Source organism: Tachypleus tridentatus, chromosome 13 (genome assembly GCF_004210375.1).
Source record: "Tachypleus tridentatus isolate NWPU-2018 chromosome 13, ASM421037v1, whole genome shotgun sequence".
NCBI classification, from domain to species: domain Eukaryota; kingdom Metazoa; phylum Arthropoda; class Merostomata; order Xiphosura; family Limulidae; genus Tachypleus; species Tachypleus tridentatus.
The window spans coordinates 129,172,297-129,455,925 of record NC_134837.1 but is presented as its reverse complement, the minus strand read 5'-3'; the positions used below and the strand labels follow the sequence as shown (position 1 = coordinate 129,455,925).

General features: G+C 32.3%; 7 protein-coding genes across 29 annotated transcripts; 3 read left to right on the top strand and 4 right to left on the bottom strand.

The window, feature by feature from the left end:
- Window positions 1-2,384: 2,384 nt before the first annotated feature.
- On the top strand, window positions 2,385-33,509 carry LOC143239756 (putative inactive 1-aminocyclopropane-1-carboxylate synthase-like protein 2). Of its 6 annotated transcripts, none has more exons than XM_076481212.1 (15): window positions 2,385-2,453; window positions 3,324-3,473; window positions 6,511-6,570; window positions 15,537-15,607; window positions 17,213-17,282; window positions 23,187-23,253; window positions 24,674-24,771; window positions 25,245-25,322; window positions 25,524-25,624; window positions 25,990-26,122; window positions 27,043-27,184; window positions 29,167-29,306; window positions 30,440-30,596; window positions 31,645-31,749; window positions 32,271-33,509. In XM_076481212.1, exons 1-15 carry the CDS (start codon window positions 2,430-2,432, stop codon window positions 32,444-32,446), a joined length of 1,572 nt encoding a protein of 523 aa, XP_076337327.1. In that variant the 5' UTR covers window positions 2,385-2,429; the 3' UTR covers window positions 32,447-33,509. The 6 variants fall into 6 exon arrangements, with proteins under 6 accessions (XP_076337327.1, XP_076337328.1, XP_076337329.1 ...); XM_076481214.1 differs by having other exon boundaries at window positions 2,397-2,620; XM_076481213.1 differs by lacking the exon at window positions 6,511-6,570.
- On the bottom strand, window positions 32,350-63,183 carry mtSSB (mitochondrial single stranded DNA-binding protein). 5 transcript variants are annotated; one of them, XM_076481224.1, is made up of 7 exons: window positions 63,011-63,183; window positions 58,929-59,049; window positions 55,723-55,819; window positions 53,769-53,888; window positions 52,963-53,050; window positions 51,409-51,497; window positions 32,350-32,390 (listed from the first exon to the last, which is right to left on the bottom strand). In XM_076481224.1, exons 2-7 carry the CDS (start codon window positions 58,962-58,964, stop codon window positions 32,365-32,367), a joined length of 456 nt encoding a protein of 151 aa, XP_076337339.1. In that variant the 5' UTR covers window positions 58,965-59,049; window positions 63,011-63,183; the 3' UTR covers window positions 32,350-32,364. The 5 variants fall into 5 exon arrangements, with proteins under 5 accessions (XP_076337339.1, XP_076337338.1, XP_076337336.1 ...); XM_076481223.1 differs by lacking the exon at window positions 32,350-32,390 and adding an exon at window positions 44,405-44,454; XM_076481221.1 differs by lacking the exon at window positions 32,350-32,390 and adding an exon at window positions 45,685-45,956 and having other exon boundaries at window positions 63,011-63,181.
- Window positions 63,184-73,494: 10,311 nt separating this feature from the next.
- On the top strand, window positions 73,495-94,335 carry LOC143239757 (uncharacterized). 3 transcript variants are annotated; one of them, XM_076481219.1, is made up of 10 exons: window positions 73,495-73,652; window positions 77,211-77,648; window positions 79,658-79,880; window positions 80,206-80,370; window positions 86,817-86,958; window positions 89,431-89,474; window positions 90,806-90,888; window positions 91,970-92,164; window positions 93,328-93,409; window positions 93,912-94,101. In XM_076481219.1, exons 2-10 carry the CDS (start codon window positions 77,472-77,474, stop codon window positions 93,953-93,955), a joined length of 1,155 nt encoding a protein of 384 aa, XP_076337334.1. In that variant the 5' UTR covers window positions 73,495-73,652; window positions 77,211-77,471; the 3' UTR covers window positions 93,956-94,101. The 3 variants fall into 3 exon arrangements, with proteins under 3 accessions (XP_076337334.1, XP_076337335.1, XP_076337333.1); XM_076481220.1 differs by lacking the exon at window positions 93,328-93,409 and having other exon boundaries at window positions 77,211-77,432; window positions 93,912-94,335; XM_076481218.1 differs by lacking the exon at window positions 93,328-93,409 and having other exon boundaries at window positions 93,912-94,335.
- A 5,520-nt stretch (window positions 94,336-99,855) lies between these two features.
- Window positions 99,856-131,361, bottom strand: LOC143239755 (uncharacterized). Its single transcript, XM_076481211.1, has 10 exons — window positions 128,922-131,361; window positions 127,549-127,654; window positions 124,623-124,859; window positions 121,762-121,852; window positions 119,150-119,284; window positions 117,839-117,882; window positions 115,964-116,066; window positions 110,333-111,455; window positions 104,600-104,656; window positions 99,856-103,306 (listed from the first exon to the last, which is right to left on the bottom strand). Exons 1-10 carry the CDS (start codon window positions 129,178-129,180, stop codon window positions 103,182-103,184), a joined length of 2,280 nt encoding a protein of 759 aa, XP_076337326.1. The 5' UTR covers window positions 129,181-131,361; the 3' UTR covers window positions 99,856-103,181.
- Window positions 131,362-131,369: 8 nt separating this feature from the next.
- LOC143236290 (uncharacterized) lies at window positions 131,370-170,488 on the bottom strand. The gene is made up of 13 exons (XM_076474562.1): window positions 170,289-170,488; window positions 169,260-169,329; window positions 167,947-168,076; window positions 162,954-163,059; window positions 160,657-160,757; window positions 157,697-157,844; window positions 157,225-157,366; window positions 149,491-151,081; window positions 147,004-147,141; window positions 145,363-145,554; window positions 135,139-135,279; window positions 133,748-133,893; window positions 131,370-131,657 (listed from the first exon to the last, which is right to left on the bottom strand). Exons 1-13 carry the CDS (start codon window positions 170,486-170,488, stop codon window positions 131,499-131,501), a joined length of 3,264 nt encoding a protein of 1,087 aa, XP_076330677.1. The 3' UTR covers window positions 131,370-131,498.
- A 12,482-nt stretch (window positions 170,489-182,970) lies between these two features.
- On the top strand, window positions 182,971-245,750 carry LOC143237138 (protein-lysine N-methyltransferase SMYD4-like). Of its 12 annotated transcripts, none has more exons than XM_076476047.1 (22): window positions 183,006-183,059; window positions 185,882-185,984; window positions 186,609-186,769; window positions 196,134-196,275; window positions 197,145-197,258; window positions 204,221-204,344; window positions 205,881-205,937; window positions 206,708-206,768; window positions 211,273-211,411; window positions 213,177-213,301; window positions 214,250-214,355; window positions 215,205-215,265; window positions 216,801-216,949; window positions 218,203-218,606; window positions 219,233-219,306; window positions 219,660-219,778; window positions 221,185-221,292; window positions 231,394-231,460; window positions 234,123-234,236; window positions 235,083-235,257; window positions 238,877-239,043; window positions 243,655-245,750. In XM_076476047.1, the coding sequence occupies exons 3-21, from the start codon at window positions 186,630-186,632 to the stop codon at window positions 239,019-239,021; spliced, it is 2,424 nt and encodes an 807-aa protein (XP_076332162.1). In that variant the 5' UTR covers window positions 183,006-183,059; window positions 185,882-185,984; window positions 186,609-186,629; the 3' UTR covers window positions 239,022-239,043; window positions 243,655-245,750. The 12 variants fall into 12 exon arrangements, with proteins under 12 accessions (XP_076332160.1, XP_076332162.1, XP_076332169.1 ...); XM_076476051.1 differs by having other exon boundaries at window positions 183,029-183,128; XM_076476048.1 differs by lacking the exon at window positions 183,006-183,059 and adding an exon at window positions 183,066-183,395.
- A 3,360-nt stretch (window positions 245,751-249,110) lies between these two features.
- LOC143236289 (cytochrome P450 2J4-like) lies at window positions 249,111-262,778 on the bottom strand. The gene is made up of 8 exons (XM_076474561.1): window positions 262,498-262,778; window positions 260,652-260,779; window positions 259,346-259,452; window positions 258,322-258,611; window positions 257,499-257,593; window positions 256,537-256,792; window positions 251,129-251,316; window positions 249,111-249,483 (listed from the first exon to the last, which is right to left on the bottom strand). The coding sequence occupies exons 1-8, from the start codon at window positions 262,719-262,721 to the stop codon at window positions 249,308-249,310; spliced, it is 1,464 nt and encodes a 487-aa protein (XP_076330676.1). The 5' UTR covers window positions 262,722-262,778; the 3' UTR covers window positions 249,111-249,307.
- Window positions 262,779-283,629: the final 20,851 nt, after the last annotated feature.

The window sequence follows — 283,629 nt, the reverse complement described above, 5'->3', positions numbered from 1 at the left end:
GACTAATTAAAAATAGTTTTATTTTCCACAATTACTGGAATTGTAAGAAGAAAAATGTAAAGCTAAAAATGAGATCCAATAGAAATAAAAACATAAATTAAATTGACGTACTCAATGGGTGGAAAAAGTTTTACCAGAGTTCATTTGGCACCATCAGACGGCAAATAACAACTAAGAAAGTTGAGGAATGTTATTTCTTAAACTACCGTGTTATTTTGTCACTTTATGACGCCAGGTCTTCTATACTATAACTCTGCAACTTGAACTTAATGCTGTTAAGAATTAGTATAAATAGTTTATACTTTTAAATTAAGTTTTCTATGATTAAAACATGCTACTAAGAAAAGATTTACTATGTTCCCATTCACAATGAGCTCAACAACCCATAATGCCCCACAGTTCGCGAACTTAAAAAATAAATTATATACCATAACACGAAAACTCTGAAAAAACCTTCAGATGTATGATAGAACCTAAAAGTGGAATAAACTGCTAAGTATTTCGTCTCAGGTGAAAAGGATCCTGTAACTTCACTATGATTATTATCCAACAAAAACAAAACTGTTATACTTCTTATGCAAAGAAGGAAGTAGCCTCACAATTCTACGCTCTCAAGGAAATATACATGAGTTCAAGAATATTTACGGAGCTTGCATAATATAGCAGCACAAAACACTTTTATGGTATAAAAGTTATGATAGGAAAAAAAGATTCCAAGTGAATAACAAACATAGCAAAAAATTGGTAAGAAATTAGGATGATTAACAGGAGATATAAAAACAGTAAACAAGTAGAATATCCAGAACAAAAACAATAAGTTTATTATAACAAAAGTTTATAAATAGCAATAACTGTAACAAACAAACACCAATGTATCTCTTCGAATATGCTAGAATCACATGACGATAAATGACTCGAAACTTTTTGTAGTAAAAAACAATTTGTCACTCAGTTGCAGCTATTAAGACGCATCTTACTACAATGTTTCCAATGTACGGGTATGCACCAATATTCAAATTAGTATCCAACAGATTTGTATTTTGAGCTATCTGTGTTCTGCCCACCACAGGCATTGAAACCCAGTTTCTAGCATTGTAAAGTTAAAAAAGATTCAATTCTTCTAATGGTGAATTACTTATGTACGTATAATTTGAAAAAACTGTGTGTTTTTACCTTTTTATAATATTATATTATTTATTCTGAATTTGTTCTCTATATGTGTACATTTCATTTAATACGATATTTTGAAAGCTCTAAAATGTATTTTATTCCAACTTCTATTTTTTCCTTTGCTATTCTCAAATTAATAATATTTATTCTGCTTTAGGAAAAGTATGTATTGGCGTATTACTGCACATTGTACAAGGATGTTGATGAAAGTGTCTTTCAATGATCGTTAAGGTCATGTCTTGAAGGTTATGGTAACGCCCATGTTATAACGAGAACAACCACTCACGTTTATAGCACTGGTCATTTTGGGTAAAAGCGACATTTATTGAACACTAAGGAACATTGAATTTAAATAGCCCGGAACATGTTTATGAAGTGGGTGCAGCTGATTGAATCCAGCAAAATTTACAGGGCATAATACCATAAAAAAATGTATATACTATGTTCATGTTAACTGTTTAATAAAGATTATGGATTTTTTTTTATTTCACTTTATATACAGTTTCATTATTTCATTAAATATCATGACACAGTTATATGTTCAGATATTGATTCTTATTTCATGATCGATGTCTTGTCCAAACCTTCTGTTAATAATCAGATCTGTCTCATTGCTCTTAATTAAATCCAGTTTTGTATGGATATACTACGCGGAATAAGTTGCCATCAGTAGTAGCGTATGCTTCCCAGAGAAACAAAGAATGGATCTAAATGTTTTCTTTTGTGAAGGCTAGGCGTACTAATAATAGCCTTGAGGAATCCATTGAAACCTTATTGTACGTATCTTATGACTTCGCGAAGGATGTGTGTGCCTCATACTATATTGGGGATCTGCACAAGGAATACTTGAACAGTCAATACGGCGGTTCCGAAAAAGACAAATATTTATTTGAGCTTTCCAAATAAGACAAAATATACTCGCAATTAAAGATGTCGGGCCCGGTATTTTAGAAATCATGCGTCTTAACTTCAAACTTAATGATATACTTTTGACATAGTTTACAAATTGCAATTCGACAATATAATCTTGACAACAAGAAGTTAGGGAAAATAAAGGAAAAAATCTGGCTTGGGAAATTAATCACAAGAATCTGCTTAATAATGTACCACTGATGAACTTTATGATTAATCAAAGGTCAAAAACTTCTAAACGAGTTTCATGAAATTTAATTTTTCTGTTATTTTATCACCATATTTTTACTCCTTTTATGTTGACACCAGGCGATGAGATTACAACTATACGCGGGACGAATTATCTGATGAATGCAAGTAGTTACGTGCGGGTAAGAATTATAGCTGTAAAAGTATATACAGAGAGTATTTTATCTTTAATATATATATATATAAAAAATTGTTACAGTGTGAAAATAATATTAGTAATAATAACAATGAGCAGGTACTATACATAAACAAACCCAAGAGAAAGCTTGGCTAAACGACTTAAGAACAGGTAAGTAAATCCTTGAAGTATAACAACAACAATAATAATTAAAAAGTAAAGGAATATTGTTTCACTGAATATAACGGTTTATATCTTAATGCTGATATTGTACTTGGTTTTGTAAACTCTAGAGATTTCTTTTGTAAGTATTGACAGAAAGGTTACCAACGTGTAAAATGGCTTCCGTTTAAGTAAGAAATGGGATTATGCAAAAAGCTAACAGTTGGTCTATCCGTGCATTCTCCACCACAAATATCGAAATTCGGTTTCTAGCGATACGAATTCGGAGACGCACTGCTGTGCTATAGGGGGCTTTTCAAAAGAATAGATAAAAGTTTCAAAAAAGAAAAGATTGGTGCTCTCTTATCCGGTTTATTTTTAAGCATTGTTTACTTAATTTTTGAATTTGTTTGTAATGGAAAATACCACCCTTTTCAGTTTAGTAAAAACATTTGTTTGAAAACGTAACAATGAGGTATTTAGTCGTGTTGATGGGCTTAACACTATGTTATTTTAGGCTATTCTGGCATTTATTTATTACTTTTAGTACTAATACATTTTAATAATATACCAATTTTTTATTTATTATTTGGCCATTTATGTCGTTTTTTTGTGTAACTTTCATCTCATTAGGATTATGAATAATATTTTTTTTAATGGGCTAAGTTTTTGTCTCAGTAATTTAGAGCTAATTTTCCTTTTTTACATCTAGATTCATCTCCTGCCCAATTCTAAACTATTTGTTACAATTAAAATGTCTTTATCAAAGAGAGTTCAAAACATTCTTTCAAAGCAAGATCATTTGACAAGTTGTGCAGAATTGATTAATTCAGATTTGTATGATGTGAGGGAAAATCCACAGGTTTGTAGCTTGTTTGTTTTTTCTTATGGTAATTAAAAGTATGAAAGATTGTTAACTAATTTAACCAAGTATGGCCTTGATTCATAAAGAAATAATGTAAGTTGTAGCAACATTGTTGATGTAGCAAACTAAATATGAATCAGTGGTACAGGCCATATTTTATAACAATATAAATTTTAGTATTAACCCTGTTTCATTAATTAAGCTTTTTGTGTTTATAAATAGATAGGCGCAAAAACTTAATTAAAATCAATTTGACATATATTGTCTTTTAGATCTTTCCTGATATAGTATATACTAAAACTATGCATGAGACTGTACTGAAGAAATGTTCTGATCAACAATTAAAGCATTTTTAATTATTGAAATATGTTTGTTGCTAGTGTTTCATGACTTAAAGGAAAAATCTTTATGCTGCTGTGTATAATTAGTAGCAGGTAATAATTGAAGGTAAAAACTGCCTACAAATTAATATCTATTTGTTCTTTATTGGCTAATCATTTATTTATTTATATATATATAATAGAAACTAATTGTACAAAACATTGGACATTTGTAATTCTTTTAAAAATGAAAATAAACTTGTATTTGGGTCTTTATTATCAAATTGAAGTCTAAAGTTCATAGATTAATTACAGTAATGCATATTGGTTAATACAGTTTTAACTATAAGTATATGCTTGATGGGAATAACCTTAACAATGATAAGGAAAAAGATTTTAGTACCATGTTTGATTGGGCTTTTTAAGCCATCCAGCAATGTGCTGTTGCAAGTTGTAGGGCAGATAAGTTTTTTTTGTATTGACAGAATTATTTATTAAGTGTCTAAAGATGTTATAATGTTATTGTATAGTTCATTGGTTGGACCACATTTGGAGTATTGTGTTCAATCCTGAGTTCCTTACTTTAGGGAGGATAATGAAATGCTGGAATAGGCTCAAAGGATGGTTGCTAGGATGATTCCTGGGATGGAAAAGTTGACAAATTAGGACTAGTTAAGGTCTCTGAAATGGTTTATCTTGAAAAAATAATACAGACATGTTTGAGATTGTTAAGGGAAATGGTAGTGTTGATGCATCATCTATTTTTATGTGTGTGCTTAACGTGCAAATGGTAGGACCAGGAGATTCAAATAGAAATACTTGCAGAGTACGAGTCATCTTCACCTAAAAGAGTTTTACTTTTCTAAAAGGTGGTTTGCTTTTCAAATGGGTTGCCTTTAGATATGGTGGGTGCAATTAACTTAAGAAAAGTCTTGGTAAATGTTTAACTGGTTGAACTTTGAGTTTTGCTTTTAAATTTAGTGAATGAGAGAGTCTTGATACACCAACATATCTGTAATTATCTTTAAATATGTTATAATTTGGACAAATATATAGCAAGTAGTTTTTATTTATATAGTAAGTACAAGGCAATGTCTGGGTTACCATAATTTGTATTGTACATTTAATATAGATGAGAATTAATTTAGTAACATAGGGTTTTGGAACAACATGGGATCTATTGGTTGTTCCATTGTCTATTGGTTGTTCCATTGTCTATTGGTTGTTCCATTGTCTATTGGTTGTTCCGTTGTCTATTGGTTGTTCCATTGTCTATTGGTTGTTCCATTGTCTATTGGTTGTTCCATTGTCTATTGGTTGTTCCGTTGTCTATTGGTTGTTCCGTTGTCTATTGGTTGTTCCGTTGTCTATTGGTTGTTCCATTGTCTATTGGTTGTTCCATTGTCTATTGGTTGTTCCGTTGTCTATTGGTTGTTCCATTGTCTATTGGTTGTTCCATTGTCTATTGGTTGTTCCATTGTCTATTGGTTGTTCCATTGTCTATTGGTTGTTCCATTGTCTATTGGTTGTTCCGTTGTCTATTGGTTGTTCCGTTGTCTATTGGTTGTTCCATTGTCTATTGGTTGTTCCATTGTCTATTGGTTGTTCCATTGTCTATTGGTTGTTCCGTTGTCTATTGGTTGTTCCGTTGTCTATTGGTTGTTCCGTTGTCTATTGGTTGTTCCGTTGTCTATTGGTTGTTCCGTTGTCTATTGGTTGTTCCGTTGTCTATTGGTTGTTCCGTTGTCTATTGGTTGTTCCGTTGTTGTTCCGTTGTCTATTGGTTGTTCCGTTGTCTATTGTTGTTCTATTGGTTGTTCCATTGTCTATTGGTTGTTCCGTTGTCTATTGGTTGTTCCGTTGTCTATTGGTTGTTCCATTGTCTATTGGTTGTTCCATTGTCTATTGGTTGTTCCGTTGTCTATTGGTTGTTCCGTTGTCTATTGGTTGTTCCATTGTCTATTGGTTGTTCCATTGTCTATTGGTTGTTCCATTGTCTATTGGTTGTTCCATTGTCTATTGGTTGTTCCAAACCAAAATAATCAAATTAACAAAAACTTGCCAGACCTTATCATTCATATACTTATTAAGCTTTTTCTTAAACACACTTAAATTTACTGACTTTACAGTATCCGAAAAGAACTCATTTCAAAGGCCAACCACCTGTTAGAAAAATGAAACTGTCTTGTCTGAAGATGACTCCTACCCTGTCAAAATTTTTGTGTCCCCTGACCCTACTACTGTTACTGTTAAATATGAATAAAGATGGTGACATCAGCACTATCAATTCACTTTACAATCTCAAACATCTCAGTTCTCTTCTAACTCTTCTTTTTTTCAATAGAAAACAATATGAGAGATTTTAGCCTCTCCTTGTATGTCAATCCTTCCATTCCAGGCACCATTCTAGTAACTCTTTTCTGAACCTTTCCCAACAATTCAATGTCTTTTCTAAGGTGATGAGCCAAAGACTGAACACAGTATTCCAAATGTGACCTAACTAGTGATATGTACAATGAAATGTGTGCTGTGAAACCTCTTATGAAAAGCTTGTAGTAACATTATAACCTTTTTAAAAGTAGAAAACTTTATCTTACACAACAAAATGGTACACAATCTTGTGACTTTGTTACTCGTGTATTTTATTTGTTTGAATGAGTGGAGATGTTTGATATGCGAGTTTACATTTTTTATAATGTAATTCATCATTTTAGGGTTATATCAGCTTTCAGAATGTGTTTAATGAGCTGTGTGTTGATGTTCTTGTTGAAAAGGTGAGTTTTTTAAATAAAAATATTTAATTATAAAACTTGAAAGATTGGAATGTTATTAAAATATACCAGTTTGTTTCAACTAGAGCTGGGCAGTTAGTATTTCTAAATTTGCCAATTTACTAACTGTCATTAATCAATTATTTCAAGTTGATCATTTTCATGAGACTTGGATTGTTTGAATAATCCAATATAGTAACAATTAGAAACATTAATTTTGATTATTTTTGTGAGTCACAGCATTAATAATTTAAATTGAACAACCTTGAATTAATCTAAACTAATAATGGGAAATAATACTAATATTTTGATTGCTAGAATAGTTGGAATAATTGAAATTTCTAATTTCACTTAATTATTTTACATGTTCATTAATCAATGTAAACAATGCTAATTAGCAGTTGATTAATCAGGTTAGTGGCCAAGCTCTAGTTTCAAACAATAAAGCTATCAGTTTCTAATTTGAAACTTTAATTACCCTCATAAGATAAATTTTTTTATTTGCAAATGCCACCATCACTTCTGTTTTGACAGTGCTTGTATAGTATACTCACAAAGTAGTCTTCATGTTATTATAATTTCCAGAATTTCTGAAGTTTGAAATTTGTGTTCATTTATCCCAGCTTGTTCTAGTTGCATTTTGAATATTTTACTTCTGGGGGTTATGCCTATGGCTGATGTTATCTCACAGACCACAGGTGTAGGCTACCTGATGTGGATTTTTATTGGTTTTTATCCTTCTGAAGACTGAACATTAAAAAGGTTTGTTTCTTTTTTCAGTTCTTGCCCACATTTCCTCCTGTAGAGACTTCCCCTGTTTCTGGGGACAGAGATCTCAATAGTCTTTTTCCACTGTTAGATTTCCAAGTGTTTGGTTCTTCATTTCCATTATATAGTCTCCATTTATAATGTCTTTTATAATGAAATTTTGTCTTTTTGTATATTTATCTCATTACAATCTTATTTTGCCATGAACAACTTCCACTTTGTTCCAAAAAGAGTTTGATCATCTACTATTTATGCTATCATCGGACCTCGCCTCATGCTTCACTTACCACATAGTCAGCAAATTTTGGAGTGATAAGACACTTTACAAATTTATTGTTAATATCATTATTTGTGATTATTTGAATTCCATAATGTATACTTATTTAGAATGGTTAATACAAAGTTGTGTTATGGATTTAGTTTTTATTGATTTTCTTCTATAGAATTCGATTAGGCTTAACATAGTATGCCCTTCATTAGTTTATTTATTCTATTTCTTCACTTTTATATCATCATTTATATTTAATTTCATTAATCTTTTCCTTCACTTGGTTTGAGTGGATATCTTGAATTGGGGCTCACTCAGACTTCTAGTTTTGTGCCTATGTATTGTCCAGTTCGTGTTTCTTTTCATTCTTAGGTTGTCATTTGTTCTGTATCGTTTGATTAGGCTTAGCTAGTTTCTATTGTTTTCAGTTTCACTGTTGTTCTTGTTTAGATTTCATTGTTACTTCTGTTGATTGTCTTGTTTGACTCGCTTCATATTTCTGTAGTATTAATTGGTTTACCAGTGGTTTTATTGACAGGCTAATATCTACTTAGGTTTCATTTTTCTCTACCATTATTTTGTAAGGTATTCATTTTCTATGCTATTTTCAGTTTAATATGCTGACTAATAACTTATGTTATTCTTTACAGTTTTATCCTTTTACACATTCTTTTGTTTCATTTCTACTTTATAATTATTACCATTAATTTCATTTAGTTTCTACTTTGTGTTCACTTTTACTATTAATTTTATTTAGTTTATAATTTATTTATATCATTATTAATTTATTGGTGTCCTGTAGTTTTATTGTCAGTTTCAAGATTTTTTTCAATTCAACATAAAAAGGGATACATACAGCTGAACCATTTTGTAGAATATAATCTTCATGCCTTCTGTGTTGTCCCTTTTATCTCTACTGTGTTTGGGTACTTACAAAGCTTTACCTTCTATAGGCTTTCAGTTTTACCTCAGTTTAATTTCAGGCAGATTTCTTCCAGTATATTTTCCTCAATTGTTGCTCATACATGTAATGTTACTTATTTGGTGTTCTGTTCATATTTTTGGGTTCTTGAAGGATATCACCACTTTATAACCTAAATGTTGGGATTTTGTGCCATCTTCAGTTCATTTCATCCTCACATGACTTCTTTGCCTTTGGATTAGCATCGAATGTGATACTGCTGTTTGTTTTCATTTGCATTATTAATAAGGTTTTACAGTCTGTTCCTATTCTTCTCTTGTCCAATTTTTGGGGGCATTGGTCCTTTGAGTGCAACTGTTTACATTTCTTCTCTTTTCACAAATGTTGTCTGCTCTCTTGGTCCCCTTTACACAATATTCATATCTTTGCATGTCAGGTTTCTGTGTTGTTGCTTGAATTGTAATTTGTTATTCTCATTCTGACATCTTCTGTTCATTGGAGTGCTTCTTTACTATACCTCTTAGATTTTCATCACCTGTATTTGTCATCCATTATCTCCTCCTCTAGCTAGCACTGTTGATGTCTTCAGGTGGGATAAATCCAACAGGTTCCTATATGTCCTTACCTCGTCCTCCCCTTGGTGTGGATTCCTGTACGTGGTGAGGGGACCTTTCAGGGAAGGTTCTGTTCATTCAGTTTACCTCCTCTGGGATCTAAACATCCACCCATATGTTTGCTGTGCATGGCGACCCGTGAAGGGGAATAGAGGATCCTAGTGGTTGAAGAGTCCAACCCTAACACACAAGTTTGGCCTTGAATTCTTGTAGATGGGTGGTCTTGTGGTGGTTCCCCTTGGGTCAGTTGACTTGTCCACTTGGGCTAGGGTCAACCAAGTACCAGTGTTGGATGTTCTCAACAGGTGTTGTGGCTATTGTATCTGATGCTGGTGTGTGGGTATGGTGCTCACGAAACCCTGACATTGCAGTGTATCCTCCCCTCATAGGGCTCCATGGAGGATGGGGTCAGTGGACACCGAAATTTCCTTTTTTTTATTATGGTTCCCCCAAATAAAAACTTAAATAAAATAGTGAAAAAACAGTCCATAGATAAATGTCCACGTCTTGAAGATTCTGAGCAGCAATCTTCAACATCTGTTTCTCATTTTCTTGTACTACATTCTCTTTCAGTCATATTTTTAGGTCAAATGTTTCCCTTTTTCATTCAGAAGGGAATAGAGGGAAAGCTTCGCTCTGGTGACATATTGGTGGAACCATCCACATCTCAACACAGTGAACTCCTCATGCATTCAAAGGCAGTTGGGGTTATACCTATTGAGGTTACACCTCATTCTACTTTGAATTCATCACGAGGTGTTATTGTTGAGAGGGATTTGAAGAACATCCCCGAGTCAGAGATTCTCGCTGATTTCTCCACTCAAGGAGTTTCTGCAGTGAGGCACATCTCCACTCGCAAAGATGGAATTATGATGCTGACCAATGTCCTCATTCTGACATTTATATCACCTCGTCCACCTGCCACCATCAAGGCAAATTATCTTAATTGCAGGTTATGGCCATACATTCCAAGCCCTCTCCGATATTTCCAGTGTCAGCGGTTCGGTCACTTGAAGTTGTCATGTCGTGATTCCTTGACCTGTCCTCATTGCAGTGGCAAGGACCATGATGCCTATGAGTGTGAAATGGACCCTGATTGTGTCAGTTGCAATGGCTCTCACCTGTCCTACTTTCGTTCTTGCCCTTAATGGTTGGAAGAAAAAGAGGTGCAGTGTTTGAAAATGATTCATAACATTACTTATCCTGAGGCTCAAAAGTAGCTATCCACCACTTCATCTCGGACGTATGCTGTTGCACTTCATTCCACTTCTACAGTGGGAGTGCAGATGGATCTCTCTGTAACTCCAAAAGAATTGTTCTCAAAACAAATGAAAAGTCTTTTGACCTCCATGGTTAAAAAAGTTGATGAATCAACTTCAACACCCATCTCTGTTCCTTGCATATATTCCAACAAATCACAAGTTCCACTTCCTCCAGTTTTGGATACATCATCTTCTACCACCCCAAGATGCAAAACGTTCATTCGTTCACGCCCTCATTCACTGGAAACCTCTTCCAACAGCAAAGACCTGCAGGATCCATGGAGGTCAATAGACCTCCCTCAAATAAAGACAGTAAAGAAAAAAGATGTGGTCATAAACAGAAGGGTTCCTCATCCAATTCCCCTACACATAAATAAAAATTGCCACCTTGATACAATGGAACTGTTGAGGTTTACGTTCTAATGTAGATGACTTCAAAACACTGATTGCTTCCTACCATCTTGTATGTCTTTCCTTACAGGAAACATTTCTGAAACCTGCTGATACAGTCACCTTTCAGCAGTTTTCTTTGTACAGAAATGAGGTGGCACTGTTGGTTGATCAGCATGTGCCTACCCTATCTTTGCTACTTAACACACCCTTGGAGGTTGTAGCCATCCGTGTTTCCTTGGGTCATACCATCACTGTTTGTTCTCTCTACTTGTCACCTGGAGAGACATATGATCAATCAGACCTATTCTCATTGAACAGTTGCTGTCCCCTTTTCAGTCCTGGGAGATTTTAATAGTTATCATCCCCTCTGGGGAAGTGTTGATATTGATAGGGAGGGGTCGCTCTGTAGAGCATATGTTCACTGATCACAATCTTTTTCCTTTTAATACTGGTTCTTCTACTTATTTCCATGTACCTCGTCAGTCCTTTACTGCTATTGATCTCTCAATTTGTTTCCCTTCTCTATTCTCCCATTTTTCATGGAGGGTTGACAATAATCCATGAGGCACTGATCATTTTCCTATAATTTTCAGAAAGACTGGTTGTGGTTGATGCCACCCAACTTGCGTGCCCCAGTGGAAACCGGATCATGCAAACTGGTCGTCTTTTACTGCTCTCTCAGAACTTGATCCTGCCATTGTCTGTAAGCCATCAATAGATTACTGTGTGGTAGCAGTAACTGACTGTATTATACAAGCAGCTCTTCAATGTATTCCTAAAACCTCAACACATTTTCCACTATATTTTCGTCTCTGGTGGAATCTTGCCTGCCACATGGCACGGAAGGCTCAAAAACAGGAGTGGGATACTTTTCATAGGTATCCCACACTTTCGAACCGCATCGCTCAGTGAGTAAGACATCAAAGCCAGAAGGAATCTTGGATTAAGTTCACAACCAGCAAATCTTCCACTGCCAGTTCCAAAGTTATATGGGACAAGATTTGAAAGGTCAGTGGGCAATATAATTTTGTCCCCCTCTCGATCTTTCTCTCTGATATCCAGGAAGTAGCTGATACCCAGAGCATTGCAGATACTCTAGATGAAAGCTTTTGCTGGGTCTCTAGCACTTCTGCTTCTTCCTCCACCTTCTTAGCCATCAAGACTCAGGCAGAGCGATCACCCCTTTCCTTTCAAGATGATTGTTTTTTTAAGTGTAATCTTCCCTTTACATTGGTGGAACTCAAACTGGCCCTTCGTTGGTCTGGCAGTACATTGGGTGGACCTGATGATGTACACTATGAAATGCTGTGCCATCTATCTCTTGCTTCTCTTACTATTCTTCTGATTGTTTTTAACCAGATCTGGCAGGAGAATGTTTTTCCTGATGCCTTGTGCCAGGCTATTGTCTTACCTTTCTCTAAGCCTGGAAAGGATCCCAAGATTCCTTCAAACTACCGTGCAAGTGCTTTGATGAACTGTCTCTGTAAGACCTTGGAGAGGATGGTTAATGATCGTCTTCTTTGGTTCCTTCAATCACACAACCTCCTCTTGCCCACCTAGTGTGGGTTCCTAAGACAGTGCACCTCTGTGGACCACTTGATTCAACTTGAAACATCAATGAGAGTAGCCTTTCTCAAATGACAATATCTTGTATCAATATTTTTTGACATTGGGAAGGCTTATGATATAACATGGAGGTATGGCATTTTGCAAGACCTCCATATATATGGGTAACGTGGCCATTTGCCTATTTTTATTAAAAATTTTTTAATGGACAAGCAATTCCAAGTTTGTGTGGGTTTGACACTTTCCTGTTCTTTTCTGCAGGAACTTTGAGTCCCTTAGGGCTGTATTTTGAGTGTCACACTTTTCAGTATAAAGATTAATGCCATCTCTGAACAATTCCCTCTCACTCTTGCAAATGGGCTCAATGTCAATGACTTTCACATCTCATGTCAGTCATTGAACATGAGGTATATTGAGCGGCAGCTACAGACTGCGCTCATTCATTTATGAAGTGGACCACAGCAAACTGTTTTAACTTCTCACTCTCTCTCAAACCTTTTGCATGCACTTTTGCTGTCAACAGGGTATTCATCCTGATCCTGAATTCTGTATCGGTGAAGTTGTGCTACCTGTGGTCCCTGAGACAAAGTTCTTGGGGCTTATCTTTGACTGTAAGCTGGCCTTTATACCAGACATCAAGCAGCTACAGGTGAAATGCACAAGAGCACTGAACATCTTCTGGATCCACTCTTCCACCACTTGGGGAGCAGATCAGTGTTTTATGCTAAAGATATATTTTGCTCTTATTCAATCGAAACTTGACTATGGACCAGTGGTCTATGGCCCTGCCAGTACCTCGACCTTAAAGAGGCTGGACCTCATTCATCATCAAGGACTTCAGCTCTGCCCTGGGGCTTTCTGTACTTCCCCAGTTCAGTGCTTATACATAGTCTCTCGAACCTCCTTTGCACCTCCGCCGTTTGCAACTGTCTTTACTATATGCTTCGAAACAACTGTCACTCGGTGGGCCATACTTTTTCAGAACAAACAATCTGCCTTTGCTCCTTTTGGACTTTGTATCCAGGCAATGTTGGATAAATTGAGTTTGTCCTTGGATAATATTGCTGTATCCACTGGTCAGCCCATCCCACCATGGCTTCTTACAGTCCCCATATGTGACCTATCTTTAAGTCATATGAGAAAAGCAGACACTCCAGATTGGAAATACTGTCTGTTATTTGCTGAACATCTTTCAAACCATCTATCCATTCCTATTTATGCAGATGGTACAAAATCAGGTGGACTGTGCCATGGTTTGTTGTGGTTTGGTGGTTGTGCACAGAATCCCCTTTACAGCTTCTGTGTTCACTGCTGAACTGTACACTCTCTTGCCCTGAATCACGTAGAAGCTAAGCAGTACTCAAACTGCATATTTATTCTGACTCACTGAGTTTCCTGCTGGCCCTGGAATAACTTCATGTTAGTTTACACCCTGTTCTTATCAATATTCAAAACTGACTGGCCCATTTCTCTTCTACTTCTATCTAGTTTTTCTGGATACTGGGCCATGTTGGTATTCACGGGAACGAGCTCACCAACACCACAGCTAAAATTATCTGCTCTGGCACTATCACCACTGTACCTATTCTATACATGGACTATGGTCCTATATTCAAGGCCAAGTTCTGTGCCAGCTGGCAGTCTACTTGGAGTGAGCAACGTGAAAACAAGCTTTTCCAAATATACCCTATATTGGACTTTGGCCATCTTGTTTCCATAAGTATCAGAAAGAGGAAGTTCTTCTAACTAGGCTACACATTAGTCACAGTTTTTTAACTCATCATTTTCTTTTATCTGGAACTGATGCACCTATGTCTTGTTTGTGTAACACTCAGGTCACAATAAGCGACATTTTACTGTTTTGCCATCATTATGACTCTCAATGATGGCACAGTTTTAAACATGTTCTGTCCCAAGGTCTGTCCATAATGTTAGTGTTATTTGTGATGGTGACATCTATGAAGTTATCTTTTGGTTGTTTTTGGGGGATATATCTGTTCTTCATTTGCACCAGTCTCTACACATAATTAACGTGGGATTCTAACTAATATTGTGAGAAGAGGGAAGTACCATATCAGAAGTTGTAATTTTTCTATACTGAAAATTTATTTCCAATGGTTACTTCTCTCCACTTACACTTCCCACCCTTCCTCTCCAAACACTTCAGATGCTTCCATTTCTCTGCCATACTTTAAAGGGATAGTTTGGTAGAGGCACATAGAAAGAGTCACATGCATCACATGAGTGCACTATGTTCCTATTGGTGGAGAGGTGATATATGATAATCTACACAAATCACTTGATTCCAATAGGGATAAGTAGAAGGCTTGTGGCATGTGTAAATTAAACTTTCACACAAGGGCCAGCAATGAATAAGAACAGGTAATCTTGTGAGTGGAGGGAAGTACTTATCAGAAATACATTTTCAGTATTGGAATAATTTCAATGATTTTATGAGAAATTGCATAATTAAAGCTCTTGTTTGTATTTGCTATTAATATATATATGTACAAGTATAAGTAATTTTTATTTTCTTTAAATCTATAAATCAGTATTTAAAATTGGCTATAATAATTATAATTTGTAGAAGTTAAATGAGAAAAAAGTATAGGTTTATTTTTGTACCTCTTAGTACATTCTGTTTTTAAAAACGTTTTGAGTTTTTTACTTGTTTATATCTAGTATTGGAGCTTTTATCATTATAAAATCTATACAAATGCTTACAATGTACATTCAAATTTCTATCAGTAAAATCTGAATACTTTATTTACTTACCACATTGAAAGAACTAATGCTAGTCTTTAAAGTTAATACAGCCAAGTTTTTTTCTTTTATATTAACTTTTATATTTCCAAATACAAGTTTATCCCTAATTCATTCCTTGCATTTCTCGATATTAAATCTCAGCAATATAATTATACTTCTCTTGTTTTAAACACTTTTCATATCAGCTTTGTCTATAATTTTGATGTAATAAAAGATATTTTGCAATTCATATTGTTAAGATGGAATACAATGGATCTAAATTAGATCACTGAAAAACACTTGCTCAATCTCACTGATAATCAAGATGTCCACAGTGCTATTTTCATCTACTAATAAAAAAAACTAACAAATAAACAACCAGTAACTTTAAAGTGTAGAATTAATATTTAATTGTATCATTATTTGTTTAGCTAAATGAAGCAGGAGGATTGAAGTTTGATGCAACTGTTGGGAAATGTTATGAATTTTCTGGTATACCTAGGTAAGTGTTACAATTTCAGCTACTTACACAGTAACTTAACAGGATTGTGGGATAGTTTTAAAGTTTTTACAAGAAACATTAAATTACATTTTGCTACCTAATCTGCATGGGTAATTTAAAGAGAATTGTTTGTGGAAAAATGAGGATAAATTGGCTCATATTTCCAAAACTTGATTGAAAATACCTTAAAATATTTTATGAGCTGTGAAAAGCAGGATAAAACTACACAACTTCTTAATTTTCATTCGAAACTTTAAATTTATCATTATTTTTTGGAAAAACTAATTTGTTACTCTGTTTAAACACAAAGGTGTTTCCAGATTTTACAAAAAACAGGGTTCTTGATCATAAGAGCTACTCACTGTGATCTTGTCAGCAGTAAAACTTGTCTAGAATATAATTTCTAAAGCTAAACTTTCACTTATAGTGAATTGTCATACAGCTGAATCATACATGTTACTTGTGAAAAATATTCTATCCATGGTAGCAACAACTTCATGTATTAAAAATAAAAACAGATAATACAGCCTGTAAAGTAAATTGAAAATATGATGTTATTTTCAAAGTGGTTTCAGTTTTTGTGGGTTGGAGAACAATAATAGACATACAATGGTCATTTGAATGGATGGTTTGCTAGATATCATGTTTGAGTAATCTTTTTATATATGCTTTAAATGGTAGGTGCAAAGTGTTTGTGTTCAAGACAACATCATTATTAAAGAAACAAGTTGTATATAAGTCCTGTAATAAGTCATAATGTCTTAATTCTTAAAATATTTATGGACTGGGAATGGCCTAGTCGTTGATGTTTCTAAACTATGAGTGTGGAGGCTTACATCTTCATCTATTACTGCAAGATACACACTCTGAACTTTATAGCCATTAATATATTTGCTTAAACAAGAGTAAGGCAGAAGTTGATTGTAGGTGCTTTAGACCAGCTTAGATCCCTTAGTGTATACTTTTCATTTAGAAATTTCTCTGTATAGATAACTCTTTGTGCAGCTTTGCAAAAGTTCTAAACAGACAAACCTAGCCCTGTCACACCAAACATGCTTGCCCTTTCAGCTTTGCAGGCTTTATAAAGTGATGGTCAATCCCACTATTCATTTTAAAAGAATAGCCTAAGAGTTGGTGGGTGGTGACAACTAGCTGCCTTCCTTCTAGTCTTACACTGCTAAATTAGGGACGGCTAACGCAGATAGCCTTCATGTAGCTTTGCATGGAATTAAAAAAATAAAAAACAGACAGACCTAGAATATTTAAAAAGTTGCCATGATTTTCAATTTGTTATGTTATATAGGACAAAGGTAGTTTTGTTCAAGTTAAAAAAAAGTTGGTTCAACTATTTGGTAACTTACTTGAAAACATACATTGGCTCTCGGTACACATTAATTTCTAGATGTGTGATTTAATAATTCTATAATCTACACACCAATATATACTGTTAAGTATAAAGTTAATATTTATTGTCTGTAATTTTTTTCATCCACTCAAGAACATTGTATTTTGAAATATTTAAAAACAACAGTTGTTTTCAAAATGCACTTCAGAAGTATAGGAAACAAAACATTTCAAATAATTTAAAATCCCTTTTGTTTTTAGACTACGGTCTGCCATGGCTAACTTTATGAACCATTTTTTTGATCCAGTGGAAAATGTAAATTTCAAAGATGTGAGTGCTATCTTGTTCTATTTCATCAGGAATTTTGTGATACATGTTTGTTTCAATGATCTTTGTATTTTAAAGATTATCATTATAAGGTACAACTTATAAGAATTTATCAAAGAAAATTTTAAGCAGTTTAACACTATATTTAGTTATAAGTGAAAGTTGCTTTTATAATGATTAGTGACACCAAACTGTACATAAGGCTATATTACATTTACCACTATAACTTAGATAAGCTGATTATTCCAAACCTGTTCAAAAATACAAGATATGTATACCTTGAATTACAGATACAAATTAAGTAGAAAACTGTATGACACTTAAAATACTAATCTGCTAATTGTAACAGTTCTGTTCAGATTTTAAAACTTGTTCAAACTCAAAAACTTGGAAAATGTTACATTTTTTCAGAGCTGGACTCAAACTAGTTATTTATTATTGAGTGTTCTTTATGAATTAGAATTTCTATGGAATAAATTAATTTAATTTTTAATGTAAGGTTGATTTCACACACATAGTTAACTCATTAAACATTTAAAAAGTGGCAAAGGTGGTTTATGTGGTAAATATACAAGAATGTAACACTGAAATTTTAGGAAACTCTTCATTTCCCATAATATGTATGTTGTTTTAAAATTATGTATCTCTTCTTTCTGTTTTCCAAAGTTATGTAACTTCTACTTCATTTTTACATATTTTTCAAACTTTCTTATTTCTCATTCTGATAATAGAAACTTCCAGAAGAAATTTTCTATACTTCAGTTAACACCATTGTATTACAGTTGAGGGTAGAAACTGCAGTAATAAGAGATATGGGAAGTAATATTATGTGCAGTTGAAATTGAACTTCCAACAAGACTAAGTTAATAAAATAAGCTAAAGGCAGTGTAAATCAAAGTGAAAACTAATCTTTATTTACTTAGAACATAAGTGGAAGATGACAGACAGCACTTCTGTCTAGTGACCAGAGAGGTTTAACAAGAAGGTATCATAGATGAAGACAGAGAGTATAATGTCAGGTACATGAAACAGTAATGTTAATTTTCTTTGAGCATGGGTGTTTCTCACATGATGGGGTATTCTGTAGGTGATAGTTGGGAAGACCTAACATTTATAAACTTATACCTTGCAATGTCTCTATATGAGTTATAATTTAACAAAAATCATTCTTGAGAAGGCTAAAAAATATTCATGTTGGAGATGCTCCTTTAGTTTGTGTAAGTAGTACATAAAATAATGTTGGAAGTACACAAACCAGGTTTTCTGTACATGAAAGTCTGTAAGTGCTTTCAAAGTGAATATATTTTAAAAATTTGATAAACCAAAGAAGTCTACTTACCCACTCTTTCTTGCTTTTTGCCATCTGTAACTTTAACTCTCAAACCCAAGAGAATATTAACAAAAAAAAAACAGATTGGCTGTGTTTCTGTACTGTTTTATTTCTCACAACTAACAACACACGACAGAGAAGGACAATCCTCACGAGAACCAAATTAGAAGTTAACACAGTATATATAATTAAAAAAATTAACCATTTCATTAAGATATAAAAACTTAATTCTGCAATGCATATTGTAATAGTATTTTTTAAACAGATGAAACATTATAATACAGTAATGACCCTTTTTCATTGATATAGTTTCAAAATCAAATCACAATATCAAATATTATGATTTTTATATGCAAAAACAGCTCGTTTGGGTTGAGAAAATATTTTACATAGAAGAGCGAAGAACGTTTCGATCTTCTATGTAAAATATTTTCTCAACCCAAACGAGCCGTTTTTGCATATAAATTTCTCAACAAGTGGGTTTCTCAACATCACTAAATATTATGATAAAACTGCTGAATTTTCAACATGTATTTTGATAAAGTATAAAAGGAAAACATTTAGTGACAATCAAATTGAATATATAACCTAGGTAAAACTCAGTGTACAAAATGCAAAAGAAAACTCTTTAAAGGTAATGAAATAAAACACAAACGTTATTCACTATTACAAAATACATCATTATATAAATCCATGTTTTTATTACCTCTGAGTAATGCAGTATAATGACCTGCCCTGTTTCAAAAATAGTATTGCATACAAAAAATCGATGTTTAATCAGAGTAAAAGAAAAATACTGTATAATACCTACTGCATAAAACATGGGACCACTAATCATATGTAACACATTGTATTTTGACATAAAGTTATGGTGCAGTTGGTTTTGTGGTATATCTCTCAGTTATTGTGTTGGTAAGCTGAGATCCAATCCCTGTGTTACTATTCATGTATTGTGAGATTGGGAATCAATTTAACACTGACATGGGTGGTGATAATGTGCTACTGATTGCTGTTTTTACCCTCTCTTGTCAGTAGTTCAAAGTGAAGGACAGATAGCCCTGATAACTTTAACATAAATACCATATACAAATGTAATGTTACATTTTGGAGTTTGATTCCCTGTAGTGGACAAAGAGCAGGTATACTCAAGTAAATAATTACAAATGCTTACATCATGACAGCAGATTAAATAAATTGCAAATACATTTACCCCTCAGCGAAGACAATATTGAGTTACTTCAGAATACAAAATGCATGAAAACAAGAGAAGAAAAAATTGTATGAAAACAAAATATTCTAATCTCAAAAAAATATTAAACTACATCCATAAATTGAATGATCTAATGCTTTAGAATGAGTGCTTGATGGCTCAGCTTTCACAGTTATCTGAATATTTTTCTTTTCAGACCACAAGAAAGGTTATTGCAGTTTCCAAAAAAGTCTGCAAGGGGTTTCTGCTGGCAGGATTTCTTTTTTCCATCAGTTTCTGTTTGGGCATGGTTGCTCTCCAAGATTCCTAAAATCTCGGGCTGTTTTTCAGTCAATGTGTAATCTCCACAGGAACATGAGTGGTCAAGCAGCCAAAGAAATACAAGTAAAACTTCTGGTGTGTCTAGTCAAGAGATGAGATAACCAGAAAAGTTGAGAATTAGATCTTCCTTAACAGAAGTTTGGAATGGTAATGCTTGGACAGTCTTGGCTGTGTTTGGTCAGGAGTTCAGATAGAATTATAGGTTTAGATGTTGTAATTGCCTTCTAACAACAGTAATACTGTTACTGTGCTCAAGTACCATTTCCACAGGCATATGCATATTCATGCATATATTGATTTTGGAAAATGTCTCTCCGATGCCTGTGAACATCCAAGTCCACCAGACTTGACCAACACTTATTCACTCTTCTTACTATGTCATTGATAAAACTATAGCTGGTGGTTATGATAATGAAGCTTGGCTTCAGTGGGGTAGAAAGAGGGTAGAATTGCTTAGCATTGATTCTTATGTAGTTAACTGAGTTCGACAAATACTGTACAGACACTATCCTCAAATTTCAAACCATGAAACTGCTTCAAGATAAATATATTATTTCATTAAGAATTTGTTTAGAAATAAGTGAGGCACAACTAAAGGGAACTACAAAGTTACTGTGCACACGTTGCTACTTTAAGTCTCAAGTCGTACTTTCATGACTCACAATAACATGTTCCAAACAAAGCAGTGTTGCACAGTTAGCACTTTCAGTCTTAGTTTGTACAGTCATAGTTCAGTAACATGAGATCTAATGCAGCTTGTACTAAAATAAAAATGTTAAAAGTATCTAGTAAATAACTCTGGGCTTGTGAAATATTTCAATGTGCATAACAGAACATATTACGTAAAAAAAAAATTATTTTTTGGCATTACACATATGCTTCTCTCAGTGCATTTTATTTCTTTAAATGATGTCACCCCATTGGGAATATTTTGTTTTGATCCAACAGAAAATATTCTTGACTAATGTTTTTAAACGTAATAAGATCTCAATTATTTCTTTTATTTCTTCAAGAAGAATCCTTTACCTGCTACATAATCAGCGTCTCAACTGAAAACATTTTTGCCATTTTCAGTGAAAACCTTCCATTGATGTAGCACAGGCCATTAGTCAGTTTTGCTGTGTATATTCCACTCTCCAAAATCAAAACAAATTCTTAATTTCTATTCATTTGTTACCTGACAGTTGATTTATTTTTAAAATACAACTGTGAGAAGCTTACAAAAAATCTGTATGTGTGTGTGATGTAAAACAACTGTATAATCATATTATGCCATATTCTTATGTTACAACTTGATGTGTCATCAGATATACTTACAGTGTCCAATGGGCTACCTTAAGACTTACATCTGTAAAACATAATGATGTCAAAGCATTATTTCTGCTTTCTGCCATCTATTATTATAAATTATAAATTAAACACTTTCTTTCAGTAATAAGGAATTGCAAGCAGTATTCAGATGAACTTTTCAGTTAAAATTCTTTTATCTGTGGATAACATGTTTGATGTTAACTTGATATCAGATCAACACAAGTGAAATACAGCAGTTGACATTCACTGTCATGGATGATTGGAAGCTTCAGTTACTGCACTATCATGATATATCACTGTCTGTGGGACAGTTCACTACCTAAAGTCAGCATCACAGTAAATTAGATAGTGATTTTTTTCTAAATGATATATTTGGTAACATGACTTGTCCAAGCTATAAATTTATCAAGTATTGCATTTTCTTTTCTCCAGAAGTTGTAGCTGGTATTCAGTAAGATAGTCCAGATGATTATTACAAGACCTTTACTTTTTACAAACTCCAACTACTGAAAATCACTGTATCTGAAATAAAGGTCACATTGCTTCTTTAGCTTTGTTTCAAACTCATAGTAACCTGTCTCCAGCCATACAAACTTTCAATGTTCAGGCATTATATCTACTAACACCAACTGTCCTAACTATACAAGAACTTCTGTTATCTTCCGTCTTATCCGCTGAACAAAAATGATACAAATTAGTATCCATCTGTTTCAACTTGTGATTTTTCATCCAATCGGCTTGCAGGAGGGTTCATCAGTGACATATGATTTCAGTTGGTCAAATAACACTAGCTTAGTTTAATATACTGAGTTCTCAGAGAATGGAATATGAATCAGTTCAGCCAGTTCCATGCTGCTTCCACACCACAGACATTTAACAGTTCCATACCAAGTCTCCATTTTTATAATGTTATTCCTATGCTGCTTCATCGTGTCATTATTTTTGCATTGTTTTTTGCTAATTAATAAGGTGCAAATTCATGCTCATAAACTAATGCAAACCTCAGCCACAATACATTCTTGTAAACACTGTTTAACATGTGCTCAAGGTGTTAGGCCTTACAGTATATACAAGGAATCTGTATTATTTAGTCAGATGTATGTTTTTCATATAGCTACTGCTCTGTTTCACTATGTTAAGTTAGCACAAACATAACTGGAGTCACTGGAGGTCTTGTACCCAGTGCAGCTAAGTTAAGGTGTAATATACACATGATTGGTTCTACACAGTTTTGAAGGAAAGACTTGTGAACAAATAAAATGCTATCAACCTTATTATGATGTTATGTCATACAAACTTCCAATCTACGAATATTGCTTTGCCAACATAGGTGTTATATACCATATGAATAGATATTTGAATACAATAATGTTTTAACTGAGACTGTAAGAGTACTATGTGTTAGGCTGACCTGATAACCTCTGATGCAAGAAAAATGGCCTTATTGGTATGTGGTTAAAAAGGTATTACATTTTTGTTACTAAGAAACCATACATAGACAGCGAAAAATGATTTATTAAAGTGTACAAGTTTCATTATAATGTTATATCATACAAACTACTGTTCTATAGATCATGATTCAACAGTAAAGGAATTATACACTATATGAATTGAATGTCCTAAGTTGTTTCAGAAAAGTTACTTTAAGAAAGTTGGACCTGTTTTTTAACTACCCAAGTAGCATGAGTTTTAATCAAATTTAAATTTGTTAAATGCTAATTTGTTTTCTTTTTAGCTCTACTTTTATCCTGGAATAACTGGTTGCTTCAGTTTATTGGGTCACTGTTTGGCAGAGTCGGGAGGTGAGTTTTACCTAGGATTTTGTTTTTATTGCAGGGTTCTATAAGCAGAGAATAGTTCCAATGAACTGACCCTGTTTCTATGAAGCTGTATATAGTAATGTTTATTGTAACTCTGAAGTTATTTCTTCATGAAATTTGGTAAGCTTTACAAACTCACAAATTTTCTGTACACAGCAAATCAGATTTTTCAATAAAGTATTTTACTGAAGATTTCACTGTGAATTTAACAAGCATTTACTGAATCAGTCTGACTTGGATTCTGACACACATGATTGAAAAGTGATTTTCGTTTCAGGAATAAATATAATTAATTTCATCCTATCATTTTCATAATCTCTAAAACTTCCTAAATTAATATAAATTTTTTTTAGGGTTAAACTTTTCATTTTATATGCTATTTTTCCCACCTTAACACTAACTATAACAAAATCTTCAATATATGGTCAAATCAAAAGTTTGAAAATGAGAAATTCCTTTCTTTTTCTTTGTTTGGATGCATCATTTTGTGAGATTTTCAACTTTATTGTATTCTCTTTTAATTTTATGTTTTAATTTGTCTGTACTTTGGACCAGTGTCCTCTGTCAAAGGAAGCATGAGCAAGGAGCATCATCTTCATGATTGTTATATTTGCTGATGTGTCTTGCTTTTTATGTATATATGCCAAAAATAATTAACTTTAATAAATATTTTGTAAAGGACAAAATATTCTATCTGTTTGTTATAAACATGACCATCACATAAGGATATGTGGTTAGGTAACTATAGTGAAAACTTAGAAAGATGGGAGGAGGTTTTCTGGTGGGTTTAAAAAAATCATAATAGTAGGAATTTGCAATTTTAAATTCCAATTATTCATTATGTATAGGAACACAGTTTGGTGTTTTCAATGCATCATATGACACAGAGAAGTTATGACAGAGATTTATTTTAATGTTTCCTTCTGAACTAAGAAATTAAAAATTAATATAAAAATTTGACTTTTAAACTACCTAAGGTTTGTGTCACATTCATTAGCACACATTGAAACTAAGTTCTTAGTTAAACTTTGAATGCAACTTTGTAAATGATCATCAATGAATGCATGGTGACCCAGCTGTATAATGTAGTATATTCAAAATAAATAAAAACACTAATTATTTAGTTTGTTTCAGTTTTTGAAACACCAAGAATATTTAAGAAATAGTCTAATATCTTAATTGAAAAATACAATAACATTTACAGTTGGCAGGTTCTGATTTTAATTATTACAATATTTCAAATGAAGTATTGCGTTTTTATATTTTGATTTAACTCTTGACTGTGATTCAAGACTTTAATTATTGAAATCATAATTTGAAAACTGCAAAAGTTGATGTTATTCTATTTATAATTAATTAATAATTAAACACTATGTTTATATTATTATTGTTTATCTTTAAGATGTGATCCTGTCTCCTACACCAGTATGTGGACAAATACCTTTGGGCTTTGGGCAGTTGTCTTCAGTGGACATATGGCCAATTCCACTAACTAGCAGTGTGTGTAAAATATTTATGTTGGCATATCTTTTAAAAAAATAATTCTGAATGTAGAAATTGTCAGTTACACCAATATATATATATTTTGATAATGTGAATAGTAGATAAACTGAATTCTGCTATGGTAAGACTTGTAAAAAATGTTTTGCATTTAAATAGGTCTGTTCTTGATTTTTAACAGTAAATTAAAAAATGTATGATAGTTTTCATGTTTGTCATACATTATTTAAAGTTTAAAATGATGTTTAACATTTAATAGTGTATTTATAATGACTCATTATGTGTGTGTGTGTATATTAGTGCTAATAAAGAAAATACTTTCTTCTGCATGTGTATTTATCATAAGGATGTGAAAGTGAAATACAGTTGGAAGTTGTGTACTTTAGAAAGTTACTGATTGGCTGAAAGAATAATGATCAGATCAGAAGTAACAGTAATGTTCATTTCATTTGTCAAATTATTTTTCTTCTCAGATAAAACCAGGAGAACATCATCCATTTCAACTGACATTACAAAAGATTGAAGCTAAATACCAGAGAGCTGTAGAAGCTGTAAGTTTCTAAGTATTAATTAGATAGTTAATTATCTGAGTACAACTTATGTGCACCTTCTGATTCACCCAATAGATATTTTTAAACTAAGTAGGATGACTAGTGCTCTTGAATAGTTTAAAGAAATAACTTAATTTTTTGTATTTTGAATTTGAAAAAGAATTTGAGGTAATCTAGTGTGTATTTTTATATTACTTTCAGGGTAAAAATGTAAAAGGAATTATTCTGTTAAATCCCCACAACCCACTTGGGCAAGTTTACAGTCCTGAATTGGTTTCAGATATTCTTCATTTTTGTTATAGGTAAGTGTATGGTATACAAAGTGTACATGTGTATAAAACATGCATGTATTTGTATAAGAAAGGGAAAAGAATGGCATCTTAGAACTGTGAAAATATGTTCATATGAATATTAGGCTTAGCATTTGATTTTTTAAAATCATTTTCTACTTTATTATAACAAAGTGCTTGCTGGTCTGTAACACAACCTTGCATTAATACTATGCCAGTACTTTCTTTTGTTTGTTCTTACAAAAAATTGACTTTTAGAAACCTTTAAGTTATTTTAATGATAAAACATACTATTTCGTGATCACAAGAAACCCACTTGAAGTAAAAATGTATTCTTAAAACGCTTGAGAATACAAAGAGTGTTTCTTTTTCCGTAGGAAAAAAATACATATCATTGTGGATGAAACTTATACATTTTCAGTTTTTGATGAAAATGTAAAATTCCAAAGTGTCCTGAGTTTGCCTATCCCAGATCCAGAGAGAACTCATATCTTATTTAGTCTAACTAAGGTGAGCAGAATGTGAATATATAATGTGATATTATGAGAAAACTGTATCTAGTGTAATAAGAATTAGGTTTACAACAAATCTTTTCATTATATTTGTAAAAACAGCTGGTATGGGTTGAGAAATTTCTTTATGCAGAGAAGCAAACAATGTTTCGACCTCCTGTCATCGTCAGGCCTTTACATATATATTTTTCTTTACAAGTGGGTTTTCTTGTCATCACGGAAAGCCTTTCATTATTTCACAAGCTTTCTCTTATACAGTATTAAATAGGAATATGCTTTGATATTATTAAAAAATTCACTGTTTTTGCATCGAAATTATAAAATCTGGTTTTAGAAGTTGAAATTTACTGATGTTATACCAAGTAATTTTAAGATTGATGATGAGTTTATGCTTCAAAATATTCTGTATAATTAAAGCATTCTGAAAATGAAATTAAATTGTTTTAATACTAAACTCACTAAAATATTTGAAGCAAATATAAATGGGTATCCAAATTTTGACCCCAAATTGTCATGTAGTTTTCATCATTTATATACTTTATTTAAATAATAATAAAAGAAATGTGTTTTGTAAAATTTGAAATTTGTATGAGAATCAAACAACTGTTTTGTAGTGACTAACTATATATTATCTGCCTTAATATTAACAGTAATGAAGTAAAAATATTAAATAAAATAAGAATTGGATAGTTTTTATCAAGTAACTATTTTTTTAATCCCAATTTTTTACAAAATTTCAGCTATTTCAGTTAAACCTTTCTTTCTTTCTTTATATTGTTTTGGCATTACTTTTTAGAACATAAAGAAAAAAGAAACTTAACTTCAATGTGGCTTGTTTATTTCAACTGGTTATTACCTAATCCATGATTATTAAATAAAGACATACGTATAACTGCATTATTTTACTTTTCTCTTTAGGTTCTTGGAATAGAAAGCTGTCGTGTAGGCATAATTCATACATGTAACAGACTCTTACAGAGGTGTTTGGAGGAATTGGCTATGTTTTCTAGTATACCTTCTCCAATTATGAGCAAAAGTGCTTACCTATTGGAAGATTTGGGTAAGTTATGTTTTTAAACTGATTCTTAAAGATGATTAAGGCTTTGGCATCATAATTACAAATAACTGGATGTTATCTATCGAACAGGATTTGTAGTCCTGTATAGAATGAAACAAAATATTCCTGTTGTCAATTCTCCTCATATCTGTCTAAGCCTTCACACCTATGTATAACAGTTCCAGGAACTCTACAATTTGTCTTTGTTACTGTTTTCACACAAGATTTTTGTAAGAAACTTGCATAAAAAAGAAGTGTGAGGATATAACCTAATATTGTAGAACTTCTAAGTATCTTGCAGTATTAGTGTTTCTTTCTGTAATTTCCATTTTATTTGTTAACAATTACTGATTGTGTAGACCAATTATTTAATTTTATTTTTATATTTTGTTGAAATGTATTCTGATATTGGAGATATTAAAATCCAAGTTTAAAATGTAATGACAGCCTAGCAAGTTACATATTAAATTTTTCATATAGTTACAATACCTCTATAAATTATGTACATATTTATTTATCTTATTGTTTGTCATAAATCTTTATCCTTGTAATATTGTATTATTTATTCTATGTTATACATTTGTGCAGGTTTCACAACACATGGCTGTGAAAATTAACTTGATCTTGGAAACAGATAATACCTGTTGTCACTTGATACAATATTGTTTAATATAACACCTTGTTTAAGGGTGTTGACAGTAGAGTCCTTCAGGATTTTCTTAGGTGATATCTGGAGATTAAAGCACTGCCTTTGTTGTAATGAGAAGTGACTAGCAGTGTTGGTAATGCATGTTATCTTGGGGATAAATACAAGGTTTTTTGCAAATTAAGGAATGTTGTATTTAGTCAGTCTGGTGTGGAACTTCATATAATCAGTTGTATGATCCAGTGAAGGCGATTGTCCCATATAAATAACAGCAAGTACATGCACTGCGTTTATTTTTGATAGTGATTGCTCATTTTGTATAACACTTTTTCTGCACTCTCATTACTTAATTTTACATGAATTAGGGTAGTAATAGATCTGGTACTACTAGTTAATTTATACCTTGAGCTTATCTCCTGTAACTCTGTAGTTAATTCTGTTCCACTTGAATATACCACAGATGTGGAACTATGAAGAAATGTCAGCTTCAAGAGATAATTGTCACTTATCACCATTTTAATTACATTTGCTTTTCTCTGTCATTAAGAGCAACTCCCTTGTCAGTACTGGCTGCAAATGGTAAATGTCAGTTATGAATGTGGATGTTGTCTGGCTGGAGTATCCATATCTGCTCCTAACATGAAATAAGGTTTTGGAATCAAGGTTGATACTCATAGTGTAACCCTATCTCTATGTAGTTCTTAGTTTCACAGGTATTTTTATATTACAGTAAATTGTACTTTTTGGTAGTGTAGCTAAACCTATCATGGCCTGATGGTTAGAACCTTTAACTTGCAATCTGAGGCTCACTGGCTCAAAACCCTTTTGCTAAACAATCTCATTCTGTATGGTTGCTGATTGGGCCAGTTACTTGTGTGTAGAAGTCCTTGACTTGAAACAATACTAGCTAACTCCAAACTAGGTGAGACTAAAATCAAATATATATATATATAAGGTTTAATACATACCTAAGCATTTCTACTGTTTTGAAGAGAAACCCACTTGAAGTAAAAATGTATTCTAGAGATGGTTGGTATGAGTACTAAAACTTTAATTAAAATACAGAGCAACATTTCGACCTTCTTGGGTCATCTTCTGAGAAGGTTGAAACTTTGTTCTATACTTTAGTTTAAATATAGTGTTAATACACATACCCATTATTAACTGTTTTATAATAAAAACAATGTAAAGAAGAAATTCAGTTTGCTCTGTAATCAAATATTTAACTACAGTTTGTAGTTAATTAGTTGGCAGCAGTAGTAAAGGAAAGTAGCTACATTGCTTTAAAAAGTATGTGTAACCTGACTTTGTTCATTGAAAAACAAATTTCATATTTCAGAATGGTGTAAAAAATTCTTTAAGCTTAGCTGCTCACAGCTAGCCAAGATGTTTCATTACTGTAAGAAGAGACTGGAGAAAATGGGACTTTCTGTACATGACTCTGTAGCAGGCTTTTTTTTGTGGGTTGACTTCAGGCAGGTACAGATACATTCATTTCTTTTCATGTTTATGTATGGTATTGATGTTTTTAGATGAATCTTATTTTTTATAAGCTTCTTATTTATTAAGGAACTTGTTGATGTTGTATATGGACCTTTCACACCTCTTATTTTAAGACAATGTTTTGGACTTGAAGAGACAGTACAGGTAATTTTGTATCAATAACATTGATAGTTATTTTTTGTCTTAATATAATCCTGTGAACATATGTCAAGTTCTTGTTTTTAAGACTGAGAAATTATTCTATTTATTATCTGAATTATTGCCATTTATAATACAATCTGAAATTTTAACCAAAAGATTTAGCATACTGTTTTTAACTATTGTTGTAATTTTTATTTGTACAGTTTCAAAAAATCTTTAAAAGAGTAGGTTTAACATTTAAGTTTAATATTAAAGTATTCATATTGTTTTCTGAAACAAGTTTAGATTTAGATGGAAACTATTTCTGATGCAATGGCTGATAAAATAACTTTAAAAAATTGTAAAAATATAGACTAATTATGAATACTGAAGAAAGTCTTAGCACTATACTTACATCTGAGTAGAAGATATATTCATTGTAAGAAAATTTCACAACCCACTTAATTAAGTTTGGTTGTGAATAATATATTAGTTTTGGTTCATTGCTATGAAAAGTGCTGCTGATTTGTCATTCTTATACAAAGCTTCTTTTTTTAAAACAATTTTAAGAGAAAAGCTATAGAACAGTTTATACACATAAAGGCAACTTTATTTGATACCCAAAGTTAAATTTTTAACATTTGAGAACTATGGCATAAAGTTTTAATAACTAAAACTGAATTTTTTTAACACTTGAGAGAAGAAGTGTGGCATATAATTTCCATACATAGAGGTTGTCTTGTTTTCATTTAATAACTAAAGTTGTTTGTAATAGATTGTTATGAAAGTGAAAATATTTTGGGATTAAGTTTGTTTATTATTTTTTTAATCTACACTGAATACTTTCTAGCCAATGCTTAAGTCAGTTGAATAATTCCTAACTTTTTCACAGTTTAACATTAGACTTAGTAGTGTGTATGTTTAGTAATATATTTGTTTATTTAAATACTGAATTTTAATACCTGGACTGAACCAAACTTTCCTGACAGTATTGTGAGCCACTGACTTTTGATGGAGAAAGACTTATGTTTGAGAAAATTTTGCATGGAGCCAAGCTATATATCACCCCTGGTGAATCATTTCATTGTTCTGAACCTGGATGGTTTTGCATTATTTTTAGCATTAATCCAAAACTTATGGAAGAAGGTACTTCAAAATTCATATAAGGTTATATAAATACTATCACATAAGCAAAATTATATGAGGAGCTTAACTGTATAAATCCTATGCTTGTAACTGTTTAAACTGTACATTTTCAAAATTTATTTTTTTTAATTGACACTTGAAGCTGTCAATGGATAAAAAAAAAAAGCACCTTACAAATAAATAATAAATGTATACAAACTGGAAATGTACTTTCAACTTTAGGACTTTGTTTATAATTACTGTCAGAAAAACCATTTTAGAAAACTGTATTATCTCTTAGTTGAAAATTTTCAAAAATCTATCCAAAGTGTTTTTTTTGAAGATTCTGAATCTTGTTGATAGAAGGTAACTTTTTAAACGTGTGAATAATTGTGTTACATTGTGTGTAACTGCTATGACCAATAGTAACTTCTCTTTAAAGCTAAATAGAACCAGAAATCAATTTAATAATAAATATAACTGATTTAATACATTGTTCTAAATGTTACTTATAATAATAAACAAAGTGTATTGTTTTCTATGGTTGGGTCAGCAGTAGTGTCATTCATAAATTTAATAATATCTCATAATATTCAGTTAGCTTAGAAGAATTAGGTTTGTCCAAATTTCAGACAATAAACTAACAGTCCAAAATACATAGTTAAAATATAAAGAACAATAAAAATATATATGAAACACAATAAACAATACTGTTAGCAACATAAAGAATACAGGGCTATTTTGTTATGACATACAACCTTTTTGAGTTGCTAAAAATGAAGGTTAAGCATTTGAAAAGATTTATTTGAGTGAACTGAAACTTTTAAAATAAAAGAAGTGGAAAACATATATTACAACCTAGTAATACAATATCTACTTAGTGCCTAAATCGTAACTTGCATCGTTTACTGTCTATTTGTTTAGAAGGTTTAACATGCACTTTAATCTCCAAATCCAGTAGGGAAATTTTTAAAACATTGTAATTTTTTTATTTTGGGAAACACATTTGTAGAAAATAATGTTTTATCATATATAAATATTCAAGAACTTTTTAAACCCTTCTTCAAAGCTCTAGATAGACTGGATGCTTTCCTAAATGATTTTCACAGACGTAGTCAAGGAAATGAAACGTCTTCCACGATTTTGTGCGAGGGTAATAAGGGCATTGAATATGGTATGTTAAATTGTGAAAAGTATCAAGTTATTGTAATTCTGTTTAATAGAGACTGTTTCTATATTCACCTGAAAAATGTAACTCTAATGCCAATTAATTTTTATAAGCTTACATCTATATGAAAACATACAAAATAAGTGTTCATAATATAGAAATCCCCAGTGGCTCAAAGGTGTTTGCAGACCTGTAGCTAAATGATAGGTTTCATTGCTAGTAGTGACCACAGAACAGATAGTCCATTGTATAATTTGCTGCTTAATTACAGACAAACATCATGCAGAAGTTTTTGAGCCAAGTTTTTGTCATGTTGTGAACAGTTTGTGTAAATGTGTGATATTGATTAATTTTGTGCATTGATTAGTAAACTATTTTCTAATTCTGTTATAAGTTTTTCACACTGAGTAGTAGAATTATTTTGTTCATCACTTAACAACTGAATTTGTAATTTGAATGGAAAAAAATAGTTCTTTTTCCCCAAGTCCCTTAGAGATCTACATATTATAAACATTTGGATTTTCCAGATCAACAAACTAGCCAGTCATCTCTAGAAGAGTTGGTTTCATTACTTAAGAGACAAATAGACACATCTGATTGGCTGACTCACAACACTGCTGATCATTGGAGGGCTGACAATCCTGATGCTGCAGAAGCATTTGAGAAAGAGCAAAGAAAACATGAGATAAAGAGATTAAAATAGGACTGAAAAAAAATCTGAGTTTTGATTTATTATACTTCATCATATCACTCCTAATACTTCTGAAGTCTTTACAAAAGAAAAAACAAACATTTCAAACTAATATTGAGTATTTACGTTTGTACTTAATGTCAGTATTACCCGATGACATTTATAAACCTTTATGTTGTCAGGTTTTTAGAAATGTCTTAGCAGGTGTTTGAGAAGAGTTTGCCGATTACAGTAAAGAAGTAAATTTCCAACTCTGTCCAGCAGTTTGTAAAGTGAAGTGCTTGACTATAAATGAAAGATGAAGAACCCAAGATGATCCTTACTACTGTTTGTTGTGTACAAACTAGTAATTATTTAATGATGGCAAAATAAAAAGCAACTGGCATTACAAATCCACACATAGAGGAGTGCCTAAACTGTAACTTGCACCATTTACTGTCTATTTGTTTAGAAGGTTTAACATGCACTTAAATCTCCAAAATCCAGCAGGGAAATTTTTAAAACATTGTAATTTTTTTATTTTGGGAAACATTGTTATAGAGAATAATATGTACAAAAGTTTTTAGTTTATAACAAAATAAGTGATGTATACAATTGTGTTTGTGTGGTAAAATTTAAAAATATATTAGATAAAGTGAAAATAAACATGTATTCCTCTAATTTAATACAAATTTTAGTGATAGATAAACCATAACAGAACATCAGATTAAATTTGATGTACTAGGTATTAATAATTTTCACAACCTTATTGATATTAATATGTCCATGTCCAAAGACAGTGCATACATCTCTCACATGTGACATGACTTCTATTTAATAACCTGCCCATTGTTCTGTTCCAGAATATCTACTACCCCTCAAGCAAGGTTCTGTGGAGCAAATTTGATCTGTAGTAACACGGTTAGAACTCGTTAATTGTTGTATACTTTGACCAAAGTGGAGAAAGCAGTGTAGATCTAGTAGGATTAAGAATTTTCACAAATATTCTGGATCTCTATGGCAGCTTTCACACACAGTTTGTCTGAACTGTTTTAGTATTCTTAATAAATTTCTGCATTTGGTCATTACCTCTAAACATGTACCTTGTCCAATTTATTCCACAGATGGTACACTGATTCAGGGTTATGTATAAAATGAAGTATCAGGATCCCCTTTCCCTGTACCATTGAACATTTTCAGATAATGAGGTAACTTATCATACACTTCTCAGATTTTACACTTAAGGCTTATTTGCACAAAGAGTGTAGATATTTTCATATTTGAGAATTAGCAAATTCCTCATGATGTAGTTTCCTCAACAGTAAATTCTTTAGTACAATCCATAGTATTGCATATGATGTTACAGAACTTGCTACCAAGAGATTCACCTGTTCAGATGCCATGAAATCTGATTGAAGTTCACATTTTTAAAAACTATATTTAAAGTGTAATAGATACAAACAAATTGCACTTCTCAAAGTTATAGTTTTCTTGTCCTATCTCACTTTTCAATAACATTTTAGGTGTTTGGTTTAATTCCTAAATTGTGTTATACATAAAATAAATCACTTGGAAACTTACAACTTTTATAACTTCACGATTGCGACTTCCTTGTGAAATGAAGTAAAAAAGCTATTGTTTGCAGCAATGGTAGACTTCTTCCATGTTTTTTTCATTTGTCATAACTGTTTTAATTGGCAAATCCATTTTAATTTTGCCAAAATGGCTTAAGCTCTTGTTCATTGGACTTTAGCTACTTTATTTATATTTTTTTTAATGATTATTTGTTCCAAGGTTATGTTTGTATAATTGTTATATTAGGTAACTACTGCAGCTTCTAAAAGCCATGAAATATATAGATCCAATAAATTGCACTGTAATATTTTTAACTAAAAATTATAACACATTATAAATAAAACTTTCTCAACTACAGAAAGATGTCTTTGTTAAACCTTATCAAGATCGAAGTTAGTAAATACCATCATATATCGGTTACTTTTGTAAAAGCTTGGCTACAACTCTGAATACTCTTATACCTCAAAGGAATAATTAATAAACTTGTTTCAAAAGGTTTTTGAGAAGTCACTAAAATTCCAAATGGAAATTTAATTTACTATGAAAACTAAATTTCTTTGCTCACAATGCAATAAATTGTTGGTATGCTATTTCAGCCACTTCTAATTCCTCCCACTTTGTCTTGGGTGTCTGTTAGAGATTTTATCTTCAAATGTAGACCTTAACCTAAAGTAAGAATATTTGAAAAATGGTGTGTAAAATTTTATTATTAGTGTCAATAAGAGGTCTGTGGAGTTGGTTAGATTTTGTTTTCTACTACCATTAGTAGTATTGATCAAACTGTTTACAACACTGCATTAAATATTAATGATAGGTATAAATTATAATTACATTCACACTTTTTCCTACTGATTAATAATCCAGACTTTGGACATATATTGTCAGTGAAAGATGTTACAATCCATAAATATATCACTATAAAACCACCCACTTAGTTGTCAGAGAGATACCAGTATAAAATAATCCAGAAATTCTCTATATTGTCAAAGAGATTCTAGTCTCTAGATTTATTAATAGAAACAACTGAATATATATGTAGCTTCTTTATATCCAGGGGAGGGGGTATCATGACAGTTATTTCATGAATTTACATTCTGTAATGACATGGAAGAATTAACCTCATAAAATGGAAAGAATGACTAAATATTTTCTTGTTTAATATTTTTCCACAGTACTGTGTCATTATTATTAAATAAAATTTACTCAATGAAAACAGTAATTTTAATATTCCCATGTAGAATTTTTCACAAACCTAAAAGTAAGGGTGGCTGCAGAATAAGTGTTATATTAGAGATCCCAAAACTACATTTTGTCAGGTTCGTATACTTGATAACAATGAAATACTTTTATGCCATTTGTCCCTCCAATTCACTGCTAACAGTATTAGCTAACACATGTCTCTCCCACTGACAAACCTGATACAAGTACCTTTCAAAACATATACAACCAGTTCCCTAATACTATTAATTTTAATTGCTACACTAATGTTTATAAGATAATATTTTAACATTCAACATAAATGTTGTGACACGTAGACATGATAATGGATAAGACATTTTTGATCTAGCAAGAGTTTCCACTGCAATAATTAATCATACCCACAACTTTCACGTTCACTGCAACATCGTTTCTACACTGTTTACTATGCATCTAAATTGTAGGAATATTACTTGCCAACTGTTACTAGTCTACGACTATTCATAATTAGAATGGATAACTCTGAAGAAAATATTACTGAATGTCCACCAGAACTTAGACTTAATGCCTCTAGTTACTTTGAAATTGATAATTATACTAATGAGGTCATCACTGCAGTAATAGAAGCAATTATGAAAACTATACTGAGTAAAGCTCTTATCTGTGACATGGATGCTCACATCTGAAATTCACCAGTTAATTGAAAGAAAGAGCCAAGATGGACAAAATTTCATCTGCTCTTGAGATCCCTCATTAAAAAACCTGTAATTAATAATAAAAATTACAATATTGGAAAACTCATTAGAAAATGACAAAATAACTGGGAGAAATATTGTAAATTCATAGATAGTTCCCATCCAGACTTCAAATTATTTTAGTGTAAATTTAAACCAATTACAAATAATAAATCTAAGACTAGTATTTCCACCTTAAGATATAATAAAGAAATACCTATGTTTGATAGTGAACAAGCAAAAATACCTAATATTTTAAAAACTTTTAACAACTAATCTTGCATTAATCAACTCATCACACTTTAATTACAAGAGACCAAATAACAATCCAAATATGTTTATGGCTAGGTTTCTAGTATCTGTTCAGCAAACCAGCCATCCAATTAACTTATTCACGACCCATATCACTTATGGAGACAAATATTAACTTAAAAAAGGTTAGACAAAGCACCAGGTGAAGATGGAATTGTCCTGGATTTACTGTTGTGTATTTATTTTAATATCAGCATTTGTGTAAATTAAATTTATATTTAGAGATGCTTGTAGGTTATACTGTTAAATGTGTATTGCTATATTTCAGACTATTACCTGAATTTGTGTAGGATTCCCAACTGTTAGAATCAACAATATATGTTTTACAAAAAACACAAGCATTGTTGGGCTCACTGAAATTTCCAGAATCTTGCCTTGGCTTTTATAAACCAATGTGCTCAGAAATAGTTTATATTGTTGGTTTGCTACATTTGGTATACTATAAATTCTAGAAACTACAACTGTGATTGATTAACAGTTATTAATTGGTAGACTACAGATATTTTACCAGGAACATTTAAAGATTTCAAACATTACCAATCATTTAACTTTAGTGGATCAACTCTGGATGTTAGTATTTATATTTGTATAACTTAGGCTGTGAAAAGCTAGCTAGTTCCCTGTTAAGTGAATTGTACCTATAAACTCAGAATTAACTTGCTCATTGTGAACCACTGATAAGTTACCAAGGAAGTTCCAAATTGGATAAAAGACTCAATATTATTTTTAAACTTGTAAAATATTTGTATATAAATCATTGTTTGTAGTAACTTTGTAATAACCATTATTATAAATTGTATTATTGTTTGTATATTAAAAGACATTTGTATTAAGAAAGAAAATGTGTGTGTATCAATATTATTGGTAAATATCATATATTTAATACATAATACTAAATTACATAATAATAAAAGTGAATTGCTTGAAATTGCCAACATTTTAGAATAAGAAGTTATGATATCAGTGAGAAAAAAGTGAACTAAGAAGAATATTATGATGATTTGTTGTCTGAAGAAGCATTATGGGAATATTCTAATGTCTTCATTAGCCAATCAGGGTTGAGTGATAAAAATAAATTAGGAATCCTGCTACAAATCAAAGTTGAACAAGCTTGTATTGAAACTGAAAAAGAAATTATCTTGAGGATGAACAAATTTGCATAGAAGGCTGAAAGAAATCAAGGCAAAATGGTAACTTTGAACTTAATACTTTACAGTACAGCCATTCAATGAAATTGAAGTTAATAAATATTTCCAACATTTTGAGTTAGGTTGCCCAAACCATGGAATGGTACACTGAAAAAAAATCATTAGTATTATTACAGTGCTTTAACTGATCAAGCCCAAGAAGCAGCAGCTCCCTCTCAGACAATTGTATGAATTATGATAAGGTTAAAGCAGCTATTGTCAAAGCATATGAATTAATTTGGTAGGTTTATTGCTAAAAGTTTTTAGGTTATTGTAAGCAAGATAATAAAACTTATATGGAATTTGCCAGTGGAAAAAAAAAAGGTTTACTTTGATCAATGGTATAATTCTATGCATATTGGTAACAATTCTGATAAACTAAGACAATTATATCAAGTTGATGAATTTAAATGTTGTGCAAGTGATGATCTCAAAATGTATTTGGATGAAAAGAAAGTTGAAACACTGCAGTAAGTAGCTACTATTTTTGATGATTAAACATTAACACATATAACTACTTTTCATAAAAATAAGTTCCTGTCATGTCAGCAAAAACCTGGATCTCTTCAAACCACTAAACTTCAGGATTTTTCTAAAACAATCCAGCTCCAGCTGGATCCAGCAAAGTTTAAAACTCTTCTGACACCAGGATAAAACTTTATCAAAACCATCAAGGCTTGTCTGCCATTCAGGTAAAAACCTGATCATGTTATGTCCAGTTGTCAGTGTTTGAAAAAGAAAAAGAGACAATAACCAGTGAGTTCATGTCCACATATAGACATAGTTTCACCAGATCACCTAATGTTGTTGATTTGGTTACTGTTATAAAGGGTAATGTAGTTAGGGAGGAATTCAGACCTTTTATGTATGTTGGTTCTATGTCTTTGACAAATAACTGCTAATCCATTACACATACATATCTATGTGATACTAGGGTGACTCAGTTCTTGTTAGAAAGTATATTGCCTTTAAATTCTAGTTCTGTTACTAGTGAGTCTGTAATTGCTCAAAGTATTGAGGGATGCTTTGTTAATGTTCCTCTTTGTAACATTTATTTAGCATCATTATGATAAGATTTTTGCTTCCATGGTAATGCACATGCACCTTACTATTTAAATATGCATGCTACACATGAACAAGCATATTATTATATATACTAGCTTTCTCATCTTTAGTCTGCCACCCAGAGATTAGGCTTAGCTAGTGTGTATGGTCCTTGTAGCTTTGGGCAAACTCACAAAACAAACAGATCTTTCATTAATAAAAATTTAGAATAAAATATATAAATTTGCAGAAATCTGCCACCAGAAAGCTCTTTAAAACATCTTTAGATATCAAATATAAGAGTTGTGGTTATACTGTTAAGAAATAATGAATTCAAATCACAACATTGGATACGGGTTAGTCTGATGCTCATTTCAGATTATTGCACAAAATACAGAATATTTGTGAAGCAGCTTTAAGAAATAAAAATGACTTTTAATTTCTGGCATGTTTTTCTCAAGCTGTTGAAAATATAAATTATCAACAAAACAAGCATGAGAAAAACATGCCAGAAATTAAAAAAACAAAGAAAAAGAACTTCAGTTATAGGAACTCCACTGATGATTACATTTTTTTCCTCAAATAACCTATTCCTGTTTTTAGCACAAAAATAGAAGAAAGATTGTAAAAAAAATAAAACTAATTTGGATATCACATAATACACTGAAAGAGTTCATTAAACTTAGCAAAAAGTTTTATTCCATAGTTTTTAGCTCATGCAATATTTTAATATTGCAAATCATTTGGGTTTCAACTCAATCATTAAGCAGAGGAAATTGTTAAATAATTCAGACCTTCCAGATCAAGCATTTCTTTTTTTTTTCATGCTCAACAGAAATGATAAGAAGACAATTAAATATGAGTTAATATTATCAAAGCACTTTGTTATCACATTTACTGAAATTACTTGATATTCACTTGCATGTTACATTTTTAAAAGTAGTTAAGCAAAATGTAGTGAAAATGCTATTGGTTATTTCTTTCCACCCTTCATTCACACTCAGGTGGAAATATCAGACTTCATTACAATTATTTTTTGATCCATATGATCAAATCAGATCTCAAAACAGTTATCACAAAATTCACTTGATAACTTCTCTAGCAACTCATATCCATATCATTATGATTAGGATACTCAACTTGCAGCCTACGAGTCAAAAGTTCAGTTCCTGTCACCAAACATGCTCACTCTTTCAGCTGTGGGACATTATAATGTTACAGTCAATCCCATTAATCATCAGTAAAGTTTAGCTTAAAAGCTGATGGTGGGTGGCATTGACTAGCTGTCTTCCCTCTATCACTGCTGAATTATTTAAAGAAATTATCTTGGGTTTTCAGAATCTATAGCATAAGATTTGTTAAACAAATATGAAATATTTCATATGTACTGTTACTAATATAATAACTGGAAAGGAAAACTACATAGACAATTTCTTAAGTTAAAGAAAGACACCATCTGACTTTTTTCTTTACATTAAAGAAAACATCACAAGAACTACTATACATACTGATTATTTTAGAGGTATTATTTCAATAGTTTTCTCAACTGAAATAAGCACATATGCCAGATTTAAGTATCATCAACCTACTCAGGCTTTGAGGATTTAAGATTAGTGAAAACAATAATTACTAAAATGGTTACAATTAGGAATTAAGATGATTCTCATTTGAAATTACCTACAGCAATAGCTCAATGGCAAGTTTAAGCTGAGGGCTTAAAACATTGCATATTAGGTTTCAATACCAGCAGTGGGTAATCAAGCAAATTACAATATATAGAGCATACATTGTGTACTACCACACCCAGTTCCCATTTCTTCCTTCATTCTCCTATAATAGAACCTCTTGTATGGCAGCTTTTCCTAGCTATTGATGCTCACAGTTGCATGTGTTTACCTTTTCCAATAAACAATCAGACTGGGGGCTATAAATGGAAGTTTACATCTTCACCGTACCCAACAATTTACACAGCTTAGAGAACAGTTGGCTGTTAAAGTTAGTTCCATAATCTGTGTGAATCTTTAAACATGCTGAATCAGGCAAGCCAGTGCTCCACCCGTGTAACACTTATGGCCTACATGGACAAACTGAACAATGTGAAGTAGCAAATGACCAGAAGTATATACAGGTGACATCTTTACTCTCTGGAAATGGACCATCAACATATAGGGCTATTATTTGTAGAAGAAAACATCAATTACTTGCTGAAATTTACTGTGTTGAAGTTAGCTTTCTTCACGTGGAACACATTGTACAGTGCTCACACCAGCACTGAATATCTTGACCAGAAGTTATCAATAGCCAGGAGAGTCATTATTAAAAGTTAGCACCAGTACATGTAACACTTCGATCCCCTTCAGTATTTGACTGAATCATACATCCTTAATCTTGCTGCATAATATACTAGGTTTGAATCCTTCAGTTGCTCTATCTGGAGCAACAAAAGTGTTAATTGTGACATCTATCCACCAATGAAATTTCCTACTATACAGCTTATTGTCATTACAGCAGAACTTATTTTAACTCTCTCACAAATTTTGGCCAGGTATAGCCACGTGGATAGGGAGCTTCACTCGCAATCTGAGGGTTGAGGATTCGAATCCTCCCTATCACATCAAGCATGCTCACCCTTTCAGCTGTAGGGGCATTATAATGTGACAGTCATTTCTACTATCCATTGGTAAAAGAGTAGCCCAAGAGTTGGTAATGGGTGGTGATGATTAGTTTCCTTCCTTGTAGTCTTACACTGCTAAATTAGGGATGGCTAGTGCAGATAGCCTTCGTTTAACTATGCACAAAATTTCAAACAAACCAAACTAAAACCACAATTTCAAAACTGGGTTTTCAACAACTGGTCAAGATCTCGCTGTCTAGTGAGACAGTCTGACAGTGTTGTGAGCCCAGGTGATAATGTATGATAAAACCACAGTCTTGCAATGTTGATAATCAACATACCATAATCCCTTTTAGGATTTTAAAGCTCATCAATGATTTTAGCAATTCATAGTCCACTTGAACAGTGAGCATTATATGTTACAAGTACTGCCACAAAATGTTTTCAAAGAAAATAGCATCAAACAGTTCTTTCTTCACATACAGTATCCAATTCAGGAATTGTGTGTGTAACTGCAATATCTACTCTCTCCTGTGATAATACTTCTCTGATTCCACTGTCAGTGGTAATGGTGCCCAGCAGAATTTCACAATTCTCTTAAAGATATACTAAGACTGTGATTTTTACTATTGCAGTCTTCAGAAACTGAAATATGTTTGCTCTCCTGATTCCATCAGAAGAATGATTCTATCTTGGTAAGAGCCAATAATGCTGAATCAATTTTGGAGAAGTTGGCCACAAGACACCAATAATACAACACAAAACCAAAGAAACTTTTAACTAATTCTTTGATCACAAGTTGAGGACAATCTTGAATTACTGCTATTTAAGCAAGATCCATCGATGATCATTTTCCTCTACACAACATAAATTGATCTAGAAATTTCATTTTATGTGTTTTAGTGTATATTTTATAGGTTTCAGTTTAAATTTCCATGGAGTTTTCCTATATTAACTACAGTTCTATGGTCATGAGTATAAGTTTTACTTTTTTTAATTAAAAAATACAAAGAAAGTTCTTTGTATATTTTAGAATACCATTTTCATGTTTTTCACAGCACACTGAAACAAGTGACAAAACATCATGACATTATGAACAGAGAGATCAGACACGTCTTTTGTTGCATATCTTTAAGTAATTGCTGCATTACCTTCTCAAAAGTGCATTACACAAGTAGAATGATGCAATATTCATACAATTTCTTTTGTAATAAAAACAGTCTTTGGTTTGCTTCAGTATCCAATTTAACTTGCAAGTGCCCAGATGTTAGATCTAGCATATTGAACCAACAGGTCCCTTCCAATGCATCTCAGCATTCATCTGTTGCTGGCGGTAGGAAGGAGTCTATGTGTGTTATAATGTTCTCCCACCTAAAATCAATGGAGAACCTGGAAATACTTTCCTTGTTCCTGTAAAGGTTTCTCACACTCAGGTTATGTCACATCATTCTGCTGAGTAGCCATTATACAGTACTCTCTATCACACAACTGATGCAGAGCATCAGCATAAATAATAAAGCTTTCAATGGGGCCCTTATGAGCCTGATTGTAGAGTGATCGATAGCTCCATTTTCCACCAGACAAAACCTTCAGTATAATTTGGCAATGACTAGTTCACATTCCCATAGTTGCTCCAAGTATTTAATGGAATTTAGATCTGAACTATCTAGATTCAGAACAAGTATCATTCAGCCTATATAAGAGTACAACTAGTTACTAATCTAAAAACTTTAGGAAATGACCAATATCATTTTTTGTTGTGTCTTTAAACATCAACTGAGTGATCTGCTTTGCTCCATCTACATAGAACCATGATCATGCCCAGATGCCTCTTCAATTATCACTCAGTGAAAGTGTCAACAACATTGTTGCCACAATGTGGTAGGGACCCTGATGCTCTTATGAGTGGTAGGTTCCTAATCTAAGACGACAGAATGACGAGGTGCTCTTGGCAGCTTGTCCACTGACTCTGCCTAATTTCAAGCTCCTGTGTGAATCATGTTCATGTTGTTAGTACAGATCCTATCTCAGGGTGATCTTCCTTCACCATTCAGCATTTCCCATATTACATACTGGTGAGATAGCTCCAGATGGTGGACATTTTTCACCACAAGTACTTCCAGTCTCTTTAATGGTGGCTTTAGTCAGAGCTTGGATGGAGTCACTCTGGTTGTCTGCAAGTCCTATACAAACTGCCCCATCCAGCTTAAGGCCTGGCAGATGCCACAGTGCTGCACCACTTGATCCTTGTTTTCCTTTCACTAAGGTAATCCTCAAAAGAGAGCACATATAAATGATCTTGTTGTACCAGAAACCAGCAGCTTTTCTTCCTGGGTTGTTAACCTTAATATGATAAAATGAACCTTTGTAACACTGGCAAATGTCTTACATCCAGAGGGGACACCTAAACCAGAAAGTTTTTTTAAACAACTATTTACCCTTGGTAACAGATTATCCTTCTTTATACTTAGTAAATGTCATTTCCTTTAATTTAGAAGTTTTTAAGTTTAACATATGAGAATTAAAAAAAAGGCAACATACTCTTCAGTAGACATTGCAGGTTCCAGAAAAAATGATATTCTTAAGTCACAGCATGATTGGGGCCACGACACAGCTTATAAAGAAAACATTTAATAAGTTGTAGTTGCTATCCTGACACAGCTTATGAAAAAAAACAGTAAAAATAGTTAAACTTCGAACTTAGCTACAATTCATAACAAAAACAGTAAAAGAAAATAAACTTGGAACCTGGATACAATACATGAAAAAAAAAAGTAGAAAAGTTAAACTTGGTACCAAGACAAGGAAAGTGTGAATAGAAAATTTAAACTTGGTATCTAATAAAGCAGATACAGATGACACTGGAAAAGTTAAAGTTACCTAGACACAGGAAAGTGTGAATAGAAAAGTTCAAGTTGGTACCTAGACACAGGAAAGTGTGAATAGAAAAGTTCAAGTTGGTACCTATTACAGCTGATAAAAAAATGTGGTTTCTTGAAAATATTGGTAACTATGAATAAATCCAACTAATTTTTACACATTAACCTTTTGTTAGAAAATACATCTCTTACTATGAAGATGATCCATTATGTGCATCACCCAAGTTGGCTGGCTCAATTACCCTAACTTTTATTACATTAATTACAAAGTGTCCAACAATGTACACAGGCTATCTTTTAAGAATTTTATCTGAGAAGAACAGGAAAGCCAGTGAAATAAGTAAGGAACATTTTCACTTTTTTTTTTTTAGACTTTTTGCACATATCACTCACAGCTGGCTGACTTGATTATCATAGCTTTTGTACAACAATTGGAATTGTCCACCAGTGTATATGGGCTGTTTCTAGGATTTCTGGCTGAGAAGAGGGATAAAACAACCTGAAATACCATACGTTTCTTTCGTTTTATAAATGTTAGGTTTTAAATTTAAAACACAAGTACTTAATCAGTTAAATGAATCAATTATTACCTTCTGCAAACAATATATGAAATAGAATCTAATAAGTCATTAGGAATTTAATAACAAAAGAAGGAATGTTTTATGACTGCTTCTGGATAAGATTTCCATTTAACTATGAGGCAATGTTTCCTACAGGAAAAAAGCAGAATGTTTTACTTAAAATGCACAATGTCAGAACTGTTCAAAAGTTAAACATCAGGCAAACACAAAAGCGAATAGCAATTCCAATATGGAAATATCATGGATATACAATCAAATAGCTATGCTCTGCCCCAGATAGCTTGGACAAGGTCATGTAAGATCAAAGACACCAAACAAAATGAGTACAATGCACAATGAGGCTGCTAAGAATCACAAATATTTTACCCATAACCTCAATATATACTTCAGGATAGCAAATGGAGTCAATAAACAATTATGCAAAATTTGGTTCTACATCTGCTTTAGCTTAGAATTCACTACATGCCTTGTTTCAAAATTCTAATATTTCTACAAATGGGAAACTAAAAGAAAATGCTTAATAAAACATAGATGAATCCTAATATTTGAGTAGCAGTTCAGGTATATAATGAAAAAACATCTCTATAAATAAGACACACAGATCTTATTTTATTTCTAAGATACAAATTTACTGGTCAGCATTATACTGAAACAGTACTGTTTCTAGCTACACAACCTTGTGTGGGTGAAGTCAGATCAATATTTCTCAAGATGCACAATTATGTCTGGTTTTATAACACTGTTATTGTGAGGGACTGACCAGCAAATCACCATCTCCTTGGACACCATATATTGAATGATCAAAAGCATGCCCACAAATACTATCAGACACCAATCCTGACCACTTTTATTTTTTGAAGGTATTAATTTTCCATAAGTTTCAAATATGACATATTGTCTATTAAACTGCGTTCATTTAATAATGACACTTATAATTATGTCCTTTGTCCATTTGGGTGAAGTATGATTTCATCATAGTCTGTATATAATCACTGGAATACTTAAAAGTCTTTCTCTTCTTTTATAGATAAATACTTTAGCAAAAAAAAACAGAACAGTGGTAAACAGTTTTTCTAGGGTTCAAGTTGCTTCTTACTTGTGCAGTGAATATTAACCAATTAGAAATGACCTTAAAAAAAACTGTTATTAGAATAACAAACTTTATTGGTGTGTTTTACTGAATGATGAACTATTTATCACATGTTTACATTCCTGAAACATCAACATATTTTGATGATCAGTTATTGAAAAAACACAGAAAACAACTATAATGTTATATGTGATCTGTTATATACAGAGAAAACATTACTTTTCAAGAGAGCAGTTCAAACTGATTCAATGATTCACTAAAAAATATTCGAAGTTTACTCATCTTCACTTTCTACAATTTTACTTGTGTTCCCCAAGAAGATCACATCATCTACAAACATTAATGAATAAATAAATAAGCGTTAATTTACAACTAAATGTAAAAACATGTTACTTTTGAACTAGTGATCACACCTAAAAATACGATTAAAATTAAGCAAATAATACATGGTGTGTAAATTTCAAAATAATTTCTGCTGTGCTATCTCTGGAAAGTTACCACATGTGCAAGTTAACTACTTTTTAATTATCTCAGAAATTAAAAGTTATTTTTACTGAACATTTAAAAATAATTTTCTGAAATTATGAAAAACTGAACTATATTTTTAGCATTTTTTTCAATTTTTAAAATTAAATATCACACTGAATTTCCACAAATTTATTTTACTGAAACTATTTTTTCTAACTAATCTAATCTTTAGAACTAACAATACAGACAAGTCTAATTTTATAGCAAAAAAAAAAAATTAAAGCTAAAGGTTGCAATTTGACTGTGTAATAATTTTGTTGTTGTTTTATACTATTAACAGTTTTCTATTACAAAAATAGGGTTGGTATAAAAACAGTTTTATATTGTTTAAGAAATGGTCCTAAGGATGAAACCCATTGTGAATATTTCACTTGTACTCTTTGATTGTAAAAAGAATAATTTGTTGATGAATACAGGTTAATTATGAATAAAGTCTTTTTCAATTCAGTGCTTCATATCTCACAAATTCCAAGCTACAAAAAATAGAAACTTCACAAACTTATTAAAGCTATCTAGTGGATGCAAATTCCACAGTTATCACACTGCCACCAGAGGCACCTCTGTGGTTTTTACTATACAAGTCTCTTGTATCTAAAACATCAATTTTTTTAATTAAGTATTTTTACTAAAGATTCATCCGTGAGCACATATAGTATTTTTATATACATTATATTGAATGCTAAGTGACTTGCACATTTTGCTATCAAATTACCTTGTGAAATATGTATTTTTATTGATTTCATCTGACCTTAACTAACGTAAAAAGTTTCATATTTTGATACTTTAATAAATAAAGAACGAACATGAAACACGAGGAAAGACTTAACTTTGTCTCCTTTTTCTTTGCTCTTGATTCCCAGTGACACTTAGAACCACTTTTATGTTATAATGGTAGTACCACACTAAATAATCTTTTTTATTTAATTAAATAATATACACCAAATATGACAATGACAACAGCTATTAAAAATTCATTTGAGCTTGTCATTGTGTTTCCCCATGGGGATTAAGCCTGAACTAAAAGCAAAATTGACAATTCTCTTTATGAAAAACAATGTAATATAATTCATCATGATAGATTAAAACCTTAGTTTCCAAATAGTTATGAATACTGCAGTATTTAACAACCAAGAAAACTATTGACAATTTCTGAAAGAGAAGGTGGCAAGAAGGTTTTGATTATCTATTTCATGGTTCTGTAACCAAATAAAATTGAAGGGTATGAAAATTATGCTTTGCCATAGCAATGCTAATATTGATGAGTAATTTACATTTACTTTCATACTTCTTGGAAGGGATGGTAAACAAATTAAAGAGAAAATATCTAAAAACCAAATGTCCGATTCTCACAATAGGAAAAATTACAGGTTTTGTTAATACTACCTTATAAAAGTAAGAACTTAAACATATATGTTGTTAAAATATGAATTATTAGCTACATTTTCATGCTATAAGTATTGGTATACAAAGAAAAGAAATTCATTTAATTAAATTTTTTGATGTAACTTACTTAAACCTTGTGATGTGCAGAAAAATGATGTCTGTGGTTAATGCAGCTATAATACTTATAAAATTTTGAGTATTTTAGGCTAAGCTACATGAAACCTAAACTTATTTTTATATGCAATTAACACAGTTTTCCACCATTTTCATCAGATATAGATTATTAGCTGGCTGTGTGACAGTTTCCCATAGAAACTGCACATGTATGGCCTTTTAACCAATGCTTTCTGTTTGATTAAAGTGAAAACCATCTACCTTAATGACTGCTTCCCATAGAAACTGCACATATGTGGCCTTTTAACTAATGCTTTCTGTTGGTTTACAGTGCAAACCATCTACCTTGATTTCTACCAAAGCAGACTTAAGTTTGTTAATTTGGAGATTTTCCTGACCCTGTCTTAATGTTATGAAGTTGGTTAAATCCCCTTTCACATTCTATCACCAATAGATCAAGTAGCAACACAATGTTTATTAAGGACAAAACATGTCTTAAATGGTCAGCTTCCTCATTGACAACAAGCTTTCAAGTGCAACTGTAACAGGTCTGCTGAAATTTCCTGATTTCTTGTGATACACATTTTCAAGTCCTACCATTCTTCTTTCATGACATGCTCTTTTTTTTCTTCTGATAAATGTCGGCAATACATTTAATAATTTCTCAATTTCTTCATCTCTGCAGACTTTAAACTCACCTGGACTATTATCATTACTTAGCCATTCATAAGAATTGAATATGTTGAACAGAGATTGTAGTTCTTCTCCAAGATGTTTAGGAGAATGTGTCATCATTCATTTGGTCTGTTTTGTCAGGATGCCTTCTTTGTCTGTACATAGTCACTTCAACCCCTTCTAAATTTGGTAATTTTCTCAATATTGTACCTCATCTTCTTCTCATGTTTATAGACTTTTCCTACTTCAGAAATCAGACCTTTTCTCTGTTGAAAAGGAACTGAAAATTCAGATAGTAAGTCTGTCCAGTCTATTATGAAGTTTACAAAGGTTAAAAAATTCACTTACTTAGTCCCTTGCTTCCTGTGCATTGTTATCTTTACCTATGATAGAAATGTCTTGCCAATGTATAAGAGTTAACTCATAGTTGTCAATATGAGCTTCCAATGTTCTGATCTGCTAGTCACCATTGTGCTTTGATTCCTGATCCAATGAAACTGCATGTTAGTGAATAATATTGAGATAATTTTCAAAACACTCCCTAATACATCTAGATACCCACAACCTTTTACACTATCACAAACTGCAACTGTGCACAATGCAATGTGCACTGCAACAAACTTGCCACATTTCTTAATTTCTTTTAAATGTTCACAAGTAATGTCTCAGCACCTGACATTTTCCCAAAATTCACAGTTGCCTCATGGGTATTTACTCTGACAAATTTCTTACCAAGACCTCTGGTGTAAATTCCACACATTCAATCACCTTCAGAGTTCCATCTTTTACTCCAACTGGGTGTTCATGACCAAATGCCATTGTATTAGATAGTTCAGTTTACCATCTTGCCTCACAAAATAACTACTGTTTAATCATTTCTTTGTTATTTCATCCATCTGTGAGGACACTAATAAATCTGGCCTCAGTTTAGCTTCCAATATTTCATCTTTCAAAACCTCTTAAGTGGTGAAACAAAAATCTATAATGCCTTGTCATTCAAATAGTTCATCTCTATTTCAACACTATTTTTACTTTGTTGAGTTAATAATTTTAGAAACTTCACAAATATTTTATTATCTGTTGCTACAGAAAATTGTATTAAATGACTTCTTCATATTTAACAATATTTTTTTTTATCTAATAATTATCTTTTTAAATTGTGTTTCTGTGGGTTTGTCTGAAACATTCCTACATTGAGTACATTTGACATGTTTAGCACTTTTATTGTGATATCTTAATGTTTCTTCTCTGTATTTTGCACTGACACCTTTAAGTAGCGACAAACCTTGATGTAAAAGTTCTGAAAATTGTCTGAAAAACTGACAATATAGTTCATCATTTTCAACTTTCAATGAAGGAAATTCTTCTAACTAGTTTTCCTTGACTAATCTCTTTCTTTCAATCTTATCATGTTTGCCTATGATTTTGTTTTCTGCACTCTAGCCCTTTCATTGTCTTTTACTTTCTCTTCACTATCATGACCACTATTTTTGAATGTCTAACATTTTTACAACAGACAACAATATAACACTTGAATTTCTTGTCAGATTACATCTAAAAACACTTCATTTAATATAGAAAATAATCAGTAACTAAGACCAGTCTTACAATTAGTTTAAATAAACTTTACAACTGTATACAGCACTGCCAAGAATAACAGATATGCACTTGCCTTCAGCAACAATCCATAATTATCTTGCAATTTTTCTCCCACAGTTTTACATTTTCATACTTACTGTTTGCAAAGTTCACTTAGCACACATTTTTACCCTAGACTAGTATATTTCTTCTGAATAATTGCACTCATCCCATCATATGACAACTTCAGTTCATCCTGTATTAAAAATAATTGGTAAAAATAAGTGCATAATTAGATTTCTCAAGGCCTGAATTGCAATGGGCATAAACAAAGATGTTGATTACAAAGCAGCACATTCAACCAATATGAAACTTAAAAAGGTGCAAAGATGTAAATTAGAATGAAATGCTACAAGTTCATAAACAAGTATGAGGATATTTGCTGGACTTGTAATACATCATGTATAGACAGACCACCACCACCTACTGATGTTATTGCTAAGGCTGGATCATGCCATAGTAAAACAAGCCAGCACAAGTGCACATGGATGTAGTGATGTATATCACATCATCCAGCATCTGGATTTGCCAGTGTTAACTGTTTATGAGGCTTTTCATTCAACTTTGGTCTCTCTTCTTTTTTTTTTCCCAAGTTGCACCATGTTAAATTACTGAAAGAGACAGATTTAACCCAGTGTCAATTTTGTGTTGTAGTTCTTGGCAAAACTAAATGCTAATAAACAACAGCTTTCCAAAATTTTACAGACTGGTGAATCATCAACACAGGAAACTGCAAATTCATAAGAAACAGTTTCTACTCATTTCCATGATGTAGTTTCAGAGCTGACTTGGTTTAAAGACCACACTTTTTTTTTCACCAGCACATAGACTACAAACCTGCACTATCAATGTTCATACAAAAAAGTGGTTCCTATGCTTCAGTACAAGGCTTCATACAGGATGGTGTCCCTCCACACTAGTAACAACCACGTGAAACATACCTCTAGTGAGATGACTTTCAGAATTGAACTATTCGATATCACTTTTCTAATGAATATTCACCCATTTGCAGGAACTAACAGTAACCAATTTCATGTTTGTACCATGGGAATCCTCATATAATTCCAGACCTAAAGAATGCAGTTGTCAAGAAAGTGGCCAGTGTATCACACAAAAAGTACATTATTTTTATACTGTCTGCTATCTCAGAGGAAATGTATTATGGATGTTGAAACAGTGTATTTTTAACAGTTGCCTTGACTGATCTGACTTTATGTCAAAGTGGTGCCTCTGATGGCATTATTTGACAATTTTGGCATTTTTATTTACATGGAATGTTTAAAACTCTGTGCAATTACAATTTCCTGTGGCATAATGTTTGTAAGATAAGACATGTCAATGTGGGAACTCTCTTGATAACAATCCTGTATTTCAATCACTTAAAAAAAAAAAAAGTAATGATAATAAAGAAATTCTTGAGGTTTCATGATCCTAATTAACATACCTGCTACAATTGTTGTTGTAACATGTTGGTTGCCCCGTTGGTCAATGATTTCACCGTACATGATACGTCCCTGCACGTAGACACGAATTCTGTAGTCACATTTCAAACATAAAGTAAATGAAAAAAATATATATATATATATTATTACAAATTTACTATAATGCAGCTTTAATTAAACATTAGAATCCTTGACAACTTTAAATTGATTTTCAATCAAGACCAAGTTACCAAAAAATTGATATTTAAATAAATAGCTACTTTCATACAACTTCATATCAGTATTTTAAGCCACAGTACTTACAATAGTAAGATGTAGAGATATAACTGAAGTTCATTTATTTTGATATTTGATACAAAAATTTCACTGTAATTTCATTTTAACAATATCACATGGAATTAATAAAATACACTGATTCTCACTTTTCCAAATACTTGGCCAAAATTATTTTTAACAAGGAAAATCTAACTTATTTTGTAACATAACCGTTAAAATATCAAATAAATATAGTTAAATAAGTTCCTAAATTTATTCTGAATGTAATTACTGGATTTTTTGTGTAAAAATCACTCTTAGTATATTACATATTATATCTGAAAGTCATCCATATTTACAAGTATCAACTTAATAGTCATGTTTGAGGTTTTCCTGCTAATGGTTTGGTTTTAGTTTCTTAATCTGGTACTAAAATGCTCAAAAAACAGCTCTGATTTCCAATGATCATCAGTTTTATAGATAAAAACAGCAAAATATCGAAAATAATATGTTATGAACACTTCTTTCATCAATAATTTACTTTGTGTGTATTATATTATAGCATACTTTTGTTGCTATGCAATAACGATATTTCTCATTGTAAAAGAAAACAACTCTGAGCATCTATTATTACATTAGAGAATTAGTTATTTTAACTACAGTGTCCAAAAGAACTAGCAAAAGTTATTGTATTTCAACTCACAGTTTTAGTTTAGAATGATGACACCATCCCATTTATTCTTCAAAATCCATAGATAATATTTTGGCATACTTTTTGTACCTTTTGTTATTACTAATATCTTGTATCATTTTACATGTGTGACAATAAAATATTATACATTACTGATATGTATGCCTTTACACTCATAGCCTAGTAAATACAACTTGTTCTACTATAATATACATCTTCATTTGTCAGGTTACTATTTTTCTTTGTTGTTGACTGTAATAATTAGTCAGTAAAAAGCTTTCAAGAAACACACATGAATGTAATAAAATTCAAAAGCTTCTATAATTTATAACCTTACTGGTATGCTAGTTTTTAAGAAATGAAAAATTTGCTACAAAAAATTAAAATTTCTATGCATATCACCCTTCACTTCAAAGTGTGTATCACTACTTTGAAGTTATAAAGTTATTAAATAAAAATTTGTTTGGCAGTTTTTCAGATATATAAATGGTCTATACTCAAAAATTTAAATTTCAAGATAGTAAACTTTAGGCATTTCTATGGTGTAAAAGTTTTAATACATCAAGCTGCCTACAATTACAAAAAAATTCATTTTTCACTAAGCACCCACCCTTTTTTCAAATACTGGTACACAGTGTTCCTTAAGTATGGCTTGAAAACACTGATCCTGTGCCACTGGGTTTTCTGCTGAATTTCACCTGTTACAATATAGTTTAATAAATAAATCTTAGGGTATTGTAAGCATCATATGTAAATTGTGTTTTTTTCAGTCACAAGTATTTATTAATGAAAGAAAAATGCAACATGAGTAGGAACATAACTTGAAACCTTTTTCAGATAATAACAGAAAATAGTCTTTCAACACAACCTAAAAGCAGATTACAGTAATATCACTAACACGTACAGCTCTTATACAAAAGGCATTTTAACCCTAAAAAGTAAAGAACTACAAATTGAATGTACTGAATGTTTACAAAAAAGCACAAATTATTTCAAGTAAGAGTTTGAGAGAAATTGCCTTCTTACAATAAACCAGAAATTCTTTATCACAACATTTATTCATTTATTACTTAAATTGCAAACATCATTTAAATATATAAACTTACTATTTAGATATATACTGCTAGATTTTAAATTAATTTTTGAAATCATTTACTAATTAGGATAGAAACTCAAAAAACATAATAAGAACCACTAGGTCATCTGCAGTCCAGATACAAAACCTATCTGTTACATCACACCACTCAACTCAAGAAATCAGCCATTACAAAACTGTTATATTAAATTAAAATTAAACACTTACACTTGAAAATGGAAAATGTTATTCTATTTTAAAAGTACATCTACATCAACACATTATTTACAATGGTAGTACAAAAGTACTAGAGAGAAACATATAAAACAATCCTATCTCACCAGTTTCAAATTTGTAATTTGTATTTGTTGCAAGTGTAAACACGACCACGGGATTAGAGTCTGTTCCTCTCAACTGTGGATCAACACCAACCCTACCAAGAAGCATGACCTGGTTCAAACCTGTAAAAAAAAATAAATTATATGACCAAGCTTTATATATTCTTGTTCAAACTATAGTTTTGAAGAAACAATGAGGATGTGATTAAAATTTAAGAAAAATATCAACTAAATCAAGAAGGAAAAATCTTTATTAAAGTTTATATGAGATTAACTAGTTTTATGAAACAGGATGGCCCAAGTCCAATGTACAAGATATATATACACATTTATAAAACCAGCCTTAATGAAGTACAACAAAATAAATGAAAATGGTATAGATCATATACCTATCCAAACCTGTAAGTGAGATATGGGACAAAGCTATGACAAGTGCATGACTTGGTTTAAACCTTGCAGAGTATCATGTTGCTACACTTTATAAAACAGTATCAACTGGTTTGAACACAGATGATAACTTTATAACCAAGCTCCACTAACTGTTACAATCTGATTCACTTTTGAATCGATATCAACCAGGTCAGTAAAAAAGAGCAACTTAGTTCACGTACTAGACTGATATAATTGTACACAACTCAAATGAACTTTAATTTATATGTTCAAGAAATTATTTTTGAATTCTCCTGCTTGTAACTTAAAACCTCTCTCATATTAATAATTCCATGTCAGTTACCTTAATGTAATACAGGTGTCTGAAGAAAGAATTTTGAACATAATTTATTTCACTCAAATGGCAGAAATAAAATCATAACTTTATTCAGTCTTTATATTAATATTCCTCAAAAAGGAGGGACAAAAGCATGAAAAAAATGGATGTTGTATGGATTTTCAAACAAAGAGGGAAAAACAGGACTCAAACTTGCATGAAATAATAAACTTTATTGTAAGCAGGTACTAAAATGTCAGAGATCTCAAGCAGGTTTCATCATATTCTTTAGTTTGAATTATAATATAAACAATTTCTATATACATAAAATTAAAGGATAGGAAAAATACATTGTACCTTGAAAACTGTGTTTCAATAGTAGAAACAGATGAAAACTCAAGAAATTGCCATATTCTTGTTACTTACCTACACAGTTTTCTAGTTGTTTCATACTACTTGTAATTTGTTTGTTGACTAGACTTATATTTTGCCAGTTCCTTGCTTCAAAGTCCAGTCATTGGTCAATGCACTAACTCTAAAACATTACATCATCTAACAGGCTAATTAATTCAAATATAAAAACAAGAGTGTGCAGTTTAATTCTGAAACTCATTAACTCTTAAATACTCAAAGTCAGTCCACTGGTCAGATCCTGTATTAGACAATAAATGTTTACCATAATTTTAAATTTACATGGATTTGACTGAAAAAGACAGACACTTCATTCTACCTTTTTGAACTCGATATCACTTATAACAAGTGTATCAAATCCAGTCAGTGTTTTCTTATAGGATGATGTAAGTTACGTAAATTAATCTTCAGTTTAAATCACTTTGTGGTTGTAAGAAAGGTTGATTAATACGTTATTTTAATTATTACTGATAAATGATATACTACAGTTATGGAAATAAAACTAGTTCCCTAATGAATGATTGTTTTGTTTGTTTGTTCTTTTAATTTTGCGCAAAGCTACATGAGGGCTATCTACACTAGCCATCCCTAATTTAGCAGTTAAAGACTAGAGGGAAGACAGCTGGTCATCACCACCCATTGCCAACACTTGGCAATACTAACAAATAGTGGGGTTGACTGTCACATTATAATGCCTCCATGACTGAAAGGGCAGGCATGTTTGGTGTGACAGGGATTCGAATCTGGGGCCCTCAGATTATGAGTCAAGCACCCTCACCATCTGGCCATACTGGCCCTCCCTAATGAATGAAAACACTGAATGTAAAACTGTAAACTTACTTTTCTCAGTATATATTCTCTCTTCACAAAAGTTTCGAAATAATGGCTTCATAAAATTAACATTTTTAGGGCATTTCACATTTTGTTGAAGATAAAGCTGTAAGTAAAACAAAATAAACAACTGTAGACTGTCAAAAAAACTAATGATTTCTTTATTTAATTGATTAATAGTTAAATACTGTCTGATCATATTCTATAAATAGTTGAGCTATTATTATTATTATTATTATTATATACAGATATTTAAATACTGTATGGTCAGAGATCTTTTTTAATACAAAATTTATAAGAACATCCAATACTAATATTTTAAAACATTTCCCTATAGATTTGCTTTTAAAAGAGAACTATACACAAAATATCTAACTATAACTGACAGAAGACAGCAATGAAAAACCCTTTGGAAGTTTTTAATTAATATCTTTTAATACAGCATACAAGAAAAAAATAATCTTACCATGTACTTACAAGATTATGAGTTTCACAGGAAACAAAATAAAGGGTTAATGTTTTATTGTACAAATATACATTTTTGTATATATCTACTTATTAAATAATATTGGTTGAACTACATGGAACACACAAAGCTCCTGCATTATTCTTTCTTGCCACTAAATCATACTGGCACATACAGCAAATATTGTTCTATTAAAAAAAAAAACAAATTCATCATAAATAAACATGATTTAATTCTCATACATATTTTTCAAAAAATAAATTAAAAATAAAGAAAACGAGTAATTATAATTTGCACATCAATATAAGATGACCAATGTGTACAAACTCTGTAACTGCTTCTTAAAATATAGAAGTGTTTTCTAAATGTTAAGGAAGAATTATGTAACTATTATACAAACAAAACTAGTGTATTTAGAGTGAACATTGAAGTACCAGAAGCTTCTAGCTTGTGATTAGTTTTGAAGACCTTCACAGTTTAGTTTTATTTCAAAGCAGAACTACAATTAACAGAATTAATTTTAAGTAGTTGAACCTTTTCACGGGACAAAATCCTTGTCATTGCTTTTCTTGAGTTCCATTCAAAATTTTATCAATACGTTTGGTATCAAATTATATATTGTAATTCAAGCTTCAATATGATGTATGAGATAATTTCTTAATTTAAAAATAAATATAAAAGAACACACCCATAGATCGATTTTTGGAGTCACATGGTATGCTGAATGTAGTACTGGCCAAATTTCGATGTTTGTGATGTCAAAATACTAAGTCTATAGTTTTGTAGGAATTAGGAACTCGACTTACTGATACTGACAAGCTAAAATATCTAAGATATAAAATATTTTTCTGAGATATGGCTTATGTACTGAATCAAATACAGTGGCCTCATTCATCTCTTTCCATTTTTGGAAACAGTCCCTTACATACACTTACTTCAATACATGACATGTGAATAACAGAGAAAATAACAAACAAAATATAAATTACTAATGAAAATAAACATTAGATATATTTAGGAGGTTCCAGAGAGCACAAAAATAATATTTGAAGTTTTTCGGATGAAGAAGAGTTTTTTTTCATCATAACATGAAATCTCTTTGCACTCGGACTAGCAATGAAACAAACTTGATATTCTCACAAGCAAATCTTTAGTACAAAAACTGATTTCTTGTATACAAAGAACTTATAATATTTACTAAAGGTCTACAAACTTTTGTGAAGATTTGCATAGAGCATTAAAATTTACAGTAAAAATACTTAACATGTGTGCACATGAACTGTGGCATATTATACCAAGAATGCTGCAAAAGGATTAAATAAAATAAAATACAAATTCTGTATATCCTTAGACTATATATTCTAAGATTGATTACTTCTCTGTTAACTATTATTACTTCTTTTATTTCTAATGTAAGCATGAATATTACCATAAATTTTGACTACTTCTCTGTTAACTATTGTCACTTCTTTTATTTCTAATGTAAGCATGAATATTACCATAAACTGTGACTACTTCTCTGTTAACTATTGTCACTTCTTTTATTTCTAATGTAAGCATGAATATTACTGTAAACTGTGACTACTTATCTGTTAACTATTGTTACTTCTTCTGTTTCTATAGCATAAGCATGAATATTACTGTCAAGTTGTGACTATTTCTCTGTTATTTCTTCTTATTTCTAATGTAAGCATGAATATTACCATAAATTTTGACTACTTCTCTGTTAACTATTGTTATTTCTTTTATTTCTAATGTAAGCATGAATATTACCATAAATTTTGACTACTTCTCTGTTAACTATTGTCACTTCTTTTATTTCTAATGTAAGCATGAATATTACTATAAACTGTGACTACTTCTCTGTTAACTATTGTCACTTCTTTTATTTCTAATGTAAGCATGAATATTACTGTAAACTGCGACTACTTATCTGTTAACTATTGTCACTTCTTCTGTTTCTATAGCATAAGCATGAATATTGCTGTCAAGTTGTGACTATTTCTCTGTTAACTATTGTTACTTCTTCTGTTTCTATAACATAAGCATGAATATTACTGTTAAGTTGTGACTATTTCTCTGTTAACTATTGTTACTTCTTCTGTTTCTATAACATAAGCATGAATATTACTGTTAAGTTGTGACTATTTCTCTGTTAACTATTGTTACTTCTTCTGTTTCTATAACATAAGCATGAATATTACTGTTAAGTTGTGACTATTTCTTTGTTAACTATTGTTACTTCTTCTGTTTCTATAACATAAGCATGAATATTACTGTTAAGTTGTGACTATTTCTCTTGTTAACTATTGTTACTTCTTCTGTTTCTATAACATAAGCATGAATATTACTGTTAAGTTGTGACTATTTCTCTGTTAACTATTGTTACTCATTTTGTTTCTACAGTGTCTTCAAATTTAAAAATACCTGTTAGACAAGACAAAGTACTATATGAATGGTTCCTAAGGCTACATTTTCTAAACAGGTCTATGAATTACAAGAGGATATAAAATTATAATAAATACTTAACGTCTTAACTAAATAAATAATTACCAGGTACTAGGTGACAAGAGGCATTAAAAATGTTAGTACATTATTTAATAAGTTTGTAGCTATGTTTTTGAAACTTCAATATTACTTACTGCATAGAATCAAAATAAATGATTTTCTTGCCTAATAATGTAGTTTTTCATGAGGAATATCTAAGAAAACTAAAAAACGATATACAAATGAAATCTTTTAAACTCACCTGTTGACGAAAACATATCACTGCTCTTTTCCACATAATGTTTTCAGGGTTTTTCCTCAGCTATTATAACTTTTGAGGATGAAACCAATATTCAGCAAGATTTTATATTAAGTATATTTTTCTATAAAAAAAAAAGTGATACATTATGATAGAGGATCATAATTATTATTTTACGGAAATCAAGCTTCCAATTAAATATGAATGAATGGATATAGTTTAAAACAAGAGCTACTTTTTATGGGTTTCATAAATAATGTATGTTATTTTATTTATTTTTGCTTTAATTAATAATATTTGTTGTGCTATTATATTAAATGTAATTACTGTTTATTATTACTTGTCATTTATTACTAAATTTTCATGATAAAAATCGTTTTATTGTTCTCGATTGTTAACTCAAAATGTTTATTTAGGACTAACCAAATCTCTTTAGCTGGTCAAACCTCATGAGGTATTATTGGATTTACAGCCAAAAATATCAACAACAATGGGGATACTCAACTGATTTAACAATGCAGTCTACTTTTTAAATCTCTTATGGCTGTTCTAACACAAATACCTTGTGAAAAAGTAAAAAATATAAAACCAGTCTTTCTTTTTCAAAAACTTATCTTCCTTTTAAATGTGTAAACAAAGGTGCATTCAGGGTTTCACTACCGCTAATGGTGATTTGTTCCATACATCAAAGAACCCTGTTATAAAATGAAAATGTCTTAACTAGGGCATAACATTTTTTACCACAAATGTTTAACTTTTGTCCTCTTGTCTTATTGTATTCAGAATATAAACTAAATTACTTGCCTTTCTCCTATCAATACAAAGTAACACATAAAGATTGACAAACATTACAGTTTGTTGAAATCTTGGTATAAATTTACTTTTATAATTCTGTTTCTTCATTTATCTAAATAAGAAAGTGAAAAAAATATATAACTGTTAAGCCTAAGTTAAAAGAACTGATGGAAATTAAGTTTCAATGTTTTCTCAGTTTATTTCCCAATGACAAAATTTCTCTGAAAAAGTAAGGTGACAGAAGGCAATTTTAATTTAAACAAATGAGGTCATCTTAAAAAATATTATAACAATGATTCAAGTTAAATATTACACTGAGCACCCACATATCTACTGAAGAAAATATTTGTTAAAACTAACAGCATATATCACATAAACATCAAATTTGAGCTTTCCACGAAAAAATATCAAAGCATAAAAAACAATAATAGTTTTGGACCAGATATTTCTTTCCAAGAGCTTTTAAAGGGGTTAAGGATTAGATCTATGCACCATTTACTAATATCTGTTACAAGTCCTTGAATAACAGGTAGGTGTCAGTAGGTTCAAAGTTGGCAAGTACTGATTCTCTTAATAGGGAAATAAAATTCCCCTGATAACTACAGGCTTATTAGTTGTATATTAGTGGTGATAAACGTTTGTGAAAATCTGATAAAAGATGCTTTGAAAAATCACTTAATAACTTCAAATAATCAATACAATTTCTCTTAGGGAAATTTTGCCTTATAAATCTTTTTAAGTACTTACCATTTCTGTTAATGAGGAAACAAATGTGGACTTAGTATATGTGTATTTTAAGAAAGCATTCGATTAGGTACCAGATATGTCTTGTTAAAAACATTATCTCTATAGATGTGAGAGATAAGATTGCTCATTGTATGGATATATAGATGGATGGCAGAAAGCAGATGATTGTTATAACTATAGTTCAGTACAACTGCATTAAGTTCACAAAGTAGGATATCTTAGGCCTTATTTTTAGAACCTTTATCCTTTAATTTATATCAATAGCACAGATATATACATATACATAGGAATGATCATTAAATTGCCTAAATTCATGATGATATTAAGGTTTCAGATGGATTTAGATTATTTGGTAAGTTGAACAAAAATTAAAGATGGCATTTAATTATAATAAATGTAAAGTAATATCTTAGGATTATTGTCATTTATGTTATAAGTACAATTTTAATAGGATGACCTTAGCAATGTAATGGAAAAAAAGCCTTGGAGTAAGAATTAATTAGTTTCTTAAGTTATCAAAGTAGTATGTTGTTGTCAGTGGTAACACAAATAGTATTTTGGATTATATCTACAGAAATATTGAATGTAACTCTAAAAAAAAGGTTATATTTTCATTGTAAATGTCATTGATTAGGACTAACATGGAGTGTTGTATTGTTTTGGGTTCATTACCTGAGGAAGGGCATTGAATTGTTGGAAAGGCTATTACAATGATATTTGGGGTGGAAGGATTATCACATAAGGACAGGTAAAGTTCTCTGATATTGTTTTCTCTTGATAAAAAGAAGAAGGGTAAGAGGGGATATGAAAAAGATGTTTAAAACTGTTAAGAAAGTTGATAATGATGATGTATCGTCATCTGTCAAACTTAATGGTGAGAACAGTGGGACAGAGGGGTATATTTAAATTGTGGCAGGGAGGGAATTATCTTCAAGTAAGTTTTATTTTACTGATGTGGCAGTTGGTATTTATAAAGGAATGTTTACAGATGTGGTAGAGGTAGTAAGTATAAAAAAATGATTGATAAACATTTAAATGATAAAGGCTTTGACAATGATAAATGATTCAATGTAGTTCAATTAAATGGATGGGTCACCATACACTAGAATGGCTAAGACGTACCTTGTTGTCCTTAAATTTTATTAACAAACTGGTTTTTATCTAGACCTTCAAAGCTTAAACTTGTAACTTTCAATATTAAATGTGACAGAATTTTGTTGAAATTCGTAACAACTCTGAATGTCTTTATTAAAATTTATACTTTCTAGTTTAAATGTCTAAGCTATTTCTCTCAAGTGAGGAGCATCACATCCATAATGAAGAACCATTTGGTCCTTCAAGGCAGTTTGTGCAAATCAACAAGAGAAAAATGGGAAGCAAATTTTAAACCTCCCTTTATTTTTCTAGAAATCACTGATTACTTTCTTAAAGCATAATTAAGTTCTAATAATATCAACTATTGTAAACAGCAAATCATTCTACAAGCTTTTTTCAGTTTTACTTTCATCAGCAAATAATTACTAGTGCTAAGACTTCTGTGACTGCTAATAATTAGGAACATATTTGGGAAATTGGTATGTAAATTAATTCAATTACCAATTCTCACATCTTTTTCAAATTTTCTCTTTCAGTATTTATTTATTGGAATATTTTTATAGAACTTCTGCTTATTTTTGTTAAGATGGTAATTTTGTGAATTTTATTACCTTTACTTTCAGAAAGCCTTTGATAATTTGATAATCTCTTCTTTTTACAAGAAAAAAATAACTTTACATATCTTAACATATCCTCATATAACAGTGTTGCTGGTACTTATGTGTACTAGATTCATAAACTTACCCTAAAACAAACTTGGACGTTACCAATGATCATGAATATTCAGTTTTAAAAAAGTAAATATTTAAAAAAAATCTTTCTTATAATATAATCATAAAATTAGAGTTTTTAATTTTAACGTAATTACGTTTTTCAAATATGTATATTACATGAACCAATATCTGCTTATCAGTAGTTAACAAAAGTCCATACTTCAAATCTTCCAAACAGTATGAAGCTTTTGTTTCAGAATTTTTAAAATAATATTAATAAACTTAGTTGAATACTAAAGCTCAACTACTATACAAACTTTTTATAACGACTAAAATACTAAGAGTACAATTTTCAAATAAGTACTTATTATATAATGATATATGAAATGTCCACTGTGTAGCCAAATACTATCTCACTCTAATTTTCAGTAAATGTTTTTAACTTTATTCATTTAATTTTTTGGTTTGAATAAAACATGGTTTGTATTATTTCTCATCACGTAAACAGTCTGACTATATAATTAATATTTATGAAGTTTACCAAGCCTTTCCAAGTTTTTATCAATTATTCACATTATTTATGATATTTGTCCTGTTATACTATACTGGTAACTAGAGTAAGTTATAGTCACATTAGCAGCAACAATAAATGTACAACTAGATAACATTTTCATTGATTATAAACGTACTTTAATATTCGGTTATTTATAAAAAAAAAAAAAAAAAATTACTAACTTGTTACTTGATTGCATACAACAGCATATCGAAATGAAAATTCACAGAAAAATGTTTGTTGGACCCCAAATCGACAACTTAATATACTTCCATTCGTTAGGTACTAAACAAAATCGGAAATACTGTGTTCGCGGTTTAGCAGAACAACGTGCAGCACCAAGCCAACGCACTCCCTAACATTCCGTAAAATAGGTAAACTAAAAAGCGGAACATTTACCCAGAAAAAATATTCCTTAGGATGAATTTAGAAACAACATGTAATACTTTAATTGATTGAGCTTCGCACACACCATATGGAATTTTTAAATTCATATTTTAAAGTATACTTCTCTTTTTGAAACTTTTGTCAACGAAAGTATAACCTCTTATTAACAGTATGCAAAGTAGAAAGCAGAATAATCAGATTTTCCAAAGACTAACAACCATATTTATTAAGAGCTATTGAAAAGTAATATTCAAAAAGCTGGCAATATAGAAGTCAAGAAATGTTCAAAATCCTTCTATGATTTTTTTTCATTAGACGACAAGAAGAGACAGCTTTCATATAACCAGATGTGCTGAAAACCAGCATGATTCCCGGAGCAAACATTCTCGCCGGGTCCCTATTCTTTCTCTCTCTCTCTCTTTTAATTTTAAAGAACTTATTGTCACGCATTTACTATTATTTATCTATTTTAATATCGACATTTTTTAAAGTTAAACTTACATTTTAAAATATACATAACTTATACTGTGAAATTCCCGTCTATTGACTAAAATTTTAGAAAATTCTCGAGTGTAAGAATCAACAATATATGTGAACACATAAACAATGGTGTATCGTGTATATTGTTGTGCAAGCTGAAATTTCTAGACACTCTCCTCACGCCCATAACCGACGCGTCGCGTCAAGAGACAGTTTAAATTATTGGTTTGCATTAGTAGATGTGCTGTAAACTTCCGAAGATATAACTGCGATTTTTATAACGTTTATCAATCGAGAACTTCAGATACTTGATCAGGAACGTTTATAGATTTCGAATGTATTTTTAGAAAATATTATGTAACTTCAACGGTGGATAATTCAGCGTGTGGCCAGCAAGGAACGAAGAATACAGAACTAGCTAGCTTCCAGGTAAATTACGTGTATCTACATCAACTCAAAATTGATTTCTCTTCATGAATCCTTGATAAGATATCAATGAAATTCCAGACGATATAGAAGACTCAATACTGTTGCTAAGTTTGTGAAAATTTTCTGCATAGATCATTATTTGTAATAATCGTTATTGTAGAATGTATTATTGTTTGTATATTAAAATATATTTGTATTAAAAATACTGTGTGCATCAATCTTGTTGGTAAGTATCATAAATTGGTTACATATCGACATTTATTAAACTTCTAAAACTAAATTATAATTTAAGTCAGTTTCAGGCTATCCAAAATTACCATATATTATATAATAAACTGAAGGTTCATCCGGGATAAATTGTAATATGTAACATTACTAAAAAGAAGATCCTAAATTAGAACATAACGAGCTCACACACACAGCAAACTAATAGCAGCAGTCATTTCAAGCTCTCAGTGTAACCCTAAAAAGGTTAATAAAGTGACAACAAATATCTATTAAATGTAACAAATATATATGAATTATTACTCAAATTAGTATTTCACTCATCCTTAGTCTATCAAGCACCTATATGCCAAAAGAAAAGTCAAAAGCTATGTTATTTATGATCAAATAAAGATATAACCCAATGGTATTTTGCGGGCTTTATGGCATAACCAAGTTTCATTCGCCTGGAATCCTGGGAAGTTGCTGCTTTTGCTCCTCCCCCTCTATTTGACTGGCCAGAATATAGTCTGTGCAATTTAAGTTTGAAAAGGGAACGAATTGCAACAGAGTTTATTTCACTACAATGCGTTTTCTGAGATCCCCTAAACAAAATACTAAAAGTACTAACAGCTCCCAACACGGATGTGTTTAATTTGCATAAAACCAACATAATCACCAAATATCTTTATATTGTAATATCTTTACTTTTAGATGACATATCTTCCCAAGCTAAGATTTTAAAATGGGGAATCTGAATATCAAGAATCACATGGAAGACATGAGTTTGATTAAATGTAAGATCGATTATCATACTTCCAGTGTGCTACTTGTTAAAAATATGTGAATGGTTAGAGCATTTGATTCCACTTGATAATATTTAACCCAAGTAATATTTTTGTTACGGTAAAACTGAAAACATTATTTTTTGCTGTTTTTTTTTTTTTCTGAGCAGAAGTTTTGTAGTTCTTACATTTACAAGTCACTCAGACCTCCAGGAAGTTCCAAATTTCACGAGTGGTTGGAGCAACTAATGGCACTCACACCCCTATCAAATTATCAAAGGATTTCAAGTTTTTATACTAAAACATCAATGGGTTCTCTTAATAGTATTGCAAACTCTATGTTACCATAATTGGATATTTAATGTTTGGTCGAGTTGCAGGATCTGTATACAATGCAAGGGTGTTGCAGAATTTCTATTTATTCCAGAAGACTTTAACCTCACAATATGAATTGTCTCTTGCACACGTAGGCGTCCGCAAGGAGGTGCACTTGCCCCTCCTTCCGATTATCATTTTTGTTCCCACAGTCATAAGTTTCATATGATTTTGTTATCTTACCTCCTTCTTTAATATACTTTGTGGACACCCAATGCCCACAGATTCATATATTCTTGGAGATCCAAAATACATTTTATAGACATGGTTAATAAATGCATGCAAACACAATGGTCATTTAATAAAACAGGAAAATAATAACAATTATGCACTTTGACCTACAAGATTCTCAATCAAATGTGCTATAACACAAAACTGCAATGGTTGCAGTCCGACCAACTGTATAACGAATTTTAGAGGATAGTTAGAGTTAACCTGCTATGGACTGGCATCCCTTCTAGACTTAAGTTACCATTCCCATTTTCGTGTGCCATCGAAGTGAAACAGGAATTTAGTACCGACTCTTATACATCTTATCGGCATAGAATGAAATTACTTTAAACTAACCCTTACTTTTGTTTGTTTCGTGTTAAAACTCGTTAAATAGGCACAATTTTCTTGTGCCTATTATTTTACTTTTTAATACCACATATACACCATTAATATTGCTTAACCTCATTTATAGTTTTATCCGTGCTTATACTCACTGTTATTCTAACAAAAGATGAATAAAATTCCCTTTAACACAAACGATACTTTATTCTTAATCACAAAACCCGAGGTGAAACAGCGATGCAAATTATTGCCTGACAGCAAAGGCCATAGTAACTTCAAGAAACGCTAGGAGACTACCGTATTTATTTTTATAACGTATAACTTGACTATTTCAAAACAACTTAATTTTCTAAGTATTTTATTGTTGTTTGCATAGTTATTGTGAAACTTCTTATCTTATCCCAACAACCTTCATGATACGTTAACAGAAAAACAGGATGAGTAGATTACGTAATGTAGGTGTATTGGGAAAGATTTTTATTTATAAAAAATATTGCATTTGTCGTTATTTGTCTATACAGGCTCTCGTACTCATCAAAGGCAGATCGGGGATTACAAAGAGTCCGGGAAAATTATTTTAAATCCAGATTCAACAAAATGTAAAATACTGTACTCCATGAGGAATTTTTTGTTCAATTTTGTTTTTGCACGAGTGGAATTCCTATACACTCCCCTGAATTTAACAGTGTCTCCAATGGAATTGTGGAGGATATGATGAGTTCTCGAAACAACTGAATTAATTGCTGTGCAATTCTTAAAGTTTACAAATGAAACTAAAATATAGTCTGCAAGTTTTTCACTTACAAACCACCGATTATTGCTTTCAATACTGGTTTTACTAAAGTACAGGTCTATATGCCCACAAAGTTACATCAACTGAAACTAATTTAACCAAAATAATTTGAAAAGTCTATTTTATTGCTCAGCCACGCCACATTGTTGCCTCGCTGTAAGCGATTAATAGGAAACCTAGTGCTACATTTAAATGGTGTTTTCAAAAAAAAAAAAAAAGGAAGAAAGAGAGCGAGAATATATCCCAAAATGGGTTTCGCAAATTTAGACAAAAAACTGACTACCTGGTCAGGCTTACAGAATCTATTATTAATAGATTTAATAAAGAACAATGCATTGTTTCATGTCTTCTCGACGTCGAGAAAGCATTCGACACAGTTTGGCACAAGGGTCTTCGGTACCGCATGTATGAAATGGACATACCGTAAGAAATTATTCGCTGGTTATTCAACGTTTTGGACAGTAGAAAACGTCAGGGAAAGCTACTCTGAATGTTCCTCTCTAGAGGTGGGCGTTCCCCAGGTAGGGGTGATTAAACCTATTCTATACATCGTGTATGTAAGCAACATGTTACTAAAAGACCCTAATTCTCTTCCCAATTCGCGGATGATGTTGTGGTTTGGAAGAGTGTCCTCATACCAGATATATTAGCAACAGGCCTACGTAAAAGCCCCATCTTAACAACATCATGGAATACTGTGAAAAATACAAAATTAAAATAAACGCTCCCAGAAACCAGCTAGTTGCATTCACAAAACATAAACATAACCCACCAAAACTATATATGAATGGAACATCGTTTCAAACTTTTAGGCTTATCCTACCATTCAAAATTAACGTGTGTGCAACATGTAAATAACTTAATAACAAAAATTTGGCAATGAACAAATTATACAAGAAGTGTAACAGACAAAAATCACGGTACCACACTACACAACATTATCAAAATATACAGAACATACATACGACCGCTCGTTGAATATGCATATCCGACATTGAACAATATCGCACCGAAGTGTCTAATAAAATTACAAACAATACAACATTAATTTTTAACAGCAGCTTACAAAGTACCACGCAGCACATCGTCCAAATTTATGCACAATTATACCAATATGCAAATTTTAGCCGATAGACTCACGTATAACATTCTAAATTGGCCCGGCATGGCCAGGTGGGTTAAGGCGATCGACTCGTAACCTGAGGATCGCGGGTTCGAATCCCCATCGCACTAAACATGCTTGCCCTTTCAGCCGTGAGGGCGTTATAATGTGACAGTCAATTCCACTATTCGTTGGTAAAATAGTAGCCCAAAAGTTGGTGGTGGATGGTGATGATTAGCTTCCATCCCTCTAGTCTTACACTGCTAAATTAGGGACGGCTAGCGCAGGTAGCCCTCGAGTAGCTTTGCGCGAAATTAAAAAAACAAACAAACATCCTAAATTACTTTAGTAAAAATTAGCACAGAACGACTTATTATGTGTACTAGACCGCTTTTACCTACATGATGTAAATAGACCTAAACACCTCTTTTCAGTAAATATCTTTCTAAGAAATAAAAAAGTCAATCAGGCCACCTAACACTAGACAATACCTCGCATTAGTTTTAGATTAAATTAAAAACATTATTAGGGTATATATGTTAATGTTCTTAATTTAAGGCTACAACTTTTTAAAATGTAAGACATTATGGAACTATTAGTAAGAAGTAGTGTTTATAGACAAATGTATCTGAAAAGAATACATGAAAGTTGTCCTGAGAGGTGCCAGAGTAAGTGCGGTTAACTTTGACCCTCATGTAGCATTTCTTAAATACATTCATTAGAAGCCGTGCACCAACGTAGAGGATGAGGAAAAGGTTAATCAAAATGACCTTTGTAGGTCATTAGATCTAAATCCCGATAAAAGGAGAGAGAGAAAAAATCAAAATGGAGGAAAAGGTCCAAGTAAACCTGACCCTGCCTAGTCTATAAGATCAAAAACCCGACAGGAAGAAGAAGAGATTAAAATGAGGTAAACGTCAAACCCTTCCAGGTCCTCAATGACCTGAAAACCAGGTCCTGAAACATGAAGCGAGCGAAAATCCATTAAAATTATTTTACTACTATTTATACACCATCGTTGTATAAAAAAACAACAACAGGTATTTTACGTATAAATACGCGTTGATGAATATTTCTTCTGAACAAGTGCAATTAATTTCGGAACTGTTTGTGACCTTACACAACCGAATGAAGTGAAATACTAAGGAATGAATCATTTGCAAGTATTTGTGACTAAATTAAACGAATAATCTAAAAATTACATTCAATGCTACTGGCATTATATTCAAGGACTCGATCCCGAAAAGGCAAAGACCTTGAATCAGTATTTTGTGTTCCAATGACAGTTCTTAAATCATTAGTTCAGAAGATGTCGAATACCTGATCCTTCCAGATTATCAACGACTGAAACATCAAATATCACAATTTTTCTATGAAACACAGACCCACAGGTAATTTACCCGGTGCTCTGACTGCCAAATTCACCTTTACAAATTATGCATAACCCCTAGCATATATGTATACATAACGTAAATGACATCAAAGGCTTTACCGGAAAGTTACCTAGCAGATAAATAATGAAGAATCGTAATTTGTGTGAATTTGTCAGTGCAATCTATACTTGTACACCTCGTTTTATAGTCATCGCTTTTATAGACAGAATAAGACAATTTGTTTGTGTTTAGTTCTTAAATAAATATAGAAAAAAGTTAAGTGTTAAACGGTCTCTTCACACACCACCACCAATAGTCTCACTTTTATAAATATGGGAATAAAAGAAACATGAGGTTTAAGAACTTAGTGATGACTTATCCAAACTGACTGCTCCATTGTTTAGTTGTTTCATACATGTATTAATTATTATTACTTTATGAACGTACACTAAGCTGATATTCAATAAAGCGGAAAGAGTGCGTTTTCATTCAGCAAAGCCACTTCGGGCTATATACTGAGTCCATCAAGGGGAATCGAACTCCTGATTCTAGCGTTATAAATCCGTATATTTACTGCTGTACTAGCGGGGGACAAAGCGGAAACAAAACTGTGTGGATGTACATATCAGTATTGTGTAGCATTTATTTATGACAAGTAATACAATACTCATAATTCTTACAACGTTTCTTCATAACAAGTAATGTAATACTCTTCATTCTTACAACGTTTATTTACAAGTAATGTCACACTCTTCATTTTTACAATGTTTCTTTGTAACAAGTAATGTAACATTCCTTATTCTTACAACGTTTCTTTATAACAAGTAATGTAACACTCTTCATTATTACAGCGTTTCTTTATAACAAGTAATGTAACACTTTTCATTCTTACAACATTTTTAACAAGTTGCATAACATTTCTCATTCTTACAATGTTTCTTTATTACAAGTAATGTGACACTTCTCAATCTTACAAAGAATGATATTTACCCCGGTATTTTATAATACCTAAAGGATTAACATATAATTAAACTTCGTTACAAAAATTTAGAGGGACATGTAATTTGCATGCTACCAATTGTGACACAAGTAGTTCGTAAACTACCTATTATGGTACATGTACTTGTTCAATTATCCACTGTAACAAGTGTTTGTTAAGCTACCCAACGTGCGACTCGTAATCCGAGGGTCGCGGGTTCGCGCCCGCGTCGCGCCAAACATGCTCACCCTCCCAGCCGTGGGGGCGTTATAATGTGACGGTCAATCCCACTATTCGTTGGTAAAAGAGTAGCCCAAGAGTTGGCGGTGGGTGGTGATGACTAGCTGCCTTCCCTCTAGTCTTACACTGCAAAATTAGGAACGGCTAGCACAGATAGCCCTCGAGTAGCTTTGTGCGAAATTCCAAAACAAACAAACAAATAACAAAGAGTGTGGCTAGATTTCTTCCAAAATAGTGCAAATAATTCATTACATTATAAAATAAATATTCTGTTTAAGTGGTTATTTTGAAATGTTACCATCACAATGTTATACTAGCAATAGGAATTACACAATTAGAAAAAGAGTAAAACCGAGATAAAATGGTGAAAGCAAAATCAGTGTCTCTTCCAAACGACCTTAGCTGAGCCTAAGAGAACCTCGGAAATGGTCATTTCAAATCTAGAATTGTTGACTAGAGGGAGCACAATTAGTAAACAGTATTTGTTTTTGTTTTGAATTTCGCGCAAAGTTACACGAGGGCTATCTGCGCTAGCCGTCCATAATTTAGCAGTGTAAGACGAGTGGGAAGGCAGCTAGTCATCACCACTCACTGCCAACTCTTGGGCTGCTCTTTTGCCAACGAATAGTGGAATTTACCGTCACATTGTAACGTTTCCACGGCTGAAAGGGCAGGCATGTTTGGTTCGAATCCCCGTCGCAGCCTTGTAATGGCTGATAGTGTGCAAAACGCCATCGAGGGAACTGGATATGAATAGCTAGAGATCAAGTCGAAGTAGTGAGAAGTAATTGTAAGAACAACCAACATGTTAAACTGAGATTTTATGAAAACTAAACTTGCCTGAAATGAAAGAATCTAAGAAGAAATTCTGTTTTACGTTTCAGAGAAATCGCATTACTGAGCAAAATGTATTCTTCACTTTAAAAAAATATATAAATAATTTGCTTCAACTTTTGTTGTTGTACCAAAAAAAAAGGTCCGGTAAGGTCAGGTGGTTAAGGCACTCGACTCGTAATCCGAGGGTCGCGGGTTCTAATCCCCGTCACACCAAACATGCTCGCCTTTTCAGCCGTGGGGACGTTATAATGTGACGTTCAATCCCACTATTCGTTAATAAAAGACTAGCCCAAAAGTTGGCGGTAGGTGATGATGACTAGCTGCCTTCCCTCTAGTGTTACACTGTTAAATTAGGGACGGCTAGCGCAGGTAGCCCTCGAGTAGCTTTGCGCGAAATTTCAAAACAAACAAACAAAAATATGAGTCAGACTGGAGTAATGGGTATTTACACAGACCTAAAGATGATAACAAAGAATAATATAAGTATTGTAAATATATCTTTGAATAACAGAAAAGCAACATTATTCTATATAAAATAATACAAGTGTTGTAAAGATATCTTTAAATAGCGGAAATACATTATTCCCTATAAAATTTAACTTCACATTTAACTCATAACTACAAGGGCCCTCCAAGTGGCACAGCGGTATATCTGCGAACTCACACAGCTAAAAACTGGGTTTTGATACTCGTGGTGAGCAGAGCACATATAACCCATTATGTAGTTTTGTGATTAATTCTAAACAAACACAATGAAAATTAGTTTTTCTATTAAGAATGTTTTATGTGATGTTTTTAAAGACTTGTTGCACACAGTTTCACCTTCCCCTTTCTGGTTATTAAGAGAGATATCATGTAAGAAGTCGGATTTCCTTTATCGATTTTTTACTTCAACAACAATCAGTGACGAAATTACCAGGAAATTCTGTAGCTTTCTTATCTAATCACATCCATTTACACTGAAGATAAAGCCCTTTGACAGTAAATCCAAATAATTACTTAAACGTAATTGCTTGTCAGAATGAAGTAAAACTCTTATTTCGGCTATTTTAAGTTAACCATTTCATTCGTTTACCCTACATAAAGTCTCTTATTTCATATTTACGAAGAACGAAGTTTGGTTTCTGCCATGACATTCTTATAAATACAACTTGTTTATCCTGCATAATGTTTGGATGTATCGAGCAAGCAGAGTTAAAACTTAATAGTATACCGTAATTTTTCTACGTGTTGAAAACCTGCCTTGTTTTTTGTACTTGAGTCGATTACCTCTTGAATTTTATTTTTAATGAATTTTAGTAATTTATTTTAACGCCCTCCAGGTGGACCAGCGGTAAGGCTAAAGGCTTGTAAGGTGTTTGACATTCGCGGTGGACACAGCACAGATAGATAACTTTGTGCTTAATAACAACAACAAAAAAGCATTTGTGTTAACATCTATTACGTACTATTATTATTTACTTACCTTTAACTAAACTTACTTTCCATTTACAAGAAACTGGCCAATCAGGAAGTTGATCTTATAACTTAACAAAGAGATCAACGAAAGGCAATAATGGACACATCCTGTTTATATGTCTCTAAACACAATTATGTCGATATATATATGTACTGGGATTTTGAAATACTACTGAGTAACAAGACAGTTTTCCTCCTCATCAAAGAGCTCTCACAAAACTTAACATTTACCTTCATAAAGCTGTATGTTTTATTTGCTGCGTTGATGTCTGTGAAATAACACAAAACGTCATATCTACTTTCATAAAGTTGTATATACATTAATGTTCGTGGAAGAGATTTTAAAGGACGTTCCACACCGTTTTTCCATGCTTTCACGTGTTATGAAAAAATGTGTTTATATATATAAAAAACCTCTATTGAATTTTACTAATGACTTGAATAAAAATCCTACTTTGAGAAATATTCATTTACTTCGAAAGGAAGAGTGAAAACAACAAACAGATATCTTTATCTTAGAAAAATTAAAAAATATATATATTCAGGATAAAAGTACGTCACCGAAGAATGCTGTAATCCCCATCAGTAAATATAAGTATTATTATTTTCTGTTAATAGTCACGCAGTTGTGTTATAAGATTAGGAACGTGTGCAAAAATTTGATTTCACAGGTTAATAGAAGTGAAAGACCTCGAATTCTATTATTCATTTGATAAGACAGCCCTTTGGACAGAGATTTGTGTGCACAGTCACAATATTTAGGTAGCTCAGTAAAGGAAGCCTGATATATGCAGGACAAATATTAAAAGTTGTTGAATAATCTTCACGTGAGTAATTCCATATTTTGTTCACAAATATACTTTAATATTTTATTTTTAAAAATTTACTTAAATGAAAACACCGCTTTACCAGTTCAGTTCTCCTTTTTTTGTTTTAACAAAGGCTATACCATAACTAGTTGTTGTTGTTTTTTGTTAAACGAAGGGTTATCTGTATTGTGTCCAACGCGAGTATCGCATTCCCAATTTCCAGCATTCTTGCCTTAATTATTAGAATAACTGGGACTACCTTTCATATTATTGGAAATTATTTTAATGTATCAGTAAACCACATCCTGTTTCTTCAATTCAACCGGGGTTCGTTTTCTCGCGGCAGACACAGCTGATAGCCCAAAACTAACAATCAACCAAAACTATCTTCAGTTGTAATAAGTTCATGAAAACAAATCGTATACTATCGTCTCATATTAGATATATATGAGTTCTTGTTCAGTCAGTGATTAGTTTACAGACTTAGAATGCTACATTGCAGCGTTCTATTCCTCCAGCAGACACAGCGCAGATAGCCCCTTGTATAACTTTGAGATAAAACAAAGAAACACACAAACTAAATAATTTTTTTTCAGTTCTTTTACCTATCTTGTTGTATAACATTTTATATAGTTATATATGTTTGCAAATACTTCGATTTATCAAGTTTTAGTGTCTTCAAATATTCTAAATATTTCGACAAGAGAATACAAATTAGTTATTTGTATTGTCTATACAACTGTTACTGAATTGACAGTAGGAAAATTATATAAGACTGATTCCCTGGGTTCAAGTTAGCCCAGTGATTAGCATACTGGACTCTGAATCTATGGATTCAGTGTTCGTGTCCCCTTACCTCTACAGAATCCCCGATGTCCGAGTGATAATTCTATGGGCTTATAACTCTAAAAGTCAGGTTTCTATACACATGGTGGTGAGTGTACAGATAGCCCATTAAGCTTTGAGCTTAACAAAAAACAAAGTATATTCATACAAACAAATCGAACTTTGCTGTTTGTGGACTAGGCATGTTAAAACATTGACGGTCAAATTATATTTCTTCAGACAGACAAGAATAGCCCGAGAGTTGTCGGTGGGTGCTATTGACTATCTGTTTATCAGTTCAAAATTAAGGACAGCTAAAACAGATGGTCTTAGGTAGCTTTGTTTGAATATATAAAAAACAAACTTTTCGCTGTGATTTTCAAGATGAAAAAAACGTCGAATTTTTAAAAATTCTTCACTAAAAATGAGAGTTGTAAAAACTGTTTGTATTTTTCTTTAAGCTTTTGGCAGAAAAATCTTAGATTGATTTGACTGCCATTAGGATTTCTCATCAAAATCTAGCAACAAGGATAAGGTATTAAAACACGCTTAAGCCCATAATAGCAGCGATTGTTATGCCATACACAATATTTTTTTATGTTACACTACCTAACATAGAATGCTGTTTAAATAAAGTACTGGCGAACGCAAAATTCTTCCTATGCTTACATATAAACACCGGCAGTCATTAAATGTGAAACGAGATCGTAATTTAAAGCCGTTACAGGCCTAGGCTTAGCAGCCTAGCTTAAATGCTTGGAATAAAAAAATAACAGCTTGCATTTTATTATGTAACTAATTCATACATCTAATGGCACTAATCATTTTATAGCAGCAAATATTTTTAGACCGGCTTTTTTAATTTCTAAAGCTACTTATAGGTAACGATGTTTAGTGAGAAAATGGAGGTAAAAATAATAATTATGCCATTCAATAAACAATATTATGATAGTTTAAATGCAGAAGTAAAATACGGGCGCTTATTTGGGTATAATTGTAACAAAAGATTTACTTTCAAAACAATTACGTGACTACGGCGAGTACGTTATTTTTTAAAAAAATATTCTACAGACGTGTTTCTTAACACCTGCTGTCCAGTGGAAAAAAACTGTTTCAAACTTATTTCAAAAATATGATACTTAGCTCGAAATTTTGGAAGAGTCGACGATAATACTTTAATTGTATAATTACGTATCTAAATTATATTGTTACATAAATCAAATAAAATCTGTCGAGACGTGGTGCCTAGCAGTGTCATGTTTCTGAAGTGTGTGTGCTAATACAGTACTGTTAAAACAAATACACGAGTCATATATACACTATACTGTTAACAGTGTTTTAGCGTTACAGGTAGGGCACTTCAAAACAATGACACTACTAGTATATAAGTCTGGTATTTTTGTTTGTATAACACTATATTAGTACATACAAAGTTCGTATTTTGGGCAATACAACATTGTAATAGTCTAGCCCATATAAGGATCATATTTTTGGTGGCACAACACTGTATTAAAAGTATAAACACCTTAAAGACAGTTCTATAAGCCTTAAATCAGCGTGTTCTGGATTCTAATGTTCTAACTCACAATCTAAGACGACACCACACTTTCTTAGAAACATAAAACTATTCAAACAAAGTGTCATAATTGTTTGTTTATTTTAGAGCAAAGCTACGCTGGGCTATCTGCCAGGGAAATCGAACACTGGATTTTAATGCTGTAAGTCCGTTGACATATTGCTTTCCCACCAGTGAATAAATGTGATGAGTCTCATGTCTGTAGCGACACCACACTGTATTAATTGTTCATGTGAAGCGTGTTAAACTCCGTGATGAAATAACAACGTTACATAGTTTATTACAAAAAGACGTTACATATTTATGATTCGTCTAATGAGCTTAAATATTGTTATCACATAAGTCATGTCTTGTGCTATTTTTAATGAGCATTTCTTTAGCAACACTTGATTGAAATTATAATTTTAATTCATTCATGTGAGCTCTGCCATCAAGAGATAAACAGATTAAAAGAAGACGTTAATTGCCAAACGTCTTATATCGTTACTTAATACAGTTAAGATGGCGCTAAGAACTTTTAGCCAATTTTAGAATAACACAAAGAGTTTGATTTTGTTTTTGGAATTTCGCACAAAGCTATTCGAGGGCTATCTGTGCTAGCCGTCCCTAATTTAGCAGTGTAAGACTAGAGGGAAGGCAGCTAGTCATCACCACCCACCGCCAACTCTTGGGCTACTCTTTTACCAACGAATAGTGGGATTGACCGTAACATTATACGCCCCCACGGATGGGAGGGCGAGCATGTTTAGCGCGACGCGGGCGCGAACCTGCGACCCTTGGATTACGAGTCGCACGCCTTACGCGCTTGGCCATGCCAGGCCCACAACACAAATAGACGTTTAGGATAAAATAATTAAACGAGATAACTCAAACTTAAAGGTGTAGGTAAATTAAATATTTGAATATATATAAAATGTTTATTGCGGTACTTAGTATCTCTGATATCAAGTATATATTTGTACAGAATGTATATATATATCTACGGCTGGTTCTGCATTTACCTTCACCTTCTTTTAATTATTATGGTAATCTTCAGGGTTGAAAAATGTTAAGTATCCTGATTAAGCTCTACTAAGTACAAGAATACAGCACAACTAAGTAAACACCATATTTGTATAAAGTTCTTTTCCACTAAATATTTATCATTACATTTTCCTCTTTTTTTTTCTTTTCAGTTTTGTTCTGGGTGGCGCTGTCGTCGTATTCGTCAAAGTTTTAGTCTGAAATAGATCTTCATTTGAAAAAGTTACAAAAACAAAGTTTGTTATTTGGGTTGCAAAGCCTGAAACAAGGAACTAAAAAAAAACCTCGCTTTTATCAAACAATAGCAACTACAACAATAAAACGATTGTTAGTTTGAAAATATTTAATTGTTGCCCAACCGTGTGAAAAACCAGGTAATACTCATCTAGTTGTAAATATTTGTCTATTAAAGAATGGGAAGATACACTGGGAAAAAATGTCGGTTAATTGGCATGCTTTCATTAACAGGCAGTTATTTCCTAGTTGAAATCATTGTAGGCTACTTAACAAATTCGACAGCTTTAATAGCCGATTCTTTTCATATGCTCTCTGATGTCATTGCTCTTGTCATAGCATTTCTGTCAATAAAGGTGAGTATCGAATATTAAATAAATTATTTAGATAAATAACGGCTGAACATTCTTCTGTTTTTTTTTCTACCTTTTAGTTTGGTGAAGTTGAAAACAAAAGGAATTCGAACATTCGTAGTTCTTGACCTATTATTTGATTAAATAAACTGAGCTTCAGGGTCTGAAAATCTGGGGACCCTTGATTAAACCTATAATGTGAGGTCGTGGGTATCACAGCATTTGTGATCTAATAATTCAATGTGAGTCCTCCCAGTGGGACAGCGGTAAATTTAGGGGCGTATAATTTGGGGTTCGATTCCAGGCAGTGGACAGCACACAACCAAATGCGGCTTTGCTTCAAAACAAAATTAGTAGGGGTTAGCAACCTGTTAGCTCAGTAGTACTTCAGTTAGAATTTCTTTTGGCAGATTCAATCTAAATTAGTTTATATAGAGTCACAGTTGTGACTTCAGCTAAGTTTGAAAAAATGTCGCTTCTATGACTTCATATAGAACCAAACTATATATAGAACCAAACTTATGGCCCAGTATGAGGCCATTAGTTTTATGTTTCCTAACATATCAAGCACTCAAGTATCATATTTAAAGAAACGAAATTTAACATATATTCATAGATTAACAAAAGTAATAATGACAAAGTGGCCCTTCAGTGGCTTAGCAGTATGTCTGTGAACTCACATCGCTAAAAACTGGGTTTTGATACTCGTGGTGGGCAGAGCACAGATAACCCATAGTGTACTTTTGTACTTAATTCTAAGTCAATCCCACTATTCGTTGGTAAAAGAGAAGCCCAAGAGTTGGCGGTGGGTGATGATGACTAGCTGCCTTCCCTCAAGTCTTACACGACTAAATTAGGGACGGCTCGGTGCAGTGGGCTAACAACCTACTCACTTAAATACCTGTTGAAGAATCCGCAAGCGATTGCGGCCCTATGTTCCTTGATGGAATCTAATGGTGATAACTAACTAACTAACTAACTTACTTCTAAACAAACACGACAAACTGATTTTTTTTTACTTACTATCCTTCAGAAAGCAAAACAGTAACTTTATAGAGATTTAATACGTTATATGAAATCGTATTTGGAACCTTACTACGTCGCCATGTCCAGTCATGCTGTTTCTGTTGAACGTCCATATAGAAAATAGCCCTGCAATGTAGTTTCCATTGTAAAATTTTTCCGTCATAAGGTTGTCATTTCCAAAGTAATCACACCTACATGCAAGTTTCCATAAGTCGTCTAGTGTGCGATGATGAGAGTTTCTCACTGTTTTCAAAAGTCGAATCAAACAGAAATTAATAAGCGAATTGACCAATAAGTCTTCATATGGAATAGCATGTGTGTCTGCTTTATTCTGAAGCTGATTTAGATGTGTGAAATTGACCAAGCATCTCTTGGAAGCAGCTTGTGTACACGTGATCAAAGAGATAATAAAAATGTCAATATTAGAAGGTAACTTACTTCCATCACTCCCGTTTAATAAATAGGTGTTACTCCAGTTCACTTAATAAGCTTTAAATTATGTGCTAAATTAACTCTAGCCGCGTGTGGGGTTAAGAGAAACAAGAATTTATTACCACCCTGGGTTATTTTTCGACTCCCTTCGGGGAGCGAAATAATAATTTAAGCCAAATACCTACCAAGAAATAACAGACTAGTTCAGGGTCTTATTGGTGGTCCATCTTCTCATAAATTTGAGGCCTTACTACATTATAATTCACCTTTAGAATTAAGTCTTCATGTTTTCTGTGTTGTTATTTCTAAAAACTCCTGTGTCGTTATGTATTGTTCAAAGATGTTTTCAGTCTCCGTCACAGTAGCGATTCCAGACGACGTAAACTTGTTCCGAGAAAGTAACTTATACTTGAGTCTTATATAATATCGTTAAAAATTCATTTAGTATATATTCCTTACAGACTTTTTTGAAAAGTCAGAGAGGATTGGCTCTCTAAATTAATATGTTTGAGTTTACAAGTCCCTAAGTTCATGTACTACTATGTGGTTTTCAGATGTCACCCAAACAGTGGTCGAAGAACACTTTTGGCTGGGCCAGGTCCGAAGTTTTGGGAGCGTTAGTGAATGCTGTTTTTCTTATAGCTCTTTGCTTTTCCATTTTTGTGGAAGCTTTGAAACGTTTCTTTGAACCAGAAGAAATTTTTGATCCTGTCTTGATCCTGTACGTGGGTGGTTTCGGGTTACTTGTAAATATCATTGGCTTGTTCCTCTTCCATGGTGAGTTTTATCAGTTTCTTAATGATCATTATAGTTCCTTTCTTACCTCTTTTACTTTCTGCTTATCTTCCATTAGTCTCAGACTAATTCAAATAGGTATACAGAGCATCAAAATATTAAAGATTAACCATCAGTTAAATAACCTTATGTATAATTTAATATCTTTATACGCGGACAGTTAGATTACTCCATTTTTAAGACGATCCAGATGAAAATGTTAAAGATGACCCAGATGCTTTGCTTATAACGTACACAATCAAAATAGACCTGTATTGTCTTAGGGTGTACTTGTTTAACCTGACATTTTTCTTTCTAACATCGTAAGAGCACGGTCACAGTCACAGTGGTCATAATGATGACAAAAAACACACCAAGTCCTCTAGTAAAGAGCATCTGAAAGAAAACGGCACACCAGGAAACGAAGCTATTTTCAGCATAGACATAAACACACCTGCTGTGGATGGAGCTCAGAAGCCTAAGAAGAAATTGGGTAAATACTGGATCAATGATCTATGTATGTTTTATATCGAATTCTTTTAATCTTCAGCTATCATATGAATTTCAGAAAATGTGTATAATATATTTATACTGTACAAAATTATGTTTTACTTATGAGTAACAAACTTATTTATAAAGTGTGTTAGTTTTCGCAGTTGGTTGATATTTTGTTAAGTACAAACTAACAAGCTGTACTGTGTTTCGATACCTAATTTTTACGGCAAGTTTTTCAGTTGTCACCATACTTTGGTGTATAATTTGAAACAGCCTTTACAGATATTAAATCATCTTCACCATATTATAGTGTCTAATTTTAACTACCCTTTATAAATATTAAATCTATAATTGTATGAAACTTAAGTACTTTAACTAAAATTAAATTATTTTTATCATCTTCAGTCATTCCAAAGAAATTTATAATATAATGGAAATTAGATGTTATCTTGTGAGGTTCAAACGATGTTAGAAAACCGTAAATGTAAGAGAAGTGTAAACTTTCGAACAGACACAAAACTGACTGACCGACCTTAACGTTATAATTTACATTAAAGTGTAACGTTTATTTCACTAAAATGATTGCTAGTAGTAAATAATATTTCATTAAGGCCTTATAAACTGAACTTACAAAAAAAAAGTTTCCATTATACGTGCCCGGCAGGGCGCTAGAAATGTAATCTGAGGGTGGCGGTTTCGAATCTCCTGTTGTTGTTGTAGTAGTTGTATTGGAATTAAGCACAAAGCTACACAATGGGCTATCTGTGCTTTGCCCACCACGGGTATCAAAACCCGGTTTTTAGCGGTGTAAGTCCGCAAACATACCGCTGAGCCACTGGGGGCTTCGAATCTCCATTACTCTAAACATGCTCGCCCTCTCAGTTGTGGGAACATTGTAAAGATACGGTGAATCCCACTATTGGTAGATGAAAAAAATAGCCCAAGAGTTGGCGGTGGGTCGTTATGAGTAGCTGCGTTTCCTCCAGCGTTATACCGCTAAATTAGGGACGGCTAATCCCCTATATCCCTCGTGTAGCTTTACGCGAAAGTCATAAACAAACAAATAAACCATTATACGTATATGTGTGTGTGCTGGTTAAACAACCGTAAAGTGCATAAAGTGTGACTAGTGCAAATAGACCAGCCCATTATAAATACTTTTGTGGATTTTAATATTAGCCCTTAAATGACGGCCATCATCAATTGATGCTGGTACCTACAACATTCCCGCTGTTTAAGGGTTAATCAGACACCTTCAGCAAGCGTTCTTCTCTAGTTTTAGATATTGCAAGTAGCAAATAAATATATTTTGTGATAACTAACCATCTCAACTTTTTAAATTAGAGTGCGTTGTAAAGAGATTGAGCACATCATTTACTTTAAAGAAAGCTCGGTCGTAAGGTTGTCACGTCCAAAGCACACCACTCCTTTATGCACAATCTATAAAGTGTACAAAGACGGCTGTTTCCCAGCGCTGAAATCCATAGATGTTTGTTTGTTTGTTTGTTGTTGTTTTTTACTTTCGCGCAAAGCTACACGAGGACTATTTGCGCTAGCCGTCCCTAATTTAGCAGTGTAAGACTAGAGGGAAGGCAGCTTGTCATCACCACCCACAACGAATAGTGGGATTGACCATCACATTATAACGCCCCCACGGCTGAAAGGGCGAGCATGTTCGACGAGGATTCGAACCCGCCACCCTCAGATTACGAGTCGAATGTCTTAACTCATCTGGCCATGCCGACCCGTCCATAGATGCTACTTACAGTGACTTTAGTTGGAATGTATTGATAAAGAGTACCAGAAATATCCGTTTATTCTTCAGCTTATTGACATATACGACGGTTGAACGAATGAAATCTCGTGGAAGAAACGTGTCGCTTTTGCCATTAACCTTTGTGGTTGTGGATTCTCACCTGTTACAAGACGCTGTTTCAGTAGAAGTTTATACAAAGTAGAATATTATGTTTGAGAACCCTAACTGACTACAATCGTTGAAAGCTGAAACTTCGTCTCCTTTTATTTTAACAGGCAGTTGTAGTCTGTTAAAGATGTCAAACCTACTATGTCATACTTTGTTTACCACGGCTAGGGTAAGATTTGTTTTAAGTCTCTTTAAAGATGCTCCTTGTACTCCAAGATGACCCATATTCCTTTGTTTTCCATTGCCATTAAGTACAAGCTATATCACTATCTTGGAAATTCTAACCTTCGTGACTTGAGTGTAAAATTATTTTCCATTGAAGAGGGCTGTTACGTATCCTTCCCAGTCTATGCATATTTTCAAAATAGATAATTTGTTGAAGTTTATTTATACGTAATTGGTTCTGTGGTTACTTCGATATTTCTTCAGCGCCGTGATAGGTCAGTTCATAGCAGCATGACAATTCCAGCGCATCAAGTTTCTCACGTGAACATTATCTATAGTACAGCGATCGTAATATTCGCGTATTGGACAAACATTCCTCCCAATGACACAGCGGTATGTCTGCGGACTTACAACGCTAGAAACCGAGTTTCAATGCCCCTGGCGGGCGCAGAACAAATAGCCCATTGTACAGTTTTAAGCTTAACTACAATCAAATTCACAAACAATTTCGAGGTTATACCCTTGCCCTATCTCTTCAAAAACAAGATAAGAAATAAACATGAAATGCAGATAGACAGTGTAAAAAAATTAAATGCCCGATCGTGGTCTCTAAAAACGTGCAAAACTTCGGTAAATATAACTTTTATTCATCAGAAAATACAGAGCTGCTCCTGTAAACGTTACCTCGATGATTTAAATTAAAACATAATATTTAATTGTATCCACAAATTCAACAGCAATTTGTCTTTAAATTTTCACTTTACAAGTGTTGATGCATCATGGAGCCTGTTTAGGAAGCGTAAAACAGGTATGGCTCGTCCGTATCTTACAATAATACGTAATTAAATGGATAAGCCTTTCCAATTAGAAAGTTTAGACATTATTACCGTGCAAAATGAAATAACATATGTCATTAAGGTACTTTCCTGTTTATCAAAACCTGTTCGACACATTATTACTTGATTTCTTCTCTTTGCAATTTTCAATCGTTTGATGTAATATTCTATTTCAATTCATTTATCTAATGACTAAGTATATTTCATTTATGAATGTGTTCATATTCCGATATGTTGTTTATTCTTCTACGTGAATACTTTACCGAAGTTTACACGTAATCATCGTGTTTATATGATATCCATATGATCTTACGTACTAGCCTATCAGTGATACAGATAAGAAGTGGGGTCACAAAAAATTCATTGATTATCCTTGGGTTAGCGCAAATTTACAATTATATATATTTCTCCTTTCATTGTGTAACCTAAGTGATTGTTGATGGGCTCGTATCGTCGCGTATGTTGAATTAAACGTACTTGTATATTGATTGTTGTTATTTTCATTCCTGTACCCAAGTCCAAAACGTAACACTGTGATATACGGCTATATCACGAGTTTTCTACATTCTATAGTAACAGATTGTTTCTCGAATATTGATTATCTAGTTTCTGACTTGTCGTAGCGACAGCACGTGGTCCAAGGTTCTAATATTACGTTATTTTAGCCACCTCAATCCTTTGTTATTTTATTAGGAGACGTTTTCTGCCCACTAGGATATTTCAGAGTACTTTAAGTTTGGAATATCCTCTGCTGGCTGAGCTGTGACGTCAACTAAAACTGATGCCTGGCTAATGCTTTCAGGGAACAGAGGTTACGAGGTGATTTAGTCCACTGGACGACAAAAACAAACTGATGTTTGAAATACAAGCACACTTTCTTTGATTAGTTCTACTTGTCTTTCGTAATCAGTTCAGTAGAGATTCATCATGAGGGACAAAGGCTGGTGAGCTAGTTATGAACCAGTGAAGGCGACTGTCAACTTGTCTGCGTAGGCGTACATGCTAATTCGTATGCTGTGTCCAGCTAACGACCGTTCTTATTGTTATTTAAAGTGTCCAATCTCTTTATTTATCACGTAAATTAAAACTCAGTCAACTTATCAACTATAAAATACGACCATTTTTTATTGATCTGCTATTAACTGCGGGTTTGCCTGTCTGATACTTATTGGAAACTCGGTTTTTGAGGCAGAAAGAAAGCGTGCGTATAGCGTCATTTATTTCTTCACAGAGTAATAATAAATATACGCATCGTCGGAGCTGAGCCAGTCATATTGTTCAAATTTAGTGGACCTGGTAGTTACGGTGCTCGACTCGCAATTTGTTGGTCGTGGTTTCGAAACCGGAGCCATACATGCTCAACTTCTCATCCGTAAGGTTATTATAAAGTTACGTTCAATTCCACTATTCGTTGGTAGAGTAACCCAACAACTGTGTGTTTATGTGTGTGTAGGGGGAGTTGCCTCTGATCGGCAGTTCAAAATAAGAGACAGGAGCAGACAGTTTCAGTAACTTTACCATAAACAAAGAACTTTAAATACTCAAAATAACACATGTAAATTACTAGTCTCTGTATACTTCGTAATGAAAATTAAGAAAATATTTACACATACTAACCAGGGACACAAATTAGTGAGCTAACTAATGAAACTAATTTAATTCATGATTTATCAGGATAGCTACTAAAGATTTAACTCATTTCTGTAACTTGGCTGAGCACATGTCTGAGAAGCAATGATAAATTTCTGAACTTATGAAGGTACTGAGCCACTGAGGAATATACACAATGATTTAGTCAACTTCATTGTTCTAAATTGTACATTTCCTGATATTGTTCCAATAAATCTACTTCACCCATCAGACGACTACACTTCATAAAACAAGAAGTAGATACTTACTTATCCTACATAACTAATCTCAAGCCTCTAGTTGGTTTAAAACTTTAACAAGAGCCAACAATGAACAGGGCCTCCAAATGAAAGACAACTTGTTCGTTCGAGAGCTGAGGTCTGAGATTAGTTGTTTAAAAATATACAGCATTATTCGACAGAGTAAGTGCAAAATGAAGCTTACCTTTGAGTGCTCTTACTAACTTGGTTGATTCTAAGGAGAATACCAAACTAGACAAGCTGAAATGTTAAAAAAACATGAAACATGTTATGTCATTTAATTCGTTTTTAGCCTTTAGATTACTAACTTCTCTGTACATTGCTACCAAAGCATCATAAAGATTTACAAACTGGTACCTCAGGGTCTTGATATTTTCTACTTGGCATTCCTAGTGCTGTCTGTGATATCACTAGCATTTTGCTCCAATATTCCCCAATGCTGGATTGAAACTAAAATCAACACGAGTATTTACTGCTATTCAGAAGACTCGGTTGTTTACTAAGTTCACCCCATGATAGTTAGGGTGGTAGTTCATAGATAATTTTAAAAGTAGTCTCGCCAGAATAATCTTCAAGATACTGTTTAACTTATTTTAGAATTTCTGGAATGTCTTTTTCTGCTTTGTCTATGGCTTCATGTTATTTATTTGCTTCAGGAAATGATGCTGTTGCTATTGCATCATTATGGTCGAATGATCAAAGGTCTTTTAAAATCTTTACATCTGTTTCCGAAGCCGAAACACTGCTGAAATCAAAATGAGTGATATACAAATATAACTAAATAGCGTTTATTATAACTACTGTTATTTTTCATTTAATTTCTTTATTTGAGGTGTCCAATTAAATATTGATGCTTGTTCGTTTTGTTTTAGTCGCTAAGCGCATACCTACATAAAACCTGAATAACTGTATATTACACGAAAACTCTGTCTATATAAAAAAAATCCTTACCTGTAATGAAATTAAACAATTCTACACGGGTCCTTGCAATATCCAAAGATTATCTCAATGCCATTGATGGGCATAGAGTAATATTATCTCAGTATTATTAATTATATTGTTAGCATTATAAACGATAAAGTACTAAGCCTAATTTTTCATCTAGTATACCAGTTGCTTTGATAAACTTAGGATTGCATTATCACAGAGTAAATTTGATAGCTATGACTCTTTCATTTAAAAAAACTCAAGATTGCACTATCACCAAACAAAAATTGATATTTTTGACTGTTTCATTGGGTAGTTCCGAAATTGAAACTTTCTATCGATGATACGAAGACACTTTATATAAGTAAAGATATTTAGTAGTATCATAATAAAACTAGCCTTACATTTCTTATCTTTCAAGACAGTTGTAGCCAGATGATATGAAATCACTTTGTATGAACACAGAAATTCAACGGATTTATAATAAAATTAACCTTTAGTTCCTACCATTCTAAGCAGTTGTAGCCAGATGATATAAAAATACTTTATATAAGCAAAGATATTTAGTAGTACCATAATAAAACTAGCCTTTCATTTCTTATCTTTCAAGACAGTTGTAGCCAGATGATACGAAATTACTTTATATAAACACAGGAATTCACGGATTTATAATAAAACTAACTTTTATTTCCTATCTTTTTAGACAGTAGTAGTCAGATGAATATGAAAGGAGTTTTTCTTCACGTGTTGACTGACGCCCTTGGATCTGTGATTGTAATCATTAGTGCCTTGATAATTTGGCTGACATCATGGGAATATCGATTTTATGTTGACCCAGCATTAAGGTAACGGATTACAATGCTAATGCTTTTCTTTGCGTCATTTATCCCTAAACAAGCACACTTTGTTTGCAAATTACGAAATAAGTCAGAAGTATTGTTTGTTTGTTTTGAAGTCAAGCATAAATTACACAATGGACTATCTGTGCTTTGCCCACCATGGCATCGAAACCTGGATTCTAGCGTTGTGAGTCCGCAAACACACCGTTGTGCCACGGTCAATAAAGTTTGCTTTGGACGCTTCATTCTAGTTTTAACTCAGAAATATATGTTGTTTTTCCGAATTAAGGTTTAATTTCCAAACGCACTTGTAAGTAATTTCAAATTAACTTATATTTTTAAGCAAACAAGTTGTAGTGATCGCCAAAAATTTCAGAAAATGGGATTTGTTTTTTTATTAAAAGGTGAGAATTCAAGGTACTTGTGTAAATATTAGTACAATATCCAATTAATTAATGCTTTTAGAACATCATTAAAAACGTTATTCTAATTGTGTACTAAACATCGATGACTGTTTGAGTATTTTAATTCACTTTTGGGGACCTAAAACATCACAATGTAATCACGAAATTTCCAAATGTGGTACCATAAATCACATCTCAGGTTAAATTAGATTATATCCTCTATCGATCTACGAGCTTCATTATATAAATTCGACAAGTAAAAACATTTTTTTTCAAAGTTAACAAGATAGGGATGATTACACAAAACAATACAAAAATGTGAGTTTTCTTATAGCAAAGCCACATCGGGCTAGCTGCGGAGGCCACCGAGGGGAATCAAACCCCTGATTTTAGCGTTGTAAATCCGGAGACATACCGCTGTACTAGCGAGGGGCAAATACAAACATCTCTGCATAAATAGCCAGTAAATATTGAGACAATCTTATGGTTATTTGTCAATGAATTTATGTAACTGACAGAAATTCAAAATTTAATTTAGCCACATATAAAAGTTATTTTTTGAAAATCATGTAGTTATTTTTGTAGTATTTTGTATATGTGTCCCTACCGTGTTTTTGTACTTTTCCCACCCATTGCCATCCCTACATCATGCTTAATATTTGCAAAAAAACACACACAAAAGAAAATAAACACTTTTATTACTTGTTCGTCTTATTTTTAAACAATTACCTTGAAGTATGTTAATAATTGAACATTTATTTTATTTTTATAATTCATTGGTAATATATAGTGTTAATACCGTATCAGTTTTTCTCAATTTCTTCATTACACTTGTGGAATGACCTCAAATTTTGATATTTTACTATAAAATTAGCTAAAATAGATATTTATCATTGGTCATAATCTTGACTTTTCATGACTTAATGCTGAGGAATCTACATTAATGAAATAGCATGAAAAATGTATGGTTACTACATTTACGTCTGTACTATTTTTGGCACCGTCGTCTTCACATAATTTTAAATTTACAAATGTTTTTATTACTTGTTTTCTGGCGCTTTATTCCTATTACTGAAAATCAGTGCACTCTATTGATGTAGTAATGAAATTTAATATCATGTGTATTGATTTTTTCTTTACTCTTTGATTTCATACGTAATAAAGAGGTTCGCTCCCTAAATACAGCGATTATAAAGTGTACAAATCATTGAATATTCTACATGTTCCAGTAATCTAATATGCATCTATTACTGGCTGATATTTTCTGTCTTATCCTGTACTTAAACTTTCTAAAGGAACGTCATATTTCTATAAGAAAGCTAACTTCAAGGGATAAAGATAACATTGTTTACACTGGAATTATAATTTTTTAAACTTATACTAAGCACTACCGCCCTTAGTGGTAGCCGATTTCCAAGTGATCTTAAAATACCTTTATTCAAATTACGTTATTGCAAAAACGTCACACATCACACTTTTGACTAGTATAAGAAATTAAAAGAGAAAGATTGGTTCTTTAGTCTTTTCGAGTTCTCTATTTTAGCAACACTTTACAATGATATTGGGAGTCACACAATCTGTGACACATTCAGTAATGATAAGTAGGTACTCAGATAAGGCTATAACTTAAGTTATAGCAGTTATGAGTAAGCATCATAAAGTAATAAAGTGAATGTGGCAGCCATGTTTCAGAATACTAAGAACTCCCGAACGGGAAGAATTATAGCCTAAACCTTATGAGCTAATTATAACGTATGATAAAATAAAACAGCACTGGTCATAAAGAGCTACATATAAAGATTCTTTTGTCAAAAAACAAAGTAACCATCAGTCTTTCGAATGCGGTTGTTATACACGTTTTGTTTTTCTGCTACATGTTTATCATAATTCTCACTTCGCGCGTGTGTCGCATAAAAGTTAAATTTGCATTTGTTATCCGTTTTCTTAGTTAGTTTTGTTTATTTCTTTAGGAGATAAGGTTTAATAAAACGTAAATTGGAAAATATTCGTATTTTAAATAATTCTTTAAGATTACATAAATGATAAAATTGTTTACTTTGGCTTTCTCTTTTAGTGTTATTATGGTGTGCCTCATCATGGCGTCAACATGTCCCTTGTGTGAGTATCAAAAACAATGATTTTGCTTATTAATACCTTGTCTACACCTCATTCTGACAACAGAATGTAATCTACGTGTTACTCATGGAACATATTATGTAAACTGTGAATATTTTTCCTTTTGACTAATTAATCACAATATGTTGCCATTATTTAGTAATATTAATTTTTAACTACTCATAATATTGTTAGATTTTAAATAACAACCACAGCAAACTTGATTCAGTATATATTTTGTTGTTAAGACTAACAGTAGTAGCTACATAACATTAGTCATTCAATGATATTATTTTGATCAATTACATACAAGAAGTAGAAACACGAATAAAAGCTTTTAAAATAACTAAAATTATTATTTTTCCGTGAGGCTTAATACGGTTTTAACGACTTCAAAAAGTGAATACTTTTTCTCTACTGATAGTTATTAGATGAGTTTATACTCTAAAGCGTAAAAATATCAAACATTGTAATTTTGATTACCTTTATAAATGTGCATCTTATATTTAAGAAGGTATTATTAAGTGCTCGTCAAACATATATAGTCTTACCTTGGAAACAGTTCATGCTCCAAGAAAACCTAACGCACGATATTTGTTTGTTTTGGAATTTCCGCGCAAAGCTATACAAGGGGTATCTGCTCTAGCCGTCCCAAAGTTAGCGGTATAAGACCAGAGAGAAGGCTACTCTTTGGCTACTCTTTTTACCAACGAATAGTGAACTACACAGTCAAATTATAACGCCCCCACGGCTGAAAGGGTGAGCATGTTTGGTGTGACGAGGATTCGAACCCGCGATCCTCAGGTTACGAGTCGAACACCTCAACCCACCTGGCCATACCAGGCCGCACGATATTTAAAAAGAACTGATTATGAATCATTCCACCTATATATTTTTAAATGAAATAACAGAACGTCAGCTCACAATGCAGTGAATGTTGGTACTTTATGTGGTATCACAGAAAAAGATTGTCTCAGAATGTGAGATATTCAGTATATTTCTTAAAATGATAAAAACTTACTGCTTACTTACGTATTGTAATAAGTGGTCTTGCCAGAGTAACATAGCTCGAAAAAATAAATTCTTTTTTATTTTTGCTTTATGAACCTAAAATGTTTAAAACGTTCTGTTGCGTGAGAATGCACGTGTGTTCTTCTGCTGGCTTTAAGTAACTGCAATATTCACTTGGTAACTGGCTAAATTCTTTTTTATTTTTGCTTTATGAACCTAAAATGTTTAAAACGTTCTGTTGCGTGAGAATGCACGTGTGTTCTTCTGCTGGCTTTAAGTAACTGCAATATTCACTTGGTAACTGGCTATTTTTGTTATACCAGTGGCTGATTCCGCCAGGATTCTACTGCAGACAGTTCCAACACACATTCAAGTGGATAACTTAAAAAAAAAACTACTTCAGAAGGTAAGTTATAGTCTTATTTATTGAACATCATCTCTGAGGTAAATTTTTCAATGACGAGAATAAATGCGTTTTATATAACTGAGCGAAGATTGTTCTACTTTTACTTTTTGTGTCACTTTAAGCTATAAGCGTTTTTAGCAGTACACTTGATATTCATGAGATTTTTAAATTACCCATGTAAAAAAAAAATAAAGTGAAATTGTAAATTCCATCCACGTGTATGGCCCACATCAGCCAAATGCAGGCTCTTTTAATTTGTTACCCCAAACCTGAAATCCATAAGATTCATAAGAACCATAAGGTTCATACATAAAAAATAAAATAGCAGCATGCAACTTCTGCTAGTTCATCAACCAAGATGACGTAACTGCCAATAAATTGGATTAAATGGAATGGTTAATGTGACAAATAGTGCTATGTTCGTTTTGGAATTTCGCACAAAGCTACTCGAGGGCTATCTGTGTTAGCCGTCTCTAATTTTGCAGTGTAAGACTAGAGGGAAGGCAGCTAGTCATCACCACCCACCGCCAATTCTTGGGCTACTCTTTTACCAACAAATAGTGGGATTGACCGTAACATTATAACGTCCCCACGGCTGAAAGGGCGAGCATGTTTGGCGCGATGGGGATGCGAACCCGCGACCCTCAGATTACGAGTCGCACGCCTTAACACGTTTGGCCATGCCGGACCAATAGTGCTAGTAAGTATGGTGTTTTATAACATAAAAGAAATCTATGTCATGATAGTTGATTTATAGGGAAGACAAATATTAGTCATCATCTATTGCTGGTAATAAAATAAATCATATCAGTCGAATTGCTACAGGCAACTGATTTGCTAAAAGACGAAAATGAACGGTAACAACTCTCGAATGATGTAGCACGTAAGTCTGGAAAATTTGACACAATAATGTTAAACCAATCATGAAAAAAAACAAAATAAAAAACTCTTTACAACTAAACATCAATTTAATTTTTTTTCAAGTAAATGAAGAAAACATATTAAACTATATATGTAATACTGATATAAGATAGGAAGAAAACCAATGTAAAAAACATGTTTTGTTTTCTTTGCTTTTCAGGTCGACGGAGTGCTCGCAGTTCACGAGTTCCATATCTGGCAACTGACTGGAGAGCGAATAATTGCTTCGGCTCACATTTTATGTCGTAATACGCATGAGTACATGGAAATTGCTGGGAAAGTGAAGGAATTTTTCCACGAACAAGGGATTCATTCAACAACAATTCAAGCTGAATTCATTGAATCAGAATACATTGTAAGATGTATTTATTGTCGCAATTTTTAAGAGCTTTTTTGTACATATACATATATTTACTTGCTGGAATACCCGTTTCCTAGACGAAGTTATGTAAATTCTTGACTAATGAAAGGTTATCTTAGGACATGAAAAGTTGTTTCCTTATACGTAATTGTAAAATACAAGAAAACGCCCATAAAAATGCAAAACATAAAATGCGAAACCGCATATATTTTATGTATCTCTGCATGGACCAAACAAATCTTCATGCCAAATTTAGTGAAGATCCATCAAAATAGGGCGAAGTAATGATTAAAAAAAAACAAGCACAAAACTTAATATTTGTATGTGTCTCAGCACAGACTTAACGAACCTCCGTACCGAATGTTGTGAAGACTTATTAACAATAGTCAAAGTAGTAGTAAAAAAATGTCCATAAAAACCACGAATGCTTAAGCCCTAATTTAGGGGTCGACAACCCTTAAAAGAAAAAAGAGCCGTCTTCTGTTATTTGTCTAAGACCAAAATATTTCGAGAGCCGTAATATGGCCTAACGGTCTAACCTAAATAATAAAATGTTCCCTTATGACAGCGATAAGTCTTCGGATTCACAACGCTAAAATCAGTGCTTTTATTTCTCTCGGTGGACACAGCAGATAGTCCAAGGGCTACAGGTTACCGGCGCTTGCCCTAGTTTCTTATCTTGTTATCACCACTAGGAGATATATCCAAGTTCAATGAAACTGGTTTTACAGATTAGGGCGTTATTCTAGGTTAGCTTAGGCTGCGGTCTCGACATCTATTACTGTCCTAAAAACTCCTGTGAGAGCTTATTGTTTCATTGAAGAAATACTAAGTAATTCTGTCTTCAAAATATTACAGTTTTTTTCTCTAAATCATTGAATAATTTTGTTTTATAAATATCCTTCCTCAGGAAGGTCTTTGGTGAAATATTCGAAAAAAGATAAACATTCTTCACACATATTCTTTAGTATAATATCATTAATTTTTGAAAACATGTTAATAAAATATTTACTTAGATTTACCTTTTATAAAAAACAACAAACTTTTACAGTTATATAACGGTTATTTAGCTATTCGTTTTTATGAAGTGCAGATAACTTATTGTAGTTATGAACTGTGTGTCAATGCATATCAACTATTTTTTTATTTCACGATAGGTTGTTTATGCTGTGCTCATCACGAGTATCGAATCCCGATTTGTAGCGTTGCGAGCCCCTAGACTTGCTGTTGAGCCACTGGGTGGGCCTTCATTTTGAAACTTTATGTGTTTTGGAACGACCTCTGAAAACAGTATTATCTGTAAATGATTGAAGCTGTCTATTTAACTCAAGTAAAAGTTGTACATGCTTACGTATTTTATTTCATGGACTTGTATGGTAAGAATTTGAAATGGGAAAAATTTAAACAATTTCTTCACTTTTAATTATCCCTCAGTTATAAGTCAAGAATAATGCTAAAATTGGGTTCGATACCAGTGGTGGGAACAACGGAGTTGTCCCATGATGTAGGTTCAAGTTTAACAATAAAGGAGAACAAAACAAGCAGTTTTAGTTTGTTGCAGTAAATATAAATTGCCTTGAAATAACTTTTATACCTTATCTCTGTAGTCAGTTCGGAATTTTTAGTTAGCTTATCATTAAAGTTATTGAATTCATTGATGTAAGCGAATATATATTTCTGTTTCACGGCGAGTTACTCAAAGGTTTTACTTTTTCAATAAACATTCTGTTTCCTTCTATAGCATCAAGATTGTATATTAAACTGTCCCACAGAAAACAACTGTAAGTCACAAACATGCTGTGGGCCTCGAAATTTAAAAGAAAAGAACGTCACTTCAAATAAAGCAGATACAACCAACTTACTAATGCCACCTATATCTGATAATGAACATACAAGTGACATCGCCATTGACGAGGGAAATGGTTCGTTTGACACAGAGTTGACAGCTGGCTGTTACGGAAACTTTAAGAAAATAGCTGACGCTGAGTGAAACCAAAGTTAATTTGTAAAGAAGAGGGGATGCAAAGTGTGTTATTTTATGGAACATTCCAAGTTACAAAGTAAATTCCTGTATATAGATGTTGTAAGCTTGAAAAATATGTTAATTATTGTCACTAACTTTGTTAAAATAACGAAATATTTATAATAAAGTTAATAGCTACGAACTGATTGTAATCTTGTGTTTCGGTACTATGTTGAGTGCATTATAAAATTGGTTCTTAACCAGCATTATATGAAAACATATTAACAGAAATAATTATTAGAATTATTTTTATTCATCATGTATTGTAATAATTTATCAAAACAGTTTAAAAATCGATTTCGAATCTCTGTCAGTGTTTGGGTAAGAAAAAGTTCATACCCTGGAGGGTCAGGTTCTCTATGACCTCTTCCTCCTCCCCGTACTTATGTTATTGCCGGACTGGTATTTATAATTGTAGAACTGAATATTATTTTGATCCTTCTCAGGGCAATGTCCATGTATTATGGCTCATATATAGTGATTATTTTATTCTATCAGCAGAATAACCCAGAATAACTGGGGAGAGATATTTAGAACTAGCTTCATCATGTATGAGGTACCTGTCTAGTTCGCATAATAATTCGTTTTTCATCCAATTCTTATTAAAGTACATTATCGTACTATGTCGGAGTCTATCTGGTATGGTTGGTATGTTTGAATATTTGTGAATGAACTGAGATAATATTGTTCTTGGAACTCTGTATGCAGTTGTGAGGAGTGTGTTTTGGATTGTTTGTAGTTTGGTTTTGATTATTTTATTGCTCACAGTTATCCATGCTCGAGCTGCACAATCTATTACAGATCTAATATATGTTTTATAGATTTTTAGTATGTTATCTGTAGATGCTCCACTGTTTTTACCAGTTAGACTCCTAGCATAGTTAGTTCTTCGCCAGATTTTATTTTTCATTTCGTTCACATGATTGATCCAAGTTAGTTTTAAATCATAGGTCAGACCTAAAAATTTTGCCGATGGGGCAGTCTGAAGTAGTGTGCCATTCATATATAATTCTGGCTGTTGTTTTTTGTCAATTTCGTAAAGACAACAAGTTGTGTTTTTGCTGTGTTTATTTTTATTCTATATTTTTGACAGTATTCACTTATTCTATTTAGTTGCGGTTGAATGTTTGTGGCTGCAATTGTTGATGTTGCGGCACTTTTCCAGACTGCCACATCATCAGCGAACTGTGAAGAAAATCCATGATTCGGATCCTTCAGTGGCATATTATTTACATACATGATGAAGAGTATAGGGCTAACCACCCCTCCCTGAGGGACACCAGCTTCAGGAGTAAAGTACTCAGAAAATGTACCCTCAACATTTACTCTGCACTTTCTATTTTCCAAAAAGTTAGATAACCAGCGAATAATTCCTCGCGGTAGTTCAATTTCATTCATTCGGAACCTTAGACCATCGTGCCATACAGTGTCGAATGCTTTCTCGATATCAAGGAAGCAAGCGACAGTACATTCTTTTTTATTGAAGCTATCAATTATGGTTTCGGTTAATCTGATTAGGTGGTCTGTCGTTTGTCTAAATTTCCTGAATCCATTTTGTTCTTTTGGTAATTTTGATGTTATCTCCAAGAATGTGGAGAGTCTATTACTGATTATTCTTTCTAGAATTTTGCCTAAACAGCTGGTCAGGCTGATTGGTCGGTAGCTATTAGGTTTATTTTCTGGCTTTCCTTCCTTATGGAACATTAATATATTTGCAAGCTTCCAAGAAACTGGGATGTATCCTGAGGATAGAGATAGGTTAAAAAGTGAATTTAGGTGGTCAAACAATTTCGGAGTGCCCGTTTTTAAAAGGACAGCTTGTATTTCATCTTCACCTGGTGTTTTGTGTTTTATTGCTTCGAGTAGTTCTTGAAGGGATATTTAATTTGTTAGTAACGTGCTTGTATAATCTGTGTCGGAACTTGTATTTGTATCAGTTATGCTTATTGGAAAAAATTGGTTCAAATTGATGCTTATTGTTTAATATGTGATTGGTGACTTTATTGTAGAAATATGTATCCATATCTGGATCAGTGCGAGTTTTAAAAGTATTTTGAAGTTGATCTTCGAAAGCTTCGGCTATTTCTTTATTTGTGTGTGCTACAGTATTACTATGTTTGAGTGCAGGATATTTCTTTGTGACTGTATTTTCATTGGCGAGTCTTTTAAGGTGTGTCCAGAATTTTTTCGGGTCAGTTTTATCATTAAGTTTTGAGCAGTAGTTGTCCCATTTATCTTGTTCTTGTTGTTTTATTTGTGTTCTGATGTGATTTCTAATATTGTTTATTTGCGTTTTGGTTTCTCTGTCTCTTGTTATCATGAACTGTGTTCTTAATTGTCGTTTTTTGATTAGATTGATTATTTCTGTGGTGGGTTTCCATGTATTGTTTGTTGTTTTATGGTGTTGTTTTGGTATTGTTTTCTTGGCTGCTTTCTGAAGGAACTCCGTTATTGTTTGACAGTAATTATCCATTTCAATATGGGTTTTAACTTCTTTTACAACTTCATTAGGTAAAAGGTCTAATTCCTGTTTGTAATTTTGCTAATTTGCTTTTCTGTAATTAAATTTTTCTTTCCTAAGTGTTATATTTTTATGGGGGGCGAGATCGAAGACACAATATATTGGAAGGTGATCACTGTCAGCATCTTTTCTCACTTGAAATTTTATTATTTTTTTGGCTCAGATTATATGTACACATACACAGGTCTAGTATGTCACTGGAGTTAGTGGCATACGCTGTATGTGTAGGGGTGGTATCATTTAATAAGACTATATTGTTATCATCTATGAATTGTAATAGACTTCTACCATTGTAGTTTGAGCTTCGGTATCCAAAGTTAACATTTTTACTATTTAAGTCACCCATAACTATGGAGTTTTGGTTATGGGAAAAGATGTTGTTGAGTAATGCTATATCTAGTTGTTTATTAGGTGAGCAGTATATTCCTGCTACAGTTACTTTTGTTTTATTTCTTTGCAGGAAATTGACAGTAACATGTTCGTTGTTACTGCTCAATCTAATTTTTATGATTGACAATTCCGTTTTGTAGAGCAGCATAATGCCTCTGTTTTCATCATTTTTATTTATTCTGTCTTTCCTTATTGTTGAATAATTTGGTATTTTAAATCTATTGTTATTGTATATCAGAGTTTCGCTTACTATTATAATGTGGGGGTTAGTTTCTTGTATTAGGTCTTCGATCTCATGATTCTTGGAAGCTATTGCACCTTGGATGTTGATATATACTGCTGTGAACATTATGCTGTGAGCATGTAACCAGTAAGTGTTGATATTATGTAGGGTATGTGTGGTGTGACGTGTTTTTTGGAGATATTAATCAGTAATTTGAAGCAGTTGGTTGTTTAGTTCGGTTTTGTGTATTCTGTTACAAATTCTGTAAATATGTTTTTGATTATGGTTGTAAAAAGACTTGTTTTATCTGGTGTGTTAGTATTCGTTACTTGGAAGGTGGTGCTGTTTTCTTGTGGCTTTTGTGTTTGTCTTAAGGTGCTCTTTTCCTGAGTAATAATGTTCTGTTCTTGCTGGTTGTGGGTTTTTTTTTTCCTTTTAACATTTCTGCATATGTAGTTTTAGTTGTTTTATTAAATTCTGTTGATATGTCTGTTTGTATTTGGTTGATTCTGTTCTGATGATGGTGTTCTTATCTGATATATACGTTGTTTTATTTGTTTGTATTTATCACATCCTTTATGGTTGGCTGTGTGGGTTTGACCACAGTTAGAACATTTGGGTGTTTATCTTTTTTGCACTGGGAGATATGGTGTTCCCCGCCACAGCCGCAGCACCTCGGTGTTGTTAAGCAGGCTGCAGAAACATGTCAATATCTTTGGCAATTGTAACATTGTGTTACTACAATTGCCGGAGTTTTTAGCTGTTCTACTTGGTAGTTTTGGTACCAAAGCGTTATTCCATTTTTATTAGTTTCAGAATGTTGTAACTGTCGTCTATGTCTATACGTATAAGATTTGTGAGTGCCTGTGTTTTCTTTGAGATTATTCGCTGTATACTGGTATGTGGAATGCCTTGTTCGTCTAACGCTTGTATAATTGATTCAAGGTTAATGGTTTGATGAACCCCTCTTACTACGATGTCTTCAGGCTGCGGCTTACTTCCTGGCAGGTGGATTTTAATTTTACCTGGTTTGAAAGCATCTGCTGGCCACTCTTTTACTAATCTGTTTGGGTCAGCAGCGTCTTGTCCTTGAACAAGGACACCGCCTTTGGGCAGACGTATGATATTAACAATAGTTACATGCGGCTTGCAGCGTTTAACCTCCGTCGCAAGTAGGGGTTGATTGTACTGACCTGGAATACCTTCTATACTAATTAAGAATTGTGGTGGTTTTGTTTTTTGTACCATAACGTTACTTATTTTTTGTTGTTTCTGTAGTGTTTTTTTTTTTTTTCATTTTGATGTGACTGTAATAAAGTCTTCTTGATCTTCGGTGTCTGGCTCACTGTCTGTGGTATTTTTCACAATATTATTTTGAGTGTTTTCAGTAGATCCATCAACATCCACGGTGTTTGTTTTTACTTCTATTTCTTTACTTTGTTAGTTATTTCATTGTTAATGTTACTTGCAGAGGAAGCTACCTCTACCTCGGTATTAGTAACAACAACTGATTCTTCTTCATTTTCGGAATTTTCCGTAGAGTTAGTTTAATAATTTTTCTTTTGACTTTTCGTCTTTTTCTTACATTATTTTCATTTGTTTTTTCTGCTGTACTAAGTTCCTTTTTAGCTATAGTACATAACGTTAATAATGGTGAACTAGTTAAATTACTTTTCGATTTGCCACCAACAAGACTTGACAAAACAATTCTGTATATCCTGATCAGCATCGGTACTTTTTCCGTCTGCCATAGTTTGTCCTGGTCTTATTTTAGTCTCCAGGTGAGATCTTAAAGGCGGTTTCCCGCTCTGCTGTAGTTATTTCTTTAGGTGGCCAACGTTGTAGTAGTAGTCTTTGTAGTCAGTCGCACTTGTAATTAGATATATATTTTTCGGCTGTATTAGTTGGAGAAGCATATCCATTCAATCTTTCCTTTTTAGCGTTGAGAGAACACGTCTGTAACTTTCTCACTCTCGCTAATGAATCCACAGTTTAAAAAGATGATTGGTTTGGACTGTTTTTAAATTTCGCTCAAAACTACACGAGGACTATCTGCGCTAGCCATCTCTAATTTAACAGTGTAAGACTAGAGGGAAGGCAGCTAGTCATTACCACACCGTCAACTCTTGGGCTACTCTTTTACCAACGATAAGTGGATTGATCGTAACATTAAAATCCATCAAAATCAGTCGATATGGTTATACAGTGTGATTGTAATCTCTATACGTTTTTGCCACATTTACAGTTGTTGTGCATATATAGGTCTATTTCATCAGTTGTTCCCATCTATTTGAACTGCCAGTTACCTCTAGTGTCCTTGCTGGTTCAACAAATGTTACTTTTTTGTAGTATGTTTCTTTGACTTTGATGATAAATTTCTAAAATAAACAGACAGTACACAATACACTTGTTTTAAAATAATATTCTTCAAACAAGTCAAATATATGTATAAAAATTCATTACAGTATTGATTATCACAGCTGTTTTAAGAGCATTGAATAAATTGTCTTATTTTCATAAAACCCTACATAGGCAGGTTCAATTACTTTAGAACACCCTTTGACAAATTATTCTCCTCCATATCTACTATTACAATACAAATGGTGAAAATCAGTTTAGAAATCACTCATTATGGCTAATTCACATGCAGTCTAACGTCATTTTTATTTTCAGAAACTTACTTGCACTAACTTGGTCACACACACACACACACACACATATATATAAGTCTCCTTTCTCTCTGATTCCTCCAAACTTCTATTGTCTGGTATATTGCCAATCACCAAGGCCTCAAACTTTCCATAAACTATGAGATGGTATGATGTAACAATACTCACTTAAAGCAACAAGAAAAATTCAGAAAGTTTGAGTAAGGTGACATCAATTCACAATAATTGAACTACACAACAAATGATTTGTAAACAGTCACATAAGGAAACATACTTTTACTACTGCTTCTAAAAATAACTTACTTTAATGCTCACACAATTTAAGCTAAATAATACTCTAGTATTAAATTTAAAATTAACAGTTATGCATATCTAACATCCCCTTGATGTACAGTATTTACTATTTTGTCAAATCTGAAATTTAATTAACTCCCTGTCTTTATAACCCCCTGGCAGAAATGTATGAATACAACATTGTTTGCAATTATATGAAACAAAAAATTCTTTGTGAAATAAATTGCCCTTATTGGCTCAATGGTTAGTCTGTGGGCTTGTAATGCTACAAACCAAGTTTTGATACACATGGTGGACAACTCACAGATAGCCTATCATGAAACTCTGTGCTTACCTACAAACAAATTAAAATAAACGTTCTGACATTTTGTGATTACATCATACCTTTGACCAAACAACCGAGGCTCAAAAAATGTTCTTGGATAATAAGGTACCTTAAAACACAATTAACATAATGAAATAGTAGCATCGTGGTTTATAAACCCTACTTTCTCAGAACTATCTTGAATAGTGATATGTAATATGATTACTGAATTCTTAGTTTATGCTTACATATGTATGGTACCAATGCATTTCCTAAGTCTTGTGAAACTATTTTACATTACTAAGATTAAAAAAAAAAAATTTAGAATAAGGTTAACCTTATGACATTATGTTTTGCAGCTACCTGTTAATGGACTTGTGTATTAATTGTCTATAATGCTTCAAAGATAACAACTGAGATGGAATTACCATATAAATAAGATAATAACTTCACCACAGCAAACAACAGAAACTTCATAACCAATAATTAAGAAAAGATTATTTTACATATATAATACTCACAATAAAACAATTAACAGAAAATATTAGAATGTTTTTTATGCTTAAATGATATTATTATTACACAGGATGGCCCCAAATTATCCTTCCAATTGAAACTTTAATAAATTAACTAGCTAAAAAAATACAAACATGCAATTTTCAACATCTTGTAAGGTTGTATTTCCTTTCTTATTTAATAATTACATTTCATAATGGGAGAGAGAATTTTGGACAACCTTGTATTATGAGATTAAACTGTTCATTCAACAAAAAATTCAACCATTAAAAGTTTGTCTCCACATGATCATAAAAACTGCTAGTTTTGGTTCATATTATACAGCCTGAATTCCAGATGCTTTATTGTAGAAAATATCAGAGATGAGTATACTTTTGTACTAATTTTAATATGCACATTTTATCTTGTAAAATGCAAGTAAACAAAACAGATAAACTGTCAGAAAATCATATAACAATATAAATCATTAAATTAAATTACAAGTACTTAAATGAATTTAATGATAGCATACTGTCATTTCATAAACATAAAACAATTAAACTGCTACAGACTTCTCTACTTTCAATGTGAATTATATTAATAAACAAGTCATCTTGTAAATATCAGTCATCAATCTCCAAAAATAAAATATATTTAGTACACTGAAATATTTTACAGCCTAACAAAGAAAGTTTTATAATATAAATTTATTTGGAAAGTTATCCATGCAATAATAATATTAAATTCCAAAATATGTATATCAATTGTATTTTAAGGTATTAAAAAAATCACACTGTTCACAGGTGCAGACACAAATATTCAACCTTTTAATATAAATAACATATATCAATTTCCTGTAACACTTTAAAACTAGTCTTTCATTTCTGATTATAAGTTTTGTTTTGGTTTGCTAAGCAGAAAACTACACAATGGACAATCTGTGCTGTGCTCATTAAAGGTATCAAAAGTTAGCATTATATGCCCATAGACTTAAAACTGAGTCACCAGAGTGCCTAAATATATATTAAAAATTTAGGAGTTTAAAATAACTAGACCAGACATTATTAATCACCATCAACTGAACGTCTGAAGAAAGGTGTAAAATAAATTATATGAACAGAACAAGTTAACCTTCCAGGAATGATTTCGGTAGTATGTTTGTGATGGGAAAATGATTTTCTTTAGGGATTGCCTCCTAATAGCTTCATTGAGATGTCAATGTTTTAAATTATAAGGAAGAGAACTGGTCAGAAGGAGATTTATAAATAAAACAACTTTATCAGAGCAAGTTACTACAACAACTTGTTTCTATGAACTTGTGTAAATTAGGATAAATACGGCTTATCTAGAAATAATCTAATACTTTCTTCACAAACATATAACAGTATTAAATAATATTTGTGACAGTTATTTTTGTAGTGAGATTATAACAAAACCACACACTGGATATACAATTTGAAAGAACATATTATAATACATACATAAACATTTTTTAAATTATTACAAAGACTTAAACTAACAAATCCTACTACTCTGTTTTATGTTAAAAAATTCTGAAAAACTAAAACCACTTTATGATCAATATAAAACTTTTTCAAAACTAATATAGAAAGTATACGATTTACACTTCTATAACAATTCATAAGGTGGTGGTTTCTATGTGAAATGTCTACTCAAAATATACCAAAGAGAACTTTAAAGGGGCATAATGTTTGTAGAACCATATGACCAGGCAGCATTTTTGTAGAAATTAAAACACTGAATGAACAGTAACAGCAACAATTACTCAAAGATTATAGAGAACTAGTATCACAAGATGAATAATTAATTTTTAATATATTACAACAGAGTTATTAGATCAACTAGAAATTTCACTCTTATGTATTTTAAAAAGCTGTCAATTATGTTTGAATAAGTTAAAAATTCTGAGGTAGTTTCTTTCCAGACCTTTTCACAGTTTAAGTAGTGATGGGAAAACAAAGCTGTTATAAATTCCTAGTATTTATTAAATAAAAGAAACCATTCCATAAAAGTATCATTTGTTTTTGTTTGGTTCATGTATTCTTTCAAACATGTCATTTACTATAATAAGTTAATGAAAGACAAGGCGAGTTTGACCTTTCTTTCCTTGAACCTTCTCATAAGCAAGCCGTGGTTTTTTGTGAGGCATAAGGATGACATGATTGTTTCTTTGTAGTCTATGCTGTTTTAGGTCTCCTAAAAATGCAGAATACATTGTATTAGGACAAAGGATTTGAGTTTATAAAAGTTTCTATATGATTTTAAATACCTTAAAAAACTAAAATCAAACACTACAAAACAGCAAATGATGTGAAAGGTACTTCAGAAGCTTTTTAAGCTCACCTTAGAAAACTATTTAAACAGAAGAATGATAAAGGTGGTTTTATGTGTTATTTAATATTAAAAGAAAATATTGTTAAGGCAATATAAAATTAAATGTTTGTAAAGCATAAATCATAATGTGTCATGAACCACTCATACTTCACAACAGTTTGGTCATTGCTTTCTTCATTAATCTGCTACTTTGTATTTCTAATTTTCAAATCTACAACTTTCCATTTTTACATAAAAAATAAAAGATGTTTCATCTATATTTGCATTTATTTTTATAACTTCACCATTTTTAAAACTAAAAGTTATTTTCAAATAATAAGAACCATACTGAAGATCAATAGATTTAGTTCTTAACAAATCAACCAAATGAACACATTTCTTGTAAGTTTTACAAATTAAATATTCTGTATGAATTAATTTGTAATAGTAACATATTACAGCACTGACTTCTATATTAGGTCATAAATTATTTAAATGACTGTTTCTCTAACTTCTTACAGAGCTACATGAAGGCTATCTGCAATACCAATTGGTAATTTAACAGTGACAGACTAGAGGAAAGGCAGTTAGTTAACACCAGCCACTGCCATGCCACAGGCTGCTCTTTTATCAATGAACTGTCACTTTATAACATCCTCATGGCTATTATAGGCAATTATGTTCAGTGACTAAAGGTAACATTTTCTAACACTGAAGAGGTATTTCTGAAAGAGGCTTACCTACTCCCACCCAAAGTATCTCAACTTTGGTTTTCCCTCTAAACATTGCTAACATTTTTCAACAGTTACCAGTATTTTATCCCCTCAATCTTTATACCATTGCAACAACATGTGCTGATTATGTATATACATATTTTATTACCAATACAAATAATCTCCAAAGTTGATTGAGGTATTTGCATTTGGAATATATCTTAACCTTCAGTTTTGTAGGGTAGAGATTCAAAGGAGTTAATATATACAGGTGTTTCATGAAACTAATAATTCTGAATGCTTTCTATGCTGTATAAACATAACATATAAACAACACGTATAATGACAAACTAATGGAAATAATATGTAGGTATTACTTTTACAATAGATGACTATATATATTTAATCTTAAAACAATGTTATTCAATTGGTAAGATACGCTAAAACAAATAACACAGAATACCTCTGTAATCTGGTGAACTATTATTTCCTGAGCAGTCCAAATCCATTGGGGGAGATTCTAAAATAAGCACAAATATTACTTGGATTTATTTACCAAGAATATACTACACGTTTTTTTCTTGAGATAAGAGTTTAAAGTATGTACATATATTATTATTGTTCTCATACAAAAAAAACAAAAACATAACAGAATCCATCATTCTAACAAATGCAGTTTTATGTATTTATAACCAAGTTAATAAGCTATTTTCAAAAACCTATTGTGTTCCAAACTGAAAATGTTCAATTTGGTAGAAATGAAGCAGGTAACTTTTATGATACTTTGAATAAATATAAAGTACAATATTTTTTAACAATACCTAAAACAAAGTGAATCATATCTAAAAAGTGCAGGTAACTTTTGAGCTATGATTGTACAAGTCATCATGAATGAAGCTATTTATTTCTATAAGAAAAAAAAGATATTTAACATATTCATTCCCAAACATTTCAAAATTTGATACTTTCCTGTTATAACTATTGTCAGTAAGTAAAATAATTTACAAAGTAAAAAATATTTTTTTTATATGGCAAGTATATGTAACTAAATATACAAGTTCTACTTCTACAGGGTTCTGCAAGTGTTCTGTTTCAAGAGTAAAGAGAACTAAAATTGAGATAATTTTATTCTTGCTTTTACAGTTCAGATGCCATATTTTGTTGTAGCTTATAGAGTGACTCATTCTTCTCATGATTCAAGGCATGCAGACATTTTACAAACATCACAACAGTACAAACTGAAACATTAAGCATTCCTTATGTGACACCATTTTAGTGTCTACTGACTGGCTGACAGACAACACACTACTGTATTGTGGTTTAAGTGTTAAACCAGATAATCCTTCCAGGTGACTTTCCAGCCCACTTTTGGTGAAATTACTTATAAAAGATACTTTTTAAATTATAATGAGGTTTTTTTTGTGCATTAACCTAAGTTAATTATATTTTTTTTAACTACTGTAAAAAGTTTAACATTGTTCTTTTAAATATATATATGGGGCATGTAGAAATTAAGGACTTAAAAGAATGTGTAAGAAATGTTTACTCTTTTTCTACAACTGCACATGTGCAATAACATCCTTAACAATAAATGATAAAATATAAATAATGACTGTAATCCAATCCATAAGTATTTAATAAAATATTTTCTCATAACTTATCAGCTGGCTTGAAGACAGTTGGAATACATTTGTTGAATGTGGAGATAAAAACCCAATTGTGTTACTATTTTTTTTTTATAATTGCTGAACATTATTTGACAATTTTCATTTCAAATTTCTATAGCTTTCACTGGGCTTCTCATGTTCCTATACATCTGGACTAAGAGGTAGTTAATGTTCTACAAAACAACTCAACTGTTTCTGTAGTGACACAAATGTGACAATATTAGATTGCTTTTTATAAACAGTTTACAGAACTAAAATTTATCACTACTAAAAATAACTTTTCTAAATTAATAAATCAAAAAATCAGTCCTTTTGATATATACATACAAGTCATATACTTTAAAATGCTTTTTTTTATATTATTAATCTGATTCTCTTTGCCCTGACAATGAGCTAATGCTCAACTGATTAGGCTAAAGACCAACTGGTAAATACACATGACTGTTTCATTTAACTTTAATACAAGAGTTATGATTTACATAGTTGAATTAAGTACTTTTTGCAGGTTTGCTTACACAACTGCTTGCAAATAAACTGTCATGTAGTTCAGTTGTTAAGAATTGATGTCACATTATTCAAACATTCTGAATTTTCCTACTTGCTTTAAGTGAGAATTGTTATATCCTAATATTTTGTAGTTTGTAAAAATTTCTAGGCTTCAGTTGACCAATATATATTTATAGGCAACCAAGTTTGTGCACTTTAAGTTAGTGAAAGTAAAAGTGATAAAAGTAAGTCAGACTGTGTATAATTTTAACTGTTATGGGGAATTTCTGAAGTTAGTTTTATGGCTTGTAAAGTAATAAAAGAGACAAAGGAGAATAGGTTTTCTTGTGAAAGATGACTCTAAAGTATTTGAATTTGACTGTGTGGGCACTTTTGATGTAAAAGAGAATTTTTAAAGCTCTGGATACAACTGTGATAAACTATGGGGTACTGTAAGTGAATTTATCACTGACTGTATTGAGATAAAAGAGTATAGAATAATAATTCGTCTTATCATTCAGGTGCTAAAGCAACTAAACCAGACTGTGTGGACTTTGATGAAAAATAAACAATCACATTAAGCTCTGGATACAGATGTGTTAATCAATAATGTAACGAATTTTTGTACACATGTTTAATTTATTTTGAATATATTATTTTCAAAAAATGGGATAGGTACTGTTTGTTTATTGTTGAAATTTACTTCCAACATGTCACAGACACCTACTGTAATGAGCTGTAGCCCTATAAAAACCTGGCAATAACATTATGCCTGAATATATTTAGTAAACTTAATCAGAAAGTTCTAGGTTAAATTTTATCCCTTTAAAATATACTTTATCACACACACACCTTGTAACCTTGTACATTTGTCATTATATATTCTTTCACCTTACTGTTTCCAATGCCCTCTATATATATGTATGTTTGTAAAAATATGACGTAAAATTTAATATATTAGACTGACAGAAAATGTGCACAATTTCAGTAAAAAATAAAAATCATGACATCAACCTTTCATGTGCACAATATATTTATTTTCAGCAAAGTTTAAAACAAAATACATGTTACACGTTTCAATGAAGATAATTAATTATGTTGTCTGTTGGAACATGGTAAATGTATTTTTTAAAATCATATACAAATATATTCTGCACATGAAATGTTGATGTTATAGTTTTAATTTTTATTAACATAAAGTTCCTCACTTGTCAGCAAAAATCAACTAAAGTAAGCACTCAACTACTAACATATTTTTGAAAAACTGAAGTCAAATATAAGACATCAATTCCTTTAGTATTCACACATACTTAAGCCTCAGTACATTTATAGAAAGTATATAAATAGAGTTATCTTTTAAACTGCTTTATAATTGATTTAATGGATTTCAAAATAATTTTGAAGTTTAATGTAAATTCCTGTCGTCTTGAACATGCTTACTATTCACGTAATTGTATAAATGGGGTAGTTCAAAATGAATTTAATAGGCTGCAAAAATTGCTGGTTACTTGAAAACTACCAGCTATCTCAAAGACCTCCCACACAGTGCTCTTTTTATATTTCAAAATGCTTATAACAATCATGTGTCTGTCTTATATTTTTAATACTTAATGCTAAGATAACACCTATCAACATGCTATAATTTATGCATACTGTGGGGTATACTTCGGGTTCAGACTTGAAGAAACAATGATGATCATGTTTCATATCATATATGACTAAATTCATCAATGTCAGCCTCAAATAGCTCAATAACAAAACAATAAGTAATCACAGGAATTGTTTATTAACTTATAAAGACCAACTACACAAAACAACTAATAAACTTTGGAAAAGTGACACTCAAATGCTGAGTGTCAATTCCAATCAGGCACCAGAAGTTTAAAATTTACATGGTAATGTCAAAAGAACCAATAATAACAAAAACTACTATCTCTTTCACAACTTGGCAATTAATTATTTATGTACCACAGCTCAATACATATCTGTGTCATAAGTTTAAAATTATTTAATAATTCAGTCAATGATAAACTTCTTTTACAATGCATGTGATTGTTGATTTGCATGTTATACTATAGTTTAAGGTTAGGTAAGGTTATTACTGTTGGATATACAAGACTGTTAAGCACAAGTTATTATTTGATTCATTTAGTGATTTAAAATTTATTGATTGTTTAGTTTTCATAACAAAAGTATTAAAAATTGATCAATTTAAAAGTCATAGTTGTGACAAGTTTTATCACATAATTTTGTATGTCTTATATTGTGCATGCAGTTTAATTGCTGTACGAGGCTTTTATAGCATTATTGACATCGTTTTACTCGAAGCTTCTATAATTTTCTCATTATGTGTAATATTTTTGCTTCTAGAAGGCTAGGTAGTTCTAGGTTTTTCTGTTGCATGTAAAAAATACTTGTAGGTAAAGTAAGTAAAGAGTAACTCTGAAAAAGTTAATGAAAGTGAAACTAGACTGCGTGATTGTTAACTAAACTGTAACAGACAGTATCTGAAACAAATTTTACAGTGGTATTTTAGCAACAGAGATAAAAAGAATAATTTGCCTTGTCAAAGGGTGTTCTAAAGTAATTGAACCTGCCTGTGCAGACTTTGACAAAATTGAGACAATTATTCAAAGTTCTGGATACAAGTGTGATTACCAATAGTGTAATAAGTTTTTGTATGTACATTATTTTAAAACAAGTGGGTTGTGTGCTGTCTGTTATTGTTCAAATTTATCACCAACAAGTCACAAACACTTACTGTAAAGAGTCTGAGGCCTTTAGCTATAAAAACTTACAAATACATAAAGTTGTAAGTAGGAAATTTGCAAGTTGTTATTAATAAAAGTTATATGTGTAATGTAATAAATGTGTAATGATATGGTGATATATGTAGTGATTAAATGTCAACAGACACCTCTATTTGAAAGAAAAAATAATAATAACTTAATACCTTACAAAGAATCAAACATGTCCAGTCAAACTAGACCAATCATAATATTATTGTCAGTTATAGACAAAAATCACAATCAATAATGTGAATAATAATATTCACATGGAATTATTATATGATTCTTTAATAAGTTATTACTGTTTGATGCTATTCAGTCTATAAGTTATTTACTTTTCTTCAAAATTTCACATATACTTACATGTCTCAATTTTCAGTGTTCTATGAAATCAACGAAGTTGTTTGAACAACTATACCAACTAGTGGGTGCCACATATATGCATACGTATAATTAATTAATGCATTTCTTTCCATTCCTTGTTAACTAAACATAACAAATTAAAGCTTCTAGTAATAGCACCCAAAAATGCATTGTGGATATTCCGTCCACTGACCCAAATCCAAAAACACCAAAGTTAAATAACTTGAAAATCATGGAAAATCAAAACAAGGGTGTGGAAGTGGGTGCTTAAACCCACAACATCACACCTTCTAATGTCTGTCACTGTCTGCAGCCAGATGTGAAAAGGCAGTTAGGCTTAAAGTTATTAAGTTTTAAAATTTTAAGAATAGAAACAAAATCACCGAAAATTTATACAATATAGAACTCCCAACCATCTCCGTTATAAAGATCCTATAAATTATTATTAATTCGATATTGCTTAATAGTGCTGATCTAGATTGCCTATTAGCAATAGTATCATTAAGTAGCTTTAACAAATAAACAGAATTTTGTTGATACATTAATTTTTGCATGACCACATCTATTTATATAATACTGCTATAAAAAATCAAAAGCATTAAAAGTAGAAAATACACAGAAAAATAATATACATGACTGTGTGAGAACAATTTTTGAATTCTGCCTTTGTGGTAGTTTATAGTGTAATCAATTATGCTTTGAATGTTTGAAAAAAACCTCATATGAAGAAATATATTCAATCTACAAAAGTTATACAGGCTTTCAGACCAAATATTTTGTTCCACCTTTCAAACATGTTAAGTCTAACTCTTGCTTTCTATAAACCACCAGCTACTTTCAATCAGAAATAACTGAAAAGTGTTATGTTGAATATCTTACATATATACCTACCATCAAAACACGTAGACAGCTGATGAAAAGGATAAGCAATTCCCACATTACTGAGTAGTTTTCTTTGAATAGCTGGTTGTTCAGCTGAGTTTTTAGTGTCATTGTCTACTTGAGATAACTTATTGTCTTTCCAACAAGATGACTTAAAGTTTATTGGTAAATTACTTCTTCCTGACACAATATAATCTGAGGTTTTTCTTTCTTGACCTTGTTGTTGCATCCTATAAAGTGATGAAAACTGTTCTTGAGCTAACTGAACATTCTTTTGCCCCCACTGCTGCAGTTCTTTCTGTGAAGCATCCTTCTGACTGAGTAATTCAGTTTTGTATAAACATGAAAAGTCTTGTATTCTTTGTTGGCATTTGCTTACATTATCAACAACCATGAATTTCCTTGTATACATATCATCAGGCCCTCTACATACATAATTGAGATTGTCAGTTGCTGTTAAGCCATGTGAAGGTTTTATATCTTGAAAATCATGATCAAGCATTAACTGAGGGACTAATACTGACTTATAATGTTCTGCAAGGGCATTATCAGTACATGAGGGGTATCCACCAGAGAGGTTATCAGTCTTACATTGTTGTCCACAACAACGATGAACACAAGCTGATGATACTCCAAAAGGATAATATGTCTGAGGTAAAGAGAAAGGGAAACCAGCATTCTGGGCATAATTATGTGATCCCTGACCTAGCCAGGTACTTCTACTAGTTCCCTCTAATACTGGATTATCAATACAATGAAGCTCATTCCCTTTAAATGATTGTATTTCATTCCATGTAGACAGATTCAGTGCATCTCTATTTTCCTGAAATTCATTTTTAAAATGTTTATGTTTTGGCCACTCAAGTGACTTCTGTGTTTCATTTTTCCCAACACTGCTATTATCACTATGATATGGTATCAATGTAGCAGCACAGTTCTGTTGTGTTGTGTTAGTTTTATTTAAGTTCAATAAATCAAATGATTCAGGTTCAGACAATACAGGAAAGCTCAATTTCAGGATATTACTGGAACTAGCTTCATTTACAGCATGCTCTTTACTCTGTGAAGAAGCAGAGTTTAGCAAACTTATCTGATGAACTGCTGATGGTTGATTTATAAACTGATAAAATATCTGAAACATAAAAAAACATAGCATGTTATACTCTTCAACATCTATTCCCACTATTGGATACAAGAATGTTTGGTACATGTGCTATTATTCAGTTTATTTAGTGATTTAATTATTGTTTAGTTTTCATAACAAAAGTATTAAAAGTTGATTAATTTAAAAGTGATAGTTAAGACACATGTCATTATCTAATTCTGTATAAATCTTATGTGTATGAGCTGTTTAATTGTACTAGACTTTTGTAATATTATTGACATCACCTTACTCAGATTTTCCATGTTTTCCTTCTTATATGTAGTATTGTTGTCACAAGAGGGCTAGATAGTTCTAGATTTTTCTGTCATGTGTTATAAATATATGTGGATACAGCAAGTAAGAAGTGACTTAGAAAAAGACAATGAAAGTGAAGTAAGACTGTGTGATTGTTAGTGTAGCCATAACACGTGATAATATATAGTGAGTTTCACAGTGGTATTCTAATAAATAGAGTAGAGAAGAATAACTCATCTCATCAGTTGGGTTCTAAAGTAACTGAACCAGACTGTGTGAGCTTTCAATGTAAATGAGAATTATTTAACACTCTGTATACAATTGTGACCACCAACTGTATAACAAGTTTTTGTACGTACATTGTCTTCATTTTGAATATGTTATTTTAATACATGTGGATTAAGTGCTGTCTATTTATTGTTGAAAATTAGCACCAACAAGTCACAGACACCAACTGTAAAAGAATCCCAGACCATATAAAAACTTATATCAATGAATGCAAACCATTTAATAAGAAGATTAACCACTTCCATAGAATATATGTGTATAACAAGTGATGATATTTAGAGTATTAAATTTTAATATGACATGGAATTTTAAAGATTTTATTAATTATCAGCCAATTTAATTTGCCCAAGAGAGACTAGTTGATAAGGTAATTATTTTTGACAAACTGTACTTTCTCTAAACACAAAAAATAACTAAATTATAAACAAAAACAAAAAAAAACAATTAGCAGTATTACCTAATTTACATAATCAAAACACTATAATAAATGTTTACTAGTAAGTTTTAAAATAATTAGCTATTATCATATTCTCAAATGTATACCAGAATGGAAGCTTTAACAAAGAAGTGACTAATATGTAGTTCTTTTAATAAGAATTTGAGCATTTATGTGGTCTTTCCTTGGTTCAAAATACTATCAGCTCAATTCTCAGGGTGTAAAATAACGTGAAGCAATTCCAGGAACAGTATATAACTAAGCGAGTCAGAATAAATAGTGCAGTTTGAGTACTGCTAAGCTTCTATGTGATCCAGGGCAAGAGAAATAGTGTACAGTTCAGCAGTAAACACAGAAGCTGTAGAGGGATTGGGCACACAACCACTGAACGACAACAAACCATGGAAGAGTCCACACAGTCACTTGATTTTGAACCATCTGTGTAAATAGGAAAGGAAAGATGGTTTGAAAGATGTTCAGCAAATAACAGACAGTATTTCCGAGAGTGACTGCTTTTCTCAGAGGACTTAAAGATAGGTCACATTTGGGGACTGCAAGAAGCCATGGTGGGATGGGCTGACCACTGAATACAGCAATGTCATCCAAGGACAGACCCAATTCATCCAATTGCATCTGTATACGAAAACCAAAAGGAGCAATGGCAGATCGTCTGTTCTGAAGTATGGCCCACCAAGGAAGGAAAACACAACCCCAGAAGGGATACTTTGGTTAGGAACAAAGTTTTGAAGCATATAGTAAAGACAGTTGCAAATGGAAGAAGGAGGTGCAAAGAAGGTTCATGAGACTCTGTGTATAAGCTCTGAACTAGGGAAGTATGAAAAGCCCCAGTGGCATCGACTGTGGCCAGTCTCTCTCTAAATTATAGAAAAATGATCACTGCCTTGTGGATTATTGTCAACCCTCCATGAAAATTAGAAGAATAGTGAAGGGGAGCAAATTAAAAGATCAATAGCAGTAAAGGACTGACTAGGTGCATGAAAATAAGTATAAGAACTACTAGTGAAAAGGGAAAGGTTGTGATCAGTGAGCATAAGCTCTACAAAGCAACCCCTCCCATCAATATCAGCACTTTCCTAGAGAGGATGATGTCCATTAAAATCTCCCAGGATTGAAAAGGGAAACAGAAACTGTTCAATGAGAGCATCAAGGTGTGATTGATCATAGGTCTCTTCAAGCGACAGATAGAGAGAACAAACAGTGATGGTATGACCTGAGGAAACATGGATGACTACAGCTTCCAAGGGTGTGTTGAGTGCCAAAGACAGAGTGGGCACATGATGATCAACCAACAGTGTCATCTCTCCATGCACTCATCCATCACATGGCCTGTCATTTCTGTACAAAGAAAACTGCTGAAAGGTGACTGTATCAGCAGGTTTCAGAAATGTTTCTGTAAGGAAAGACATGCAGGATGGTAGGAAGCAATTAGTGTTTTGATGTCATCCAAATTAGAACGTAAACCTCGACAGTTCCATTGTATCAAGGTGGCCATTTTTATTTATGTGTAAGCGAATTTGGTGGAGAACCCTTCTGTTTACAACCATGTCTTTTTTCTTTACTGTCTTTATTAGAGGGAAGTCCATCAATCTCCATGGATCCTGCCCTGGGTTGATTGGGCAGGTCTTTGCTGTTGGAAGAGGATTCAAGCAATGAGGATGTGAATGAATGATTGTTTTGCATCTTGGGGTGGGAGAAGATGTACCTGAGGAAATATCCATACCCAGAACGAAAGGAAGTGGATCTTGGGGTTTGCTGGAATATATGTTAGGGACAGAGATGGGTGCTGAAGTTGATTCATCAACGTTTTTAACCATAGAAGTGAGAATACTTTTCATTTGGTTTGAGAACAATTCTTTTGAAGGCACAGAGAGATCTGTCTGCACTCCCACTGTAGTTGTGGAATGAAGTGCAGCAGCATTCGTCTGAGATGAAGTGGTGGACAGCAACTTTTGAGACTCAGGATAGGTAATGTTTTGAATTGTTTTCAAATGCTGCACCTCTTCTTCCAACCATTTAGGGCAACAACGAAAGTAGGATGAGTGAGAGCAGTTGCAGTTGAGGCAATGAAGGTCTGTTTCACACTTGTAGACATTATGGTCCTTGCCACTGCAACGAGCACACATCAAGGAACCATGACATGATGTCTTCAAGTGATCAAACTGGTGACACTGGAAACATCTAAAAGGGTTTGGAATGTATGGCCATACCCTGCAATTAATATAATCTGCCTTGATGGTGGAAGGTGGACGTGTTAATGTAAATATCAGAATTAGGACATTGGTCAGCATCATAATTCCACCTTTGCGAGTGGAGATATGCCTCACTGCTGAAACTCCTTGGGTGGAGAAACAGACAAGAATCTCTGACTCGGGGATGTTCTTCAAATCCCTCTCAAGAATAACTCCTCATGATGAATTCAAAGTTGCATGAGGCGTAACCTCAATAGGTATACCCCCAATTGCCTTTGAATGTAAGAGGAGTTCACTGTGTTGAGATGTGGATGTTTTCACCAATGTCACTAGAGCAAAGCTGCTTTACTGACTTTGGAGAGGCAGCAAGTCCCTCTAATCCATTCTGAATGAAAAAGCGTTTGTCTGAAAGAGAATGTAGTATAAGAAAATGAGGTACAACAGGCATTACAGATGTTGAAGATTGCTGCTCAGAATCTTTAAGATGTGGTTGTTTACCTATGGACTGTTTTTTCACTATTTTATTTAAGATTTTATTTTGAAGATTCATAATAAAAAAAGGAATATTTCGGTGCACACTGACCCCATCTACCATGGATCCCCACGATGGGATGCACTACAATACCAAACAAGGACACTGCAGCAAAGTCAGGGTTTCGTGAGCAGTAAACTCAAACACCAACATCAGATAAAATGTCCACAACACCTATTGAGAACATCCAACCCTGGTACTTGGTTGACCCTGGCCCAAATGGACCAGCTGATTGACACAAGAGAGGCCACCCCAATGCTGCCCAACTGCAGGAATTTAAAATCAAAGTGGTGTGTTTAGATTCCAGAGAAGGTTAACCAAAAGAACAGGACCTTCCCTGGGAGGTCCCCTCACCATGTACAGGAATCCACACCTAGGGAATATTCTACAGGCTAAAATGATAATGAACATAACATTATCTTATACCAAAAAGAATTTCAGGAAATTAAAAAAGGGTATATTTTTATAAACTGTTAACAATATATCATGGAGTAAAAGAATAAAACAGTTTCAGAAAATTTTATTCTAAAAGAAAACACAATGAAACATTTACAGGAACAAAATAATGACAGCCAGTGATAAATATTATTTTCAAATATATGTAAAAAAATATTACCATAATGACCTGTAACTCTTTTAATATCCACCTTGTGCCAGTATTTGATGTTTAACACTTTCAAGGTAGCTACAAAAATTATTGCATTCAGAAATATTACAGGCTGTTAGGACAATTTATGATAATAGGAACATAATTCAAGTTTTGGGTAACTAATACCTTGAGAATTCTGACATTTATCCATGGAAAAGTATTTTTCAGGTGGTTCCAAGACAAAGTAAGGAGCTCTTTAAGAGAAACTGAAGATAGCATCAACTGTGCACTGTAGAAAAAGAAATACCCATTAATTAAAAGCTTGTAGTTTAAACATGTTTCAACTTGTTACATAAAAATGTACTGTTTATGCAATGAAGTATGAGTTGTTCATTTGAACTCCTATATATGTTGATTAAATTAAGATAATAATTTATACTTTTGAATATATTAAATGCTTAATTTATAATCTTAAGTGTATCTTTCTCAACAAAGCAGTGTGTTAATAACTGAAAACATAACAGCAGGGATGGATACAGAGGGGGGATGAGGGATGCATCTCTCCCCACTGGCCATACCAAAATTGTGTAGGTTAATGGGAAATCAGAAATATAAAGTACTGATCATCTCAATTAGAATATTTTTGCTGCATGTTTACTTGTAACATGTTATTTAGGAATATATGAATTACATTGCAGTAACAAGGAAAAGTTTACTTGGGGTCAGGTTTAAGTCATTGTTACTTAGTTGATCATCCCCCCCAAAAAAATCCTGTATCCACCACTGCATAACAGTGGTTCAAATAACTATAAAATGAAGAATATTTAATTAATGTAACAGCCAACATAGGTAAAGTTTTATGTATGGGTTAGATTCTTTACAGTAGGTGTCTGACTTGGTAATAAATTTCTACAATAAGCAAACAATACATACTCAACTTGTTTTAAAATAATAAAAAAAATGAGTCAAATGTACATAGAAATATTTATTACACTATTGCTTATCATACTCACATCCAGAGCTTTAAATATGCAAATAGCCCTCGTGTAGCTTTGCACGAAATTCAAAAGCAAACAAGTTTTAAGTAATTGTTTTTTGTTTTTTTTAACAAAGTCCACACAGTCTGGTTCAATTACTTTAGAATCTAAATGGTAAGATGAATTATTATTTTTTACTCTGTTATATCAATATAATCAGTGTTAAATTTACTTTAAAACTGCCACTATATGCTCTTTATGACTAACCTCACAAATCACACAGTCTAGATTCAAGTATACTGAATTACGTTTTTGACATGTATTTATACCCTCGCAAAGTTCTAGAATGCTGCATACACTATTAGATATTATGATAAAATAATACTCAATTAAAACACTAGTTCTTGTAAGGTTCTTGTAACTTGATGCAATGATGTAATAATCCCCAGTTCATAACTGTTGAACTACACAACATATGATTTGTAAACAGTTACATAAACAACCCTGTGATAAATTATTGCCTCTAAACATAAGTAAATTTCACACTCATGCTATATAACTATCTAAATTATAGCCCTTAGATTAAACTTAAGTGAAAACAATCACATATATCTATTATGTATGTCACTTAATCAACAGATGTTAATCAAATTTTCTCCTTCCTATATCTACTTGAACAAGTTTTCATGTTTTCAATGGGTATGGAAAGTAACTAGTTACGTTGACTATAAAAATGTGGTATCATTAATGCAGGGGATGCAGGGAAGTAAGACATGAAAACAGGGGAAGGAGAGGTTTTGGGAAAACGAGAAATAAAATTTAAGTGAACACAATAAAGCAAATTAGAATAAAGGGATGATTCACACGATGGTAAAAAGACAGTAATTATTTACCAATTTCTACTGCTGCTGAGTTTCTTCTATGCTTGATTTATTTTCAATTGTAAAATATAAGAGGAAACAAGTGTGTGATATAATGATGATTTATTTATTCTATTCTTTATTTAATAAAATTTATAAACTAACTTTATATTTCATTACTAATATTTCATATTGTACACTAATGTGAAATTCTATAGTCTTACCAGATTGAGTTAAGACATGGGAATCTTAATAGAAAATTTTCATGCTGCAAAAGAAAACGAAAAAATGCTTAGGAAGAAATATAGCTATAACTATACAACATTTATAATAACAATTTTATTGCCAGCAAATAATTAAATATCAAAATGATTTGTTTTTTAATATTAAAAAAATTATTGATTGCAATATCAGTTTTTCATAATAGTGGTGAAAGGTTATTAAGCTAAGAATAATTTCAGGTTGATTTGTAAATCAAAAACTTTTTATCCTTGAACATATTTTGGATGAAATAAATAAATACATACTTATGAAAGTGTGTGCATATACATATATAATAATAACATAACTGTTAGATTAACTTTCACATTTAAAGGAAAGAGGTGAAATACAAAAACCTATCACATACAAAAGACATACGAATAATGTTAGGCTATAAACTACAACTTGATAAAGGTAATATTTACTCTAATAAGAGGTATCAGAAAAGTATGACCCACACAGCAGTTGGTATATATCATCCACCAAATTGAAGCTAATGAGAACCAAATGATTAGGAATGATTGTTTGCACTCAAGAACCTACATATACTAGACTTAAAACTACTATTCAGTATCTGCAGCCTATTAGGAGAAGGAAACTGCTTGTAATGAAACAAAAGAACAAGAAAAGTTAATTAAAAAAACAAACTAAAACCAAATAAATGCTGCTGTCAACTTGATAAATAGTACAATGCAACACAATGATGCAATAGTGGGTCTCATTCTTAATACCTTATATTCTGACAATGCCCTTCACTCTTTCAACATAACAGTATTCCCAACTATTCACTGGATACATTATTTAATTATTACAAAACAAACTTAATTACTTAAGGTGATCCTCTACAAGGGGAAATAAATCAACAATATTAAAAGTTTCAACACTGAAGCATTTTTTCAGCTCTACTATTTTGTGTTATATATTAAATGTTTTTAACCAGGTGTGTTAGTATATTTTCAATTGGTCAGGCTAGCACATCTTTGCAATTTACGAAAACATGTGCTCACTGGCATTTATACACAGTATAGCTATAAGAAACCATAATCATCACACAGGTAATTTACTATAAGTTGTTCTACTTCTGTAGGTTTTTTTTAAACGTTAACTCATACATACAACTATAAGTCTATTTGATACTATAAGTTAACGTTTAAAAAAAACCTACAGTTATTGTGACTAAATATTGGTCTGGCTTCTGCTCATTCTATTGGACCTGCTCTGGTACACATGTTTACTTACTGAAAGAAAATTTCTAAAGTTTAAAATGTTCTCACCTTACTATGTTCTCCACGAAGCCAATTTCTATCTCCAAGGTCTGGATTACTCCAAATTTTTGACGTTTGTTGAGATGATTTGGCAATAGCAGATATAAATTCTGCTAACTGATCATTTCCTGTAGCATACACTACCTACGTTGTCAACAAACATTATTAAACAATATTGGCAAAACCAATTCTAGTTATATTTGTTACTAAACAACGATATTTTATAAAAGAATGGATACAAAAAAACCAAAAGACTTAGTTTTGTCAATGTAACCACAAATGTTATCTATTAACCACATGAATATGGGGTCAAAAACTGGACTGAGCCTATATTGGAAAATATAAATTTTGAATTTGTTTAACACATCTTCATAAAATTTGGTGACCTTTCAGTTACAAGTAGAGCACGTACAAGTATATTAGACTCAACTTAGAACCTTGGATAAGTACGTTCTTTCATGTGTCAGAAATTTTGTTTTAGTAGAACCAATGTAGCCCTGCTGACAGTGAGAACAAGAAATATGTTAATGACAAATGAAGATTGTTTAGTTGGAATTTGATCCTTGAATTTTTACCTTCCCTAGGCAAGTGCAACATTCCCACCAATTCTAATTTAGGATCTTGATTAGAAACAATCATGAACAGTCTTTGAATAAAATAAAGTTTGCAGTTTGCACATTTATAAGCTGAAGCCCAAAATTAAAATTACTACTTATGCAAAAAGTTTAGTTTCAGGAAAACTATATTTTATCTGTTACTTTCTCTTCCCTAATATTATATGTGCTTGCCCAACATGACCTTGTGAGCACTACAAAAAATATGAAATAAATTTTAATGACCCTTTTTCTCTTTCCAGAATTACTATAAATTGTAACATAAAATTACAATTACTTGTCTTACAAATCCTCAAGTTCCTATTATTTAACATCTGTTTTAATTTTATTGCTCTTTGAAGTATGTTTAACTACCAGATCTGCATGAAAAAATGAGATATCCTCAGCGAGTAGCTTAAGTTATGGTAGTGGTTTAAAACACAGACAGCTGCTAAACTAGGAATTTATTTATTTTACTTTGATTGCCATAGAAATTCAGAAATCAAAGTTTCAAACAATCTAAACAGAATGTTTAAAATTTAATACTAACAAGAATGAATAGTACAGCATATATATATTAAAATTAATAATTATTCAAATAAATATAGGAATCACAAAAAAGAATCAGAGAAAGAAAAAAAACCTAATTACAAAATAACAATATCACATACTTAAACAATTACAAAATCACTAACAACATTAAGTAATAATCAGAAACAATACTTATCAGCTATATTTTGTGAATTAAGTTGTTGAAACTCATGGCAGGATTTTTATTCAGTCATTAGACCAGATATTATATCTCATGTGATTATAAATTCACATAATGTTTTGCAACATTAAAAATGTTGCTAGGGGAAACTGGTGTCAGTTTCATAACATAAACAAATGTACTCAAAATAAACATGATCAGCTAGAAGGTGAGTTAATACTTTAATGTAACTTAAACTTCATTGCTAAACTAAACAGCAGAAGGAATAATAAGTGAGTAGTAAATAAAACCAAAACAAAATAAAACTTGAATTCACTACCTCAACTAAACCTGCATAAAAAATGTGAAAAATCACTCAGTGAGTGAATAGCTTAAGTTATAGTAAACAAAATAAATTGTGTAACACACTCATACCTCTAAGAGCATTTAATTTTCCTTTAAATGTGTTTTCTTGTTTACCCAAATAACTTTACATTTTAATCACTTTTATACAATACATATACAAATTTAGTACTGACATGTGAGTCTTGTCCTTTTTTGCACTCAAGGTCTAGATACAAAGTGAATGCACTTTTTGGTACAATTGTAGTCATTATTTTACAGAATTTTTATTAATTGTAGTGTTAAACCTCAGACTCAAAATAATAACATGCACAAAGAATATAATGTACTAGAACTATTATAATTTAACTGGCTTTCTAAAAAAGCTGTAAATGCATTATAATAATTCCCTTACTATGTTCTAGGTGAATGTAGCAACAATTCAGTAGATTAAAATTTTCTCTTTTTGTTAGTTATAAATAATGTTACAGAAAACATCCGAGATAGTTTATGATATTTTTTGAAAGATGGTATGTCATAGGAGGGCGTGGCAAGTGGGTTTATCTTCATAGCTTAATGCTCTGTGAATCAAGGTGATTGTAGGATATGAAATCAATTTATGTTTCAACAATATCTGTAATATAAGTTTGTAATTTATATACAACTTAGAAACTAAAAAAATGTTTAAATGAACAGTTGAGAGTGAATGTCATGTGATTGAGATTTTTTAGATATTTTGTTTTGAAACTAAGAAATTAAAACTTATATTAAAATTTGATTTAACAGCTGTGTTTTCATACCAAATTTATTGAGATATATTTATAAAAAATTTGTATCATTAAATTTTAAATGCAACTATAAAATACTGTGACATTCAAACTTTGAACTCTGTTTTTACATATAGGGTTAGAAACAGTTAAGAATTTTAGTAACTCGACACCAATTTATAAAGGTATATAAACATATAAAACTTCACATCAAAAATTTAAACAAACCTGAACCTGATACCCACTCTTCATCAAAGAAAACTGCATTCCTATTGAAATTATCTTGACTATATTTCTTCTCATGACTTGATTTAGAATTCTAAATTAAAAACGTTTATAAAGATTGTTACAGACATATTCAGTGGGTGTGCATGCATATATGCAAGGGCTATTTCATATAATAAAGTTTCATGAATACTATTATTTTTCTGAGCTGAAAAATTTACTTCTAAGGCTGCAAATTGGGAAGATTGAGATGTAGAACATGAGAATGATGTTGATGAAGAAGGGAAGAAGAAAGTTAAAGAAGTACAGATGGTGATGTGAGCAGGCAATGGAACCTTGGAAATCAAGGTTGTGCTGACCAATAGTGTACAACCAGGAGAATTTGATAAGGATTAGAGTGACAAGAGAAATCACGCAGTGAAGTAATCAGATGGGAAGATACATATAAAGATAACTATGTGACTAATCCTGACTGAAAGCATCAACAGTTTAAACATTTGGATGTGGTACAGGTGACAAAAGAGGAACATCTTGGTAATGAGACCAGTGGTAAAGGCAACCAATGGCATAGGTACCTGAAAGTAAGAGAATTTAATGCCCACTCCACTGGATAGATCCAGTCTGGGTAAGAAAGATAATGTGACTAGATGGAAATCACTTATCACATGGCATGGGCCCAATATAATAAATACAACATGCAAAAACATAGGTCTCCGTACCTACTGTCCCGTTGGTGGTTGATATGTGTCACCACCATAGAGTAATTCAAATGAACATCACCAGACAAGGACTAGCAAGAAGAAGGAAGTGATGGAATGGCCAAGACAGAACTACAAGTTTGAAAACATTGATATACAATATGGTTTCATGACCCACACCCTCATCCTTGAAGGAAAGTGTCTGTGAAAAGACATAGATCTGGATGCAAGGAAGGAAGTGGCATGACTGCCAAAGTATAGGCTTTGTTTAGCCACCAGTGTAGGTTGTCTCACAGGGAAGGAGGAAGGGAAATGGTGGTGGAAAGAGAATCTTGAGCAAGATTCCATTGTCCATGAAGCACTCACTGCAGTAATCTCATATGAGCATGACCAAGAGGGACTAGTGCAGTCATGGAAGTCCACATCCCCAAAAGTGATAGAATCTCACAGGCAGTAAGTAACTGAGCCAAGATGGCATGGTGAACAAAAAGTTCCATTGAATGAAGACATAAAGGTAAAGGCAGAGCCCAACTGATATTGGTGCCAAAAACAAGAACCCAAAATTGACTAGATATTGGATGGTAAAAGGAAGAACTTCTCCAATTTGATCAACCACCTCACCTGAACCATCACAGAAAGGATTTGGTGGGTATGAGTGGCTGATTCCTGCACAGAACGAGCCAATCACTCATATAATAAAGACATTGGATCCACAGAGCATGAAGTTGATGAGCAAAAGCCTGGATTAAATGATAAAAAGCCAAGTCAAGTCTGAAGAGGAGGGTTCCAAATTTGTAAATGACCATACAATGGACAAACTGAAAATAAGATCAAAAGTGATGTGCTATTTGGATGTGGAGGAAAGCACTGGACACATACATTTTTGTCATCCACATCCCAAGGGAAAATGCCTATTTTCAGGTAAGAAAAAGACTCCATGGTGAACTTGGGAATGCAATGAAGAGGTAATGTGAACTTCAAAATTCCTAACTCAAGAAAATGTTCACAAATTCTCTAAGTGCAGAAATATAGCTACAAGATTGAACTGGTATAAAAGAAAATAAACTGAAAAAGCAACTATTTCATATGAAAAAAACTGTTTGTCATACAGGAAGCACACAAAAAAACAACAAATGAACTCAAACACTGCCAAATGAGAAATGAAGGTTTGGTAAGAAGTGTAGAGGCAGTCACATGCATCATTTGACCACATTATGCTACTATTGGTTAACAGATTAACCATGATGATCTACACAAAAGATATATTGGAATGCACTATTCCAACAAGAGAAAGAAAAGAAATCTATCCCTTATACATAACACTAAATATAGTTGGCTAAATACATAATATGGAATAATGATTTTGGCACAAGGTGTAACAATATTCACACACACAAATTATTTTAGGTTACTTTAATGTTGATTGAAAAGGACTTAAAATCTAACAAATATTATATATAAATTATAGTTATGAGAGATCTAACATTATTTCTTTGGTTTATTTGCCTATACTGTACTGATGAGTGTTTAACAGGCAAAACTGTAATCTATGGCAGAGAGTATAACCAATCAAAGAAAGCATTAGGCCTCTAGATCACAGATTTTCTTTTCAATTTTACCTTTAGTGAGAAAGAGAATAAATCTGTAACACACACACACACACACACATATAGTTATTAAATTCTTGGTCTGGTATATGATATGGAATAATGATTTATGCACAAGTCATAACATTAGTTAAACACCAAAATTAGTTTAGATTATTGATAATTGAAAATGACATAAAAACTCATAAAAGAAAGTATAATGTATGTATTAATTAAATATTGCCTTTACAGCTGTTTGCCCCAAATTCTTTCTTTAAATTAATACTAGCTGTGATGATAACCTATACTACAGTATCAAGATATAGAAACATCTCTTAATAAATGGTTAGATTCTACTGGTACAAATATAATTCAAAGATATTTTTCTTAATGAGCAAGTGAAAAGTTTAAATTCTCTAACAGCTTGTACTTCAACTGTAAATTATTCTTAAGAATAAAAACAACTTGAAAATTAAAAAAGCAAACAATAAATTGATATGTTCTATAAGTGCATTTTCTACATTTTTCCTCATTCTTAACTGAGATACATCCTAAAGGTTAAAATTTTCATTACACTTACTCTTGGCCTTTAACTGCATATACTATCAACCAACACCTGCCAAACTTCATGCTCAGCATGATAAGCTTATTGATAACATCATTTACTTGAAGATAATCTTCAAGATCATGGGTGTTTAAAACAATAACTCCAGTCTCTTCATCCAGCACAAGATCTGCATAGTATAATTTCACCTTCTCTACTGGGAGAAAGTTCAAAATCTGTTGATAATTTCTTTCAATGATTGTTAGTCCATGCCTGCAAACAATGAAGGATGAATAGCATAAGCTTGTCAGTTATTCTAGGTATGTGATGTTTTTACATAATACATGACAAAGAAAGTCATTAAAAAACTTTAGTTCTAGCTTTGTTACTCCCTTGGGATAACACCTGGTCTGCAACTGTGCATAATTTAGAAAGTGTCCAATAATAGTAGGGCAGGTGTACTTATGTGAAAGTAACTGCAACTTTATTCTATGGCATGATATCACTTAAGCCTTGTTAGGTTTATATAGTATGACAATGACTGTAATTATTACATTGACTGAAATCCTAATTTTTGATGATATTGTCAAGTTTTTCAGATTCAAAGAATATACAATAAATAATAATTTATGGAACCCAAAATATATGTATTATACATAAATCAATTTTACCAAGACTGTTGTTAGCAAAAAATACTGTTACCAATACTCTATCCTGACACTATTTTGAATGGCCAGATCTTAAATCACTGAAAATTTTTACTCTTTTATGTGGCATTCATGATGTATAACCAAGAGTGCTGCAATTGGCAAAATAAAGTTTCAAGAGAAATGCATTAATAGAGATCAATCATATTTAAAATCAATGAAAAAGAAATAACTTGAATGTTTTTTTGGTTTCTTTTTTTACACAATATCTGTCTCACAAAAAATTTTTTGAGAATTTCACAAAAATTGATAAAAAAAAATCTGAACCAAATTATCTTGAAACTATTTACTTTTCATGCCTTTTGTTTAAGTATTTCCACTATGAGATGGGTAAAAAAAATTCTAGGAATATGAGAAACACCATCTTGTTCAGAAAGGATTATTATCACACTGTAACACTTTCATGGAGAAACAAACATTTGGTAGAAATTACAAAATAAAAGGAATAAAAAAATATCATATTAAGATAGATACAATGATATTAAACAATATTTTTGGCCTTCTTCAGCCCACAAATAGCACACACATATATAACAATTGTCTAAATTCACAGAAACCTTTTCGATGTTTAAATGTCACAATGTAACTGATATACATGTTCACATTTTTTCACACTTTTCTTGATTTCTATAATTTGTTATGGGATTCTGCATTGCATAAGTGTCAGAACCAGTGTAAAATGATTATGGACACTGTATAGTATAAGCTAATATTTCAGTCATCCAAAGACGTTTATGCATCTTTATTAACAAACAAATCATGATTAACATGTTACAATAGTTTATCAACAGAAACTTGGCAAATATGAAAATGTTCTTTGAATAAGAAAACCGATTTAAATGGAACACCACTAATGGAATGCACAAAGAACTAAATGTAGGTAAGGGTTAGTTCAAGATGCCACATGCAGATTAAGACTTCCTGCAATTCTAAGATACTTCTCCATCTTTTCTCATGCACTTTGTTATCCATTAAAATAGTTGACATCTGGATTATTGCCTGGTCAATGTATGGTTTTAACAATTTTCTTTCAAAGACAGTCCTTCACCTGAAGCAATATAAAAAAAAGATGCTTTTTCAATGCAGTTAAAGTGAAATTTCTACTGAAAATGGAATTCTACTGTATAATGTGCATGAATAACACAAATATTTTGCAGCCTGTGGCATGAAGCAAAGTCATCTTGGAAAGTGCATTAGTCAGCTCCCATGAAGTAATACTGAACTGTTTGCTTTAACTGGAACTTGAGGATCTAAATGTACTTGATGGCACTAATAGTGCCTTATGCTGGTGTCCTACATTATGATCAGAGTTGCATCCTCATACCATCTGACCTTGTGGATGCTTCACAGTTCATTCAAATATGTTGGTTGAAACTCTTCATTGTGCATAGTGTTTCCCATCAGATCCATGCAGGCTGAACTTTGATCTATCTGAGAAGATCATTTTGTTCCACATTGCTTCAATCCAGTAAGCATGTTGTTTAGCCCATGAGAATCTCATCTTTCGTGTCTTATCGGTGAAGAGAAGTTTCTTTCTTGACCTCTTGCTGAAGTCCAGCTAAATATAGACAAGACTGGCTGTGTGGATGGTTATCCCTGAAGTTCCCTGCCATGCTCTTTTGAGAGAGATGGATTACAGCTGACAGTTATGCAGAATCATACATTTCAAAACATTATATTCAGCTGTTTTGAAAGTTTTCTTGTTATACTTTCCCTTCTGCAGCTCCACATAGTCATTCTCTCTATCTATATCTCTGCACACAGTATGTCATAGTAAACTGGTTAAATTTGTATAGAAATGTACTCTTCTCAAAGCAATTTTTTTTCTCAAAAGAAACAATGACTGCTTTTTCTGTGGAATTAATTTCCAATCCTTGATAATAATTGTGTCACATGCACGTTGTAACAGATTAATGTCAATATTCAGACAGCTTAAAAAGTTACCAATGTAATAAATTAGATAGCACTGTATTATTTATGAAACATATTTAAACCTATATGTATTAGTTTCTAACATTTAGGTCCTCAAAATAGATGACAAATCCAAAAAACAGCATGAAAAAACTGGGTGATGCAATAACTTTTTCCATCACTATGTATAATATATATAAAACAGCCAAACGTTTAACTTAATTGGTGTATTTTTAGGCTTATCAGGTACAAATCTTGATGATAACAAAGCACATGTTGTATTTAACATGACAACTTTCCTTTAATCTCAATAACAACTGTAAACATGTTTTAGTGCATCTTACTTCCGTTCTAAGAGGTGTAACAATTCTGGATTCCTAGTTATTTTCTTTGATCCTATTGTGTAGCAAACGTTTTCTTCAGAATTTGGAAAACATTCATCTGTTGGCTCTGAAAATTAAATATTTTCCACAGTAAAATTGTATTTTCAATAGGTTTTTACCTCCCTCACCCAACGCTATCTCGATCTTGATTATCCCTCTAAACACTGCAAAAATAATTTTTTATAATACTGCATCATCTATTATACCTCATCATTTTTGTGCCATTTCAGGTCATGTGAATATTACGTGACAACCCTCCACCAGTCATACTGCACCACTTATAATAGCACAGGTAGTTGTCTCTACTATTCTAGTACAATCCTCACATTTGAGAATTGACAGATACAAATAAGAAAAGTGGAAAGTGGGTGAGGAAAGGTAAACACCTATTGGAAATACATTTTCAGTGTATGAAAATGTTAACTTCTGAAACAGTACTACAACTTCTCCTTCAAAACTAGAATCCCACACTGAAAAAATAGAGGGGCTGGTGAAGGTGTGACAGTGTTCAAATAAGTAAATGAAAACCACCTGAAAATAACAGGTGTACCAGAGGAAGAAACTAAGACAAATCTGTGAGGTGTAATACTGCTTCTAGAACACATACATTCCTCACCAAATGATGAATTAGTAATGCATATTGGGTGGTATGTAGGAGGCAGGCACCATATAGTCAAGAAAAAGATGCAAAACATTTTGCTTTGGAGCAGTGCAGTATAATTATGATGTGAATTAGTATAGAGCACACAAGTAGTATATAGTATTCAAATTTCAGATCAGAATTCCTTGACAAAGAAAACACTAATTTTAAGCTGGTAAAAGACTGGCAATCACAATGAAGAAAAGAATGTACATGGAGCAAAGCAAAGACACATCTGTTATTCTAGCCATTCAAGAAAGTTAGAATTGTGCTAGAAAAGTAGAGGACACTACTTGCACTAGTAAAGTATAATTGGTGGAGAGCAGTCAAATTATATGCATGTTCTGAAATGGCATGAAAATTAAGTGGTGCAATAGACTGGTGCACTATTAGCAAAAAATGTTTTAGCAATGCTTAGAGGGAAATTAAGATTGAGACAGCTTTGGGTGAGAGGTATTACCATTTCAAATTTAAAATATATTCTATACTATAAAATTAATAATTAAGAAGCAAATATACCACCTCAAAGAAATTTTTAAATGACTAACTTTATAGGGTATAACAAATTACAAGAAAGTACAAATTTCTGTACACTATTGAAGATCTACTATAAACAACACATTTAAAAAAATACACCAAGAAATAAATGCATAAAGAAAGTCCATATACCAATCTCATAAACAGCTATAGCTACCTTTCAATATATGTAAAATGTATTCTGGTAGTTCAGAGATGTATGTGATTTTGCTAACTGTCTGAGAAAGCACAACCTGGAAACTGTAATGATCAATATTTTGTGTTAAACAAAACTGTCTAACAGGAGAGTCATTCCAGAATTCATACTCAAGCACAGTGGTAAAATGTGGTATAATCGTACCACCACTAAGAGATGCCACTGATGTTATCACAATAATGTTCGACTCTTCAGTCCTGCCAACAAACATGTCAGACATTCAATGAATCTATTATATTAATTATAACAATTTTGTACACATTTTATAAATTAGAAATATGTTTCCAACCGTTCCTAAAAATATAAAAAAGTTAATGGTATTAATTTGTGCATCAAAAGTGTATATAACTTCTCTTGATATTGACAACTTTTGTTTTTAGATTTCCTTTAGTCCATAATATCTGATTACATTATGTAACAAAATTTTTATCTGAGCAGAAAGTGTTATTTCCCAATTGCTTATGTCTAAAGTAAATGAAAAAGACTTACTTTTCTCTTCAAACTTTTCTTTTGTGACCTGGGTAATGAAATTTTCAAATGAACCCACTTTCCAGAACATTCCAGGTAGATTCAGTGCTGAGTAGCTGATACAGAATTTTCTCGAACTTACAAGAATTTTCTAAAGTGTTTGAGAACTTACGAGAATTTTCAAGAACCTTTTAGAATTTTCTAGAACTTTCCATAGTAATATATATATAGAGGGGCTCACCACTCATCACTTCAGTTTAGTCCTAGCTGCCTAAGTGAACACATAGACTGATCTGATTTTATCAGAGATGGTATCAAGAAGCTGCAAGCATTCTCCAGACACATTCTGCTATGTATGTGGCCAATTTATCAAAACAAGAGCAAAAACGTACTCTGTGATGGCATCTGTTAAAATGTGTGAAGTCTACAAGGCATATTTCGGCATGCCTGTCGGGGATCAAGACAAACCCTGGGCACCTCATTTTATCTGTGAGCACTGTAAAAAACACTGTAGAAGGTAAGATGGACAATTTTTTATTGCTTGAATAGTAATATTTTATATTATATAAATTTTAGACCTTTTAAAATTTAAATGTCTTTCAGTGCACCTCAAAGAGAAATAGAACAGCGTCAAGACTTTGCTAGAAGCCTTGAGGTATGATGAGTATGGCTCAGAGATTATCAAAGACTTCAAAATGGTGGCATTCCTGATGGGTCTCCAAGGGTGCTTTACCAAGTTTCCCTGTTATCTTTGCCTTTAGGATAGCAGAGACACCACAGGGCACTAGAACAGGAAGCACTGGCCACAACGAACCGAGTTCTCTGTGGGGAGGCACAATGTCAATTGTGAGCCACTAGAGGACCGCCAGAAGGTGTTGTTCCCACATTGCACATAAAATTGGGTCTTATGAAACAATTTGTTACAGCTATTGATAAAGAGTCTGCAACTTTAAAGTACCTTTGAAACTTCTTCCCTAAGCTCTTTGAGACGAAGGTCAAAGCTAGTGTTTTCGTTGGACCACAAATAAAGAAGATCCTGGAGTGCACAGAATTCCTGAGGAAGTTCAGTAGGAAGGAGAAAAAAGCTTGGGGCAGCTTTGTCGCAGTGGTTTAGGGCTTCTTGGGAAATCACAAGGCCAAAAATTACGTGGAACTGGTTGAGGTTCTGGTGAAGAACTATGGCAAAATGGGTGAAGGATGTCCCTGAAAGTCCATATCCTTGATGCTTATTTTGATAAATTCAGAGAAAACATGGGAGCATACTCAGAGGAGCAAGGCGAGTGCTTCCACCAAGATATAGTGGACTTTGAACACTGCTACCAAGGAGCATATAACGAAAACAATAAGGGAGACTATATTTGGGGGCTGAAACGTGAAAGTGATTTACATTACAATCACAAATCTAGAAACACTACTCACTTCTAAACATTTTTGTTCATTTTCGTATAACTTTAGAATAAATACATGTAAATTTTGATTCATATATTGTTTTATTCAGATCTTATGTAAACAAAAATGTGCAAATTTGCCCATTTTTACATAGAAAATAGGTTAATTTCTAAATTTCATTATTCAGGTAACAAAAGCAAAGTTTGAGGGGAATAATGGCCATTTTCTGTACTTTTACAACATAAACAATTAAGAAATAACACATACTATCCAGGAAAAAAAGTTGTGTTATGTAGTGTTATAGATCTTATATATACAAATCACAAACAAAATAGAATTAACATTAAACAACTATTCCTAGTTTTAACAGTTGAAAACTACTTAAACAACAAATACTTTTCACATGGCTATCTGATATGATTTAATATACATGTGTGTCTTGCAAAGATACTAGATATAACATTTATTACTTGAATGAAACATTTAAACTGTGATAATGCAGTATTTTATTAGAAAAAACATTTTTTAAAATCTTACAACATTTGGTGAAACTTTAACACACAAAAGCATAAAAAAATAAAAACTTTATGTATAAGAGATGAACAATATTTGAGATGAAGCTTACTTTATAAATTGGGAAACAAAGAACATACTGAAAATCGAATTTTTAATTTTTTTTTATTATAGGGAAAGGTAAAGCACTTGCTTGGACAACACTTTTTCCAAATCCATTTGTACTTCAGTAGGAGCCAAAATAATGTTTATACCTTGAATTGTTTTCAAAGCACATTTCAGAATTCCACTTACAACATCAAAATGCCTTTTCAAGACAATCAAAATCTGTCAAGTTAAGAAAATAAGTTTAAAAACATATTATACACCTTCACTGCAAATTATATAGCTTGTTTTCTAAATTATTTTATCAATTTAATAAAATAGTTAATGCTCTACCTTAAGTTCACTATTGAAGTAATTATTTGAGTTTTCTAATTTAATTTTTACTACTGTTCTTTTTTATTTCAGCACATTCTCAACGTATAAATATTTATAAAACATTCAGATAAATAACATAATTACAATTCTTAGAACTATATCTTCTAATTTGATCATTCTATCTTCTAAATATTTATTGAAATAATTTTGTATTATAAAAAGAAAACTCAAAAACAATCTAAATTACTATAAAATCTATAAAATTAAGATTGACATAGTGAAAACACAATTAACTTCTGTAAGGTTTACAATGACAGACAAGATATGATACTGAAATTCTGGAATTGAACAATACATTTTAAATTGGCAGTACTCTTAACATCACTGTTTGATAAAATAAATTCTAATTTTAGTTAACAGAAAAGCTTCCTTATAATGTATGTTAATCTGAAACCTTCCTTCCATAAGGATTCTCAGAGTTTAAACTTTGAAGTTTCCTTAATACTAAACTAAAAACAAAATCTGTAGACGAACTTCATTACATGATGTCTGGTTAAGAAATTAGCACATAGGATCACCTACAAAAGTTGTAAAATTTTCAAATATGGATCAGTGTGGGACTGTAGTTACACCCAAATACCCTCAACAAGTCTTACTCCACTCATGGTAAGTAAAGTACAGTATCTTGTAACAGGAACACAAAAATCAATGGAAACATTTGTATGTGTGTGTGCGTAAACAGGTAACATTATGCAACAGAATCAGAAGGGATCTGTTTGAAAACAAGGCCCATAAGAAGGGATTCTCCACAATAAGACTTTAAGTTGGACCTTCCATTCAATCACTACATACAACAAAGAGCTGAAAAAATGAAACAGGAATTCACTGCTTCTCATATAAAGACACACCAGTCAAGTTGCCATAGCCTACAGACTTTTATGCAATCAAATGTTGATATGTTTTGCACATTAGATATATTATGGAAGGTTATCAAGCAGGGGTGTGTGCTTTGGACATGACAGAATTAGAACCACAACATTACTGTGTAAAAGAAGCATGTTCATCAGCATATGACCAGACATGAAAGTATGGGCTCTAACAATGTGGTGATGTTCCAACATAATTTTAATATATCATACTCAATGCCCACATAATTCACAATTATGAGACATTTCTTAAGTACTTTTTTGTACGAGAATTAAAATATATAATGCAAGTTTTACTTTCACTAAAACTACAATATTCCTAAATGATTGTGGCCATGGCACTTTCCCTTCAATAAATGTATGTCTTACATCTGTAAGGACTGTGACTTTTAAGTCTAAGATAACTGTAAATTATATAAAAGGTATTTTAGCAAGTTCTAAGAAAAATAACTAAAAATATCTTTCAACACCAAAAAACCTGTTAAACAATGACAGAAAAGAATACACCAACAGGAAAGATGATCTGTTAAGTGTAACCAGAGTTTGCTGAGAAGTGTTTACAAGTACCTAGTTGTTTAAAGGTATAAATATTAATATGTTATATTTATACACTTATATTTATAAAGTGAAAATGAAATTTTAGGACTATTAAATATTGTACAATTACACTGGTAAACCAAAACTAATACAACATATATTTCTATCCCAAATATTCCACTGAAGTTTTTATTTTTAGTTATGCACAAAGCTCCACAGTGGGTTTTCTTTGCTGTGTCCACCACAGGTGAGAAAACCGAGTTTTAAGTATTACAAGTCTTAAGACTTACTGCTAAGCCATTGAGGGAGGCCTTCAGCTATGTTTGTGTACTTGAAACTTTAACTACAAGGGGTAGTTTACCTGTGTGCCATTATTCCTCTACATCAGTAATATTATACTATTCATGTAAATGTTTAATTTGAAATATAGATTTTTTTTTTAGTTTAAAATATATAACTATAAATATTTTTAATTTTAAACATAAATCAACATAAACAATATTCCAAACTACATGGCATTTTATAAGTTCTCACTTTTGCTTTTGCAGAACACTTTCTATCTGACACAAAAATCTTCTCAACAAAAGCCTGGATTTCAATTACTTTAGGATGCAAAGCATTGCTTTTTCTTACTTTACACTGCAGCTTCTTCATATCTTGAAGTAAGTTTCTAAAGTGATCTGGGAAAAATATATATCAAAACAAATTTACTCAGTACAATTTCATGTGGTTAAGACCATTTTAAAGTCTTGTGATATATAGATTTAAGGATTCTTTTTGAACTATTTTATATATCCAGAAACAACTCTCACATTCTTTTAACTCATTTTCTATATCAAAACCATAAATATGCATCACTAATAAACATGGAAATCACTAATGAACACATTTATGACTGTACTTTTAATACCATTAAAGAAAGGTTGAAATAACATTCTACCACAGCTTCCAAACAAACTTGTAACTCAATGCAATAGTGAATTTTCAAAGTAATTGTTAATAAGCTGAATTTGGAAACTTGCAGCTTAACAATAAATATAGTTTTTTTTTTTAATTCACCTGATCTTGGCTGTGATATAAAAAAGTACAAATAAGATATTTTTAAATTATAAATATTACTGTAAAACTTATAATTAAAAACATCTACATATTTTTGTATAATACCATTAGGATTCTGTGTCACAAAATAAGCAATACAGGTATAAGACTTACATTTGATGCATCATAAAAGTTCCAAAAGATTAAAATATCATAAATGTTTAAACGTTTATTATCATAATATTATTAAAAACATAAAATAACCTAAAGTATCCAAATGAAATAATAAAAATGTATTATGATAAACAAAATTAACTGATTTTTTTTAACTTTGCATGATAAAGATGTTTATATATTACAGTATTCTTTAAAAGGACAAACTTTAGTAATTTTATTTATAAACATACAATATGCTATGCTGTACCTACAAGCAATATATAATTTATTATCACCTAGTAAGAAAACAGCCACAAAAATTTCAAAAGAAACAGGAGAGAGAGAGTTGCAACAATAGTTATAATGAAAAATGACTATTTTACATAACTAACCTGGTTCAAAAATTTCATAGAGTATAAACTTCGTAAAGAAAACCTTAGATATTAAAAATATCATATCATACTTCTATCATTTATTGAGAAACCTAAATTAACTTGCTTAAATCCAATAATACTGTTTTCCTAGTTTTCTAATACTTGTTTATTTTAAAAATTCAACTTAAGCCATAACTAAGAAATTTGCTTACTCAAAATTAATAATACATTTGTAGCTTGCAAAATGCTTTTCCAATATTACTTTTTATGTTATTTTAATACAAAATTGTACTTAACTACAGGGTCCAAAATACAACATCAATACATTAGTTTCAAACAAAACAACAGCCAACAAACCTTTTAGAATATGATGATGAGTATTTTCAAATTCTTTCAAGCAAGAAATAGAAACAGTAAGTTCACAATGTAATAAGCATTCTAGGGCCTTGACATATCCATGCAAGGCTAATAACTGGCAATAAATACTTTCCTCCAAACCTGTTAACAAGATTAACAATGACAATGTCTTAGTTGCATAAATTTGATACTGGTAGTTCAAAACGTTATTATAACATAACATAGGTTCACATAATACATTTCAAGGGCTCATATCTCAAATTTTTGCTCTGCATGAAGAATATATTAGGTAAGTGTTTCTGTCTATGCTATTTACATCTTTTTTGTTTCAGATATTCAAGAGACAAGCTATATAAACCTATCTGAACTAGCCATCTATATTTCTGAAATGACAGACTAGATAGAAGGTGGCATCACTAATACCAATTGCTAATATTTTAGATTCTTGAATTGAATATTTGTATTTTCCTATTATTCTTATAATGTTCCCATGGCCCCAAAATACAGAGCATGTTATTGATGTAGTACGAAGTGAATCTTAAGACACTTAAAATTGTAGTCAAGCATGCTAATCAAAATGCCACATGTGGCCCAACCATGTGTTAGTGATGTACATACAGGTTGCTCACTATGACTTATATGGATATTACGAAGGTGCCAAGAACAATATAATAACTTGATTTCAACTAGTCTTCACTATAAAGTGATATTAATTAATTGTTTCTCATGTTATTTTTATCAAAAACTGTTTAAAACTTCATAAGCACCAGAAACTCTATTTTCTAATATTTTTCCATTTTCTTCATATTGAAAATCATAACATTCTGTGGTAAAACTGGACAAGCATGTAAAATCTTTCTCCAAGATCCAATGCTTCTCAACAACATATCTATGATAACTTTATGGTATATTATGGCAAAACTAATTTCCTGACATATATTAGAAATTTAAAACCATAATAATAAGATAATCTATCACACACTAAAAGGGGTGTTCTACAATACATAACAGTGTCCTTTCACTGTATCTGAAATAATAAGACTGAACAAAGATGGTACAAATAAAAACAATCTTTATTTGTAGTCAGACAAAAATAAAACCTAGTGTAAATACTTTTGCACACAAATAGTCAGTTTCTTCTAACTGACTGTGATTAGCTCTCCAGCTTTCTCCCTCTCAAGATAGATCACTGTCGAACTGAACAAAATAATCTGAGAAAACAAATCTTCATCAGCAATCTCCTAGTGCAGCTGGATAAAGAAAAAAAGCACACCAAAGTTTTTTTTTTTAAATAAGACTTACTGCAATATCTTCATAACAAGAAGAGACATCATCTACTATGCAGAACAAAGAATTAGAACAAGTTAATTTTTAACGACTCCCTGGGAAAAAACATTAAATAACTTAAACATATTTAAAAAAAAAATTATATCACTAAAGAAAAGGCAAACCAGACATTAAAATGTCTCAAATTTCCTTTTTTCTTTTCTTTTAGGCTTGTTCTTAAGCTAACAATTAAATTCACTTTAAAACTGATCATCTTTGAACTCGTGGCATGATCAAGGAGCATATTAATATAATTTCTAAAAACATTTACATGCCACATGGATAACATAAACCCATTAACAAAGAACCAACTAATATATAATAAAAGATAACTTTAACAATGATCTACAGTCAAATACAAAATAAAGTATAATAAATCACACAAAAACAAAGACTTTTTCACTATAGTTGTAAAATTACTAAAAATAATCTTTTAACTTTAAAACCCTTCAACTGGAACTTGAATTGTGAGAAAAGAATACCTTTCACAAAAGAAAATTATAAAATTAGCTCTTTTATTTCAATACTTACGTAACATAATTTCTGTGTAAAGTATGATCTTAAGGTTTCAATTTTTTTATATGTTTGGAGTCTTAGATATATTATGTTTAGTTTTGTTATTAGGTTACCTTTTATGGAGTAGGAAGCAGCCATACATCATAGCTAATGTTGGAAATTGATATCTAATCATTGTTAAAAGATTTTCTTTGTTGTCTTTATCTTTTTGTATTATTGATTAGTTTTTGTATTGGTCTGTCCACTGCTAAAGAGGGTAGGGTATCACTATACTTTCTTTATTTCTCTCTTTTCATAACTTAGTTTTAGATGTTATGTACATATATGTCCATTGCTTTTACAGCATTTGTGTGTGTTTTTCTTATTGGAAAGCAACAAGTAGATTCATTTGCTGAGCCCAAAGAGAGAAATCGAGCCCCTGATTTTATCATTCTAAATCTGAAGACTTACCCACTGTCCCAGCAGGGGGCTTCTTCAATGTTAAAAGGTATTTTCATGTTAATGTGTATAATATAATGTGTAATTCATTGTCATATGACATTCTTATAATTGTTTTTAAATATTAAAGAACATTTGTAAGTTATGCTCAAAGTCAGTTTTTTTTTCATTGTGTAATCCCAATACCCTGTATTTTTAAAGTTAAGTCCTGGCTCCAAGTTATTTTCAAAAAGTGAAGTAATAAAATTTTTAAAAGACTTTTAGCAAAATTTTAATAATAACACACCAGGATGACTAACATGTAGTTCAAACAGTAGTGTTAGTCACCTGAAGTTGGCCTTTCCAGTCCTGGTTTCGAGTTATTTGACGTTATGGTCATTTTCTAATTGCAAATCGAACTAGATGGACTGTGATGCTTGAAAGAGAATCACATTAAAAAATGCCTAATGTATAAATTAAAAACATTAAATGGCATTAAAAAGATTGATGGCCTTTAAAAACTAAAAACATTTCCAAGGTGGACAATGTCACCATCACCAATAACACTGTCTAATGTTATGGCAGACCTTGGGACAGAACATGTTTAAAACAGTGCCGTCATTGAGAGTCATAACAACGGCAAGACAGTAAAATGTGGCTTATTGTGACCTGAGTGTTACACAGACAAGACATTGGTGCATCAGTTCCAGATAAAAGAAAACAATGAGTTTAAAAACTGTGACTAATGTGTAGCCTAGTTAGAACAACTTCCTCTTTCTGATACTTATAGAAACAAGATAGCCAAAGTCCAATATAGGGTTTTATTTGGAAAAGCTTGTTTTCACGTTGCTCACTACAAGTCGACTGTCAGCTGGCACAGAGCCAAACCTTGAGTAAAGGACCATAGTTCGTGTATGGAATAGGTACAGTGGTGATAGTGCCAGAGCAGATAGATTTAGCTGCAGTGTCAGTGAGCTTGTTCCCGTGAATCCCAACGTGGCCCAGTATCCAGAAAAACTGGATAGAAGTAGATGTTAAAGAGAAATGGGCCAGTCAGTTTTGAATATCGATGAGAACAGGGTGTGAACTAATGTGAAGTGATCCAGGACCAGTAGAGAACTAAGCAAGTCAGTATAAATAGTGCAGTTTGAGTACTGCTAAGCTTCTATGTGATCCAGGGCAAGAGAAATAGTGTACAGTTCAGCAGTGAACACAGAAGCTGTAGAGGGGATTCTGCACACAACTACTGAACCAAAACAAACCATAAAAGATCTCACACACAGTCACCTGATTTCAAACCATCTGTGTAAATAGGAAAGGAAAGATGGTTTGAAAGATGTTCAGCAAATAACAGACAGTATTTCCAATCGGGAGTGTCTGCTTTTCTCAGATGACTTAAAGACAGGTCACATATGGGGACTGTAAGAAGCCATGGTGGGATGGGCTGACCAGTGGATACAGCAATGTCATCCAAGGACAGATCCAATTCATCCAATTGCACCTGGATACAAAGGCCAAAAGGAGCAATGGCAGATCGTCTGTTCTGAAAAAGTATGGCCCACCAAGGAAGGAAAACACAACCCCAGAAGGGATACTTTGGTTAGGAACAAAGTTTTGAAGCATATAGTAAAGATAGTTGCAAATGGAGGAAGGAGGTGCAAAGAAGGTTCACGAGACTCTGTGTATAAGCTCTGAACTAGGGAAGTATGAAAAGCCCCAGTGCAGAGCTGAAGTTCTTGATGATGAATGGGGTCCAGCATCTTTAAGGCCAAGGCCCTGGCAGAGCCATAGACCAGTGATCCATAGTCGAGTTTAAATCAAATAAGTGCATAATATGTCTTTAGCATAGAACATTGATTTGATTCCCAAGTAGTGGAAGAGAGGACACAGAGGATGTTCAGTGCTCCTGTACATTTGACCCATAGCTGCTTGATGTGTGGTATAAAGGTCAGCTTACAGTCAAAGATAAGCCCCAAAAATTTGTCTCAGGAACAAAGGCAGCACAACTTCACCGATACAAAGTTCAGGATCAGGGTGAATACCCCATTGGTGGCAGAAGTTTTAGAGAGAGAGAAGGCAAAGCCATTTGCTGTGGTTCACTTCAGTAAATGATTGAAGGCAGTCTGTAGCTACTCCTCAATATACCTCACGCTTGACGACTGACATGAGATATGAAAGTTGTCAACATAGAGCCTGTTTGCAATGGAAAGAGGGAGTTGTTCAGTGATGGAATTAATCTTTATACTGAAAAGTGTGACACTCAAAACACAGCCCTAATGGGCTCCAAGTTCCTGTAGAAAAGAACAAGAAAATGTCGAACCCACATAAACTTGGAATTGCTTGTCCATTAAAAATTTGTAATAAAAATGGGCAAATGGCCATGTAACCCATATATAAGGAGGTATTGCAAAATGCCATACCTCCATGTTTCAAGTCGAATCAGGTGGTCCACTGTCATCACAACCCACACTGAGTGGACAAGAGGAGGTTATTTGATTCAAGGAACTAAACGAGATGAGCATTAACCATCCTCTCTAAGGTCTTACAGGGACAGTTCATCAAAGCAATTGGACAGTAGTTTGAAGGGATCTTGGGATCCTTTCCATGCTTAGAGAAAGGAAGGACAATAGCCTGGTGCCACGCAGCAGAAAAAACTTTCTCCTGCCAGATCTGGTTAAAAACAATCAGAAGAATAACAAGAGCAGCAGAAGATAGATGGTGCAGCATTTCATAGTGTACATCATCAAGTCCAACCAATGTTACGCCAGACCAATGAAGGGCCAGTTTGAGTACCACCAGTGTAAAGGGGCGATTATAGTCATAGAGACAATCAGCTTGAAAGGAAAGAGGAGATCACTCTGGCCGAGTCTTGATGCCTAAGAAGATGGAGGAAGAAGCAGAAGTGCTAGATATCTGGCAAAAGATTTTACCTAGAGTATCAGCGATGCTCTGGATATCAGCTACTTCCTGGCCATCAGAGAACAAGATCAAAAGGGGGAGAGAATTATATTGCCCACTGACCTTTTGAATCTTGTCCCATATGACTTTAGAACTAGTGGTAGAATATATACTGTTTGTTAACTTAATCCAAGTTTCCTTCTGGCTTTGATGTCTTAACCACAAAGCATGTACACGGGCTTGCTTGAAAGCAATGCAGTGCGAGAGTATGGAATACCAACGAAAAGTATCCCTTGCCCTTGTTTGAGCCTTCCGTGCCATGTGGCAGCCAGGACTCCATTCCACTACAGACAAGTATATAGTGGAAAATGTGTCGAGGTTTTGGGAATACATTGAGCAGCTGCTTGTACAATGCAGTCAGTTACTGCTGTCACACAGTCGTCTATTGATGGCTTACAGATGATGGCAGGATCAAGTTCTGCAAGAGGAGTGAAAGAGGGCCAGTTGGCCTGATCCAGCTTCCTCCAGGGCACGAGGGTCGGGTCGCATTGATGGCCAGTCTCTCTCAAAATTATAGGAAAATAATCACTGCCTCATGGATTATTGTCAAACCTCCATGAAAAAATGAGAGAATAGTAAAGGGGAGCAAACTGGGAGATAAATAGCAGTAAAGGACTGGCTAGGCACATGAAAATAAGTAGAAGAACCAGAATTAAAAAGAGAAAGGTTGTGATTAGAGAGTATAAGCTCTATGGAGCAACCCCTCCTATTAATATCAGCACTTCCCCAGACGGGATGATGCCCATTAAAGTCCCCTAAGATTAAAAAGGGGGACAGTAACTGTTCAATAAGAGCATCAAGGTCTGATTAATCATATGTCTCTCCAAAGGACAGGTAGAGAGAACAAACAGTGATGGTACAACCCAAGGAAACATGGATGGCTACCACCTCCAAGGGTGTGTCGAGTGGCAAAGACAAGTTGGGCACATGCCATTCAACCAGTAGTGCAACTTGTCCATCACACAGCCTGTCATTTTTGTACAAAAAAACCTGCCAAAAGGTAACTGTATTGGCAGGTCTCAGATATGTTTCCTCTAAGGAAAGACATACAGAATGGTAGGAAGCAATCAGTGTTTTGATGTCATCCAGATTAGAATGTAAACCTCTACAGTTCCATTATATCAAGGTGGCCATTTTTATTTGTGTGTAGGTGAATTGGGTGGAGAACTCTTTTGTTTATGACCATGTTTTTTTTTTTACTGTCTTTATTCAAAGAGCATTCCTTTGAATGCATAAGGAGTTCACTGTGTTGAGATGTGGATGTTTCCACCAATATGTCACCAGATCGAAGCTTCTTTATTGACTTTAGAGAGACAGCAAGTCCCTCTAGTCTCTTCTGAATGAAAAAGGGAGACATTTGCCCTAAAGTGTGTCTGAAAGAATGTAGCATCAGAAAACGAGGTACAGGTGTTACAGATGTTGAAGATTGCTGCTCAGAATCTTCTAGATGTGGACGTTTACATATGGACTGTTTTTTCACTATTTTATTCAAGTTTTTATTTGGGGGATCCATAATTAAAAAAAAAGGAAATTTCAGTGCTCACTGACCCCACCAACCATGGAGCCCTACAAGGAGATACACTACAATGTCAAGCAAGGATACTGCAGCAACTCCAGTGAGCACTATACCCAAACACCAGCATCAGATACAATGTCCACAACACCCGTTGAGAACTTTCAACACTGGAACTTGGTTGACCCTAGCCCAAGTGGATCAGTCGATTGACCCAAGGGGGGCCACCGTAAGGCTGTCTGTCTACAGGAATTCAAGGCCAAAGTGGTGTGTTAGGGTTGAACCCCTCAACCACCAGGATCCTCTCCTCCCCTTCATGGGTCGCCATGCATGGCAAACACGTGGGTGGATGTGTAGATCCCAGAGGAGGTGAACTGAAATAACAGAACCTTCCCTGGGAGGTCCCCTCACCACGTACAGGAATCCACACCGAGGGGAATAAAAAAGGAAGAATATGCATGATATATGGGTATATGTTTTCTACCTTCTTTAGTGATGTAGATATTTGTAAAAATTTTTTGTTATTCAGTTTTTGTTCTATAATGCAAGCAATATGTGGTCCAAACACTCATTATGATTACCTCTTTGCTAGTTGTTAAATTTCTCTGTTTTTCAGAAATGGTAATTTATCTTCTGCCTACAAGGATGTTAGCATCCAGGTAAAATGAATTGGTAACTTAATATGTTTTACTTGTTCATTATGATGTTGATAAAATGCAACATTCAACAACTGCTGTGGAGCACAAAGTCATGAGTTGATGTTGTCAACTGAATAATGAATGTAAGATTATTTGTTAAATTCCAGTGCTCCTTCTTGTTAATTTCTACTAGGAGATTGCTGAGTGAAGGCTTATTGATGAAGATCGTAATGTTTAGTTTAATAGAAAGCTATCTTAAGAAGAGAAAGCTTTAAGACCAACCACAGCCTGGTAAAAGTAACTATCCTTTCATGTGCACAGACACATACATTGTGCTCCCATTTTTTCAGTAAAATAATATTATTTTGATTTTTTTACCAATTAGCTTAGGCTTATTATATCAGACATCTCAACAGCCTCATTTATTTACTGCAGAATGCTCCTCTTATTTTCTGTTATTGTGGTTTACCTGTATGCTTACTTGATGGGAAGTCAGATTTACTTCAAAATGTCACAGTAAATACAGAAAACAAATTACCACATATAAAACAATCTTCAGTACATTACACACTTGAGATATTGATGGTTCAGTTTTGCTACTGAATTTTTAGCCACATATAATTAACAGTAGTAAAGATCGGGTGTGATGAACTGAAAGTAGATTCATTTGCACTCAAATGTTTGGTTCTGTTCTTTCTTCTCACCAAGTAATGTAACAAAATGTCTCGGACAGAAACAGTCTAATTCAAACCCAGCATTTAGTTTTAATTTATGTAAGGATATGCAGTGCATAATCATGCTAAAAACAGTTTAGCTCTTTTCACAAAATTCTGTCAATGAAGACAATGTAACCTTGTACAGAATACAGCATAACAAAACAATCATGACCATTGTATCTATTACTATGGACAAAGTCCAAATCATGATACTGTGGTATATAAATATACCATCCGTAGTTATCTTCTTGTATTATTATAGTAGTGACTAATTTCTCTGGATAAATACAACATTCTTTGTGGAGTAACACACATATATATATGTTTATATATATATGTATATATAAATATACCATCCGTTGTTATCTTCTTGTATTATTATAGTAGTGACTAATTTCTCTGGATAAATACAACATTCTTTGTGGAGTAACACACACTTGATAGCTAGTTTGGTACACAGTCTTGAAGAGTAAACAGTTGAAAGAGAGATTCTTGCAAAAATGATAGTCCATTGTTCCATGAAAACAAGTACATACACAATGTTTAAGTGTGGTTGCAATAAAAGACAGTTCATTTTATATTTTATTTTTGTCTCCAGTCCTTCTATTTCTTTCATTCTACCAACTCAGTTATCCAGAAATTATACATTATTTCTTAGTAAATACTCTCCTTAAACCTTACCTTTCCCATTCCTTTGAATATAACTCATGATGATCAGAAACCCACTTGAAGTTAAAATGTATTCTCAAGACAGCTGGTATGGGTATTAGAACTTTAATTAAAGTAAAGTATAGAACAATGTTATAGGGAAACAAAGAAACAAATGCAAAATCAAAGAAGCCCTACTTATACAACAACTTTAACCAAAATTAAACCAATATAAAGGAACATCTTTACGCCTGTACTAATTAATAACCTAACATCTAACTGGAATGCCCCCTACAATCCTGTTACCTGTTTACACTCTCAAATCTGAGACATGTAACCATTAATGATCAGTTATAAACTCTCTTTGTTAACCTGAAGATGACCTAAGAAGGTCAAAACATTTTCCTGATTTTTAGTTTAATTAAAGTTTTAACACCCATACCAGCCATCTTGAGAATACATTTTTAAAGATGATTCAGTTTTATTTGGATATACTATGACACCACCTCTACAACTATTCATGTTTGTGAAAATACAAATCATATTCATAGCTTTCCCAACATTACTATGATTTTCATTACCAACACAATCAAAGCAAGAAATATATAGAAATATTTACTCCAGATGGTGATTGTTACAATTTCAATGCTTAAGGGATCATGAGAGCCAAATCCCTTGTATTCTTTGCTGGTGTAAGTTGCTTATGGATTACATTTTATCTGTTAAATACCTAATAAAGTGCTCTTGCCTGTGGACATAAACTTTTATTTAAGTCCTGGGTTATAAACCCATTGAAATTTATGTAATGTGTTTTTTATCTCACAAACCATATCAAAGTTTGCTCAACCAAAGAGTTCATAATTTAGGCTAAATGCGCAGGTTTTTCTTTTTTTACAGCACACCACTTACATTGAATTCAGATATTTGGGGAGTTGAAATGTTTTAAATCATTAGTGCTTTCACTCAATAATTATTCTTATATGAAGTCTCCTGATCCCTTCTTTCTTGATATCTAAACACCAACTATTGATCAGCCTAGGGCAGCTACTGACCTTAATAAGACAAAAGGATTATCCAATCAGGATAGGCTCATTAATAGATGTTCTTAATTATATTTTGTAATGTATGAACACACATTTTAAATATTTCTATTATATTCTTGCAATGCATTAAATGGTCATTTATTCATAGATAATTATAAGAATGATTTAAAACTTATTGAGAACTTCTATATATGACAGTCTGTCATAGCCTTTGGTAATGTGCAAATATATTTTCAAGTACTTTTAACTTTTAATACTCACAAGATTATTCAAGAATGATTCAGATTCTATAAAAATGTTCTCCTGTTTTTGTAAAACTTTTTTATGGATTTCTACTATTCCAAGCAGGTAAATATTAGCCCTCAAGATGGCATCAGTGAGATTTTACTTTATATCATCTAATACTACAAAATCAGCTTTATACTTAAAACAAAACAACAACAACATACCACCAAGTGTGGGGTCTTCATTTTTATCTTGACACTCTTTTAACTTCTGATTTAGACAAAACCTAGTTCTATCTGGATCTATGTCTACAAGACCTGACTGTAATGGAAGAAATTCGAGGTTTTGTAATCTTAATTTCTTTATCACAGGTGAAGCATATGCATTAATTAGTTGAGCAACAGCTTCATAATATCCTGTAAAAAAGAAAAAATCAAAACTTATTTCAGTAAAATAAAAATACAGTTCAGCTCAAGGGTGAATCTCTAAAAAATACAGGTACTCAGCTGGGTGAAGTGAATCTGTTCTTAAAAAAGAAAACAATATCTACTTATTAGCATTAAAAACGACAAAGCAGCTCAAATAAGTCCTGATATTAGTACTGCCTTAAAAATTAGTTCCTTTACTCAGTACCAGTCAGTAACAGCAGAATTTCACCTCTGATTCAACTGTAATGTTCACATCAGCTCTTCGATGTTTATGATAAACAGTAAAATGTGTAATAAGTCTAAACTAAAGATATGTGTAGGATTGTAAATTGCTTGTTTTTTAAATTTCTTGCAAAGGTACACAAGGGCTATCTGTACTAGCTGGCCCTAATTTAGCAGTGTAAGACTAGAGGGATGATTGCTACTCATCAACACCAACTGCAAACTTTTGGGCTACTCTTTTACCAACAAGTAGTGGGATTGACTGTCACTTATGATGTCCCCATGGCTGAAAAGGTAAGCATGTTTAGTGTGTTGGGGATTCAAATCTGCAACCCTCAGATTTCAAATCAAGCACCTTAAGCATGCCAGGCTATAAGATTGTTAACAAATAAAATTAAAAACAACAAAAGACCAGTTAATAATGTTAACATCCAATAAGTTCGTTAGGTATTTTATGCACACTGTGAAAAGAAATAATACAAATTTATATGTGATGGGCTAATATAAATTATTAAAAGAAAAGTTACATGAAAAATCTTGAAGATGCCATATTTTAATTTTTAAAACAAACAAGGTTGGCACTTTTTAATGAAATTTCTTAGGTATGGTGAACATGATACTGAAATAATTGGTCATTATACATATGAAAATATTAATGAATTAACATTACATCATTAAAATGTATGTAAAATATACTCCAAACAATTCACTTGAAAAAATGACAAAAATACAGATTTGACTTTTGATTAAATATAGTTTTAGGTTCAAAGTTAAAGTGTTTGTAAAAAGCAAATCTGTCTGTTAACTAAATTATTAGCAGAAAATGTTCACAAAAAGGTAATCTTAATACAACGTTTAAAATTACCAAGTTTGATTCTTCAGCTAATATTGCACATTTTCCAACTGAAATATTAAAGATAAGTTATTATTTAAAGCTTATAGTCTAAATAAAAAAAATGGTTAAATTATCCCACAACTCTTGTAATTTATATGTTAAAGTTCATCTTGTGTTTAATAATAAATTATAAAATAAATAATTCATCATGTAGATATTAATACTGTTGAGTGTTTAATGCATATACAATTTATTTTAAATGTACTCTGATGATAAATATTATTAAATAACAAAATATTGCAAATTTGCATTTGAGAGAGAGAGAGAGTAATCTTTTTTCCTGTAACTAAAAATATAAATTCTGTAAAGAAAATTCCAACCATTTAAGTGTACTCTCTTTATTTGAGATTTCGGACTGCAACTTTGTTTAATCTTCAATGAAACAGATGCATTGCTGTTCTGCTTTTTAACTGATGTCAGACAAACAGATGATTCATTCACTGTAGCTTTTACAATTTCTGGAAAAACAGCAAGTTGTACATTACAAGAAAAAGAATCCAATAAAGTTTCTATATTATTAATAGTGAAACAGAACTTCAACATACTAGTTTATACCTCTGAATAAACAACAACTGCATTAATACATCCATGCTATATCATAACAAGCCAAACTTCTATTAAGAATTAAACTGTACACTATCTTATGAGCTTTTATTTTCAATGTATTCTTAAAGTCACAAGGCTTCTCCATAGGAAGTACCTATGTGTATGCTCATACTTTTAATAAATATCTGCAAATTAATGCTGTTTGCACTGCATTTTAACCAAGACCTCCAAATGAGTCTAAGAACACAAAACAATATTCCTGTGCAGTTTTATTCCATTTAATACAGAAAATACAATTTTCTAGCTTGATTTGGTACTACTGAATGGGAAATACATGAAACTACATTTATCACACTAAATAAAATATGTCAGAAAGCCAGTAAAAAAAAGCATCACTTAATACGTTGGTAAAATAAGTATGATTAAAAGGCTTAAATCTCATTTTACCATGATAACTATATAAAAGTATTCAGAAAAATATAATATGGGTCACAACAGTCAGGCTCATGATAGTTTTATTCAAAAATATATTTGGTTGGTACATATCAAACTATTTTAGGACTTAGAGGATACAGTTTTCATATTATATCTAAGCAAGGTAAATCATTGAACACAATATGACTACACACTTTTTATGTTAATTTAATTTTAGTATTAAGACATTATGCTTGTTTGAATTAATTGAAAGTAACTATTGATTTATTTGTGAAGTCAGGCATAATTTTACTTAGTTATTCAGATTGAAGTTCCAAACATTTTATCTATAAAACTTTTAAGGTAAGAAGCATTCATCACAAAGTGCAAAATATCTGGAATAATTTCATTTAACAACATATGCGGTTATCTTATAATTTTACCTCCAATTTTCATTATACCTGTACTCTGTTTTCATGATAACCATGCAATGGCAGAAGAACTTGAGCAATGTGATAGGGTTGAACTTGCTGATGGTGGCTATGGTAAAGAATGGCACAGCCAGAGGGATGAGATGCATGTTATTCCATTCAAAGCTAGGTGGATTTTACATTCAAACAAATGTCTTGATGCCCAAGTGGCAAGTGCATTCACCATAAATGATAAAAAACACACAACTCATGCTACATCTTATTATAATTGGTCTTCAATGAAAAAATATCAGATCATTACCTAGTTGGTAATAACATCTTAACCTTACATCCATGACTGGTTTTTACATTTATTACAGGATGGGTTAGCTCTATATAAACAGGTTTGACCAACTGGACTAAGCTCATACTGTGTATAACTTTAAGAAACATAGCAATCTCTCAACAAGTGTGAAAAGTACACCAAAAGTCAGATTATGTGATTAAGTATTTCTACTAAAGATTTATTTGATAATCTACTAAGTGTGTATGCATGAAAGGTGAATTTCATTATAAGAATAAAATTATTTTTATTTTAAAGTTTCATATTTCATTTCCTACACAATCTCACAAATAAATATCAAACCTTTTTAAGTAACACTATATATGTTCCTTGTAGATTTCTCTTGACAAATAGCATACTTAGTTCCATAGTTTTTAGAAACATTATCCAATTACAACAGTTGAAAAAATAAAATTTAGCAACAGTCTTTTAAGAATTGACTGTGATGTTAATACTTATATTCACAGTTTAAGCCTTTATTCTTTTTAGTAAACATTTTTACTATTTTGTTTTTATTTTGCTGTATGGCACAGGAATCCCTCCCAGATAATAAAACAATACATCAGGGCATGAGCTATTAAGTTGTTTCTGGCAAACCACAACACTACATTTAAAAAGCAAAGCTCTTATTTACATCTCAGTAAAGCAAGAAACTCAGATGAAAATCTACATTGTGGCTTAGCACTATTAACAACATAAGTAACTTTTGCCAAACTAAAGATCAAATGGTAGAAGGAAAAAAATTTAAGACGAGCATTTTGTGATATTAAAAGGTGAATTCTGAGATATTAAATATTTCTTTTTGATGAATTTGAACATCCAGTAGAAACAATGGATGTTTCTAAGTAAGAAAGTAAGATGAAAGTACACACACTGCGTTTGTGCTTGATATTTAGTACAAACCTTTCACTGAATATTCTATAAGTGAAACAAAACGTTAGATCACAAACATATTATTTTCTAAAAACAAATTTTTTTTATTACCAATTTACTCTTGTAAAGAAGGAACGATTTTATGATATTTATGAAAAACCCAACTGAAACATTGCAAGAAAAATACAGATTGTGCACACTGTTTTAAATTTAGGCTTTACCTCCAATCATGCTTTTGCTTTTCATCTCCTGGCCACCAATAGCTTCTTGATTACAAATCATATTTTTTGCACCAAGTTTACCTTTTCGCATAATAATAAAGTTTGTCAGTAATTCATCTAATCTCTCGCTCTTACTCTCATTAAAAGTATTACTCTTGCTTTCTTTTTTTAAATGATGCATTGGCTGATCATTGTTTAACTTATTCATACTATCTGTTTCCTGTAAGTTGGTTTTCAATACCATTGAAGGCAAATCACAAGTGTAATGAATTTTATCATTATTTTTACTATCATGTAAATGACTTTTGTTTTCTACTTCTGAGGTTGTACTTTTTTCCATGTTCTGCTGTAAGGAAGAAGTCAAACTGTTTTTACTTCCAGGAAATGTTATATTTGCTGGCTGATCCTCATTGTTAGAGACAGCCAAAGTTTTTGCAATGTTTTTAACAACTACATTTTCGAGGGTTGAAGGTTGTTTTTTACTTATTGGCTCTGCCATGGTTGAGACTCGAGTAATGGATTCCTCAAAAGCTGAAAGATGATTCTCCTTTTTATAATGTACTGTAGCTAAAGGGTTTTTATCTCTTACATCATACTCTAGCATTGAAGGTTGATTGTAATGTTTGGTAGTTGAAGGTTCCTTTAAAGTACTTGATTTTACTATAACTGAAGATTCACCAATATTCACGGACTGTTTTATGTCTAAGTCTTGATTTGTACTACAAAAACCAGTTATGACTGGATAATCATTTTCAACCCCAGACTGATACAAGTGGAATTTTTTGTTTTCAGTGTATGCCAATGCTGAGACTGAAGATTCAGGATTATTCATGGACTTAACCATGGCTGCCGTATTATAATCACTGAAGGATTGTGTTTCATTTAATGAAGAGATTTCACTGTTGCACTGTGTCATAGTTGATGGCTGATAACTAACAATAGATTGCTCTTTGATAACAGAATATTCATCATTGCACTTTTGAGTTTCAGAAGACAGTATCTCTAGAGGAGTTAGCTTTTCAGCCTTGGGTTGCACAGTGGTTATACACTTAGGGGAGTGAAAACTATTAAATTCCTCTTTTGCTAAAGTTGTATTTTGAGCAAAAGGTTCTGCAGTAATTGAGGGTATCTTATTATTAGACTGCACTGAAGATAACCCAATATTTTCACTGATGTGCTTTGCAGTGGTTGAAGGTTGACAGTTGCTACTAAATTCTACCATGGTTGAGGACTGGTCTGTGAACAAAGATCCATTTTCATCAATACACTGTCCAACAATTACGGTTTGTTCTTTTAATGAGGCAGCAGTATCATTGAGGGACTGGATCATCGGTGTAACTTCACTGTTACTAATGTGCACTGCCAAAGACTTACCACTTTCATCACTGTTAGTTTCTTCTTTAGAAGGTTCTAATTGATCATTTTTTAATGAATTTTCTTTAAGTTGTCCCCAAAGTTGTAGAGTTGAAGTCTCTACCTTAGATTCTCTATCAACCAAATTTTCTTTAAATTCCTGAGCACAAAAGGATGGCAAATATCTCTCATTGTTGTCACTTAACTGAGTGGAATCTACATCTTCCTTATGGCATGCCTGTTGTAACGACAAAAAAAGTCACTCTAAATATTTCACTTTCTGCTAGTCATATATAAACAAAATATAAGCTAACAGTTTTACAATATTAACTGTGTTTCTTCTTTTCTACCAGGTCAAAGTAGAGATTAGGTGTCAACTGTTACTTTTACCTATGAAAAACTACAGACATATTTGACCTTAAAATGACTTAATACTTTTAAATATCTGTCTATTTATATTTTGATTAAAATTAGGAAAAAATTACCTTTACACTCCAGAATATTATAAGAGACTTATTTTAACTCTGCAGCTTTTCAGGGCTAGTAGATAAAACTAGTTTGTTTTGTCTAACTTTATTATCACAATGTGTGAATCCTTTCAGTATACCTATTCTTATCTATTTCTAAGTAATCGTGCTATGTAACTGGCTGAAGTAAATACTTGAAGAAGGTTGTTTAATTTAAAACCATGCAATAATAAAAACTTCAGTTTATTACATAACCACAAATACTATTTGTTGTAAGTTTTTGTTCTTTGTAGAGTTCTTAAGAAGTATACTGCTATAAAATTTACATAGTATCAAGCATATGTACTAAGAAAATCATACATTCATACAAAAATGCTGTATATTTCAGAACACTAACATTAGAACTTGTTATTTCATTTTATATTGAGTCAGTTAAAAATGAGTTTTAGTCAGACTCTGTAATTAATATCTTGAATGAATCTCCTGTTACTTAGTGAACCTATCTGATAACTTAAACATAAGTTCTGTTTACTCAAATATATCAAAGCATAATAGGCAGAAGAACGTTTTGATGCTGTGATGCAAATAACAATACTGTGGAGTGCATTAATGACTATTGAAGTATGTACTACTTTCACTTGAGCTTATGTAAGCATAAGTTTTAGAAGATGTGATTAATGAGCTGCCTAAAGCACCTTGTTTCTTTGGTTCCCTGAAAGCACCTACCATGCTGTGTTGACTATGTTGAGGGCTCCTCAGACAAAAGATAATCAGAAGGTCAGAAAACAAAGTTTCTGATAACAATCATAGTGGGCTGGGTTGTACGTTTCAGCTGTTCATGTGCAGATTCAAACTTAGCTATCACTTCTATGACTTTTAAAACATTTCCATTATGGGGTTCAAACAACTTATCAGAAGAACTTCAAAAGGTGTGATTTTGTCTGGAAAGAAGTTTTATAATGTATATCATCTGCTCTATTGCAGCATACTTCCGTCTTTTTCCTTCTCAAAGAGTTGTTATTTATCTACAGCAGACATTTTTAAAGCAAAATTAGGATCTGGTCATTTTTTTTGTAACTATTTATATGGTACAAGCTTTTTTTCATGGTTCAAGAAGCATTACAAAGAATATTGCCAATCTGAAAATCCCTACTTAATCATTTGATTTGCTTGTTTTCTAAATAATTTATAGCAAAAGCAAAAACACTTATATGAAACAGAACAGAGTAGCCAATTTCTCTCTTAATTTTCACCATTTGTCAAAATGCCTTTCACTTCTTCCCTTTTCATCAACATGGAACCTCACATCTGTTGTACATTCAGGTCTATTCTTTACCATTAATTGCACTTGATTATTACATAATATAATGTGCCACCTACCAGGCTTATTACTTATAATATTTCTATGTGAGGCAAACTTTCATTTTCTCAGTTGTATTCAGGAATCTCTTAAGTTTCCAGTCTTTCTTCTTCTGTGAGACTGTTGATCTCTTCATTATAAGTTCCACTAAAGATGTTAAGTTCCACAGTTTTATTTGTTTTCTTAGCTTCTTCTTGTGTACCTTGTATTGTATAACTACGAGGTGGTAGAGAATCTTTATGTTTTATAAACTTTATATTGATCCAGAATCTATTTTTCTCTTTCTTCTACTTGTAATTTTTCAAATTTTGTAGCCTGATACAATATTTGTTTTGTTTTTTTGATGATCTGCCATTTGTCAGAATAAATAAGGGGAATATTATTTAACATATTTCAAACATATATATATTCTATATATTACTGGACTTTGATAGTTATGTGTTTTGTAAAATAGGTGATACTGTGAATATTTACAGTGAAAGCTTATCTGAAATTGCTTGCCTTTTTTTTTAAATATCCATAAGGCTTCCCTATTTCTGAAAAGCAGAAATATAAATTCAATGTCAAGAAGTGTCTACAACTGTATTCTTTGCAGGTTACATATGCTGGTAACAAGTGCTTGATGAAATTCCAGTAATTATGAAGACATTAATTAATTATTAATAATCATAATACAATAAACTAATTATGAAAATGGAAAAATAGATAAAGGGCAATGACAGTAATAAAATTAAAGATAAATTTTGACACTACTGGCTAGATCAGATTGATATACTGATTCCAATTAATGAATTATCTCTCTCTCTCTCTCTAGTGCCTCTATCATATTGGAAGCAGGAATACAAACTTCAAGAGATAAGTTTTATCTCATTCCCCCTCTCCCCAACCAGTCACCTTCCCACAACAATTTGCAGGCAGTGAAGGGTGTAATAGATGTGGGACATTGTGGGCTTGAACATCCACATCTCACTCTCCCACAGTTACGACAGAAAGTGTTTGTACCCCTGCGTCGTGAGCAGTTTTTTCTTCATAACTTAAAAAGTATCATGATTAGGATAATGAAAGTAAAGTATATTATAAATATTACACTAACACACATCTACATAATTTTTTATGTAAATTGAACGACAAATAAACTGTTTATAAACAAATAACCAAACGTAGGAGGGGCAGAAAGTGTTCGTGCATCTAGTTTAATGGTTACTTGTGTAACCTTTCATGTGAATTACTTGGTGCAATTTCTCCTCATAGCCTTTCATGATCATTTGACAGTACTTGACTAGTATTTTCTTCCATTCTTCTTTACAGAAGGCCTCCAACTCTTGCAAGTTTTTTGGATGACACTGATGAACCCTGGTCTTCAACTCATGCCAAACGTTTTCAATTGGGTTGAGATTGGGTGACTGCGATGGCCACTCTAGAATGCTCATATGGTTCCTCTGCAACCAGGATTGCACATATTTTGAGGTGTGCTTAGAGTCATTGTCGTGCTGGAAAATCCAACGACGCCCAAGCAGCAAGTTCCGAGCATCATTCTTGATATAAGTGCCTAACATATCAATGTACTCTTCTTTTTTCATGATTCCATTGACGTGGTGAAGTCTGCCTACACCAGAAGAGCTGAAGGAACCCCATAGCATGATCGAGCCACCTCCGTGTTTAATTGTAGGGACTGTGTTCTTTGGAAGATTTCGTTCCCCCTTTTTATGGAAAATATAGCAAACATCATTGTGGCCGAAAAGTTCGATTTTAGTCTTGTCTAACCTAAGATACTCTTCCAATAGGTAAATGGTTTATCTACATGCTTTCTTGCATACCTCAATCATGCTTCTAAATGAACAGGCTTTAAATGTGGAGTTCTACAAGGACATCATGCTTTGAGCCCAGAGGAGCGTAACATGTTCATAACTGTAGAGGTGCTTACTTCAACCCCAGTTTCCCTTACCCGTTTCTGTATGTCATTACGTGTTGAAAGAGGGTTCCTACTAACTTTTCTGAGAACCTTCCTCTTGGTTCTCTCTGGAATTTTGGTGGGGCGTCCGGGAACGAGGGAGGTTAGCAGTTGATCGTGTAAACTTAAACTTGGCAATTATGCTTTGAACAGTAGATTTTGGCACATTAAGTTGTGTAGCAATACTGGAAAGAGACACACGAGACTTGTATTTTACAATAATTCGGTTTTTTGAATCACTGAACAGTTGTTTCCTGTTCGCCAGGCCCGCCATGGCCAAACATGTTAAGGCATGCGACTCGTAATCTGAGGGTCGTGGGTCCGCATCCGCATCGCGCCAAACATGCTCGCCTTCCCAGACACTGCTAAATTAGGGACGGCTAGCACAGATAGCCATCGAGTAGCTTTGTGCGAAATTCCAAAACAAACAAACCTGTTCGCCATGACAACAAAGCAGATAATGACAGAGACGGTGCTAAATTGCCAGAAATAAGTTTTTTTCTGGCTAAATTCCAACAATTATGAACTCAGTGTCTAGTTCTGGAATGGTATAATGTAGTTTATTTGCAAAACTAAACAAAATTTTTTACGGGAATATCAGTTTTTTCACACGTTCTGAAATTTACGCACACTTTCTGCTCCTCCTATTTTTGGTTATTTGTTTATAAACACTTTATTTGTCGTTTAATTTACATAAAAATTTATGTAGATGTGTGTTAGTATAATATTCATAATATATCATACGTCTATTAGCCTAATCATGATACTTTTTAAGTTATGAGCAAAACCTACTCGGGACGCAGGGGTACAAACGCTTTCTGTCCTAACTGTAAATTCTAATTTTTTTTATGCAAGACAAGTGAATTGGAGGTTAAGACTGATAGATAGTGTACCCTCACTGCTTGTGGGTCCTACTCCTTCAGTCACCTCCACAACTAGAATACATTTTATAATCTCATGTTGTAGCTTGTACCCTAGGATCCTTTTTTTAAAAATGTGCAGCGTATTAACAAAAAAATAATGATAATGTGTTTTGGTTAATGGCTTGAAAATTTTATGGTTATAATACACACACACGCTTCAACACATGTCAATAATATATAAATATATAAGTTGATAATATTATTCAAAACATCATTAGAAATAAGGACTGACACAAGTAATGCTTTTTACTAAGATACTTTCAAACACTTATTTTTTTTGAAATGCTAAGTTAGAAATTATTTTATTCATATTATTTTTGCTTTTTCTGACTATGCAAGGTCACAGTTTGGGTACTAGCTATCCTACCAGTAGGCTAACCTTCAGCCTTGTGCATCCCACCCCATATTATATATATAAATGATTTTCAATTTTGGAAAATAATTTATTGAGCACAAGTACCAATAAAACTTTTGTATTTTTAACAATAACTAATTCATTTTCCATTAAAATGGAGAATAAGCTATAAAAACATAAGCTACAAATCTCTAGCAATAAAAAATATAATACATCTGCATGCATGTGTGCTTGCTGGTTTATTAGGTTACCCAGTGTTTTTGCTGAGGCAGAACAGAGAGGTAAACTGTAGCAACATTTGATAAAAACAATAAACTAAATATTTTAGGACTGTGTGTCATGCCACATAAGATATATAAAACTATTCTCTAGCATTCATTTCTACATGATAAAAAGAATTCACAATCGCACATCACTGATAATATCATGTTTGTAGAACATGAAGAGATCCACATATATTAGGGAGCTAACTATCAATCAAATGTTTCCCGAATTCTATAAAGGGCTGGGTATGGTGAAGATGCAAACTTCACATACCAATCTCGGTCCAATGATTTAGTGGAAAAACTAATACAAAGAGACAGGTAAATGCTAAGTTTTTAATCCAGATCATACTGACTGGGGTGAAAAAGTCACGATAGTATACTGGTAATTGTTAATGCTCAGTTGAGAATTCCTGCTTCCTGTATATATGATGTATGATCCTCCACATACAGCAGACATCCAACAGTGTTCACATATATATGTGAAGCAGTAACGTCTTCATCACTTAATGTGTGTGAATTTATTTATCAATGGCTAGGAGAGGCCATTATATGAGAAGATATGCTATAAGACAATGAAGAAACGAATTTAACAAAGTGGAGACCAGGTGGAACTTTAGTATTTGAAAGCAGAACAGAAACCTTCAGCTTATGGGTGAAGCAGATCACATATGATGATTCAAAGAGTTAGTCGCTTAATGTATAACTGACAACAGTTGAGGGACTCCTGCATGAGCATAATAATACATCCCAGTCAATTGTGTCTTTATGTGATTAAAGAAACTCTAGCGAAGTACTTTAATTAAGAGTCAGAAGATGATGGAATTTAGCCACATGAAAATGAAGCTAGTATGAAACTTGTAATTGAGAAAAGCAATTAAGAGAGAAAAAAAAAAGTGTTAGTGGATTCTAAAGATCAAAATTGAAGGTTAGCATGTGTGTGTGTAGGATCCACTATTACTTAATTTAGTTTCATCTAGATATATCTCAAGAGAACATTGTATTTTAATGTGCACTATTATTAATAATGTGGTAATATAGTTACTGGAAACAAATTCTTACTTGTTTCTTAGATTCAAAAAAAGAAAAAAGAGTTTCTTTAGGTAGATCAACCATCTTGAAATCTAATTTTCCAGTAAACAGTTCAAATCTTGATTTTGGTTCATTCTGGTCCATTCCAGCAATGCATTTTTCTAGTTCATTTCTATAAATCCAGCAAAATTCAAATGTCACAAGTGAACTGTTAAATAAAACTTGCAATGTAACTTAATTAGTTACTGCAGTATAGTACGGATTTATCAAGTTATTTTATCACATTTATGAGCCACTATAAACAAAAAGATTAGTGTAAACTATGTATGCCTTACTTAAAAAATAGGCAGTTTAAACTCCAACTTGCTATATATATAAACAGTAAATACACCAAAGAAGATATTTCATTTTAATGTATTTACACAAAATATTTATTATGTAATGGATACTTGTATGTACTTGGGAAATAAAGGGACTTAATCACAAACATTTTGTAACTCACAGGAAAAACAGACGATCAGGCTTCAAATCACATTCAAATGGGTCATTCACTGCTAAAGGTTTCATCTTCTGCAGTAAAAATGTTAGTGAAGGACCACTTTGTAAGCCTTCAGTTACATCTAGTGGTTCATCCAAACAGCATGGGTGGTCTAAATATACAAATTAATGAAACTGTATTACGTACACTCAGATAAAAACTACAATTGATTTACATACACTCCAAAAATCAAATGTGCAACATACATATGACATCATATGATTTGGTGAGACATAACATCAAAAATTATATAATTATAAAACACCAAGTTAAAACATTTAAATAAGATTAAAACATCTATACATTCTTTAGGCTTTAGATATCTAATTTACAAGTTTTTTACAACATTTGCTCTTAACATGTATGATTAACATATTTACAAATATCAGCTTGTTAACTGTAAAGTCAGTTGAATGTTAGGAAATGTGCAAAGGTCCTTAAAGTAAATTTTTCATAAAACTTTTCTATCCTGAAACATAAGGATCATAAGCTTCATTAACAAATTTTTTTATCACAACATATTTTTTTTATTTAATAAAAATTTTGATAGAACCATAAATTGTTTACAAATACCTCCATTACCAACAACAACAAATAAAAACTAGTTAGGTAAAAATTACATTACTGTGCAAAATTGTTAGTACAAGAGAATACTTTATCATTCTTTCTTTTTTTATATGGCTAATTCTTCCATGCCTTTACAGAATGTAACTTTCAATACTGTGATAATGATTCACTGATCCCTATTGACAAATGAATGGGTCAAGGTGAGAATATTTCCCATTATTTAGGATTCCCATATATTTGTACAAAGGGCATATCATAAGGGTTATGTTTGAGTGAACATATTAGTCAAATTTAATGTGAACTAATCATCATGCAGTATCTTAACTATATAGAAAGAAGCTAGTTCATAATACAGGTATACAACGGAAGAAATCAATTTAACATCACTCCACAGATAAAGCTTGATCAAAACAGTTTAACACTATATACATTAAGTTCTATTGTTGTACAGGATTGTCTGCAGAGCAGAAAAATCACATAAAAGCTTTACGTGATGCTGGTTAAATTCTCTAACAAATTGCTGCTGACATGACATACTCCCCAAATACTGTAAAGTACACCCTAAACTGTAAGCCCAAGACAGGTAAGTTTGAAAATATGAAAGGAAGAGATAGAACACCTGAATTTGATGATGCTGACGTTAAGTGTTTTTGTTTATTAAGCTTTTGGGACAGAAGGAAGAATGCCACTGATCTCAAGTATGAGATAAATGACCATGTTCCAAGTAACAGAAAAATGTCCAGTTCTACAGTATCGTGAAGACTCAACTAGAATGAAATATCTGGTCATGCAGCAATTAAAAAAAAAAAGCTTGTGCTTCAATCTCCACATATTTTTAAGAAACAGAAATTTGCTTAAAAGTACAAAAATTGAATTATAAAAGGAAATTCTGAGATGAACCCAAGTTTTAAATATTTGGTTCAAAGCATAGGTTGTACATCCAGCAGAAAAAAGGTGAAAGATACCACAATGTACAGCACCAACCGTGAAGCATGTGGCAAGCAGTGTGATGGTTTAGTGTGTTTTTCTGCTGAGGAAACAAGTGATATTTGCAAAATAGATTGAATAATGGACCAGTACAAGTACCAGCAGATACTGACCCATTATGGCATACCCAGTGATTTGTGTTATTATTGGTAAAAGATTCTATTACCAAGAAGATAATGACCCCAAACTAAGAGGGAAGCTGCTGGAGTCATTCAAATGATGCAATGACTCCAAACAAAGCCCTGATCTCAACCCAGATGAGTAGATCTGGGATTTGATAGATTAAAAACTTGACAAATCAAAAGTTACTTCAAAAGAAACTTTATAGAAATGTATCAAAGACATCAGGAGTAAAATTCCAAAAGTCACTTTGATTACGTATGTTGCAACATTGCCTAAAAGACTGCCTCTATTTATTTAAATAAAAAGACGATTCATAAAATATTAACTGTTTAATGAACTCAAGCACTTCAATCAAGTTTCTATTATACTAAATATAAAGATTGATAAAAGTTACCTAACATTGTTCTTTGAAAGTAACCTAAAATCTAATTTTTGACTTTGTCCTAATACTTTTGCACAGTACTGAGTGTACACCTAACTAGGAATATGGGTAAAATTTCATTTCTCAAAAGTTAAAAAAAAGCAGTTTATCTCTGTTCTACACTTTCTGAACATAAGTTATGGTTAACACAGCTGATATTAATTTATTAACATACATCAAGCAAACCAAAGCCTGGATTTAAGCATTATCACTCCATAAACTTACTGCTGACCAAGGAATGTGAATCATAAGTTTTATGTAATATATGGATTTATTTTATTTTATTTTTTTTGGTTTTAATGAAACACACAGGCCAAAGTTAGTAAGTTAGAAAAGCTGCCATAAAAACCTGCAAATTCAAGTAGAAAATGATAAACTGTGTACATATCTGCAAGTTTGTGTACAAGTGATTGAAAATCAAAAACAAACAATTATGGGAGTCCTCTTTTTGTCTAATTTAAATTCTACGGAGATTAATTTTTTATAATATTTTGAAAATAAAAGGATTAATAAAAATCTTCAAAATGTAATTAACAAGAACTGATTTTTAGGATTAGGTTGGTTTAAATCTAGAATTGGTGTATTAATAAGGTAAGATTGTAACAATGCCAAGTTTTATATAAAAACTAGTACTGCATTATATTCAGTATATAAATATACTTATTTTATAAAGAGTTATTATAATATTAAGCAACAAAAATAACAAATCCTTCAGAATGAAGAACATGCAAGGAATTAAATTATTAAGTTTCCTTAAAACAAACAAGTTGCCATTTGGAAAAAGTTAATAAAAAACATAAAAGTATACAATATAAAAAATTATTACCAAGATGAAGGTTTTCCCTATACTGGTTTAAATTGATAAGAACAAACGACTGTTCCTTTTCATGTTGTTTATTAGGTGATGAATGTTGAGACACATCTACTCTGTGTACAAGATAAAACAATGAATATCACAATATTTAACTTATAGTGTAACTATATTATAATGTTCTTAATTCCTGTTTTGAAAATTAACATGGAAGTTAAGATTGTGAAAATTCAGTTTTGAGTATTATCATCAACATTTAATTAAAACAACGTTTTGAATATAAAACAAAAATAAAATGTCTGTGAATATAAGTTATTGAAAAATGCATAGTTTATGTATTTGAACTTGTTCTCTTTTATCCTTACATCAATTAAATTATTATATAGACAACAGAACCTATCCAAATATATTTCATTATATTTTTTCAAAATACAATACTACAAAATTCATTTCATACTTATTAGACGAGGACAATGACATACATTAGTCTTTATACACACACACACACACAGATATATATATATATATACATATAAACACTTACTTTCAAGGCTAGAGCAATGTTAACATAGTTAAGAATTTTTCATGCTGGAAAGCTGTCACACATAATCACATATACAAAAGAAAAATTCCATAGACACAGAGCCAAAGTACATCTATATTTTAAACTACAAAACTAGCAACAATATGTTTGTTTTATTAAAGCAGTACACTAACATTCTAAATCTGAAATGGTAAAACAAAGTACACTTATTTTCACGAAATGACTGAATATGATCAAATCAAATGTAATTATATTAAGTATGAAATTTTAAAAGTAAGTTTCATATTGTAACCAAAATAAAACTTGAAATTAGTCACTCAGTTAACATTCTTCAATTCATAGAGGTTTTCTGCTTCATTAAACATCAAATGTGTCCAAAACATTTTTCTTGGTGAGAAGCGATGTGATGATATATTAGCAATACAACTTTTTCAAATAAACAAACTAGTGATGAAATTATTATGTGACAAGAAGCATGTCTATGATTTTCTGAAAGGTTGATCTTTGCTGACTGATATAAAAAACTAAAAATACTTCTATAAATTATGTTGTAAATCAAGGAAATTTATAATTTAAATGACAGAATAGGTTGATACATAGACCAAAGCAGTGACAAATACATTTTATCAGTTCACATAAAAGAAAAACTGAATAAAGTTTCAAAGAAATAAAAAATACTATTCAAGAATATTTGAGTAAGCAATAAGAATTTCTTTTAGAATTTGATAAGACAGTTCTTTATTCTTATTTGGTAAACAAATTACAAAAGTGATAAAGTTTTAATGTTACATCACTATTGTAAAAATACATTATTCATCAAATACAAAAGGTTGAGCATGTTATGTTAACGAGAATTTGGAGTCTCACCATGCCATTACAGTCCACATTGCCATGTCTGATCACGCTCTTTCTGACAACAAAGTATCTTGACAAAAGTCCTGAAAAGAAGTTTCAATTGCACGTGTCTTTATCATAAAGCTGTCATGTCCATAACTTACCACTCCAGTCTGCAGCAACTTTTCAGCACCTATTTAAACAACACAGTCACAACCAAATTCCTAGTGGATGCATGCAAATTGATCTACATGTCATTTTTCTTTATGAGCAGCATGAATGCCTGTTCTACCCTCTAGCTGATTGAAATATCATTGAAGCAGCTTGTGTAACTTTTCCAGTTGGAAATTCAACTCACCTTATTCACTGTTTGCCTGGATTATGTGGATGACTTTTACTACAGTTGTTGTATTTATAAATTTGAACATTTCATAAGATGTTTCACTTCACTTATCACATCCACATTATGACTTGTGGCAGTTCTCTTTCTGGATGGTCCTGGTACTCCAAAATTATTCATATTTATATGTTTCTTTGTTTTCAATCTAGGAAATTCTAAATTTCTGATGTAAATATGTCTAAATGATTTGAGAGTATAAATATTTTATGTTGGAAACTCCTATTACATAACCTCCCCAAATGCATACTGCCTACAAAATATCAAGTTATGTTGAAATGTAGTTCTGATACATTCCATTCCACTGCAACTTTATATTAGTTGTGGTTGTCCCATAACTTTCTGATTTATACAGTACAATTAATATTATTTGAATATAACTGACTCAACTTCCTTTATATTACATCTATTCCTTAGTGTTCAGTAAAATATAACTTTCACATCAAAATAATGCTCTATTAATTGCTTAGTATCTACATTTTGTCATTATTTGTTCAAACTAGACTACTTTATACAGTAATTAAAATGTTTACATACTTCATACAAGGTGATGATATTGGTGCTGGCAGATTCTTACATAACACTTCCAAAGCAGCATCACTTTTTTTAGCTTCCTCAAGTATAAAATCATTGTCTGCTTTGACTAGAAAAAGACATTGGTTTTTTATATTATATGATTAACTATGTTGTTAATTTCTTAAAACACCAGATAATCCAGAATACACTCATAAAAGTGTATACTAAGACATAACACAATTATTCTAAAAAAAAAAAAGTTTTACAATTTTTTATAATTTTCCTAGATTAAAAATATATCTCTGACAGGTAATGCTTCTGCTCATGCAAATAGCTATTTTCATTCAGTACTGCAATCTATTTGCAAAAGTTTTTTCACATGTTACAAGCCTTTCACTCCTCTATACACCTTGTTCACATTGTTTAACTTATTCTTGTATATAAATTATCATGTACCAATAGTACTGCCACACATCCATATTACTCATATTACTCCTACTAAGCTACTCTACCTAACTATCACTTCAAGTTTAGTCAGAAAGTTAAACATTTTTTGTGTTAATAAAAAAAACTAAAAAAACAACACTTCTAATGTCATTACAGATGATAATGTATAACATGTTCTCAGAGTTAAAATTAGGGGCAGATTAGAGGATATTAGAGCTCTAGCCTTAGGCCCTGGCTCAAAAATAGGCTTGTCATAAGAATCAGATCTTTCTTCTTTTTGTCTTAGTCTTTAGCTGTGGTCATAACAGGCCCAGTAGAAAACTTTTAGTCTTAGGTCTGCCTTAACTTTAATCAGCCCCTCTGTAAAAGTATTATATTACTGTAAACATTAACCAATTTCTTCACTTTCTACCAACAATGGGGAGGAAGAGTAAAGAGTGTGAGCAGAAGTAAAGACCTGTTAGAAATACATTTTTAGTGAAGGAATTTTATAACTTTTGACAAGGTATTTTACTTCCCTGTACAAAGATTCCCACACTGAATAGATGAAAAAACTGGTACAAGACAGAAAGTAGAAATATTCTTCAAAAGCATCAGAAAAACATTCTATGAAGGAACCCTATAATAAGAGAATTATACATGGTAGACTGCACCACTTCTGTACTCTTCACTCAGATGTGGAAAAGGTGAAACAGATCTGGGCAGAAAATTGTGAGAATCACATCCTTATGGGAGAGAAAGTGATTACACAGTGATAACAAACAAAATATATTATCCTTTTAATCTCCCCGATAAGCAAAATGTAGGTAAAATGATGTACTTGAAGATATAGAATGGCTAGGGTTCTACAAACTGCATATGGCAAGTCAACTGTGTCTGAAACTCAACAGCCAGGAACTAACATCCATATATGTATAGGAAAGAGAATGTGCTTGAGGGTAAATCATTCTCATCTGGTAATATGACCACAGTTCCATTTGGTTGTTTTGCTGAAAACAATGTAATGATTACCAGAGATAGAGGGGACATTCATATTGCAACACTAAAAATGAAATTCTTGGACTGTCACAAGATGAGCTACTGTGAAAGAATTTGTTCAGAATATTTTCATTAGTCAAAAATAAAAAAGGTTTGAAGGCAATCAGACTCAGTCTCAGCCTGCACATTATCTAGGTACTGAATAGCTTTTAATTTGGTCCTGTTGAATGGTTCAGTTCTAAATCCAAAAGTCAACAGCAAGGAACTGACATTTACATGGGAGTAGAGTAGAGATTCCAACTGCATGATATGTGAAGACATGTGGTTATAGGTTAAGCTCTAAATCCAAAACTGCCAGGAACTGACACCCATGCAGGAGTAAGATAAGTGATCCCAATCATACACATGTGAGAACATGATGTTGATTGGCTCAGCTCTAAATCTAAAACATAACCACTGGCCAGGAACTAAAATTCATGCAAGAATAGGATGAGGGATCCCAATTATTATGACAGCACACTTCAAAGCTACAGCATCCAAAAAAACAAAAAAAATGCAAAGATGAAACATTTACTTGGAAGACATCTCATCACCTAGACCAGCAGAATAACACCACCATACCACCATCTGAATGGAACTGGAAAGTGATAAGAACTCTCTTACTCCACTGTTAGGAATAAGGGAGAAACCTTGGAGGAATGTTCACATCTAAAACAGTGAAATGGGTGGCAATGAAACCCTCTTTTGTAAAACAGACCAAACCCAAATTTCAGTCTAAAGAATGGCAGGGATGGGCAGCAGCCTCCTTCTGCATTACCCACAAAGTCCAGATGTTAGTACAGTCTGGAATGGGCATATTTATGAAGCAAATATATCACAATGAATAACTACAAGTAATCTTGTGAAACACACCATCTCCAGTTTACATGATTTTGATGAACATTGTGTGTTTTGTCGACATAATTTCTATGTGAAGACATCATGGCCTTACAATTTGGGTTTTTGTACAATTCTAAATGATAGAAGGCATCACTCACCACAGAGTGGGATCCTCTTAAAACATGGGACAGACCCTTGGAAATATATATATATATATATATATAAAACAAAAGAAATAAAACTTACTCAGTTCAGTCTTACCAAAAAGTGAAGAATGGTGAGATGTGGGAAATGGTACCATGATATTCCATCAAGAAGGAAACAGCAATCCAAAGTATATAATAGCAGATGAACATATGAGATGTAATCCCAATGCTAGACAGATGAAGTACTTCTAACAGACTATAGGGTTGAGATGCAGGTAAAAGGTAAAGGACCTGATCAAAGTGAAGACACCTAAAATTGGTTATGGAAGGAACAAGATATGGAATAAAAAAACAACTGAATCATAAACCAAACCCAATGAGTAAGGGATGAAGGAAGAAAATTAAAAACAGATCAGTATTGCAAGTGAATAAAACTGTAGGAAATAGAGTTAACAGAAAGAAGCCTTGAAAGCAATGAAACAATCAGAGCATCATATATGGGACAGAGAAGAAGGGAATATTCCATATGAGTCCATAAAGTGTGGGTCAGTAAAACTGATTCAAAACAAAGAGAACCTATCAAGTCAAAACAGCTGAAAGAAACAGATCTGTGCCAGACAGGAAGAATCAATCAGAAAAGCCTGACCCAGAGAGACATAACTGATCAAAATCACCTTGTGAACAAGACTGAAAGAATGATAAAACTAAAGTTACAAACTAGATCTAATCCTGTCTAAACGTGATGACAACCAGGCCAAGTGGATGATAAACTGAAGATTAAAAACAAAAAAAAGGTAACCAAGAAAGAAGTCAACTGCTTCCTGTGAATGAGTACCCCACAGGAGGCAGAGCCACCAAAATGTTTGAGAACAAGAGGCCACTCCTTGGGAGAAAAAGTGCATTGGGACTGGAAAGGCAATCTGTAATGAGAACAAAAGCACCTGGAGCACAAAATGCCAGGAAATGTATGTCAAGTATATTGGTTCAAAACTATCTACCACACAGGTAACAAGAATGTGTGCCCCAATGACAATCAAACAAGCTATCACTATTGAATAGTTGGAATGAAACATTAATTGTCAAATCCAAACGAGACGAAAGTGACCCAAAGCACACTGGACTGCCAAAAATGCCATGATGTTAACATGGCAAGACCTTTTGCCCATTGACCATCATTGTCTTGAAGCCTCCTACTGATCAACCCAAATTTATATATGAGCATTACAGAAAAGAAACAAATCCAAATGAGGGACAGAAAGTGGTAAACCTAACAATATGAAGGATATGTTCAACCACCACTGCATATAGGTGAAGAAGGAAGGAAAAGGAAAGTTATGATGAGAATCCAAAAGAACCCTAGCAAGAGACCATGGGTTGTGCAGCATTTACTGAAAAGATCGCAAATATTCCAGACCCAAGGAAAGAGTGCTTCCACAAAAGCCACATCACCCAATGTGTTAGAACCTTGTTAGCAGTAACAAAATAAACTATAATGATATGGATAACAGAAAGTTCCATAGATAGTATTCAAGTAGAAGAATGGATGGTCCTAATGGTTGTGGGTGTTTAAAACGACACTCCCCAAATAGAAGATTGTTAGGCAGGTAACAAAAAAGATTTATCCAACTGGAAAGCCCAACCACCTGAGTGTGTTATGACAACCACATTTGGATGAAGGTGACAGAAGCCAAATTTACAAGTAGTGTTGTTAATAAAATTCCTGCCAAATTCAGATGTCAGACATAATGCAGACCACACAATACAAGTCATATGGAAATAAAACAAGTCTGAAATACAAGGTATGAAACTGATACCAAATCATATATTGAAAAAACCCTGGAGATAGTGTCCAAAGAAATGAAATATAACATGTATCATGTAAACCCTCAATCCTGCAAAAATTACCAACCAGACTGTGATCAAAGACTATTCTTTACAATGGGAAAGAAACAAGTAACAGAGGACCAATCATTCCAGAACTCCAATCAGCATTAAGAATACACAATGAATAGAGAAGCACACAGGTAGGACAGGAAAGTGTTGAATATGGAACATGAATAAAGTTGACAATGGCTCATAATAAAACTAAAGAGCAACCAAAGAAAACAAAATATATTATCACAATACTAAAAGGTACTACTAAATAAGAATAGTTATGTATCAGAACTGAAGTAGAGTATCTTGTCAAAGTACCTTTGTTATATATTAGTAATATATTTATACAAGCATATAGGTTTAAGCACCTTGATTTAACAAAGTTTTCTTTATTTTTATAGCATATTGTTTTAGAGTATGCAAAATAAAAGACTAAAGTAGAGCTACAACAAAATTCCCTTAGTAGTTATCTAGAAAATATTCTCCACATGTATCGTCACTGAACCAGCTACACACAAACTTGTAATGGGAATACTGCCATATTTGTTAACTGAAATCTTCACTATTAAATAAAGAGAGAGAGAGAGAGGATATACCCAGTTATTAGATATACCATTAAGTTGATATTAATACATACATTGGAACTATGGCTTTTAAATGATATTTTATGAATGAGAGTCAAAACTCACTTTTGGTCCATGGATATTTGTAGTTAAAACTTTGAAGATTTCCTTTGTTTGGATAATCATCTGGTTTTTCAGTATGAAAAATTCTGGGAAGGCAAAATTCAGTTAGAAGAGACTGATATAGTTTAGATGCCTGCGAAAAAACAAAGAAACACCTAGTGACACTGATATTTTTGCAACCAAATTGCATAAAACAAAGACTGGAATATAAGTGTTCAAAAGTATAACCATCTTAGTTTTATACTTTTAAATGCTTAATGAAGTTCTGCATGAAAATGTATGGTTTAGTAAAGAAAAATCTACAGGTCAATTGCAATTTTTGTAGTGCATGTAGCAGCTAATTATATTGCAAATTGAGATTCCCTAATATAGCATGTCAATAAATGCTGCAATTCAGTTCAACAGTGAGGTTCAGTGTGTCTATAATTTACATCCTGCTGGTTAGTTTATTTATAATTAAGTTATGAATATAATAATTTTATAAGTTCTGTTAAACACAATTTGAATGTAAAGTTAGGCCAATGGAAGTAAGAGTGAGCATAACCTGTAGCAAATTCTACTGAAGAAATAAATTAATTTATCATTACCTAGGTGGTACATTATTTTAAAAAAAGTAATTCAATACCATGATTTAACAACCTTGCTGTAGGAATACTTTCTTCAAAAACAGACCAGACTTTGAAAGAATTTCACAGGACCAGTCGCCATGGTTGACCTTTTCATACTGGTCAGAAGATTGTAAGTCATATGACTCAATTTTAAACCTATCCTGCCATTCAAAGTTGGTAACTATCAAAACAGTGAAGCAATTTACAAAGAACCATATTTGGTTGATTATGGCTTTAACAATTTATACTTAAAGTACACAGTATGTGCGAGTTGTTTAAAACTGGACGTACAAGAGAAAAACTATTGCAAGTATCATATTTTAATTTCTAAAAACTTGTATAACCTACTTTTAAATATTAATTTAAAGATACAACAGCAACTCTTACAGTAGTCAAGTTCCGATTTTAATGATTGTAATGTTTCAAATCTTATATAACACTTACCTAACAATAAATTGCAATCCTATGAGTCAAAACATTATTATTACATTCTGATCTTGCCTATTGTAAAAGTTACTGTTGTATTTTTGAATTAAGTCTTCAGTTAATTAGGTTCCTCAATAAAAATTAGTTTGAAATAATTTAGTTAAATAGAATTGCCTACAATGTAACTTAATTGACAGATAACATCTATTAAATTTTCAATGCCAATCACTGAAAGAAATTAAATGCCTTGCAGAAATAGATAAAAGAATCCTTTATACTTGCCTCAAAGTAATGATCAATATTAATGAACTTTGGCATACTCTCATTGATGTTTTTTTTTTCACAAGAGTTACTGAAAAAAAAGAAGGAAATTATAAACTATGAATAATGACAACTTGCTTTCCATTAGTTGTTCAATTATTCTGTAAAAAAACAAAAAACTTCCTAGTTTATTCAAGCTACCAGTAGTATTCAAATTATAACTTTAAAAAAATTACTTTATTTAATGAAAGTGTGTTTTGCAAAATTATTCTCAAAGCATTTAACAAAACTGAAGAAAGATCTAATACTCCTGTACAAGCATACCCAACTCTTGAAGATCCATTCACATTTGATACAAGATGCTTGTGATTTTCAATGTATGCAGAAATCTCACAAATACAGCATGGAAGAGAATGCAAGACTGCTTAGTATAGGTCTATAGTCAGTAAATGAATACTGCATTTCAGTTTGACAGTGGCTTTTAATCTTGCCAATATATAATTTGCATACAAGGATAACATGGAGCTTTTGGGGTAATTATAATTTAAACCATCCCATCCATTACTTTAAACTTTAAAAGTAAAATAAAGCCAGTGTTATCATTCAATTACTAATCAAGCCTTCTTTTAAACTCACTTAAATTTACTACTTCCACAACATCTAAAGGTAACCCATTCCAATCACCAACCACACTAAAAAAAATATAGCTCTCTCAGCTAAGGATGATTCCTACACTTAAAATGTATACCTGTGTCCCCTAGTCTTAAAAGTCTTACCATTACAAATGAAAAAAATGATGCATCAAAACCATGAATGCCCTTTACAATCTTAAACACCTCAATCAGACCCTATATAATTCTTCTTATTACAAGAGAAAATAATTTCAAAGCTCTTAACCTGTCCTTCATATAACATTCTTTCCATCCCAAGTATCATCCTAGTAGCCCTCCTCTTAACCAAATTCAACAATTCAATATATTTTCTAAGGTAAGGAGTCCAAGACTGACTAAAGTACTCCAAGTATGGTCTAATCAATGACCTTAGCATTACATCATAACCTCTTTAGCCTTGTATTCAGTATTTCCACAGATACAACATAATGTCCTATTTGCCCTACCATTAGCAACAATAAACTGCTTGGATGGCATAAGATACTGACCAATCAGAACATCAAGATAATTTTCTTCCACACAACTGTTTAGGTTATTCTCATCAAAATTATAATTCAAACTTTGATGTCCCAAATTCATTACCTTGGATTTACTATAATTAATAATTCAAAGTACTTTTAAAAGCAGAGCATCTTCATCACAGCCAGCAAAACCAAAAAAAAATGTAATTAATAAATGTAAATCATTTATTTACCATTTTCCTTCATTGATGTAAAATAAAAATAGCAAAGGTCCCAAAATTGTTCACTGAAGTACCCCACTTGTGACATGAAGCCAGTTTGACTGAACTCCATTTATAACAACACTCTTTGTCCTTCCTTCCAGCTAGTTTCTATACACTTAGCCAACCTATTTCCATATCTACAAAAATATCTTTTTAACAAATCTTTTATATGGCACATTGTCAGATGTTTTCTGAAAATCCAGATACACCAAATCCATTCCTCTACCCAAAGATTGCATAAGCAGAAGCATCTTCAAAGAACGTAAAAGATTATTAAGGTAAGATTTTTCCTTTAGTGAAACAATGCTTACTATCCAACATATATTTAAACTTCGCTAAATGAATCTGAATCTATTATCAAACTTTCAAAAAATTTTAACATCATAATCATTTAAACAATTTTTATCACTTCCCTTGAAAAGAAGAGTAACATTGGCCAACTTTCAATTTTCAGATACCTGACCACTATTCAAGGATTTAGAAAAAGCAGTAGCAAATCAATCATGCATTTAATCCTTAACTTCTCTTTAACTCCTCTGGTAAATATTATCTGGTCCTAGAGTTTTATCTTTCTTTAAACTTCCCAATTTTTTCATAACAAGCTTAGATTATTAACATGATTATCATATTCAATCTTATTTCCATCTAGCAATTCTTGAAAATGATGAATTACTTAGATCTTCATTAGTGAACAATGAACAAAAGAGATAGTAAAAATTTAATAACACAGCTGCTCATAATCATTAGATATTTGAATCTCTGTGTCATTCTTCAAAAGTCCTATTCCCATCTTAATATAGTATAACCAAATAAACCTGCATATATTACAGTTCCTTACTTTCTTTGCTCAAGGCTGATTTTGATTATGGTAAATTCAACTAGTTTTCCTTTTCAATAATATGTTTTGTTCAGATCAAATAAATTATCAAAGCCATAAGAGCATTTTCTGCATCTCAATCATTTTCTATACATGTCTGTAGTGTATTCCATTGTTTTCTTTGTTCCACTGTAATGTAGTGTTACTGAAATCATCTGATTTGCTTCAGTAATCTATATAATATAATAGTAATGTCTGTTGTATGTCCATGTAACTACTTAGTAAGGTGTAAGTGGACCTTCACCTGAATTGGTATGGAGATTCATTATGTCCATATACTGGTACATACACATTTTCAATTTTGCATTTTACTGTTTTATGAGTTTTCATACCACTATCTCATCTGCAGTAGATGAAACTTCATTTAGAATGGAGGTTCACTGGGTACATGCAGAGATGCATGTAAATTTGTGGTTTTGCATTTTTATACAATTAAATATAAAAGAATTAATTCTCCATGCTTTAAGATTAACCTTTCATTAATCACAAACTCACAATACTTCTGTGCTGGATACCAGTATTCCAACCAGTTACACACAAATTTTCTGTGAAGTAAAGAAATTTTTAGAGCTACTTGGGCATTTTCTTTACCTCGGTCGTTTAGGATATATGCATAGTATAACTGGCGCCAATTAATATTCCATTAAATATTTACCCATCCACGCTTTACCAAGTGTCAGCAGTACTAGAAATTCGCAGCATATTTATGTACCACAACTAGAACTTAGAATTAGATAGTATACAGTTATAGACCTTGTCATACAGTATTTCGCGTTTCACTGTTAGTATTATTTCATTAACTTTGATTTTATTAAACTAAAAAGGTAAAGCATCGTTCTAACTAAGCAAATTTACATAAATGTTTTTATTTACTCCAACTTCAAGTTAAGGTTTGTACTCTGTAATTACGGGTTATATTTTACTCTTATTTAAGTAATTAGTCTAATTACATAATGATCATATAAATAATAGCAGTGTATTAATGTTTATTGCGGCAAAAGCAGTAAAATCTTTATGCACAAGAGTTTAGTTACTAGATATGCTAAATATTACTTCACAAAAACTTGCCATTCGTTATACCAACAACGACTAAAATCTTCCGTTAAACCATAATAAAATCGTCTGCTAATGACAGAATCGCCATCTACTTTGTGCATTTATAATGGAAACTATATTAATTCAAGAGTATGAATAATATTTTAGCACTGTGGATAATTTGTTATTTGGTATAACATAATGGATCAACTGTTTAATGATTATTCCACAGATTTCTTTGTTTTATTCACCATAGATAAAATTGAAAATATAATCGTGATGTAGATTTGTCGCACCCTCTCTGTGGACTATAGCTTCATTTAATCAAGGCTCACCAGAAATTTCGGTCGGTAAACAAAGTCAGTGTGGTAGAGCCTCTTATTATTACGAATTGTGATTTTTGGTTTTAACAGGATAAAACACCACTGATAAAAAAGTATTTTTCCAATAAACATAAAAAATGATTATTAAATTTATTGGACACACAAACTGCAGCTACTTTTATAATCAAATTGCCTTGGACTATTACACTGAAAAACAATGAACGTAACAGTATAACATAAAGAACAAATACAATAACTGATCATCATATTATAACGACCTCATGACTGAAAGGGCGAGAATGTTTAGTGAAAGAAATTCGAACCTGCGATCCTCAGATTGCGAGTCGAGTATCTTAACCACCGAAAAGAATGTGTGTGTTTTTATAACAAAGCCACATCGGGCTATCTACTGAGTTCACTGAGGGGAATCAAACCCCTGTTTTTAATGTTGTAAATTCGTAGACTTACCGCTGTATCAGCGGGAGACCTGAAAAGAAAGATAGTACAATATGCGTACGACTGAAGTTAAGTGATGAGTAGCGAGTGTGTGTTTTTTCTCATAGCAAAGCCACATCGAGCTATCTACTGAGTCCACCGAGGGGAATCGAACCCTTGGCTTTAGCATTGTAAATCCGCAGACTTACCGCTGTACCAGCAGGTGATCTGAGTAATGAATAAGCAGCTAATGAGTATTCAGTGAGCTTATGCATTCAATATCAGAATAAATATTCTGTCATGATTAAAATACTGTTTAGTATAGGTAATATTAATTAATTTTCTGTCGTGAGTTAATATTTTATAATTCTTTAGTGTTGTGCATATATATAAAGAGAGATATAAGTGAGTTAGTTTAATACAACGTTTGTCACTTTCAATGTGTCTTAATTGTTTACTGTTTCAACTCTACTTAGATTAAGTTTCGCAACCCTCAAGGCAGTATGGAAAAGAAAGACTTTCGTCTGATTTTCCTCTACGACTTCAAAATTGGACGAAAAGCTACTGAAACAACACGGAACTTTAACCAGGCATTCGGCCATGGATCTTTCACTGAATGTACAGTTCAACATTGGTTCCAAAGCTTTCGTCTTGAAGACCATAAAGGTCGTAGAAGAAAGCCATCCTTAAATGAAAACACATTAAGGGAAGCAGTTGAGGCTGTACGCGAGCTTGCAGAAAAGCTAGGCACAGGAAAATCATGCATTGCCAACCACCTGAGTGCGATTGAAAAGACGAAAAAGTTGGACCTGTCAAAGATGACTCTCCAAAAATTGAACGAATTGAGAATCGAGATTCTTCTTCATTCACCTTATTCCTCAGACCTTTACCCTACAGATTTTCATTTCTTCAAGCACTTTGAAAACTTTTTGAATAATAAACGCTTTCAAAACCAGGCAGCTGCAGAAGAAGCTTTCAGGGAATTTCTTAACTATAGAAACTCTGATTTCTACAGCAGATGCATAAACAGCGTCATTACACGTTGGAGCAAATGGTACTTACTTTGATTACAGCATGTTTTACAATACTGATTTATACTTTTCCAAACTTTTCAGTTCAAAAACATTTTTTCTGGACAACCTAATACAACTGATCAGTGCAATATATTACCCATTTGCTCATGACTTAGACAATAGATATAAAATATCTCATAAAATTGATATTAAAGATTCAGTCCTGGACTTCAGTAATCTGGATGACACCAACTTGCTAAACTGGCTGAAACTTTAAAGAAACTAGGAAGAAGCAAAAAATGATAGAACTAAAATTCTTGTCCATGGGTATACTTTATGGTACTTGTAAACAAGAATGATGGGTCTGTGAGTTTCTTTTTGGACTACCAAAAGGTGAATGAAGTCACGAAAAGGATGCTTTCACAATGCAACTGATTGACTCTGCTTTCAGAGTGAACAATAGCAAGCGCAAATAGAGAAAAAACAGCTTTCAGTGCAGGAAATGAATTTGTTGTGTTATCGCTTAAACTATTTAATAAGAACTAATTCTGTAAATTCTAGGCATAAATTTGCGAGGATTTGAAAACATAAAAATTAGAATGATGTCAACACGTTACTGTTGGGTAAAATGTTTGGAATTAACTCTTCATTTCATTTTTAAAATTGGATTGTAACAAAAGTATACTTAAAGATATTTTTTAAAATGTTCACGAGTTGAACAAAATTAAGTTTGCAGTTCTAAAATGCCGAGTGAAGTTTTCTTCAAATATCACAACTAATTATTTGTTTGACTATTTGTTAAATTTCGCTTAAAGCTACTCGAGGTCTGTCTTTGCTAACCATTCCTAAAGGCAATCTTGTTCTTTCTGCGAGACCAAGAGTTTGAAAAGTGCTTCACTTGGCAATCCTTTGTATCTCTTATGTAATTTCTAATGATTACACTTAAGACGTAGGAGCATGGAGAGTAGAAAAAGGTTATGGTAATGGCAAGTAATCAGAACATTTGGAACATAATAGGGCAGTCTCTATGGGATTTCAAGACACTTGTAAACAAGCTTCAACATCACTGGTTGAAGTACAGTGTTTTTCAGAACAACACTGTTACATGGAGCAGGTGGCATCTTGTTATGGCAAGAGTAGAAGTTATGAGATGAGACAACAAAGTATGACATTTATGTTACATTGACACAATGGCATACATGAGCATGCACTTAGTCATCCCAATATATAGTTAGGCTGACGTCATTGCATTCTTGAATATGCAAATTTCTCCCAATTTTCAGATTCAATATGATGTCTGGTGACCATAGACACTATAGGATGTTATGACAAAAGTGGAATCAGGTGTTCAGACTCGAAAGTGTCGAATTCAACTTTCTTACCACATATGATTGCTGATGGTACATTTGCTAGGTTTATTTCAGGACAAGTAGTTGAACAGTTTTAGTACTTTTTAAATTAACTACATCCTATATTAAATTTAACGAATGAGAATGAAGATGGGCTATCTTTTTTCAATATCATGGTTAGTAAGGCTAATAATACTTTTGAAACGAATATATTTTGAAAAAGAAACTCATGTAATTTGTACTTGAACAGGTCGTCAGCTCATCACAAATATCAAAATTAGGAATTGTAAAACCTTTGTTAGCTATTGCTAAGATTAATTGCAGTTCAAAAGAAGAGATAGATAAGGAAGTACATTATCTGGAAAATGTGCTTGTGAAAAGGAATGATTTTGTTATTGGTATGGTTAAAAATACTTAAGAACTGTTAAATTGACAGAAAAAAGAAAAATCATTCAGATAATTTGGTGTATTTTGTAATTTTTTATGTATGTGGCCTATCAAATACAATAAAATGACTCTGAAAAGAAATTTAAAGGATGTATAAGCTTCTAGTTTTATGGAAATTTGTATTTTTACCAGTTAAAAAAAGGTCAATATAATTAAACCGACGACTATCGAGAAATAAGTAGTTTACAGTGTATGGACTAATAATCTCTATATAGGAAGACTGGTAGAAGTTTGATTAATTGATTGTTTGGAATTAAACACAAAGCCATACAATGGGTTATCTGTGCTCTGTCCACCAAGGGTATCGAAACTCAGTTTCTAGCGGTGTGAGTCTGAAGACATCATTGTGTTACTGTAGGTCAATAAAAATTTAAGTACTAGAAAAGCAGAAAAAGAATATACTCCGTCACATTGCTACGAACATTTTAGAAATGCAGAAAACTGTAGAAAAATAAAATTGTTAAAATTATTTGTCGAGAACCTAATATTAATAAACGTAAAATAAAAGAAACCATTTTAATAAAGGAATAACAAACCTTCAATAAATAAAACACAAGGAGTAATTTATACTTATTCAAGCTAAAGGTTATATAGTTGACGTCACTAGCTGGGTGTATTGTTGTGCTGAATGCGTAATAATCCCGGTTGTTTTTTAAATGATGCATTTTATTCCATTTTAGCTGTTTTTGATTTTTATATTTTGTAGAGTGTGGGATACCTTTGACATTTATTGTTCTTATTTTGTGTATTCTAACAATACAAATAATAAATAAGTAATTACTGTTAACAAATGCAGTTAAGATGGTTATTACTATCTTGAATCATAAAAATATTTGAGCTGTTGAAATACTGATTCCTTTTTATTCTTTTTCTTTATGCTAGCTCGGCACTAGCTTTCATGGTTTCAGTGGTAACCTTGGTGAAATGGACAATTGTCATTCATCTTGCATACATACTAATAATTCGAGTGAAGCTTTCAGGACAAGTGAAGGTTGGGTTGCACAATCAACGTCTTTATTCTAATAAGAAATCACAGCAGTGTTTTGCAGAAGAGGCTTTATTTGTAAGTGTCTGCAGTGGGACAGCAGTAAGTCTATGGATTCAGTATGCTAAAATAATAGATTCGATTCCCTTTGGTGGACATGACAGATAGCTTGATGTGACTTTACTATAAAAACACACATACAAACTCTTTTGTAAGCAAGTAATAGTTGTATTTTCAAACTCTATCCAGCATTCCAGTTAATAACACAACTGTATGTAGCTAATTAAGTGACGCCCTTATTCAACAGAAATAACATTTGTTTTAGAGCAAAGCCAATTTGGGTTATCTGCTGCATCCACTGCAGGGAATCAAACCCCATATTTTAGCGTTGTAAGTCTATAGGCTTACCACTGTCTCATCAAGGAGCAATTAGCACTTAACCCATTCATAGATGTATTTAAATAATTGAAATTTACTTGACGTACTTTAAGTAGTACACGTTCAGTTTTTTCTGTGATATTCAGTGTTCCAGAAAGAGCTAATTTAATAAATTTTCCCATTTCAATATTCAACTTATTTGATTTCCAAGTTTGAACATCTTATTACTTCTTTATTAGTTTATTAATTTTCCTCTACTAAATTCACATTTAAGAGGATGTGGTAGCTTCTTTAATTTGCAAATAGTAAACTATGATGTACTGTGATGGCACTCTAAGGTGTTGACACTTTGTATTGTAGTGATATAACCACTCGTGAAACATATTGTTCTCCGTTTGGAAATCAGGCTGCACTAGCTCAATCAATGATTTATCGCAATATGAGTGTTGTACCAGTGTCAATCTGTAATTATGGATATTTGATGATTTGTCTTCCAGCTGAAATGATCATCAACATGATGAGAAACAGATGTTATGCGCATTAGCTGCACTTCTGGTGTCACTGTCACTGTGTTATGTCCAAGAAATATTTCACAACTTCAAGAGCACATGAAGTCTTTATGGGAATTGTGTAAACAACTTGATTTATGCACAAAGGTAGAAATTCATCACATTGTTTAAGAAATTTGCAACTATGGGTGTGGTGTCATATAGCAGATTGATTCTGGAAACAATCATGTATCAGTACAAAGCTACAAGAAACATATATTCAACACTGCCTTATAGGTTTTCTTGTAGCAGCAGGGATATAGCGAGCATTGCTACCAAGTAGTTTCTGAGAAATGGAGAAATACAACCTTCAAAGTGTACAAGATTAATTCCAGTAGTAGTTGTCAAAAAAATATAATGTAGATCAAGGTTATATATGGATTTCATACACGTGAACGTGTCGATATCTCTTCTTTATCATGGACAGACGAATGTTTAAATATATTAGAATCCATTCGTCGGTCCAGCATATCAGTAGCATCGGTCGTAGTGTAGCATGTGGTTGTACATGCCAATCACATGTTAACTGCTCCTGAATGATAAAAAATAAACTGCTTACAGTTGTAGAACTGGTCAAACATTGATGTCACTGAGTTCAATGTAAGGAATTCACCATGTGACTGAATCTGGCATCGCTGAAATTGCTGATGAAATTAAAAAACCTAGACATAAATTTAACCATTATTAACTGATGTAGAATTTTTTGTTGTTGTTTTTTCAGGTATATTCTCCTAATATTTTTGCAAATTTGTTAGTTCTTCTAGACAGGTAAAGACTACATACTGCAAATATTGTTGTAAATTAAATAAGCGAGCGCGTGCGCGTGTATTTTGTGTGGACATAAGGAAAAGCAGTTTGTTGAAACAGGCAGTTAATACACAAAACCTGTACACTTTAGACCACGTATAATATTGATTGAAATTTGTAACCTGTGAACTAATATGATGCCGAACTTTCTTTGGTTAATTAATGCATTTTAGTCAGACATTTTCATAGCCCTCTTCCTCTTTTCTTCAACCTTAGCAACTATATGATACAGAAAAAGAATGCTTGTCAGGTCAAGGTTCTGTATGGACGTCATACACGTGAATGTGGCGATACATTTTCTTTATCATGCACAGACAAATGTTTAAATATACTGTGTTGTTATATAAAATAAGTTTGATTTTTCATTTTCGTTTTCTTACTTTCTTTCACTGTTAGTGTTAAATTTATTTATTTTTGCTTAACAGTCCTCTAATCATTTTATTTACACAGAGTTATAGACTGATTTACATCCTATAATAAATCCCTTTACTACAGACTGAATTTCCCGATAACATTTTAAACCGTAAAACCCTCATCACAAAAGCTATTGACAAATCATTGTGAGGTAATAATAGCACAGCCTTAACTTATTGATGATGCTCGAAACATCCATACCTCATGCCATAACTTTGGAATTAGAACTAGTGGTGTTTAATGAAATAGCTTATTTCATTTTTACTGTATAGTGATAACATACATTGACACTGTTAATATAAAAATGCAGCCAAAACAATTTTTACATATACATAAATTACTCTTCCACTTACATAAACTACTAGTTTGTCAATGTGAATGACTCAGAAACACAAGTATATAAAAATTCAGGTAAGTAAATTATTATTAAAATCTTGATATTTTAATGTAGTAAAGTAGATATATTAATACACATTAAATAAAAGTGAAATAAACTTTCAATCATTGGAATATGGTCCTAGAAACTTTTATTTACATATTACAACCATCTCATTTACTTGTTTGTTTGTTTGTTTTGGAATTTCGCACAAAGCTACTCGAGAGCTATATGTGCTAGCCGTCCCTAATTTAGCATGAAAAACTAGAGGGAAGGCAGCTAGTCATCACCACCCACCACCAACTCTTGGGCTACTCTTTTACCAAGAGTATAGTGGGATTGACCGTCACATTATAACGTCCCCACGGCTGAAAGGGCGAGCATGTTTGGCGCAACTCTGGCGCGAACCCGCGACCCTCAGATTACGAAGCGAACGCCTTAACGCGCTAGGCCATGCCAGGCCCTCATTTACTTAATTATAGCTACCTACGTGGTAGCAAAAAACGTACCATGTGTTTCTTACCCGCTAAAGGAATTCGAAATTTCTGTACATACTGTACTATGTTGTTTAGCATTGAATGTTGATCAAGTAAGCAATTAAGTTTCTTTATCATCTTAATTATCTACTGAACTACGTCATTCAGTTATTGTGTTGTGCTCAATGTCTCGTGTGAAAACATTTATTAATTTTTAAAAAGAATGAATTTCAGTCATGTGGGGAACAAATGCACCTAGAAACACGTTTTCTGTCAAAATCTTCTGTTATTCCTCAGCGCCACCCAGTTTCAGTCAGATCTAATGGTGTGTGATTTGGTAATTACAAACACACAAAAAAGACAAGCAATCTAAACTATAGGCCAGGTTATTAATACACTCGAGGGACGCGGGTTCGAATCCTCATCACACCAAACATGCTCGCCCTTTCAGCCGTGGGGGCGTAATAATGTGACTGTCAATCCCACTATTCGTTGGTAAAAGGGTAGTCCAAGAGTTGGCGGTGATGACTAGCTTCCTTCCCTCTAGCCTTATACTGCTAAATTATGAACGACTAGTGCAGATATCCCTCGTGTAGCTTTGCATGAAGTACAAAACAAAAGAAAACTAAACTAAACTAGAAAGCAAAATGTGCTTAAAACATATCATAATAGTGAGCAACAACGACACTGAATGGAGGTAATCAATTTTGCCTAAATTACCGAAAAACGTTTTCATTTGTATTTTTGTTTATAATTTGGAATGTGCTGTCTCATTGTGAATTTTTGGTATATGTCTTCTTCTTCATGTGTCAAATCTGCGGCAGACATCGACGACCATGGCATGCCAGACTTCTCTGTTGTCAATCCTCCTTATCATCTCGATGTTGCTCATTGAGTTCTTAGTGACATAGTTATTGAGGCTGTCGATATATTTAGTTCTTTGACACCCTCTGCTTTTCCTCCCTTCTATTTTTCCACATAGCATCTGTTTCTCTATCCCATTCTTCCTACAGATGTGTCCTAGAAATTCCATTTGTCTCTTTCTTATAGTTTTCATGAGGGACCTTTTGTATCCTGCCAGTTCCATGACTTCCACATTTGTTTTTCTTTCAGTCCATGATATTTTTAGCATCCTTCTAAGGAACCACATTTCCGCAGCTTTTAATCTCTTCTCTGTATCTTTGTTCAGTGTCCAGCTCTCACAGCCATATAAGAGAACAGACCATACATATGAATTCAAGGTGTTAATTTTAGTGACATTTGTTATGTTTCTGTTTGTGAATATGGACTTCATTTTATTGAAAGTATCCTTGGACATTGCAATTCTTTTCTTTATTTCTGTGTCACTCTTTGCATTTGATGTTATAGTATATCCAAGATATTTGAAGCTTTCGACTTGTTTTATTCTCACGTCCTTGCCGGTTATGCTACATGTGGGTGTAATTGATTGTTTTGAGATAACCATGCACTCTGTTTTCTTTGCGTTTAACTGCAAGCCTTTTTCTTCACTCTCGTCTACTGTTGTTGTGAGGAGAGTCTGTAGATTTCGTTCGGAGTCCGCAATGAGGACTGTGTCATCAGCGTAGCGCAAGTTGTTGTTATTGCATCCGCCTATTTTGACTCCCTGATGTTCATTGATGTTTCGTAGGATTATTTCACTGTATAAGTTAAAAAGACCTGGTGAAAATACACATCTCTGCCTCACTCCTCTTTCAATTGGTCTATATTCACTCAATTCATTTTCAATTTTGATAGCTGCCATTTGCTGCCAGTAAAGGTTTCTAAGGATTCTTAGATCTTTAGCATCGATGTTCAGGTCTGACAACATGTCGAATAGGTCACCATGTCTCACTTTGTCAAAGGCTTTAGAATAATCGATAAAACATAGATATAAATCCTTTTGTACTTCCAGTGATCTTTCCATGAGCATGTTTAGAGCAAAAATTGCATTTCTAGTGACTTTATCGGCTATAAATTCAAACTGAGTATCAGAAATCTCTGGTCTTATCTTATTCCTCATTCTAGACATGAGCACTCTTAAAAGAACCTTCGTTAGATGACTCATTAGACTAATTATCCTGTGCTGTTCACAGTCAGTTGTTCCGGGCTTTTTCGGCAATGCAATAAAGACTGATTTTTTAAAGTTTTCCGGTATTTCACCCGTATCATAAATAGTGTTCAGTAGTTTTGTCACTTCCTGGATTCCCACTTCTTTTAGGGCTAATAAAAGTTCAATGGGTATGTATATTTTTAGTTTGGCTTGCCATAGGTTTGTCTTCAGGTTTTGTATAACACATGCTAATACTATTATTAATACTTAGTCAGTATGACGTAACTATGTACGTGTGACAGAAATGATGTGGCTCGGTAGGCTAACGCCTCTGTTTTTCTGTTCTTATGGTTCGTTGGTAAGAGTAGCTCAAGTGTTGGCAGTAGGTGGCGATGACTAGCTGTCTTGCCTCTGTCTTACACTGCTACATTAGGGATGCTAGTGTAGATAGCTTTTGTATAGCTTCGAGCGAAATTCTAAACAAGCAACCAAACTGCCCTTATGGCCCAAAGTACCCTTTTTTCTGCCATAAAAGTTATTAACTAAAAAATAAAAGATACAGTTTATTTCACACCTTGTTTGCTGCGTGTGTTTTTTTCTTATAGCAAAGCCACATCTTGCTATCTGTTGAGTCCACCGACGGGAATCGAATCCTTGATTTTAGCGTTGTAAATCCGTAGACTTACCGCTGTACTTGCTGCGAGTTGTTAGGAAATATATTAAAGATTTCAGTTTTAAAATAAATTTAACACGTTATAGGATTTTACAGTTATAAAAGAAATAACATGCTATTAAATGTTAATAAATAATTGAATAGGAAGTATAGAGGGCATGTTTTCATTTATAGGTTTTAACTTCCTTGTATCAGAGGCAACCAAGGTCCCTATAGTTTCGTCCAACCCTCTTCAAAAAGGTTTGCTCTATGCTCGGTGTAAAGTATTCTATTTTGAGTAATAAGTCATTTTCTCCTGCGCATTAGTAGGTAACAACCATAACGTTTGTTTACGACGTGCGGGAATTTAGGGTGTTTTTTAAGTGGAAGTATTTATAAAAGTTTGACAGTACAATAGTGGAACTACTAGGTTTTACGTTCTCTAGTGTGTTAACGACATGTAGAGCCCTGTTTGTCGTGTTTTTATAATAGGTTCATACTTTTTATTGTTAGAAAAAACATAGAAAAAGATATATATTTCAATATCTATTTTATTACTGCATTTTGCTTTCCATATCAAGAATATTTGTGAATAAGGTAATTCAAACTTCCAAGTGCTAATCTAGTTTATCCACCTTCCAGCTGCTTTTGTTGAACTGGAATCAGAACAGCTACATTTTTCTATTTTCTGTATGAGACCTAAAGGGAAAACTCTCAATCAGTGAATATTAAAATACAGGTGTAAGACTAAATTATTTAATTTTTACGTTCTATTACCATTTTTTTTTCAGTGAGATTCACCAAACAGAATTATTGTGATAAAGTTGCTAATCATAATGCTAAATCATTTATTGTCAATAACATTATATTTTATAATATTTATTCTATGAAAATTAAGTCTTAATGACCTTTTTGTTTACATAGGGGTTAATAATAAGAAATCTCGAACTTTTGTTTAGTGGTTAAATGTTTGTAATTGATAAAAATTAAGATGTATTAGTAGTTGAATTAGCAACGTAACTTGTCGAGTGATGCATTGTACTTTCTCAGCAGCGTCATCTGTTAGAAAGACGTAGATACAGTGTTTATTGTTAGTTTATGAAATACACGATGCATATATTAACCTATTTTCAATACTAATAGCAGTACTCTAAAACGTTAAATTAAAGGGGCTAGTTTTTGGTTGCATGAAGTTGTGTGTTTTGAAATTTGTTTGTGTGTATATAACAGTAGAACAAGTATCAGGAAAATGAACCTCTTCTGTAGTTCAGTTTAGACCAAATATGGCCTAACTAGTGACCTGCACAGTGCAATTATATCTTTTAGACTTTTATTCAGTATGTTTGTAGATACAACCTAAGATCCTATTTGTTCTACTGCTAGCAACTGCACATTGTTTGGAATGTTTTAGAGACTGATTGACTGTTATACCAATATCTCTTTCTTACACGACTCTGTAAAGGTCATTTCCATCCATATTATACTTATAATTCAAATTATAATAACCCATGTGTAGTATATTATATTTATTATAATTAAAACCCATCTACCATTTATTTGCCCAACTCACTAACTGGCCTAAATATTTTTGTATGTCAGCAGTATCCTCTTCACAGCTAGCAACACCCAAAACCTTAATGTCATCAGCAAATCTAAGTAATTTATTGCTCATGTTTTTGTCTGTGTCATTTTATGTGACTTAGAAAAACAAAGATCTTAAAATTGAGCCTTGAAGTACCATAGTTGTGACATTAATATAGTTTGACTGAACTCCATTTGTAACAACCCTCTGCTTTATTCCATCTAACCACCTTTCTATCCAGTTTATTAACTTATCCCCACACACCTTTAGAGATTATTTTTTACAAGCCTTTTGTTTCACATCTTGTCAAATGCTTTATGAAAATGCAGATATACCAAATCAACACTTTTACCTTTATCAATGTAATCGGTAATAGGATCAACTGAAGAATTGTCACCCAGTGAACTTCACCTGAAAAACTATCACCTGAACCCATAGTTGATATAAGCTCTGCAATTAAGGTAAAATTATGCAAAAAAATTGAATCTTGTGATTTGTACATATATATTAATAGGTTTACAGAAAATTACAAGATTAATATACACAATAATTAATTACACGTAATTAACGTACGACACAATAATATTGTAAAATGCACAGTTTTTACTGTAATCTGAAAAATTGTAATCCCAGCCTCCTTCATCTGAAGAATCATCACCCTGTCAAAATGTGGGGGGACAATTTTTCAGCTGATTCTGGTAACCTTTTTAAAGAATGTTGCAAGATTTGTAAGGCAAGATTTTCTTTTAGTGAAACCATGTTGACTATCCAGTGAAGTTTTAAACTTTGTTAAATGACTTTGCAATGCATCTTTTGACAGATTTTTCAAAACATTTCCCATAACTGATGTGAGACTAATGGGTCTGTAATTACTGGGACAATTTTTATTACCTCCTTTCAGAAGAGCAATCATATCAGTTAAATTACAATCCTCTAGTACCTGCCCTTTATTCAAGGACATGCCAAAAAATAATAGTAAGTGACTTGCATATTCAATCTTTAACCTTCTTTAAAACCCTTGGAGGAATACTATCTGGCTCAGAAGCCTTATCATTTTTTAAATTCCCAATTTTTTCTTGAACAGCACAGAATTAGTGCAGTCATCTTGTTTACATTTATGAACTGTTAAAGATGTGGAATACTTCTCAAATCTTTGTTAATAAGAACAGAAATAAAAGCGAAATTCAACATCCTAGCCATCTAATAATCATCAGATACTAGCCTTCTTTTATCATCCATCAAAGGTCCCACTTTATTTGAACATTTTGTTTACCTTTAATATGTATAAAGAAATCCTCACTGTTGATTTTTATATTTTCAGTCACTCTTTTCTCATACATCCTTTCTGATCTTCTAATTTCCAGTTTCATCACCTTTCTTGATCTGTAACTTTCTAAATCTCCTATCATATCAGTTAATTTCAATTCATTAAATTTATTATGCTTTTTCAAATTCTATCTCTTAAACTCTGTGAACCAGTGTGTTTTTTTTTTACTTGCAGCTGTCCTTTTCATCCCATAAGGAACATGCTAAACATGAATATTTAAACATTTACCATATTTCATCAGTGTCTCCAAATAACTCAGCTGCCCAATTCAAAACAGGTAATTCTTGTACAGTTAAGGTTCAAATTTGTTTTATAAGACACATTTGCAAGCTAGATCAGGATGTTTGCTGCCTGTTTTGAAGTTGAATCTCTATAACTTGTATAGCTTTGAACTTAGAGAAGTAATATTAGAAGAGGGCTATGAGCTCAAGTCATATACAGAGCTGATTTATTAACATCCTGGTGTGTTTTTTAGTGTGTAGTTACAGTTGTTCCACCTTCTGATTCTTAGGGTGTACCAAGTTGAGTAGTTGATAAATAACATTGGCTCAAAGATTGGTCTGATGTTATCAGGTTCTTTGGCTTTGTTGTGCTTTTGATAATCATTGTCTGTTTTAGGCCAGAGGAAGAATTATTTTTGGGTAGGGATTATGAACTGATCAAAGTGAGTGTTACTTTCCTGAAACTTGAGTCATTATGGTAGTGATGTAAGTACTACAGATTCGGATCCTGATAAGAACAAATTTTGGATCTCCTGATTAATTAAAGCTCAGACTTAATGCAAACTTTAGGACTTGTGATTATGTTGCTAGACTTGTGTATATATATATGCAGTTTTAACTATATGTTGACTAGATGGTAATTGCTTGCACCCAAAAAGATTGTTTGTTGTACATCCCAGACTAGTCATCTATCCAACAACATGGAGTCCAGCTGGCAAGATGTGCTGAACGTTGCTACCTATCATCTATCAAGTAGTAAAGAATTTGGGTTTCGGAGGTTTTCTCAATTTAGATCAAATAAGGAAAGAGTTCAGTTCTGCCTCAACTATCAGAAATTTAGGTTTGTTGTGTTATTCAGTGTTCATACATTTATATTATTTCAGAATATACTTTTAATAAATTACCACAGAATTACATTAATGAATATCTGCTATATTAAAGTAGAAAACTATTTTTGAAATTATGAAAGAAATATATGAGCATGCACCAAATATATTACATGTATATGACAAGTGTATATGTGTGAAGGTGTGTACAAATTGTGCGCCAGCTTCTGTAATTTTGTGTTGAACATAAATTAATTATCAAATAAGATTCAAAGCTTGTTACTGAAGTTTACTGTAAAAATTTTTTTAGATTACATGTATATAAAATGTTTAATGTGAAACTGTTGATAAATATAATGTATACTTCATTTGCTCTATTACTTCCAAAATGATATACTTACCTCTTTGCATACAGTAGCTATTTCTTGTGCATCTGCCTTTCAGAAATTTTCACATAACACTAGATTTGATTTGCCACATGTTCTAATGTGAACTACACTAGAGCACAATGTAATCATGATGTGACATTAGCTCTTGACCAGTAGAAGGGCTACACACCTTCCATGTACAAAAAGTTTCCATTAGCACTTGTATTAAAAATTGACTACATTTTTATCCATGGCATTGTTGTTTGTGGATATGTTTCTTCAAGTTTAAAGTAAGGTTAATGCTGTTTTTTTAACAATGATAATTTTTATTAGTTTCCTTTTAGTTTGATTTAAATTTGAGTTAAAGCTACAATGCCATTAAATAACTAAAAAAAAAAACATTTTAGTCTGGAGAATTACTATAATATTCAAGTGACAGTGACTACTACCATCTTTATAGATTCTGGCAACGTTCCTAACACTGCTCCTACTTAGTCTGTGGCCACTGGAAACTTGTTGACTGTGGAAGACATTGTGTAATTGGTTTTTTGATGTCTTCCTTGTCTCATCTCTCTATCTCTGTTTTTGAAGTATGTTCTTCTTCTTCTGAACCTGAAAACAAGAATAATTACTTTTATTGGCTCTTTCCACCCATCAGGTTTGCACTAGAGTTCTCCTTAACAGTTGAGGACACTGTTCCTGCTATAAATCTCTGTATTTGCTTAGTCAGGTTTGTTCTTTACTTTTTCTTTCTTTTTCCTCCCTGGTGTCTTGGCTCTCACAACCTCATAAATTCACTCCTGTTCTTTGAACCCATCTCACACTCTTTTTCCTGCTTCTCACCATCTCTCATCCCATTGGGTTGGCTGTTGCATAGTCTGCCAGTGACACTTCCCTTTTGTATTCGATCAGCTCTAATCTTATTGAGGCACATCTGTTTCTGTTTGCAAATTTTTGGATCCATTTTGTGGCTGACTGGTTAGTCATTCATGCTTTTATACATGGATTTTCTCTTCACTTCTAGTCTGTTCTTTTTTTTCCTTTTGTTTTCTGGTTCCTTTTCAATACACGTTTCTGCTGTGATGCTTGGAGGCTGTGTCACATCTCATTACATTACATTTGCCTCTTGACTTGATCTTTGGCCTTGCACTTTTGACAACTCTTGAATAAGAACTTCCAGACTGGAACAGGGACTACACCCAACACATTTGTCTCTCATTATCTCTACCATCTGGCAGTTTTATTTCCAGTCAACCATTTTAAAATATACTCATCTTTAACCTTCTCATAATAGTTATCCTGTTGTGTATATGTCACAAGGTTTTAGTTAGTTACTTTCAAAACTTAATTAACTGTTTCTCATCATGGCACGTGAATAAACTTGGCATAAAAGATATAGGTTAGTAATTCAAAGTTAAATATTATACAAGTTTTAATTTCTTAATTCTATAAGGCAATATAAAAAATTCTGCAATTTTTCATTAGTGTGAAAATTGTGACAGTTGCTTTCTAGGTATCCTCTTTTTTTCTAATTTATTTACTACTCCTTTGAAAAGTACAAAATTTAATTAGATTACTCATTATAATGCTGTCATTGTTCAGGCAAAGCATAAGTTGTATTGCCTTTAATTGTATTTGGTCGAAGAGCCATAAAGTAGAAAATAAGAGCCTCTTACCACACTTCCTTTTTAGAAATTGCCAATATTTTTCTTTAACAATTAATACTATATTATTTATAACCAATTTAAAATCAGACTTGTGATATGTCAAATAATGTGTTCTTTGTCTGGAAAATTGCCTATATTGCTTCCATTTCAAACTTTATTTGCATGGGAAACATGTGGACTAGCTTAGCTGAATTTTTAAAGGTTCTTGTTAAGTAGTTAAAATGGCAGACAAATTATGACAGTTGCTAGTTAAAGATTGTCTACTTTTATATGTTATTCTGTGTTCTTTGGTACTTTAATTAAATGAAAATTTAGTTCAGTTGTACCATTTGTGTAAAAAGTCGGGTTAATTTCATCGACAGTTGACAGAAAAAATAAAAAATAAACCAGGTAAAATATTTCTTGTTTATCATGTGTATTCTTTCTTTATTATTATAAATATAATTAAAATTAAAAATATTTATTGTAGTAAGAAGTTAATAAGTTGTATTCATAGTAGTTCTTAATACTTTTAAAAGCTTTTATATATTAAATACTAAACTTTTATAGAATTAGTTTGTATACATTTATACTCAGAGGTTGATAAGGGAATCAGTATTTGTTTGTTACTTTGTTAATAGGTTTGGGAGATTGTCAATTTAATTTACTACTTTTCAGTATTGATTACTTCAATTAATGTCAAATAAAATAACTGATTTATTGAAATTATCATTAAATCAATTTAATGTTACAAAACTAATGAAGTAATTAAAAGTAATGTGTGTAATTCTGTGAGTAATTTAAATATTGCTATTGTGATTTCTTATTGCTTTTCATTTATTTAAAGCTGTTCAGCTCAACTGATTAGTGTACAACTCGTGAAGTAATCAATTAAGTGAAATTAGTGTATCCAATTATTACAAATTTTAAATTTTCCAACTGTCATAAGTTTTATGTAAGAAAAATTTACTAATGAGGTTAATGATTAATTGATTATTATATTTCACTAATCATTCATCTCTAATTTATTATGTTTAAAAGCTAGTGAAAATTAGTGATTTGAAATCATTTCTTCAATTCTGAAGCTCTTCCACAGGTTTGTTCTGTGTTTATAAGATTAATTATAGATGCTTGGGTTTCATCTGATTAGTTATAGCAAAAATATTAAGTTGTAATTGTCTTCTGTGATAGAGGTCAGTTTGTAAGTGTCCATGATTTTCATGGGTTGTTTCGTTGCAACTTTGCTTTGTCAAAGAAATGATTTTTTTTCTTAAAGTCCAACATATTTCCATGTATTTTAGCTCCAGCTTCTGTTTTTTACACTTACTTGGTAGTTGTTTTTTGTCATCTAGAAAACTATGCTCAATCTTGCAGGAGAAAGACTTGATAGAGTTCAAAAGTAAAGAAGTGTGCATAACTTTGGCAAAGTTTCTAAAACTTTCTAAGTCACTGTACATTAGTAAGTAATAAGACAAACAATCTCAGTTTTCATATATAGAAGTAACATGCTTAAAAAAAAAAAAAAGGTTGTCCTTGCCCACCTGTGCTTAATAAAAGTGTAAACTTAAATTCACCCTTGTTTTTCAGGAAATCATTGATTCACCTCTTAAACTCTTGACATATACTTTTGTTGACACAATTTATTCCATAAGCTAATCATCCTGTAAAAATGATGATAAAACTGTCTTAACTGAAGCCTAGCTGGTCTTATCCAGAACTTAATTTTGTCTTCAAAATAAAGCACGAAAATAGTGGAGGTTTCTGCCCTCTCAATCTGCTCTTTGTCTTGAGAGACAGCAAGTTAAGAGATTTTAAGCTATACCTGTAAGATGATCCATTAATCTCTGGAATCATTCTAGCAGTTTTTACGTGAACCATTTTCATTAAATCAGTATCATTGCTAAAGGTGTGTGTGTTCTTGTTGTCCATAATGCTAATTGGAATAGTTTTTATAAGATTTTGCTATGATTTGTTTACAACAACAACTTCAGTAAAGAGAAGTATAATTGTTTAATATTTACCTTTTATCCTCATTAAGAATTAATGTGTGAAATATTGAGCAATAAAGTTTTGTTAAACTGGAGTTTCCTTTTAAATAATTGAAGTCAATATTCTGTTGAAGGTACATCAAAACTATGTACAGTATTCAGAGGTTCAACTAGTAATTTGAATAGAGATAATTATGTGTCATCAGAATGCCTAAAATTGTGTTGGCTTTACTACTAGCAGCAAGTTATTACTTGAATGATTTACTTACAGCTCCCCTAAAAATACTTTGCATCAGTCATGCTATTGAGATGGTTTCCATCTATATAAAACATGATCAAAGTTATGATAATCAAAATACATTATTTTGCACTTCTGTAATCATTTGCCAAATATTTATCTAACTTACCGGTTGATCCATGCCATTTTGTAATATTGAATATATTCAGTACTGTTAAAAATATACCTTCAAATATTGAGCATTAAGGAATGTTTCCTTTTTGTGGAAATGCAAGATATTTGAAGTTCATTCACTGGTGGTTAAAATCTTTAGGCCAATGAACATAGGGAAAAAATATGCATTTTGCATTGTTATATTCAACCACTTATTTGAGTAGAGCTTCGAAAGATGAAAATAAGAAAAGGGAAAATAAAAATAAACTTTTTTGGCATTTAATAGGGAAAATGTGAACACTATATAATTAGCCTAAATACTAGCTGGTCAAAAGTCTAAGACCCTACCAAAAAGAAGTCCTAAACAGGGTAGGAAATGCTCAACAAGAGGTCTCAGTAGTGAGTTGCATGGCCATCACTGTGAATAACTGCAAACATTCGCTTTGGCATGGTTGATATAAGTGTTTGCAGAAGGCTGGCTGGAATGCTATTCCAAGTGGTGAAGATGGCTCCACGAAGATTATGCACTGTTTGAAATTGATGTCCATTTCAATAGACTTCCCTTGACATCCACCCTCAAACATTTTCAAAGGGGTTCAGTTCGGGCGAACACACTGGATGGTTAAAAAAGAATCACGTTATTCGTCATGAAAAAGTCCTTTGTCCTGCGGGCATTGTGGATTGCAGCATTGTCCTGCTGAAAGATCCATTTATTTCTACACAAGCAAGGGCCTTCAGTCAATAAGGATGCTCTCTCCAACATGCCAATGTAGCAAGCTGCTGTATAACCCCTGTATAACTCGAAGCTTCATTGTTCCATGGAAGGAGAAAGCACCCCAGATTGTGATGGAACCTCCTGTACTGTGTCATATAGAAAATGTCTTTGGTGGTATATACTTATCATGCCAGTAACATTGTAAGCCATCTGGACCATCCAGGTTAAATGTTTTCTCATCAGAGAACAAAACCTTCTTCCACTTTTGTACATCCCATGTTTGGTGCTTTTCAGCAAAGTTTAACTGAGCTGTTTTATGGTGTGGAAGGAGGCGTGGTTTTTGAAGATGTTTACAGTTTTTAAAGCCTTTCTCTCGTAGATGCCATCTTATTGTACTTGAGCTGCATTCTGTGTCTGTAAGGGCCTTAATCTGGTTCGACGATCGGCTGGTGTCTTGCCAGACAACCTGCTGAATTCTCCTGCTCAATGCTGGCAAAATTTTCTTGGGCTGACCACTTGAAATTCTCGTTCTGTATCCCTTAGGGTCTTTTAAGAAATTTGTAATAGCACTTTTACTATGCCCAATCTCACCTGCGATGGAACGTTGAGAGAGATTTTGCTTTTGCAGCTCGACAATTGTGCCACGTTCAAACTATGTGAACTTTTTAGCCTTTGCCATCTTATTACCCAATGTAACACAGGAGATGTCAGTGAGAGATGTTGACAATGCTAATGCTTGAACACAAATGATTAAATTTCATGATGTGTTTATCGATTAACGCTTCATTTCAGTATGGTCTTAAACTTTTGACCAACTAGTATTTATAAAAACTTTTTTTATTTTCATCTTTCGAAGCTCTACTCAAATAAATGGTTGAGTCTAATAATGCAAAATGCATATTTTTTCTTTATGTTCATTGGCCTTAAGATTGTGGCCAGCAGTGTATATGCTGTTGAAGATATACTAGAACTCTGTGCAATATTATGAGGTGTAACTAGTGATTTGAATAGTTTGTTTCATTTTGAACAAAGCCTACCTGCTGTTTCCATTTCAGGATATTGAACCCTGGATTTTAGCATTGTAAGTCTGTAGACTTACAATTGTCCCACCTGGGGACCTTGAATAGAGATAATTACTTGTTATTAATCACATAAAAATAACACCCTAAAATGCTTTTGGATTTATTACAAAGAACAGACATTGTCTCAATGGCTTGAATGACTTATTTACCATTATGTGAAAATTCTTTCCTTTGGTCATGTTTAATTATATTAAATAATAATGTTATTACCAGGAATTAGATGAACTAAACACAAGCTTTATAAAATATCAACAATTAGTTAAGAATGCTAGGTCACGACTTTGAAACAAAATGCTTTAATCTTCAAATATAATCACAGATACAAATATTCAAAAGAAGCAACACTTAATATTAAAGCACACAAAATAATACAGTAATAATAAATAAAAAAACAAAGAAAAATAATTTGCAAAATTCTTCAAAATAATATTGAATGGTTTTCAAAAATCAATGTTAAATTGCAAAAAGTAAAATATTTAACCTTACAATTTTTTCTCATTTTTCTTAGTGTAAATTTTAATGCTTTTTAATTATTTTCTCAGATTATGAAATTATGTGTCACATGACTAATTACTTAAAACATGTTTTACATAATTATAAGCCCACTATTGGCTTTGTAGCAATAAGTCTGAGGACTGATAATGCTAATAATAAAGTTTTGACACCCATGACAGGAACAGCACAGATATCCCATTGTGTAGCTTTGTGCTTGACAAACAAACTATGTAATTAATCAGGAATTTATTATCCTTACATCACAAGATTAAGGGTTTTATTGGCTCTGGACTTTTGAACTCAAAGAGGTCCCCATTGAAACAAAACTTCTATGTACTTTACACTTAGTCATTGCTTGAGGCCCTGGACTTCAGCCTGGTAAGTCTGTGTCTTAATCTGGGGTGGCCCCTACCTTGTAAGCCACTTTTCTCAAAGTGCAAACACTAAGATGGAGTTTTAGCACAACAAGTGCCTCTTTCAGAAAACTGCATCTGCATGTTTCAATTGGTTGCAACCTCCACAATACAAAGGTTGATTCAGATTTGCAAAAGAGTCATCGTCCCCCATGCTTCTTTATAAACGTGAAATGTGGATGAACTGTTGTTGGCATCTTAAATGCTTTGAGAAGTATCAGTGATGCCTTTATAAGGCCCTTCACATTAAATAGGAAGATGATTGCACAGGTTAGTGTCCTTGCCAAAGCTGATGTTGCTGGGATTGAATTCTCAAACAATAACTCTGCTGATTTGGACACTGTGTGAAGATATCTAACTGCTGCCTCCCACAATAAGCTCAGCCATTATCAGATATCTCATGGCAGCAAGATAAAATATTATAAAGATACTGACGATATGCTTCAAAGAAATAGATATTAACTTTAAGAGCTGGGACTAGCTGGCCACAGGCTATCCATCTGCAATAAAACAATCTGAAATTTTTGTATAGATATCTGTTTTTAAAAGATCAGATTTCTAAGCCACCTTAAAATTCATTAATGAGATGTGGTAGAGATCATCCTCAAAAGATCAAAGCACTAACAACTCGGGTGATACTGTTGTCATACAAGGACAGATTAAGATCTTTGAAATTTGTGTAGATGTTTGTAATCATATAAATAGATTATTTTAAAGTACAGTATCTCAATGGATATTTTAGAATTGGCTTGCAAAGTCTTTTACTAAGTCAAAGTGCTCGTAGTATTGTTTTTCCACTTTTACTCTAACATTTAGTGTTATTTTCTCAGGAGAAATCTAAGTTAAGTAGATAGTTAAATTGTATTTAGGTTTTAGTTTCATATTTTACTTAATAATATGCTATTTATATTTTAAAATGCATATTTTAAAGGTTTAATGTGTTTTTAAAATATTCCTAAACTGTCTGGGTTTATGAGACTAAATGTGTTGCACACGAGTGCAACAGTGTTTTGTCAAAGACTAACTATCTCTGCTGACATTCTGAAAGCAGTACCTTTTTACTTTAGCATTATTGTTGGATAAAGAGTATTCTGTACTTAACAAAGATGCTGTCTCCCACTGAGTGATTCCCCACCAGGTCCCCCCTTTCATTATGGATGATATACTTCATAAATTGTTCTTTCTGATGGTTTAATTTCAGAAAGGAGCTTATTTTATTTTAATTTCTTTATCTATACTAGATCCTCCACCATCTTATCAGTGTGAGATTCTGGCTGTTAGTTTTATGGACAAGAGAGTAGCATTTCTGAAGTTGAAATTTTCCTTACCTGAAAATGTATTTAAGATAGATACTGACCTCTTGATAGAATCTTTTCACTTCCAGTGTGTTTCTTTTGCCTTGTTAAGGAATGTTTTTTTTATTGAATCAGTAATGCTCATAGGATTTACAACAAGTAGAGGATGGGTCACTTTCTTCCTGGTGGAAGGCTAATTATTATTACATCATAATTTGTCACAATCCATCTTAATACATGTAGAAGTGGGAGTTACAGTGAATACTTTTAATATGTGCAAAACTATTTTTGTAGTTTTACATGGCAATAACTCTTAAGTTCTGTGGAAAGATGAGTACCTGTCTGAAGTATATTTTTAGGTTAGAAAAATGCTAACTTTGAAGGGAGTCATGGTTAAAAGAATTCTTCAGCTTTAATACAGTATTGCTTGTGGTGTATGTATTTACATTCATGAACCGTGACTAACGAGCATGTATTTGATCAACCACTGTAATGGTATAGTCAATTAGGCAAACATTGTGGTGCCAAGACCTACAACATCAGTAAATTACTAACCTTTGTCTAAACAAATATGATTTTGTGCTATCTTCATTATTTTCTGCATCATTATCCACTGTTTGGAAGAATTCTCATCTTAGAATGCTAGAATGTTTTTATATTGAACTATGAAAACTTTCAATCAAAAGATAATTGCATTAATACTGCTTATTCAGATATGAAAGTGTAAAGAAAAGAACAGAATGTGAACTTAAACTTTTGAATATGAGGTGGATTCAAAACTTGAATGACAAGATTTTTGTGGAGAAAAATCTGGTGACTGATGTTTAATTTATGTTGCTTGAATATAAACAAAGTTTATTATAGAGAAATGGAAGTTACAAAAATGTAGTTTTATATTTTAGTAAGATATTATCATAGGTAATACTGTGCTGTTTTCATAGAATTGGCTTCTTCTTTGTTAATTTTCCATCTTTTTAAATCTTAGAAACAAGCTTTCATTTTGGTTAAATGCAATGTGTGGTTCTCAACATAAGAAATGTTGGGAAAAGGCATCTGAGCTGCGAGTGGAGGGAAATCGATGTTTTCAGGATAGAGACTTTGGAAGAGCTGTTGAATGTTACACACAGGTTTGTTATGTTGGAGCTACTACTTAAAATTATTTTACTGAGTAAAGTCACCATGAAAGTAAGAAAATATAAAAATTCATTAAATCTGCTACTCAGATCATACTGTTTGTTTTACAGATGTGGGATATTCGGTGATGAACATTGAAAGTTATTTGTACACGGCAACTATCAAGAGGGTTGTAAAACCTGATATGGAGATTTATTGCACTACGTTAACAGTTAACTTTCTATGTCTTGAAATGTTTGAAATTGAAAATTAACTACATTATAGGCTTTCTTTAGTTCACGTTAATTTGATTGGAGGCTATGCTAGCATTAGTATACTTTATGATTGGAAGTAAAAATTTGTGTTGTATGATATATGAAATTATTTAAGGCTTATGCTAGTGTTTTGTAAGTTCTCAATTCACTTCTGCCAATTTCTCTATAACATTGATTGTGATTTAATGAGAAGAATGGAATGATGTTTCATGAGTCTCATGCTGATATTAAAATATTCATAAGTAATGATAAAAGAACTATCATAATTTTAGAGGGCGTCTTGGTATGCTATTGTGTATGTCATTACTGATCGTAGCTACGTGTACAGTAATCTCCCACGTGTGTTGTTACTAAAAATGTTGTGTGTGCAGTAAAAAATATGAATTATTGCTGAACATAACTATTGAACATTTTCTTTATCCTGCTGTGCATGTATCATTACAGAAAATCGAAAATGTACTCCTTGTTTGACATATACCAGGTAACGTCACTATTGATTTAAAGGACATTTAAATGTTATTTTTAGAGAAACTTGTAAATTACTCTCTATTTAAATTTTCAAATTCTGTTCTATTACGTTTCATTTCTTCCCCTTCTGACTATTTTAGAGCACATTAGCAGCTCCATTTCCAAGATCCAGTGATGCTGGGGAACATCATGAAGAACTAGCTTTGGGGTTTGCCAATCGTTCTGCAGCACTGTTTCATCTTCATATGTATAAGGTAGTGGTGAATATTTATTGTAGTAATGTTTTCAAGTAACATTCTAAAATATCTGAAACTTTAAAGTTAGCAGCTGTTATGTGTGAGTGTAAAAATGTGGTAGGATGATTATTAGCTATAACAAATGTTTCTGTAGTACTTTTGAAATTTAATATTGTAAACTGTATGTACAAATATTAGTTGTATTGCAAATTCATGATAATTTATTAGCAGTTGTTATAGTGTTGTGTGAGATAAATTAACATTATACATGTAAAATCGGCTCGTTTGGGTTGAGAAACTATTTTACGTAGAAACTTGTTCAACAACCACAACTATGTACAAACAAATGGCCTAAGCATGGGCAACCCAGTATCACCCAGAAAATTCTTTGAAAAAATCGTTCAAGATGTTGTCTTTAGGTGTTTCTGGGAAATATAAATTTTTAATTTTACCTGGGTAGTTTGACTGTTGGATGTCAATAAAATTGTCTAAGTTGTCTTCTTTCTGTAGGTTGTTTTCTTGTTTTTGTTTTCTGTGGAAAGTATCACAAGTCTCGTGGCTAGATCTTCTAAACATGTTTTGATTTCCGTGGTTGGAATGTACCTAGGTGCTAATGCGAAGTTGAGTCCTTTGTTAAGTAGATGTATCTCATCTGTGTTTAATTGTCGGTCGGATCTGTTAATTATAAGGCTAGTCAACGGTTTGTCGTGATGTCTTTTCTGTTGTTTGTATCTTAGTTTTCCTAGTTTTTTGTTGTTTACTATGTAAACACTACACTGACAAACACCAAACCAACATTATTTATAAAATACAATGTGATAACTGCCACGACTTCTATATTGGAGAAACAAGTAGAAAAATGGAAACCAGATTCAAAGAACATAAAAAGTCACCTTCACACGTTTTTGAACACTGCAAGTCAAATAAACACAACATAATCATAGAAAACACTCAAATACTAAATAAAGAAACAAACATAAACAAATGTAAAATTAAAGAAGCCTTACTTATACAACAACTTAAATCCAAAATAAACCAATACAAAGGAACACCTTTATACCTATATTAAATTTAATAAAATAAATAATATGAAATTATATATTCAAACATCTAACACTGCCCTCTACATTCTGACACTCAGAAATGTGGAAGACATTGTGTAATTGGTTCGTTGATGTCTTCCTTGCCTCATCTCTCTATCCCTGTTTTTGAAGTATGTTCTTCTTCTTCTGAACCTGATTGTGTCTTGCACAACCCCTTCCGAACATGTGGTCAGCTTCCGGTCAGTTACCTCTTTCTTTCTTTGTGAACCTGACTATGACCGAAGAAGGTCAAAACATTGTTTGTTCTTCTACATAAAATATTTTCTCAACCCAAACGAGCCGATTTAACATATATATTTCTCTACAATTGGGTTTTCTCTACATCACTGATAAATTAATATTGTTTTACTGTCTTTTGAGTTTGTCATAGTAACTTGTGTACAAAACAATTGATTACATTTCTCATCTCTGTAATAAATAAAATGAATAACTAAATAGTTATATATTTTTTAAATGTGTGCAGTTTCTGCTTCCTTTGTAGTATTGCCACTACCCTGTGTCATATATTGTGTAAGCTTTTCTCTAGCACGAATGCTTCATTGTATATAGCTTATGTTTAAAACTGCATGTAGGATATAAAAACTTGTTTTTGAGCCTTTGCACATAGAAATGCTGGTATTGTTCCTAAAATATCTCTGTTACATATAAACAGGTTCTATCAACAGATCACTAAGAGTTGTTTCTAAACTAATACTTAAAATTGTTTCTAAATGTAGTAACATCAACTTCTGTATATGTTAGAGCATAATATTCAACGAAACTATTGTAAACTTTTATTAATAAGAATAATTGTTCAAATACTATTGCTTGACAAAATAATATAACTTGTTTTGAGATAAACCCATAGTTAAAATATAACAAAGTTTCTTGGTAATACATGTTAGAACTTGAAACCCAGTGTGATGTGGTGGAACTTGAATAAATTTCAGATGTTTGAGTTAGACACTAAAATTATGTATAAAAGCAGGGCTCAGCATGACTAGGTGGTAAGGGCACTTGGCTCATAACCTGAAAGGCACAGGTTTGAAACCCCATCATGCCAAACGTGCTTACCCTTTCACCTGTGGGGGCATTATAGCATCACAGTCAATCCCACTATTTGCTGGGAAAGAGTAGCCAAGAGTTGGCAGTAGGTGGCAATGGCTATCTGTCTTCCCTCTAGTCTCACATTGCAAAATTAGGGATGGCTAGTGCAGATTGCCCTTCTGTAGCTTTGCATGAAATGAAAACAAATGTAATAGCAGTATGTGATAATTGTGTTCATTTTGTATGCACTTTTAATTCAACAAGAACTACCTGAATGACAATCATCTCATCAGAATTTTGAAGTATAATCTTTTTGCTGAAAATTAAGAAAGAATAAGAGCAATCAGAAAAATTGCATACTCCCACCCTACTGTTCCTTTTCAAGGTTGCATGTGTTATATTGGATAATGTAAAGTTTCACCTTCAAAAACACTCAGAATTCTTCTTACATCCAGAATGATCAATGATCTGGATGATGTGACTCAACCAAAATCTACTTATAAAATGTGGTGTAAATCCGAATACACACTTCATGAAGTTATTAACCCAAAACCATGAAAATGCTTCATCTCCCCATTATAAAAGATGTTTCAAAGAATCCCAGAATCTGGATTTGGATCCAGACCAAAATCAGAGAAAATTGTTTCTTACTGACTTCGCATCTTGTGTAAATTTTTCTTTACATGAATCTAATAGTTTTCAAAACATATACACATACATGCAGGGGCATAGCCAGAAATGGCCATTGTTTTTGTTTTTTTTTTAGTTTGAGTGCTTGATGCAGGCATGAAGACATGCTAGAGGGAAATTTTTTAATAAAAACGTCAAAGAAAAGCCTGAATTATGCATTCTGAGACCACCTTTTTGGCAAATTTCAGAATGGCACACTGAGGTGTTTGTCTTATTTTTTAATCATAAATAAATATATAGGCCTATATATAATATTTAACTTAGTTATCAGGACCAGCAAAGTAGGCCTACAGTCCTGTCATCAACATATAAAATATAGAGTCATCAGGAGAGTGCAAAATATATGTATAGTGTCTATAATCTGTATTCAAATATCATGGACAGTGTATGTTCAGATTCCCTGGATTTCAAGAATTAACTTCACAAATAGATGGTGCCAATGGTACTGTGAATGTGACGTTGACAAACAGAAGTTGCAATAAACAATCATTCACTACGTCAAGTCTGAAAAAGCAAAAGACACTGCATTGGTTCTTTAAACCCATCCATAAGGCTGAACCTGATCAGTCTGCTGCAGCCAATCAGGTTGAATCAGAATTGTCAACTGAATTGTCAGAGTCATCACCGTGGCCTTCTACCAGTGATGTCACTACCACCTCAGGTCCAGTCTGGGACATTGGAAATTACATTTCTGATGATGTCAGCATTAGTAAACAGGTAAGTTGACTCCTCATTATATTAATTTTGTATTAAAAATCATGCAAACACACTGAGTTTTAGACTGAATATTCATTGCTGCTAGTGATTGTAGGCCTACAGCCACAGGATGTTAGGCCTGCTCTGTGAAGTACAACTCTAAGCTTTTTTCTTCGAGGTTATTGTACTCTCATAACAAACTTTCCTATGTGCAAAATAACTTAATTAGAACTATGTCTTTCTGTCTCTTTTAGATAAACGCTGAAACCAAAAAATGTTCTGGAAGCCAGGGAGTGATTATGTTTTCCCAAGAAAGCTGCATTTTCAGCATCGTTGGCTTTCACAGTAGAGATGGCTATTCTACAGTCAACATGCAAAGGTGCTTTCTGCAAGTACTGCTGTCTTTTTGCTTCTGTTGGTGCTGGTGTTGGAAGCTAGAAATTGGGACAACTAGTGAAATTTCCATACACAAACTGGAAGAAGGCTGTTGAAGACTTCAAGGCACATGAATTGAAAGAGTACCACCAAGACAGCAAAGAAAAAGCTAACAATTTTCTACAGGTTGTAAACACAAGTTCATCTGTGCACTTGCAGCTTGACGCAACTTACAAGCAAGAAATTGAACAGAACTGTCAATATTTAATGCCTATTATTGATACTGTATTGCTGTGTGAGAGACAGGGTTTAGCTTTGAGGGAAAAATATGATTCTGGTCCAATGTTTGTTGGTGAAATTGATGAGGAGCCCATCAATAATGATGGGAATTTTTGGGCAATTTTGTGCAACAGGGCAAAGGTTGATGTCAAGCTTTCAGCAAGCCTTAGGAGTACAAAGAGGAATGCTATGTATCTGAGTCCTCAAATTCAAAATGAAATCATCAATGCCTGTAATGCTCATATTCTTGATGCTTTGGTCAACAGGGTTAATGCTGCAAAGTGTTTCTCAATATTAGCTGATGAAACAACAGATATTTTAGGCATTGAACAGTTTTTGCTGTGTGTTAGATATTTGCATGCCAATGACAACTCTGTTGCAATGAGAGAAGATTTTTTGCAATTTATATCTGTTTATGATGTGACAGGCAGAAACTTAGCTGATGTTATCATAACCAATCTGACAAAATATGGTATTGACGTAGCTTACCTGTGAGGACAAGGGTACGATAGTGCTGCCTCTATGAGTGGGAAATTCAGTGGTGCCCAGAGACACATAACTGATAAATTCCCTTTTGTGCCTTATGTACACTGCAGTGCCCATTCCCTAAACTTGGCAATTTCTGATGCTTGTAAAGAAGTTCCTGTGTGAAATTGCATGGGAGTAATTTCTAGCATTGAAAACTTTCTCAATACACCCAAATGAAAGCACGTTTTGGCTCTTTTGGTGGAGAATAAAGCACCTGAATCGAAAAAACAAAAGTTTGAAAGGTTTCTGCACCACCTGGTGGGTTGAGAGGCATGACTCAGTCAATGTCTTTCTAGAATTAATCCATGCATTTGCAGATGCCCTTGAGATCATATCAGGTTGGCAAGACAGAGATTCTGCCATGCAAGCCAATCAATTGTTGTGTTCTATAACACAGCCAGAATTCATGATCACTCTACTCACAATTGCTAAATTGTTTTCCTTTAGTTTACCTCTATGCAACTTACTGCAGCAACAGAACATTGATTTAGGTGCTGCGATTGATGCATCATGCAGAAATAGTGGAAGATTTAACCCATTCACTCAGAAATAATACTTGAATGAATTTAACACCATTTTCTGTGTGAGGCTCAAACTCTGTGTAGTGAGCTTCAAATTGACATCATAATGCCAAGGCAGGCTAAAAGACAGATGTACCATGCTAACCCACAAACAACTAGGCCTGAGGAGTACTTTCGTATTGTTGTATTTGTACCATTTTTGATCACTTTCTTTCACAAATATGTGACCATTTGTTCAATCACAAAACTTCCGTACAAACTTCATGTGTCTACTACCATCAGGATTTACCACAGAATGGCCAGAACCTACAGCACAACAATGTGACCAAATTAAAGAGTTGGTCAATATATACAAGGCTGATGTTGACAGTACTTCACTAGCTGCAGTAGGTGAACTTAGGGTTTGGTACAAATCACTTGCAAACAACAGACCAAAAAATGTCATAGATGCATATGCAATGTGCAATGCAGAAATGTTCCCAGTCATTTCTAGACTGTTGAAAGTATTTGCCACGCTGCCTGTGTCAATGAGCTCAGTGGAGCGTTCGTTTTCAACTCTCAGAAGACTCAAAACATATTTGAGAAATACCACCACTGAAAATTGATTGAATGGCCTGGCCTCATTATACATTCACCGTGATATTAAAGTTGAACCAAACTGTGTTGTAGATGTCCTGGCAAGAACGAACAGGCGTTTGAGACTTTCGTAGATATTCGATTGTATTTCTCTAGTTCTGACAAAACTTGCTGTATTAAAAGAGTGTTCAATCAGAAATTTGCATTTGACCATCTGTTGTGTGTGAAATTGTCTGCCATGCAATCACGGATCTTTATGAAACTTCACAGGTGGCAAATGAACTTGTCTAAAAAGTTTGGGTCCATGGTGGGGGTTAACTTCCTCCCCCTTGGTTATGCCCCTGCACACATGGACCTGAGAGGGTAATTATAAGTCATAGCATAATGTACTTTTTATGAAAAAATCATAAGTCTTGTGCCAAGCATATTAAAAACAAACAAACTGTAGTATTAAATCGAGTATGAAGCAAATTATACTAAGTGAGCAGAAGCAATTCTTCTTAATACGTACTAAGGCAGGAGTAAATAAATACTGATAACTTCTGGGATTATCTTTTATTTTATTTAAAGGAATGAATGATTGTCTTGCAAGTTATTCATTTAACAGTAGAATAAACAGAATTATAATAAAATTATTTCGTTAATGTAACTGTACAAATACTTTTACAATATTCATGTCTGCTTTTTGTTAGTATTTAGACATTTATGTTTATACTAGGTATCAACTTTATTGGTTGCAAGTTAGAACTTTCAGCACAATCAGAATTAGTCTAAATGGATACATATTACATATTTCATACCATTGCAAGCTCTTCAATATTTCAAGAACAAAAAAATTAGAAAATGTATAGTTTAATTTCTCAAAATTAAAAGAGAAAAAAAGTTTTCTTATAAATACTTACATCATTAATTAGTGAAAACGTAATCTGAGGGTCGCGGGTTCAAATCCTCGTCACACCAAACACACTTGCCCTTTCAGCCATGGGGGCATTATAATGTGACAGTCAGTCCCACTATTCATTGGTAAAAGAGTAGAGTAGGTGATGACTATTTGCCTTTCCTCTAGGCTTACAATGCAAAATTAGGGATGGCTAGAGCAGATTGTCTTTGTGTAGCTTTGTGCGAAATTCAAAAAATAAACAATTATCAAAAACAAAACTATCAGAGTGGTTTTCTTGTTTTTCAGGAATGTATCAAAGATATTGATAGAGCTTTTCAACAAGGATATCCTCGAGAATTAAGCTACAAGCTTTATCAGAGAAAAGGAATGTGTTTACGCTATCTTAATGATTATAATTATGCAAAGCAAGGTATGAGTGTTGAATTTAAAAAAATTATTTTGTAAGTCAAAAACATTGTCATTAAAAATAACCCTAATCAGTCATTTTGGTACAATGTTCTTTTTACCCAAAACATGTATGAGAATAAAATCCTACAACAGTCTTTATTATTACATAAGAAGGTGTTGTCTTCGCTATAAAGTTGTATATCAAATGGAATATGTTAATGACATGCAAAAAATATATTTTGATCATGTATTGCAATTAACTCTTAAAGCAAATTTTTGTTGTGAAATGCTGTGTTTTGATTAATTTTTTCACACTAATTTTTGAGTTTGATATTTTTAGGTGGGTGTTAATTTCATACTATACTTTTAGTCAGCTACTCAGTAAGTCTAACCTCAGGTGCATGTGAGAAACTCAGTAGGCCTAATGTTAGGTGTGCATCAGAAACTCAGTTGGTCTAACTTTGTCACAGATTTATTAGTTTCAACTTCAAGCCTTGACTTCTCATATTTGATTTCAATTGTTTCTACTCATTTGTTTTAAAAATATTTTTATATTCTGAATTGTAATTAGTTCATGTGAATTCAAGATTTAACATAGAGGATGATGAACTTCCTGCGATGGTGAACAATGGTTCTAAAACAAGTCCTAAAACTTCAGGATTGATGATGTCTGCTGGGGAAGTGCAGCCTTGTGTTTGTGGGGGAGTTTGTGCCTTATGTTTGGCTGATGATTTCTTCTTTTTACATTGATTTTTGAGAGGAATATAACAACTAATTGAATTTTTTTCTGTTGCTTTTCACCTGTTGCTACATCTCCAAGTTATCTCCTGGATTAGGTATTGATCTTTATTTCAGAAGATATGGGGTAAGTACTCCAGCAAGTATTCTTCACCCAAATTAGATATACCCTTGTTTTGCAAGTTTGGCTTTGGTGCATTGACCTGATTTCCTCAAGTGATAATTTAGGTCTTTTGTGTCCTTTCTGTTCAGTATTTGGTAATTTATATTTCTGTAATTCTTTTACTATTCAAGACACTTTTGTTGAATTTTCATTTAGTTTGATTATTATTGCTGGTATTTGTAAAGGTTTTCTGTAGTTCTTACTTTTTGAATAATTGTGATTTCAGCCAATTTTGTGGTTGTATTGATTCATTACTTATATTGCTTTTCACTCTTTTGTGTTAGTTCGTAAGTTCCTTTTCACATCTAATCTGAGATTAGATTTAACTCGAATTTTCTTGTTGTTAAGAGGATACTTTGTAAAATAATACAAGAAGAATGTTATTGAAATTATGAAAGGTGATTTGTACTATATATGTTACATTATAGCCAAAACTTCACGTGAACACATCTCTGTAACCAATTTGATATAGAAAGTAATGAAGACTTTGTTGATGTATCTTTGAATTACAGCCAAAACTTCACATGAACAAACTAATTGTTTTAGAAGCTAATAACATTATTGATTTTTCTTATCTTCTGTTAGATATTTAGTTTTCCTCAGTTTAAAATTTAGCACTTTATTCAAACAAAGTGACAAACATTTTAATGTTTTCAGCTTTTCTAGAAGCATTGCATTCTCTAAAGGAAGGTAGACTGGATTCTAAGAAAATGGGTCAGTACTGATATTTTTGTAATTATTAACTTTGATAACTGTCCAAATTGGTTTGCTTTATTGTTCATTTTTTAAGGCCTAAAGCACTGAAATGATTTTTTTTTCCATTTTAAATAAAATATTTGTAGCTTTATGGATTTGTGTGAGAGAAGTTTTAACTTGGGTTTTACTAATTGATCCTAAGATATGTTATTTTTAGTTAATTGTAATTTATTTTTTCGTGTTTTTACTGGATAATTTTTAGAAATTTTGGACATATACAGGGGCCAAGGATGTCCTAATAGTTATATGGATGTGATTTGATTGTTCTGTTCCTTTATATTATTTCCACATTAGTATTTAAGAATATTTTTAATTATTATAGAAAGAAATGGGATCAGCATATTGAATTGAATTATAATAAAGAAAAAAACCAGTTATCTGTTTTATTTACCCCTTGATGCAGTAGGGGCCACAGGTTGCTTCCACACACCCATGGCCATTTACAGCATTTCACACTTGCACTCCTGATAATATCATGCACAGACTGTGAATCTGAGGTTCCACTGGTGCAAAAATGCACTTAGTTTTCTTTGAGTGTGCTATAAGTATGACAGTTAAATCAATTTATTAAGTCAAATTAGAGTAGCCCAAGAATTTAAGGTAGATGCTCTTGAATAGACACCTTTCTTCTGATTGGTCATTTCAAACTTATGAATGACTTGTTTTGTTGCACTTAAATTCTAAATATGAATGCAGTAAATGCATTAATATTTTATGTTTATTTACAGAAATTCAAAAGAAAGATGTACAAAATTGGCTGAAGCTGTGCGAGACACCAAGACATATTAGGTAGGTTTTAAAACTAATATTAACTTCTAATGAAAACAAGGTAAGTGTTGAAGAAAAAATATATAAATCAACCTTTAAACAAAAACCAACAAAGTTGAATTAAGAAAGCTTGGAATTTGAAATAACCCTATTTTTGAATTACTGATAAAACTGAAGTTTATAGAAAATGAGTTGATACAATGAGCCATACCGATTTACCACAATGTAAACATTGTTACATTTAAAGAGGTATATAATTTCAAGTAGTATGAATGAGTTGATACAATGAGCCATACCGATTTACCACAATGTAAACATTGTTACATTTAAAGAGGTATATAATTTCAAGTAGTATGAATGAGTTGATACAATGAGCCATACCGATTTACCACAATGTAAACATTGTTACATTTAAAGAGGTATATAATTTCAAGTAGTATGAATGAGTTGATACAATGAGCCATACCGATTTACCACAATGTAAACATTGTTACATTTAAAGAGGTATATAATTTCAAGTAGTATGAATGAGTTGATACAATGAGCCATACCGATTTACCACAATGTAAACATTGTTACATTTAAAGAGGTATATAATTTCAAGTAGTATGAATAAGTTGATACAATGAGCCATACCGATTTACCACAATGTAAACATTGTTACATTTAAAGAGGTATATAATTTCAAGTAGTATAAATGAGTTGATACAATGAGCCATACCGATTTACCACAATGTAAACATTGTTACATTTAAAGAGGTATATAATTTCAAGTAGTATGAATGCGTATGTGTGTTGTGTGTGTTTTGTATCAGTGTCTGATGATGATTTACTGAATTTTATAAATATATTGTGTTTATGCTTACTCTTTCTGATTGGAGTCCTGTACTGCATATGTCTCAAGGTCTTTAGTGACTTACTTTCAAAATTTAATTAAGCCATTATTTGTTCACATTATACCAGTTAGTATTGGTATAAAGTTGTAGTTAATTATTCATATTTGTTCACATTATACTAGTTAGTATGGTATAAAGTTGTAGTTAATTATTCATATTTGTTCACATTATACCAGTTAGTATTGGTATAAAGTTGTAGTTAATTATTCATATTGTTCACATTATACTAGTTAGTATGGTATAAAGTTGTAGTTAATTATTCATATTGTTCACATTATACTAGTTAGTATGGTATAAAGTTGTAGTTAATTATTCATATTTGTTCACATTATACTAGTTAGTATGGTATAAAGTTGTAGTTAATTATTCATATTTGTGTTGTATCCAAGTTTAAGTTCTTAATTTTTATAAGGCAATATTACAAAAATATCCTGAATTTCCCCTAGTGTGAAAAATGTGATGTCTTTATCTGTAGGCATCTCCTCTTTAATTTATTCATCATGAGTATGTAACAAAGTTAACTTAATTTAACTTTAATTATCATTGCTCAGATATCCCATAATTTTTATAGCCTTCAGTCTTTTTTGGGTACAGAGTCATCAAATGGGAGATCAGACCTCTTCTTACATCTTCTCTTTTAGGAGTTATAACTGATAGAAAGCCAAGCTTCACCTCTATCAAATGACTTATTGTATTACATTGTTTTCTGTGAAAAGAATTGTTACTTTCTCTTTTAGTGAAAGCTATGTTCACACTTGAAATTTATCAACTAGCTTGAATGAACTTGTCTCATAATTAGAAAGCCATTAAAATTGATGGTTATTAGATATCATCTGCTTTTTTGCATTTTAGCATTTTGGGTTCTTTTATGCAATATTTAATTAAATAAAAAAAAATTTATTGCACTACTACTACTAGTATAAAGAAGTAGGGTTAAGTGTCATTGACAGCAATAAAGAAATGGGGGTAAGTGTTTTATTTCATGTCTTTTTGTGGGTATTCTTTATGTATTGTTATAATATTAACTAAAATGAAAAAAAGGTATCTTTAGTTATTGTTTGCTTTGGTAAAATAAACAGTATTAATAAAAATGTTTCACAAGGCACGTGTGCAAACGTGTCATAGTAGTTCTTGTGTAATAGTTTGATAGCATGACGTGAGTTCCATTTTCCATAAATTATTTACCACTTGTAATAAAGTGAATACCACTTAGACATGGCTCAAAGTTCAGTAAAACAATAACATTTAAGTATGAATAGATGTATACTTTAATGCGTTTAAAGTTACTTTGGATAAATTAATGTAGTGTCATGTTACAATTTGAATTCAAACCTTGTATAGTGGTAGAGTAGGTAAAATATTAAGTTTTACTGAAAATAAACATTTGAAATATATTTAGGAGGGTTTTATGATTTATGCAAATGAAATTTGAGATTTTTTTTTAGAGGAACAAAAATATTTTTGATCTTAATATTAAAATCACTTTACACTCTTGCTAGTAAAGAAAGACTCAATGTGTTCACAGACAAATATGTTTTTGGTTATTAAAAATACTTCACTGAGAATCTGATTTTTTATTTTTTGTATGTGAAAGGCATGCAATGTTTACTTGAAGTCCACCAAATTTTGTGAAGATATACGTACTATACTAAAGTTAGTAATTTCAAAAGTGTAATGACCTTAAACAGTCACAAAGTGCTTACCTGCTGAATTAACATATTGTATCATTATATGTTTTATGTCAGTGTTTGATGCTGATTTACTACATAATATAATTATTAAATACAGTACTATTGAATAGTAAGAGATCAACAAAGAGAAAAATAGCAACCAAAAAAAATTGCCTTCCCCAAAACTGCCTTTATAAATTTTTTTTTTCCAACAATAAACCTACTGGATACACAGACTCAACTGCTGTGATTTAAAAGAAAAAAGACTCTCATTGCAGGAAGTTGTTATTCAGAGGATCAGTAACCAGGTAACAAATGACCAGGTTCAAGCTTGTTCATAATTGTCTATATACTGTACAGGTAGTCAGATAATATAGCAGATTAATACACTGTATGGTAACAATTGTGATGGGTAACAGTTCAATAAAGACAGCTTAAATAATTTTGCTTTTGTTTTATGTAAAATAATTAGATTGATCACATTTATTTCATAAAGATCCACATATATCATTTTTATACATACATACAATGTCAAATGGACACAAAATTTATTCTATTTAAAAAAATTTACTATTTTTGTTTTGCACATTTAATGGAGTTGGTTTAAGTCTTTGCAAGCCTGGCAGCTTGTATATCAAGAAGCATTTTGTCAGTTTTCAGCTCATTGCTGGAAATCAAATTCATTGAGCACAACAACACAAAAAGCATTCCAAACTTGTATTATCCACCATTGCAACTGAAAACCTCCACAATATAGCTGTACAAAATACTTTTAAACAAAGAACCAAACATTCAAAGCTGTGTATCTCAATTAAACAAAATGGCTCCACACTAAACTAAAATTTCACCTTCAAACTTGGATCCTTTGATCCTTGCTTTGAAAAAGAACCATTCTGTAATTTTAAAAGAACCACTAAAGAAGTAAGAATTAATTTTGGAGCTAAACATTGCTAAATTCTAACCAGTAGTTAATAAGGTAATCCTATAGGAATAGAAGTACTACATATGTTGCATTAGAGCAATTTCAAGTTGACTAAAAAGTCTCTAATTTCCATGTTTCATTATTTTGTTGCTTCTCACAACTGTTGGTTATATCATTGTCCACATCACGTCGAAACTTCAAACTTTCTTTTTGTCATAGCGACTTCTTGTTGTCATCTTGAAGTATCTGCAGTTTTCCTGTATGCCTTGATTTATTTATTAGTCATATATACTGCACAAATCAGTTTTACCTGTCACTTGACAAACCACGAGCTAATAGTCTTCCACCCTGCTAGTAAATCCTAATCAAGTTACTTAACTTCTAGGCTGCTAGTTCAAAATCTGCTACATTAACTAAAATAATGAACCTTAATTATACAAGTTGAGAGAAGACAACAGTTTCTGGTTGCACCTGCTTACCTTTCAGAGCCTGAAAGTTTTTAAATCAAAATACCTCTGTACATACCAGGAAGTTTTACTTGATCACCTTGGGGCACCAAAATACAGAAACTAAGCTGTGATGCAATCTTCAGTTATGTTTCATACTGTACACAGTATGCTCACGCATCTCTAAGTTATCAATTGATGTGAAGAATAGTCATTATAGAGGTTGTTGTTTGACTTTCTGCCCAAAAATCACAGTCGCATGTTACATCTATTATGCACTTTTATGTAGTCAAAAGTAAGGATTTAATTTTATAAATTTGTGATTGTAGATTTAATTCTTGTTTAATTTCTTTTTGTAGCAAGATCCCTACTTTCATTTTAAAATTCATAATTTTTAATACTTTTTTTATGTATGTTGTGTCAGAGTTCAGTGTTAAATTAAGAGTTTGTATTTGTATATATAGTGTTAATGTTTAATGTGAATTAACAGGTTGTAACACTTGAAACAAAGTTTTTGAAGTCAACCAGTCATAAGAATATGGAGAAGTTTTCTACAGAAATTTAAATAATCTTTTCTTACATGTATAATAGTATGCCAAAAGTTCAACCAGATGACTGTGATGATAAACAAGCCCTGCCAGACCTTTCCTATGGACTGAATTCCAACTTATCATCTGCTTCCAGTGCTGTGGATGTTCAATATAATAAGGATAAAGGACGTTACGTGGTGGTTAGTGTTGAAACATTTTGTTTTTACTCGTATTAATTGTTTTTATTTGTTGTTATTTTTGTAAAGTTTGTTTCAGATTTTTGTATTCTTTTATTAGATTTTCCTCTTTGTAGCTTATAGCTGTAAAAATGTTACTTTTGTTTTGAAATTTTGCTCATCTGTCAGAAAAGTAGAGCTTTAAGTTGAAGTATTATTTTTAATGAAGTTGTTAAGATATCGGTGCAAGATATTTGTGTATCAGTGAGTCAGTGATAAGTTTACAAACGTAGTGGTAAAATCCAGGATTGAATTCACTGTGGTGGAGGCAGTCCATTGCAAAGCCTTGCACCAAAATGAGAACAATCTTAAATAGGTAAGACAATTAATTTAATTAGTTTTGTGGATGTTGAGACATTTGAAATGTATGTGTGCACGCATGTCACATGAATATATTCGGCTAGTTAATTTTTGTTAGATATCTTAAGAAATCCCTTTGTTATGACAAATGTGGGGAAACTTTTCAATCAAGTGAAATAAAATATTGAGAAATATAATTTCACAGAATATTGTGTGGAAATGACATTTTGTGTTCCTACAAAAGTGAAATCAGTATGTTTGCTTACAGTTTAATCTTAAGTTGCTTTACGTGTATAGAAATCTTGTAGTGTAGCTAAATTTCAACTTTATTAAATTTATATTAATAATTATCATTACTTAGTAGAAAATGTTAAAATGAATTAATTTAAAATATGTATTTCTCTTCAAAATGTCTTTACATCTATCAATCTGGATTACACATGACTATCTCAAGAAGTTGTCAAATATTCTGAATTAGGCTTTTTAATATTAGTTCATGTGGTAAATGAGGATTCTATTATTGATTAAGAAATTATTTTTTTATTGCTACCATGAAATCATCTATATATGACATTAGCCATATATAGTGTTATTAGCTTAATGTTGATTATCTGTTTTATTTTTTCTCTGCTGAGAACTACTGGTACATTCCTTAGTTTTTCTTTGTATCTGTTGATATTATTTAGTCTTTTGGATGTAATTATTAAATAAATTCTATTTCCTAAATTGTTAAATAAGCAGATTAAACAATAATAAGTGCTTGCAATATTAGGTTTTAACAATTTAATTGTTTATTAAGTATATTGGTAACAACAAGTCTTAAAGTTATAGTATACAAATGGCACTTATTAACTTGTATTTTAACATATAATTAGTTTAAGGACTTGCCTGTATAAGTGAAAATAATTTAATTTAATCTAATTTTACTTATTAACTGTTAAAATAATAAATGTTTTATTTCTAATTGTGATTGTCATACATTTAATTTTTTAAAAAAGTGATTCAGCTATAATTACATCTTTTGTTTTTTAATAGCTTTTTCATTGCATATTCTTCTATAATTATAACACTTATGTAAGAGGTGAAACTTAAAATAACTTCAGGTTGATTGTGTTTTATTCAGAAATTGGAAATATGCTGTATGTTAGCATGTTAATGGCTTTCACAGAAATGTCAACAGTCTTGTGTTTCACAGTATTTGTAAATTAATATTTGAAATTAAATGTACAGTAATAACAATAATACATCTTCATATTTTATGTATGTATTATTATTAATTGCAAATTTCTGCATGGCTATCCCTTGGTTGACCAGTTGTAGACACAGTCCTGTTCAAGGTAAATTGTGGACTAAAATGTTAATAAAAAGCCCTGTTACTTACCTGATGAATAATGTTTTCACTTCTTTTAGGATTTTTTATTTTCCTTAGGCAAACCGAACATTGCATGTTGGCGATACAATTTTTGTGGAAGCACCTTATGCATCTGTTTTATTACCCAACTTTTATACAACAAATTGTCACCACTGCTATGATAAACTGGTGACAGCAGTTCCGTGAGTAACTTTTACTTCTTTTGTTACTTTTAACAATACTTTTTTTTTCCTTTTTGTTTGTGCACTTGAATATAACTGTTTCTTCTTGAAAAGCATATAGGCAAATATTTAGCACCAAATAATGATGTAGCAACATAAATAAACAAGTACATACATACATACATACGTGAAAATGGTTGTATTATCAATAAAGACAAAGCAATAAAATATTATACCATTTGTTAAAGAAATAAAAGAATAAAGTATAATTTCCAAAAGAAAGTTTCTGAAGTGACAACTGAAAGCAAGGGTAACATTACACATATCAGATAGTCCAAAATGTCACTGATGAAATACAAGTAGAAGCTGGGATTTAGGTACTCACTCATTTATTTGTCTTCTGATTTTTAGCTGTTTCTCAGGAAACTAAAGCCTACTGTTTTCATTAATGAAAAGAATTCTTGTGATATCCACTGGTGGGACAGTGGTAAATTTTTGGATTTACGTTGCTAAAATCACAAGTTCACTACTCCTTAGTTGATACAGCATATAGCCAGATGTGGCTTTGCTATTTGTGATTAATAAAATGTCTGTTCATATTTCTGACTAACAGCACCAGTTTAGACAAGTGGTTTCTATGGGTTTAGCTATAGTACCTTGTCTTTTTAACTTTTTTTTATGAGCAATTGACCTTTATAATTCTATTTGAAACTTTTTTCTGAATTTTTGGCATTTTTTGGTTTTGTTTAGTTAAGTTCAGTTGTTGAAAAAAGATTTGTGGTTAAGCTATTTAACTTAGGATTCTTATGAGAACTGTTTTGTCAATGAGGAAGTAAGTTAGAAAATTTAAATGTATCAGGTTGCATTAAATGTATTAACCCTGTATCAACAGTGTATAATTGTACTTCGAATTTATATGATTTAATTAGTAAGTGTTCCAATATTGTGATTGATACCACTCTGTTTCAGATGTCACAGGTGTTCTCAAGTTCGATATTGCTCAGAACATTGTTGCAAAGAATCATGGGTGAAGTATCATAAGTGGGAATGTGGTATTCTGGATCTTCTTCATTCAGTAAATATGAATGCTTTAGTTTCTTTTATATAAAAATAGCTATTTGTTTATCCTTAAAGAAACACATTTAAATAAAAAATAGTCACTTTTAATATATTGCTCTCACTTATCCAATATGTCTTCCCAACTAATAAGATACAATAACAATATTAAATAATCCAATATCAAAACCTTATAAATACTACATTACAAGATTCTAACTACCTTCTTATTTGTTGAGCTATTATTGAAAGTTTTGACTGCTACAGATTATGTAGGTATACTGTAATATGAAACCATTTAAGTATAAACCAAGTATTTAAAGTCTGATGATTAAGATACTTTACTTACAACCTGTGGATCTGAATCTTCTCACCATAAAGGGTTCTCTTTTTATTTGTGATTGTGTTATAATGCAATAGTGAAAAGTAACCTAAGAATTTGTGTTTTTAACTTGCTGCCTTCTTTCTAATCTATCACTTCAAATTAGGGATGTCTGGTTTAGCTTTTCCTTGAGTAGCTTTGTGCAAAATTCAACAAAATGAACAGACTTTAGAGGTCTAAGACTGTCTGTAAATATGATCTATTGCTTATCATCAACATCAAATCATGTAACATAAATACTGCTAGACAAAATTCCAAACTACAAAAAAAAATTTAAAAAATGTATTTACATGTAAAAGGTTGTCTAAACTTGTCAGTTTTATGATTGTAATAAATAACTTAAAATAACTTATTTTTATGTATTTAAATACAAAGTTATGACTAGTTGTGTAGCTGTAAGCGTCATAAGAGAAATCTCAATGTGTCCATAAATTAACTCTTTTTAATGTATATATTTTTTTCTCTTTCTTTCTTCCCATTTTATAGGTAGGCATTGCACATCTTGCATTTCGTATTATTCTAGTAACTGGGATGCCATGTTTATCTGGTATGATCTAAATCGTGTTTTATGAGAGTAAAATATAGTTTCAAATTCTTTGCTATATTAAATACTGAATCATCAAGTTCTTTATATAGTAGTTGTCAATGTACTGCTATATTAGCACTTGATGAATTTTGTTCACACAGATAAGCAAATATGAAAAGTCAAACACAACTCCTTATGTGTTTTATTAATTTCTTTTTTATGTTACATTTATCTTAGGCTTAATTAGGCATTGATATTTTTGTTGTTTACTGCATGATTTTGGTATTCATTTAATTTATATTCATCTACATAAATGTTAGACTTGTGCAATACTATCTGTACTATTCTTCTTTGTAACTCTTTTTCTAAGCAGTAATATGACTTGTAGCTATTGTAAAGTTGGACTGTGTTTAATAGGCTTTCATTGTAAATGTTTCCAGGAAGGATTGTAACATTGTTTTCATGCATATCGGTGTTTTTTTATAGAAGATGAAATCAGAAAAGAACTAGTTTTTGTTTTTATAAAGATATTATGTTCTTTGGTGTTAGTCATTGTCAATGTTTAAAATGTTGTTTGTGTGTGTGTATGTGTGCATATTCATTTTTCACTGTGAGAATTTTTTTGCTTTGTTAGCATAGTATATGGATTGAGTACCAAACTAAAGCTGTCTTGATCTTGTGAGATATGATTGGGATTATGGCAGAAAATTATGATTTAAAGACAGTACCCAGCTGATGAGTTAATGTCATCAAAATCAGAAATGTTTTTGTTTAACTTGTTGATTGCCAAGTATTTCAGCTGCTACAATACAACTCTAATGCTTCTTCATTTTGTAACTTTTTTTGTGATGCCATTTTGGATCAAAAGTGAAACAATTTGTAAGTAGCTCAAATGCATGTAGGGTGCTGATATCTAGCGTTGAAGTTAGGTATTATTGAGAATGAATTAACTCGTCCGTGGCACTGTGTTACCGATCGTTTTGGACGAGTTATCTCGTCTATGGCACTGAACAGGTTAATAACATTGCGTACTGTTGATTAGAGAAGAATATTAAATTAGCCATAGTGTTTGTGCTTAGTTTTTAGTTCTGAATTCTCTGAGTAGCTTGGCTTGATCAGAAGTGGTTAACCACATGCAGTTAAACTTTGTTGTTATGAAAGTTAGCAGTTTAACTCACAAGCCTATACAAGTAAGTATTTGTGTATGGTTTGAACCATCTTTTGATGGGAAAACTTTTAATCGACTTGGCTAATAAAACATTAACATGAAATATGTTGTCTAAATTGATGTAACAATAACTGTGACATTGATGATGTACAAGTTTAAATTGAAAGTCACTTTATATCATATATGATTAATCAAGTAAACGTTACCACAAACATTGTTATGAAGTGTTATTAGTTTTAGTAATTAAGAAAATACAATTACTGCAGTCAATCATTGACTTTTATATACATCAGTAACTTACATCTGTTGTAAATTTTTCAACAATCATAATAAACAATTTTTTCAAACCAGATTTTTTTTTATTCATCAGCATGTTTTTCTCATTAAGAGTTTTTGAAGAATAAGGATAAAACTGATGGCCAACAAATGCATTTGGATACAGAAAGACAGCATAGTGTAAGGAACTACTCGAGAGTTTATCACCTGGTTACTCATTCACGAGAGATGTATGTTGAAGACAATTTTCAATATGCATTGGTGAGTGCGAAATATTTCATTTGCTATTTAACATTTATGTTGAAAGTTAAGGTGGAATATGTAAAAATAACCCAGCAGTGATAAAATATTTCTTTTAAAAGGATGATAAAAACAAACTGGAGAGAAAGCTCTTACTTCACTCTGAACATCTTTTTTTTGGCATAAACCTTCTTCAAGGTTACGAAAAAACAGTTTTTGGAGAACAACTCTACAAAGCACTTTTATCTATTTTACACAGTTGTTTTGTGTAAATATTTTTTTTGCAATTAACTGTACTGAATTTACAAAACTACAAACATCGGAAAATTGTTGTATGTGTATGTAGTTTCCTGCTGTTGTATAGAGTGCTTTTCATGTTTGTCTCGATGATTTTCTATATTTTAAGGAGTCCAGAACATTGAGTAAGTTTGACAATTAATTAGTTTGTTTTTCTTTCATTTTGTCTCGTTATTTCATTATCTTTGACATTTAGTTCTATGTCTCTGATAGTATAACAACTTAAATAAACTAAGTTTTAATTTGCAACCTCCAAATTATTTTATGACAGACTTTTTGAACATGCTTTATAAACTTACCATTCACCATATTGTTTGTGAGCCCCTGATTTTGTTGGTTACAGGGCTCTACTATCATAGGAGTCACACAAAGTAACATAAACAAAAATATTGTCAATATTTCATTTAATTTTACTATTACTTGTGTCCCTTGTGTATATTTTGTGCCTAGAACATGAGAGTTTCTCCCAGTTCTTTACCTGAATGTTGACTTGGGGAGGGGGAGTGTAGTTACTCAGCTTGGTTCAATATATAGACCCCTTATATAGTAAATGGCTTAAATAGTTTTATAATGATTTTAAGGAATTACAACATTTTTTATCATTGTAGACTATTGTTTCTTTGCATAAAACTATGACAGACTGGATCAGTGATATTGAGTGAAAAGCTGTGGGTACTTTTATGTTTGTGTGGCATTATGAAGATGTTATGCAATGTAACATTATAAAAGATGTACTTCATATTACTAGGAACAAAATACAACAATTTTTAATTTTTGTAATATGTTTTTATAGTGTATTTTGCTAAACAAGTGATTAGAGTTTTTCACTTAAAATATTTAAAGATTTATTTATTTATTGTAAATGTAGAAACTTAAGGATGGCCATTGCCAAAGATCACTTGTATATGGTGACAAATGTTTGTTTATGTAATTTTGCAAAAATTTAATCATTATATGTATGTGGTTCACACTTTCAGACTGCTGCACTCTTGCTTCTTCTTTTGAAGAAGGTGAGATTTTTCTGTAGTGATGACAACCATACCTGTTCTGATGATTGTTCTGCTGCTTCATTCCAAAGTACTTCTTTTGACAATGAAGAAAACTCTGGAACTAATTCTCAGGATCTTTCTAATAACAGTGACTTTATTCAGAATTTTACAATTCTCTCTCGTGAAAAGTCATCATTGGTAGCTGCCATAGGAGGTTTGTGTTTGAGACATATTCAACAACTTGTATGCAATGCTAGTGCAATAACACAACTTCACTGTTTTCACTGTGAAAATGATAGTATTCTTATGGAGAAACAAGTCAGAGTTGCAACAGCTTTTTATTTATCAGCAACTCTGATGAACCATTCTTGTGATCCCACTATTATTACCAGGTATGTGACTTTAAGCTGCTATTTATTCTTATCACATTCTTACTATTTTTATGTTCTACAATTCTTTTAGGTTTGTGACTGCATCCTAATATTCATACTAAATTTGTGATTGTATCCTTTATTCTTTCAGATTCATGACTATATTCTACTATTCATACCAGGTTCATGACTATATTCTACTATTTTGCAGTATATCTTACTGGGTTTGCAGTTATTTTACTGACCTCACTGCCTCTGTGATCATAAAAACGAAAATGTCTTTCTTTTTTTCAACAGTTGTTTACTAAGCAAGTTTAGTTCAAGTGATAATTAGCTCTTTTTAATAATGTAAACTAATACACAGTGATTTAGTAATTTGTATGTCATTTTCTAATAGGTTACCTTTCAGTAATTTCTGAGGTTACAAGTTACTGACAATTTTTATTGAAACCTTATTAAATAAATATTATAATTACCTCAGCTGATTCACTTATAGAAATTGATGAAACATGTATTTTACTTGGAGAATATTTTTATGGAGTGTGAGAATTTACTGATGGTAAAAAAGTCTCAATATTTAAAGTTTTGTAGTATATGAAGTTTATTAAAAGAAAGTTTTTATGTGTACAGTACTTTTGTTTATGCAGCTTTTATAAAGACAAGTTGGTAGTTCGTGTGATAAAAAAAGTACTACCTGGTGGAGAGGTGTGTAACTGTTACGGTAAGTTTTTTCATGCTAATCAAATATATTTGTATTCAATAACATTTACTTTCAACTTACTTTATACTGAAATACATATTCAAGGACAATGATAGGATAGAGGAAGCCACAACCTCTATTAGTGTAGATGTGTTAGAAGGGAATGGAAATATTGTGCTTAAATTTTGCGTTATAATTAAAACGTGTGGTGAGACCTGTATAAATATTGCAGTTCTGTAATGAATAGGAATGGTAAAGATTAAAAGAAAAGGTTTAGATTTGTTGAGAAGTGATAGAAGATACAACCAGTTCTACATGCTTTTCTCTTCAATATTAGTGCTTTTAAATGTTACAAGCTATATAACTTTTAATAGGGCCTCACTTTCGAAGAATGAGCAGAGAGGACCGTCAGAAGGCTTTATTAGAACAGTACTTTTTTGTTTGTAAATGTGAGGCTTGTGAAGAAAATGTGGAATGGGAAAACAAGTTTCAGGTATGACTTGCATTATTTTGTTTAAATTGATGCAAGTTTATGACTCTTCAAAGTGTAACCAGTTTTCTCTGTATGCATATAAGGAAATTGATACAAATAGGTTAAACTAATAATCTTCCTTTATCCAATGTGTTATCTTGTAAATTCAAAAATCAGTTCTTTTTTCAGTTATGCTGTTCAATAAAAAACTTTCAAAAAATTACAGAGGGTGGACAAAAACAAGTGCCCCCCCTGAAAATATTAATTTGTTACATCTTTTATCAGATAACAGAAAAGTATGTAAAACTATGTTTTTAGAATGCACTTGACAAGATCTGTTTAACTATGATCTTAAATCTTAATTTTAACACGTTTTCATAAATACCTGAATTTTTCATGATTTTAGTTACATATTCACATAGTGTTATGCATCTCTTGTAGTTTCCTAATCTTCTTATTGCACTTAGCCTACAAAATGATCAAACAAGTTTCTCTGCTATAATTGAATGTAAAAATGAAACTCAAAATAACACAAACCAGTTTTACAAGTCAGTGTTTAGACAGCATTCCCTTGGATTTTAGTTCTGTTTTGCATCAACATGGTGTGCTGTTGATGAGTTTATTCTTGAGTGATTGACTGCCGTCCTTCTTTGGGTGCTTCAGAAAGTTCATTTTCAGTTTTCAGCTTGTGATCTTTTGTTAATCAGTTTAGCTCTGTCCATAAATTTTCAATCGGATTGATATCAGGTGATTGACCTGGCCATTCCATGACATCAATTCTCTTATTTCTATGATATCTTTTAATGGCTCAACAAGTGCAGAGAAACTGGTCTGATCATTTTGTAGGCTAATTCAAATAAGAAGATCAAAGGAACAACAGCAGGTACACAACACTTTATGAGAATATGCAAGTAAAATTATGAAAAGTTCAGGTATTTATGAAAACCAGTGTTAAAATTAAGATTTGAGATAATTTTGAATTGTTCTCATTGAATGAGTTCTAAAAACATATATTTTTACATTTTTTTCTGTTGTCTAATAAAAGATGTAACAAATCATTGACATTTTCAAGGGGAGGCGACTTTTTTATCCACTCTCTGTACATCAACAAATGAATAAAACACATTTTCACTTGTCATATAACTTGACTGGAAACAAGCCCTGATTCTAACTGTAATTTTTTTGACTTGAAATAATTAACCATGAATTTTAGTAATATTTCAGTGTGTATATATATTTTTATTTTATTTTATTTTATTTTTAAAGCTATATCATACCAATCACATGAATTTTACCTATTAATATCTTATAACAAGTTAATTATTCAACAGGAATGCATGTATTTGAAGCATTAATGTATTGATTTGTTTTTACATTTGCTGATAACAGGAAGAAACTTAAAAACAAATTTGTACTTTTAAAACTAGGTTTTAAAGTGCAGTAGTTGTGAAGGTCCACTGAGACCATTAGATGAGAGAAGCCAAACCTCCTGTATTGACTGTGAAAGAGAACAAGATTGTACACTTCAACAACGGGTATATTATGTTTGTTTTGTATGCAGGTTAATGTGTTACATTAATGCAGGAATGTAAAAATCAAACAGGATATAGGGCATGTTTTCTTTAAACTAGTAAATGAATTTTGTAAGAATTTAGATAAAACTTAATGAGACATATGAATATGACTTGGTTTTATATTTTCTACTATGTTTTATTGCATTTTTTTCATGTCATCCTAGAAAAACCATTGGCAATAATGAAGCTCTTCTACTATTTATCATTCAGTATTTTGCAATACTTTCACATATGATAGCATTTAAGTCTCTGGATGTAGTTTGGTTGATGATCCAACAATGATCCTGTTTTGCAGTTACATTTAACAGTTTTATTATGAGTAGATGTCAATAAATTTTGCATCAAAACAGATTATAATTCCAGTTTTATTACATATTATATTATTTAATATTCAATATAAAAGAAAAACTTTAAAATGAATTCTCCCTTTCCACTTCTCTTCAACACTTGACACTTTTCTCTAAATTGTCCATGTTACATTCTTTTCATCCCTATATGGTCTTTTGAGTTTGGAACTAATTACACACACTATAGATATTGCTAAGCAAAAATGTAAATTTATAGCCTTCAAACTTCTTGCTTTACTTGAGAGGTAAACAAGAAAATCCAACCCTCAATCCTTGCCCCTTCTCTCACATTCAAAAAAGTCAGTAATTATCCTTTATTTGATTATTTTTAATTGGTAGAAAGAGAAAATTCTAATATGCTGGATTTCTATCAGGCCAGATCATTTAAGTGACAGGTTTTAAAAAAAATTCAACTTTTCGTTATTTGCATTGTTGGAATCCTGCACAAAATTCAGTGTTATTTTCATTGTTTGCTGTAAGTGGAGCACAAGTTGGTCAGCTAATACAACTTTTTTTTTATCCGTGTGTAGGTTAGTTAGACAACCAGTTAAATTTTAATAGTTTTATTTTGTGTTCCAAGTTGCATATTTCAAATAAACAATTTTTCTAAGCACCAATGCCATTATTACAAGAAAATAAGTTTGAGTTAATTTGTTTTTGAGATGGGTAAAAGACAGCACCTAAACATTTGTAATAAATTTAGTTTTCATGTATATGTTTCATTTATTGTTATAAAAGGTATTTACTAGCTTGCATAAGAAGACTTAAAGTGGAGAAAAAAAACTAAATGAAAATGATTCTTGCAATATTTGATATCCTACACAAATGTATCAGAAGACAGGACTTTCACTTGGTTTTCCTGCTCTGTGATTACTGGATTTAGTGTAATCTGAGACAGTCTTAATTACAACTGTAAAGTAATAAAACTAAGTGAAACCTATTTTGACCACCTTCTTCTTTTAAGCATTGCAAAAAAAAATTTACTACAATTCATCTGTTTTTACACCCATCACTTTTGTACCATTTCATAATGTGCTGATCATGTGACTACTCTTCAGCAATCATACTACAACACCTGTACTGGCACAGCTGTACTATTTTAGAACAGTCGTCATTTTCTCAATTGGGATTCTAAAGTGTAGACTGTAAATGTGTGTTTTAATTTGTTCTCTGTGTGGCTACAAAATTTTTATTGTTCACAAATTTATTGGTTTCAACTTCAAGTTTTAACTTGTGTTTAATATCCATCATTGCTACTTATTTTTTAGTATTTCTCTTTCTATTCTCAATTCAAGATTTGACTCTCTCTCTCTCAACACTTGATTAGTTGAACTGACTGACCAGTTTGTACTTGTTCTTAAAGTCTTTGTAGTTTTGACAGAACTAACTTTTAATGTAGTATGAGTATCTTCCCTAAATTTTGCAGGCTTTCAGTAAACATTATAATATACAAATATCTGATTCTTTAGTGAAGAACTTTTGATAAACTTAAAAAGCAGATTTGTCCATGAATATATCAGGTTTATTTTTGACTGGTCTGAGTGTAGTGATTTTCATGTTAAATTTGAGAATACCTTTTCTTCATCTCAAAACTCTCAAATGTCATTTTCGTAATTTCTAAAATCTCCTAAATATATTTCAAATATTTGTTTTCAGTAAAACTAAATTACCTCTATTCTTTGTAGGATGACTTCAGATTGTAACATGAAACTACATTCATTTAGCCTAAGTAGTTCCCAACATGACAGTAGACAGTTCATATAGTATACAGTTTATACCTAAATTTTATTACAATTTGAACCATGTCAAACTACAATTCATGCTGTTATAAGTTGTAAAGTTTGTAACCATGCCTTGTAAAACATTTATGTTGTTATTTATTTGACCTAATAAAATTTTAAAATGTTTCTTATTTTTATATTTTAGTTATTTTTATGATAATAAATAAAGAATACACCTGAAAGATGATATAGTGCTTATCAGGGTCTTCTTTGTTTGCTCATGACTATCAGTGACAATTATCCTTTTTTATACTAATGGTAGCAATAGACTAAGTTACTTTTTTTATTTAATTAAATAAATCACAAAAGAACACAGAATAATAATATGCAAAAAGTAGGCTATGTCTTGTAACTCTTGCAAGCTTTCTGACTTTCTAACTGTGATGAACCATTACAGATTCACCCATGCTAGTTTTTCTTTCTTGTGAGAATGAAGATTGTACTGAAAGAGTGACAGACCTCTGCTCAGAAAACAACGTAATATAATACACCAATTGATAGATGAAGGCCTTGGCATTTCATTGGATATAAATAATGCAGTATTAAATGTAAGAGAGAACAGTTAACAAATCATGAAAGAGAGGATGTTACAGGTGGTGGCAAGATTCATCTGATTTTATGTTTGATGGCTCTGTAACCAAACAAGAGCAAAGGTGACAAATATTTTTTTCTGAACAATGACAATCTAATAGTGAGTAATTTACATTAAATCTCACACTTAGAGGAATGGTAAATAAAGTTAAAAATTAAAACTTGTTTACTGATAAATTATGGATTATTAGCATAGATTTTATGCTATACTAATTGGTTTAATAAGTAGTTGAATTCACAAAAAAAAATTCTCTACATACACAGTAAAGGATTCCTGTTGTGAAAGGGCTAATATGGCATATGAAGAAATTCCTGTGACAGTAGACAATGATTCTGAAACTAGTCCTTAGGCTTTGGGGTTGATGATGTCTGTTAAGGAAGTACAGGCTATAGTTCTCAGGGAGTTTTTCTTATATTTGGCAAACAATTTCTTCATCTCACATTAAGATTATTTTTGAGGAGGGACGTAATTAATGAATGGATTTTTGTTTTTTGCATTACACCTTCCTCCAGTTATGGCACAGCATGACAAGGTGGTTAAGACACTTGACTTGTAATCCGAGGGTTGTGGGTTTGAATCCCTGTCACTCCAAACATGCTTGCCCTTTCAGTCATGGGGGCATTATAATGTGATGGTCAACCCCACTATTCGTTGGTAAAAAAGTAGCCCAAGAGTTGGCAGTGGGTGGTGATGACTAGCTGCGTTCCCTGTAGTCTTACACTGCTATATTAGGGAGGGCTAGTGCAGATAGCCCTCGTGTAGCTTTGCCCAAAATTAAAAAAAAAACATGCAAAATCCTCCAGTTACTGCACTTCCCTGGAAGATCGTTAGAGAAAAGAATTATAAAAAATCTAACCAAATATTGAGCATAAAAGGCATGAAAAGACCTAAATCATCGCATGAGGAAGTTATCTCAATAGACATAAACTCAGATAAATTCACCAAACATGGGTATACCTACTGAGAGCAAAGAATTTACATTAAAATCTTTACTAAGTTACTTTAGTTTACAGTTTTGTTTAATTTTTGATATATGTACAGGTTTTGTACGATAGTTACCATTTAAGTTATTGTAACTTCAGCCACTTTTGTGGGTGTATTGGTTCAGTATTTATACTTCCTTTCACTGTTTTTTTTAATTTGAAAGTTATTTTTCTCTTTTTTTCTTCACATTTAGTGTTAGATGAGAGTCCAATTTTGTTATTGTTAACTGGATGCCTTTTCATTCTCATGCTCTTAAGGGTAGGTTTTTACATTTATTTCCTTTGTCTCAATAGTTCTTTTCATTGACTTGTAGGTTTCATATTTGTTTCTTTTATCTTCCAAATTTTTTGGTGGTTTTTTCTTTTAAATGTTGCTTTATTGTTTTGTGTTTTAGTTTGAATTTTATAGTTTTACAAGTACATTATTTTTATATACTTTTTAGACTCTTTAGATTTCCAGGTTTTGGTGGTAAGGATTATTTTCTCTAAATATGTTTTAGATGTGTGCCTTTTTGGCTACAGTTCACAACACTCCTGTGGGTTCTATCAGAAAGTTTCTACCGTCTGTTCTGTTTTCACCACTATCCATTTCTTAGGTCTCCTTCCCTTCTTTTCAGGATCGTACCTCTTGCAGTCATCTTGCCTAGTCTGTTTAGACCTACTACACAAATGGGGTGTCATTCAGGTGATATCCACTCAATCAGGGTTTAACTCCTGTCCTGTTATCCATTGATAAATGGTGGATTAGAGACCTACCAGAGATCTGTCAGTTGAACTCTTATGTGGAGTCCTCTTGCTTCATCATGGAGTTTTACATATCTCTTTGGGGTTTTTTTCATGTTTGATGCCTATCTTCATATTCAAATTATTCCAATGTCATGGGTTTTTTTTGTTTGTTTTTTTTAGTTTATCCACGAGTGTTGTGTCTTCCAGTTCTGGGCACTGCCATTCAGTTCTTCTTTGGCTCTGTGTTTTGTTACGTGGTGTATTCTTTTGCTGATCCTTTTCACTTGTTGAATTTTCCAACTTTTCTTTTCCTGGTTGACTGGCTCCTGCTCACTTCTTTTCATGACTGTTTGATTGGTTCTGCCTTCTTGGTAATTGAGTGGGGCTTTCTGATCCAGGTAGAGAAGTACATTTTTAATTTTAATATTTGAGCTCAGCCTTCTCGATTTTGGCTCAGTGGTATAGAGCTGGCAGTCTCAATGACTCTACCTTCTCTCTCTTAGTGATGTGGGCTTCCTTTAAAGCTCTTATTCTCTTAGGTCATGCTTATTTTCAGTGGATGCTTTTTTACTAATGGAAAGTCTCCCATAATCCCTTGGACCATTTTATCTGCCCCTTGGGATTGAGGCAGACCTTACTTGGTGGCTTGACAGAGAACTGACCACAGTGTAGGGTTTTCATTCCTCACCCTTTTCTGGAGTCTCATCTGTTTACTGATGATTCCTTGGTAGGTTGGAAACTTTCCTTGATTCCTAACACATTTGATGGGTTGTGGAAAAGGCTAATCTCCTTTTTTAAGCTTTTAGCAGCTCATTATACATTGTATCATTTCCTCTCACTCCTGAAGGAACAGCTGATTGTAGTTCATTATGACTATTTCACTGTCTTCAGCTATATCATCAAGCAAGGAGGAAACCAAAACAAGTGTTGTGTTTTTTAACTCTGAATCTTTTTCTCTGGGTCCATGACCACTACATAACAATTTTGGCATGTCATGTTCTTAGAGTTCTGAATCAGGTAGCTGATTGCTTATCTCGACCCAACCAGATTCTCCCCATGAAGTGTTTCCATTTTTCATGAGCATTTTGGTGATGTGTTCTCAACTTGGAGTACCATATACAGACATTTGCCACTCATTGGAATGCCAAAATTCCTTCCTCTTGGTGTCAGGTTTCTCATCCTTCAATTCTGGGAGAAGATGCATTCAGTCAGGATTGGTGGGGTACCCATATGTTTGTACCCTCCAATCACACTTGTGTCCAGTGTTTTCCATTATCCTGACCACTCCTTGTTGGGTATTGCTTGTTACTCTATATTGTCCTGCTCAGATGTGCTTTTTTTCTACTCTGTCCATTACTGGAGTGATATTCACTGTTTTTACAATCAGATATAGTTCATTCTGACATCACCAAAAATCCATCTTCGTGCATAGGTTTTGTCTGATTCCTTGCCTCAGATCATGGACTCATCTTTTGTGTAGCATCTTTCCTTTCCCATTCCATTTGACCTTTCTTCTTGTCTGTGTACCAGAGATAGTGGTCTATTTTCAGATCCTGGCCCTTTCACCATGGCTCCCACCCCTGCCATCCTTCTGTACTTCATCTTTCCTAGTTTTTTATGTGATTGTTTCATAAGAGTTTGTATTAACTGTTCCTGGTTATAGGGCTGCCCTATTTAACTCTTTCCATTTCCAGAAATTTTCTCCTCCCAGCTATTTCCTTCTTTTTTATGTTACTTTCATCTTGTTTGTACTTCAAGTCCCTTTGTTTGCCATATTGGATCTCAGTTTTGTTCTTTATGCCCTGACCAGTTCTCCATTTAAATCTGTTGCTGTTTCTTGTACCATTTTTCCTTTAAGTCCTCTTGCTTACTGTCATCATCATGCTGATATTTATGGTATGGATGTTTCTTGCATCCTTTCACATTCCTCTTATGTTATCTTTTATTCTGATTGGACCTTCCTTCCCTAGAGATCTGTTGCTTGCATGTGTGGTTTGGCCTTCTCTCCTGTTTTCTTTCTTTTCTTTTCCCACTTGTATTCCTATTTGGTTCTGAGTAGACTTTTTTGTCCATTTCATTCCCTGAGATTTTATGTTGCATGTATTGCTTTCTTTTGCATTCTCATTTTCACATTTCTTGGATTCCCTCTGTGTCCTGTGATCTGTCCCATGTTGCACTTATTGACACTGTAGGTTTGTCAACTCCTATGAATGGTGAATTCTGACTTGTCCATGGAAGGTTACTTGTTGTGTAATGTTTCATCTCACCTAATTGTCCATCTAAATAGGTTTTTAACTGCTCACTTTTACTTGGCTTTGGAGGAATTTATTTAGGCTGTGATGTGGATAATTCCTAAAACATTTGTTGCACATTATCTGTATGACCTGTTTGTGTTTACCTTGGTATCACCTTTCTATGAGTGGGGCAAGTTGACATGTTACTTTTCCTATATACTGTATTTCATGATTGTACCAGGTAGTGAGTGTTTCCTGGTCCAGTATATTTCATACTATATTTGCACTAGATATAAATATTTCTATCAGACTCACTATTTAAATTGGGTGTTCCTGTAAGGCTGCCAGCAACTTGTTCAGTAGCATATGTATCTATCTATCTCTATATATTTTTTTTACTACAAGTTAATAGTTTGATATGTAAAGGATAGTCACTCATAAACCTCGTGAGTAAAACAGATGGTGATCTGTCCATTACACAGTTCCTGGTATGTCATTCCTTTGGACTCTCCAATGTGTATTCTCCCCCCTCTCCTTTTTCCTGTAGTAGAATGCAGAAATCCTTACAACTTCTGGGTGGACTGTATGTTGGCTATTCAAATACATTTAATGCTTCTTAAGCCCTAGCCACATGTTATTTTGTTTCTTTCTCTATCTCACTTACTGGCCCTATACTATGCCTCTCTACCACTGTTTGGTACTACATCTTGTTTCTTACAATGACACAGTTGTGGACAGACAACTAGTTATGATGACTTTCAGGATTGCCCTTCTAACAGTAATTTATAACTTTCATAATCCTATACAACTAAAGTGCTTTATCTGGATGTTTTTACCCAGAAGGACTGCCCTTGTTGACTGCTATGTCTTATACAAGGCATTTCCAATGATTATTTCGTCCAGATGGACCACATGTGACATAATCTGATGAAATCTACGCCACTTCCCTTAGCACGTACATTTAAAAGAAAGTTGCATAAACTATTATTATTCCATATTATTCAACACCATGCTGATTCATGTCACAGTTATCCACCACTTCATATACTGATTCAGTGCTGTACATCTCTTTATTGAGCTTGGTGGGTGTCTGTCAGTTCAGTTCTACTTTATTTGTGTTGCTGTAGTGATTGCTGGGCGAAGAGCATTCCTGTTTCAGAAGTAGTGTTGTACCCCACTCGTGCTTTTTTTTTCATATTCAAGCACACACTTTCTCTGAGTGAAGTCTTTATTGCTTGATTTGGGATTGATGTGCTTTTAATGACCCCTTTCACCTTAACAATGTAGGATTCCAGCTTTGGGTGAGAGGATAATAGTACCTTATCATATTTTCTTTCTCTGAAAATGTATTTCTGATAGGTACTTCTCTTTTCTCATCTACTTCCCATCCTTTCTCCTTGCTGAGATACCAGTGTTTATGGTTTGTGCCTGCCAGTTCTCGAAAGTGAGGATTGTTCTAGAGCAGTAGAGGAAACTAACTGCACAAGTATAGATGACTCAGTATGATTGGTGGAGAGTAGTCACATGCTCATGGTCTGAAATGGCACAGAACAAATGGGATATAAAGACTGGTGCACTGTAATAAAATATTTTGGGGCAATTCTTAGTGGGCAGACCTTCATTGAAATAACTTTGGGTGATAGGAGGTAAGTTTCTATTGGAAATACATTTTCAGAGTAAGAAAATGTTAGCATTTGAAAAATATTAGTTTAGGCTGTAAGAATAAGTTCTGTGTAATTGTCTATTACAATCCTTAATCAGTTTTTAGAAAGAAAATAAGAGAATTAGATTTGTTTCATGTGTTTTATACCTTGATTGTACAAACATTGATTTTGCTACAGTCAGTGTTTAGGGTAGAGAAAATAGTAGATAAAATGTATAATTTTACTAGAAAAAACTTTTGATATTTATTTAGGATGCTGTAGAGGTTATACAAGTGAGATATATAAAGCTTGAATATGAAATAAAATATGATATTGCACTCAGACCATCTCAATAGAAACTTTGTATATTCAGGAACAAATCTTTAATAAAAAAAATCTGACTTTTTTGTGTACAGCAAACTTGTGATATTGACTAAAACCTTATCAAACAGATTTTGTGGAGATAATATTTATTGGTTTTGTTTCATTTTTTTACTTGTCATATAATATCTTTAATTGTGCATTCAAAGTTGTAATATATGTATTTTCATGGTTCCTAGGATGTTACAAGTTTGAAAATGATTGAGTTCATATATGGAGAATTAAAAAATTCTGTATTCTGTGTACAAAAACTAACATTACGTAATTGTGTTCGTAAAATCTGGAACATCTTAAATATAGTATAAGAAAGTAATCAAATTTTTAAGAACAAGTTTTTGTTTTGCTCATTGTTTTATTTTAAGACATGGAACCATATTGAGAAAATAGTTTAAAAATGGATTTAAAACCACAATGACTTCAAGAGTAAGTTTCTACCTTAACTGGTTGGTTTACAAGAGTGTAATAAGTTTTGGATTGTAATTTTTTTGCTGTTCAACCATGGAAAACTTGAAAATGAGTAGATTATTTCAAAATCAGTAAAGGTAACTTGTATTTATGATGAAGGAATCATTAGGTGTGGCTATAATTTCCATTTGTAGAGGAAGACATGTTGATTTGTAATGTTTTTTTAAGAAATAATTTACATGTGCACTCTTTCCTTCACTGAAGTGATTTATGATTCGTACTGGTTCAATGAATCTTTACGTGTATGAAATATTTTATCAGCGTAAAATTCATTACAGATTTGAAAGCTATTTTCTTCATAAATACAGAGAAGCTTTGCAGATTTGAAATTCAGACCACAAATCAGTTACTAGGGTGGAGTAGCATTATGATATAATCTTAAGTTAAATGTGGAAACATAAGGTATTGTATAAATATATGCATACATTTATGCTTGATATTTTAATATGTATAGTGGTTGAATTTGTATTTTAGTTTTCTTACATCAATATTATTATTAGCTTAGCTAAATTGCTAGTATTATAAAGTATCTTTTAAACTTCCAACTTTCATTGAAGAGGTATATTAATATTCTATCATTGATCATCACCCATATAAACATTACTGTACACTGATCTAATTTTAATTTTCCATTGTTGCATTGGAAAAAAAAATGTGAAGTTCAGAGTTATTGCAAACTTGCCAATTTAAGCGAAAAATTATGCAAACAAATCATTAAGTGAGATAAAAAATATTAATTTTTTTTTACCTGGAGCTTACTATTGCTTTCTTTATAGTAAAGTGAATTTTTTTGTATTTACTTAACCATGGAATATTTTTGTTCAAAATGACAATTTTTTTACATTCATTTACTCTTTCTATGATTTGTAAATATACAAAAAAATTATGATTATTTTTTTTAATTTGACAGAAACTTTTTGCAGGCCAGGATCTTTTTATTCAAGGGTTACAACTAGCTGAAAAGAATTTTATTAAAGGTATGTTAAATTGATGATTTTCTTGCATCTTAAGGAATATGAAGATTCCTTGTAGCTTAAATTGAGGATGCACACTCTTCACATATAAATTGTTGCTTGTACAGCAATTGTTACACATGTGGCAAAGGACTTGCAAGTATGAGCAGTTTGTTTCTGCACTCTTATTTACAGATTTGTATCCATACCATACTATAATGGAACTCTTGCTTATGATACTGAAAAACTATTTTATTATGCAATATGCAACCCACAATTTTGTGAAATTTTTATCCTCTGTGCATGTATATTTGCAATAGGGGCCATGATTTTTCTGTTTTGCTTTTATTTCCTGTCACAAATAATTTTATTTTCCTCCTCCTTCAGGGTGCAGATATGACATCATGGATACATCACACACAGATTGAATGCTCTGATGACATCTGTATAAATATAATAATGTCTGTTGTATGTCCATGTAAATACTTTGCAGGGTGTGGATGGATCTTCACCAAAATTGGTATGGAGGTAAATTAGGTCCATGGGGAGATATGCAAAATATTCCATTTTGTTTTCCAGTTTTTATGGGTATTTTTACCACCACCTCACTTGCTGTAAATGGATCTTCACCAAATTTTGCATGAAGGCTTTTTGAGTTGATTTAGAGATACGTGCATATTTTAGTTTCAACTTTTATTTTGCATGTTTCTACAACTATATGCAAGGGAAGCAACTTTTCATGTCTTAAGGTAACCTTTCATTAATTGTGAATTTACATAACTTCCATCCAGTGGACAGGTACTCCAGCTAGTTTTGAAATATACATGAGGATTTTACTTGGGAATTTTGCATAAAGCTTAAACAAAGTTAGAGCATGTTTTTTGTTGAAAATTAAAAAAAATAATCCATGGTTTCTTAACTTGCATGAATGAGAGGGGGTGTCAAAATTTGTGTACCATTGAAGTTTACAAAGTTATGTTTGAAATTTATTTAAAGAACACTTGTTGTAAATGTTCATCAAGAAAGTTAGAATGAATGTATAGTTTGTAATTAAATATCAATGTATGTTTTAATTTTGAAATTCAAAAAAGCAATATTTAAATAAATTCTCCATTGTAGATTTTCTTTCTTCCATGATATGATTTTTAGAATGTCCACCAAATAGATACGTCAACAATTGATATTGACAGTATAGATTTTAAAATAAAAGTCTCTTATATTTTTCAATTTCTGGGAGAATAAATTTGTTATACTCACCAGAGATTTTTTACAAAAAGTACAAATTTTTATGAAGATATACTAAGTTAATTTGGTATTGTAATGAGCATTAATTAGCCAATACAAGCTTGGGCCAGCTTTGGGACATAGAAGTGAGTGCTACTAAAAGCTATTTTGTTTTAGGTTAAATATTTATGTATACTAAGCACTGATTAGTAAAATATCGAACACCAATCAGTTAAACAATGTGTCTTGCAATTTCACTGTTGAAATAGATTTCTAATAGCACTTGTACATTTTATCATTGCTAAGACTTCATGCATTAATTATTTTCATAGTTGTGGAAAAAGTGTCTTGGTTAAAGTTCTGGAAAAGAATGTATTAAAAATTAATAACACAGTTAACTGTTTAGTGTTCAGGTTTGAGATGTTATGTTAAAAGTTTCTGAATACACAAGTCAGTAAGGCACACATTTACCATTATTTGTCATTTTGAAGGTAATGTTATCCCATTGAATATCAGCCAGTTTTCAGAAGGGTTAGAATATCTTTTATAACTAATGACATTGAAAAAGAAAGGAATGTAAACAAAAAATAAAATATTTGTTCATTTGACTCAGTTATAAAATCATGCTTTCTGTGTACCTGAAATTTTGAACAAAAAACTATGGCACCATTTGGTGTTATGAAGTATTTATTTTCAAGTAATAACATGTATGGATTAACTTGGGGTAACCAGAACCATCCAGAAAAAGACCTATGACAAATTGTACCACTATTTTGGTAAGCAAAATATGACATAAGTCATTGACAAAAGTTGTCTGTAGGACCCAAGTAACTGTGTGCAGCATATAATTAAGTAATAGTTCCATTTGAAAATGTTACAAACCAGGTTATGGGTTCTTCAAGATAATGCTTGCAGCCATACTTTATGCTAAATCATTATGTTCCTCAAGCAGCTGGAGAATGAAATGGGTATTCGTGATATTCCACATGATAGCATACTGGCCAATTACAAGATACATTGCCCTTAAATTTCTGTGTGATCAAACTGTTGAAAAGAGTGCTGTGGAGCTTTCATCCTCATTAAGTTGATGGATTGTGGGAAGTTTATAGGAAGGAGGAGTGTGCTTTAGATATGACAACTTATGCAATAAAAACTACTGCAGGAATACTGCTGAGGTATGCATTCATCATGATATAACATGATAGGACGTGGCAACATAAACTAATGATGTAGTCAGACTCAGATTGTTTTAATGTAATGTACTCAACCCTCAGCTGTAAATTAGGGGCTGGCTTGTAAGTACACATACAGATATGCAAGAAAATTATTTTACAGCTAGTTACAAATAATTTTGTAAAATAAGGCAAATTCTGCAAGTCAGAAGCATAGATGGATGAAATTTTGAGTCTTCTGTTACTGTAATTGCTAAACATTCTTTTTTCTTTGTTTGTGAATGATGTAGATGCTTTAGAGAAGCTACAGAAGTGTCACAAGATTCGAGAAAATCTGTTGTACAAACATCACAAGCAGCTGGCAGAAGTTAGAGATAAGATTGCTTGGTGCTACAGCTCACAAGGTAAAAGTTAAATATTTGATGTTTATACTGGAATGCATATGAGATGTCAAAGACAATGAAACCTTTTTATTATTGTAAAATGATAAAAAACATCAAGAAATTTTTACAGTAAATGTAGTATTTCTGAAAAACTTTATTTTCACTGAGAACTAAAATCTTTGTTTAAAAACTTTTTTTATTAAGTAATTCAGCAAATCACAAAGTATAGTGAAAAAATTCAACAGCTCAATATTAGTGAGTGAGTGAAAAGGGTATGAAATACCCTATTTTTTATATTGCATAGTCCATTTTTATTTTATCAAATTTATTGAAAGTTTTTCTTTCTAAAGCTGGAAAAGATGTTTTGTGGTATTCAAATTTCCTCATGTAAACAAAGCCAAAACTTGTATTTGATATACGATTCAATTTCATACATGTTTTTTCTGTATTAGCTAGAACTATATTAAGGATGTTTTGGCTCTAGAGTAGTATTTTTTACTTTAGTAACTGGAGGACATCTTGTAATTTAAAATTGTTCGTGGACTGCCGAACCCAGAAAGGACTTTTTTTTTGTAAAAAAAAAATTGTGTACGTGTTAAACCGTATTCCAAAATTTAAGTATGTATGCTCATTGTAAATTTAATTTTATAAAAAAACCTTTCATTCGTAAATATTTTTATGAACTTTTGAACAGGACTGGCATACTTTCCCTGGTATGAGAAATTCTGCTGTGGACATTTTTTTTCCCCTCTTACTGGTCACTAATAACTTGTGTATGTGTAATTAATACTCCTTTGAGGTCACTTTGAATGTTTGTTTCCTGCTGTCAGGAAGAAGTCTGTATAATGTTTATTGTTTGTATTTCAGAAGAGTTTTGGTTGGCTGCTGATTTCCTAAGACCAACATTAATTACTACCTCTGAACTGTTTGGTGCACACAGCATAGAGTTAGCAAATGAACTAAAGAAGTTTTCTGACCTCTTATTAAAAACAATCATTCAGTTGCTTCAAGAAGGACATAATTCAAAAGAAAACTTTGTTAGGTAAGTATTGTGGAAAAAAAATCCATATAAACACTAGATGTAAATAAATACTAAGAAAAGTCAAATTTGTACAAGGTTTTATTATCTGTGGTAACACCATTTGTTTACTGAGGTTGAAACTTAACATCCCAAGGGATTTACTGATTTATAATTAAAAGATGTATATTTGTCAGAATTGGTATACCTTATTCCAAAATATTAGTGATTCATAGGTGAATAAGTTAATATGTTTGAAAATGGTTATATTAGTGTTGCTCTTTCTGTTAAAATAATTGACAATGTACTACCATTGCCTTGGATTACATTCTGAAAGTTGTATATTAATATTTTCTGAATACATTGGTTTACAACTAGTTTCTTTTAATAATGAAATCATTGTCATTAACACTCAGTCTGCAAGCCAATGAGATTGAATGTTTGAGGATTGGGTGGGCTATGTAGGGTGTTGTGGTCTCCAGAATTCAAGTTAGAACCAAAAAATATGTTGTTATAAAGGGCTTAATCTGTTAATGTCCCAAAACCACATTACTGGCAAAAGAACTTTCCTTTGAGTAGTGTTTGGTCATGAAGGTGAAGAGGTCAGGGGCTGGCTGAACTCTTTCTCTTGCTCAAAGTAGTAGAAGTGTTTATATTCAGGGAAGTACTAAACTTAGGTAACTTCAAGCAGCAAGTAGGTTTCATTGATTCTTGACTGTCACTATTGGCAGAACCAGGGCTTGAAATTAGTGGAGGCATTGGTGCTAATGGTCCCCCAATATATCAGTGGACCCATAAAGTGTCTGCTAGATAGCATGTATGACCTCATAAATCAAAAGAGCCATTAAAATTTACTCCATATAAATTGATTAAGCATTTATTAACTGAGCAAAAGATGTATGACAAACCACAAATGGACTTTCTCAAATTTACAAACGTGTAATGTACAAGTATCATCACTGTGAATGGCTGTGCATTCAAAGTAAATGCACTTTCAGTAATACAATTGCCATCAGTTTGTCCAGAATTCAGACATTTGTTTATTAGTATTATGGGATTTATATATAAAATTTGAAATATAGTGATTATTTGAGTTTTTGTGAAGATGACTTGCTTTCAATCAGAATGCTAACTTGCATATATGACACCAAGCCTGCATCAAAGCTTTTGCACACTTCAAAAATTTACATAAAGGTTTTTCTTTGTCAACACTTTCCACAAAGAGACCAGTAAGAATTGTATACTTGAAAGTATGTCATAAGATATCTACATGTTAAAAGGCTAACACTTCTGAATCCAGCTTTGTAGAGTGCAGTAGCCAAAAGTAAAAAAAAAAACCCAACAAAACATAATGCTACTCTTTCACCAGTTGTCACAACTGAAATTATGGATTGCTGATGCCAGTTATATGAAATAAATTTTATTATGTCATTGTGCCAACTATATACAGTAAATCTGATGATGTCATTCTGTAATATAATATATATTTCAACATTAATATTGTAACAACTACAGAAGATGTGCTTAGAAACTTCATTAAATTTGAAATATTTAAAGTCATCAATAAAGGTGCCATGCAGAAACAAATCATGATTGCATATCCTTTTTGTTATTTGTAAAGTAAAAATGGAGACTGACTACAGTGGCATCTACAGGATCGACACACAAGGTTAAGTGACTGTAGTGAGAGACAAATAAATTGTTGAGGTTCATTACCTAAATTTATCATTGATTTCAGTCATAAGTTCCAAGATGGTTGCTGTCTCTCTCTCTATATATATATATTTTGAATTGAACCACTTTATTACCCAAGAGTCAAATAATGCAACAGTGTTTGAAAGTTTTCATTAACAAAGTTGCTGAAAGATTCTTTGAAAATTGGCAAAAAAAAAAAAAAAAAGCTTGTTATTGTGTACATAATTATCAACTTTCCGAACATGAAAAACACACACACCATGTTTCAAATCTTTGCATTTACGCTGTGTCACTGTTAGTTACAGATGCAGTGGCCAATTTATGATAGTTGCCCACCTATGTGGTTCTTGTTTTTAAACCTTTTGCTTTCTGCTCAAAAACCTTAGTTTTTCCATTCAAAAGTAATCCAACCAATCAGCAATTATGTTTTTTTGAGCCACAACTAACTCAAGGTAACATCTTAACAATGCATATTTGTAAATAACAGGACAGCCAAATAATGAAATGGGTTATGTTCCATAGCTGTCCAATAGATTTTGTTTTGTATTGTATATACTAGTATTTTCCTGTTTGCAACTATCAACTTATACTGACACATCTGACGTTGATGTGCACAATTCAAACAATTGACACCCCCACATCCTTATTAGAAAGTAATGGGACATTCCAAATTTCCATTTGCTCTGTGCTCTTTGACTTCACCATACAATGAGCTAATAAATACACAGTGCAACACTAACAGGGATCCACTTGATGTATCGTCTCAAGAACTTTACAGGAAAAGTTTGTGTAGATCTCCAGGAAGCACACAGTGTGTATTAGCTCTGTCTGTAGGGTGCTGTTATCAACCATTTATAGTGTATGGTCTGCAAATAAATTTGTATTCTCAGATGTGAGGATCTCATTGATTTTTAACCTTCTATATGAGTAAAAGAGAAGCAGAGATTGTTTCAAAGGGTGTTTCATTTTATGGTGAATAATGAAATACACGGTTGTAATTGTAAGCATACTTACAAATCAGAAGATTGTTTTTGTGAATAAAGTGGTCTGGGTGGTGTAATTTTTAAACAGTTATGAAAATCTAACTATTTCAAATGCTAACCATTACAGCAGTGAGTTTGGTGCCAATAGTTCAGCATGTTCCTGCTGTTCAGTACTGTATTTTAATGAAACACGTTGTAAGGCTTTCATTGCAATAAATCAAGACTTCAATGAAGAAAAAGTGAAGAAAATAATAAGCCATGAACATTTGCACAGTACATTGCTAAGAAATGAAAACCATTGAACTTTCAATTTTCTTGTTACACATGATAGATTAAATTGATCTTTATGTATTTGATTCTGCATGGTATAATTCAAGTAGGAAAATAGGAAGAGCCCCCTGATTACATGATTGTGTGTATAGGTTTATTATAAGATTTTATTTTCTATTTTACAAAAACAAAATCTCTCCAATTTTCACACTTATAATGTTGCAGAAGTGTTGTGAGAACGTATGACAAGTCTACAATTACAGATCAGTTAGTTATTCTTAAGATAATTGAAATAAATAATTGCGCAGTAGAAAATTTAAACACATTAGTTAGGCTGGATCTTGTGTTTGAGTAAAACTTGGGTGGACAGCATTGCTCCAATGCTGTGATAACATTTTGCTACTTTGCAAATTTTTAATAACGTAAGTCGTCATATGTATGAGATAATGTTGTTCGAAACGTGTAAAATGGTATAGTTTCCTTAATCAATTGTTTGTTTTTTTGAATTTCATATATTCTCCATTAATGTTGAACACTGTTACAACATTGTCACAAAATATACTATTACTTTGCAGGTATTAACCAGTTCATCAATGTCGTAGAAATACCATGTTAGCTGTGATGTATTTAAAAATGGCAGTTAATTTATTTATATCTTATAAATCAGGTGCGTAATGCTTGATACATTTCTGTAGGAATATTTTCCAAGAAGCCCATGAAGTGATTTCAAGAGCTCTGGAAATCTTTTCCATTAATTATGGCTCCCATCATATTTGTGTGAAAGAATTAAAGGAGAAAGAGAAACAACTAGAAGGACTTTGCTGTCTTGAATGGAGTTAACAAAAGATTAACATGGAAATGTGTAAGATATATGATCTTGTTGTATTAATTTGGCTTTTATTTAATTAATAGCTCTGGAATTATAGGATACCACTTGTAAAGCTGCAGGTCTCTGTATTGTTAGAGTTTTTCTTACTCATGTTAGATGTTTGCTGTACTTGCTCTAACTTGTTAGCCATTTTCGTACAATTACTTTCTATGCAAAAGTTCTATATTTTCTGTTCACATTTCACAGCAATGAACAGGAAAATGTTCCAAATAAAAGTTTTGTTATTTGTGCTGTGAATCTGACATACAACCTGTGAATCTCGTCAAATAGCATGAAGCTCGTGTGCACCACTGAAGCATGTAGAAAAAAGGAACACACAAAAATATTCATTCAGATGTATTTTATGAAAATTAACTTACTGGATACAGGGTCAGTCATTTCAACTGTCCATGTAACTACCAGGAAAGTGTGGAAATATTCATAGTATAATTTGTGACATGTATCTTGATGAAATATGACAAGATTTTAAGAACAAGTATTTTTTAAATTTAGTATTGTAGCTCAAAATTTGTCTTTGAACATCTGATTTTAATGTTAAAATTTAAACAATTTATTACATATTTTCAGGTCTTGTTTATGTGACCTATAAAGCTTTCTAAATAAACATAAAATGTTTCTTCATTATGGATTTTTTTAATATAGAACAATTGCAAATTGGAACAGAAAACTGAGTTATCTTAAATAGCGTAAGGCTCAAAGTCTGCATCTCTACTTGTTCCTTCCACTTTGACAAAATCCATTCTGCATGAGTCATAGGTTTTACTGAGTTACATTCAAAAACTTGATTAGAAAACTTTACTGTCGATGCATTCTGATAAAATTTTATTAGTTTATATCAGTTTGAATATCATTATTTCAAATGAAACCTATAAAGCAGTCAGAGACCTTAACAATTTGTCTCTCTCACTTCAGTAATAGTTTGTTTACAATGTTCATGTATGTGTAGACATAATATACCCATACAGCTGTTTATGCATTGTTAGTTCAAATTTCATCACCAAAGCAAAGGTCAGAAAAGGAATTTTGCACATGTTGATACCAGCCATGTCCACCTTTTTATTTGGACATGATAATTCAAAAAATGTGTGTATTTGATTGACATGTTATAACCAATAGAAAGAAAAAGTTAATTTTAAACTACAATTTTCCATTTATTATTTTTAAACTGGCTGGTGATATTTGTTACCATGTGCATCAAACAGCCAAAGCATTGTTTTCTTATTTTGTCCTTGTTGTGTCTCACCTGAATACATGTTATTAAGATAGACAGTGAAACTGTATTTGGTTTTGCTTTTATATTTTACTTCATAATGTGTCATTTATGTTTTAAAATTCATATTTATAAGTTTAATAAATTTTTAATGTAACCCAGACTTCACTCTGGTTCCAAGGGGTTAACTTACTATGAGAATGCAAAAACATGTTGTCAAAAGGTCTGCCAAAAATATTCTAATATATTAAGTGGATTTAATTAAGTTTAAACATAACTCTGTGAAAGGTTATAACATCTGCATTTTGATCTACCTGTTGGAAGAGGATTTATATGTAGCAGAAATGAGTTAGTGGCCCAACATGGCCAGGTGGTTAAGGCATTTGATTGATAGTCTGAGGGTCTCAGGTTTGAATCCCCGTCACATCAAACATACTTGCCATTTCAGCCCTGAGGGCATTATAATGTGATGGTCAATCCTACTATTTGTTGGTAAATGAGTAGCCCAAGAGTTGACGGTGGGTGGTGTTAAGTAGCTGCCTTCCCTCTAGTCTTACACTGCTAAATTAGAGACAGCTAGTGCAGATAGCCCTCATGTAGCTTTGTGCAACATACAAAATAAACAAATGAGTTAGTGTAAGTAAGTTCGAAGGATGTAGATGACATTAATTATACTCGGTTTTTGTGGCTAATCAAAAAACATTTAAATTAAAAGCAGAAATAGGTAGCAAAAGTGAATAATAAAGTATTGTTTATAAACAGAAAAATGTTTGACAGCATGATCTAACAATTACAACATTAAACTTAGAAGAAATGAAAGATTACTGATGAATTAACCCTTTTGCAACAGGCTCAGTATAAAATAGATGTGTTCACATTCACATTTGCACACATTCATTGCTTATAATATAAATTTTAATACAGTATGTGTATCTTTGCAAAATTGAGTAAACTTTTAGTAAACATTACAAGTCATGTATGCAAGAAAAGTCAAATTTTTTAAATAAAGATGTGTTTGTAAATATATCAATTCTGTTTCAGTACTAGTCTGATCTGAAAGTGATTTTTCATGTTTTGAATTAAAAAAACTGTTCTTTGTCCCAAAAATATCAAATATCATTTGTTCTCTAAAACCTCCTAAATACATTTCAAATATTTGTTTTCAGTAAGAAGCTATATTTTCTGTTATTTTCTCTACCATAACTATACTGGATCCATCAATTTGACCAACCTTGTAACCACCATAAACAGTTAGGAAATAAATATGAATTATACTTTTTTTTCTGCTTAGAATGACTGCAGATTAAGACACAAAAACATAAATGTTTAGTCTTATGTAGCTTACATATGACAATATTATACACTTATACATGTTTATTGTATCGATCTTTCAGCTGTACGTGGCTAACATCATAGAAGTTGCAATGGTGCAGCACATGTGCACTCATGTTACTGTATCCAAGAGTATAAAACTGCACTTTGCAAAGTGACTTGTCTTTGCTGTGTTTTAGTTGACTAGTATTTTGTAAGATATAGTGATATTTCAGTTTTAATACATTGTATGTATGTATATATATACACACACAATATTACTATTTAATATAATTCTTTAATTTCAGTTTCTCTTAAAACATGGAGCAATAAATAAATAATTATAGAAAATAATTGTCTTTTCTAGTTATGTACTTTGGACTTGATTGCTGCTTGCCGTGTATTCCTTGTCAAATTTTGTACATAGTGGATGTGAAATGATATTTTTTTTTTTGGTTTAGTATATACATTTTGAAATAACCAAAAATCATGAACTACTATTGCAATATCATAGAATTCCACTATAATTTACAAGGCTTAGTAAGTATGCTGTATTTAGGTTGAGCAAATATGAAATTTCAAGCTCACTAAGGACTTGCCTTTATTGTTTTTTCCATGAAAAAACCTAAGTTTGCCTCATAAATACTTTAAAAAGGATAAGGGAACCACGTGGAGGACATTATGAGCTTTCTGTTGGTTACTCAAACATTGTAGAAAGAGGTAGGCATACATAAGCATTTTAAAAAATAGGGCAAGCATGTTTGATTCAGTACATTTAGGTATCGTAGCAAACAGTAGAGGTTGGAGGTTCTTATTTAACATTCCAGCTTGTGATGATTAGTAATTTGAGTTTCTAATTCATAAGAAAGTATACAACTTGTATTGGGACATTACAAACATCTAATTTGAAACAATGTTGCATTAAATGAACCATATGACACACAAAAATCAATATTTAGGATTTCATTTTTATTACTTATTTTTAAAGTAAGAAATTAATCAGTGTATAATACTAAAATTTAATTATAATCAGCAATTTGATACCAAAATTATTGACTTAAATCCATAAATAGTACTTTAATAGATTTTTTGAATGCGAGTCAGCAGATGTGATATGACATGGCCTTTGATCCCTAACCCATTGCAATGGGTTAATTATACACAATAATTTTAGAACTGTGGACATCAGTAGATCCCATCTTTATTCTTCTTGCACAGTACTGAGTAGCTGCAGGCATTTTTCCTATGAAAGTCCCATGTGCCTGCATTCATATTCTACATTGTGGACACCTTTACAGTTTCAGAACATGAAGGTCAGGAGTTTGTTTAAAGTGGCTAGTTGCAATGTTTTAGGGGATGGGATGAGGTTTCCATGGCTGAACCTCAATACCCAGTCAGGGTTCCCATGGTTGAACTGTAATACCCAGTCAGCCAGCATCAAGTTATTTTTCAAATATTTCTGTATCTGCATATATGATTTAAAGCAGTGTGTTTGGTCAGGAGGATAACTAAATCAAAGATTGCTGTGAGAAATTTCTTCATTATTAGAGCAAGGATCTGATTTGCAAGCATGCTTTATATAATGCTGTGCCTATAAATTAATCCTTAAGTCTTTGTTGTGCATACAAGCTTTTGCTCAACAATCACATCTGTTGCAGACAAATTAATGTTGTGTACTGCAGATGCACAGCTGCATCAAGGTAAAAGTCTAGTTTCTTATGAATTAGGAACTCATTACTGATACTGATAAGCTACAATATCAAATAAGAACCTTCTATCTTTTCTGTTTGCTGAGATATCACAACATTTGCTGAATTAAAAACAGTGGCTGCATCCACTTCTTTCCATTTTTGGAAATGCTTGTATACACATACTTCTGTCTCTGACATGTAAATAACCAAGTCTGTTTGAAGTATTCAGGGGTAGGACTTATGGCATTCAGTAAAGGCCCTGATGTATGACACAATTTAGAGTTTCTGAGAGATCTTATTCATTCAAACAATACTTGTATCAATAAGTTATTTCAAACCACATTTAACCTCAATAGTATCTTTGCTTTTCAGAGAAGGATCCATCAGAGGGGAAACCAAAGAAAGGAGGAGAACATGCCATTACAGACTTGATATGAAAACAACTGTACTTTTATCTTTCATAACAACAATTTAAGGAAATATTTTTATACTGCATCAGAGGGCCCAGAAAACTAATGTAATTTAACTTGGTGTTTTATAGCTTATTAACGTTGGGGTGATTTAGGGCCTGGGATTTCTTTAATGGGCTCTGCACAAAAGACAATTAAAAACAATATCCATTTCTGAAAATAGACAAAAAATTCTCTCAATATCTAAATTAAATAAATACACAATGAAGAAGTAAACATTGTCTGATAGATCATTTCCAATCACTACCAATAAGAAGTAAAGAAGTAAGCAACATTTCTTACCCAGTACTGTTTATCTTATGTTTAATTACTATAAAGCAGCACCAGTGGAATGTATTGATAGAGTAACACTGAACCATGAGTTTGCATTATTCTAGGATGATTGTATCCAGTGTGGTCTATCTCCAGTCTTGCTAATATGATATTCAAAAGTTGTATGTCAAACCACTAGCTCGGGTAATGGTTTAAAATTTTTATTTGGAGCTTTTACAAATTGATGCTACTGAAATGTCAGAAATTGGAAACAAAAGTAAATGGTATGTACAAAAAATGTTATAATAAAGGTAAAAAAAAATCTAAACTATCTTTGTATGAAAGTTGTTCAGCCATTATCTTAAATTTTCTCAGTGAAAAAGGTTGAGAACATTTCTGTAAAAAATAGGCATTTGTACAAACAATGAGTCACTAGTTAAATCAAGTAGAGCAAAAATTCAAACCTGTTATGTATTCTTAGTAAATGAGTCAAAATGGAAAACTTAGTTTTTATTTAATCTTATTAAAGTTTAAAAGGACTTACAATACAGATGTGTATAAAATTGGTCAATAAAACTGAATGTGAAACATTCCACTAACTTTAAAATATCTACAGTGGTGTTTGTGGGTCACTCCAAGTTTGTGTTGAAACATTTTTATTCATTTCAGATATATATGTTTAGTATCTTCTATTGTTATGTTTGGTCAGTATGTTCAAATGAATATTACATTTGTACAAATTGTACTTAAGTGTTGTTAGATAAGAATTTGTGATGTTATATTTGGATTGTATGCATTTGTGCTGAACATTAAAAAAAAATAGTTTTTGACACTCAGTTTAGAGGCCACATTTTTCAACAAGTTTAATGTTACCCAGTTCAGAAAAGAAGTTATTTGTGGGTATGGTAATTTCTACAAACTTTAAACTTGGCTGGTCTTGCTACCAAATTAATGCATTTTATAGATATAGAACATACAATTTGGCAGAGTATTTGTATAAAGCTGAAACTTGGCTTGTGTCAAGATCAAATTAATGTTTATTGATATTAGAATATATGGTTTTTGTGCAGTCTTTCTATAAGCTTCAGATTTATCTTGTCCGCATGTATATTTGTTTGATACTATGGGAATGTAGGTGTATAGTTTAATAAAGGTTTTTTAAAAGTAGATATGTTGAAAAATAATTTTAGACTGCACATGTGAACTGTTGTTGGTTTGCACTGGTGGTATTATTATACAATATTTGGTATCAGTTAATAGTTTTTCACTGAATGAATTAGTGACCTTAATTAATCAGAAATGGAAACATTTTTCCAAGGTGATTTTGAAACATTTCTGTGTTCCAACAATTTATCACTCATTTATTTTGACTGAGTTGGCAATTTTTTTGTTAGTAAAAATTCAGTTAATTTAAAAGTTAGTTGGAAATGGCATTGATTATCTGTAATGTCCTAATCACAGATTGATTTCTTTGAGATGATACGGGTTCTTTATTTGTAAACTTGCACTGTAACATAGTCAGTAAACATGTGTTTTGTTATTGTGTGCTATCGTTGATAATGATGCCTGTTACAAAAAATTGGATATTTCATAGGTGTTGATTGAAACTATGTTTTGAACATTACTAGTGTCGTCCTCAGTGTTGTTATTCTATAAAAGTAATTAATCATATGTAATAAATCTGTAAGTTGTGATCTCATTTAAACAAATGTTAACATGTTACATTAAATAATGTTTTTGATATTGTTCATGTGTGGAAATCTGCCTTTGTAAAACCAGTGTTAGATAAAGTACATATGATTAATTACCAGTATAGAATAAAAACACTCAGTAACAATACAAGTTTATGTTATAGAGGTTTAAATATTGTTCACAACATAAGGCTACAATTATTTGAGACAGTGTACAAGTATTTAAGTTAAAAGGGGAAATAAACTAATTTGATTGTCACTGGCCATGACATCAAATTATTTTAAGCAGGTAATATGAAGGAATTAATTATAATAGTTTGTTTGTTTGTTTACGAGTCGAGTTCCTTAACCACCTGGTCATGCCAGGCCTAATGTTGAAGACCAAGAGTGAAACATTAACTTTGATTATAAAACTGTTAACAACATGATGAAAACAACTAAAAATTAGGTGAATTAGAAAGAAAACTAAAATAAGGCCACAAAGTAAGAGTTCAAAAAATTAAAATATCAATAAGAAATTTACAGACAAAACAGCATAAAGAAAAAAAGGACAGACGATCAGAGGAATGTGACAGAGGGAAGTTACAAAAAAAATTATTTAAAGTATTGAGGACAAGACCAATGAAATTAAGAGATGTAGAAAGAGGTTACAACAACAAAAATTGAAAATGTTTGGAAAAGCTGTAATGGCAAAACTCGCAAAGTAGAAAATAACATGACAGAATAAAGATCTGGAAAACAACAAAATTGCCAAATACTGGTTGGAACTTTAGTCTACCACTGTTATCACTACTGCTGCATCATCTGTTATTGAAAGGCCTTTCTGAACTACTTTAGCCATGATATTATTAAGTTTAATGCCACAATTTAGCTGGTCAGTAGAGAAACCAATGGAATGTGATGGGAAGATACCATGGGAGTTGCACCAGGCACAGTTAGTAATCATTTCCAGAGTGAATTGGTTGAACAGTGAGTGATAAATCATTCACCTTGCTCTTTTAAAAATAGTAGCTATGACAACATTAAGTAACTTTCTCGCTGATAGTTATAACAATTATCAAGTACCGGTAGATGTTTCGTCTAACAGGTCTGGAGTTTCATGCCGAAAAGAAGTATCCAGAACAAATCTCCAGAACAGGATATGAAGGAAAGAAGAAATCTTAGCGAAATTTCTGGAAGATTATTAAATGTTTCCCCAATTATTTTAATGGATGCTCTTTGTGAAATGTTGGATTCATTAAAATGTGATCAGTTTATAAGTGCCATAATGTAGGTGAAAATGGCATTTAGAGTGAAGCAAAATAGGGTATATCCTTAAAGGAAATTCTTTAGTTAATAATTGATCTAGAATTCATTAAGGTAACAGAAAAGCTACTAAAGGTACCATCTAGAACTTATGACAATATCAAATCCAACAGTATTGAAACATCATCGTCTCTCAAAAGATGATCGAAACATAATGGAATTAACACAGAGAATGAAGAAAAGAAATCATAAAAATATGTTTCAAGTGAAAATTTAAAGGATATATTGCAGGGATATGTGAACTAAAACCAACGTGGCATAAGAATGCTACAAACAGGGAAGTTTTCGAACTGTGGAAAATATGATAATTACAACTGATGTATACCAGCAAATTGCTTAACGGAGTTAATAAGGCAAGTAAAAGCGAGTCCAACTTTTTCGCTTCAGATGGATGAATCAACAGATATCGCAAGTTATACGATGTTGCTTTACTTGCTCGCTATATTCACAACGCTGGTTTTGAAGAAGACATGCTAATTTGCAAACCTTTGTCTACTCAAACAACAGGCGAAGAAATATTTAAACTATTTGATTTATTTACTAAAGTACATGAGATCCAATAGCAACTTTGCTCAAGTTTTTGCACCGATGAGGGTACAGCTGTGATTGTCGGCCAGGTGAATTAAGGCGTTCGACTCGTGATCTGAGGGTAGCGGGTTCGAATCCCGGTCGCACTAAACATGCTCACCCTTTCATCCGTGGGGACGTTATAATAGTATAGCGGTCAATCCCACTATACGTTGGTAAAAGAGTTAGCGGTGATTGGTGATGACTAGTTGCCTTCCCTCTAGTCTTACATTGCTAAATTAGGGACAGCTAGCGCAGATAGACCTCGTGTAGCTTTACGCGAAATTCCAAAAAGAAATAAAACAATTATTTTAAATTTAACTTAAAACTTTTTCAAATCAATTATCATGGGTCTTTATGTATTCTACATAATGTTCTAGTGTACATATACAACTACTTGTTTTGTTTGTTTGTTGTTATGCACAAAGCTTCAGAATAGGTTTTTGTGTTGTTTCCTTCAAGGGTATCGAAACCTGGTTTCTAGCATTAGAAAAAACCTTTATTTAAACAAACTATCATTTGATTTTATCTACTCTATTATCACAAGTGTTTGGGTCTAATTATTCTTAAATACTGAAAAAATAAGGGCAAAGGCATTCAGGTTATGATATCAGTGCAGAAACACAGTGGCTTCTACAATAATTTTACGACTGAAAAACAATTGGTCATTGTAAAAAAACAAAAAAAACACCAACAGAACAAAGACAATGTTACTTAGAAAATGGAATTCATACACTAATAACTTGGCAGTTATTTCAGAGGAGAAAAAATATCTGTTAGATATCTCATTATCACCGTTCACTGGCCAACTCTGCTCATTCGAAGAATATTAAACCAGTAGACCCGACAGTGTATATTCGTGTGACGAATGGAGTTCTTGACTGGGGATTTAAAAATTAGGCTTAGAACTTTACTGGTATTTTAAAATATACATATTAAAAGTAGAAAAACCTTTCTTTTTTTACTGTCTAGTTTTACATGAAATTTACCTATAGTGTCGAGACGTTGGAGATAGGTTCGTGATTTTGGATGTGTCAGTTTCTAAAATACTCTTTTATCTCTCTCCCCATCTCATGATTTCAAGTGAGATGTAGTTACATTGAGTAACATTTGGGTGGCTATTTGCATTGTAGTGATGTTCTTCAAACCAAGGCCAAAGCACAAATTGTCACACCATTATGACTATATATATGGACGTTAAACTAAATCTTCATATAAGTGGAACAGGAGAAGCTGGTACAGAGGTTACATTAATCAGTTGGAAGGAAAGAACGAAAGTGAAGTGAGCATGACAGAACATGTATGTATGAAGGATCTACGTAGCCTAAAACAACTTAAATGTTGTATTACAATAAGGAGAACGGTGAGGATGTAACTGGAATAGGAGAATTCGTGGCAAACTCCTCAAGTATAAAGTAGTAAAAACCACATTGGAATAACTTTACTTGCACTATGTTATCTAAACTAAAAACTAATAATTAATGAACAATAATGGCCTGTAAATAAATGGTTAACATTCATGAAACTAATCTGTGAGAAAGCGTTATTATAACATGTTTATTGTTGGCTATTCATGGTTCATATTTTGTACACGTTATAAAACTTAAGTACATTACTTTATTTTTATTTCAAATATATATGTTTAAGAATATAACATGAACATCGGTCTATCGTTGTCTATGAATATGCTATCACTAATTATTAATCATGTTCTTAGAGAAGCTTGTTTATTTTTTACACTTAACGAGATAAAAACATAAGATGATGAAACTTGGGGTCCCAAGTCACTTCACAAATTCCATCAAAGTTTGGTTTTTCACCGGCAGATAGAGCTACGGTAAAGCGTTGAAGTATAGATACGAAATACAGAAATATTTCAACTATGGCCATCTTCTCACCGGGACAAGAGCGTTTACCTTTAGAAAAACAGTAAACAAATATTGATACTTTTCCTGATACAAAAGTTACACATTTATAGAAAAATGAAAGAAGATGAAAATCAATATCAAATTAAATTCAGTTTGTTTGTTCCACAATACGAGGGCTGTTAAAAAAATACGCGGACTGACGTCATAAAACAAAATGTACTTTATTTAGAAGTTACAGGCCTGGGACCCCTTCAAAGTACTCTCCTCCCCAACGCACACACTTATTCCAACGGTGTTTCCACTTGTTGAAACAGTCCTGGTACGCTTCTTTTGTAATGTCCTCCAGCTCCTTCGTCGCATTTGCCTTAATCTCGGGAATCGTCTCAAATCTTCTTCCTTTCAAGGGTCTTTTGAGTTTGGGGAACAAGAAAAAATCGCAAGGAGCAAGATCTGGTGAGTAGGAGGTTGGAGAAGAACAGTGATCGAGTGTTTGGCCAAAAACTCACGGGTTCTGAGGCACAAATTTCGCAGCAACGCGGTGCACCTTCAATTTTTTCGGTCAAAATCTCGTAACAAGATCCAACTGATATCCCACACTCTTCAGCAAGCTCCCTGACGGTCAGACGTCGATTTGCCCGCACCAGAGTGTTGATTTTGTCGACGTGTGGGTCGTCAGTTGACGTGGAAGGACGTCGAGGACGCTCATCATCTTCAATGGACTGTCGACCGTCCTTAAAACGTTCATGACACTTGAAACATGCCGTACGCTTCATAACAACATCAGCATAAGCCGTGTTAAGCATAGCAAAAGTGTCAGTCGCAGATTTTCCAAGTTTAACACAAATTTTCACAGCAAGTCTTTTCACATATCTTTACATATATTTGCTTCTTCTTCTTTGTTATTCTCAATTAGTTTCTTCTTTACAAAATAGCTGTTACACACTTTTCCATAAAACAATCAATTTTCGACTTTATCAAACAACATCAAAATGTGGTTCTGATACATTCACTTCGAATGTGATTGCATATTAACTGTTTTTGTCAGTAAGAAAATCACTTTAATATTACTGTATTCTACTCTATATTTGTATTTATTTTTAAAATCAGGCATGATTGTCCTTTTTTCTTCAAATTATATCTAAGATAAGTCACATTGACGTGTGTGTGTGTTTTCTTATAGCAAAGCCACAGAAACGATCCTACTTACTAAGTAGAGGTTTAAATGACATATTTTTTATATAAACTGCCCTTCAGAAAACATTGAAGTATCTCCATCTATGTTAGATTAAATACTGTCATTGTATGTTTGTTTATTTTTGAATTTCATTCATCGCTACATGAAGGCTATCTGCGCTAGCCGCCCCTAATTTAGCAGTGTAAGACTAGAGGGAAGGCATCTAGTCATCACCACCCACTGTCAATTCTTGGGCTACTCTTTTACCAACGAATAGTGGGATTGACCGTCACATTATACTGCTCCCACGACTGAATGGGTGAGAATGTTTGGTGTGAGTGACGGGGATTCGAAACCGCGACTCTCGGATTATGAGTCGAGTGCCTTGTACATCTGGTCATGCCGGGCCACGAACGTCTATAAGAACATTTATATTCTCAAACTTCTTAAAAGAAAGATGCGTTTATGTAGTAAGTAACTCAATAAAAAACAGTTAGTAAAATATCTGACTGATCTTACCGACACAGAATGGAATGAAATATTCCGATTTCACGAAAGTAGTGCCATCTTGACTGAGGAAATGTTCTGGAAAGAATTCATTGGGCTTCTTCCAGTATCTGGGGTCGTTATGGACAGCCCATATGTTGTTTATGACAGTTGTTCCTTTAGGAATGTTGTAGCCTTGAACTGTTGAATCTTCATTTGTACTTGAAAATGCAACCAATTTTTTTTCTCACTCAGAGTATGTTATTGTTTATAAGAATTACGTCTTTTTTTTTTAAATATTTATTCATGTATCTGCTTGTTATATATTACATTTGATAAAACATTTGTCTACGAAGGAATGATATACTTATAGGTACAGAAGTTATAAAGGAAGGTATTTCATAGTTATGAAGAGGATATCTTAGGAACTGGAAATTTACAAAATGGAAAAATGAGGTAAAACATTTAAGGTTAAATACAAATAATAACAGACGTTATAAATTATAATTCTCACGTTTTACTACAGTAACTACTTCAAGATAAAATAATATTTGTGCAGAAAATATGTTCACTTTTCATTTTATACTATCTTAAAATTTAGGTTTTATCTAATTTAGCCTCTTAGTGCTCCAGCGGTGTATCTATAGACTTACAACGCTAGAAACCGGGGATGATACCCTTGATGGGCAGAGCACAAGTAGGCCATTGTGTAGCTTTGTACTTAATTCAAAATAAACAAATTAACAAACAAATCCTAAAGGTAAATTAATTTTGTTAATACTCCAAATTAAAATATAGTAATTTCCTTACAACTAAAACGAATAGTCATCGCATCCTGGGTAAACTTAACTAAAATCACGATACGTTGCTTGGACTTGATCTGTCCATTCCAATTATGAATAGAGTGAATTATTTTTTAAAATGAGCCTCAGCTGTACCACTCAAACAGCTCAAGTGATGTCTAGTAGCTTTATATTTAGGTCATTTAGAATTACTAAACAATAGTTTTCTATTTCTACGATGACATTGAGTTGAGTGTAGCTTCGCGCTAAGTGTGACTGTACTGTAAATTAAAGGGTTCATTATTCATTACCAGTTGATGCAAAACATGCTCTGTGCTCTTGGGTCAAGAATGTGCTGTACGTAATGGTCAAATCTCACTATTCAAGTAGACAAGCGTATCCATAATACTAGAAGTGGATACTATTGGCTACTTTCCTTATTTCTGGACTACCAGTTCCAAATTAGGCATGATTGTAAGTGGATAGTTCTCATGTAGTTATGAAATTTTGAAAAATTACCTACAATCCTGTAGGCCATTCTTTCCTGCCTTCCAGCAATTTCTCTGTAAAAGTTGAACTCACATCCTCTGATATGAAGAACTCAAAGTTTTTGGTAAGGCTAAAGTCTTGGAAGACAAAGTACTTGTGTTGAATCTGATGTGGGCTAATGTGGGGAGATATAGTTGGTAGATCTATAGGATATTATTGATGTGGGCTAATGTGGGGAAGTATAGTAGATGTATAGGGTATTATTAATGTGGGCTAATGTGGGGAGGTATTGTAGATCTATAGGGTATTATTGATGTGGGGTAATGTGGGGAGGTATGGTAGATCTATAGGGTATTATTGATGTGGGCTAATGTGGGAGGTAGAGTAGATCTATAGGGTATTATTGATGTGGACTATTGTGGGGAAGTATAGTAGATCTATAGGGTATTATTGATGTGGACTAATGTGGGGAGGTATGGTAGATCTATAGGGTATTATTGGTGTGGGCTAATGTAGGGAGGTATGGTAGATCTATAGGGTATTATTGATGTGGGCTAATGTGGGAGGTAGAGTAGATCTATAGGGTATTATTGATGTGGGCTATTGTGGGGAAGTATAGTAGATCTATAGGGTATTATTGATGTGGACTAATGTGGGGAGGTATGGTAGATCCATAGGGTATTATTGGTGTACTAATCTGGGAGGTAGAGTAGATCTATAGGGTATTATTGATGTGGGCTATTGTGGGGAAGTATAGTAGATCTATAGGGTATTATTGATGTGGACTAATGTGGGGAGGTATGGTAGATCTATAGGGTATTATTGATGTGGACTAATGTAGGGAGGTATGGTAGATCTATAGGGTATTATTGATGTAGGCTAATGTGGGAGGTAGAGTAGATCTATAGGGTATTATTGATGTGACCAATGTGGGAGGTAGAGTAGATCCATAGGGTATTATTGATGTGGCTAATGTGGGAAGTATAGTAGATCCATAGGGTATTATTGATGTGGACCAATGTGGGAGGTATGGTAGATCTATAGGGTATTATTGATGTACTAATGTGGGAAGCATAGTAGATCCATAGGCATTACTGATGGACTAATGTGGGAGGTATGGTAGATCCATAGGGTATTATTGATGTGGACTAATGTGGGGAGGTATGGTAGATCTATAGGGTATTATTGATGTGGACTAATGTAGGGAGGTATGGTAGATCTATAGGGTATTATTGATGTGGGCTAATGTGGGAGGTAGAGTAGATCTATAGGGTATTATTGATGTGGACTAATGTGGGAGGTAGAGTAGATCTATAGGGTATTATTGATGTGGGCTATTGTGGGGAAGTATAGTAGATCTATAGGGTATTATTGATGTGGACTAATGTGGGGAGGTATGGTAGATCCATAGGGTATTATTGATGTGGGCTAATGTGGGAAGTATAGCAGATCCATAGGATATTACTGATGTGGGCTAATGTGGGGAGGTATGGCAGATCCATAGGGTATTATTGGTGTGGGCAATGTAGGAGGCAGAGTAGATCTATAGGGCATTATTGATGTGGGCTACTGTGGGGAAGCATAGTAGATCCATAGGGTATTATTGATGTGGACCAATGTGGGAGGTATGGTAGATCCATAGGGCATTATTGGTGTGGCCAATGTGGGAGGTAGAGTAGATCCATAGGGTATTATTGATGTGGGCTATTGTGGGGAAGCATAGTAGATCCATAGGGTATTATTGATGTGGACCAATGTGGGGAGGTATGGCAGATCCATAGGGTATTATTGATGTGGACTAATGTAGGGAGGCATGGTAGATCCATAGGGTATTATTGATGTAGGCTAATGTGGGAGGTAGAGTAGATCTATAGGGTATTATTGATGTGGACTAATGTGGGAGGTAGAGTAGATCTATAGGGTATTATTGATGTGGGCTATTGTGGGGAAGTATAGTAGATCTATAGGGTATTATTGATGTGGACTAATGTGGGGAGGTATGGTAGATCTATAGGGTATTATTGATGTGGGCTAATGTGGGGAAGTATAGTAGATCTATAGGGTATTATTGATGTGGGCTAATGTGGGGAGGTATAGTAGATCTATAGGGTATTATTGGTGTGGGCTAATGTGGGAGGTAGAGTAGATCTATAGGGTATCATTGATGTGGGCTATTGTGGGGAAGTATAGTAGATCTATAGGGTATTATTGATGTGGACTAATGTGGGGAGGTATGGTAGATCTATAGGGTATTATTGATGTGGACTAATGTAGGGAGGTATGGTAGATCTATAGGGTATTATTGATGTGGACTAATGTGGGGAGGTATGGTAGATCTATAGGGTATTATTCGTTTGTTTATTTTTGAATTTCGTGCAAAGCTGCACGAGGGCCATCTGCGTTAACCGTCCTTAATTTAACAATGAAAGACTAGACGGAAGGCAGTTAGTCGTTACCACTCACTGCCAATTGTTGGACTACTCTTTTACCAACGAGTAGGGCGATTAACCGTAACATTATAACGCCCCAACGGCTGAAAGGGCAAGGATGTTTGTTGGGTCGTGGATTCACTCCGCTCCACCGACTCTCAGATTGCAAGTGAAGCGTCCTAACCACCTGGCCATACCGGGCACTCACACAAAGCTAATCGAGAGCTATTTGCGCTAACCACTCCTGTTCTAGAAACGACACACTACAGAGAAGGCAGCTGGTCAATACCACTCAAAGTAAACTTCTGAACTACTCTTTTATGAACGAATAGTGGGATTGTTCACTACATTATATTGTATTCGCGGCTGACAGAGCGAGTATGTTCTGCGACGGGGCTGGAACGCGTAACCTACAGGTCAGGAACCGAGCGACCCACAGATTAATTGTTTTAGTCTAGTTATAATTATGACGAAGAAACTTAGAGAAGTTTAGCGATAAAGAAGTTTTATGTAAGTCAAAGTAGATATTGATAATAAACCATTAGTAACCCATCATAATTTAAGTGTTACGGTACCCAAATATTTCCACTTAAATATTTTATAGCTTATATTATAAAAAAAGCAAATTATAAAACATATAAACGTTAAATGTTTTATATCATAAATGCATTTTGGTGAATAAAACATAGAAAATGTACTTTAAAATTCTGTAATGTGAGACACTGTTTTGTTTTTGAATTTCGCACAAAGCTACTCGAGGGCTATCTGTGCTAGTGAGATTTACTGTCACATTATAAAGCCCCCACGGCTGAAAGATCGAGCATTTTTGGTGTGACGTGGATTCGAATATTCGACACGCGGATTACGCTAAATATTACGCTTACTTCTTTACACAGGAGCCATATTGTTTTGTTTGCTGCACACCATAACCACATGGAGCTATACGCTCGCTAGGGTCGCCGCGAAGAATCGAACACTAAATTTCAGTTTTGCATGTCTGTAAATGTACCACTATCTCAACGGGCGATAGAAACATTGGTTAAAATATAGTATAAATAATTTCAGTGCTAGTTATAATTTCATAAAATATTCCAGAAGGAGTTTATTTTCTGACATCTTTAAGATAAATAGACCAACAGTATGTAATAGGTTCGTTGAAAGTTTAATTTTAAACTTTAACACTCTTCAGGTTTTCAGCTATTAAAAAAAGGTTCCTAAAGACTTAAGGAATAGCGAATATAATGCCCTATACTATCGTAATATTAAACAATCTATCCTTCTTAATAAAGTAAAATAAAAACATTACTTTACGTTACATTATTTATCCAAAAAGGAAAGCTCCATTAGTACATTTATCAATTGGTGAAATTGTAGGCAAACTGTTCTCTTATGTTACACTGTATATTTTTATCTTTAAATAAACCATTTTTTATTATTTAATTGAAATACCTTGCATGTTTAGCGCACTGATTTTTGATATTGGTTTGCAAGATCCTCGCATCTTGATGGAGAAATTAACAGGACACAGTGGTTGAGAAACATCGCTTTACACACAAAGGAACAGATGTTGTTTGTAAAACTATTCATAATTGATGTACAGTACAATGCAGTATAATTACTGTAGGATTTTATTCCGATATTTCAAAGATTAAGTAATGATTCCTTGTTTCATATCACTAGTAATTTCTAATGCGATGTTATTGGATGGAATAAACATTATTTTAGGATAACGAAAACCTACTATCTTAACAGACTGAGAGGGACTATAGTCTGCCATCTTTGGACCTCATAAAGAACAGCCTGAGTGTAGTGAAAGTGTACATTGTCATCCCAGGATGGTAACCTTTCTCTACCAATAACACTGTCAATCTCTTTTTGAACTCGTTTCTGAACATCCGGGTAAGTGGCCATAGTTAGGAGACACCATTCTATTGTTGTCCGCACAGTTCCACTGCCTCCAAGAAACCAGACACGGACATTTCCGCGCAACATGTCATCTGAAACATATTGAGGAATGTCACATGTTAGTATGCATATTGAGTGTACCCATTTAATTTAAGAGCTTTTCTTTTCCAGCTAATTTGTCAATAATACATTAAAGGGAAGGCAGCTGATCAACATCACCTAAAGCCTACTCTTTGGCTGCTCTTTTATGAATTAAGGGTGGGATTGACCACCACATTGTATCTTCTCCATGGTTAAAAGGACGAGTATGTTCAATGAAGATGTTGGAACTTCTGACCAGCAGATCAGTCCATGTTAAATGTCACTCAACGAAATGATAAGTGGCAGTGATTACATTTCATTTATCTATAAGTGAGCTCTTTCCCTGTTATATAAAGTTTTCTATTTTACTTTATCTTCTGATGTGAACAAAGTTATACTTGCCTGCGAAAAATAGTTTGTTAATTATCTCCGAATGGTTAAAATATTGTGATTATCTGAAAAAGGCAATGCATTGCTTACTTTGCAATGATGTTGTACTTGCTTGTGAAAGATGACATTTTTTTGTTATGTTTTGTGCAAAACTTTGTATTTTCCTGAAAGAAATAACGTGCCATTTCTGATAGGAAGAAGTTGTACCTACCTGAGTGAGATAATGTACTATTTATCCTCTGCCGTAAAGTTGTAATTGCGTGCGATAGATAGGATGTTACTTGTACTACAAAGAAGTTGAACTTGCCTGTGAAAGATGAGTTGTTTATTTTTTCCGGTCCCTCATTTCAACCAAAAAGGAGCTGATGTAATCTTGGAGATTGTTTTCATCTAACCTCTTCTTGTGGTTGTTGATTTCTTCACTGAAATAATTTTCATTTTGATAGGAGTTATTCAATATACCCTCACTTCTTTATATTCCTTTTCTAAAAATCCACAAAAACACTTTAGGTCATGTACGGCAAGAAATATAAAACGAATTGACAACATTGGCTAAAATTTCCTAGTTGAAGCAAAAAGGTACAATACAAGAAAAGCATGCATTAAGATTTACTAGTCAAATAACAATCAGTCAACGAAACCAACAAATGTCAAGTATGTAACTATGGGCACCAGATAAAATACAGTGTACCAGACACTAGAAACATTCACTAAAGAGTATCAATAAATCCAAAGAGCTTAAAGAAATATATATCAATAAATTTCAGTACCAACTATTACCAACAATACTAATTATTGTATTAGTATACACATACACAAATTAAACGTAGAATTTATAGCTATATCAATTTCACAAATATTTATTTTTAATTTAACTCGGTAAGTGAAATGTCTTGAAAATAATAGAAAAAACTTAAGGAAGTTTTTCATTTTAAAATGTACTTAGCAGTGAAATATCCATTTAATGAGCTAACCACGTTAATAAAATAGTTCTTTAATAGTGAAATATAAAGATTTCTAAATTATCGTAACGTTAAATATACTATGCATGCAACAAACGACACAGTGGTTTAACATGTTATTCCCTAACACATGATACAGCGCACATTTATAACAATAAGTATTTAACTTGAATTTAAAAATTACGTACCGAATGAATGCCAGTAATTCTACTGTCGATGTTTTATATCTTGAGTTTAGAGCGGACAGAAACGGTTTCATCCACGGAAAAAAAGTTTTCAGGTCAAACCATTTTACGTGCTCTATAAATTCACTGAGTCTTTTATCTAAGTATTTTCTTTTTGGGTCATCATATTCAAATCTCCGACCAAAGATAAATGCTGAAATGATGTTGGACATGCTTGGAACTAATATTTCTCGTATGTCACAAACAGCACCATTCAGAGAGGCCAGATGATCCAAAATAATACTGATTTCTTCCTATACTCCAAAGGGGTAATAAAAATAGATTTCATAAATCGATTTAGTCAAGAACGAAGTTTAGATATGAAATTCTGTTGTACATTATACTTTCAATTTAGAAAATTAACATTTACACACTAACAATTTAAAGCATATCATTTTCTGACTTTAGTTTATTTTAGCGCCTCTTATGTAGCAGAACACAATACTACGACATGGGAAAGGTTGAGAACAGATCAGTGAATACATGTGTATATACTGTAGTGTATCAAGGATAACAACTACAATCGATATCTTTGAAGTACTGAATAATCTTTGAGTATCATTTGAAAACTAACGTGAACGTGTAATTCTGCTTCGAATGTTTTTATGACTTCATCTGAAACTTGAAATTACTACTAGACTTCTACATTTGTTATTAAACACAAAGCTGAAAAATGTGTTAACCTGCGCTGTATCATGTGACCCATTAAGTTACAGGTAGACAGAAATATTTACGGTTATAATCAAGCATTTTCAAGTGGGTCTATTTTATTACTGTAGTTTTAATCTTCGAACTCTCTACAGTCAGTTATGGAAACAATATATTTTTCATTCTATTGTTATAAATATTAGATTTCTAATTTACTTTTTAATTTCAACAAATAATGTGAAAAGGGCACTGGTTTCACGTATTTTTAACATAACATATCAAAAACACATTTTATTCCAATAACTTTAAATATTTCACAGATTTTAACAAAATTATTAACCTTGATGTAGTCTTCCATTTTTGTTTTACCATAGCCATGATTGCGTAAGATTTGAACAGAAAATCGTCGTTGTTCTTTCCACCAATTTCCATTCACTGATAGAAAACCTGGAAAAAATGGAATAAACTATTACACAGCACACAAACATCTATTAATTTGTATAATTAAATAATATATAGCCTTTTTACCCTATTGTAAAAGTTGTTCGCAGCAATAAACCGGGTTTGTCCTCAGAATAGACTTTCATTTTGTTATTATAATAAACACAGTTTCAGTGAGACAAAGAACTGGTTGTTACATAGCATCAAAGCTTTTATTATAATCACGATAAATAACTGGTTGTTACATAGCATCAAAGCTTTTATTATAATCACGATAAATAACTGGTTGTTACATAGCATCAAAGCTTTTTGCATAATCACGATAAAGAACTGGTTGTTACATAGCATCAAAGCTTTTATTATAATCACGATAAAGAACTGGTTGTTACATAGCATCAAAGCTTTTTGCATAATCACGTTAAAGAACTGGTTGTTACATAGCATCAACGCTTTTGTTATAACCACGATAAAAAACTGGTTGTCACATAGCATCAAAGCTTTTGTTATAACCACGATAAAAAACTGGTTGTTACATAGCATCTAAGCTTTTATTACAATCACGATAAAGAACTGGTTGTTACATAGCATTAAAGCTCTTATTATAATCACGATAAAGAACTGGTTGTTACATAGCATCAAAGCTCTTATTATAATCACGATAAAGAACTGGTTGTTACATAGCATCAAAGCTTTTTGCATAATCACGATAAAGAACTGGTTGTTACATAGCATCAAAGCTTTTGTTATAACCACGATAAAGAACTGGTTGTTTCATAGCATCTAAGCTTTTATTACAATCACGATAAAGAACTGGTTGTTACGTAGCATCAAAGCTCTTATTATAATCACGTTAAAGAACTGGTTGTTACATAGCATCAACGCTTTTAGCATAATCATGATAAAGAACTGGTTGTTACATAGCATCAAAGCTTTTGTTATAACCGCGATAAAGAACTGGTTGTTACATAGCATCAAAGCTTTTGTTATAACCACGATAAAGAACTGGTTGTTACATAGCATCTAAGCTTTTAGTGTAATCATGATAAAGAATAAAGTCGTAACTAATACATTGCATCTTAATTAGACAAAGGAATTCAAGCTTAGTGTTAAAAGTAACTACAAACTGTATGATATTTACAACTGTTTAAATACTTTAGATCATAAAGTTTTAAAAGTAACCTTAAACTAATACAGTTATTCATTACTTATATTTTCTGACAGTCCTTGAATCTGTATATTTGGTGGACGATCTAGAAAAGCATCTTTGCTCATAGCTTCCTTTATAGCCAGAAAATCACAAAGGACGACGACATTTAGACTTCCCACACGGAGGCTAAAATCGAACGCAGAAAATATATTAAGACAATAAATTCAGCTGTGGAAATACATTATCGAATAATGTAAGATTTGTAAGATTTTAAAGGATTTAATAATTACATCGAGGTAGCACACTACCAGTTAAAGGGTAAGATATCTTGACGTCCGAATTTTATAGTTTAACTTGCGAAGCAATAAAAAGTGTATAACTTGTACATTTATTGAATACCTTTTACACAACTCATCCATCTGTTAACAACACAGACTGTGGTTGCCTTTTTTTATCGTATAAATTACATTCTTACTGTATCAGAAATGAATTTTATCGACAACACAGAAAATTGCTGCAAACTTGGTTTTGTTTGTTTGTTTTGAATTTCGCACAAAGCTACTCGAGGGATATCTGTGCTAACCGTCCCTAATTTAGTAGTGTAAGACTAGAGGGAAGGTAGCTAGTCATCACCACCCACCGCCAACTCTTGGGCTACTCTCTTACCAACGAATAGTGGGATTGACCGTCACATTATAACGCCCCCACGGCTGAAAGGGCGAGCATATTTGGCGCGACGGGGATGCGAACCCGCAACCCTCAGATTACGAGTCGCACACCTTAACACGCTTGGCCATGCCGGGCCCGCAAACTTGGTGGATCTAGAAGTGTTGAGGAATGTGTTTCAAATACATGCACGTGTAGATAAGCATGATGCATTCTTGTTAGCCCGGCATGGCAAAGCGTGTTAAGGCGTGCGACTCGTAATCTGAGGATCGCGAGTTCGCATCCCCGTCGCGCCAAACATGCTCGCCCTTTGCCGTGGGGGCGTTATAATGTGACGGTCAATTCCACTATTCGTTGGTAAAAGAGTAGCCCAAGAATTGGCGGTGGGTGGTGATGACTAGCTGCCTTCCTTCTAGTCTTAGACTGCTAAATTAGGGACGGCTAGCACAGATAGCCCTCGAGTAGCTTTGTGCGAAATTCCAAAACAAACAAAGCATTCTTGTTATTATTTGACCTATGTTTTAAAATTTTCAATCACTTTATAACTGAAGTGAAATTCTAAGTAATTTACTAACCGTAAGGCCAGAGATACTATTCGCTACGTTTCCTGCAACTGCTTTCTCGAATATTTTGTTTAATGTTTTGAAAAGGAAATAAATTTCAATGTTAACTTACCTTCACTTAAACTAATTAAGGTTGTGTTTTGTAGAACCTTCTAACACTGTCTGCTTTAGTTTAAAATAAAAGAAAGTACGAATAATTAATTAATTATTTTTTTAATTAATAGACTATTTATGGCAAAACTGATTTACCAAAGTTAGGCCTTAGAATCTCACATCAAATAAACTAAAGGCGAATAAAATATTTTATTACATTAAATTAATAAATAAAACGTTTAAATAACAAAGTTTTTAACACGTTACATTTTCCGCATTCGCCCCCCCCCCGTGGCTTAGCCGTATGTTTGCGGACTTGTAACGTTAAAATCCGGGTTTCGATACCCGTGGTGGGCAGAGCACAGATAGCCCATTGTGTAGCTTTGTGCTTAATTCAAAAACAACAATTTTCCACATTCATCTTTTGCTCATCCTGTGCTTCCTTTATTATAATTAATCATAACGAGCTTTCTGTTAATCAATATTTTTTGAGTAATTAGTAAATACCCTTAATCAAGTCTTAATAATCAAACTTTTAATTTTATTTTGAATTTTTCAAGTGCAAAATGTACAAAATACTACCTGAACACTTTTCCATATTTCTTACTGAGATCTATTAAATCTATAAAAGGTTTTTTGCTGAAGAAAGGAAGATATCCGACGACAGGAAGACCGAAAGGACCTGGTGGAAAGTTCCTTGGTCGTCTTAAGAACCATCGAAGGATACAAACAATACAAGCTGCTGAAAGAACTGTTATAGCAAAGGTAGAGCTCAGCGACGTTTCTGTTAAGACGTCTGTTCTCATCTTAGATGTAGGATATTGGTTTGAAACGGAAAACCAAACATGAGTTCCTTCAACTCCTTTTTATACTGTAGCAAAGTCTGCGTAATGATCTTTACCTCGACCTCACGTATCTAAGAAAAACAAAAATTTTCTCACTAAAACGTTTATAATCTCTGTTTGGTAATTTAATCTGCGTAGTAACAGTATATTAAAATAAATTTCGAAAGTTTTATGAGGAGAGTAAAGTACGGTTTAGAAGATTTTATGTTCGTGTTCAAGGAAAAACATACTTATTGATATTATATATGTCAACTAATGACTGAATGGTGGTTGCATACTACATACTTATTGATATTATATATGTGAACTCATGACTGAAGGATGGTTGTATACTACATACTTTTTGATATTATGTATGCCAACTGATGACTGAATGATAGTTGTATACTGCATAGTGTAAGAACACAGTTATAATAACAACAGTTGTATTGAGAAAGAAGTGTAAAGTTAACTGTGGTATTTTTTGTTGTTGCTGAACTTCGTGCAAAGATAGTCAAGAGATATTTATTTTATCCGTTGCGATGGATTTCATATCATGTATTTATATTAATATCAATATTTGTTTCAGTTAAATATATATTTAGAAATGTACATAATTTATAATGTTAAATGTATATTGCAAAATTTCCGCCTACTGAATACATTTTTAGAAGATTCTTGAGTGTAAACATCAATATTGTATGTATATGAATTCAATATTTTTGCCTTAGCTGAAATTTCTAGAAACTCTCCTCTAAAGATAATAACACTGACCGACACAACGTGTCAAAGGACAGCATATATTGTTGGTTTGCTACTGTTAGTATACTAAAAACTGTGTTTAGCACTTATTAATTAGGAAACTTCAGATATTGAGCAGAAATGTTTGTAGCTTTCGAACATTACAAATCGCTTAACTTTGGGGGATTAATATCGGACGTTAGTATTTTTATGAAGACGTTATATACCTTATGTGGTGTAAAAACTCATGTGTGATCAGCGAAAAGCTAACTAGCTCCCTGTTAAGTGACTTGTACCTGTATCAACTCATAATTAATTGGCTCATTGTGAACCATCGATAGATATCAACGGAGTTCCGGATCGGATAGAAGTCTCAATATTGTTTGTAAGTTTGTTAACCTCTTGTATATAGGACAGTATTTATAATAACCATTATTATAGGTTGTGCTTTTGTTCATATATTAAAATATGTTAAGGAAAAATCTATGGCAAATATGATAAATACATTTGACGCAAATCTACATTTAATTAACTTGTATATTGAAATTATATTAATTCAGTTTCAGGCTATTTGAACTTATAATATGTAACAAAATGAACTGGAGACTCGACCGAGATAAATCATAATCTATAGTTTAAAAGTGATAGACTAGAGGGCTGACAGCTGTTAAACATAATCCACAACCAACTTTTGAGCTATTCTAATCGAACAGTGGTATTGATCTTCACATTATAATCCCCTACAGCTGAAGTAGTGAGCATTTTTGATAGCGGTATTTGAACACGCGAACCGAATATTTTGTTCTAGGCGCATTAACCAGCAGGTTACTCAAGGTTCACTGGTGCACATTAAGAAGGATCACTTCGTTATTTCAAAATGGCTGCAACTTCTAATACATTGCACGGTGAATCTATTGATGTAAATAGCAATTCACAACAAGAAATATAGCCTAAATATATATACATTTGTTTAGACATATCATCGAGTTTATGTTATACATACATATTTTACACTATACGTTACACGAGAGCTATTTTTGTTAGCCGTCCCTAATTTAGCAGTAAAAGACCAGAGAGAAGGCCTCTAGTCATCGCAACCATTTTTCAACATGTGGGCTACTCTTTTACCCGCGAATAATGGGATTGAACATCATATAATAACGCCATCACGGATGAAAGGGAGAGAATGATTGGTGAGACGGGGATTCAAATCCATGACTCTTAGATTAGTGAGTTGAGTTTCCTAACCACAAGGACAAGCTGAATTTTTATTGTATATTAAAGAATATTATTGCAGTATCGAAGTTAAGAAAGTAGCGTTCTGAAATAAAATAAATTTCCATTTACAGTAAAGAAACGAAGCAAATAAGCTTCTAACCTAGAAAATGCAAATTAGGGTTAACGCAAAATAAAAAAAATGTATGTAGAAACCTTCTTCTTAAAACGATATTGTAAATTGAGGAAATAGACACTCAACTTTTAATAGTCACCAGATGGCAATGAACACTGAAAAAGAAACGTAACTCAACAAATGTCAACACAATCCTGCTTTCTCAAAAATAAGTTCGTACCCGTCTAATGTATCATCTGCACGCTCAATTGTACTTCCTTAACGTTAAATGAGACTTATATGGTTAACAAATATTGCGATACTGAAACAAAAGTCTACCTGAACAAAAATGGTGGAGTATAGACCAAAAGCACACCTAAAGCAGAATCGTTATTTTGTTCAGATCAGAATAAGTGAAGATATATAGGGTTTTGATGTAATGTCTACCTTTTTTATTGGTTTCTTGTAGGGCATGACTAGGGATAAGAAATGTGTGAGGCTTGATTCTTGACTGATTGTAACTTAAGTTATAATCATTGGCAATGGATATCTAAAGTCTTAAATTATTCTAGTCGCTGCCAATTGAAATATTTAGTGGTTTATGAGTAAATAGCTATAGCACAGTTTAATTATCTCTAATCACTTGTTTGAGGATGAATTGAAATTAAATTCACATACCGTTGCAGTCCATATCTTCAATTTTAAAAATACAGATCAGGTAAACACTTTTATCACACTGGTTCTTCAACCTAAAAATATTTTCTTCCTTGAAAAATTAAGAAGCTAAATGAGAATTAATCACGCTTGTTGTGAAATTTTGTATATTACATTGAAAATCATATAATAACTTATTCAAGCTTATTGTAATTTCACAAGCCTTTCTCATTCCTTCACACAGAATATAATTTTGTCTCCTAATCAAGATGGTGTACGTTATCAATAAACCTTACAATAGTTTCTACGATTTAAAATTCGAGTAAATACATTTAGTGATATTCTACAGTATAATGACATTTCTAAATAATATGACTAAACTTTACACACGATAGAATTCGTAATATAGTACATATAGCTTATCATGTTAGGACTGTAATTAACTTCTTTGGAAACGCCTTAGTTTTTCACTTCATTATTATTATTGATGTCATTTCAAAATCCATTTTGGTACAGGACTGTTACAAAGTAGCTTTTCCATTATGTCTTTTGCAGATTCTATTGATTTGCTGTTCAACAAAGACATTTTAGGTAATTTCAATTATTTTGAGATTAAAATCGTATTACTGTTGTGTTACGTTTTATGTGTTCTAATATAAGTATTACTGATGTGTTACGTTCTATGTGTTCTAATATAAGTTTCTATAATCAAACTTTATTTAAATAAATTTCATTTAATAAATTAAGTAAAGCATAAAATTCTTGTCTTCTATGATAACTCTTAGAAAATTTTATTGGAGAAAAGATTAAAATTATTTCGTAACAGATCGCTCTGTTTGCATCGACCTTGACGTATTAGTGAAGTAATTACAAATACACTACTATAACTTTGCACGTACTGGTTTTATTTTCATAAAATTGTGCTAGTTTTCAGAAAAAATGCAAGGTCATATAAACTCAGAAACAAAAACTGATTTTTTGATAAAACATATGAAATTACATAATAATATTGAGTGAGTCCTAGTGAAAGACAGTTTTAAAGTAAGAATAAAAATAGTTTTGCTTATTTCATATTTGATTTGAATTACTTCCAGAACTTTTTAAATGGGGACACGTTATACCTTATCTCTTATTTCCCATTCCCCAAAAGTAACTATAGATATATCACTAACTAACTGTAGATATATCACCAATAAACTGTAGATACATCACCAACAAAGTGTAGTTATATCACCAACTAGCTGTAGACATATCACCAACAAACTGTAGATATACCACTAACTAACTATAGACATATCACCAACTAACTGTAGACATATCACCAACTAACTATAGATATATCACCAACTAACTGTAGATATATCACCAACTAACTGTAGATATATCACCAACTAACCATAGACATATCACCAACTAACTGTAGATATATCACCAACTAACTGTAGATATATCACCAACTAACTATAGACATATCACCAACTAACTGTAGATATATCACCAACAAACTGTAGATATACCACTAACTAACTATAGACATATCACCAACTAACTGTAGACATATCACCAACTAACTATAGATATATCACCAACTAACTGTAGATATATCACCAACTAACTGTAGATATATCACCAACTAACTATAGACATATCACCAACTAACTGTAGATATATCACCAACTAACTGTAGATATATCACCAACTAACTACAGACATATCACCAACTAACTGTAGATATATCACCAACTAACTGTAGATATATCACCAACTAACTGTAGATATATCACCAACTAACTATAGACATATCACCAACTAACTGTAGATATATCACCAACTAACTGTAGATATATCACCAACTAACTGTAGATATATCACCAACTAACTATAGACATATCACCAACTAACTGTAGATATATCACCAACCAACTGTAGATATATCACCAACCAACTATAGACATATCACCAACCAACTATAGACATATCACCAACTAACTGTAGATATATCACCAACCAACTGTAGATATATCACCAACTAACTATAGACATATCACCAACTAACTGTAGATATATCACCAACTAACTGTAGATATATCACCAACTAACTATAGACATATCACCAACTAACTGTAGATATATCACCAACAAACTGTAGATATATCACCAATAAACTGTAGACATATCACCAACAAACTGTAGACATATCACCAACAAACTGTAGATATATCACCAATTAACTATAGATATATCACCAACTAACTATAGACATATCACCAACAAACTGTAGATATATCACCAACTAACTGTAGATATATCACCAACTAACTGTAGATATATCACCAACTAACTGTAGACATATCACCAACTAACTGTAGATATATCACCAACTAACTGTAGATATATCACCAACTAGCTTTTGACATATCACCAATTAACTATAGATATATCACAAACAAACTGTAGATATATCACCAATTAACTATAGATATATCACCAACTAACTGTAGACATATCACCAACAAACTGTAGATATATCACCAATAAACTGTAGATCCATCACCAACAAACTGTAGTTATATCACCAACTAACTGTAGACATATCACCAACTAACTGTAGACATATCACCAACTAACTGTAGACATATCACCAACTAACTGTAGATATATCACCAACTAACTGTAGATATATCACCAACTAACTATAGATATATCACCAACTAACTGTAGACATATCACCAACTAACTGTAGATATATCACCAACTAACTATAGACATATCATCAACTAACTGTAGATATATCACCAACTAACTGTAGATATATCACCAACTAACTGTAGATATATCACCAACTAACTATAGACATATCACCAACTAACTGTAGATATATCACCAACTAACTATAGATATATCACCAACTAACTATAGATATATCACCAACAAATTGTAGATATACCACCAACTAACTGTAGACATATCACCAACAAACTGTAGATATACCACCAACTAACTATAGATATATCACCAACTAACTGTAGATATATCACCAACTAACTGTAGATATATCACCAACTAACTGTAGACATATCACCAACTAACTGTAGATATATCACCAACTAACTGTAGATATATCACCAACTAACTACAGACATATCACCAACTAACTGTAGATATATCACCAACTAACTGTAGATATATCACCAACTAACTGTAGATATATCACCAACTAACTATAGACATATCACCAACTAACTGTAGATATATCACCAACTAACTGTAGATATATCACCAACTAAATGTAGATATATCACCAACTAACTATAGACATATCACCAACTAACTGTAGATATATCACCAACTAACTGTAGATATATCACCAACTAACTATAGACATATCACCAACTAACTATAGACATATCACCAACTAACTGTAGACATATCACCAACTAACTGTAGATATATCACCAACTAACTATAGACATATCACCAACTAACTGTAGATATATCACCAACTAACTGTAGATATATCACCAACTAACTATAGACATATCACCAACTAACTGTAGATATATCACCAACAAACTGTAGATATATCACCAATAAACTGTAGACATATCACCAACAAACTGTAGACATATCACCAACAAACTGTAGATATATCACCAACTAACTATAGATATATCACCAACTAACTATAGACATATCACCAACAAACTGTAGATATATCACCAACTAACTGTAGATATATCACCAACTAACTGTAGATATATCACCAACTAACTGTAGACATATCACCAACTAACTGTAGATATATCACCAACTAACTGTAGATATATCACCAACTAACTTTTAGACATATCACCAACTAACTATAGATATATCACAAACAAACTGTAGATATATCACCAACTAACTATAGATATATCACCAACCAACTGTAGACATATCACCAACAAACTGTAGATATATCACCAACTGTAGATACATCACCAACAAACTGTAGTTATATCACCAACTAACTGTAGACATATCACCAACTAACTGTAGACATATCACCAACTAACTGTAGACATATCACCAACTAACTGTAGATATATCACCAACTAACTGTAGATATATCACCAACTAACTATAGATATATCACCAACTAACTGTAGACATATCACCAACTAACTGTAGATATATCACCAACTAACTATAGACATATCATCAACTAACTGTAGATATATCACCAACTAACTGTAGATATATCACCAACTAACTGTAGATATATCACCAACTAACTATAGACATATCACCAACTAACTGTAGATATATCACCAACTAACTATAGATATATCTCCAACAACTATAGATATATCACCAACAAATTGTAGATATACCACCAACTAACTGTAGACATATCACCAACAAACTGTAGATATACCACCAACTAACTATAGATATATCACCAACTAACTATAGATATATCACCAACTAACTGTAGACATATCACCAACTAACTGTAGACATATCACCAACAAACTGTAGATATATCACCAACTAACTGTAGACATATCACCAACTAACTGTAGACATATCACCAACAAACTGTAGATATACCACCAACTAACTATAGATATATCACCAACTAACTGTAGACATATCACCAACAAACTGTAGATATATCACCAACTAACTGTAGACATATCACCAACTAACTGTAGACATATCACCAACAAACTGTAGATATACCACCAACTAACTATAGATATATCACCAACTGTAACTATAGACATATCATCAACCAACTGTAGATATATCACCAACTAACTGTAGATATATCACCAACTAACTGTAGATATATCACCAACCAACTGTAGATATATCACCAACTAACTATAGATATATCACCAACTAACTGTAGACATATCACCAACAAACTGTAGATATATCACCAACTAACTGTAGACATATCACCAACTAACTGTAGACATATCACCAACAAACTGTAGATATACCACCAACTAACTATAGATATATCACCAACTAACTATAGATATATCACCAACTAACTGTAGACATATCACCAACTAACTATAGATATATCACCAACAAACTGTAGATATACCACCAACTAACTGTAGATATATCACCAACTAACTGTAGATATATCACCAACTAACTGTAGATATACCACTAACTAACTATAGACATATCACCAACTAACTGTAGACATATCACCAACTAACTATAGATATATCACCAACTAACTGTAGACATATCACCAACAAACTGTAGATATACCACCAACTAACTATAGATATATCACCAACTAACTGTAGACATATCACCAACTAACTGTAGACATATCACCAACAAACTGTAGATATATCACCAACTAACTGTAGACATATCACCAACTAACTGTAGACATATCACCAACAAACTGTAGATATATCACCAACAAACTGTAGATATATCACCAACTAACTATAGATATATCACCAACTAACTATAGACATATCACCAACAAACTGTAGATATATCACCAACTAACTGTAGATATATCACCAACTAACTGTAGATATATCACCAACTAACTGTAGACATATCACCAACTAACTGTAGATATATCACCAACTAACTGTAGATATATCACCAACTAGCTTTTGACATATCACCAATTAACTATAGATATATCACAAACAAACTGTAGATATATCACCAATTAACTATAGATATATCACCAACTAACTGTAGACATATCACCAACAAACTGTAGATATATCACCAATAAACTGTAGATACATCACCAACAAACTGTAGTTATATCACCAACTAACTGTAGACATATCACCAACTAACTGTAGACATATCACCAACTAACTGTAGACATATCACCAACTAACTGTAGATATATCACCAACTAACTGTAGATATATCACCAACTAACTATAGATATATCACCAACTAACTGTAGACATATCACCAACTAACTGTAGATATATCACCAACTAACTATAGACATATCATCAACTAACTGTAGATATATCACCAACTAACTGTAGATATATCACCAACTAACTGTAGATATATCACCAACTAACTATAGACATATCACCAACTAACTGTAGATATATCACCAACTAACTATAGATATATCACCAACTAACTATAGATATATCACCAACAAATTGTAGATATACCACCAACTAACTGTAGACATATCACCAACAAACTGTAGATATACCACCAACTAACTATAGATATATCACCAACTAACTATAGATATATCACCAACTAACTGTAGACATATCACCAACTAACTGTAGACATATCACCAACAAACTGTAGATATATCACCAACTAACTGTAGACATATCACCAACTAACTGTAGACATATCACCAACAAACTGTAGATATACCACCAACCAACTATAGATATATCACCAACCAACTGTAGACATATCACCAACAAACTGTAGATATATCACCAACTAACTGTAGATATATCACCAACCAACTGTAGACATATCACCAACAAACTGTAGATATACCACCAACTAACTATAGATATATCACCAACTAACTATAGACATATCATCAACTAACTGTAGATATATCACCAACTAACTGTAGATATATCACCAACTAACTGTAGATATATCACCAACTAACTGTAGATATATCACCAACTAACTGTAGATATATCACCAACTAACTTTTGACATATCACCAACTAACTATAGATATATCACCAACTAACTGTAGACATATCACCAACAAACTGTAGATATATCACCAACTAACTGTAGACATATCACCAACTAACTGTAGACATATCACCAACAAACTGTAGATATACCACCAACTAACTATAGATATATCACCAACTAACTATAGATATATCACCAACTAACTGTAGACATATCACCAACTAACTATAGATATATCACCAACAAACTGTAGATATACCACCAACTAACTGTAGATATATCACCAACTAACTGTAGATATATCACCAACTAACTGTAGATATACCACTAACTAACTATAGACATATCACCAACTAACTGTAGACATATCACCAACTAACTATAGATATATCACCAACTAACTGTAGACATATCACCAACAAACTGTAGATATACCACCAACTAACTATAGATATATCACCAACTAACTGTAGACATATCACCAACTAACTGTAGACATATCACCAACAAACTGTAGATATATCACCAACTAACTGTAGACATATCACCAACTAACTGTAGACATATCACCAACAAACTGTAGATATACCACCAACTAACTATAGATATATCACCAACTAACTATAGATATATCACCAACTAACTGTAGACATATCACAACTAACTATAGATATATCACCAACTAACTGTAGACATATCAGCAACAAACTGTAGATATACCACCAACTAACTATAGATATATCACTAAAGTAAAATGAAAAGTTCAAAAATATTAAATGAGTGATATCGTTTTTTTTACTCTTTGAGTTCATCTTAACGCTTCCAAGACCTGTTTTCCTTTAATTATATGATATACTGCATTTACCAATAGAGTTGTAATGATCATATTATCAAAAGCAATAAATCGCGGAGGGTTACATTAGTTATTTCTAATATTAAAAACATGTGACGAAATATAAAATAAATATAATTAAGTCATTATTATTATTGATGTCATTTCAAAATCCATTTTGGTACAGGACTGTTACAAAGTAGCTTTTCCATTATGTCTTTTGCAGATTCTATTGATTTGCTGTTCAACAAAGACATTTTAGGTAATTTCAATTATTTTGAGATTAAAATCGTATTACTGTTGTGTTACGTTTTATGTGTTCTAATATAAGTATTACTGATGTGTTACGTTCTATGTGTTCTAATATAAGTTTCTATAATCAAACTTTATTTAAATAAATTTCATTTAATAAATTAAGTAAAGCATAAAATTCTTGTCTTCTATGATAACTCTTAGAAAATTTTATTGGAGAAAAGATTAAAATTATTTCGTAACAGATCGCTCTGTTTGCATCGACCTTGACGTATTAGTGAAGTAATTACAAATACACTACTATAACTTTGCACGTACTGGTTTTATCTTCATAAAATTGTGCTAGTTTTCAGAAAAAATGCAAGGTCATATAAACACAGAAACAAAAACTGATTTTTTGATAAAACATATGAAATTACATAATATTATTGAGTGAGTCCTAGTGAAAGACAGTTTTAAAGTAAGAATAAAAATAGTTTTGCTTATTTCATATTTGATTTGAATTACTTCTAGAACTTTTTAAATGAGGACACGTTATACCTTATCTCTTATTTCCCATTCCCCAAAAGTAACTATAGATATATCACTAACTAACTGTAGATATATCACCAATAAACTGTAGATACATCACCAACAAACTGTAGTTATATCACCAACTAACTGTAGACATATCACCAACAAACTGTAGATATACCACTAACTAACTATAGACATATCACTAACTAACTGTAGACATATCACCAACTAACTATAGATATATCACCAACTAACTGTAGATATATCACCAACTAACTGTAGATATATCACCAACTAACTATAGACATATCACCAACTAACTGTAGATATATCACCAACTAACTGTAGATATATCACCAACTAACTATAGACATATCACCAACTAACTGCAGATATATCACTAAAGTAAAATGAAAAGTTCAAAAAATATTAAATGAGTGATATCGTTTTTTTACTCTTTGAGTTCATCTTAACGCTTCCAAGACCTGTTTTCCTTTAATTATATGATATACTGCATTTACCAATAGAGTTGTAATGATCATATTATCAAAAGCAATAAATCGCGGAGGGTTACGTTAGTTATTTCTAATATTAAAAACATGTGACGAAATATAAAATAAATATAATTAAGTCTCCGTTTTATTTTCCAGAAGTTTCGTGAAGTTCGGTTGAAAAGTTTCTAATTCTTACATTTTGCTCACGTTATTAACAATTCCTAAGAACAAACAGACAACAAAAAACGATTTATGGTATACTTTTGACACTCAAACTTCTTCACATATGAGCAAAATATCGAAACTTCTTTACTGAGTCTCATAAATGTCTGTTTCAAAGGTTTGACTGTGTGGGTATTTGGGTATTGATGTTGTTAAATACCCAGGAGGGTCAGGTAACATTTGACCCTTCCTGAACGAACATTATAGCGTCTGTCTTTAGGGGTTTTTTTTGTTTTTTGCTTTGGGCCAGAGAAAAGTATAACATCATACCAGGTCCATTCAGGGCTCAGTCCATGTAATGGACGAACAAGATTTTTTTTTTTTCCATTTAATTTTTTTTTTTTTGTATATTTTCATATATATATTTTTTTTTTGTATTTTTCTCCTTTTCTCGATTGAGATTACTACTAACTTGTAGTATATCACAAACACTTACACAGAAAAAGATAATTATTATTATTCAATACTTGAATAATAATTCAAAAGAAGAAAAATAAAAATAATAATAATGATTTCAAAGAAAAATAATAATAGCAAAAATAAAAAGAAACAAGGACTAAGTGTCTAGTGCATAGTGGCCAGCTTGTGTTACATTTCTTAAATATATGTTAAAGGGAGGGTATTTAGTACCATTTACATCATGTACGTGATATCTGTCGAGATCACACATTAAGTCATTTTGTGCCAATTCTTATTGAAATATTTTAGAGAATTATGCAAGAGTCTTTCAGCTATTGTATCTATGTTTGCATACTTGTGCATGAATGTGGTTGAGGTGCTACGTGGTACTTTGTATGCTGAAGTTAGTACAGAATTTTGTATACGTTGAAGTTTCTGTACATGTGTGGGTACTATGTTAATCCAGGCAGGTGATGCATATTCTATTGTTGGTCTAATGTACGTTTTGTAGATTTTAAGTATGTTGTCTGGTGATGTTCCTTGGATTTTACCTGAAAGACTTCTTGCATAGTTTGCTCTTTTCCAGATTCGTATCAGTACATTTTAATATGTGGTAGCCACGTTAATTTTGAGTCATAGGTGTTGTTGGTTGTGTATTTTGAGGTGGTTTTGGTATTTCCTCTTCACTTGGTAATGGTTTTCATGTCGGGATGATGAATTTTAACCACTGCAGCGTATGTGTTTGTCTGTGTAGTTGTACTTTGTGGTGCTGGAGTGGTAGGTGTGGGTTCCTTAATTGTTCGTGGTGGTGGCGGCTTGTTCATGTTGGGATTTTTAATTTCGTATGAGTGTGTTTTAATGGATTTATATTTCTGACAACCTTTATAATTTGCCGTGTGTTCTTCCCCACAATTGCAGCATTTGGGTTTGGGGTTCTGTTTTGTACACTGTGTAATGTGGTGATTCTCCCCACAGCCCACACAACGCGCATTTGCTTGGCATGCTGCTGCTACATGTCCAAACCTTTGGCATTGGTAGCACTGTGTGACAACCACTGCTGGTGTTTTTGTTTGTTCTACTGTGTACTTATGATACCACATAGTGATACCATTATTAATGAATTGTGTAATATCCTGGCTGTTGTCTGTGACTACTTTGATTAGGTTTGTGGGTCTTTTAGTAATATTTGAAATTATACGCTCAACTGAAATGTGTTTTATGTTTTGTGTACTTAACTCTGACACTCAAACTTCTTCACATATGAGCAAAATATCGAAACTTCTTTACTGAGTCTCATAAATGTCTGTTTCCAAAGGTTTGTTTCTTTGTTTTTGAATTTCGCGCCAAACTACACGTAGTCTATCTGCGCGAGCCGTCCCTAATTTAGCAGTCAGATTACAGGGAAGGCAGCTAGTCATCACCATCCACTGCAAATTCTTGGGCTACTTTTTTACCAACGAATAGTGGGATTGACTGTCACATTATAACGCCCCCACGGCTGAAAGGGCGAGCATGTTTGATGCGACGAGGATTCGAACCCTCGGCTCTCAGATTAGAAGTCGAACAAATTAACTCACCTGGCCATGCCGGGCTTATATCCAAAAGTAATTCGATCTCAATGGCACAACGGTATGTCTGTGGACTTATATCACTAAAAATCGGATTTCGATACCAGTGGTGTACAGAGCACAGATAGCTCATTGTGCAGTTTGGTGCTTAATTCTAAAAACCAAAAACCGAAAGTAATTAAAGTAGTTCAAACAAGTAATTTAGAAAACATTAAATAAATAAGCCACTATTTAGTATCTGGCTTTTACGTAAGCTACAGCAAGGTTGAATAAATTCCATTGGGAGTTAGAGATAGCAGTACAAAGATTTTACTGAAAGAAATAACTATTGAAGAGATTCTAAAATATGAAAATCGAAATAATTATGCAGAAAGGAACCTGCTCTTTTTTAATTGGTTATAAATGTATCCATTACTGAACCTACGTTTAATAACAAAATGATCTCGAAAGCTGTTGTTTGTTATCTGTACTCTCCCTAATACGGGTATTGAAACCCGGTATCTAATGGTATAAGTCTATAGACATAACTCTGAGTCACTTGGGAGAGTCTTAGTAAAATTATATGTTGTAACTATATTTGGTTTCAATTTAAAACTGGTTGGAGATTACAACAACGATTTTTGAAATTAGAAAATTCTGAAGTGAACTTGAAGCGTAGTCGTGCCACCAGACAGAAGGCTGAAGATTGATCATTTCTTAACATTTCCTCTTGATATCAGAAAGTCAAAACTAATAAGTATAAAATGTTGAACAAAATATACCAAGTTTTAAGCCAAGTTTACTAACATACATTACTAATGAAAGTGGTTATTTAAAGTTTGAATGTAACATTAAAAAGAGTTAAGTCCATATTGCAATGGTTAATGATAAAAAATAAAACAACTTGGATTAGTGGTAAGTGTGACATTAACCCTTAAAAATGTGTCCAAATTTAATTATTTTATGAAAAGGATGCATAGCTATTTTTGATATTTCCCGTTTGTACAGGTTTTCACCACATGCAGTTTCTGGTTCAGACAGGTTTTACTGTATATTTGCATTGTGATGATGATAATGTTATTATAGTTTACCATAATATTTATTTTGGAATTTCGCACAAAGCTACTCGAGGGCTATCTGTGCTAGCCGTCCCTAATTTAGCAGTGTAAGACTAGAGGAAAGTCAGCTACTCATCACCGCTCATCGCCAACTCTTGGGCTACTCCTTTACCAACGAATAGTGCGACTGACCGTCACATTATAACGCCCCCACGGCTGAAAGGGCGAGCGTAATTTCGAACGATGATATAGAGACGTCTCCAAGTTAGTATGAGTTGATAAGATTTTCTCCCTTGAAAATATTTGCTTTGTAGGGCCATTGATTATGTAACAAGGAATTGTGGGATACATACCACACTAGAGTCTTTTCTTGATCTTGCCTTCATCTGACACGGATATATGAAGCTACATTCTAAGTGAGCACTAAATGAAATGCCACCCAGCAACATTTAAGCGCCAGCCAGAAATACACAGGTAATTCTGAAGGATGCAAGATCTGTATATTTTTCTTTGGAGTTCATGTTTAAAGTATTATCTTACTTCAGGTTTTCAGAACAAGAAAGAACATCACCGTGCTTAAAAACCACTGATTAGTTATAAAGTAACATTTTAATGCTAGACTGATAGATTTGTATGTTGTGTAGTTTATTTTCAAAATACTTTTTATTTCTGTTTGGTTTACTGAACTGTAATAACTGTAAGCCATTCTATCATGGATCCTACTAGGCAACTTTTTTTGCTTACCCTCAATATGCAGGTGTTGAGCTATAGTGGCTTAAAGAAACTTGAATATTCTGAGACATACTGTGGTGACCTTTATGGAAATACGATGCATTTACACACAAGTCCAGACATCACAAAGCATTGACATGAGTCACTCATGGCCAAGGAGTTGGAAAAATGCTCATGGTGTTAAGAAGATTTCTATAAGCTACTGCAATGTTTTAAGACAAAGCAGTCAGCATCTTTCACAACAAATACATTTCCGTGTGTGTATGTGTTTTCTTATAGACAAAGTACATCAGGGTATCTGCTGTGTTCACCGAGGGGAATCGAACCCCTGATTTTTAGTGTTTTAGCTCTGAAAACTTACCGCTGTCACAGCGAGGGACGAGCCTTTAAGTATTTGTGTGTGGATACTTCACAATTGACACGAGTCAATTAGGATGTGTTTTGTATTGTTGGTAGGACACTGTGGCACTCTAGCGTTATACCTATCATTCTACGATACATACCAAGCCTATCATATTACAGTATTAGGGAAGTTAGTAGCAGGTTTGCGTTTGTACTATCATTTAATTATGATTATGTGAACTTCCTAGTATATAATAAAGATGAGAAGGGACGATTTGATTCATTTTAATAGCCTAGTTGTTCATGGTTTAATCATATCCTTCCATAAGTTTCAATACATCAGTGGTAGGACACATAGCTACTAGTAGCTGACACCTATACAGATGTAATTAATGAAACTATAGAATGTGCTCTCAGGCCTATTACTACCAGACACTAGTAGTGTAGAAAGTATTAGGATGTGCTGCCACAGCTATAACTACTAAACACCACTAGTGTGGAAGGTATGAAGATTTGCTGCCACAGCTGTTACTACCAGACACTACCAGTTTGGAAAGTATAAGGATGTGCTGTCAGACCCATTACTACAAGACACTACTAGTGCAGAAAGTATTTGGATGTGCTGATACAGCTATACTACCAGACACTACTAGTGTGGAAAGTATTAGGATGTACTGTTAGACCATTTACTACCATAAACTACTAGTGTAGATAGTATTAGGATTTTCTGTCAAACCTATTACTACCAGACACTACTAGTGTGAAAGGTAATCAAGATTTGCTGCCACATCTGTTACTATCAGACACTACTAGTGTGGAAGGTATTAGGATGTGCTGTTAGACCTATTACTACCAGACACTACTAGTGTGGAAAGTAGCAGAGTGTGCTTTTAGACCTATTACTACCAGACACTACTATTATGAAAAGTATTAGGATGTGCTGTTACATCTATTATTATAAGACACTTCTAGTGTAGAAAGAATTAAGATGTGCTCTTAGACCTATTAATCCCAGACACTACTAGTGTGTAAAGTATTAGGTTGTGCTGATACAGTTATTAATGCCAGACACTACTAGTGTGGAAAGTATTAAAATGTGCTGTTAGACCTATTACTACAAGACACTACTTGGGCAGAAAGTATTAGGATGTGCTGATACAACTGTTACTACCGGGCTATAATAGTGTGGGAAGTATTAAGATATACTGCTATAGCTATTACTACCAAATACTACAAATGTGGAAAGTATTAGGATGTGCTTTTAGTCCTATTTATACAAGACATTACTAGTGTGGAAAGTATTAGGATACACTGATACAGTTATTACTACCAGACACTACTATTGTGGAAAGTATTAGGAGGTGCTGATACAGCTATTACTACCATACAGTACTAGTGTGGAAAGTATTAGGAGGTGCTGATACAGCTATTACTACCAGACACTACCAGTGAAGGAAGTATTGAGAAGAGTATCGTTGCTTTCTTCTTGGACCTTCTGATATAGACCTCGATGTATTAATTACAAGAACATACACTGCAATTTCATATGTATTAAAGGACAATTCTTTTGATTAAATATCAGTTGCCACTAAACTTGAATTTTTCAATCTCTCTTTGGTCTGAAACTTTTTCTTGTTTTTCTATACTTTACTGTAATTTGTTATTCATTTTTAGATCGTACAAGAAACTCTAAATAGCAAAACTAGTATTAGTTTGCTAAGTCTTCGTGAACGCTTTCTAGTGTATAGTGTGCGAATAAAGTATTTGTGCTAATACTGCAAAATGAATAAGAATTTCATAAACATTTGTAGCAAAAAATCACGGCACCTCTGTAGCGCAGTGGTAAGTCTGCGGCCTTATTAAAAATCTGGTTTTGGTATTCACTGTGATAATACTATGTATAGTCTTTTGTGTTTAAGTACAAACAAACAAATTATCATATTGTAGTTCTGTATCAGATTATGTCTCAAGTTCTTTCGCTCCTGAGTTCAAAAACTATATCACATGATATTTCATTTGTTTTGTATTATATTCAAAAAATGTCAGTAGTTATTCATGGAAGAATTGTACAGTTTCAAGAGACTAGGACTTAAATGTACTTTAAGTCGCATTATAGAATGATGTTAAGTGAATGAATATCAGAGAAAAATAATTTAGTGCAATCGAAGTATGTCGTTAGTGATCGAATAATCCTGCCTCTATATTCAGTGGGTTGTATACAGGCGTATACTCTTCAACCCAATGACTTAAACAGCACACTTAGGAGGATATTTGATTCCCTCTTGCAGCCCACTTATTTTATACACTAAAGCTGTATATTCTCAGTGTAAGATAAAAGCTATAATTCTTTTTTCTTTATCAAAGCTTTTTATGGACTTAATGTCTATACATTATGGACCCTTTATTCTTAACATTCTGGCTTTCAAATTATGTTTTTGACTGGATGTTACTTTACAGTTAACACATACAAATTTATCGTATATGAGTTATAAGTCAATTTGAAAATTAAAAATACTGAGCATCATGGTGACAATTACCACAAAATTTGCTTTAACGTTGCTATTAAAAATACAACAATAAATAACGACTAGTTTATGATAGATAAACGTAATAATCAGCGAACATTTTGCATTTATTAAGTAAGACACGTTAAGTTAAAGAATTGTGGCAGTATATATTACCTAGGTCAAACATTCTAAAATAGTTATTATGTAAAAACTCCTTATAAATCTTGATTTAAAGGGTTCTGAGTTATAAAATTTATGAGGATATAACCTTCTGTTCCCCACCCCGAGTAAAACATTCTGACCTGAAATTGAGTTGGAGAAAGGGGACACCACGTGAATCAGCTCCAGAGGAAAAAAATCAAATTAGGTTAAAAATTAAACTCTGAGTCTCGTTCTACACTGGAAGACAGTTCTGTCGTTCCAGCTCATTTGGCACATAATAAAGATAACATTAAGGTTAATAATGTAGAAAAATAGTTTTATCGATACAAAAACATGTATTGTTTATTAGTTTAGAATTAAACACAAAGCTACATAAAGGGCTATCTGTACTGTGCTCACCACGGGTATCGAAACTCGGATTCTACCAGTGTGAGTCCATAAGTATATCGCTGTGCTACTAGAGGGCGCAAAATATGTAACATTCATATATTAGTAACTTTATCTAGGCACACATCTGTTGGCTTACATTTGACAAGATTTATTTCACTTAAGACTTAAAGATCATGACAGTTGTTTAACTGTGAAAACGTTTATGAAAAGCCATAAAATGTATTTACCATCTAGTTTTAAAAACCCTCAATCTCTCTTTTTACAGATCTGTAGAGTGTTATACATTTCAACATTTCAAAGTCTTTGCTGAGCTACAAAACTGGCTAACTTAAACTCAATTTAAACCAAGGACGTTCTGTGACACAAAAATATTCTTCTTCTTACTTATGCAAGTTTGAAACTAATTTTTTTTTTTTTACATTTTAACGCTATACTTCTCCAGTCTTATTCATTTTTTAACCATTTAGTTTCCATCATTTGCATCTAAGGGGTGTAAAATACGCGTTTCCAACCAACTAAAATCTTTCGTCTTTAAAATGTGCTAATAATCACTATTTTCTATTTCCTCAATATCATGAAGTATTGGTAATGTAAATATAAAGAACATAACATGTTTGGGGACAACAAGAAAAATTTTGGTCCATCTAGGCTGTTCTATCCTTAAAACTAAAACAGTTAATAAATAGGTTTTCCAAACCTTAAAGCTTGCCCTTATTATTCATATACTTATCAAACTTTCTTATTAGCTTATTTAAATTTACTGTCTCTACATCAACCGCATACAATCATTCCAAAGGGCAATCACTCTATTGAAAAACTAAAGCTGTCTTAACTGAATATAACTCTTATTCTGCCAAAATTTACATTTTTGTCTTATAGTCTTACTATTCTCATTGTTAAATATGAAAAAAGATGATACACTAACACTATTAATTCCTTTTACAATCTTAAACACTCGTATCAGACATTCTCTAACAACAGAGAAACCAATTTTAAGGATCTTCATCTCATATGACAACCCCTTCATCCCAGGTACCATTCTAGTAACCCTTCTTCAAACCCATTCCAACAATTCAATGTTTTTCCTAAGGAAAAGAGCCCAAGACTGAACACAATACTCCAAACGTGGCCTAACCAGTGATATATAGAACAAAATTAGACTTGTATTCAATATTTCTATAGAGACAACCTAAAATTCTATTTGCCCTAACACTGGCAATAGCACACTGCTTGGATAGCTTAAGTGACAGATAAACTATTACACCGAGGTATCTTCCTTTTATGACACTGTTAAGGTTATTTCAATACAAAATTATACTTTTAATAAAAATTACGATAATCCATATGCATTAACTTTATTTATTATATTCAAAATCCATTTACCATTTATTTGCCCAACACACTATATGATCTAAATCCTCTTGTAAACCAGCAGCATCCTCTCTACAGTTACCAAAACCCAAACTCTTGATATCATATGCAACTTCAATAACTTTGTTAATAATTCCTTCTTCTATATCATTAATATAAATAAAAAAGATGAACGATCAAAAACTGACTCCTGACGTACCTCACTTGTAAGAATAATTGAGTTTAAATGGAATCCATATGTAAAAACCCTCTTCTTTCTTCCATTCAGCCATTGTTCCATATAATTTGCTAATTTATCTCCCACATCTAAAGATATAATTTTTAGAAGTCTTTTATGTGACATCTTGTCAAATGCTTTAGAAAAATCTAGACCTTTACCTTTATCTAGATAAACAGTAATCCCTTCAAAGAATGTTAAAAGATCTGTAAGGCAAGACGTTCCCCCGAAGTGAAAACATATTTACTATCCAATAAAATTCTAAACTTTGTTAAATAGTTTTGCAAAACATCTTTTATCACAAAAGTTTCCAAAATGTTTCTCACAACTGATTGATGGATCTATAATTAAGGAGACAAGTTTTATCACATCTTTTGAAATGAAGAGTGTATTAGCTAACTTACAACAATGGTTCCTAACCAAGGGTGCTCCAT

Bases quoted from the DNA above. Each gene is read 5' to 3' on its own strand.
- LOC143239756 (XM_076481212.1), top strand. From the start codon at position 2,430: ATGAATGCAAGTAGTTACGTGCGG. The intron at 25,323-25,523 runs GTAAGTTTCTAA...TATTACTTTCAG, and splicing joins ACCAGAGAGCTGTAGAAGCT to GGTAAAAATGTAAAAGGAAT. The intron at 25,625-25,989 runs GTAAGTGTATGG...CTTTTTCCGTAG, and splicing joins ATTCTTCATTTTTGTTATAG to GAAAAAAATACATATCATTG.
- mtSSB (XM_076481221.1), bottom strand. From the start codon at position 58,964: ATGTGGAAAAGAGCAGTGATATGTTTTCGTCAACAG. The intron at 55,820-58,928 runs GTGAGTTTAAAA...TTTTACTTACAG, and splicing joins TGATATGTTTTCGTCAACAG to CTTTATCTTCAACAAAATGT. The intron at 53,051-53,768 runs GTGAGATAGGAT...ATATTGTAACAG, and splicing joins AAATTACAAATTTGAAACTG to GTGAAATTCAGCAGAAAACC.
- LOC143239757 (XM_076481218.1), top strand. From the start codon at position 77,472: ATGGGAAGATACACTGGGAAAAAATGTCGGTTAATTGGCATGCTTTCA. The intron at 90,889-91,969 runs GTAAGTTATAGT...TTTGCTTTTCAG, and splicing joins AAAAAAAACTACTTCAGAAG to GTCGACGGAGTGCTCGCAGT. The intron at 92,165-93,911 runs GTAAGATGTATT...TTCCTTCTATAG, and splicing joins TCATTGAATCAGAATACATT to CATCAAGATTGTATATTAAA.
- LOC143239755 (XM_076481211.1), bottom strand. From the start codon at position 129,180: ATGTCTGACATGTTTGTTGGCAGGACTGAAGAGTCGAACATTATTGTG. The intron at 119,285-121,761 runs GTTTGTTTAAAT...TTGACAACGTAG, and splicing joins AGAGTGGGTATCAGGTTCAG to GTAGTGTATGCTACAGGAAA. The intron at 103,307-104,599 runs GTATTCTGTGTT...CTGCATTTTTAG, and splicing joins TAGTTCACCAGATTACAGAG to GAGACCTAAAACAGCATAGA.
- LOC143236290 (XM_076474562.1), bottom strand. From the start codon at position 170,488: ATGAATTTGGGACATCAAAGTTTGAATTATAATTTTGATGAGAATAAC. The intron at 147,142-149,490 runs GTAAAGCCTAAA...CTGTTTTTCCAG, and splicing joins AAGCAAAAGCATGATTGGAG to AAATTGTAAAAGCTACAGTG. The intron at 145,555-147,003 runs GTTGGAATTTTC...TCTTTTTTACAG, and splicing joins AAAGAGAGTACACTTAAATG to GATATTATGAAGCTGTTGCT.
- LOC143237138 (XM_076476045.1), top strand. From the start codon at position 186,630: ATGGAGTCCAGCTGGCAAGATGTGCTGAACGTTGCTACCTATCATCTA. The intron at 218,607-219,232 runs GTATGTGACTTT...TTGTTTATGCAG, and splicing joins GATCCCACTATTATTACCAG to CTTTTATAAAGACAAGTTGG. The intron at 219,307-219,659 runs GTAAGTTTTTTC...AACTTTTAATAG, and splicing joins AGAGGTGTGTAACTGTTACG to GGCCTCACTTTCGAAGAATG.
- LOC143236289 (XM_076474561.1), bottom strand. From the start codon at position 262,721: ATGAGAACAGACGTCTTAACAGAAACGTCGCTGAGCTCTACCTTTGCT. The intron at 257,594-258,321 runs GTACGTAATTTT...AAATTATTTCAG, and splicing joins GAATTACTGGCATTCATTCG to TGAAGAAATCAACAACCACA. The intron at 249,484-251,128 runs GTAAGATCAGTC...GTTTTTCTAAAG, and splicing joins TTTCATTCCATTCTGTGTCG to GTAAACGCTCTTGTCCCGGT.